The following is a 216,454-nucleotide window of genomic DNA, read 5'->3' on the forward strand; positions in this document are numbered from 1 at the left end:
CGGCATTGAAGGACGTGCTGCCAAAGTGCCGCCAAAAACTCTCGTAGGGGCCCCTGAGGGGCCTGGGGCAAATTGCCCCACTTGCCCCCACCTCTGGGTGACCCTGAGTATGGCTACAACGAACACACAAAACCCCAGCCAGACCCCTCAGTCCCTGGATGTGAAACACCCTGGTAGCCCTATCACAGAAAAGTCCCCCATTGCCAAATGGCCTAAATTAATTGGCTATGCATCTGTGGCCTGAGATTCGGCCACCACCAAGGGAACAGCTGTCCTCACTGCAGAGTTTCCTTTCGGCTGCAAAAGGCCTACAGTCCCCATTGTTCCAGCCACCAGTGTGGTGCAAGCTCCTCCCAGAAACCTCTCCCCACAGCAGTGCTGGCCATGCGTCAGTCAAGCATCCTGGCACAAGGGGAGATCATAGAATCATAGTATCATAGACTATCAGGGTTGGAAGGGACCCCAGAAGGTCATCTAGTCCAACCCCCTGCTCAAAGCAGGACCAATTCCCAGTTAAATCATCCCAGCCAGGGCTTTGTCAAGCCTGACCTTAAAAACCTCCAAGGAAGGAGATTCTACCACCTCCCTAGGTAACCCATTCCAGTGTTTCACCACCCTCCTAGTGATAAAGTTTTTCCTAATATCCAACCTAACCCCCGCCCCCCACTGCAACTTGAGACCATTATAGAATCATAGAATATCAGGGTTGGAAGGGACCTCAGGAGGTCATCTAGTCCAACCCCCTGCTCGAAGCAGGACCAATTCCCAGTTAAATCATCCCAGCCAGGGCTTTGTCAAGCCTGACCTTAAAAACCTCTAAGGAAGGAGATTCTACCACCTCCCTAGGTAACGCATTCCAGTGTTTCACCACCCTCTTAGTGAAAAAGTTTTTCCTAATATCCAATCTAAACCTCCCCCACTGCAACTGGAGACCATTACTCCTCGTTCTGTCATCTGCTACCATTGAGAACAGTCTAGAGCCATCCTCTTTGGAACCCCCTTTCAGGTAGTTGAAAGCAGCTATCAAATCCCCCCTCATTCTTCTCTTCTGCAGGCTAAACAATCCCAGCTCCCTCAGCCTCTCCTCATAAGTCATGTGTTCTAGACCCCTAATCATTTTTGTTGCCCTTCGCTGGACTCTCTCCAATTTATCCACATCCTTCTTGTAGTGTGGGGCCCAAAACTGGACACAGTACTCCAGATGAGGCCTCACCAATGTCGAATAGAGGGGAACGATGACGTCCCTCGATCTGCTCGCTATGCCCCTACTTATACATCCCAAAATGCCATTGGCCTTCTTGGCAACAAGGGCACACTGCTGACTCATATCCAGCTTCTCGTCCACTGTCACCCCTAGGTCCTTTTCCGCAGAACTGCTGCCTAGCCATTCGGTCCCTAGTCTGTAGCGGTGCATTGGGTTCTTCCATCCTAAGTGCAGGACCCTGCACTTATCCTTATTGAACCTCATCAGATTTCTTTTGGCCCAATCCTCCAATTTGTCTAGGTCCCTCTGTATCCTATGTCAGAGATGTCAGAGTCCGGCTTGCAGGCTGCAGAGTCACTGCTGAAAGCTGGTCCTGAATGTTGTCTTTGACTAGGTCTTACCAGGCTGGAGCACAGGGGCTATTTTGGGATCATTTCCCTGTCCGGAGCACTTGAGTGAGGTAGGACTGTCTCTTCCACACCTCCTGGCCCAACTGCTCTTTCAGCAAGTTCATCTGGGGAGCATGGAGCCATTACACTACGGAGAGGCACAGTAACACTTCCCATGTACAGCCATGGGGCTGTACAGGGATTTGCTTTATAGGGCCAGGGCATCTCTCCAAGGGAATATTGAGGCAGAAAATAATACTCTCCCTGGACCTGCCCTGGGGGGGCGGGGTCTGATTCCTGTGGCCCTTCCCCTCTGGCACTGCATGGCAGGGGTGGGAGGCTCTGAGATCAGAATGGTGCCACTCAAGTGTACAGCTCCTCTTAGCACTAGACACTTCACCAGCCATAGTACCCCACTCTGCCCCACCAGCCCCAGTCTTGCCTGACGAGGCCTCTGCATGAGCTCATTCAAATCTGGTGCCCATGTGGTGCCCTCAGCAGCAGCCAGGGCATGGCCTTCCCCATGGCTCCTTTTAAGGACGTTACAGTGGTGTGCCTAATCCCCGTACCTGATCCTCTAAGTCCTTGACACACTGCTTGTGGGCTCTCTCCCTCGACTCCAGGGACCGTTCAGCCTGGAGCTGGGTGCTGTGCAGCCTCTCCGTCTCCAGCTCTAACTGGTGCCGTGACGTCAGCTCCATCAGACACTGGGCATGTGCCCGCTCCATCTCTGTGATCTGGGCCTAGCACAGGAACATAGGGCAGGGCATCAGCCAAATCCCACTGGAACCATGTACTGGGCCATCAGGCAGTGCAGAACAAGGGTCTTGGCCCAGATGCTCCTTGTCTTTAGCCTTCCCTCGGGTCATTTCCACAGGGCAGTGCTGAGCTAGCACCATCCGTTTCCAACAGCCATGTTGGGCTCTGTGAGACCACACACGGGTACCAAAGAGCCATTTCCCCCTTTAGTGACTCTGCTCCGTTCACATGGTGCCTGACCCTTAGCTCCCCTGTGCTGGCTGCAGACAGGTCCCTGCCCTCTCTCGAAGGCCCCCTTGCAGGGCGTGGGCCAGCAAGTGGACACCTTCTCCCCAGGCTCCTTCACAGCTGCTGCCTCAGGCCTGGACCCTCTCAAAGAAGTGAGTGTCTGGGCTTCAGTGCATGGTGTCCTGCCTCCCTGTCTCTGGATCCCCTCGCTTCTCAGAGAGACTGAGTCCAAACAGCACCGTGTCCCACCAGAGCTGCTCTCTGGGGAACTCCACATGGGGGGCAGCAGGCTGGGAGGTGAGGAGAGCTGGCCCTTGTCAGCGCCTCTACCTGCCCCCAGGCCACAAGACCCCATGCACCCTGTCTCTTAGTCAGCAGAGCCAGGACAGCAATCAGAGCCCCCTGCAAGAGCAGAGAGACTTGCCCTGCCCTAACAGGAACCAGAGGATCTCCTTATCCCACCAGGCCTGGAAACTGGGAGACCCCTTTCCTGAGCACCTGGCCTCCTCCTCCTGAGCAATGGAACTGGGGAGGAAGAAGTTTCCTGGGCTGAGCCTCTTCCCAGCAGGCACCTTCCAAGTCCCTGGCCACAGATGATGCCATGGGCTATGGCTTCCTTTGGCTGGGACTCTAGGCATCCTTTGAACTCTGCTGAGCTCCTGTTTGCTCCTACCTGTCCCCTGCCTGTCCCGTCTCCCCCTGCCCATGCCCCATGTGCTCCTCTCCCTCCCTTTTCCTACTCCCATGAGCCTTCATCTCATCTCCTCACCCCAGAGCAGAGTAACCCTCTAAGGCACCCCCATTTCCTGTGACAAACCACCGTTACCAGTGGACTGACTTGCAGCTGCTCGTTCTGCCTCAGGGTGTCCTCCACCTCCTGGTGCAGACTGCTCAGTGACAGGTCCAGCTGCTTCTTCTCTGCACTGAGCTTCATGGCATTGTTTTCTTTCTTGATCGTCTCCCATTCTGCCTGTAAGGACAAGTCGCAAGGCAGGGACCTTCACCTCCCCTCTGGCACACACATGGCTCAGCAGTTCCCAGTGGGCTGGGATTTTCAAGGTCTTGGGATGATTTTCAAAAGAGCCCCACTGCCTGGCCCTACCAGCTGGCACACATAGCTGGCTTTGGCTGCCTGGAGCTGGCATGCTCCTTGAAACCAGGGTACCTTCTGGAGTGTCTGCTTGCTGAGTTCATCATTACAGCAACACCTAGAGACTGCAGCCAAGCTCAGGGCCCCACGGTGCGAGGTTCTGCACATACACATAGTCAGAGACAGTCCCTGCCTTTCAGAGCTTCCAATCTAAACAGATAACACAGAGAAAATGTGGGAGTAGAAACTGAGGCACAGAGAGGGAAAGTGACTTGTCCAAGGTCACTAGTAGATGCAGGGCTAGCACCCAGATCCCCTGCCTCCCAGTCTAGTGCCCTTTCCACTGGACCACCCTAATACCTATGAGAGCAGCTACATCAAGATGTGGAACTGAGACAGAGGACTTCTCTATCTTCCAGGATTCTGTGTTGTGGGTGAGGGCAGTGTGAGGCAGGCCTCCTTCAACAGAGGGCAGAGTGACAGCAGAGGAATCTCGGGAGGGAAACAAGGGAGTCACTGGAGGAAGCAATCTGAGGGGGAGCTGGAGGGTAGTTCCAGAAGTGAGGGAGCAGGCATGTCAAAGGCTGTGTGTAGACTGAGAAGGACAGGAGGGTGGTGAAGCACAGGAATGGGTTACCTAGGGAGGTGGTGGAATCTCCATCCTTAGAGGTTTTTAAGTTTGACTAGATGACCTCCTGAGGTCTCTTCCAACCCTAATCTTCTATGATTCTATGACTGAGATGCAGAGGAGACCTTGAGACCTGGCCAAGAAGAAGCTGGGGAAACCCTGGGGAGGGAAAAGCCAGTGGAGTGGAAAGGGCAGAGCCCAGCCTGTGGGCAGAGACAGCACATCTGAGGTGTTTGGAGGGAAAGGCGGGTGGGATCAGGAGAGAGGCAGAGTCGGGGGAATACCCCCGGAGGTAGGGAAGGACTCAGCATGATGGGATGGGGGTGTGGGGGAAGCAGTGGGATGAGGTTGATCGTGGGGAAGGCTGAGGGTTTGCAACTGAAATGGGGACACCACGCCGGTCACTATTCAGTGGAAGAAAGAGCTGTCAGGGACTGGCCTTACAGCCCAGAGCTCTGGACACAAATCAACTTCTTGGAAGTTTGTTGAGGTCTGAGTGGCCCTTGGGCAGGCGAGACCAGCAGTGGAGCAGAGCCGCATTAGCCAGGACAGTGCAGTGAATGCCTCTCCTCCAGCAGCACTTTCAGTATCTGTGCACATAGTGCATGAAGGCTGGCCAGGAAGGACCGCGCTGCAGCATTAAGTCCTGAAGGGCACAACCATCTTCAGGGCAGCATCTGGAGACTGGGCGTGGCATGGTGGTGCAAGAAGGGCTGTGTCTAGAACCTCGTGCAGCAAGAAGGCCCCCAAAGGCCCAGCGCTTGGGCGATGGTCTGCGTGGAGCCTGCTGGCTGTGCAGGGGCCTTCGTTACCAGCAGTCCCTGCCCTGCATGAACAGATAAAAGCCTCCAAACAACCAAAGGAAGGCCTGTCCCTTTAAAAAGCAATGAGCATCTCCTGGAAGAAAATGTTAAAAGGAGAAGAGAAGAAAGCAAAATCCAAAATAAATAAACGGCCACATCCGGATTTCCCCTCCTGAGACGCTACTCGAGGGTTTTATGAGTTCGATATGAATTACCCTCCCTGGCCATTTACAGCTGATCTTCTGGAACTCATTAGCTGTCCTGTCCCGCCCCCCAGCCCAGGGGAAGAGGTTGAGCACAGGGAATAAAGGGGCACCATGTAAAAGCGATTTCATGCTTGCTGAGACTCTCATACAGCCTATAATGTTGCTTTTCCACAACAGAAAAATATCACATTTCCTTTCATCCTAGTTTCTGCAGCTAGAAAATCCATTTAGATGCCTGATGGACAATCCCTATTCAGTCCAAGCTCAGCCAGCAAAGGCATACCTGGCTTTTCTGCCTCTCTGGCAGATCCAGAGCAGAACATTTCCTATCCTCTGCCTCTGGGAGCATGTGTTTTCGAGGATCCCAGTTCAGGCATTCCCTGCTAGCTAACACTAAGACATTAGACAACAAAACATACTTTTATATAGAATTCTTTATAGAGAGCCCCACCAAACCCTCTGCAGGGGGAACTGGATAGCTCAAAGGGTGAGTAATGGCCTCTAGTGCCTTGTACTTCTAGAATGATGGTTTGAACTCAACCTGGAACAGCTGTGATCTAGGGAGAGGTGAGAGAGTCCAGCCTCAACAAGGTAACTTATCCACATAATTCTCACCCTGGAACACAAAACTCTGCTAATGTTGCAGGTCAAGATGGCCCCAAATCCAGGTGTTTTCTATCCCAACAGCTGTCTAGTGACAATAGTCCTTCCTTCTCCAAGGGTGCAACCCAGCATTGAAGATGGCTGCTCTTGGAATGGCTTCCACAGCAAGAAATATTATTGCGTGATTGGATTGTTTTTCCTTTCCTTGCTGATATTTCTTGAGATTTCAAATGCAAACCCCAGGGGGTTTGATCATTATAACAACTTCTTTAGCACTGAAAGGGCCCAACTAGGACATGCAGAGAACAGCTACAGCAGTGAAAAGGAGCAAGCAAGGACAATGAAGCTGGTGTGCTGAAGTCATGCGTGCTGCCCACTAACACGTCTGCACATATACCTTTTTCCCTTCTCCATCCAAAGGCTGCTTGGCTCCACCTCTGGAGTGGGAACCAGGAGTGACAATTCAACAGAATGCATGCAAATGTTCAAAAGGAGCCCATTGCTGGATTGCAACATTAGGATACACTTGCAGAGTTACTGGACTGGATTGATGATTCCTTCTTCCCTAGGAATCTTACTGCTTGGATTTGATCATTCATGACAAATGAAGTTTAATTTAAAATGTCTGAAATGATCTTTGAGGAGGATTTTACTTCTCCCTTATTTTCATTTCTTATGTACTGTTTTGTATAATCACCCTGCAGCAGAGTGCAAGCCTTCCCTGGAGATCAACTGGCAATCCCAGGGAAGGACTGCACTGTGATGCAGGCACGCACTGGCATTAAACAAGATATGAAAAAGGCACCAGCTCTCACCATCTTGCTTTTCTTCCTCTACAGCTTCATTTATGCTCCTTCTAGCACTCTCAGGAGTGTATTGTAGTCACTCACACAGATCCTAGCCAATTAACTATGGAAGGGGTACAGCTTAGTGGGGCAGAAGGGTTTTGTGGTTAACACACTGACTTTAGCCTCAGGAATACTGGGTTTGAATCCCAGTTCTGCTATGTGAGATATGGAGCAAGTCACCTAATCTGTCTTTGTGCCTCAGTTCTCATGGGGATAATGTATCTTCCTTTCTCCCACTCTTTGAGTATTTCAATTGTACACTCTTTAGTGCAGCAATTGTCCTTTACAATGGATGAGTACAGCACCCAGTATGATGGGGTGCCAATCTCCTTTGGGACAGAAGGGAACTACTGCAATAATGAGCTGTGAACAGAGGACTAATAGTCTTTTAGCCAGCATTGGCACTTGTATCATGAAGTGTTGTGTATCTTGACTTTCCTGCACATTATTTCTGAGTTTGCATAAGGGGAACTGGAACGTAGTCATGATAAAGAGTGGAAGATACAGTATTCATCACATTCTCCTCTTCTCCCTCTCAGTGATAATGAAGAACAACTTGATTAGTTCAGTATGGACCTCTGAAATAGATCTCTATCTGACAGTATCACCAGAATTGTATTGGACACTCCCTGGAGCCGGGAAATGCCTTGTGACTTTTGGCTCAGAGCGGGATGTTTAAACGACTGTTCTGGAACTTTGTTTTCACACTGTCCCTTTGTGACGCTCTATACCTCGGGGGAACACCCTACACCCCCATGTTCATCTTTATAAAATGATTGTGTGGTATCCAATGCAAAGTTTGTCATGTTGGGTGTCTTTGGAAGGCTCATAATGCACTGAGCATGGTTGTTATAGTAATTGTTACAGTAATGTTATAGTAAGATTATAGGTTGTAATTTCATGTATATAGTTATGAGGCTGAAAATGTATCCTCATGGTTTAAAGCAAGCCCATGCAAAAACTCTCCAAGAACTGAGAGGCAGTTCACACCTCAACAGGGCATGGATGGGATAAACCCAGCCCAGCCTCACAGGAACAATGAACACTGGCTTAGGCAGCAACAAAAGAATCTGTCAGACCGTCGAGGGAGTCACCCCCTTCCTTTGGGACTGCGATGAGGTAATGCTCACCTGACTCTGAAGGGGAGGAGTGGGGCAAAGCCAAGAGGAAAGAAAGGACATGATAAAAGGGAGAGACATTTTGCCATGCTCCCTCTCTTCCACCTACATCTACAGACACCACCACCACCAAGCAACTGAACCACTGATCAAAGGGGAGAACCTGGCTGAAGAGCCAGCCTGTAGTGAGAAGCATCTAAGTTTGTAAGGACATTGAAAGTGTTAAGATCAGCTTAGAATGTGTTTTGCTTTTATTTCATTTGACCAAATCTGACTTATTATGCTTTGACTTATAATCACTTAAATCTACCTTTATAGTTAATAAATCTGTTTATTCTACCTGAAGCAGTGCATTTTGTTTGCAGTGTGTCAGAGACTCCCCTGGGGAGAACAAGCCTGGTACATATCAATTTCTTTGTTAAATTGACAAACTTATATAAACTTGCAGCGTCCAGTGGGCATAACTGGACACTGCAAGATGGAGGTTCCTAGGGTTGTTTCTGGGACCAGAGATATTGGCTAGTGTCATTTGCTTGCAAGTAGCTGGGAGCAGCTTACATGCCAGAGGCTATGCATGAACAGCCCAGGAGTGGGGGTCCTCACAGCAGGGTGGGGTAAGGCTGGCTCCCAGAGTCAAGGATTGGAGTGGCCTAGCAGATCACCGGTCCAGATTACACCAGAGGGGAGCGTCATACCCTTAGAATCCCGATGATGCACAAATGCAATGTATGCCGACAGGAATTCAGCAGATTCAGCAGCCCACTCCCACCCCACAATCTACAGCTGATTTTGCAAAAGGAAACCAAATGGGTGGCTCAATCCTCTGCAGAGCAGCACGTCCAAATCACAACTGCACACACACACGCCCATTTGCGAAGAAAACCAGGACAATGGTCTGACTACCTTGTATGAATTAAACTCCTTACTACAGTAAATGGAAAGCAGTGACACAGTTAGGGAAACAGCTGTTGGACACAGCCAGAAGTGAGTTCCTTTGGGTCAAATTCTGGACCTGACGCAAAGCCCAAGGAGCTGGACTGTATGTTGGGAAGGTGTGGTAGGAAGAAATCCTTCCCCACATCATGGAGATGATCCATGGTAGTTATCTCTGGCCTCCCCTTCTTCAGGAGGGAGAGCCTAGCAGATCTGCATCACTCTTTCCTTAGCCTCCCCCCTCCTTCCCATACACTGAGAGCTTCCATGGAGCTGTTCTGGGCCCCCATCCAGGGCTCTCCACATCGGCCCCACCCGACACAGTCACCTGATCTGTGAGATGGGAGCGGGGAGGAGAGCAGAGGGGGTGTGAATTGCTGACTCCTTCCACTTAATGCTCCTAGCAAAACCTTAATCCACACCCTGCAGGACATGCTTGTGTCCAGTCCATCAGGTACAGAGTTTATTTGCTAGAGCCATCCTGATCTTACTCAGAAGTCATCTACTACAGGACAGGCCCAAAAAGGAAAATAACAGAACACCACTGGCCATCACATACAGCCCCCCAGCTAAAACCTCTCCAGCACATTATCAATGATCTACAACCGATCCTGGAAAACGATCCCTCACTCTCACAGAGCTTGGGAGGCAGGCCAGTCCTCACTTACAGACAGCCCTCCAACCTGAAGCAAATACTCACCAGCAACTACACACCACACCACAGAAACACTAACCCAGGAACCAATCGCTGTAGCAAACCTCATTGCCTACTCTGTCCCCATATCTACTCTAGCGACACCATCAGAGTACCCAGCCACATCAGCCACACCATCAAGGGCTCATTCACCTGCACATCTACTAATGTGATATATGCCATCATGTGCCAGCAATGCTCCTCTGCCTTGTACATTGGCCAAACTGGACTGTCCCTAAGTAAAATAATAAATGGACACAAATCGGACATCAGGAATGGTAACATATAAAAGGCAGTAGGAGAACACTTCAATCTTCCTGGACATTCTATAACAGATTTAAAAGTAGCTATATTTGAACAAAAAAACTTCAGAAACAGACTTCAAAGAGAAACTGCAGAACTAAAATTCATTTGCAAATTTAACACCATTAATTTGGGCTTGAATAGGGACTGGGAGTGGCTGGCTCATTACAAAAGCAGTTTTGCCTCTCCTGGAATTGACACCTCCTCATCAATTATTGAGAGTGGACTACATCCACCCTGATCGAATTTGCCCTGTCAACACTGGTTCTCCACTTGTGAGGTAACTCCCTTCTCTTCATGTGTCATTATATAATGCCTGCATCTGTAATTTTCACTCCATGCATCTGAAGAAGTATTTTTTTACCCACAAAAGCTTATGCCCAAATAAATCTGTTAGTCTTTAAGGTGCCACCGGACTCCTTGTTGTTTTTGTGGATAGAGACTTACATGGCTATCCCTTGATACTTACTCTTATTAGTGACTTCTTCTCTTAAGAGACCACCCCAATGTCTCCCTACATGTACTGGGCGAACTCGGCTCTAAGTCACGCTCGCCTCAGTCAGAAGTAACTCCATGGATTTCAGTGAAGTGACACCAGAGCTCCATGAGTGCAACTGGGAATGTTGAGTATAGATCTGTTCCATCTTTATTACCAGATCTCCACTATTAAGTAACCAAGCCCTTCAGCAGTTGCTTCCAACAGGTATTTTATTGCCTGTTCTGTTCCTGTACAGCTCTATGGAAACCCTCAATAGAGAAAATGTTAAAAGAAACAGTTCCCCTTTTCTCACCAAGTCCCAGACTCTGACACACCATGTTGGCTAATATCAAGGTATTCCTAAAGGGAAATTTTCCTCACCTGTTCATCTTCTTTCTTTGAGATCGTCTAAACCAGTGGTTATTGTTCCTCCCAACCAAATATTTGGATTGGTACAGCAGATCAGAGAGAATTTCCCCCTCCTAATAAAGCCCCAGATCAGAACAGATCTGGGGCCTGATTTTTACTCACGTTATCCATGCAGTTGCAAGCAAAACACATGCTCTCTTGTGCATGTAGGTTGTGTGTGCACTTAGCACAACTGCATGCGTCGGAGAGGTAGTAATGCCTATTTCGCACATGTAGTTACCAACTCTGCATACCCTTTTGGGGTGGCAAAGCATTTTTACGATTCCAACTGTGCATTGAACATTGGCTCCTACGCTTTCCTTACACAGTGTTAATGCTACAGCTTGTTGATTCGTAAGATGCTCCAAATGAGGCACTGGCTGCCACATTAAACAAAGATATGGATGTCCCCGATGGAGAGGCTAACATCAGGATAGTCGCCCCTTTCAGGCTGTCACTAACCTCTGAACAGGAGCTCCCACTGCTTCCTGTGGCATCTGTGGGGTCAGTTGCATCATTCTGCCAGGCAGCTCTCAGTTTCTGTTAAGGCCCAGTTTATTTGAACAGACCCGGGAATCACAGGGTCATTGGAGCAGGGGCAGCAATGCCAAGGAAACATTCACTTCCAGAGCAGGACAATCTGTTCTGCCTCTCCCTGGGGAGAAGCTTTAAACTCTGGATTCATGGGGACACTCACAGGGGAACCCATGGGGCCAAGCTGGCTGCATTGTCCAAGCAGAATGGAGCGGGAAGCAAGGCTGCCCTGGGGGTTAGTTCAGCCAATGCCCAATTTGTGAGGCCCTCCTGGATTCCTTGAGGGTTCTTGATGCTGGAAAAGGGAGACAGCTTCTCTGGAGGCAACGAGAATGTTCAGCACCAGGTTTCAGAGTAACAGCCGTGTTAGTCTGTATTCGCAAAAAGAAAAGGAGTACTTGTGGCACCTTAGAGACTAACCAATTTATTTGAGCATGAGCTTTCGTGAGCTACAGCTGTAGCTCACGAAAGCTCATGCTCAAATAAATTGGTTAGTCTCTAAGGTGCCACAAGTACTCCTTTTCTTTCAGCACCAGGATCTCTCAGTCCTGGGCTTCCCTACTTTGCCTCACCAACAAGAGCATGAACCTGCTGCTGGAAAACCACCGGTCGCTGAGTTAGATGGGGTGGAGTCAGACTCATGGCCAGGTTTTTGGTTTGCTGAAGGGTCTTTGCATCACTAGGGGAAACACATTCTTAGAGGTCCTGGGGTTATGTAGGGGCCGCTGTAGCACCACTAAGCCACCTCCTTGCATGAGAGGCATGGCTAGGGATGAGGGGCATGGCTCCTGCTGATCCCTGGACAGCACAGTGCTCCCTACTGGCTGCTGTTAGCCAGTGTAGTTCACAGAAGTCCAGGCTGGAACAGTTTTGAACAGCCTCTGATCCCTTTTGTTTGGAGTTGTCAATATAACATCAGCACCCAGACTGTGCCCAGCTTTGGCAAATCACAGTGAGCTCATGGGCTGCTCTGACTTTACATCAACTAGAGCCCTTTGCAGCCATCCTCACCTTTCATATCTTGACTGTGCAGATCAAGGCAGAGTGTTGCATTCTGAGACCTGCAGTGCCAGATCCCCAGGTGATGTAAATGGGTGTAGCTCCATTGGGGTCAATGGGTCAGATTCCTAGCTGGCATAAATGGGCATAGCTCTGCTGATGACAATGAGACAGATCCGCAGAGGGTGTCAATCAGCATAGCATCCCTGAAGTCAGTGAAGATTGACATTCATGGAGGCTCTGGCTGGAAGTCTCTGTGAGCTGCCCTGGTGTGTCTGAGAGGAGAGTAGCTGCAGGGCCCAGGCTGTGTTTGCTCAGCGGCTCATCACAATCACTTGACAGTGGCAGGTTTCCCCACCCCATGCCCTGCCTGTCCTTCCTCCTCCTGTGAGGGAAGGTGTTTCCCTTTGCAAGGCATAGTGCCTTTCTTCTCCAAGGCTCCCAGTCAAAGTCCAGTGCTTCACACTCCCTGGCCCAGCTTCTCCTGGTGGAGCACGGCAAACAGCTGGCCTACTGGAGGATCACCCCAGGGTGGGCATCCTTAGGTGGTGCAGAATTGACAAAATGTCTCTATGCCAGCCCACCTCCCTGTGGCCAGCACTGGAGATGGTGCCAGGGCATCCTTGCACCCCAGTGGTCCACAGCTGTTGCTTAGGCCCCTTCAGACTATTGGCAGCTGGTGCAGGTTAAAGCAGCCCTCACAGGGACCATCCCAATGCACAGCCAGCCCAGGGTCAGGGGGTGTGCAAAGGTGATGCAGTCCACTCGAGTTATGCCATGTGAATCTCATCTGCAGCTGAGGAGCTGGGCTGTATGGATATAAATATCGATAGTGTGTAGCCATTTCTGAGGTAAAGGAAACGGCCGATCAGCAGACAAGCATGCTGTGCAGCACTGGATGAAAGGGAAAATTTGGCCCTATGGCAAACCCATCCTCTTATGGGAAGAGCCATGAGATGACGTCTCACAGCACACAGCCGATGCTCATAGCACACAGGTAAGGACCTGTGATTGCCTCCATCTTTCAGACAGGCAAATTGAGACACAACACAAAGAGCTGCACACAGCTCTGTGTGCTGTGATCAAGTTCAGAAACCATCAAACTGGTTGGAAATGAAACAATAAAAACTATGAAACCATCAAAAAAGAGAGTTCTGAATGAAACAATGTGTGTGTGTGTTTGGGGCAAGCAGGGGAAAGGAATAGCAGCTGATTAAAGAGACAGATACTTTTAGACACCAATCTTTTTGGGTAGAGGGGTCAAAAGTCAATCTGAAACTACTTGTATTAAATTTAGAAGACGGCTTTAGCACATGGTTTGGATTTTGCTTCCCCCATCACTAAAGCTAATTAGGCCAATCCCAGAGAGCCCCTGCTGATACCGAACACATGCGTGACACAAATTACTCCTTCGAACTGGAATCAGTGCCTCAGAGTGGAACATTAGCTCCCTCTTTAAGCAGGAGAAGAAATCAGGTAACCAAGAGGTGTGCACATGTATGTGTGTGCATGCGTGTGTGCTTATGCATTTGTGTTTGTGAGAGTTTTGGAGGAGACTACATTTGAATGAAGAGTTTTGAACTCGTTATCTGGACTACATTCAAAGAATGTGAGAGCAATAATCATGTACATAAATGCAAGTGGTGGGAAGTGACTGGATAGGGGCCAAGAAAACAAAGGTTACTGGAACACACAGCCAGCGATCTCTCTCTCCCACTCACAGGATTCTGCTTGGGCTTTTGTGTTCACATGGTTATTTCTATTCCATGTTATGTGACTGTGGGAATGCAGAGAGTCTGACTCTCCTCTCTCTCACAGCAGTCTGTCTCCACTGATTTCAATCGGCAGAGATGGAAGGGAAAGCTCACATCTATACTACACTATGGCTCTGATTCAGGAAAGTGCTTAAGCATGTGCTTGACTTCAGTGGGATTTGAGCACATGCTTAATGTTAAGTAGTGCTTTGCTGAATTGAGATGCTTTCCTGATGCTGGGTCTATATGCATGAATATACATTGTCAGAGGCAAATGTGTGTGTATGTCTGTAATATCTCTACCTACCTATCTAGAAATATGATTGTGCACACAAACAGACATGACATGATCCAAGGCAAGTGTGTGTATGTATATGATCAGTGGGGTCCATTGGCACAGCTTTTTTGACTAACAAAGCCAGGCTGATTTACACCAGCTGAGGATCTGCTCCCATGTCTGTACGCTGGTGAACACGCACATCTGCACACAAATCAGAACGAAGAAGACAACCCTTTCTCCTTGCACTCCACCTTGTATTCTCACTCAGACTCTTTGCAGATCAGAAGGGTTGGATTTCTCCCTCCCTTTGCACTAGTGGACATGATGATGCAAAGGGCAGGAGAATGCAGAATGAAGCCTGCTCTCTGGATGTATATGCTGGTAAATGCACCACTGGCAGGTTCTCATCACTTGTTTTACTGACCATTTATACTCCAGTAGTGCCCAGAGGTCCTGGCCAAGCTCAGGGCCTCGTGTGCTGTGTAGACAAATGATGAGGAATACCCCAGAGGACAGGAGTGAATGATGCAGCTGATGGGGAAAGCCAGGGTTTGGGGCTGGAGGAAGCAACTTTGCAGATGGAGAGAGGAGCCCAGGAGTCCAGTCTGGAAGGGAGGGAATCAACAAGTGAGTCAGAAAAAGGAAGGGGCTCTGGAGCAGGGGACTGAGAGCAGTAGAAAGGTCATGGACATGGATGGGATGCAGCTCATAACAACGCTGGGTGAAGGGGTGGGTGCTGGGGGCACCAGAGCAATGAGGCAGTGGTTGAAGAGAGGGGCCATGGAAGGTGCAAGGTCAGAGATGGAGCAATACTACAGGGAGAGCAAGGTGGAGCAAGTGGCCCTTTAGCTGAGCAAGGGCTCGAGGAGGCGGGGGGTTAGCGAGTGGGAGGGGACACCAGAGTGGAAGCTGGAGTCACTGAGGACAAGGTCAGGGATTCAGAAGAGAGCCAGGACTCCAGGTCTAAGAGGAAGGTACTTTGGGAGGGTCTGGTGCATGGTAGCTGGCAGATGGGGGATGAGAGAAGAACTGAACAGTGTTGTACTACTGGGGAGGAGAAAGGTGGGGAGCAGCAGGAGGGGGAGGGGTGGAGCTTTTGACCCACCTGCCTCCTATAGACCTTCACTGACTTTGCTGCTTGTATTTCTTTTCATAGATCCCTATGAATGGGCCAGATCCCCAGATGAGGTCAATCAGCTGAGCTCCACTGACCTCTTTGGGGGTCTCACTGATTTCTCCACTGAGGATCCAACCCTGGACATTGCTAGTATCATGCAGGCTGTGCACGAGTGTCTGCAGATGGAATACACAGCTCCAGGCCTGAGACAGCTTGTGCCTGTTTGCATTCTTGTGCGTCATTGCATGTGTCCAATTTAACATCCGTTGGTGTCTTCACAACTTTCCCTACAGTACCTTGCTGAGGGTCTTCTTCAGGGCAGAATTGTCCTGCTTCAGCTCAAAGACTGATTGCTCCAGCTCCTTGTTCTCCCCTTCTAGGTGGGCTACAGTTCTCTGCAGTGTCAGCAGTCTCTCCTGGAGAATGTTGTTCTCATCCTGCATGTTGTGCAGCGATGCTATAGCCTCCTGCTCACTCTGCTGCTGACGATGGACTATCTGTGACATACCCAAGAGATGGACTGTAAGGTTTTGGGGACAGATCCCCAGCTGGGGTAACACTGCTGCATCAGGTTGGGGAAGGTGGGGGCTTTAAGGAATTCTTATGCCTAGTGAGAGTTCAAATCCAGGCACCAGCTGAACAGAGCAGTTGCATTTCAGAGTTAATAACAGTGTGATGCCTGTACCTCTGTGCTCTACTCTTACAGGAAGCAACTATAAGAGTCAGACTCCTTAGAATAGTGACATGTAGGCCTATGATTTACAGACAACATTTTCAATGTCATGTGCCTAAAGCTAGGCACCAAAAGCCATAAGTAGGCACCTAAATTAATGGAATGATTGCTATGGGAGCTAGGCCCACGGGAAATGGGCTGGGTGCCTAGGTCTGAAAAAAGTTGGCCTACTCTTTTTTGGAGCAGATATCTTCTATCTGTAAAATTGCCCCTGGCACCTGGCAATACTGGAACCCGACATTCACCAGGCCAGCCTCTTGGTAATGATAGCATCTATGATCCAAGCGGTGAGTGTTTCATCACATGTCAGGTCTGGTGAATATAGGCTTATTGGGATATTCAAAATGGTTAAAGAGTTAAGGTTAAAGATACAGGGCCAGCTCTTGGCTGATGCAAAGCAGTGTGGCTCCATTGAGTTGTGCAGCATACACAGTTGTATTTCACTGTTCCAAGTAACATGGCAAAATGGCTATTGGTAGGCTACAAACTTCACAGCAGACTGCTGTGCTACATGTCACATGCGAAGGGACACCCTGTCATGAAATGGATCATGCGGCACAGGAGAACGAGATGCCGCCCAACCTGTCTCCAGGCTCATTTTGTCACCTCAGTTTGGGAGGTGATGCATTTTCACACACTATTAGGCTGAGGAGGCCAACCCTTCTTTGGGATTGGTGCTGTGCAGATTGAGGCTGGTGTAAAGTGATGCAGCCACAGGAGGAAAAAATGGTTACTCACCTCTCGTAACTGTTGTTCTTTGAGATGTGTTCCTCACATCCATTCCAATTAGGTGTATGCACGCTACGTGCACAGTTGTCGGAAAGTTTTCCCCCGAGCAGCACCCGTCAGGTTGGCTGTGGAGCTCCCTGGAGTGGTGCCTTCATGGCGCTCAATATATGATGACACTGCCGACCCGGTGCCTCCTCAGTTCCTTCTTGCTGGCTACTCCAATAGAGGGGAAGGCCGGTGGGTTTGGAATGAATATGAGGAACACATCTCGAAGAACAACAGTTACGAGAGGTGAGTAACCGTTTTTTCTTCTTCGAGTGATTGCTCATAACCATTCCAATTAGGTGACTCCCAAGCCGTACCCAGGCGGTGGGGTCGGAGTTAAGGAAACGCTGATTGTAGAACCACTCTACTGAAAGCTGCGTCGTCTCTGGCGTGCCGGACGATGGTGCAGTGAGAAGTGAAGGTATGCATCGAGGACCAAGTCGCTGCCCTGCAGATTTCTTGGATCGGGACCTGGGCCAGGAATGCAGCTGATGAGGCCTGGGTCCTAGTGGAGTGTGCTGTGAGAGCTGAGATTGGCACTCAGGCCAGTTCATAGCACGTGCGGATGCAGGACAAGATCGAGGAGGATGTTCTTTGAGATGAGACTGGGAGTCCTTTCATCTGGTCTGCCACCGCTATGAACAGCTAGCTTGATTTTCTGAATGGCTTAGAGCACTCGATGTAGAAAGCTAGTGCTCTTCCAACATCAAGGGAGTGTAGCTGCTGCTCCCAGGTACTGGCATGAGGCTTAGGGTAAAAGACAGGCAGAAAAATGTCCTGGCTGGTGTAGAAGTGCGATACTACCTTGGGAAGGAAGGCCGGGTGTGGCCTGAGTTGCACCTTATCCTTGTGGAAAACCATGTAAGGTGGTTCAGAGGTGAGGGCCTTTAGCTCAGACACCCTCCTCGCAGACGTAATGGAAACCAGGAAAACTACCTTCCAAGACAGATACAGGAGAGAGCACATCACTCGTGGTTCGAATGGGGGCCCCATGAGCCTGGAGAGGACCAGGTTAAGGTCCCATGCAGGGACAGGCTGCCTGATCTGAGGATGTAGGCGCTCCAAACCTTTGAGGAAGTGACGAACCATATGGTTGGCGAAGACAGATCGACCAGATGCTCCTGGGTGGAAGGCCGAGATAGCAGCGAGGTGTACCCTTATGGAAGATGCCGCCAGGCCTTGCTGTTTCAGATGTAGGAGGTACTCTAAGATGAGGAGTACTGGTACCTGGAGGGGGTGTGTGCGACGCTGGTCACACCAACACAAGAATCTTTTCCACTTTGCCAGATACGTGGCTCTAGTGGAGGGCTTCCTGCTGCCAAGGACCTTCCTTACTCGTTCTGAGCACAGAAGTTCCATGGGGTTCAGCAATGAAGCTTCCAAGCCATGAGGTGGAGGGATCGTAGGTCGGGGTGACAGAGGTGACCATGGTCCTGAGTAAGTCGGGGAGGAGATGTAACATGACTGGTGTGTCCACTGACAGCTCCAGTAGTGTGGTGTACCAGTGCTGGCGAGCCCACACTGGAGCTATCAGAATTACCTTTGCCCCTCCCTGCGGACCTTGAGCAGGACTTTGTGCATAAGAGGGAATGAGGGAAAGGCATAGAGCAGGCGACCTCTCCAGGATAGCAGAAATGCGTCTGTGAGGGAGCCTGGGCTGCAACCCTGGAAGGAGCAAAACATTGGGCACTTCCTGTTGTGTCGAGTGGCAAACAGGTCAACCTGGGGAAACCCCCAATCTTTAGAAGACGAGGTGTATGACATCCAGTTGGATGGACCACTCGTGAGTGTGGAAGGACCTGCTGAGCCAGTCCGCCAGCATGTTCTGAACTCCAGGTAGAAAGGATGCTTCCAGGTGAATGGAGTGGGCTATGCAGAACTCCCACAGATGAAGGGCTTCCTGGCACAGGGGAGAGGAACGAGCTTCCCCTTGCTTGTTGATGTAAAACATGGCGGTGGTGTTGTCCATTAGAACTGCTATGCACTGGTCTTGCAGTCGGGCCTGGAAGGCCTGGCAAGCAAGGCACACCGCCCTCAGCTCCTTGACATTGATATGTAGGGAGAGCTTATCCTATGACCACAGGCCCTGTGTCTGGAGGTCCCCCTGATGCGCCCCCATCCCAGAGCTGATGTGTTCATAACCAGGGACAAGGAAGGTTGAGGGTTGTGGAAGGAGACTCCTCTGCACACCGCTAGGGGGTCAAGCCACCAGCGAAGGGACGTGAGGATCTGCCCTGGCACCTTGACCCCTGAATTCAAGCTGTCGCACCTCGGGCAGTAGACCAAGGCGAGCCATGCCTGCAACAGTCTGAGCCGCAGCCTACCATGCCAGGTCACTTAAGTGGAAGAAGCCATGTGGCCGAGGAGACTCAGGCACCCCCTTGCTGTTGAGGTTGGGAATTGCTGGAGGCTTTTAATTATGTCCGTGATGGCTCAGAATCGGGACTCCGGTAGAAGTGCCCACGCCTGGACCAAGTCTAACGCTTCTCCAATGAATTCTATTCTCTGGGTCGGTTCCAGGGTCGACTTCCCCAAGTTGAGGAGGAGAACCAGTCACTCAAACATGACCTGACCAAACGGATTTGAGTCTGCACCTGCGCCCTGGTCCGGCCCCTGAGCAGCCAGTCATCGAGGAGGGGTATATCTGCACCTGCTGGTGATGGTGGAAAACAGCCACAATCAACATGCACTTGGTGAACATTCAGGGGGCTGTTGAGAGGCTGGATTGTAGGGCAGCAAATTGATAATGTTTGTGGTTGACCACAAAGCGCAGGAAGTGCCTGTGTGCTGGACGGATTGCTATATGGAAGTACGCATCCTTCATGTCGAGGGCAGCATACCAGTCTCCCAAATCCAGGAAGGGGATAATAGTGCCCAGGGAGACTATGGAGAACTTCAACTTTACCATGAATTCGTTGAGCCCACGCAGGTCTAGGATGGGTCTGAGACCCCCTTTGGCCTTGGGGATTAGGAGGTATCGGGAGTAGAATCCCTTGCCCTTTAGCTCCTGAGGAACCTCCTCCACCACTCCCATGGCAAGGAGTGCCTGCACCTCCTGGAAAGGAGGTGCGAGGGAGGATAGGAGCAGAACTGGAGACAGTATTCTGCTTCCACCATGCGGAGGATCCAGCAGTCTGAGGTTATTTGGGATCAGGCATGGCAGAAGTGGGACAAACGATTCAAAAAGGGTGGGGAAGGATCTGGCAATGAGTCTGGTGCGCTGTCCTCCGACATCCCTTTAAAAGGCTTGCTTGGAACCCGACGATGGTTTGTTTGGGCCCTGGCCTTGTCTGGAAGGGGGTTGGAAGGCTTCCTTCTGCCCTTCCTGCCCCTTTGTCTGTAAAAGTCCAGCCTCGGCCGAGGAGGGTAGGAATGCTGCTGCAGCTGTTGGGGCTTGAACTGCTTCCGTGGGTTGCTGGGGTGTGCATACCCAAGGATTTCAAAGTAACCCTTGAGTCTTTTAGGCTATGCAGCCGAGAGTCAGTCTGCTCCATAAACAGGACCGCCCCATCAAAAGGCAGGTCCTGCATTGTCTGCTGAACCTTGGGTGGTAGGCCCGAGGCTTGCAACCATAAGGTGTGCCTCATGGCAATACCTGAGGACAAGGTGCACGCTGCTGAGTCCGCAGAGTCCAGTAAGGCCTGTAAAGAGGTCCGTGCCACCGCCCTGCCCTCCTCTACTATGGCCCCAAACTCCTCCCTGGACTGAGTTGGCACAAGCTCCTGGAACTTGAGCATCAGGTTCCAGGAGTTGAAGTTATATCGGCTCAGAATTGCTGGCTGGTTGGCAATCCTGAGCTGGATCCCCCCGACCCCCGTAGAGTACACTTTACGCCCAAACAAGTCCAGGAACTTGGCCTCCTTGGACTTGGGTGCTGGGGCCTGCTGCCCCTGCCTCTCTTTCTCATTTACAGCCACAACCACCAATGAACAGGGCTGCGGGTGCGTAAAGAGGTATTCGTACCCCTTTGAGGGCACAAAGTACTTCCTCTCAATGCCCTTGGCTGTGGGAGGGATGGAGGCCAGAGTCTGCTAGATAGTCTTGGCATTGGCCTATATAATTTTGATGAGGGGCAGAGCCACCCTTGAAGGACCTTCTGGGGCTAAAATGTTGACCACTGGGTCTTCTGACTCCACCACCTCCTCAGCTTGCAGGCCCATGTTGAGTGCCACCCTGCACAGAAATTCCTGGTGGGTGCAGCTGTCTACAGGAGGCGGTCCAGAGATGGAACTGCCTGCGATGGCCTTGTCTGGGGAGGAGGATGAAGAGGCTAATGGGGGAACAGGGTTCTCCTGCCCCTCCTGCTCATCAGGAGCCTGACAACCTGTGTCACTGGTAGCCCCAGGCTCAGGAACTGGAGTTGGAGTTGGTTCTAAGTGGAGACAGGGGCATGGCCCTTCAGCACCCCTAAGGGTGGGGCGACTGGCTGAGGCCTCTGCCACCCTTGGTTCAGAGGTGGCCAATTGGGAACCTTTAGACTGGGTGCCGTGGGCCTGGTGGTACACCCATGGGATCCAAAATGGCCACTGTGCTGGTCCCTGCCACTGTGCAGGCCATGGTCCTGCCCCCACCTCAGAGTGTCCATGGCCAGACTGGTGCTGGTCCTGCTCCAAATACCTAGATCCCACCTCCGAGTATGAGCACTGGGATTGGGACTGCAAGGGCCAGGGTGGAGCCAAGTGGCGCTGAGCTGGGGAGCGGTGCCGCGACCTGGAGCTACGCGGGGTCGTCAAGCAGCATCGGGACCATTGCCAGGTCCAGGACCTGCTTTGTGAAGGAGACTGACGTGCAGATCGGTGTCACGAGTGGGAGCGCTGGCGTGACCTGGAGCGGTGCCACGATTGCGAGCAGTGCTGGTACTCCGAGTGGTGCTGGGACTCGATCAGCGGTGCCAACCGCTGGATCATTTCTGGTTTGCCTTGAGATGGCACCATACGATGCGGTACTGGAGGCTAGGCGCGAATCCTCGGCGCTGTCATGGTGATGAGGTCCCTCGCTGCCACAAAGGTGTCTGGAGTGGATGGCAGCTCCAACTCCTCGATGATGTGGGTGGGGGAGTCCAATGGCACTGGACTCGACAGTCCCCCTTGCGGGGCCAAAGTCAACGGTGCCGTCTCCACAGGCTTCGGCACTGGGTGCTCCTCACAGGGACGCACCCCACTGGCCGGCTCCAGAGGGGTAGGCCTCTGGGACAGAGAGCCACTCCTCCCTTGTTTATGGTGCCACATATGCACCAGGGAGTGGTGCCAGGTCGATCCTGCCAGTTTCAGTGCCAGGGAGTGGCAGTTTGCAGTTCTCTGCTACAGTCTATCCGCGGTGTCGCTTCCACCACTGCTGCTGGGGCACTACGCACCGAAGAACTTGGTGCTGGGTCCTGCAGCGCCGAAGGAGGCTGAGGGCTAAGTGTCGCCTCCATAAGGAGCTGCTTAAGGCAAAAGCCTCACGCCTTTTTGGTTCTGGGTAGAAGCCCCTTACAAATCCTGCACCAATCAGTTTGGTGAGCCTCCTCCAGACACTTCAGACAAACGTCGTGAGGGTTGCCCATTGGCATGGGCTTGGAGCAGGACTTGCAGGGCTTGAACCCCTGGGACTTGGGCATGAAAGCCCTCCCAAGAGAAAGCAGTCAGGATAGAGGGTAAACCCCCCAAGCCCAACTGCTACAAACTACTACTAAAATAAACTAAATACAAAGATATAAGAAACAACAAGAAAAACAAGAGCTAAGGAAACATGGAGAACTTGCTAAGCAAGACGCCACAGTTCCAATATCCGTCACTGGCGGTAAGAAGGAACTGAGGAGGCACCAGGTCGGCAGGGTCATATATTGAGTGCCATGAAGGCACCACTCCAGGGGGCTTCATAGCCGACCCGATGGGTGCTGCTAGGGGAAAAACTTTCCAATGACTGTGCACACAGCGCGCACACACCTAATTGGAATCGATATGAGCAATCACCCGAAGAAGAACTGTGTCATTTTACACCACCAGAAAATGGGTCCCAACAGTTTCAGAGAGGACGGCTTTGTGGCTCCCTCAATGTTTCTATATCTGGTTTCTCTTCTCGACTTTTTCTCTTTGGGCCCAGTTCTGTTCTCAGTCCAGCAATGTATATTTGGAATAATTCTACTAGATTTACACCACACAGCTGAAACCAGAGTCAGGACCTCTATCCCTACCAGTCTACATTTGTGTCTCTTTCGTGCTTCCTCTTTCTGTTTTTTCTATTCCATCTTTTGCGGTCTTCTTTCCCATAATAAATACATACAGAACAACCAATACATAATTAAATACTACCCTACATGTATATAGTGCCTTTCATCCCACAGGGTTTTACTAACCATTGTATAAACAGCTATTCCTTATTTTATGTCTTTGAAGCTGTGATGGGGCAGTGATGGGACAAGCCCCACACTGGCAATGACAGGTTTAAGGAGAGCCTGTGGACCCAGTTGACCCCATCTGCTATACCTGCAACCAATGGCAGGTGTGGAGAGAGGAGCTGAAAGGTGGAAGAGACCTAGCCCCAGGAAGGAGAGTAGAGATCTGCTGCTTCCTTGGGGGGGCACCAGCTCCAGATGAGAGCCTAAGGCAGCTTGTGGCATGGAGGAGCCATGTGGTGGACAGGATGACCAGGGCCAGACAGACTGACAAAAAGGGACCAGCCTCAGGGAGGCAAGCCCAGACCACAGGGGTGGAGCCCTGGTTTTGAAGTGCACTGTTTTCGTTTTTGGTTTGGACTCACACACACCAGAAAGGGTAAGACTTCAGTATGCCATAGGAGGGGGTTGAAGGCACCATGGCATCAGTTCCAGAAGGGGCAACACCTGACCACTGGAGTGTGTTGTGTCTTGATGTGCCACAAAAGGGGGTGCTGCCTAGACAACCTGGTAAAAGGGTCAGGCACGTCTGGGGTAGAACACAGCAGCTGGTTAACAGCCTAGAACTACACTACACAACAGGCTTGTGGGAAGTGAAGACTACTCTATGCAGCTGATACGGCGCTAGCCAACATCTACTTCCCCCAGCTGCAATTAGGCCCCTCCATTGAAGCTGACTCCTCTCCTCTTGTAAAAGGGATGTAGGATCATTAATGCCCACAAGTACTTGGGGTCACAGTTTTGTGCCTCAATGAGAGCCCAGTCTCTCCAGTGGCACAGGGCCCTCTGCCCCATGGGAGGACATTTGCTTAACTAACTCTGAAGAAGGCGTGCTACCTCCTGAGCCACCAGTCCCATTTCCCACAGCATGCTGGGTTACTTGGAGGGCTCCCATCCAGCTGCTGACCCTGCTTAGCTGGATGGGAGGGTCTGAGTCTTCCCCCTCCTCCCATCTTCTTTCCCCTCCTTGTTGGCACTTCCCCCCTTGCTATGGCCCAGCTTCTCCTCAGGAATTATGTACACTACCTGGTGCCTCGACTGGGATCAGGGCCCCCTGTACTAGGTGCGGTACACATGCTCCATATCTAAACAAGCAAAGGAAGCAGTATTATGAGGGGGAACTGAGGCCTAGATAGGCTAAGCACTCACCCAAGGACAGACAGGAATATGTGGCAGAGCAGGGACTTGAAATCATATCTCCCAAGGCTGCGTCTAGGGTCTTTAGCTCAAGGCCATCCTTCCTCTCTCCCCCACTCACCTCCTGCAGGTGCTTGACCTGAGCCTCCAGTTCCCTGCACCTCAGCTCCAGCTCTCCCAGCTGGTCCTGCAGCATGCGCATGGTGTCTGTCAGGCTGTGGTTCTGCCTCTTGCTGTCTGACAGTGCCTGCCGCACAGAGTCCAAGCGCTCCTGAGAAAGGAATGGGTCACTCAGAGGAAACATTCAGAACCCAGGCACTGACTGCTACCTCAGCCCTGCCAGGTCTGCCTGTTCTTAATGCCCTGCACGCATTAGCTGGCATCCACCTGGCCCTTCATGTGCAACAAGATATATGCATTGTATATCCCAGTACAGAGCTCTGTCATTGCAAGCGTACTTTAGGCCAGGTCCCCAGCTACGGGCCAGGTCCCAGCTGTTGGCCAGATCCCTGCCTATTAGTCAGGTCCCCAGCTGGGGTGACTCGGCGTCGCTCCACTGGGGTCTGTGGGCCAGGTGCCCAGCTGGGGTGACTCACTGTCTATCCACTGTAGTCTACGGGTCAGGTGCCCAGCTGGGGTGACTCACTGTCTATGCACTGTAGTCTACGGGTCAGCTGCCCAGCTGCGGTGACTCATTGTCACTCCATTGGAGCCTATGGGCCAGGTCCCCAGCTGGGATGAATTGGCATAGTTTCATTATAGCTATGTTGGGAATCATTAAGAAAGGGATAGATAATAAAACAGAAAATATCATATTGCCTCTATATAAATCCATGGTATGCCCACATCTTGAATATTGCGTGCAGGTATGGTCGCCCCATCTCAAAAAAGATATTGGAATTGGAAAAGGTTCAGAAAAGGGCAATAAATATTATTAGGGGTATGGAACGGCTGCCGTATGAGGAGAGATTAATAAGACTGGGACTTTTCAGCTTGGAAAAGAGATGAATAAGGGGGATATGCTAGAGCTTTATAAAATCATGACTGATGTGGAGAAAGTGAATAAGGAAGTGTTATTTACTCCTGCTCATATCACAAGAACTAGGGATCTCCAAATTAAATTAATAGGCAGCAGGTTTAAAACAAAAAAAAGGAAGCATTTCTTCACACATCGCACAGTCAACCTGCGGACCTCCTTGCCAGAAGATGTTGTGAAGGCCAAGATTATAACAGGGTTAAAAAAAGAATTAGATAAATTCATGGAGGATAGAACAATGAGGAGTCCTTGTGGCACCTTAGAGACTAACAAATTTATTTGGGCATAAGCCACTTCACCAGACTAAGCAATATATATATCACGGCACATGAAAAGATGGGAGCTGCCTTTCCAAGTGGCGGGTCAGTGCTAACGAGGCAAATACAATTAAGGTGGAAGTGGCCTATTCTCAACAGTTGACAAGAAAGAGTGAATATCAAGAGAGGGAAAATTACTTTTGTAGTGCTAACAAGGCCAATGCAATCAAGGTGGACGTTGCCCATTTCCAACTGTTGACAAGAAGGTGTGAGTATCAGCAGAGGGAAAATTACTTTTTGTAGTGACCCATCTATTCCCAGTCTTTATTCAGGCCTAATTTGATGGTGTCCAGTTTGCAAATTAATTCCAGTTCTGCAGTTTCTTGTTGAAGTCTGTTTCTGAAGTTTTTTTGTTGAAGAATTGCCACTTTTAAGTCTGTTATTGAGTGTCGAGGGAGACTGAAGTGCTCTCCTACTGTTTTTTGAATGTTACAGTTCTTGATGTCTGATTTGTGTCCATTTATTCTTTTGCATAGAGACTGTCTGGTTTGGCCAAGGTACATGGGAGAGGGGCATTGCTGGCACGTGATGGCATATATCACATTGGTAGATGTGCCGGTGAACGAGCCCCTGATGGTGTGGCTGATGTGGTTAGATCCTATGATGGTGTCCCTTGAATAGATACGCGGACAGAGTTGGCAGCGGGGTTTGTTGCAGGGATTGGTTCCTGGGTTAGAATAATAAAATATCAGGGTTGGAAGGGACCTCAGGAGGTCATCTAGTTCAACCCCCTGCTCAAAGCAGGACCAATCCCCAACTAAATCATCCCAGCCAGGGCTTTGTCAAGCCTGACCTTAAAAACCTCTAAGGAAGGAGATTCCACCACCTCCCTAGGTAACCCATTTCAGTGCTTCACCACCCTCCTAGTGAAAAAGTTTTTCCTAATATCCAACCTAAACCTCCCCCACTGCAACTTGAGACCATTACTCCTCATTCTGTCATCTGTTACCACTGAGAACTGTCTAGAGCCATCCTCTTTGGAACCCCCTTTCAGGTAGTTGAAAGCAGCTATCAAATCTCTCCTCATTCTTCTCTTCTGCAGACTAAATAATCCCAGTTCCCTCAGCCTCTCCTCATAAGTTCCCTCAGCCTCTCCTCAAACCTCAGGACAAGCTGGCTGAAAGGACTGCTAATGTTTGCTGCCATGGAGGAGAGCCAGGGCCCAGCCCCAAGCAGGCTAAGCTAATTACAGGGCTGCGCTGACATCGTGCTAAATCCACAGGTTTGTGGATTTCCAGACTGAAAGGGCCCATTCTGCCCATCTAGCCTGACTTCCAAGGGAACTCAGGCCTGCAAACTTCTCTCTGGGAGGTCCTTCAGCCAGCTGCCTTCCCTGTGATCTCTGAATGGGGCAGCTTCCCCTTGGGCCATGCTTCACCCAAACATTGGTTTGTTCCAAGACGTTGCGATATTTCAGCTGGGCAAACCCCAGCGCATTGGTACCAAAGGGAGTGTTTACAAGCCCCCGTTCAGGCTGAGTTCCACCTGGTGCTGATCCCAGTGCTCCGCTCTCTGGTGGGGCACGGTGCATCCTGCAGCACAGGGTGTTTGTGGGGTGGATTGGACCCCACTGGGATGTACACTGGTGGGTTCAGCAAGTGCAATGGCCTTCCCAACTGTGTCCAAAGGGCCAGTGGCTGTGCTGACGCCTTTCCCCTGCTCAGTCCCATCCCCACATTGCTTGCTTGCCCAGTGCTGAGGAGAAGGGGTGGGACCATTACCTGGAGCACCCGGCGGTCTTGCTCCGCTGCTGTCAGAGCCTTCTGCAGCTGGCAGATGTTCTCCTGAAGGGTGGAGGACCCCATGGAGGCATCAGTCAGTGCCTGGGAAAGGCTCCGTACCTTGACCTTCAGGTGGCTCTCCTCATCCTCTTTCTGGGCCAGGGAGTGACCCAAGTGGCCCAGCTCCAGCTGCAGCTTGGCTGATTTGCTCTCACTGTCCCCCAACTGGCAGCGCAGGGCCTGGACCTGCTCCTGCAGGGCCTGGATCTTGGTATCTCGGTCCACCAGGCTGAGCTGGACATGCTGAAGTTCCCCTTCCATGGAGCAACGGCTCAGCTCCAGCTTGGTGGCCCTGTTCTCGGCTGCCTCCAGGACTTCCTTCAGCCTCCGCTTGTCCGTCTCCAGCTTGATATCCTTGGCTTTCAGCCTAGTGACCTTCTCCTAAAAAACAAAGGTGACCTACCTCAGCAACGTGTATCATCCTTTCCACCACTGCCTGCAGTGTGCTACCCTCTCGTGCACGTGCTCACCCCTCCACACTCCTCACTTGCACGCCTGCTCCCCCCTAGCACACTGGCCCGCCCCTCCACACTCCCCTTGTGCACGTCGGCTCGCCCCTTTCTGCTCCCCGTTTGCACCAGCAGCCCGGCCTGTCCCTCCACGCTCCCCCCTCGCACGCTGGCCTGCCCCTCCACGCTTCCGCACCTGCTCCCCGCTCGCATGCCAGCCCACCCCTCCACGGTCCCCGCGCCTGCTCCTCCCTCACATGCTGACCCGCCCCTCCATGCTTGCCCCTCACTTGCCCACCAGCCAGCCCACCCACCTGCCCCTCCACGCTCGCTGCTTGCCCCTCGTGCGCCGGCCTGGCCCGGCCCGCCATGCTCCCTGCTCATGCGCCTGCTCCCCCCTCACACGCTGGCCTGCCCCTCCACGCTCCCTGCTTGCATGCCTGCTTCCCCCTCACGCACTGGCCTATCCCTCCATGCTCCCTGCTCGCATGCCTGCTTCCCCCTCACGCACTGGCCTATCCCTCCATGCTCCCTGCTTGGGCACTTGTTCCCTCCTCATGCGCCAGCCCATCACATTTCTCCCCCCCCCACATGCCTGCTCCCCCCCCCACGTGCCAGATCATCATGCTCCCCACTCGGGCATCTACTCCCCCTCGCGCATTGGCTCACCCCTCCACACTCCCCGCTCACATGCCGTCTCTCCCCTCATGCATGCTGCCCCCTCCCTGTGTCAGCCTGCCCAGCTCCCCCCACATATGCTTTCCCTGACCTGCTTTGGCCTTCCTCCACCACTCCACAGGCCAGCTCCCTGCCCTGTGCACTGCTCTGCCACATTCTCTTTAACGCATGCCCAGTTAAAAGCCAGCGGCATCCCTGCACTTGCCTAGTAGCCTGGCGCCTGGCCCACGTCCCAGTGCTGTCCAGGGACAGCCCCGGGTGCTATATTAGGAGGGTTCTTGGCCTTGTGTGGTGTCTAGAAATTGGTAGAAGGTGTGTAGGTGTGTAGTGGGGCAGGGTATGGGGGGCAAGATGGGAGGACACAGATCAAGGGCAGCTCTGGCTTGGAATCAGGTTCCCAGTGTGACTGGCGATAACAGGAAGGGGAATTTGCCAGGACTGGATGATCCATGGAGTTCTGTGGGCTGTGATGGGCCTGTCCTGGGCATCCTGGCAGCTCTGGAGTGGGAGCAATCACCAGGGCCTTGTCTAAACACCGAACAGTACCAGGGCAACTAACAGTGTGAGGTGGCACCGGTTTAGCTAGCTCACAGCAGCTGGTGCCTGTGGGGCTCTACAGAGATGTAAACCTGGCCTGGAGCCGTGTCACGTGTCACCAGTCGCCCGGGAATAAATGTGTATGGATGAGCCCTTTCTGTAGGCACTCCGGGGGTCTCTGCACTCCCTAGAGAAGCACATTTGTCTATGGAGGCCAGCTGATCCCTAGCAGACATAGATAAATAGACATTAAGGTCAGAAGGGACCATTATGATCATCTAGTCTGACCTCCTGCACAATGCAGGCCACAGAATTTCACCCACCCACTCCTGCAATAAACCTCTCACCTATGTCTGACCTATTGAAGTCCTCAAATCATGGTTTAAAGACTTCAGGGTGCAGAGAATCCTCCAGCAAGTGACCCGTGCCCCATGCTGCAGAGGAAGGCGAAAAACCTCCAAGGCCTGTTCCAATCTGCCCTGGAGAAAAATTCCTTCCCAATCCCAAATATGGCGATCAGCTGAACCCTGAGCATGTGGGCAAGATTCACCAGCCAGATATCCAAGAAAGAATTTTTTGTAGTAACTCAGATCCCACCCCATTTAACATCCCATCATAGGCCATTCGGCCTTTTTACCATGAATAGTTAAAGATCAATTAATTGGCAAAATCATGTTATCCCATCATACCATCTCCTCCATAAACTTATCGAGTTTAATCTTGAAGCCAGATAGGTCTTTTGACCCCATTGCTTCCCTTGGAAGGCTGTTCCAGAACCTCACTCCTCTGATGGTTAGAAACCTTTGTCTAATTTCAAGTCTAAACTTCCCGATGGCCAGTTTATATCCATTTGTTCTTGTGTCCATATTGGTACTGAGCTTAAATAATTTCTCTCCCTCTCTGGTATTTATCCCTCTGATATATTTATCAAGAGCAATCATATCTCCCCTCAGCCTTCTTTTGGTTAGGCTAAACAACCCAAACTCCTTGAGTCTCCTTTCATAAGACAGGTTTTCCATTCCTCGGATCATCCTTGTAGCCCTTCTCTGTACCTGTTCCAGTTTGAATTCATCCTTCTTAAACATGGGTGACCAGAACTGCACACAGTATTCCAGGTGAGGTCTCACCAGTGCCTTGTATAATGGTACTAACACCTCCTTATCTCTACTGGAAATACATCGCCTGATGCATCCCAAGACTGCATTAGGTTTTTTCATGGCCATATCACATTGGCGGCTCATAGTCATCCTGTGATCAACCAATACTCAGAGATCCTTCTCCTTCTCTGTTACTTCCAACTGATGAGTCCTCAGCTTATAACTAAAATTCTTGTTATTAATGCCTAAATGCATGACCTTACACTTTTCACTATTAAATTTCATCCTATTACCATTACTCCAGTTTACAAGGTCATCCAGATCCTCCTGTATGATATTCCTGTCCTTCTCTAAATTGGCAATACCTCCCAGCTTTGTATCATCCGCAAACTTTATTAGCACACTCCCACTTTTTGTGCTGAGGTCAGTAATAAAAAGATTAAATAAGATTGGTCCCAAAACAGATCCCTGAGGAATTCCACTGGTAACCTCCCTCCAGCCTGACAGTTCACCTTTCAGTATGACCCACTGTAGTCTCCCCTTTAACCAATTCCTTATCCATCTTTCAATTTTCATATTGATCCCCATCTTTTCCAATTTAACTAATAATTCCCCATGTGGCACTGTACCAAATGCCTTACTGAAATCTAGGTAAATTAGATCCACTGTGTTTCCTTTGTCTAAAAAATCTGTTTCTTTCTGGAAGAAAGAAAAGGAGTACTTGTGGCACCTTAGAGACTAACAAATTTATTGGACCATAAGCTTTCGTGAGCTACAGCTCACTTTATCGGATGCATGCAGTGGAAAATACAGTGGGGAGATTTTATATACACAGAGAACATGAAACAATGGATGTTACCATACACACTGTAATGAGAGTGATCAGGTATGGTGAGCTATTACCAGCAGGAGAGAGGAAAAAACCCCACCTTTTGTAGTGCTAATCAAGGTGGGCCATTTCCAGCAGTTGACAAGAATGTGTGAGGAACAGTGGGGGGCAGGGGAGGGGGAATAAACATGGGGAAATAGTTTTACTTTGTGTAATGACACATCCACTTCCAGTCTTTATTCAAGCCTAAATTAATGGTGTCCAGTTTGCAAATTAATTCTAATTCAGCAGTCTCTCGTTGGAGTCTGTTTTTGAAGATTTTTGGTGAAGAATTGCCACTTTTAGGTCTGTAATCGAGTGACCAAAGAGATTGAAGTGTTCTCCGACTGATTTTTGAACGTTGTAATTCTTGACGTCTGATTTGTGTCCATTTATTCTTTTACATAGAGACTGTCCAGTTTGGCCAATGTACACAGCAGAGGGGCATTGCTGGCACATGATGGCATATATCACATTGGTAGATGTGCAGGTGAATGAGCCACTGATCGTGTGGCTGACATTGACGACATCTTCATCATCTGGACCCATGGAAAAGAAGCCCTTGAGGAATTCCACCATGATTTCAACTATTTCCATCCCACCATCAACCTCAGCCTGGACCAGTCCACACAAGAGATCCACTTCCTGGACCCTACGGTGCTAATAAGCAATGGACACATAAACACGACCCTATACCGGAAACCTACTGTTTGCCATACTTACTACATGCCTCCAGCTTTCATTCAGACCAAACCACACGATCCATTGTCTACAGCCAAGCTCTACGATACAACTGCATTTGCTCCAACCCCTCAGACAGAGACAAACACCTACAAGATCTCTATCAAGCGTTCTTACAACTACAGTGCCCACCTGCTGAAGTGAAGAAACAGAATGACAGAGCCAGAAGAGTACCCAGAAGTTACCTACTACAGGACAAGCCCAACAAAGAAAATAACAGAACGACACTAGCCATCACCTTCAGCCCCCAACTAAAACCTCTCCAGCGCATCATCAAGGATCTACAACCTATCCTGAAGGACGACCCATCACTCTCACAGATTTTGGGAGACAGGCCAGTCCTTGCTTACAGACAGCCACCCAACCTGAAGCAAATACTCACCAGCAACCACACACCACACAACAAAACCACTAACCCAGGAACCTATCCTTGCAACAAAGCCCATTGCCAACTGTGTCCACATATCTATTCAGGGGACACCATCATAGGGCCTAATCACATCAGCCACACTATCAGAGGCTCGTTCACCTGCACATCTACCAATGTGATATATGTGATCATGTGCCAGCAATGTCCCTCTGCCATGTACATTGGCCAAACTGGACAGTCTCTACGTAAAAGAATAAATGGACACAAATCAGACGTCAAGAATTAGAACTTTCAAAAACCAGTCGGAGAACACTTCAATCTCTCTGGTCACTTGATTACAGACCTAAAAGTGGCAATTCTTCAACAAAAAAACATCAAAAACAGATTCCAATGAGAGACTGCTGAACTGGAATTAATTTGCAGACTGGATACAATTAACTTAGGCTTGAATAAAGACTGGGAGTGGATGTGTCATTACACAAAGTAAAACTATTTCCCCATGTTTATTTCCCCCCCCCTACTGTTCCTCACATGTTCTTGTCAACTGCTGGAAATGGCCCACCTTGATTAGCACTACAAAAGGGTTTTTTTTTTCTTCTCTCTTGCTGGTAATATTTCACCTTACCTGATCACTCTTGTTACAGTGTGTATGGTAACACCCATTGTTTCATGTTCTCTGTGTATATAAGATCTCCCCACTGTATTTTCCACTGCATGTATCTGATGAAGTGAGCTACAGCTCACAAAAGCTTATGCTCAAATAAATTTGTTAGTCTCTAAGGTGCCACAAGTATTCCTTTTCTTTTTGCAGATACAGACTAACATGGCTGCTACTCTGAAATTTCTCAAAGAAGGGGATCAGGTTGGTTTGGCATGATCTACCTTTTGTAAAATGTTGTCCCATTTACCATTGACCTCAACATCCTTAACTACTTTCTCTTTCAAAATTTTTTCTAAGACCTTGCATACTACAGATGTCAAACTAACAGGCCTATAGTTACCCAGATTACTTTTTTTTCCTTTCTTAAAAATAGGAACTATGTTAGCAATTCTCCAGTCATACTGTACAACCCCTGAGTTTACAGATTCGTTAGAAATTCATGCTAATGGGCTTGCAATTTCATGTGCCAATTCCTTTAATATTCTTGGATGAAAATTATCTGGACCCCCATTTAGTCCCATTAAGCTGTTCAAGTTTCGCTTCTATCTCAGATATGGTAATATCTACTTCCATATCCTCATTCCCATTTGTCATGCTACCATTATCCCTAAGATCCTCATTAGCCTCATTAAAGACTGAGGCAAAGTAGTTGTTTAAATATTGGGCCATGCCTAGATTATCTTTAACCTCCACTCCATCCTCAGTGTTTAGCGGTCCCACTTCTTCTTTCTTTGTTTTCTTCTTATTTATATGGCTACAGAACCTTTTACTATTGGTTTTAATTCCCTTTGCAAGATCCAACTCTGCTTGACTTTTAGCCTTTCTCACTTTATCCCTACATGTTCTGACCACAATAAGGTAGCTTTCCTTGCTGATCCCTCCCATCTTCCACTCCTTGTGCGCTTTTTGCTTTTTCTTAATCACCTTTCTGAGATGCTTGCTCATCTAGCTTGGTCTACAACTACTGCCTATGAATTTTTTCCCCTTTCTTGGGATGCAGGCTTCTGATAGCTTCTGCAGCTTTGACTTGAAGTAATTCCAGGCCTCCTCTGCCTTTAGAGTCATCCAGGACAAGACCCAGACTTCAAGGTAGGAGCAGAGCCAGTGAACACTGGTGAGCCCCCCCTTCCCAGACTGGGGAGAGAGAAGCAGCAGCAGGCAGTGGGGTCCTGCCTAGCAGGCAAAGGTACTGACAGTGTCGTGAGTCACACTCTCCAGGCAGGGCACCCTGCTGGCTCCCTCAGTAAAGAGGTCAGTCTCTTTGATAGGCAGTCTGTTTCCTTTAGTGGCCATGCCCTGCAGACTGGTCCCCCTACTCACCTGCATTCCCAAGCGCCCTGAAGCTTCCATGGCCCTGGGGAAAGGCTCAGCTCCAGGGTGTGCACTGAGAATGTCTGCAGTCCTCCCTCCACCCCTCCCGAGCAGTGCAGCAGAACTTGTCTCATCCTGGGCAATGGAGGAGGGAGCCATGGAGCAGTCTCCCATGCTCATCCATCCCTGGCACCGTTCCAGGGAGTGTAGCAGATTGAGCTCTGCTTGCCCACACAGACCTGAGCTAGACTATGAAAGGGGTCCCTGTCCCACTGACATGCCCCAACCCCACACACTCCCAGCACCGCTGCAATGAACGAGCACCTCCATGCAGCCCCTCCCAAAGTTACTGACACTATTTACCTGGGCACTACAGCATCCTCGGGCAGGGGTGGCACCAGGGAAAAAAATGACAATTACTACAATTGCCACGGCAATGGCAGCTAACATTGAGGGATGAGTACCCAGGAGGGACTTCTCCACAGAAGAAGTCACAGGAATAGGGCAGATACCCAGCCCTGCACATGGGCAAGGAGGCAACTTGGCTTGCACCACTCTCGCGATGGGCAGGTAAAGCTGCTCTGAGGTTCCTTTGCATTGCACAGCAGCGGCACAAAAGGAGGGTTAAGGGACAGGCCACCTGGGGACCTTGTGACCCTAGCTCAGCTGGTCTGGTCTAAGGGGTTTCCAGGTGTAAATCCCAGTGGTGGAGGAGAAGAAGGGCACTGTGTGTAAAGCAGACAGCATCCAGGAGATTTCAGGAGAAACAGAGGCCCATGCCAGCTGCCTCTTGGTGCCAGGGACACTGGGTGAGGTTCCTCCAGGGGAGTGACTCTGCCTCACCAATTTCTGCTCCCAGTGGAAACTGACCTGCAAGGCCTGAAGCCTGCTTCTGCTCATCAAAGGGCCAGCGGTATTCTAATCTGTATCCCAGCAACACCTGGAGCTGTCCACCAAGAACAGGACCCTGCTTCTTGTCCTGCTTCGAGCAGGGGGTTGGACTAGATGACCTTCTGGGGTCCCTTCCAACCCTGATATTCTATGATTCTATATTCTATGACCCCTGGACTAGCCACTGCCAGACATGTGGGCTAGGTCAGTTCTCATGTGTACTGCCACCTAAAGACAGTCCCAAAGAGCTAACAGTCTAAATAAACAAGGAACTCCAAGACGAACCCCAAGTCACCCTGCAGATCAGTGGTAGGAACCCAGGTTGCCTGGGTCCCAGGCCAGTGCCCTATCAACTGCGGCTCCCCGCTCTTGTGCTGTCCCACTCCTCCACACTCATGTGCCTGCTCCCCCCTCATGCTGCTAGGCTGCTAGGTAAGAGATGGAAGGCCAAGACCTCCTCGGTAGCATTCTCTAAATGCTCCCAGTTCTACGTGCAGGGCCAGTTAGACAGGCAGAACTGCAGGGTCTCAATGCGTGGATGAGATGATGGGGTAGGGAGGAGGGGTTTAGATTTATTAGGAATTGTGGAAACTTTTGGGAAAAGGGGGAGCCTATACAGGAAGGATGGGCTCCACCTAAACCAAACTGAAACCAGATTGCTGGCACTTAAAATTAAAAAAGGTTGTAGAGCTGTTTTTAAAACTAAGGGCTGGGGGAAAGCCGACAGGTGTGGAGGAGCACATGGTTCAGACATCCCTTAGGGGAGGATCTATAAATGGAGATTCCCTATGTCCTAATAAGGAGGAGAGGATGGAAGATGATAAAATACAGGTGGGGTCTGATGAGAAATAGTCAAAAGAAAAAAGTACCATTCAATTCCATCATGTAATGGCAGACAGCTAAAACATGACAAGTTTTTAAAGTGCTTATATACCGGTGCTAGAAATCTAAATAATAAGATGAGTGAACTAGAGTGCCTCGTATTAAATGGGGATATTGATATAATAGGCATCACAAAAACTTGGTGGAATGAGGATAATCAATGGGACACGGTAATACCAGGGTACAAAATATATCAGAAGGACAGAACAGGTCATGCTGGTGAGGGAGTGGCACTATATCTGAAAGAAAACGTAGAATCAAATGAAGTAAAAATCTTAAATGAACCAAACTGTACCATAGAATCTCTATGGATAGGAATTCCATGCTTAAATAATAAGAATATAACAGTAGGGATATATTACCGACCACCTGACCAGGATGGTGATAGTGATCGTCAAATGCTCAGGGAGTTTAGAGAGGCTATTAAAATAAAAAACTCAATAATAATGGGGGATTTCAACTATCCCCATATTGACTGGGTACATGTCACCTCAGGAAGGGATGCAGAGATAAAGTTTCTTGACACCTTAAATGACTGCTTCTTGGAGCAGCTAGTCCTGGAACCCACAAGAGGAGAGGAGTACTTGTGGCACCTTAGACTCTAAGTATTCTTTTTGCAAATACAGATTAACACGGCTGCTACTCTGAAACAAGAGGAAAGGCAATTCTTGATTTAGTCCTAAGTGGCACACAGGATCAGGTCCAAGAGGTGGAATATAGCTGGACCGCTTGGTAATAGTGACCATTATATAATTAAATTTAACATCCCTGTGGTGGGGAAAACACCACAGTGGCCAACACAGTAGCATTTAATTTCAGAAAGGGGATGTGACATTGCATTCCATACGCTTTTTGAAAATATGCTTATGAATGTGAATATGATGTAACTCCAATATGCTTTATGCAAAAGGTCTCTTGTAAGGTATCATTACAAAGCTTATAATCTACTGACTGTGTTCATCCTATTTGTTTGCATGTATCATTTCTATGTCTGGAGTTAGGAGAATAAGATAAACTTGTATTACTGATGTAAACATATTAAGTGGAAACCATTAAGGGTGCTTCACAATCAATGAACTGGGAATGGGTTTATTTACCTGCAAGCCTTCCTGTGTACGTGTGGGCCAGCCTGTGGGTAATGAAGAATGAGATCTCACAGGGATATGTGACCATGTCACCTGATGCTGAAATCCATCTTAAATATGGTACTTTTCCATTTAGAAGGAGGGGTGGGGACCCAGAGAGACAAAAGATTCCTGCCTTGTGCCAAAGCTATAAAAGGGGATGGAACAGAACAAAGGGGGCTGCCAGTCATGAGTAAACCCCTAGTTACCACCTGAGATGTCTGCTGAAACTAACAAGGACTGTACCAGGGGAAAGGATTGGGCCCAGACTAGGAAGGTGTCTAGTCTGAGGAAGAGGCTTATTGGAACATCTCTGAGGGCGAGATATTACCTGTAAACAATTTCCTAATGTATTAGGCTTAGACTTGTGTGTTTTTGCTTTATTTTGCTTTGTAACTTACTTTGTTCTGTCTGTTATTACTTGAAACCACTTAAATCCTACTTTTTATACATAATAAAATCACTTTTGTTTATTAATGAACCCAGAATAAGTGATTAATACCTGGGGGAGCAAACAGCTGTGCAGATCTCTCTATCAGTGTTATAGAGGGCGGACAATTTATGAGTTTACCCTGTATGAGCTTTATGCAGAGTAAAACGGATTTATTTGGGGTTTGGATCCCATTGAGAACCGGGTGTCTGGGTGCTGGAGTCAGGTAACTGCAGAGCTGTTTTCACTTAAAGCCTGCAGCTTTGGGGTCATGGCCCAGACTCTGGGTCTGTGTTGCAGCAGGTTAGCATGTCTGGCTCAAAAAGGCAGGGTTCTGGAAGTCCAAAGCTAGCACGGAAAAATGGCTCAGGGGCCATTTCAGCATATCAGGTGACAGTCCCAAGGGAATCTCTGTGACCGAACCCATCACAAGGGAACTACATAAAAATGAGGGGGTTAGTTAAACAGAAATTAAAAGGTACAGCATCAAAAGTAAAATCCCTGCAAGCAGCATGGAAACTTTTTAAAAGACACCATAATAGAGGCTCAACTTAAATGTATACAGCAAATTAAAAAACATAGTAAGAGAACTAAAAAAGTGCCACCGTGGCTAAACAGCAAAGTAAAAGAAGCACTGAGAGGGAAAAAGGCATCCTTTAAAAAGTAAAGGAGGACTTGTGGCACCTTAGAGACTAACCAATTTATTAGAGCATAAGCTTTCGTGAGCTACAGCTCACTTCCTCAGATGCATATCGTGGAAACTGCAGCAGGCTTTATATATACACAGAGAATATGAAACAATACCTATTCCCACCCCACTGTCCTGCTGGTAATAGCTTATCTAAAGTGATTTCCAGCACAAATCCAGGTTTTCTCACCCTCCACCCCCCCACACAAATTCACTCTCCTGCTGGTGATAGCCCATCCAAAGTGACAACTCTTTACACAATGTGCATGACAATCAAGCTGGGCTATTTCCTGCACAAATCCAGGTTCTCACATCCCCCCCACCCCCATACACACACAAACTCACTCTCCTGCTGGTAATAGCTCATCCAAACTGACCACTCTTCAAGTTAAAATCCAAGTTAAACCAGAACATCTGGGGGGGGGGGGGGTAGGAAAAAACAAGAGGAAACAGGCTACCTTGCATAATGACTTAGCCACTCCAAGTCTCTATTTAAGCCTAAATTAATAGTATCCAATTTGCAAATGAGTTCCAATTCAGCAGTTTCTCGCTGGAGTCTGGATTTGAAGTTTTTTTGTTTTAAGATAGCGACCTTCATGTCTGTGATCGCGTGACCAGAGAGATTGAAGTGTTCTCCGACTGGTTTATGAATGTTATAATTCTTGACATCTGATTTGTGTCCATTTATTCTTTTACGTAGAGACTGTCCAGTTTGACCAATGTACATGGCAGAGGGGCATTGCTGGCACATGATGGCATATATCACATTGGTGGATGTGCAGGTGAACGAGCCTCTGATAGTGTGGCTGATGTGATTAGGCCCTGTGATGGTGTCCCCTGAATAGATATGTGGGCACAGTTGGCAACGGGCTTTGTTGCAAGGAGAAGTTCCTGGGTTAGTGGTTCTGTTGTGTGGTATGTGGCTGTTGGTGAGTATTTGCTTCAGGTTGCGGGGCTGTCTGTAGGCAAGGACTGGCCTGTCTCCCAAGATTTGTGAGAGTGTTGGGTCATCCTTTAGGATAGGTTGTAGATCCTTAATAATGCGTTGGAGGGGTTTTAGTTGGGGGCTGAAGGTGACGGCTAGTGGCGTTCTGTTATTTTCTTTGTTAGGCCTGTCCTGTAGTAGGTAACTTCTGGGAACTCTTCTGGCTCTATCAATCTGTTTCTTTACTTCTGCAGGTGGGTATTGTAGTTGTAAGAAAGCTTGACAGAGATCTTGTAGGTGTTTGTCTCTGTCTGAGGGGTTGGAGCAAATGCGGTTGTATCGCAGAGCTTGGCTGTAGACGATGGATCGTGTGGTGTGGTCAGGGTGAAAGCTGGAGGCATGCAGGTAGGAATAGCGGTCAGTAGGTTTCCGGTATAGGGTGGTGTTTATGTGACCATTGTTTATTAGCACTGTAGTGTCCAGGAAGTGGATCTCTTGTGTGGACTGGACCAGGCTGAGGTTGGTGGTGGGATGGAAATTATTGAAATCATGGTGGAATTCCTCAAGGGCTTCTTTTCCATGGGTCCAGATGATGAAGATGTCATCAATATAGCGCAAGTAGAGTAGGGGCTTTAGGGGACGAGAGCTGAGGAAGCGTTGTTCTAAATCAGCCATAAAAATGTTGGCATACTGTGGGGCCATGCGGGTACCCATAGCAGTGCCGCTGATCTGAAGGTATACATTGTCCCCAAATGTGAAGTAGTTATGGGTAAGGACAAAGTCACAAAGTTCAGCCACCAGGTTAGCCGTGACATTATCGGGGATAGTGTTCTTGACAGCTTGTAGTCCATCTTTGTGTGGAATGTTGGTGTAGAGGGCTTCTACATCCATAGTGGCCAGGATGGTGTTATCAGGAAGATCACCGATGGATTGTAGTTTCCTCAGGAAGTCAGTGGTGTCTCGAAGGTAGCTGGGAGTGCTGGTAGCGTAGGGCCTGAGGAGGGAGTCTACATAGCCAGACAATCCTGCTGTCAGGGTGCCAATGCCTGAGATGATGGGGTGCCCAGGATTTCCAGGTTTATGGATCTTGGGTAGTAGATAGAATATCCCAGGCCGGGGTTCCAGGGGTGTGTCTGTGCGGATTTGATCTTGTGCTTTTTCAGGAAGTTTCTTGAGCAAATGCTGTAGTTGCTTTTGGTAACTCTCAGTGGGATCAGAGGGTAATGGCTTGTAGAAACTCGTGTTGGAGAGCTGCCGAGCAGCCTCTTGTTCATATTCCGACCTATTCATGACGACAACAGCACCTCCTTTGTCAGCCTTTTTGATTATGATGTCAGAGTTGTTTCTGAGGCTGTGGATGGCATTGCGTTCCGCATCTGATTGGCTGCTAGCCTGCAGGGGGCGGGCAGTAGGGTGTCTGTTTGTTTGCGACAGGGAAGCCTGGCTGTTTAAAAATAGCCAGAGCTTCGCGAACCAGCTGAGCGGCGGAGAACCAGCTGAGCAGCGGGGACAGCAGAGCAGCACACAGCAGGAGTTTGCCTGGGAGTTCGCCTGGAGGGAGCCCAGTGAGGCTTACGTCTTGCAAACTGCTCTGAGGAAGCTCATAGTAGGAAGGTGATATGGAAGGGGGGGGTTCAGCTGTTGTGACCTGCACTGGATGTGCCATGTTTGTCTTTCTTCCACAGGACAGAAGCGACTTTGTCTGTACAAAGTGCAAGCTGGTCTCCATATTGGAAGAGAAGATTGAAGGTCTGGAGCAACAGATAACAACCCTGCGTTGCATACGGGAAACTGAGGATTTCCTGGACGAAACTCAGGATAGGCTTCTAGGGGCACAAAGCTCTACAGATATAGAGCAGGTTGCACAGAGGAGCCAAGAGACCAGTGAAGAAGCTTGGCAACATGTGACCTCCAGAAGAGGTAAGCGGAATGTCCGGGTTCCAGTAACACAGACACAGGTAACTAACCGCTTTCATGTTCTCTCCACAGGTATCGTTGCGGAGAGTGGACCAGATGATATGTCTGGGGCGAGAAAGCAGAAGGAGACTCCGCTGGTTGGAAGGCATGAGATGCGCTGTCCTGAGGTTGGGGGTTCCACGACCACCACCCCCAAGAGGAGAAGGCGGGTGGTGGTGGTCGGGGACTCTCTCCTCCGGGGGACTGAGTCATCTATCTGCCGCCCTGACCGGGAAAACCGAGAAGTCTGCTGCTTGCCAGGGGCTAAGATTCGTGATGTGACGGAGAGACTGCCGAGACTCATCAAGCCCTCGGATCGCTACCCCTTCCTGCTTCTCCACGTGGGCACCAATGATACTGCCAAGAATGACCTTGAGCGGATCACTGCGGACTATGTGGCTCTAGGAAGAAGAATAAAGGAGTTGGAGGCGCAAGTGGTGTTCTCGTCCATCCTCCCCGTGGAAGGAAAAGGCCTAGGTAGGGAGTGTCGAATCGTGGAAGTCAACGAATGGCTACGCAGATGGTGTCGGAGAGAAGGCTTTGGTTTCTTTGACCATGGGATGGTGTTCCATGAAGGAGGAGTGCTGGGTAGAGACGGGCTCCATCTTACGAAGAGAGGGAAGAGCATCTTTGCCAGCAGGCTGGCTAACCTAGTGAGGAGGGCTTTAAACTAGGTTCACCGGGGGAAGGAGACCAAAGCCCTGAGGTAAGTGGGAAAGCGGGATACCGGGAGGAAGCACAGGCAGGAATGTCTGTGAGGGGAGGGCTCCTGCCTCATACTGGCAATGAGGGGCGATCAACAGGTTATCTCAAGTGCTTATATACAAATGCACAAAGCCTTGGAAACAAGCAGGGAGAACTGGAGGTCCTGGTGATGTCAAGGAACTATGACGTGATCGGAATAACAGAGACTTGGTGGGATAACTCATATGACTGGAGTACTGTCATGGATGGTTATAAACTGTTCAGGAAGGACAGGCAGGGCAGAAAAGGTGGGGGAGTAGCACTGTATGTAAGGGAGCAGTATGACTGCTCAGAGCTCCGGTACGAAACTGCAGAAAAACCTGAGTGTCTCTGGATTAAGTTTAGAAGTGTGTGCAACAAGAGTGATGTAGTGGTGGGAGTCTGCTATAGACCACCGGACCAGGGGGATGAGGTGGATGAGGCTTTCTTCCGGCAGCTCACGGAAGCTACTAGATCGCATGCCCTGATTCTCATGGGTGACTTTAATTTTCCTGATATCTGCTGGGAGAGCAATACAGCGGTGCATAGACAATCCAGGAAGTTTTTGGAAAGCGTAGGGGACAATTTCCTGGCGCAAGTGCTAGAGGAGCCAACTAGGGGGGGTGCTTTTCTTGACCTGCTGCTCACAAACCGGGTAGAATTAGTGGGGGAAGCAAAAGTGGATGGGAATCTGGGAGGCAGTGACCATGAGTTGGTTGAGTTCAGGATCCTGACGCAGGGAACAAAGGTAAGCAGCAGGATACGGACCCTGGACTTCAGGAAAGCAGACTTCGACTCCCTCAGGGAACGGATGGCCAGGATCCCCTGGGGGACTAACTTGAAGGGGAAAGGAGTCCAGGAGAGCTGGCTGTATTTCAAGGAATCCCTGTTGAGGTTACAGGGACAAACCATCCCGATGAGTCGAAAGAATAGTAAATATGGCAGGCGACCAACTTGGCTTAATGGTGAAATCCTAGCGGATCTTAAACATAAAAAAGAAGCTTACAAGAAGTGGAAGGTTGGACATATGACCAGGGAAGAGTATAAAAATATTGCTCGGGCATGTAGGAATGTTATCAGGAGGGCCAAATCGCACCTGGAGCTGCAGCTAGCCAGAGATGTCAAGAGTAACAAGAAGGGTTTCTTCAGGTATGTTGGCAACAAGAAGAAAGCCAAGGAATGTGTGGGCCCCTTACTGAATGAGGGAGGCAACCTAGTGACAGAGGATGTGGAAAAAGCTAATGTACTCAATGCTTTTTTTGCCTCTGTTTTCACTAACAAGGTCAGCTCCCAGACTGCTGCGCTGGGCATCACAAAATGCGGAAGAGATGGCCAGCCCTCTGTGGAGATAGAGGCGGTTAGGGACTATTTAGAAAAGCTGGACGTGCACAAGTCCATGGGGCCGGACGAGTTGCATCCGAGAGTGCTGAAGGAATTGGCGGCTGTGATTGCAGAGCCACTGGCCATTATCTTTGAAAACTCGTGGCGAACCGGGGAAGTCCCGGATGACTGGAAAAAGGCTAATGTAGTGCCAATCTTTAAAAAAGGGAAGAAGGAAGATCCTGGGAACTACAGGCCAGTCAGCCTCACCTCAGTCCCTGGAAAAATCATGGAGCAGGTCCTCAAAGAATCAATCCTGAAGCACTTGCATGAGAGGAAAGTGATCAGGAACAGCCAGCATGGATTCACCAAGGGAAGGTCATGCCTGACTAATCTAATCGCCTTTTATGATGAGATTACTGGTTCTGTGGATGAAGGGAAAGCAGTGGATGTATTGTTTCTTGACTTTAGCAAAGCTTTTGACACGGTCTCCCATAGTATTCTTGTCAGCAAGTTAAGGAAGTATGGGCTGGATGAATGCACCATAAGGTGGGTAGAAAGCTGGCTAAATTGTCGGGCTCAACGGGTAGTGATCAATGGCTCCATGTCTAGTTGGCAGCCGGTATCAAGTGGAGTGCCCCAGGGGTCGGTCCTGGGGCCGGTTTTATTCAATATCTTCATAAATGATCTGGAGGATGGTGTGGATTGCACTCTCAGCAAATTTGCGGATGATACTAAACTGGGAGGAGTGGTAGATACGCTGGAGGGGAGGGATAGGATACAGAAGGACCTAGACCAATTGGAAGATTGGGCCAAAAGGAATCTGATGAGGTTCAATAAGGATAAGTGCAGGGTCCTGCACTTAGGACGGAAGAACCCAATGCACAGCTACAGACTAGGGACCGAATGGCTAGGCAGCAGTTCTGCGGAAAAGGACCTAGGGGTGACAGTGGACGAGAAGCTGGATATGAGTCAGCAGTGTGCCCTTGTTGCCAAGAATGCCAAGAATGGCATTTTGGGATGTATAAGTAGGGGCATAGCGAGCAGATCGAGGGACGTGATCGTTCCCCTCTATTCGACATTGGTGAGGCCTCATCTGGAGTACTGTGTCCAGTTTTGGGCCCCACACTTCAAGAAGGATGTGGATAAATTGGAGAGAGTCCAGCGAAGGGCAACAAAAATGATTAGGGGACTGGAACACATGAGTTATGAGGAGAGGCTGAGGGAGCTGGGATTGTTTAGCCTGCAGAAGAGAAGAATGAGGGGGGATTTTATAGCTGCTTTCAACTACCTGAAAGGGGGTTCCAAAGAGGATGGCTCTAGACTGTTCTCAATGGTAGCAGATGACAGAACGAGGAGTAATGGTCTCAAGTTGCAGTGGGGGAGGTTTAGATTGGATATTAGGAAAAACTTTTTCACTAAGAGGGTGGTGAAACACTGGAATGCGTTACCTAGGGAGGTGGTAGAATCTCCTTCCTTAGAGGTTTTTAAGGTCAGGCTTGACAAAGCCCTGGCTGGGATGATTTAACTGGGAATTGGTCCTGCTTTGAGCAGGGGGTTGGACTAGATGACCTTCTGGGGTCCCTTCCAACCCTGATATTCTATGATTCTATGATGATTCTATGGCTGAGGTTATGGGGCAAGTGATGCTGCTTTTCCACAAAAAGCAGCATCACTTTTTGTGGAAAAGCAGCATCACTTGCCCCATAACCTCAGCCATGCGGAACGCAATGCCATCCACAGCCTCAGAAACAACTCTGACATCATAATCAAAAAGGCTGACAAAGGAGGTGCTGTTGTCGTCATGAATAGGTCGGAATATGAACAAGAGGCTGCTCGGCAGCTCTCCAACACGAGTTTCTACAAGCCATTACCCTCTGATCCCACTGAGAGTTACCAAAAGCAACTACAGCATTTGCTCAAGAAACTTCCTGAAAAAGCACAAGATCAAATCCGCACAGACACACCCCTGGAACCCCGGCCTGGGATATTCTATCTACTACCCAAGATCCATAAACCTGGAAATCCTGGGCACCCCATCATCTCAGGCATTGGCACCCTGACAGCAGGATTGTCTGGCTATGTAGACTCCCTCCTCAGGCCCTACGCTACCAGCACTCCCAGCTACCTTCGAGACACCACTGACTTCCTGAGGAAACTACAATCCATCGGTGATCTTCCTGATAACACCATCCTGGCCACTATGGATGTAGAAGCCCTCTACACCAACATTCCACACAAAGATGGACTACAAGCTGTCAAGAACACTATCCCCGATAATGTCACGGCTAACCTGGTGGCTGAACTTTGTGACTTTGTCCTTACCCATAACTACTTCACATTTGGGGACAATGTATACCTTCAGATCAGCGGCACTGCTATGGGTACCCGCATGGCCCCACAGTATGCCAACATTTTTATGGCTGATTTAGAACAACGCTTCCTCAGCTCTCGTTCCCTAAAGCCCCTACTCTACTTGCGCTATATTGATGACATCTTCATCATCTGGACCCATGGAAAAGAAGCCCTTGAGGAATTCCACCATGATTTCAACAATTTCCATCCCACCACCAACCTCAGCCTGGTCCAGTCCACACAAGAGGTCCACTTCCTGGACACTACAGTGCTAATAAACAATGGTCACATAAACACCACCCTATACCGGAAACCTACTGACCGCTATTCCTACCTGCATGCCTCCAGCTTTCACCCTGACCACACCACACGATCCATCGTCTACAGCCAAGCTCTGTGATACAACTGCATTTGCTCCAACCCCTCAGACAGAGACAAACACCTACAAGATCTCTGTCAAGCTTTCTTACAACTACAATACCCACCTGCAGAAGTAAAGAAACAGATTGATAGAGCCAGAAGAGTTCCCAGAAGTTACCTACTACAGGACAGGCCTAACAAAGAAAATAACAGAACGCCACTAGCCGTCACCTTCAGCCCCCAACTAAAACCCCTCCAACGCATTATTAAGGATCTACAACCTATCCTAAAGGATGACCCAACACTCTCACAAATCTTGGGAGACAGGCCAGTCCTTGCCTACAGACAGCCCCGCAACCTGAAGCAAATACTCACCAACAGCCACATACCACACAACAGAACCACTAACCCAGGAACTTCTCCTTGCAACAAAGCCCGTTGCCAACTGTGCCCACATATCTATTCAGGGGACACCATCACAGGGCCTAATCACATCAGCCACACTATCAGAGGCTCGTTCACCTGCACATCCACCAATGTGATATATGCCATCATGTGCCAGCAATGCCCCTCTGCCATGTACATTGGTCAAACTGGACAGTCTCTACGTAAAAGAATAAATGGACACAAATCAGATGTCAAGAATTATAACATTCATAAACCAGTCGGAGAACACTTCAATCTCTCTGGTCACGCGATCACAGACATGAAGGTCGCTATCTTAAAACAAAAAAACTTCAAATCCAGACTCCAGCGAGAAACTGCTGAATTGGAACTCATTTGCAAATTGGATACTATTAATTTAGGCTTAAATAGAGACTTGGAGTGGCTAAGTCATTATGCAAGGTAGCCTGTTTCCTCTTGTTTTTTCCTACCCCCCCCCCCCCCCCAGATGTTCTGGTTTAACTTGGATTTTAACTTGAAGAGTGGTCAGTTTGGATGAGCTATTACCAGCAGGAGAGTGAGTTTGTGTGTGTATGGGGGTGGGGGGGATGTGAGAACCTGGATTTGTGCAGGAAATAGCCCAGCTTGATTGTCATGCACATTGTGTAAAGAGTTGTCACTTTGGATGGGCTATCACCAGCAGGAGAGTGAATTTGTGTGGGGGGGTGGAGGGTGAGAAAACCTGGATTTGTGCTGGAAATCACTTTAGATAAGCTATTACCAGCAGGACAGTGGGGTGGGAATAGGTATTGTTTCATATTCTCTGTGTATATATAAAGCCTGCTGCAGTTTCCACGATATGCATCTGAGGAAGTGAGCTGTAGCTCACGAAAGCTTATGCTCTAATAAATTGGTTAGTCTCTAAGGTGCCACAAGTCCTCCTTTTCTTTTTGCGAATACAGACTAACACGGCTGTTACTCTGAAACCTTTAAAAAGTGGAAGTTAAATCCTAATGAGGAAAATAGAAAGGAGCATAACTCTGGCAAATGAAGTGTAAAAATATAATTAGGAAGCCCAAAAAAGAATTTGAAGAACAGCTAGACAAAGACTCAAAAATTAATAGCAGATTTTTTTTAAGTACATCAGAAGCAGGAAGCCTGCTAAATGACCAGAGGGGCCTGTTATACATATAAAGGGAAGGTAACCACTTTTCTGTATACAGTGCTATAAAATCCCTCCTGGCCAGAGGCAAAGTCCTTTTACCTGTAAAGGGTTAAGAAGCTCAGATAACCTGGCTGGCACCTCACTCAAAATGACCAATGAGGGGACAAGATACTTTCAAATTTGGAGAGGGGCGGAAGGCTTTTGTCTGTCTCTGTGATACCTTTGCCAGGAACAGTTCAAGGATGCAAGCCCTCCAGCTTCTGTAAAGTTAGTAAGTAATCTAGCTAGAAAATGTGTTAGGTTTTCTTTGTTTTGGCTTGTGAAATTCGCTGTGCTGGAGGAAATGTGTATTCCTGTTTTTGTGTCTTTTTGTCACTTAAAGTTTTGCCTAGAAGGATTCTCTATGTTTTGAATCTGACTGCCTGTAAGATTATCTTCCATTCTGATCTTATAGAGTTGTTCTCTTATCTTTTTTTGTTCTTCGAATAAAGTTCTGTTTTTTAAGAATCTGATTGGGTTTTCTGGGTGTTAAAAATCCAAGGCTAGTCTGTGGTCATCTTGTTTATTCTCAAGCCTCCCCAGGAAAGGAGGTTTAAGGGCGTGGGGGGATATTTTGGGGAAATAGGAACTCCAAGTGGTCTTTTCCCTGTTCTTTGTCTACATCACTTGGTGGTGGCAGCATACTGTTCAAAGACAAGGCGAAGTTTGTGCCTTGGGAAATTTTTTAATCTAAACTGGTAAAAATAAGCTTAGGGGGTCTTTCATGCGGGTCCCCACAGCTGTATTTTAGAGTTCAGAGTGGGGAAGGAACCCTGACAGGGCCACTGGACAATTGAGGTGCTAAAGGAGCACTCAAGGATGATAAGGCCATTGTGGAGAAATTAAATGAATTCTTTGCATCAGTCTTCATGGCCAAGGTTGTGAGGGAGATTCCCAAACCTGAGCCACTCTTTTTAGGTGACAAATCTGAGGAACTGTCCCAGATTGAGGTATCATTAGAGGAGGTTTTAGAACAAATTGATAAATTAATAGTAATAAGTCACCAGGACCAGATGGTATTCACCCAAGAGTTTTGAAGGAACTCAAATGTGAAATTGCAGAACTACAAACTGTAGTCTTAACCTATCATTTAAAACAGTTTCTGTGCCAAATGACTGGAGGATAGCTAATATAATGCCAATTTTTAGGGTACAGATGTGGGGACCCGCATGAAAGACCCCCTAAGCTTATTTCTACCAGCTTAGGTTAAAAATTTCCCCAAGGCACAAATTCTTCCTTGTCCTTGGACGGTATCGCTGCCACCATCAAGTGAATTAGACAAAGATTCAAGGAAAAGAACCACTTGGAGTTCCTGTTCCTCAAAATATCCCCCCAAGTCCCTTCACCCCCTTTCCTGGGGAGGCTTGAGATACAAGGTGAGCACAGACCAGCCCCTTGGGTTTTTAGGACACTAAAAATGAATCAGATTCTTAAAAGCAGAACTTTGTTATAAAGAAAAAGTAAAAGCAGCACCTCTGTAAAATCAGGATGGAAGGTAATTTTATAGGGTAATCAGAGTCAAAACAGAGGATTCCCCTCTAGGCAAAACTTTAAAGTTACAAAAAAAACCCAGGAATAAACCTCCCTCTTAGCCTAGGGAAAATTCACAAGCTAAAACAAAAGATAATTTAATGCATTTCCTTCCTATTACTTACAATTTGTAATCTTAGATGCTTAGTTCAGGTATGGCTTTAGGAGATGTATTTTCCCTGCCCTGGTTCCTCGCTGTCCTGGAGAGAACACAAAAAAACACAAAACAAAAACCTTCCCCCACAGATTTGAAAGTATCTTCTTCCCTTATTGGTCCTTTTGGTCAGGTGCCAACCAGGTTATCTGAGCTTCTTAACCCTTTACAGGTAATAGAGGGATTTTATGCTACTCTCAGCTGTATGTTTATGACACAGGCCAGTAAACCTGACTTTTGTAAAGGGAAATCATGTTTCACCAATCTACTACAATTCTTTGAGGGGGTGAACAAGCATATGGACAAGGAGGATCCAGCAGATATAATGTATTTAGATTTTCAGAAAGCCTTTGATAAGGTTCCCTCACTAAAGGATCTTAAGCAAAGTAAGCAGTCATGGGATAAGAGGGAAGGTTCTCTCATGGATTGGTAACTGGTTAAAATATAGGATACAAAGGGTAGGAATAAATGGTCAGTTTTCAGAATGGAGAGAGGTAAATGGTGATTCCCCCAGGGGTGTACTGGGACCAGTTCTATTCAACATATTTATAAACAATCTGGAAAAAGGGGTAAACAGTGAGGTGGCAAAACGTACAGATGATACAAAACTACTGAAGACAGTTAAGTCCCAGGCAGACTGTGAAGAGCTACAAAAAGATATCTCAAAATTGGGTGACTGGGCAACAAAATGGCAGATGAAATTCAGTGTTGATAAATACAAAGTAATGCACATTGGAAAACATAATCCCAACTATACATATAAAATGATGGGGTCCAAATTAGCTGTTACCACTCAAAAAAGAGATCTTGGAGTCATTGTTCTCTGAAAACATCCACTCAATGTGCAGCAGCAGTCAAAAAAGCAAACAGAATGTTGGGCATAATTAAGAAAGGGATAGATAATAAGACAGAAAATATCATATTCCTCGATATAAATCCATGGTACACCCACATCTTGAATACTTCGTGCAGATGTGGTCACCCCATCTCAAAAAAGATATATTGGACTTGGGAAAAGTTCAGAAAAGGGCAAGAAAAATTATTCGGGGTATGGAACAGCTGCCGTATGAGGAGAGATTAATAAGACTTGGACTTTTCAGCTTGGAAAAGAGACGAAGGGGGGATATGATTGAGTTCTATAAAATCATGACTGGCCTGGAGAAAGTAAATAAGGAAGTGTTATTTACTCCTTCTCATAACACAAGAACTAGGGGCCACCAAATGAAATTAATAGGCAACAGGTTTAAAACAAACAAAAGGAAGTATTTCTTCACATAACGCATGGTCAACCTGTGGAACTCTTTGCCAGAGGATGTTGTGAAGACCAAGACCATAACAGATTCAAAAAAGAACTAGATACATTAATGGAGGATAGGTCCATCAATAGCCATTAGCCAGGGTGGGCAGGGATGATGTCCCTAGCCTCTGTTTGCCAGAAGCTGGGAATGGATGACAAGGGATGGATCACTTGATGTTTACCTGCTCTGTTCATTCCCTTTGGGACACCTGGCATTGGTCACTGTTGGAAGACAAGCTACTGGGCTAGATGGACTTTTGGTCTGATCCAATATGGCCGTTCTTATAACTTTCCCTTTCCACTGGTGACTTTTACAGTGCTCCCCCTCCCTGTTTCCTAACAGGTGGCTGCCCCATAACATGCACTTCTTACTCCTTCTCCTCGCAGGCTCAGACCCACCTGCAGCTCCCTGTTCCTCTCCTGCCTGGCATGCATGCTGCACTCCAGGGTAGCGATCTGCTCTGCCAACTCGTGGTGCTCCCTCTCCACTCTCCGAATGGTCTCTTCCTGAAGCGCCAGGGCCATCTGTGTACTGCTCAGGCACCCGTCCATGCCTCGCTTGCCTGGGTATGGGAAAGAAGAGGCGGGGTTTGAGGAATGGGCTCTGACCGGAGTGGGGGGTCTGTCCCACAGTGATCTGTGGGAGGGAGAAGAGCACTGCTTCCCCAGTGGATCTCTTCGATGGCTGGGGGAGCAATCCAGCCAAGCCATCACTCAGCCTCCTGAAGTCCCCGAGCTACATGTGAACAGCGAGTTCGCTGGATCTAAGGGTTGCTGCATCAGTTCATGGGGATATCACCCCAAAGAAGCCATGTGCCAGGAACCCAGCCCTGGACTCCATGAAGCAAGGCAGGGCTGACCACATCAGGAAGCCAAAGAGAGTCTGGCCTTGCCCCAAGGTCAGGAGCTTGCAATCCCTATGGATAAAGGCTGGGAGGACAAAAAGAGGCACTGAGAGCAGAAGTGGCTTGCTTGTTACCACATAACTCTTGGGCTCTGGTTGCAGGAGCATTTTTTGGCAAGCTCCTGTAGCTTTACACTTGTAGCTAATCTTCTAGTCACACACACCCTCCATCCCTCAGGTTGGGATGGCTGCATCCTGGCCATGAGGTCAGGGCTTGCCTGGCATCACTTTTCAATCCCAAATTAGAACCTCTCCAGTTCTGCCTGACCAGCAGGGCTAGCCCCTTCTGACACGAGAGGACAGCTGATCCTGTGTGCTCCTGCTGTTCCAGTGACAGAGTCTGCTCCAGCTGCATCAACTGAGCCTTATGGAATCAGAGGGAGAAGAGGAGAATGACTGGCCTTCCTCAGAGTCTGCCAGCAACTTTTGCAGCTGCAGGATGTGATTGCTGGTCTGGTCCCGGTCACTCGCCATTTCATTCAGCTGACGGTTCAGGTTCATCACCTGGGTCCTTAAATCATCCTGGGAGAAGGAAAAATAGCGTCAGGTTTTAAGTGCAGGCCAGAAAGAGGAATATGCCGAGACACAAGGGAGGAGGTGAAAGGAGAAAAGGAAATACATGAAACACTAAGTTTAACAATGGGGATTTCCTGATGCAAATCAGAACATCCCTGGAGCCAGAGCTCTAAGGCGTCCTGTAAATATTGGTGTTGTGTCAGTTTGTGAGTGTGATGTCTGGCACGCACATACACAAACGTGTCTACACAATGGCCCCAACAAAGGACCATTTTAATCTCTCAGTGTCCCCTTCCCCAAAGTCTTCTGAGCATCTTTAAATGTCACTGAACTGCCAAGCTCAGCAAATGAAAGCAACGTATGCTAACAGATCCTTAGCTGTATAACTGACTATGCTGTGGATCTATCCTGATTTACACCTCAGAGTCCAGTGTGGGAAATGGGAAAGGAGGACTCAGCAGCAATCCCATACCCAGCACCTAAAACACACCAAACCTCCACCTCACACTGCAAGCCAGGAAGGCGGATGGAGTGGTTCTTAAAATATAGGGTGTGACATTCCCCTCTGGTGTTGTCTGGACCACTGATCTGCTAGGCTACTCCAATCCTTAACTCTGGGAGCCAGCCTTACCCAGCTCTGCTGTGAGAACCCCCACTCCTGGACTGTTCACGCACAGCCTCTGGCATGTAAGCTGCTCCCAGCTACTTGCAAGCGAATGACACTAGCCAGTATCTCCGGTCCCAGAAACAACCCTAGGAACCTCCATTTTGCAGTGTCCAGTTATGTCCACTGGATGTTGCAAGCTTATATAAGTTTGTCAATTTAACAAAGAAATTGATATGTACCAGGCTTGTTCTCCTAAGGGAAGTCTCTGACACACTGCAAACCAAATGCACTGCTTCAGGTAGAATAAACAAACAGATTTATTAACTATAAAGGTAGAACAGCAGAGAGGCTAACAGGGGGAGTTTGCCTGGGAGTTCACCTTGGAAAAGCCCACTGAGGCTTTCATCTTACATGCTTCTGTGAGTAATAACTGCAACAGCTGAAGAAGCTCTTAGAAGGAAGGTAATATGGATGGTGAGCGATCAGCTCTTGTGACCTGCACAAGATGTACCACGTTTGTCTTTCTTCGACAGGACAGAAGCGACTTTGTCTGCACAAAGTGCAAGCTGGTCTCCATATTGGAAGAGAAGGTTCAAGGACTGGAGAAACAAGTATTAACCCTGCATTGCATAAGAGAAAATGAAGGTTTCCTGGACAGATGTCAGGATATGCTTCTGCGGGCACAACATTCTGAGGAATCAGAGCAGGCTGTGCAGCGGGGACAGAAGGACGGTGAAGAAAATTGGCTGAGACTCATCAAGTCCTCAGATCACTCCCCCTTCCTGCTACTGCACGTGAGCACCAATGATACTGCCAAGAATGACCTTGAGCAGATCACTGCAGACTACGTGGCTCTGGGAAGAAGGATAAGGAGTTTGAGGCACAAGTGGTGTTCTCGTCCATCCTCCCTGTGGAAGGAAAAGGCCCAGGTAGAGACCGTCGAATTGTGAATGGCTACACAGGTGGTGTCGGAGAGAAGGCTTTGGATTCTTTGACCATGGGATGGTGTTCCAAGAAAAAGGATTGCTAGTCAGAGATGGGTTCCACCTAACAAAGAGTGGGAAGAGCATCTTCACAAGCAGGCTGGCTAACCTAGTGAGGAGGGCTTTAAACTAGGTTCACTGGGGGAAGGAGACCAAAACCCTGAAGTAAGTGGGGAAATGGGATACCAGGAGGAAGCACGAGCAGGAGAGCAGAAGAGGGGAGAACTCCTGCCTCATACTGAGAAAGTAGGACGATCAGCAAGTTATCTTAAGTGCCTACACACAAATGCAAAAAGCCTAGGAAACGAGCAGGGAGAAGTGGAATTCCTGGCACAGTCAAGGAATTATGATGTGATTGGAATCACAGAGACTTGGTGGGATAACTCACATAACTGAGTGGGTGGGAGAGATTCTGTGGCCTGCATTGTGTGGGAGGTCGGACCAGATGATCATAATGGTCCCTTCTAACCTTAGTATCTATGAATCTATGAACTGGAGTATTGTCATGGATGGATATAGACTCTTCAGGAAGGACTGGCAAGGCAGAAAAGTTGGGGGAGTTGCATTGTAAGTAAGAGAGCAATATGAATGCTCAGAGCTCCAGTATGAAACTGCAGAAAAAGAGAGTCTCTGGATTAAGTTCAGAAGTGTGAGCAACAAGGGCGATGTCGCGGGGGAGTCTGCTATAGACCACCGGACCAGGGAGATGAGGTGGACGAGGCTTTCTTCAGGCAACTAACAGAAGTTACTAGATCTCAAGCCCTGGTTCTCCTGGGGGACGTCAATCACCCTGATATCTGCTGGGAGAGCAATACAGCAGTGCACAGACAATCCAGGAAGGTTTTGGAAAGTGTGGGGGGACAATTTCCTGGTGTAAGTGCTGGAGGAACCAACTAGGGGCAGAGCTCTTCTTGACCTGCTGCTCACAAACTGGGAAGAATTAGTAGGGGAAGCAAAAGTGGATGGGAATCTGGGAGGCAATGACGATGAGATGGTCGAGTGCAGGATCCTGACAAAAGGAAAAAAGTTAAAGCAGCAGAATATGGACCCTGGACTTCAGAAAAGCAAACTTTGACTCCCTCAGGGAACTGATGGGCAGGATCCCCTGGGAGAATAACATGAGGGGGCAAGGAGTTCAGGAGAGCTGGCTGTATTTTAAAGCATCCTTACTGAGGTTGCAGGAACAAACCATCTAGAAAGAATAGTAAATATGGCAGCCAACCAGCTTGGCTTAACAGTGAAATCCTTGCTGATCTTAAACACAAAAAAGAAGCTTACAAGAAGTGGAAGCTTGGACAAATGACCAGGGAGGAGTATAAACATATTACACAGGCATGCAGGAGTGAAATCAGGAAGGCCAAATCACAACTGGAGTTGCAACTAGCAAGGGATGGTTAAGAGTAACAAGAAGGGTTTGTTTGGAGGTGGTGGAATCTCCTTCCTGGGAAGTTTTTAAGGTTAGGCTTGACAAAGCCCTGGCTGGGATGATTTAGTTGGGGATTGGTCCTGCTTTGAGCAGGGGGTTGGACTAGACGACCTCCTGAGGTCCCTTCCAACACTGATATTCTATTATTATAAGTCAAAGAATAACAAGTCAGATTTGGTGAAATGAAATAAAAGCAAAACGCATTCTAAGCTGATCTTAACACTTTCAATGTCCTTACAAACTTAGATGCTTCTCATCACAAGGCTGGCTTTTCAGCCAGGCTCTCCCCTTTGATCTGTGGTTCAGTCGCTTGGTGGTGGTGCTGTCTATAGATGTAGGTGGAAGAGAGAGAGCATGGCAAAATGTCTCTTCCCTTTTATCATGTCCTTGCTTTCCTCTTGGCTTTGCCCTGCTCCTCCCCTTCAGAGTCAGGTGAGCATTACCTCACTGCAGTCCCAAACTGCCCAAAGGAATGGGGTGACTTCCTCAAGGGTCTAACAGATTATTTTGTCGCTGCCTAAAACAGTGTCCATTGTTCCTGTGAGGCTGGGCTGGGTTTGTCCCATCCATGCCCTGATGAGGTGTGAACTGCCTCTCAGTTCTTGGAGAGTTTTTGCATGGGCTTGCTTTAAACCATGAGGATACATTTTCAGCCTCATAACTATATACATGAAATTATAACATATAACCTTACTATAACATTACTGTAACAATTACTATAACATCACTATAACTACCATGCTCAGTGCATTATGAGCCTTCCGAAGACACCCAATATGACAAACTTTGCATTGGATACCACACAATCATTTTATAAAGATGAACTTGGGGGTTAGGGTGTTCCCCTGAGGTACAGAGCGTCACACAGGGATTATGCACAGCCCCATCCTTCTTCCTGGTGTGTGGAGGGGCGACTTGCCCAGGGCAGCAGAGTAGAACCTGACTCTCCTGAATCCTACTCTCAGCTCTGCTACCCTGGGCAACTCACCCATCCACTCAGTGCTTCCATTTCCTCATCTGAATGATGGGGTGTCCCCACTTCCCAGGGGCCTGTGACGAGGCTACAGACACCACTATTTGTATAGGCTTTGGATCTTCAGGTGGAAGCTGCTATCAAAGCGCATGACATAAACCATCATTAAAACACCAGAAAACAGGATCAGGCTCCAGGTCAGCACAGCAGCAGGAGTGTAAGGGGAGGCAGAGTCTGGCTGCTGGTTTGCAAATCACAATCCAGTTACCTTCAAAAGAATATTATCAAACTCAGCCTGTACTCTTGGCCACAAACAGCCCTGAGTGTCTGTAATCTCCTGGCCAAAGACAGCTCCCCATTTCCTGCTAGTTTCCATTATGTTCTTTGCCATTTATGCTGCAGGTGCCCAAACTTTGCCCAGCTAAGCTGCATGGGCACCCTGCCAGAAGCCCAAAGGCTGAACCTAATTTGCACAAATGGCACAGAGTGCAGCTATCCTCCTCTTCAGTATGGAGCTGAGGCCTACAGAGACCGCTGGTTCCAGCATTCAATGCTACATCTTGATTGGCATGGCCAGCTGGCAGCACAATGGAGCACGGCAGGCAGGGGTCTGTAGCCTTCATATTAAAGACAAGGGGTAACATTTTCCACAGCACGTAAGTGAGCTGGAATCCTACATCCCATTTTCAAAAGTCACTTACGTGCTGTGGAAAATGTTACCCCTTGTCTTTAATAGGGAAGTGAGCTTCTGCTGGTAGAACTTGTGGGACTTGAGGCCTACTGAAATCAATGGGAATCCTTCAGTTGATGTCAATGAGCATTGGTGCAGGCTGACAGTTTGGGAGTCTTAAGGAAGGGCTGTACACAGTAATCATATGAAAACGACACACAGAATGTTAATCAAACCATCAGACCTACTTTAACTGTAAGGGAATACACCTTCCCTTGTGTTCACCGAGAGACACAACTGGACACAGCTGCTCACCTCAACTCTAGCAAACCTCAGCAGCCTGATGGGATGGGGAAGGCAGGAGCACCTCAGACTCAATAGTTTAGAGCCATAAAATACTAATTGATTTCCCAGTCCTAGAGAAAGCCCTTCGGCTGCGCCGGAGCTTTGATTATTATGACAGTCCATGTTTTTTATATTACTCTTGTATAAATATTTATGCATCTTTATAAGAACCATGTTTTGAGCAATTGGACACAACAGAGGAAGGCCAAAGGGGAGGGGGCTGAAGGACCAGAGAATGTTGCTATATAAATGCCATTAAAGTCAATTTGGGGTCAAACTCAGCTGGTGGGGTCATGTAATGCTGAGCATGTCGTTGGGCTGGCCTGGTGGTTTGCCATGGGTCCCTCGCTCCACGGAGTCCTAGATGGGGGGTGTTCAGCTCCTGTTGCTGTTGAGTAGCTGTCTGCCCAGTGCCTGCAGAGGCATGGATGGGCTCACTGACGGAGCAGCATGCAGACCTGCTAAGACAGATGGTGGCTAACACCCTGGAGAGGTCAGCTCCCCAGCTGCTGTCAGCCAGCATCTCACCATAGGAGTCACTGGGCCAGATCCTCAGCTGGTGCAAATCAGCCCTAGCTCCACTGGAGCCAATGGGTCAGATCCCCACCTGGTGTAAATCAGCCCTAGCTCCACTGGAGTCACTGGGCCAGATCCCCAACTGGTATAAATCAGCCATAGTTCCACTGATGTCGGCAGGCCAGATCCTCAGCGGGTGTCAGCATTGCTGTGCTGGAGGTGAGTTGCTGGAGGGGAGTCAAGTTACAGCAGCTGCAGATCAGGCCTGGACACTGTAAGGGTGGCTGAGAGGGCAGGTGGCAATATCCTCTAAGGCAGAGGTGGCCAAACTACAGCCCGCGGGCCACATCCAGGCCACAGGACCCTCTTGTCTGGCTCCTGAGCTCCTGGCCTGGGAGGCTAGTCCCTGGCCCCTCCCTTGCTGTTCCCCCTCCCCTGCAGCCTCAGGTCACTGTGCTGCTGGCGCATTGCTCTGGGTGGCGGGGCTGCCTGACCCAGTGCTCTGTGCTGCGTGGTGGCATGCCTGGCTCCAGCTGGGCGGCACGGCTGCCTCTCCTGGTGCTCTGGGTGGCACGGCTGTAGCACCGCCAGCCACCAGTGCTCCAGGCAGCGTGGTAAGGGGGAAGGAAGCAGGGGGGGGTTGGATAGAGGGCAGGGAAGTTTTCACTAACAAGGTCAGCTCCCAGACTGCTGCGCTGGGCATCACAAAATGCGGAAGAGATGGCCAGCCCTCTGTGGAGATAGAGGCGGTTAGGGACTATTTAGAAAAGCTGGACGTGCACAAGTCCATGGGGCCGGACGAGTTGCATCCGAGAGTGCTGAAGGAATTGGCGGCTGTGATTGCAGAGCCACTGGCCATTATCTTTGAAAACTCGTGGCGAACCGGGGAAGTCCCGGATGACTGGAAAAAGGCTAATGTAGTGCCAATCTTTAAAAAAGGGAAGAAGGAAGATCCTGGGAACTACAGGCCAGTCAGCCTCACCTCAGTCCCTGGAAAAATCATGGAGCAGGTCCTCAAAGAATCAATCCTGAAGCACTTGCATGAGAGGAAAGTGATCAGGAACAGCCAGCATGGATTCACCAAGGGAAGGTCATGCCTGACTAATCTAATCGCCTTTTATGATGAGATTACTGGTTCTGTGGATGAAGGGAAAGCAGTGGATGTATTGTTTCTTGACTTTAGCAAAGCTTTTGACACGGTCTCCCATAGTATTCTTGTCAGCAAGTTAAGGAAGTATGGGCTGGATGAATGCACTATAAGGTGGGTAGAAAGCTGGCTAAATTGTCGGGCTCAACGGGTAGTGATCAATGGCTCCATGTCTAGTTGGCAGCCGGTATCAAGTGGAGTGCCCCAAGGGTCGGTCCTGGGGCCGGTTTTATTCAATATCTTCATAAATGATCTGGAGGATGGTGTGGATTGCACTCTCAGCAAATTTGCGGATGATACTAAACTGGGAGGAGTGGTAGATACGCTGGAGGGGAGGGATAGGATACAGAAGGACCTAGACCAATTGGAAGATTGGGCCAAAAGGAATCTGATGAGGTTCAATAAGGATAAGTGCAGGGTCCTGCACTTAGGACGGAAGAACCCAATGCACAGCTACAGACTAGGGACCGAATGGCTAGGCAGCAGTTCTGCAGAAAAGGACCTAGGGGTGACAGTGGACGAGAAGCTGGATATGAGTCAGCAGTGTGCCCTTGTTGCCAAGAAGGCCAATGGCATTTTGGGATGTATAAGTAGGGGCATAGCGAGCAGATCGAGGGACGTGATCGTTCCCCTCTATTCGACATTGGTGAGGCCTCATCTGGAGTACTGTGTCCAGTTTTGGGCCCCACACTTCAAGAAGGATGTGGATAAATTGGAAAGAGTCCAGCGAAGGGCAACAAAAATGATTAGGGGACTGGAACACATGAGTTATGAGGAGAGGCTGAGGGAGCTGGGATTGTTTAGCCTGCAGAAGAGAAGAATGAGGGGGGATTTGATAGCTGCTTTCAACTACCTGAAAGGGGGTTCCAAAGAGGATGGCTCTAGACTGTTCTCAATGGTAGCAGATGACAGAACGAGGAGTAATGGTCTCAAGATGCAGTGGGGGAGGTTTAGATTGGATATTAGGAAAAACTTTTTCACTAAGAGGGTGGTGAAACACTGGAATGCGTTACCTAGGGAGGTGGTAGAATCTCCTTCCTTAGAGGTTTTTAAGGTCAGGCTTGACAAAGCCCTGGCTGGGATGATTTAACTGGGAATTGGTCCTGCTTCGAGCAGGGGGTTGGACTAGATGACCTTCTGGGGTCCCTTCCAACCCTGATATTCTATGATTCTATGAAGTTCGGGGTGGTGGTCGGGGGCGGGGGTGTGGATAGGGGTTGGATGGGACAGTGGGTGGCAGTCAGAGGCAGGGGTTCCAGGGGAGGTCAAGGAAAAGGGGTGGTTGGATGGGTCAGGGGTCCCGGGAGGGGCAGTCAGGAATGAAAGGAGGGGTTGGATGGGGCAGTGGGGGGCAGTCAGGGGCAGGGGGGCCGGGGGCAGTCAGGGGACAAGGAGGGTTGGATGGGGCAGGGGTCCTGGGAGGAGGCATTGGGGGGGCTGGATAGGGAGCGGGAGGGAGAAGCAGGGGGGCTGGATAGGGAGCGGGGGCTGGGCCATGTCTGGCTGTTTGGGGAGGCACAGCCTCCCCTAAATGTCCCTCCATACAATTTCAGAAACCCGATGTGGCCCTCAGGACAAAAAATTTGCCTGCCCCTGCTCTAAGGAAATGCAGCTCTCCACGTGCTCCTGCCCCTCCATGTCCTCTTTTCTTGATTCTCCTTGCCCAGCAATAGAGCTTGGCAAACTACAGCACTGCATGGGTGCTCGGCTCCCTGGCTGTGGAGTGTGTGGGGAGAGCAGTGTCTGGAGGCATAGTCTAACTCCTCCATGGCCTGATGTGGCCTGGCATATCATGTCTGGCCCACTTTCCTGCCCAGGTTGTGCACACATCCCACATGGCTGCACTGAGCTGACTACAGCAGTGAGCAATGCCTGACTTGCTTTTCAAGCATGTGGCATCTCATGTGCCATTCCTTGGCAACATTCCTCTGCTCCCCCAGCACCTAAGAGGGAAGGACACACTGTGAACTGACCATATTCCTCCCTGAGTCAGCCCAAGGGTGGGAACACAGCTTCCATGTCTCCTATGGCTGCTCTGCTCCCTACGCCACCCTGGCGTACAGGCAGAGCTGAAGAGAAAGAGGGGTGGATCTGGTGCTGTGAGAATCTCTGGAGCAGAGTCCTCTCTCTCCAGGGATAAGAACTGAAGGGAGGGACAGTTGGGGAAGGAGTAACATGAAGGGTCAGGGAAGGAAGGCCAAGGCATGGAATATAGGGAGGGCAGAGAAGAATGAGAAATAATTTCCCACCATTCCTTGGCACTGCCAGTGCCCATGCCCTACAACCAGACCACAGCACCAGAACAAGGGGGTGTTCAGCGACAGTCAGCAAGCAGTGGCAGCCAAATAAATATTTTTCCATGCAATAAGCCTTTGGAACCTGTTGCCGCAAGGTATCACAGAGGCCAAGAGCTCAGCAGGATTCAGCAAAAGGTTAGACAGGTCTGTGGAGAACGAGAATCTCCAGTGTTATAACAAGGAATAAAAAAATAACCAGGTGTTTTGGAAAGGATCTAAACCCTCCAAGCTACAGGGCTTGAACTGTCCTGTAACTGACAGGGGGAGGAGAGGAGACTGAAGGGATGTTGCACCTTCTACTGAAACTGGTACTGGCCACTGTCAGAGCCATGACACCAGGCTGGCTGGAGCCCTGCTCTGGTCCAGTGTGCCAGTCCCATGTCCCTTTGTGCAGCACCTCAAGTTCTGAGGGCTAGGGCCGGCCCACAACGTTTTGGCACCTGAGGTGGGGAGCTCAAATGATGCCCCCATGCCCCCTCGCTTGGGCCAAAACTTTGAAAGGTCTCAATTCTGCCTTCTTCCTGTTCTACTCCCCTCATGGTACTGCTCTGCTACCTACCCCAATAAAGGAGAACTAACAACTTAAAATGCCTTGTTCAAAAATTTTAAGGAACACTTAACTTTCAAACACCTGAACAGCAAATGTAACTTTTCTTGTCTGCATAGTAAACACTGGCATTTTTATCTGTTTGAATAATCAAAGTAGTGCTTTCCATGCCTTCTTAGTTGCAAAGATTTGAACTGCTTCCTGCTGAAGGTCCACAATCTGGGCCAGCTCATGCTTTATTGAGATGGTTGCAAGGCCGACCAGTCTCTCCTGTGTCATTGTGGAGTGTAGATGTGTTTTTATTAACTTCAGCTTGGAGAAGCTGCGTTCTCCACTGGCAACTGTTACAGGAAGTGTTAGAAGTATGCGCAGAGCAACAAAAGCATTTTGAAAGAGGGTGGTCATCTTATTTGTTCACATATATTCCAGAACAGCCTTTGGAGTTGATCCTGCTGAAATGTATCTTGAAAGGGCTTTCAGTTCATCACCTAAATCATTCACATCAATATCATGCATGTCATCATGTGTCAACACTGTCTCTAGTGACCTGCATTGCTGGTGTAGGTCTTCTTCAGGTATAGTGAGGAGTTTTGGAATATCATACAACATCCCAAATATACTGCTGTGTTCCCTGAGCTGCATGAAACATTCTTCAAGTGACTGTATTGCACAATCTAGCACCTGGTTAAAGAATTCAATTTTGAACTGTTGTTTGGGGTCTCTTATGGAATTATCCTGTGCCTCGTAATCAAAATGTCTTCTTCTTTGGTGACTCTTGTATTCTTGAATGGATGGGAAAATAGCTTCAGTGTGAAGTTCCTCTGCCAAGTTCTGTGCACTCTTCAGAACGTTTTGAAATCCCTCATCTGACCGGTAAGACTGTAGGTATGACTTTGCTTTGTCCAGGTGTTCCATTGGTCCAGATTTATCAAGGTCAACACCTTGGAGTCTCTTGCTTACACTGTTTGAAATAAATGTTGTATCATGCCACAACACTAAGCCACACAGAAATTTGAAGTTATGTATGTTTCTGGTGATTCCATTTCCCTCTGCCACTGTTCTCTCACAAACAATTCCTATCATAGCATTATCCTCCATAATGGCAACTATGGCATCATCTATCTTCCCAGTTTGGTGTTTGATAGGCTTTATTGCCTCCAGTTGACTTTCCCATTGAGTGGCACTCAGTGGTTTCAGTGTCAGAAAGGATGCTCCCAGATTGGGGGGAGGGATAGCTCAGTGGTTTGAGCCTTGGCCTGCTAAACCCAGGGTTGTGAGTTCAATCCTTGAGGGGGCTATTTAGGGATCTGGGGAAAAAATTGGGGATTGGTCCTGCTTTGAGCAGGGGGTTGGACTACATGACCTCCTAAGGTCCCTTCCAACCCTGATATTCTATGGTTGCTTCAAAATTTGCCATCGATGAGTTGATGCAGAGAAAAATACATAGATGCTTTTGTGACACAGCATGGCCAGAAGGCAGCAGGAGAGTGATATTGGAGAGATATGTAAGTCCCAGGATGAGGAGAAGCCTTATTCCCTGTAGAGGGAAGAAAGGTTTCTATAGATTAATTAAAAGCACCTGAAGCCAATTAGAGCACCTGAAGCTAGTCACCTGATAAAACCCCCCTGCCTCAATCAGCCAGGGAAGGAGTTGGAGCAGAGACCAGTTTGGAGGAGTTGAAGTAGAGGAGAGTTTGGAGAAATGCTGTGGCTGGCTAGAAGACCAAGACCCTAGGTAAAGAGACACCAAGCTTGTGCAGAGAGACAGGGCAGGAAGCCCCACAAGCTGAAGAGCAGAAGAGGGAAGTAGCCCAGGGGAAGGAAGCACTAGTTCAAGTGGTTTACCATTATCCCTAGGGCCCCTGGGCTGGGACCCGGAGTAGAGGGCGGGCCCGGGTCCCTCCCTCTTCATTACCCTTCTCTGGGTTACTAGTGGGACAATAAATACCCTAGTTCAGGGGCAGGAAACTGCACCCTGAACCCCCACAAAGGAGAGGAAGCGCGGGACCCATCATAATCGTACTGGCAATTTGCCACACGTGATGTCAGAAGTGGGATCTCCGCGCTGGGGACTTAAACCAGGGTTAACCAAAACCATCCCATCCCCAAGATGGACGACATGGTCAAGGCTCTAATACAAGCCACTACGGCCCAGCAGGAAGCTACCCAAATCCAAGCAACCGCCCAACAGGAGGCGATTCAGGTGCAGCAGGAGACTAATCGGCTGTTGATGAATCAGGCTGCCCAGGACCGAGCTCTGCTACAGGAGTTGGCAAACCAGATGAAGGCCCTTATGGAGCAGAACCACAATTGCGATGGGACTCGGACCATAAGGGTCAGCCACTGCCTAAGAAAATGACAGGGGAGGATGATGTATTGGCATACCTCCTGGCATTTGAGAGAACAGCCTGGCCCTGAGATCAGTGGTCTGGTATCCTCACCCCATTCCTGTGTGGAGGCCCAGAAGGTCTACTACGATATGGCTGCAGAGACTGCGGAGGATTACTCCCAGCTGAAGGCAGAGATCCTGGCCAGATCCAGAGTAACCACGGCGTTGCGAGCCCAGAGCTTTCATGAATGGCAGTATACAGAGGACAAGACACCCTGATCGCAATTGTTTGACCTGATCCACCTGACCCGGAAATGGCTGAACCCCTGAGGCCCTCAGCTCTGAAAAAATGATGGAGCTCGGTACTGGACCGGTATATGAGGGGGCTACCACCAGGCTTGGGTTGGCCAGAATGACCCCTCTACCTGCGATGAGTTGGTCTCCCTCATGGAAAGACAGCTGGCAGCCCGTGAACTGTTCCAGACCCACAGTATACCAGGAAGACAGACCCAAACCCAAGGCCCCAGATTGTCGAGAACTACAGAAGAACCATAACTGGGAGGAAAGACACTGAGGAATGGCCCGAGGCCAAGAAGGGACCTGGGGGGGCCGACCAAATAGCCCCAGGCAGAGGGTGGCAACAGGGATAAGAGGTCAGTGTTATGAGTGTGGGGAATTGGGGCATATAGCAGCCCAATGCCCCAACAGGAAAGAGCCTATGCAGTGCAATCTGGGGGATCCTGGGGAACAATGTGGCCTAATCAGCCTGGTAGGGGTTGCAATGACCTCACATGGGTATACAAGGTCAGTAAAGATTAACGGTATTGCGACCATAGCATTAGTAGATTCCAGGAGTGCTGTCACACTGGTCTCGGGGAAGTTGGTGGGGCAAGACCAACTAACCAGGGCCAAAACCACAGAGGTAACGTGCTTTCATTGCACCGTAAATTTCTACCCCACAATCCCAGGACGGATTGAGATCCAGGGAAACACTACTAGGGTAACTGCAGGAGTGGTCCCTGGGCTCCCCTACCTGGTCTTAATGGGTAGGGACTTCCCCAGGTTTGAAAACTTACTCCAGTAGAGCCAGGGGAGGGTAGCAACCCCCGGGCTGAGACGGAGGCACCTACAGATAGCCTCACCCCAATTTTTGCCGAATTTTCCCCAGAGCTATTTTCATTCCCCGGGAAACCCCGAAAGTCTAGGTGGGAAAAGAGGGCAGATAAAAGGCTAGGGACCAGGATTCTAGCAGAGAACCAGAAAGCCTCCTTTGTTGGTAAGCGAACCCGTTCAGGAGGCCAGGAGACAATTCAGGCCAGTGAGGACTCAGGTGGTTCCTAGCCCAAGCAAGGGCAACTCCAGGGGCGGAGAAGAAATAGGTCCCCTGGAGTTAGGTCAAATCAGTACAGCACGTGAGAATTTCGGGCAGGACCGAGCCAATGACCTGCTATATGCAAATGTGAGGGAGGAGGTAGTGGAAGTAAATGGTGTACCCGTGGAAGGAAAGACCAAAGGCCCAAGGCCGTATTATGTGATCAAACATGATCTGTTGTACCGAATAGTGCAAATTGGAGGGAAAGAAGTAGAGCAGCTCTTAGTCCCACGGAAACACACAAGGGCAGTACTAGAGTTAGCTCACAGTCATTTATTTGGGGGACATCTAGGGGTAGACAAGACACTTTAGAGTCCTAAGAAGATTTTATTGGCCAGGAATACGCACGGAGGTCCAATGCTATTGTATCTCCTGCCCGGAATGCCAGTTGCATAGTCCCTGACCTCACTTGCGGGCCCCATTAGTACCTTTGCCTATTATTGAAGTCCCTTTCGAAAGGATAGTCATGCACCCAGTGGGCCTGCTGGAAAGATCAGCACGGGGCCACCGAAATGTATTAGTCATCCTTGACTTTGCCACACGGTATCCAGAAGCCATTCCTTTAAGAAACCCCACATCCAAGGCAATAGCAAAAGAACTACTTCAGGTTTTTGCCAGAGTGGGCATCCCTAAGGAGATCCTGACTGACCAAGGAACCTCTTTCATGTTGAAATTAATGAAGGACTTATGTACCCTGCTCTGCATCCATGCCATACGGACCTCAGTCTACCATCCACAAACAGATGGACTGGTAGAACGGTTTAACTGCACCCTTAAAGGTATGATCCGGCAGGTGGTAGCACAGGATGGAAAAGACTGGGATACCCTTCTACCATACCTAATGTTTGCAATACGGGAAGTCCCCCAGGTGTCCACCAATTTCTCTCCCTTTGAGCTACTATACAGACACCACCCACGCAGAATATTAGATATCGCCAAGGAGGACTGGGAAGAACAACCCAACCCAGGAAAGAATGTCATTGAGCACGTGATACAGATGAGAGAGCGAATAGCTCGAGTAACCCATATAGTACGAGAACATTTGGAAAAAGCACAAGAGACCCAGTGGACATATTATAACCGCCGGGCGAAAGTATGGAAATTTCAGCTGGGAGAACAGGTGATGCTGCTAATGCCGACAACGGAAAGCAAACTCCTGGCCAGCTGGCCTGGGCCATATGAGATAGTGGAAGCCACTGGGGAAGTGGACTACAGGGTCAGACAACCAGACCACCGAAGACCAGAGCAGATCTACCACGTAAACTTACTGAAGCCCTGGCATGACCGAGAGACATGCCTGGTCATTCAGAGAGCTCCACCTCAGACGGACGACCCACAGGAGCAGGTGAGGATATCCCCCGAGTTATCCCCAGAACAACAAACAGAGGTCATTGATATGATCCAACGGAACCAAGATGTTTTCTGTACACAGCCGGGCTGTACGACACTGGTCCAACATTATATCATCACCAGGCCCGGAATAAGGGTGATGATAAGACCATACTGGAAGCTAAAAGAGAGGAAATTAGGACAGAAGTGAAGAAGATGTTGGAACTTGGGGTTATTGAAGAATCCCACAGCCAGTGGTCCAGCCCTATCGTCCTAGTACCCAAGCCTGATGGCACCCTGAGATTTTGCAACGACTTCCGGAAGTTGAATGAAGTATCCCAGTTCAATACCTATCTGATACCATGAGTCGACGAACTAGTTGATCAGTTAGGCAAGGCCCGATACCTAACCACAGGATATTGGCAAATTCCCCTGGCCAAGAACGCCAAGGAGAAGACTGCTTTCTCTACACCTGATGGCCTGTTCCAATATACTGTCCTCCCTTTCGGATTCTATGGGGCCCCTGAAACATTCCAACGACTTATGGATAAATTGCTGCAACCCCATGCCAGGTATGCTGCCGCCTATTTAGACCATATAGTCATCCACAGCCCTGACTGGGAAACACACCTAGGGAAAGCAGAAGTGGTACTAGACGCCCTGCGGAAGGCCGGCCTCAGTGCCAACCCTCTCAAGTGCGTGATAGGACTAGCTGAGGTGAGATACTTCGGGTATATAGTAGGGATAGACTTGGTAAAACCCCAATGGAACAAAGTGGAGGCAATACAAGATTGGCCTCGGCCAGTCATAGAATCATAGAATATCAGGGTTGGAAGGGACCTAAGGAGGTCATCTAGTGCAACAAAAACAGTATGCGGAATTCTGGGTTTTTGAGTACATAAGCCATGGCTTCTCCACTTTGTCACCATTGGGGATTTCACGGCAGTAATGTGTTGGATGGAAACGCCTATTTTCATTGTCTTTGGGGAACATGAAGTTTTTCACTTGCTGTGGCCCAGGCAGTACAAGGAAGTCCCTCAGGCTACTGCTCAAGTGGGTCCACAGTCCTGCATCATCTAGACTTAAGGAACTAAACTCAGCAGCAGCTGTTTCTTGTGCCTCCACCACACTCTTCTCTGATCTACACTTTTCTTCAGGAATGTGCATGGTTACATCCATTTGAGATGGAGATATGGATGCTGCAGTAGCTGCCAGGTCACCTGCACTCTGACTAACTGGAAGATCAGGCATCTCCTCACCACTCACATCCTCACTGGGGCCAGAAGGCTCACTGTGAACATTTGTGTCTATGTATCTCAGGAGAGCTCCTTCCTGCTTAGATAGAAAAGCTTCCTTTGCTTGCTTTCTTTTTTTGAATGCTGCCCCAGATGGGCATTTTCTTCTTTCACTCATGACTGCTGTTCTGTGCCAGCTATAGCTCTCAACACTCAATTGAAGGGGACAAATAAGCAGGCTGGTAGCAGGGCCTGAGTGAGGGAAGATATCAGCGTCTTAAGGGCCAAACTGGCTCCTACTACTTCAGTTGACTGCCTGTTCTCCTCAAGTGGGTTCAGAGAAGCAGCAGGAAACAGGAAGCTCCCTGAGAAGCTGGTGTTAATCAGCCCAGGCTCCTGGGGGTGCTAGAGAGATACATAAGAGGCTCCTCCTCCTCCTTCTCCCTGCAGCTCCTGCTGCTTTCTGTTATTCCCTTTCACCTTTTCTCCTGCCTGCCTGTTATGTCTCTTGTGCCCTCCTTCCTCCAGCACAGCACTCCACCATCTCTGTGCATCTAGAGCAGAGAGAATACATATGCACCAACAGCAGACACAATTTTCTACTCTCTGGGTCCTAGCGGTGCCCACCTCCCCCCCCACATAATCTGGCACCTGAGGTGGCCACCTCAGTTCGCCTCATGATAAGGCCAGCCCTGCCGAGGGCTGTGTCTCATGCTGCAGTGCTGGGAGTGACTGTGCTGGTTAGAGCTTGGCGGACAAGGCGCAGATTGGAAGCTACATTGAGAGATTAAATGAATAAGGGTAATGCTTGCATGCAGTCCTGGACAGTACCAAGGCCTCGTTTCTGCGCTCATTTTAACTGAAAGAGACAGGACTTTAAAGTCCTTGTACATTTGTTTCAGTTAATTCAGCAATCCAATGTGGGGGCAAATCTCTGTCAGTGTTGCCAGTGATCATGATGCTGAGAATGGCCTGGGTGCGAGCAGAGAGTGGGGAGTTTGTGGAGGGGCAAGGGGACACCATGGGAGCAGAAAGGAGATGCTCTTACCCTCTCTCTCTGAGTGTCTCGCAGCTCCTGCAGGAAGTCTCTCAAGGCTTCTCGGACTCCATCCAAGTCAGGCTCGCTAGCACTGTGCTCCCCTTGGAGAGGGGAAGCCCAACCAAAGGGGGAGCGGGAACGGCTCCTCTCTGGAGAGCCAGTGCAGGAGGCTGGAGTCCGTTGCCCGTCAGTTCCTGTGGTGGCAGAGAAGAGCTCAAAGCCTGAATGCCAGGTGGGTGTGTTAGGAGAGGGACCGTCAGGCAGGCCTAGACCATCCCCATGTGATAATGGCAGGGGGCAATATGGATTATCTGGTACAAGACAAGCGTGTCACTACAGCCAGAGAACTGCGGTTCTCTCCTCAGCCCAGCCTGGGGATAATCCATGCACGGATTCAGAGCCACCCCCTCCAGAAATTGCTGCTAGGTTGGATTTCCAGGCAGACCCCTGACCCCTCTGTGGCTTTCCTCTTTCAGGGCAGGGATAGCTGCCTGACACTCAGTTTCCTTCAAATGCCACCCTCTTCCCCTTCAAAATGACTGCTGCCATGGCAATACCTTTCCCTCTGTGATGTATCTTCCCCCACTCTGGAAGGCTGCTGTGGCTTGCACACAGGCCCTGCCAGAGCAGCCCTCACCCTCGAGCACTGGGGAAATGTCATGCAACTCTTGTGACGTGTAATCAGTGCTCCAGTGCAGTCACACACACGGCACTCTGTGATCTGGCCTACTCAGTCTGTCTCCCAAACCCAGCTGAGCCCTCCAAGGCTGCTGACCTTTGCTAGGGGAGCAGGGTCTCTGCGGCAAGGGGCTCTGCCCGCCCAGCCCTAGTGTCCGGCTCACAGCAGAGTGCAGCACCCCCAGTTTCGACTCCACCTCCCTCTTGGCAGCCTCCATCTTGGCCAGCTCTGTCTCTAGGCCGTGGAGGCGCCCCTCGGTGGTGCTGAGGCGCAGCTGGAGGCCTTTGCTGGCCCCGCCGGCCTGCTGCAGCTTCAGCTCCATGTTGTGGAGCTCATCCTGGAGCTTCTTCTCCTTGCTGTGACTCTCGCCCAGGCTGTCGACCAGCCCCTTTTCTCTGGCTCTGGCTTCCCACTCCACCTCCACCAGCTTCCTCTGCAGGCTCAGTACCTGGAAGGGAGTGCACTGCAGAGTAACTGCCAGGCCCTGTCTGCATATGGTCCACCAGAGAGCATGCTGGAAGGGACAGGAGGAGTGCAGTGCCTCGACACACGCGCAGCGGCCAGGAGCCTCCCAGCGCATACCCAAAGACAGCCCTCTCTGCAGCACGGAAGCGCCCATAGTTCAGTGCACAGGCTCCCAGGCTGAGCTGCTGCTCTCCATCCCACTGGCAGAGAGAGCCCTGGGTCACTCTCTGGAAACCCCAGGGCAGTGTTTACAGGCAGGCGCCAGGGAGTGGAGTGCTCTCCCCTCTGATGCAGGGCTGCATCCTCAGGGTGATGGAAAGGAACAGGAGGGGAGGGGAACAATCCTTGAGGTCTCCCACAGGAGCCTGGTGGGCCTAGCTAGGCTAATCTAGCAATGGCCTAGTACCCTTCCCTCCAGACCATCCTTTCCCTCTGCCTCCATCCCTCGCTGCCCGCCTCTGCCTGCCAGCTCCAGTGCCTACTCGGTTCACCTCTTTGCGAACACATTTCTGGCTGCCCTCCATCTCTGCGATCCTCTGCTTCAGCTCCAGGGACTGCCTGTGGCACTGCTGCTCGCGCTGCTCCTGCTGCAGGAGACAGGCCTGCAACTCGCTCACCTCTTTGCCCTTCTTGCTGTTTTCTCCCCCCAGCGTCTTCACCTGCAAAGGGAGGTTCTTCAGGTTGCCCCTGGGCTCAGCCTGGGGCACATGGGCCATGCTGGCAGGCCCATCTTGGCCACAGCAAGACACTGCTACTGCCCTGACCGGGGGCAGGACTGGCTCCCCCCGGCAATGACTGCTTGAGAATGGACAAAATGGTCCCTTCTTAGTCTGGTTCCTCCACCTCCCCAGAGGAGCTGGCCAAGTGCCACAGGGTGGAAAGTACCAGTGTGGGACCCACTGATTCACTCTGGGTCACTAGCAGGCTTCTCCAGCCGCCTTTCCCCAGCCCTCCAGGCCTGGGCCAGTGCTGGCGCAGCCCACGGGGAGCAGGCCTGTGTAGCACACTCCCCTCTGCAGTCAGCCGCTCCAGTGGCCAGTGGGATGGGGAATGAGACCAGGCCATTCTGCTCCTTGCACTGGGGGATTGAGGCTGGGGAGCTTTGAATCCTCCAGTTTTCTACCCAACGGGTTTTCAGGGCATGGTCTCCATTTGGGAGGGAGATGCCCCTCACCTCCCTGGGAGATGCATTTCTGGACATGCCCCAGGGGACCTCTGGCTGCTACCAGCTCTCCCTCTCACTCTGGCATTGTTCCAGGTTGCCACAGGGGAATGGGACCCATTCAGTGGCCCAAATGTGCAGCCTACAAGGAGGCATCGCAGTCAGGAAGTTCCCAGGATGGGAGGTGCTAGGGCAGAATGTGTCTGCGAAGGCTGATAGAGCTGGGACACAGCAAAGGGACCTGGCTTGCATGTGTTCAGGAGCCATCCGCACTCACCTGTCTGCGCAGTTCCTGCAGCTCCCGGCGGGCCTCCATCCGAGACTTCTCCACCTCCCGCAGGCTTGCCCTCAGCTCTCCTGCCTCTTTCTGAGCTGCAGCCTTGGCTTCCTCCAGCATGGTGATTTTCTGCTCCTTCTCCTCTAGGCCTCTCTTCAAGCTGAAGCAGACATGCATGGTCACTCCTGGCCAGGGAATGCTGAAGGGCTGTGAACGGACATCTATGCAGGGGGCACCACCCACACAGTCACCCAGCTGTCGTCACGATGTGAGTGGGAGCTCTGGGCTGTTTGGGGACAGGTATAGAAGGGAAAGAACCCAGCTGGAAGTGGACAGTCGGCAGAGAAGAGGTCAGACCATGCTACTGTGCCCATTCCAAGGAGCCCTAGTGCAGCCCTTGGACTGGCCTCTGGGCCCAGTTCTGAGGGGAAAGAGACACGGATTGATGGACTGGCTCTGGACTGAGCTATGGGAGAAGGAGCTGCCTTGGGCCTGCCTGGAATGGCTGCAGGGTCCAGCCCTACTTGTACATCCCAGGCCTGAATACAGTGCCCAGTGCTTAGCTGGAATGGCTTTGGGTGGACGTGCTGGTAGGTCTTTGTTACTGTTCCACACTCTCTGGTTTGGATCTGGGACCCAGCTAACAGTCCCTGGCCATGCCTGAACCTTGGCAGGTTATCACAGTGCCAAGTAATGTCTGCTGCAGGGTGCAGCCCACCTGGCACTGCACAGAGCCTACCTGATCCTTTCGCTCTCCGTCTTCTTGATAGCGGCCCGCAGCTCAGTATTGGATTTCTGCATTATTTCCTTCTCCCTGGTCTCATCCCCCAAAGCCCTGCGGGTTTCCAACATCTCCTTGCACTGGAGCTCTTGGGCCTCCTCACCATCCTGCAACCTGCGGTGCAACTCGATCAGGTCCTTATGCGCCCCATCGCGGGCATTCTCTGCAAGCCGCAGCTGTGTCCTTAACTGTTCTGCCTTTTAGGGAGAGACACAGACATGCAAGCCCTGTACTCTCTCACCCAGGATCTCTGCCCTACTAGAGGAGCAGAGCAGGTGTCTGCTGCTTGTCATCTAGGATGGGTGAATGCCAGTCCATCCTCCCAGGAGAAGGTGGCAGCTGCTAAGCCAGCATGATGCCCTATGCAAAGGGGGCTCGGCTCCTCATTACAGTTGTGAGGAGACTGGGCACTCCACCCTGGCAGGAGGCACACGACACCTTGAGAAGCTGGCTTGTTTCACAGTCCAGCATGCAAAGGAGGAATATGAAGTCCTTGTACAGTGCAATGTGCTGCCAGCCCAGCCTGTGAGCGCTGCAGTCATAGAATCATAGAAGATTAGGGTTGGAAGAGACCTCAGGAGGTCATCTAGCCCAACCCCCTGCTCAAAGCAGGACCAACCCCAAATAAATCACCCCAGCCAGGGCTTTGTCAAGCCAGGCCTTAAAAACCTCTAAGAATGGAGATTCCACCACCTCCCTAGGTAACCCATTCCAGTGCTTCACCACCCTTCTGGTGAAATAGTTTTTTCCTAATATCCAACCTAGACCTTTGTTCCTGAGACCATTGTTCCTTGTTCTGTCATCTGCCACCACTGAGAACAGCCTAGCTCCATCCTCTCTGGAATCCCCCTTCAGGTAGTTGAAGGCTGCTATCAAATCCCCCCTCATTCTTCTCTTCTGCAGACTAAATAAGCTCAATTCCCTCATCCTTTCCTCATAAAAAACGGTTACTCACCTTCTCATAACTGTTGTTCTTTGAGATGTGTTGTTCATGTTCATTCCAATCAGGTATGTGTCGCATGTTCACGGTAGCCAGATTTTTTCCCCTAGCAGCATCTGTCGGTCAACCTGGGCGTCCCCTGGAGTCGTGCCTTCATGGCACTCAATATAGAGCCTTGAAGAACAACAGTTACGAGAAGGTGAGTAACCATTTTTTCTTCTTTGAGTGCTTGTTCATGTCGATTTCAATCAGGTGACTCACAAGCCCAAGTTTAGGTCGTAGTGTCGGAGTCTTCCACTGATTGGAGCACTGCTTGTTGTAATTGCATAGTGCGTGGTGAAAGTATGGATGGAGGACCATGTCGCTGCTCTGCAGATTTCCTGAGGGGGAACCTGAGCCAGGAACACTGTTGATGAAGCCTGCACCCTGGTGGAGTGCACAGTGACTGGAGGTGCAGGAACCACCGCCAGGTTGTAGCACTCACGAATACAGGACACTATCCATGATGAGATGCATTGTGACGATACCGGCTGACCTTTCTTTCTGTCTGCCACTGCCACAAATAACTGGACCGACTTTCTGAATGGCTTTGTCCTCTCCATGTTGAAGGCTAGCACCCTGCAGACATCCAGAGAGTGCAGTCTCTGTTCCCTACCACTGGAATGAGGCTTAGGGTAGAATACCAGGAGAAAGACGTATTGGTTAATGTGAAACTGCGACACAACCTTTGGGAGGAAAGCAGGATGAGGCCTGAGCTGAACCTTGTCCTTATAGAACATGTTATAGGGAGGCTCTGATGTTAGGGCCCTGAGCTCAGACACCCTCCTAGCTGAGGTTATTGCTACCAGGAACACCACCTTGTAAGAGAGGTAGAGCAGGAAGCATGTCACCAATGGTTCAAATGGTAGTCCCATGAGCCTAGAGAGGACCAGGTTGAGGTCCCAGGTGGGGACAGGCTGACGGACTTGAGGGTACAGTCTGTCGAGTCCTTTTAAAAATCATCTGACCATAGGGTTAGCAAAAACAGAGCGGCCCCCTGCACTCAGATGGCAGGCCGATATGGCATCTAAGTGCACCCTTATTGAAGAGAATGAAAGCCCCTGCTGCTTCAGATGGAGCAAGTAGTCCAGAATGAGCAACACTGAAGCTGGCGTCAGGGATGAATGGCACTACACAGACCAGATTGAAAATCTCTTCCACTTGGCAAGATAGGTGGCTCTTGTAGAGGGTTTCCTGCTACCAAGGAGGACTTGTCTAACCTGGTCTGAACAGGAAAGCTCCATCGGGTTCAACCATGGAGCTTCCATGCCGTGAGGTCAAGCGACTAGAGGTTTGGATGTTGAAGACAACCGTGATCTTGTGTCAGAAGGTCCGGGAAGAGTGGAAGGGTGATTGGGGCTTCCACAGACACATCTAGGAGAGATGTGTACCACTGCTGATGGGGCCAGGCTGGTGCTATCAATATGACCTGAGCTCGTTCCCTCCGGATCTTGAGGAGTCACTTGTGAATGAGTGGTATGGGCGTAAAGGAGATGGCCTCCCCATGGAAGGAGGAATGCGTCCACTCTGGAGCCGGGGCTTTGATTCTGGAAGGAGCAGAACTGATGGCACTTCCTATTGTGTTGCGTGGTGAATAGGTCTATCTGGGGAAAGCCCCACCTCAGGAAGATTGAGAACGCGACGTCGGTGTGAAGGGATCACTCCTGGGTGTGAAATGACCTGCTGAGGTGGTCCTCCAGCTCGTTCTGTACCCTGAGGAGGTACGACACTTGCAGGTGTATTGTATGTTTCACACAGTAGTTCCACAGCATGGCTTTCTGCCACAGGGGAAAGGAGCATGCACCCCCGCTGTTTGTTGGTATAGAACATTGCTGTTGTATTGTCCATCATAACTGATACACAATGTCCCGTTTAGTGTGCACAGAAGGTCTGGCATGCTAGGCGCACCACTCTCAGCTCTCTGACTTTGATGTGGAGAGCCAGATCTGCCTGAGACCAGAGACCCTGAGTCCTGCTGTCTCCCAGATGAGCTCCCCACCCAAGTCTGATGCATCCATCACTAGCGAGAGAGACGGCTGCGGACTGGTGAAGGGGACCCCTGAGCACACTTCCTGAGGGTCAAGACACCAGATAAGGGAGTCGATGACCAGGTGAGGCAAGGGTCACAGTCCTGTCCAAGCTGTCCCAGGCTTGGTGATACACTGACACAAGCCACGACTGAAGAGGTCGAAGGCTGAGTCTGGCATGCTGCACCACCTAGCTACAGGCAGCCATGCTGTTTCTTGCTGTGGTGGTGGGAAACTGTCGGATATCTGTCAGGGCCTGAAACCTTGCTTCTTCCAGGTATGCCCTGGCTTGGGTTGATTCCAATACTGCTCCTATAAACTCTATCGTGTGGACAGGGGACAGAGTCGATTTTGCTTCGTTTAGAGGGAGACCCAGGTTGTCAAAGGTGGCTCTGATGAATCTGACCTGAGCCTCCACTTGCATCCTGAAGTGGCCCTTCATCAGCTAGTCGTTGAGGAATTGGAAACACCTGTACCTGGTGACTGTGCAAGAACGCGGCAATGACTGCCATGTACTTGGTGAAGACTTTAGGTGCTGCTGACAGGCCAAACGGAAGGACTGTAAACTGGTAGTGGTACCATTCACCACAAATCTTAAGTACTTCCTGTGGGGCTGAGTGACTGTGATATGGAAATATGCGTCCTTCAAGTTAAGGGCAGCATACCAGTCTGCTGGGCCCAGTGATGGGATGATTGAGGCCAAAGAGACCATACGGAACTCGAGTTTCTTCACAAACTTGTTGAGTTCTCGCAGGTCCAGGATGGGCCTGAGGCTGCCTTTGGCTTTTGGTATAAGGAAATACCGGGAGTAAAAGCCCTCGCCCCTGTGCTCCTGAGGAACCTCCTCCATTGCCCCTCGAGATAGGAGTGACTGCACCTGCTGGATAAGGAGCTGCTCGTGAGAAGGGTCCCTGAAGAAGGACGGGGAAGGTGGATGGAAGGGTGGGTGGGCACAGAATTGGATGGAGTATCCTCTCTCTACCGTGTGGAGCACCCAAAGGTCCAAGGTGATATGGAACCATGCATGGTAGAAAGAGGACAGTTGGGATGAGAAGGTAAGGCAGGGTGGATACAGTTGAGGATCTGGTGCACCGTCCTCGACTTGTTTCAGTCCAGAGGGTGGTTTAGATTGGCCAGAGCCCTGGCCTGAGGACAGTGCGGTCGCCTTCTGCCATTTCTATTCCTCCTCTGTGAGCCGTCCTGATGGTTCTGTGGCTGACAGAACCATGGAGGAGGTTGCGGCCTAAAATGTTTATGTAGTGTAGCGGGCGAATGGAGGCCCAATGATTTGAGAGTGACTCTCGAATCCTTCAGGCTATGCAGCTTTTATCCATCTTTTCAGAAAATAGAGCCAAACCCTCGAAGGGGAGGTCCTGAATAGTTTGTTGGACCTCATATGGCAAGCCCAGGATTTGGAGCCAGGAGCCTCTCCTCATAGGCCATGACATGAGCCAGTGCGGATTGCAGCAAAGTCCTGGAAATGAGCTTCTCTTCCTCCACGAGAGCTGAAAAATCAGCATGGGAGTCCTGCAGCAACAGCTGTGCAAATTTAGCCATTGCCCCGGATGTGTTGAAGCAGTACCTACTGACAATGGCCTGCTGATCTGAAATGCGGAGCTGTAAGCCTCCAGTGGAGTAGAACTTTCTCCCATAAAGGTCAAAACTTTTTGCCTCCCTATTCTTTGGGGAGGGTCCCTGGAAGTCCTGACACTTGTGTTGGTTGGCAGCATTGACCACAAGAGAGTCAGGTGTGTGATGCGTGTATAAATGCTTGGGACACTTGGATGGCACAAAGTAGCATCTTTCGTTGCACTTAGCCGTAGGGAGCAACGAGGCTGGGGTCTGCCACAGAGTTTTTGTGGTATCAGAGATGGTCTTTATGAGGGGCAGGGCAATCCGTGCAGGTCCGGAGCGAGAAGATCCACCACTGGATCTGCATCCTCCACTACCTCCTCCGCCTAAATGCCCAGGCCCTGGGAAACCCTCTACAAAATTGCTGCAGAACCCCATTGTCCTCCAAGGCTGGGGCTGTCATCGTGCCTGTCAATGCCTCATCTGGAGAGGACGAGGAAAAGACCCCACGAGGGGTGGCTGCTCCCTTCCTTCCACACCCAAGGGGTCCCGTGGCACCTGGGTTTTTTGGGCCAGTGCCGACCCAGATGGTGTTGTGCCCCTCAGTGCCAAAAGTGCCATCAGCGTCCATATCATCCTCGATGTCAGAATTTCTGCTGGTGCCAGAATCGCCATTGGTGCCAGAGTCCCTGCCAGTGCTGGTGCCACCGGGATCCCAGGGCCTGGCTGCACCAGAGGCATTGAGATGGTAGCAAAGGGTGGTAATAAGCCTACCCCCAATCCTGCTGGTGCCAAAGCCAGTGACATCACCCTGGAATTAGACCCTTGGCTGCAACAGGGATACAAATGACGGGGATACAAATGAGGCCAAAGCCAGTGACATCACCCTGGAATTAGACCCTTGGCTGCAACCTTGGCTTTCATGAAAAGCCCAGGGAGTCCAACATGTCCATGGTGCCAGGGGCTGCCATTGGACGGGCCATGGTGCTGGGTAAAGGTGCCAGTCCCAAGTTGACGTGGACCATCTGGTTCTACTCCTCCGGAACCGATAGGAGCCTGACTCCGAGGTGTTTGAAAATGATGACCACAGGGGAGTGGCACTTCTAGGCACCAAGCTTTCGCGCCAAGGGCTTGGGGATCGACGTGGCTGCTGGGTGTGCTCCGGTGCTGGGTGCCTGGGTCGGAGATCAGCAGGCTATCATAGTGGGCTTTCCCCTTGAAGGAGCCCATCTGGGAGGAAAGAACAGTGCTATGAGGTGAAGCAGTTCTTGGGCCACCTCAAACACCTCCGGTGTCGAAGGGAGGTGCAGCTCCCGGCTCGGCCTTGGCAAGCGAGGAGGGTCCGGACTCAACTGCCCTTCCACGCGGGCAGGAGTTGGCCTGACCGTCACCGGTGGAGCAGCACTAGTGTGGCCTGACTTGGGTCTCACAGCAGCAGGCTCCTTAGGCCTAGCTGGGGGAGAGTGACCTCTCTCTGTCCTCGTCTTTTGCGGCACCGGCAATTGCAAACGGTACCTGCATGCGGCATGTGTGCCGCAAGTGGAGCCAGAACTGTGCCATGAGTCCTTATCCTTACCCGGCACCGGTGCTCGTGCTGACAGTGCTGGAGCGCTCCACACCGAGGATGATGTATTCGGCGCAGGGTCTGTCAACCTAGGGTCAGACAGGGGGCAGAGTGCTGTTTCCATAAACAGGACCTTCAGGCACTGCTCTCTATCTTTTAAAGTCCTGGGCTGAAAAGTCGTAAAAATGGCACAATGATCCTTCTGATGGCCCTTGCCTAAACACTTTAGACATGAGGTGTGAGGATCACTTCTGGGCATACACTTGCCGTAGGCTTTGCAGGGTTTGAAGCCCGGAGACCCCAGTGCTGGGAGAGCGTAGGAGGGGATTCCCCACCCCCAAGAGGAAACTTATCGAACACTAATGAACTACTAACTATTAACAAACAATGGAAAATTAATAGAGAACAACGTAAGAAACTGCTAAATGTGCTTGTTGAGACGAGCACAGGAAAGTTCCAGCTAACCATCACTGGCGGTAAGAAAGACCTGTGTGGGTGGCAGGTTGATAGGGCTCTGTATTGAGCGCCATGAAGGTGCAACTCCAGGGGACACCCAGACTGACCCGATGGATACTGCTAGGGGAAAAATCTTCCGGCTACTGTGCATGTGCACACCCCTGATTGGAATCGACATGAACAAGCACTCAAAGAAGAAGTCATGTGCCCCAGCCCCATAATCATTTTTGTTGCTCTCCACTGAACTCTCTCCAATTTGTCCACATCCTTTCTGTAGTGGGGGGCCCAAAACTGGACGCAGTACTCCAGATGTGGCCTCACCAGTGCCCAATAGAAGGGAATAATCACTTCCCTTGATCTGCTGGCAATGCTCCTACTAATGCAGCCCAATATGCCTTTAGCCTTCATGGCAACAGTCTGGCACAGCGGGGTACCTGTAGGGGATCACAGCCGGGGAATCCCTGAGAAAAAGGGCCCAGAGAGAGAGACGCTCCCACAGAGCATGAAGGCTGGCTCTGCTTCAGCTGCACCTCTCTGGTCACTCCAGGATCAGCGACAGTGGGGCTGATCCCACACCTTCCTTCACATGCCAGCACAGCTGCCACAGAGACATGGCAAGGAGACATGGAGGGCACTCAAGGGAGGAGAAGCCTATACAGATTCAAAGCAAATGATGCCAGTAAATGAATGTTATAACTTATGGCTGTTTACAACACAGTAGCCCGTGGAGGTACCAGCAGAGATTATATCCAGGTGCTGCACCCACACACTGGGAGAGACTGGCCCTACCCCAGAGAGGTCTGTGGCTAAATGGGCACAGGACAGGAGAGGAAATGGAGGCCAGGGATGTGATGTGATTTGCCCAAGGTCAGTGTCCAAGGTGGGATGGACCCCAGTCTCCTGACTCCCAGGTCACTGTCTTATTCAGTAGCCCAGCCAGGGCCTAATCACATCCCCACTCTTGATGTCAAAAGGAGGGGAGTGAAGGTTGTGTAGCATTCCTGGAGATAAGTCAGCTGTTTCCCTCCTTAGCACAGGGTTGCTGGTGCGGGATGGGAGGGGTGGGGAGGCAGCTGGGAAATCTCTCAGTGTTGAGCCCTTTGATTCTGTCCCTTTAAAAAGCTGCCTTGAGTTTATCCTGCTGCTCCAGTTCTGCCCCGGTGACCTTTGAGGTGGGGGCTGGGGTGAGGGGGTGGGATAGAAATTTCCGCAGAAACTTGAAGTCACCAGTTTCTTTCGTTCCTTCCTCCTCCTTCGATCTGTAAAACCCTAACACTGTCCAGATCCTCCCTGTTGGCCCAGATCACTCCGTCCCGCTCCGTGTTGTTATTGTTCTGTTTCTGAGGAGGATTAGGGTGAGCTCCCCCTCCCATCCCCCAACCCACATATGGGATCCACAAATGTGCCTAGCATTTTCCACCAAGCTCAGCAGAAATTCACCCAGAAGGTCAGTGACCAAAGAAACGGGCGATCCATCATAAAACACACTGTTTTCATTTCCCAGGATAGAGGGGAGGGGGCTGGGATTGAGAAAAAGAACAAAACCATGAAAAGAAAACAACCTCAGCTCCTTCTCTGCAAAGACAACCTTCCCCATTTGCAGGAATGTGACAGCTGATGCTCTTAATATGATTATCATAATTATTTCTTTACTAGAAATTTTATTAAAAGCCTCTTTTGAAATCCATGCTCAGGGAGCCAAATCTCCAGCTGAGTCCTGGATGGAAGGACAGAGCAGAGGGAAGCGTGGGGAGGAGAGACCGAGTGTGTGCATGCGTGTGTGCATGCGTGTGTGCATGCGTGTGCACGCCTGCATAGGGAAGGTATGGCTGCAGAACTGGCCTGAGACACTTTCTCAAGTTAAAAGGCTGTGAAAATGTTATGGTTCCCATGGCAATAAGTGGGCCCTAGCTGGTGCCTAATAGGATTTCTCTGTCCTCAGCTTGTTATATAAGCCCTTTAACTGTCTTTCTCCCACTCCCTGCCAATCTCTCCTGCTCCCTCAGCCCCCCTCCCTCATCCACCTTTATCTCTGGGTTTTGCACCCCTTTTTTTCACTGGGACTAGCTCCTGGGTCCCTCTTTCTGTGCCACAGTTCCTCAGACCTTATTGTATGCCAGTGCGGCCCCCTCCTTCCTCAGATCCCTCTGCCTCCTTGTGCTCTGAATTCCCTTCTCCTGCTTGCCTGTGTGGTCCCTTCCAGGGTCGGACTTTGAAATCTGTTGAAAGGAGCTCATTGTTGCCAAAATAAACAGCCTGTCATGTTAAATTGCTCTCTCTCCTCTTTCATGTTCTTTAATTTTCTGCCCCCCCCCCCCGTCCTTTTGTGGTGGGCCATTCTCTTGCTCTGATGCTGACTCACCAGAGCTGTTAGCCAGGGAGCAGAGCCCAGATCACAGACAGCACTGGTCTAGGGCTCCCACCTGGCCCTTACTCCCCCAGGGTTTGAGCCAGCTTGTGCCATCTGCCGTGGCTGGTATAGAAGCGATGGTTGTGGGAAGCTCACAGCTGCTCCCCAAGCAGCGTACCCAGCAGGAAGGCTCTGAGGCACTTGCATGGGATGACAGCACACAGCTACAATGTGTTTTGGGTCTGTTATGAATGCTGCTGGTGTTGTGTGACTGCCATCACCAGGGACTGACCCCAGGACCCCCAGAGCTAAAAGCACGAGCTGCTACAGCTTGAGCTAAAGAGCCAACACTTCATGGCTAGAGCTGCTGCTGCAAAGACTCCTCTCCTCTGTGGATGGGCATGGCATGGGGCCTGTAACACACTCCCCTGTGGGCAACACTTGCACTGATGGCTGGACTCAGGGCAAAGACCCGTGCAGGTGAGGCCGGACTTGTCTCCTCTGTCAGACGGGCTTGCTCAGACTCTTGGCAAGCAGACAGTTAACCCCTGGTGCACAGATGACCCAGAACAACCATACATACCTCCCTCCCTGCAGAGTCTCTCTCTCTTGCCAGCTCCTTTATGTGCTCATTCAAGCTCTTGGCCTCTCTCTGATGGGCAGCCACCGCGTCTTCAAACTGAGCCTGGAAGGTGTGCAGCACTCCGGTGATACTGGTGACTGTGTTCTGTGGGGGGACCAGGAGGGGAAAATGCCATCAGTGATGCTCGGTCTGCGTGCCCATGTGTGCCAGGCTGGTTGCAGACCATGCTGCTTTACTTCTTGCACTCATGCTCCAACCAGCTAACACCCAAGTGTAACGCACTCACTGTCAGCTGGTCCCACGGAGCCCAGAGCATAAGGACCATGGGGAGGAGCGTGCTGGTTTGCAGGACAAGGCTCTGTAAGCCAGTGGATGATGCCAAAGGGCGGCTGCCTCCTCCCTAAGCCAGGTCAGCACTGGTGACAGACAGTGCCCATGCTGCTCAAGGGACCAGTGTTTTGCTTTACAGCTAGCGTGCACTGCAGAAGGCCCAAGTGACAGCCACCACCTTGGCCAGGGCCTGAACCAGAGACCTCCAGAGCTAAACAGGAGAGCTGCTCCAGAACTGGGACTGTGACGGACAGGCATCCTCCGTACATCAGACACAGAGGGGCACGGAATACACGTGGGCCAGCAGGTTTCAAATCCCTGCCTTCCTCTGCCCAGCTCCTGCGCTCCCACGGTGTGCAACTCCCCTCCCTGCCTTCCTGACATGTTTCTATGTGCCTTGCAATGCAGCTACAGCAAGGCCTGGCTCCCATCCCACCCCCAGTGCTGTGCATTGCGAGGGACTGTGTAGTGCTGCAGTGGAGTGAAAGCAGTGTGAGTTCATAGTGAGGACCACTTGTTTCCACAGGCCGATTTCCCAACCATGTAGTTGTTAGTCAGAGGAGAATCAGGCCCACAGGGGGATTCACCCCGTGCCTGTACTGAGCCCAATGTGTGCCCTTGATCCTTGGACTGCTGGGGCTAGTTAGCCCCCAGCCTGTGTCCAAGCAGCCTCACAGGCCAGCCTCTCTTGGGTCCTGGCTATAGTGTCCCCCCAGCAGCTGGGAATGGCTGGGTTTAGCAATGTCCCAGCCATGCCCTCAGCACACCTCCTGGACTGGAGGCTCCTTCAGGGCATCATGCAGGGCAGCTATTCCAGCTCTGTGCCTGGAGGGGGCAGCCTCCTACTGCAGGGGGGCGTGACACTTGTGCTGGCACAAAGGGGTGAATTCCCCACGATAGGACCAGACAGCAGCCTGGCCTTGCAGATGCACTTGAACAGAGGCATGCCCCCCCATATCCACTGCAGGAGCAAGCAGATGAGCAGGGCTGAGCTCCACTGCCGACATGCCTGCAAGCACAGCAATGCTGGCACATGGGGGTAGCAATCTGGCCTGGGACAGTCCCCTTCTAGGAGCCAGGGAGAAGGGGGCAGGAATTGTGCCTTTTAACCAGGGCTCTAGGCAAAGGGATGGACAGCAGCCCATAGCGTTTAGCCAGGAAGGATTTAAAGGACATCGTCAGCTGTTTACATGTGTTCTCTTTTTCCCTTTCCATTGTGTCAGATGCCCATTTTGATTCTTTACTGTGTCCCATGATCTGCCCAGGATCTTTTTTCTTCTGCATTTCTAATGGAGCTAAAATTCATAGAATCATAAAATGCAGAGATGAAAGACGACCTGTTAGATCATCCACCCCAGCCCCCTGCCAATGCAGAACTGCTCCCCGCAGAACATTCCCGAGTGACTTGTCTAATCTAGACCAAGTATGAGCAGCTCCAGCGAAGGGGCTTCCAGCACTTCCCTGAGAAGATTATTCCATGGTTTAATTGCCTTTATTGTTAGGAAATTTTTACTGATGTCTAGCCTAAATTTTTGTTTGTGAAGTTTGATCCCATTATTTTGTCACTCCTCCCTGAGCTACTCTATTCAATCATCCCTCTCTGTCATGTTCCCATCCTTTAATACTGCACAGTTCTTGCACCCCTTCAGGGTCCTGCACTGTACTATACAAAGATTTCATTCATGTCGCCTTTTCCCAGACATAGGCCAGTCCTTCTGAACCTGCAATCGCTTTTGTTGCCTCTCTCTGAATTGACTCCCGTTTGCCACTATCTTCCTTGAAATGGGGCACCCAAAACTGCTACACGCAGAATTCCAAAGGTGCTTGAACTAACCTGTTACCTCTCTGGGTTGGGATGTTACGGGCCAGATACCCAGCTGGTGAAAATTAGCATAGCAACACTGACTTCCATGGAGTTATGCTGATTTGCACCAGCTGAAGATATGGCCCACAGGGATACAGCCTATGGGCCCCAGGAAGTGACTGGCAAAACTCTAATCAGCTCCAACAGAAGGAGGATCAGACTTGCACCAGCATGGCGATACAATGGATGCTATCCACTGTCACGCCTCAGCATCTCCTCCCTGCTTTGTAGATTTGTGCTTTCCCCCCATCCGCCAAAAGGCCCTAGACCCTCATCCTGCAAAACTCAAGTGCTTTACTTAACTCATATGAGCAATGCTGCTGGGTTCCTCAGCTGTGTGAGCGCTTGGGAGCTTGGGGCCCACTTAGATTTTTTTTCCAACTTAAAGCTGGTTAATTCTTGCCCATTTCTCTTCTCTCTCTGTGTCCACGTATATTTTCTCTGCAGCCTCCTGGATGCTTTATATTATCCAGGCTTCAGTGGGGATTCCTAGGATATCTGCATGATAACTGCTTTCAACTACCTGAAAGGGGGTTCCAAAGAGGATGGATCTAGACTGTTCTCAGTGGTAGCAGATGACAGTACAAGGAATAATGGCCTCAAGTTGCAGTGTGGGAGGTTTAGTTTGGATATTAGGAAAAACTTTTTCACTAGGAGGGTGGTGAAGCACTGGAATGGGTTACCTAGGGAGGTGGTGGAATCTCCTTCCTTAGAGGTTTTTAAGGTCAGGCTTGACAAAGCCCTGGCTGGGATGATTTAGTTGGGGATTGGTCCTGCTTTGAGCAGCGGGTTGAACTAGATGACATGCCGAGGTCCCTTCCAACCCTGATATTCTATGATTCTATGAAAACATTTTCATTTGTGTGGTATCCCACCAGCAGCATTTACACGGATACAGCTCCTGCAGATTTACTCATAAACCATACACAGAGCATCCCCTGGCATTTCCTAGGGCTCTTCACAAACTAGGGCTTTCTGTTCTGGATGCAAGAAATAGCCTGTATCGAGGTACTCCGCCTTAGGAGGGGCTTTAAAGGGATGCGCTCCCCCTACCCATTTCTGTCTGTATTACTGTACACCTAGTATTGCTACAAGTAGTCCCAAAGATGCCCAAAGCCAATAGCATTTGACCACTTGCTCTCTTGCACTGTTTCTCCTGTGTACTAAAGGAAGGCCCCAATTCTGCCAGCTAGTCCTCCCAAACGGCTCCATGTCCACAGGACACCATACTGATTTCAGGCCTGTGTGGAACCATACTCTAGTCAGCAGAGCTCTGGGCAGCCATGTATAGGGCTAGTGTCAGTGGTTTCCCTGAGATCTGTGTGGGTCTCTCACACAGCAACAGGGGAGAGAAAACCACACTTGAGCCGAGGACAGCACAAACCTGTCAGGGGGTTTCATGGGCAGGGACAGCACTTGAAACCTCATTTGATCCCTTTTATATAAGATTTGCTGCCACTGCAGGACTTTGGTTGCAACAATGATCTATACGGTCCCAGATTATATCAATAACGACACATCCTGGCGCAAGTGCTAGAGGAGCCAACTAGGGGGGGCGCTTTTCTTGACCTGCTGCTCACAAACCGGGTAGAATTAGTGGGGGAAGCAAAAGTGGATGGGAATCTGGGAGGCAGCGACCATGAGTTGGTTGAGTTCAGGATCCTGACGCAGGGAAGAAAGGTAAGCAGCAGGATACGGACCCTGGACTTCAGGAAAGCAGACTTCGACTCCCTCAGGGAACGGATGGCCAGGATCCCCTGGGGGACGAACTTGAAGGGGAAAGGAGTCCAGGAGAGCTGGATGTATTTCAAGGAATCCCTGTTGAGGTTACAGGGACAAACCATCCCAATGAGTCGAAAGAATAGTAAATATGGCAGGCGACCAGCTTGGCTTAATGGTGAAATCCTAGCGGATCTTAAACATAAAAAAGAAGCTTACAAGAAGTGGAAGGTTGGACATATGACCAGGGAAGAGTATAAAAATATTGCTCGGGCATGTAGGAATGTTATCAGGAGGGCCAAATCGCACCTGGAGCTGCAGCTTGCAAGAGATGTCAAGAGTAACAAGAAGGGTTTCTTCAGGTATGTTAGCAACAGGAAGAAAGCCAAGGAATGTGTGGGCCCCTTACTGAATGAGGGAGGCAACCTAGTGACAGAGGATGTGGAAAAAGCTAATGTACTCAATGCTTTTTTGCCTCTGTTTTCACTAACAAGGTCAGCTCCCAGACTGCTGCGCTGGGCATCACAAAATGGGGAAGAGATGGCCAGCCCTCTGTGGAGATAGAGGTGGTTAGGGACTATTTAGAAAAGCTGGACGTGCACAAGTCCATGGGGCCGGATGAGTTGCATCCGAGAGTGCTGAAGGAATTGGCGGCTGTGATTGCAGAGCCATTGGCCATTATCTTTGAAAACTCGTGGCGAACCGGGGAAGTCCCGGATGACTGGAAAAAGGCTAATGTAGTGCCAATCTTTAAAAAAGGGAAGAAGGAGGATCCTGGGAACTACAGGCCAGTCAGCCTCACTTCAGTCCCTGGAAAAATCATGGAGCAGGTCCTCAGAGAATCAATCCTGAAGCACTTGCATGAGAGGAAAGTGATCAGGAACAGCCAGCATGGATTCACCAAGGGAAGGTCATGCCTGACTAATCTAATTGCCTTTTATGATGAGATTACTGGTTCTGTGGATGAAGGGAAAGCAGTGGATGTATTGTTTCTTGACTTTAGCAAAGCTTTTGACACGGTCTCCCACATTCTTGTCAGCAAGTTAAGGAAGTATGGGCTGGATGAATGCACTACAAGGTGGGTAGAAAGCTGGCTAGATTGTCGGGCTCAACGGGTAGTGATCAATGGCTCCATATCTAGTTGGCAGCCGGTATCAAGTGGAGTACCCCAAGGGTCGGTCCTGGGACCGGTTTTGTTCAATATCTTCATAAATGATCTGGAGGATGGTGTGGATTGCACTCTCAGCAAATTTGCGGATGATACTAAACTGGGAGGAGTGGTAGATACGCTGGAGGGGAGGGATAGGATACAGAAGGACCTAGACCAATTGGAAGATTGGGCCAAAAGGAATCTGATGAGGTTCAATAAGGATAAGTGCAGGGTCCTGCACTTAGGACGGAAGAACCCAATGCACAGCTACAGACTAGGGACTGAATGGCTAGGCAGCAGTTCTGCGGAAAAGGACCTAGGGGTGACAGTGGACGAGAAGCTGGATATGAGTCAGCAGTGTGCCCTTGTTGCCAAGAAGGCCAATGGCATTTTGGGATGTATAAGTAGGGGCATAGCGAGCAGATCGAGGGACGTGATCGTTCCCCTCTATTCGACATTGGTGAGGCCTCATCTGGAGTACTGTGTCCAGTTTTGGGTCCCACACTTCAAGAAGGATGTGGATAAATTGGAGAGAGTCCAGCGAAGGGCAACAAAAATGATTAGGGGACTGGAACACATGAGTTATGAGGAGAGGCTGAGGGAGCTGGGAATGTTTAGCTTGCAGAAGAGAAGAATGAGGGGGGATTTGATAGCTGCTTTCAACTACCTGAAAGGGGGTTCCAAAGAGGATGGCTCTAGACTGTTCTCAATGGTAGCAGATGACAGAACGAGGAGTAATGGTCTCAAGTTGCAGTGGGGGAGGTTTAGGTTGGATATTAGGAAAAACTTTTTCACTAAGAGGGTGGTGAAACACTGGAATGCGTTACCTAGGGAGGTGGTAGAATCTCCTTCCTTAGAGGTTTTTAAGGTCAGGCTTGACAAAGCCCTGGCTGGGATGATTTAACTGGGAATTGGTCCTGCTTTGAGCAGGGGGTTGGACTAGATGACCTTCTGGGGTCCCTTCCAACCCTGATATTCTATGATTCTATGATTCTATGATCCCCAACACAGAATTGATGCAGGAAGGGATGACACAAACGTCAATGACTGCATCCCAAGAGCTTCCCTCCTCGGTTCTGTCTTACTACAGCACGTATTGGTGTATAACGGAAACGGTTTATCAAAGTCATGTTCAATAACATGATTGAATCTCTTTACAAACTCAAGGTAAACTTGGTTAGAACAATAGTGGATTGGAACTGCTTTTGCAGCCTGGTTCCTGTATGTCTCATGTCATCTTGCCAAGAGCTAAGGAACATAACTACTTTATCCATGCAAGCTCTGGCAAATGTTTGGAATCCAATTAACATCAACTTAATGTAGATATTACTGTTGTTTATAGTACAGGAATCTTGGCATTTAGCCATGAAAGCAATGTGGTAGTGTGCCTCCGTTTCCCTTTTTATACAGCACATCAGGTCTGGAATGTCTTTTGCCCTGTGAAAAGTTCCAATACTGTTTACAGCCCTTAACTGTGCAACATCAGTATAACAAGGCCTCTTAACACAAAGTGCATTCTCATGTATTCCTTTTAACATGTTCAAGGGATTTTCCAAAAGATTAGGCACTTTGTACATTTTTACAGTTTTTGGTAATACCAACATATTAGTTACCAAAATTACCATGAGCAATAACAACAAATTCATTGCAAGTGTCCATCTACATTCATGTTTGTTATTCCACACCTTTGGCTCAATACTATTGGGGTTTGGTCCTTTCAGGGTTAGCCTGTGGCTTCCCTTTGCAAAATTAAGGTCTCTCTTTCCTTCCTGTCCTGAAGGATCAAACCCTGATTTCTCTAGTTTAACAGAATTCACTGGCTGATTAGGTGTGCTCTCTGTGCTAATAGCTATTAGCAAGTCCGTCTTCTCCCTGCCAGCCAAGTAATTTGCATTACCACAGACAGGAGCCAGTTCATCAGTTTTCATATCCTTAACTGCTATCAATTCCAAGGCTGGACTCTGTCTTAAAGAGATACCATCCATTTTCACTAACAAGCTAGACTCAAAGTTCTGTGGTCCTTCCCTTACCAACCTTGGCTTCCACATGGAATCAGATGTTAAGTTCACTGAGAGAATACAAGTCATATCCAAAGTGTCTAGAGATGAGAGTGTACCTGCTATCCCCTGCATCCTCGAGAGATTAACTACACAGCTGTTCTGCCTTGCAGACTCAGCTACCCAGTCTTCCCTCCAAACCTGAGACACAGACTGTTCACTCCAGAATCAGCATGGAGACATTCCTCTCTCAACAAGGTTGTCTCCCCAACAAGCTGGTCAAACACAGCCACTTGGTTATAGGACTCTTCAACTTTCTTAACAGCTGTCACTCCGTCTGAGACCTTCTCAAAGCTATCCACACTGGATTTTTCAAAAGGAAAGTCAGTGGATCCATTCACCATAGAAAATTTCTGGCTGTTAGGAACTGAAACTTTCTTGATTAAATCACTTTCACACCCTTCAGTTGCAGTAAACTGCTTGCAAACACTACCATGAGGATTCCTTTCCCCAGGAGCTTTTCTAAGCAGCAATTCAACCCTCACAGAAATTCTGCCTTTACCCTCTTCACCTAGGGCTTGCTCTAAAGGAACACTTTCCTGAGCAACAACAGACTCTTTCTAGGTCTCACTTACATCCAGAATCACCTCTGAGACAACTACACTATTTTCAACCATCACAGGCTGAAAGGCACCTTCTGTCTACTCCACAGAAAAAGAAGAGCCTGAGACACATTCTCCTTTCCCAGACACACAGCTTGGGATCTCATTTCCCTTGTCCCAGCACACAGGCCTGTTCACAGACAACTGCTTGGAGACCGGGGTAGCTCCCTCCATCGGCAAGTCAATACTCCTGACAGACTCAGGCACATTTCCTTCACTGTCACAATTTTCTACACAGGTAACAGGTAAGGTATAGGGACACTCATCTTCCACTATCCTCGCCTTCCCACACAGCTGACTAGACAAAGCCATCAGCTCACAAGGCTGCCTAGGCTCATCCAAACTTTCCTTCCCAGGCACATTGCCACTCCCCACAGATAAACTGTTGCTCTTCTCACTACACTGAGCTACTTCCAGCAAATCATAGTTACCTTTTTCAGGTTCACTCTTATAAGCTGTACTAGCTAACAATCCATCACCCATCAAAATTCTACCCTTTCCTTCCTCAGTTAGGGCTTCAACCTGACCATCCACTTTAATCTGCTCCTGAGAAACATTGTCTGACCAATGAGTTTTTTCTGTGCTTGATCTAATTCCAGATTCATTTCTGAGACATTAGACAGACAGTCAGAAACTTCATTCACAGACAAACAGCTACTTTCCAAAGATAAACTTTTGGAAAAACCCTCCATAGACACAACTTTGGGATTCATCCTCTCCTGTGCCTCGTTTGTGTTAACTTGACTGAACATAGCTTTAATATCATTTCCAATCATAAGATCCTTAGGGATTGTGTTCTTCACTCCCACAACCATGGTGCCCTCAAATCCCTTCCATTTAAGGTGGATTTTAGCCAAAGGCACCCTGACAAAATATACTCAGATAGGGGTATAACAGTTACACTTTCATCTGGCCAGTAATCTTCCTCCCTGACAAGACTTGCTTTAACCAGAGTAATATCTGCTGTGGTGTCCCTCCATGCCATATACCTCACTCTATTCATAGAATCATAGAATATCAGGGTTGGAAGGGACCCCAGAAGGTCATCTAGTCCAACCCCCTGCTCGAAGCAGGACCAATTCCCAGTTAAATCATCCCAGCCAGGGCTTTGTCAAGCCTGACCTTAAAAACCTCTAAGGAAGGAGATTCTACCACCTCCCTAGGTAACGCATTCCAGTGTTTCACCACCCTCTTAGTGAAAAAGTTTTTCCTAATATCCAATCTAAACCTCCCCCACTGCAACTTGCAACATTCACTTCTGCACTGCTAATAAACTCTGCATTATTTTTCCCATATTTAGCTTCAATATGCGTTTTAAGGTCAAATTTAGGCCCTGTTTTGGGTATGGGCATCTGCAATCTCTGCAGCCCGTAGGACTGACTCATGGTCCCTATCACACACAGCTGCTCTCACATGGTCAGGCACGATGTCTAAGAACTGTTCCAAAGTTATTAAATCCAGCAGTTTTTCAAAACTCCCATGCGCCTTTGCTCCCACAACCCACTTTTTAACAAAACCCATCAGCTTATGAGCACATTCTACAAAAGTACAATCGTTGGACATTTTAAACTTTCTAAACTTAACTCTGTAAGAATCAGGACTAACCTTGAACCACCACAACACAGAATCTTTAAACCGCTCATAATCCAAGGCTTCTTGTTCCCCCAATTCATTAAATACCTCCCTGGTTTTCCCAGTCAGCCTGGTCAGCAGGACAGGCATTCGCTGATCATCAGGGATTTGGTACAGATTGCAGAGGCATTCAAAGGTGGACAAAAACTCCTCTATGTCCTCAGTATCGTTGTAAATGGGACACATCCTTTCCCACTTCTTCTCGTAGCGGTGGGGAAGTGGAGTACCAGGTGGCGATGACTTTCTCCGCTCTTCCATGACTTGGAGCTGAAGTTTCGCCATCTCCTGTTCCATCTTGTGAGTCTCCTATTGACCCTGTCGAGCTTTCTCCTCATCCGCCAGCAGCTCCAGATGCCCCTTATGAGCTTTTTCTTCTCTCTCAGCAGCCTCTTTATCTCTCTCAGCAGCTTCTCTTTCAAACTCAGCATTCTTTTGCTTTTCCAGCAATCGAAGATCTGCTAGATTCTGTTCCTGGTCAAGTTGCAGTTTATTTGTTGCCTTTTGCACTCTCATTTTTTCTGCAGCTTCTGTAGCCTCAGGTAAGGGCTGTGCTCCTGCCTCCTGATCACTGGCCACTAACAGATTTCTCATTTCTTGATTTGTAGCTTTCTTTCTAAAGCTTATCCCCTTTTCTGAACACAGATCTTCCAGAGTTTTTTTGCCAAGGCCCTCATATGCTCTTCGCTCACCCATTGCAACTACTCTTTAACCAACCCAAATCTCAATACTAAAATTCAAATTTGGATAGTGTGGGGTTCTGACCTAAAGTTTAATTGACCTGGTTCGGTGGATCCAAGCACGACTACGCCACTGTATCGATGCTGGTTCTGGCGGGACCCAACTGAGAGTGCCAATTCAGGACAAATTGCTTAAAGCAGGGCAGTTACAGCCCAAGGCTGGGGTTTCTATGCACACCAAGGCAAACCAAACCAGCCAAACAGAGAAGACTTTGGTTTTACCCCACTGGCTAACCACAAGTCACACAAGCAATTCCCTTAGACACTTCAAAGTTTCCCAATATCGCCACCAGTGCCACTCATTATGGTTATGAACATTATGGACAAATGGTTATGAAAACCAATAGCCCAGTAAAAGAAAAAAGGTTCTCTCGATCCCAAAGGACCAAGCCCCAGACCCCAGTCAATATACAAATCAGATCTTACCCACAAATCACGCTGTTGCCAATCCTTTAGAATCTAAAATCTAAAGGTGTACTCATAAAAGGAAAAAGATATAGATGAGAGCTAGAATTGGTTAAATGGAATCAATTACATACAGTAATGGCAAAGTTCTTGGTTCAGGCTTGCAGCAGTGGTGGAATAAACTGCAGGTTCAAATCAAGTCTCTGGAGTACATCCACAGCTGGGATGGGTCTTTCAGTCCTTGGTTCAAAGCTTCAGTGTAGCAAAGTTCCTCCAGAGGTATGAAGCAGGATTGAAGACAAGATGGAGGAGCTGCAGCAGCTTTTTATATTCTCTTGCCATATGGTCTTTCTTTCTTTGTTCCAAAGACAAGCTGTCCATCATCTGGCATGGAAACACCTCAGAGTTCTGTCCATAGGCATGTTCCTGCATACCTTGCTGAGTCCCAAGGCATGTCTGCCTTCTCTCAGTGGGTCAGTTGTATAGCTGATGGTCCTTAATGGGCCACCAAGCAGGCTAGGTAGAGCTGACACCAACTTATCTGGGGTATCACCCAGAAGCATAGCACAAGTTTGAACTACAGCCAGTATAGAGTCAATATTCATAACTTCAACTACAAAAATGATACACACATATAGACAGCTTAATCATAATCAGCAAACTATAACCTTGTCTTAGACACCTCATTTGACCCCTTTTATATAAGATTTGGTGCCACTACAGGACTTTGGTTGCAACAATGATCTATACGGTCCCAGATTACATCCATAACGTCACACATCCTCAGTAGTGTATTCTCAATGTAAATCCTTGGCAATGCCAGGGAAGACATTCTGGAGGGAGCCAATGACAGAGCACTGTGGGCCTCAGAAGGGGAACCATCCAAGGCAACCCTGAAGGAGTGTTTGGTAGGAGAGCAGGGCCTTTCTATCCAGAGGATAGCGTGATCAGCTGTGTTTAGTGGAGCGTACAGTTAGGCTAAAAGGCTGTGCAGCTTGGTCAGGGAGAGACTGTTGGTGACCTGGCTAAAGGCAGTTTGAGAAGAAGAGGGGCAAGCAGCCAAACTGCAGGAGGTGTAAACGGGGGAAGTTGAGGCAGTGGGAGTAGAGCATGTGCTTGAGAAGTATGGAGGCAAGAGGGAGGAGGGTTGGCAGCTAGAGAGAAGGTAGGATCAAGGAAATATCTCAGAGGACAGGGAGACAGTAGATTGGTTGGAGGCCAAGGGCAGGAGCCAGGTAACCAGCAATATCTGAGGACAAGGAAGAGGGATGGGCTAAGGTGAGTTCAAGGGAGGTCAAGAGTGCAGCGGGATTTGGGCTGAGATATGGGCTAGAGCAGTGGTTCTCAACCAGAGGTATGCATACCCCTAGGGGTACACAGAGGTCTTCCAGGAGGTACATCAACTGATCTAGATGTTTGCCTAGTTTTACAACAGGCTACATAAAAAGCACTAGCGAAATCAGTACAAACTAAAATTTCATGAGACTTGTTTATACTGCTCTATATACTATACATTGAAATGTAAGTACAAGATTTATATTCCAATTGATTTATTTGATAATTATATGGTAAAAATGAGGCAGTAGCAATGTTTCAGTACTAGTGTGCTGTGACACTTTTGTATTTTTATGTCCAATTTGGTAAGCAAGTAATTTTTAAGTGAGGTGACACTTGGGGAAACACAAGACAAATCAGTCTCCAGAAAGGGGTACAGTAGTCTGGAAAGGTTGAAAGTCACTGGGCTAGAGGATACCACATGGGACTGGGACTCAGAAGATCTGGCTTCTGATTCTGCCTCTGTCACTGACTTTCTGTGTGACCTAAGGGGTGTCACTTCCCGTCTCTGTCTGATGTGATGCTCAGAGAGGGAGAATGCTGTGGGAGAGCAGCCATGATGGGGGAGGGATAATTGTCCTTAGCACTTCCATGGCACTTCATGTCTTCTAACCATAATCAAATCCAATCAAGTAATTAAGGGCCTAATTAAATCCTGCTTTGTGGCCTGATCACAAAACTTCAAAACACCTGATGTTCCCCTGAATGAATGTTCCACAGCAGGCTTTGACAGCCTTGATTTGTGCCCCAAGTCCAGCATAAATCTCTGTGTGTAAGAACGTTGGGTGCTGAGGGAAGGTGGCTATGGCTGCCACACACAGAGAAAGCTCTGCACGTGCCTTTCCTTTCTTCCTGAGGATTTTCTCCCTTTCCCCCTCCCTCCCTGCCCCATCTCCCTCTTCTGTGCTCTCTCAGTTTTGTCCTTTGCTTCTTTTCCTGCTCTCCCTTCCTGTTGCCTCCTCCCCTACCTGCTGATCTATGGTTTCATTCCCATTCCCTGCCCTCCACCTCTGGCCCCTCTCTGTTCTTCCCCTTCACTGCTCCGCCTGGATTATCCTCAGCCTCCACACTGCTTCTCTCTATGAGCCAGCAATAAAGCAAAGCAAAACAGACCAGCTCTGTCAGTTTCATCTTGTTTCTGGGCTAGTCTTGAGAAGAGCTCAGGAACATGAAACTGACTAGATCCTGTTTTGCTACTTCTCTTACATGTGGTGGAAGGGAAGGCGGTAAGGAGAGGTGTTTTGTGCCACACTCTGGCCTGCACTCCTCGGTACGTCAATCCCTATCCTAGAGAAATCTGCTGTTGGAATGTATATTAGTGACTTTTATTATTGTCTATATAATGCCACATAATGTGTATACGCATGAATCTTGAGAGGTAGCTAAAAAACAGAGATCCAGCAACAAAGGGTTTACAGTCTAGTTATTCACACAATTGCACATCCCACCTCGGGGTTAAAGATGAAAGTCCATCCTTTCCCCATAGAAATCAAGGGAACTTTTTCTTTTGACTTCAATGAGAATACAAGTGGGCCCAGGGAATCAAATGGAACATTTTCCAAGGGAACAAGGTCTCTCCCCTTTTGATCACAGCAGTACACCACAACAGGTTATTTCCATTCCTCCCACTTAGTGATTTTTGGGGGTAGGGGGATGTTTATAGTCATTGAGGGAAGTTATTCTTTGCATCTGATTTCCCTTTAGTTCCCAATCAATCTTTCCAATGTCAATGCTTTGCAGACGAGTTCTGATTGGAGTTTTATAGCCTTCTTGTACTGTTGTTTGGTGTTAAGGGACTATTCTTTAATGTGCATGTTCTCCTTTGGAATGATCTATCTGGTGGCTGAGCCCCCACAAATGTCAAGCATATATTTCTGATTATAAAACCAAATCAAACCAAACCCCCCAACATTGTGTTAGCTCACTGAAACCTCACAATGGATTCTGCAAGCAAACTACAGGGACCAACAGCATAAGCAACGGTCAAGCACACAGGGCTGCCTATGTGCCTTAATTTTGGCCCATAACAGCACTCTATGCAGAGTGATGTGACTCTGATAACAACAAACTTTAGCCAGGAAGTAGATTTAGACTGGCCAAGTCATCTGACTTGTAAGATCAGTCACTTTTTCAGTGCATGTAGGAGGCTGTGATAAATGAAGGGGGGGGGGGGGGCTCCCTTTTATGGACACCCAGCCAGCCAGTAGCTATAAAATCCCTCTTAGTAGCTGTTCTCTAACTGCTCTACCTGTAAAGTGTTAAAAAGTCTCATTGCTATGCATAGGTAAAAGGAAGTGAGTGGGCACCTGGCGAAAAGAGCCAATGGGAAGGCTAGAACTTTTTAAAATTGAAACAAGACTCCCCTTCTGTCTGTCTGTTGTTCTCCTGGGGAGAGGCGGGCAGGACAGCAGTTATGCTGTAAGAAGCTTGGGTCAGGTATGAGAAAATCATCAATATCATACCTAGAAACTACTCATTTAAAACCAGATATGTAAGTAGATTAGGAAGACGCAATTAGGTTTATCCCTTTTATTTCATTATGGCTTGTGGATTCCTCTGTGCTAACACCAGGTGCTTTTGTTTTGCTTGTAACCTTTAAGCTAGACCTCAAAAAAACTATTCTTGATGCTTAATCTTTGTAGTTGCTCTTTTAAAATTTAGCAATAGCCTGAATTCCCAAATGTATTTTCTTTCTTTCTTTTTTTTTATTAATAAAATTTACCTTTTTTTAGGACAAAACTGGATTTGTGTGTCTTAAGAGGTTTCTGCACATTGTTTAATTAACTGGTGGCAACAGCTAATTTCCCTTTTTTTTCTTTCTCAGCTCATACTAAGAAAGCAGGACAAACAGCAAGTTATCTCAAGTGCCTATACACAAATGCAAGAAGCCTGGGAAACAAGCAGGGAGAACTGGAAGTCCTGGCACAATCAAGGAATTATGTTGTGATTGGAATCACAGAGACTTGGTGGGGTAACTCACATAACTGGAGTGCTGTCATGGATGGATATAAATTGTTTAGGAAGGACAGGCAGAGCAGAAAAGGTTGAACTGTATGGAAGAGAGCAGTATGACTGCTCTGAGCTCTGATATGAAACTGCAGAAAAACCTGAATGTCTCTGGATTAAGTTTAGAAGCGTGAGCAACAAGGGTGATGTCATGGTGGGAGTCTGCTATAGACCACAGGATCAGGGGGTTGAGATGGACGAAGCTTTCTTCCGGCAACTAATGGAAGTTTACTAGATCGCAGGCCCTGGTTCTTATGGGAGACTTCAATCACCCTGATATCTGCTGGGAGAGCAGTACAGCGGTGCACAGGCAATCCAGGAAGTTTTTGGAAAGGGTAGGGGACAATTATCCTGGTGCAAGTGCTGGAGGAACCAACTACGGGCAGAGCTCTTCTTGACCTGCTGCTCACAAACCGGGAAGAATTAGTAGTGGAAGCAAAAGTGGATGGGAACCTGGGAGGCAGTGACCATGAGATGGTCGAGTTCAGGATCCTGACACAAGGAAGAAAGGAAAGCAGCAGAATACAGACCCTGGACTTCAGAAAAGCAGGCTTTGACAACCTCAGGGAACTGATGGGCAGAATCCCCTGGGAGAATAACATGAGGGGGAAAGGAGTCCAGGAGAGTTGGCTGTATTTTAAAGAATCCTTATTGAGGTTACAGGGACAAACCATCCTGATGTGTAGAAAGAATAGGAAATATGGCAGGCGACCAGCTTGGCTTAACAGTGAAATCCTTGCTGATCTTAAACACAAAAAAGAAGCTGACAAGACGTGGAAGATTGGACAAATGACCAGGGAAGAGTATAAAAATATTGCTCAGACATGCAGGAGTGAAATCAGGAAGGCCAAATCACACCTAGAGTTGCAGCTAGCAAGAGATGTTAAGAGTAAAAAGAAGGGTTTCTTCAGGTATGTTAGCAACAAGAAGAAAGTAAGGAAAGTGTCTTCCCCTTACTGAATGAGGGAGGCAACCTAGTGACAGAGGATGTGGAAAAAGCTAATGTACTCAATGCTTTTTTTGCCTCTGTCTTCATGAACAAGGTCAGCTCCCAGACTACTGCACTGGGCAGCACAGCATGGGGAGGAGGTGACCAGCCCTCTGTGGAGAAAGAAGTGGTTCGGGACTATTTAGAAAAGCTGGACAAGCACAAGTCAATGGGGCCGGATGCGTTGCATCCGAGAGTGCTAAAGGAATTGGCGGATGTGATTGCACAGCCATTGGCCGCTATCTCTGAAAACTCATGGTGATCGGGGGAGGTCCCAGACGACTGAAAAAAGGCTAATGTAGTGCCCATCTTTAAAAAAGGGAAGGAGGAGGATCCTGGGAACTTCAGGCCAGTCAGGCTCACCTCAGTCCCTGGAAAAATCATGGAGCAGGTCCTCAAGGAATCAATTCTGAAGCACTTAGAGGAGAGGAAAGTGATCAGGAACAGTCAGCCTGGATTCACCAAGGGCAAGTCATACCTGACTAATCTAATTGTCTTCTATGATGAGATAACTGGCTCTGTGGATGAGAGCAAAGCAGTGGACGTGTTGTTCCTTGACTTTAGCAAAGCTTTTCACACTGTTTCCCACAGTATTCTTTCCAGCAAATTAAAGAAGTATGGGCTGGATGAATGGACTATAAGGTGGATAGAAAGTTGGCTAGATTGTCGAGCTCAACGGGTAGTGATTAATGGCTCCATGTCTAGTTGGCAGCCGGTATCAAGTAGAGTGCCCCAAGGGTTGGTCCTCGGGCCGGTTTTGTTCAATATCTTCATTAATGATCTGGAGGATGGCGTGGACTGCACCCTCAGCAAGTTTGCAGATGACATTAAATTGGGAGGAGAGGTAGATACGCTGGAGGGTAGGGATAGGATACAGAGGGACCTAGACATATTAGAGGATTGGGCCAAAGGAAATCTGATGAGGTTCAGCAAGGACAAGTGCAGAGTCCTGCACTTAGGACGGAAGAATCCCATGCACTGCTACAGACTAGGGACCAAATGGCTAGGCAGCAGTTCTGCAGAAAAGGACCTAGGGGTTACAGTGGATGAGAAGCTGGATACGAGTCAACAATGTGCCCTTGTTGCCAAGAAGGCCAATGGCATTTTGGGCTGTATAAGTAGGGGCACTGCCAGCAGATTGAGGGACGTGATCGTTCCCCTCTATTCGACATTGGTGAGGCCTCATCTGGAGTACTGTGTCCAGTTTTGGGCCCCACACTACAAGAAGGATGTGGAAACATGGAAAACATCCAGCGGAGGGCAACAAAAATGATTAGGGGACTGGAACACATGACCTATGAGGAGAGGCTGAGGGAACTGGGGTTGTTTAGTCTGCGGAAGAGAAGAATGAGGGGGGGATTTGATAGCTGCTTTCAACTACCTGAAAGGGGGTTCCAAAGAGGATGAATCTAGACTGTTTTCAGTGGTAGCTGATGACAGAACGAGGAGTAATGGTCTCAAGTTGCAGTGGGGGAGGTTTAGGTTGGATATTAGGAAAAACTTTTTCACTAGGAGGGTGGTGAAACACTGGGATGTGTTACCTACGGAGGTGAAAGGGCTTGAGGGTATCCCACAGAAAGGAATTCCCAGGTGTGCCTTCCTGGACTCTTAAAGGGGTTCTGTACTTGGGTGATGGCAGCATCTACCAATCCGAGGTCAGAATAAAGCTGTAACCTTGGGAGTTTAATATAAGCCTGGAGTGGCCAGTGTTAACTTTTAGAATCGTTGCAGGCCTCCCCTTCTGCACTTGAAGTGCCAGAGTGCGGATTTAGCCTTAACAGAGGCAGTGAAAGACTTGTTCACTTCTCCACCCAAACGAGTTTTTATTCTCATAGCAAGGCTCTGTCTATATGCAGAAGTTGTAGCAGTCTAGTGTGTATCGATCTAAGTGGACCAATGTAACGGCACTGACTGTGTGTCCATCCTGTGCACATGCCCCAGGTTAAAGCTACTTCCCCTTTGAAGCTTCACATCCACATTGCACAGTGCTGTACTGCCATAAGCGTGTTGCACTGCAGGTAGGTATCCCAGGCACCAACTGCTGTTTCTAGGCACTATGCATTCTGGGTACTTTTCACGGCAGATTAGGAGATACCAGTCGGTGTGCAGAGGAACTGTCTGACTATGGGTCCAACTCCTATCATCCCTCCTGTTGTATCCCAGAATTCATCTGGAGCTTGCTGGCCCAGGCCATTTTCAAATAACTGGCTAGCAACATGGAGGATAAACAGGCAATCCTGTCCATTACTCATACTCATCAGCTTCAATGGGATCACTCACATGCCTGGAATTCGACATGTGCTTAAGCACCTTCCTGCTGCAGGGCTGGCCACAGCAGAACTCCAGCCTGCAGGATCCTGCAGGGCACATGACTGTTTGGGCCACATGGTGTCTAGAGAAGGATTTGAGCTCACCTTATCCTGCTCCTGGCGGTTCAGAGCCTCCAGCTTCACCCGGTCAATATCCATCCTGGCATTCATAAGCTCCCGCTGGGCCTCACTGAGCTTCTCTGACAGTAGACTCTTCTCTGTTTCCTTCAGGGACAGCACCTGGCAGGATGCAACAGACAGGAGCCATCATTCAAGAATGGCACATGTGGAAGGTCAAGTGCAGGAGCTCAGCATATTGGGAGGGAAGGACATTCTCCACAGGTACCCCCTGCTAGGACTGCAGTAGCTGTACACTTCCTTGCAGCTAGCACTGTTATGCCATTCAATCGAGAGCCTCCTGCTGGCACAGGCTGAGCCTGTAGTGGCTGTGGGGTTACCCACACCCAGCACTCAAAATCACTCCCCACAGCGCCTCCCGCTGGCATAGGCTGGGCCTGAAGTAGTCTCACTGACCCATAGACTTTAAGGTCAGAAGGGACCATCATGATCATCTAGTCCGACCTTCTGCACATTGCAGGCCACGGAACCTCGCCCACCCACTCCTGTAATAGACCCCTAACCGAGTTACTGAAGTCCTCAAATCACAATTTAAAGTCTTGAAGTTACAGAGAATCAACCATTTACACTAGCTTAAACCTGCAAGTGACCCTGCCCCATGCTGCAGAGGAAGGCGAAAACCTGCCAATCTGACCCGGGTAAAAATTCCTTCTCAATCCCAAATATAGCAATCGATTAGACCCTCAGCATTTCAGCAAAACCCACCAGCCAGACACCTGGGAAAGAATTGTCTGTGTCCTGTCTAGTGTCCCGTCCCATCTAGTGTCCTGTCTCCGCCCATTGGAGATATTTGCTGCTAGCAGTTGCAGATTGGCTACATGCCATTGTAGGCAACCTCAACATACCATTCCCACCATAAACATATCAAGCTCAGGCTTGAAGCCAGTTAGATTTTTTCCCCCACTGCTCCTCTTGGAAGGCTGTTCCAGAACTTCACTCCTCTGATGGTTAGAAACCTTTGTATATTTCAAGCCTAAACTTGTTGATGGCCAGTTTATAGACATTTGTTCTGCACTGGCGCTTAACTTAAATAACTCCTCTCCCTTGCTGGTGTTTATCCCTCTGACACATTTATAGAGAACAGTCATATCTCCCCTCAGCCTTCATTTGGTTAGGCTAAACAAGCCAAGCTCCTTAAGTCTTCTCTTGTAAGGTATGTTCTCCATTCCTCTGAGATCCCCAGAGCCCTTCTCTGGGTTCCCCACAGCCAGCATGCTATACCACTCCCCACAGCGCCTTCCGCTGGGAGGGGCTGGGACTGGAGCTTTCCTGCAGCCCGTGCTCCTCCAGGACCATTGCTCTCCCTGCTTACCGTCTGCTTGTCATTCTCCAACAGGAGAAGGCTTTCATCCCGCTCCTGCTGCAAACTCAGTACTTCCTCAGCCAGCTCCTCTTTCTCAGCCTCACATTTGGACAGCAGCTCCTCCTTCTCCTGCTGCAGCCGGTGCACAGCCTCTTCCTTCTCCTCCTTCAGTGCCAGATATAAGCTCTCCTGACATCGAGCAAGAGCAGAGCAGGCTGTTAAGGACAGGTCTGGATGGGGACAAACCTTCCTGAAAAGTTACAGCCCTCACCCTGCTGTGTGCAGAGCCATGTGGCACTCCATACAGGGCTTGCCTGACAGAGAGGTCAGGGAGAAGGTTAACGCTGTGATGGCCCAGCTACTGTGCATGTCATGCTTCCGGCCAGCACGGAGGAGAACACTTGGGACAAAGAATACACAATGTAGCTAGGTTCCCAGGACTGCCTGTGATCTGGAGTCTTCACCATATTACTATGTGGAGGAGAGGAAGGTGATCAGGAACAGTCAACATGGATTACCAAGGGCAAGTCATGGCTGACCTACCTGATTGCCTTCTATGATGAGATAACTGGCTCTATGGATATGGGGAAAGCGATGGATGTGATATATCTTGACTTTAGCAAAGCTTTTGATATGGTCTCCCACAGTATTCTTGCCAGCAAGTTAAAAAAGTATGGATTGGATGAATGGACTATAAGGTGGAAAAAAGCTGGCTAGATTGTCGTGCTCAACTGGTGGTGATCAATGGCTCAATGTCTAGTTGGCACCCAGTATCAAGTGGAGTGCCCCAGGGGTCGGTCCTGGGGCCAGTTTTGTTCAACATCTTTATTCATGATCTGGATGATGGGATGAATTGCACCCTCAGCAAGTTCACAGATGACACTAAGCTGGGGGAAGAGGTAGATACGCTGGAAGGTAGGGATGGGGTGACCTAGACAAATTAGAGGATTGGGCCAAAAGAAATCTGATGAGGTTCAACAAGGAAAAGTGCAGAGTCCTGCACTTAGGAAGGAAGAATCCCATAGACTGCTACAGGCTGGGGTTCCAAATGACTAAGTAGCAGTTCTGCAGAAAAGGACCTGGGAAAAGTTATGAAGGGGTCACCATGCCCTGGGAAAGGTGCCCCATGGTATGTTACTCAAGGGTCACCATGCCCCTGGTAAGGCTCCCCATCGTATGTTACCCACAGGTCATCATGCTCCAGGTAAGATGCCCCATGGTACATTACCCACGGTTCACCATGCCCTGGGTAATGTGCTCCATGGTATGATACCAAGGGGTAACCATGCTCGAAGAAAGGCGCCCCATGGTACGTAACCCAGGGGACACTGGGCCCTGGATAAGGAGCCCTGTGGTAATTTACCCAGGGATCATCGTGCCCTGGGTAGGGCGTGCCATTTTACGTTACCCAGGAGTCACTGTGCGCCGGGTAAGGCGCTCCATGATAAGTTACCCAGGGGTCACACCCTGTCTCGGGTAAGGTGCTCCATGGTATATAACCAAGGGGTCACCCTGCCCTGCGTGAGATGCCCCATGGTACATTACCCAGGGGTCACCATGTTCTGGGGAAGGTATCCCATGGTATGTTATCAAGGGGTCACAGTGCCCTGCGTAAGGTGCCCCATGATACATTACCCAGGGGTCGCTGTGCCCCAGGTAAGGCGCACTATGGTACATTAGCCAGGGGTTACCATGTCCCGTGCACAGCACCCCATGGTACCTTACCCAGCAGTCGTACTGCCCTGCATAAATCTGTCCATGGTACGTTACCCAGCAGTCACCGTGCCCTGGGCAAGGGGCCCCATGGTATGTTACTGTGGGGCGCTGTGCCCCGGGTAAGGCATCCCATGGTATGTTACCTTGGGGGCACCGTGCCCCGGGTAAGGTGCCCCATGGTATGTTTCTGTGGGGCACCGTGCCCCGGGTAAGGTGCCCCATGGTATGTTATGCAGGAGTTGCCATGCCTCAAGTAAGGCTCTGCATGGTATGCTACCCAGGGATCGCTGTGCCCTGGAAAAGGAGCCCTATGGTACATTATCCAGGAGTCACCGTATGCCAGGTAAGGTCCCCTATAATACGTCACCCAGGAGTCACTGTGACCTGGGTAAGGAGTCAACATGCCCTGGGTAAGGCACCTCATGGTAAGTTACCAAGGGGTCACCGTGCTTCAGGTAAGGTGCCCCATGGTGCATGTGATTTTGCACCCCATAATGCTTTGTAGAAATATGCTTATGAGTGTAAATATGACATAACTGGAATATGTTTTATGCTAGATATGCCATTTAACTTATTTTTGCAAAGCTTATGAGCTACTGAATATATTCATCCTATTTGTATGCATGTATCATTTTTATATCTGAAGTTATGAGCATTGGCTCTATGCTTGTATTTAAAGTGTTTGCTGTAGGAAGCACATAAGGCAGATTTGGTCAACATAATGTGAAGGGGTTATTCAAGTAATTGGGAGTACTTAACTAGCAATGGACTTTGGAAGATGCCAATCCACATCTGAGCTTTCCTGGGGACGTTCAAACTAACATGTAAACAATGGCATCGGCCTGCAAAAAGCTGAATTGTTCATAGACTTGTGAGTTGCCCAGGTAGCTACAGACTCCATCTTGTTACAGTGATTTTGAACAGGCGAACAAAGGGGTTTCCGCCCACAAGAGAAAGAATATAAAAGGCCCTGGAAACCCCTCCATTTTGTCTTCAGCTGGCTCAAAACAAAGAAACTGGTACAAAGGACAGTAACTATGTGGGTGTGAGTGAGTGCTGGACCCAGACTAGGAAGGAGTCTAGTCTGTGAAAGAAGCTTATTGGAATATCTCTGAGGCAAAAAGCTGAATCATTCATAGACATGTGACTTGCCCAGGTGGCTACAGACTCCATATTGTTGCTGTGATTTTGCAAGACAGGATCAACAAGACAGGGTACTGAAGTCCCAAGCTGCAAGGGAAAATGGGCTCAGAGGTAGTCTCAGCACATCAGGTGGCAGTCCCAAGGGGGTCTCTGGGACCCAACCCATCACAGTACATTACCCAGGTGTCTCCCTGCCCTGGGTAAGGAGCCCCATGGTACATTACCCAGGGATTACCGTGCTGCAGGTAAGGTGCCCATGGTATGTTACCCAGGGGTTGCCATCCACTGCATAAGGCGCCCCATGGAGATTTACCTAGGGGTCACCCTGCCCTGGGAAAGGAGCTCCATGGTACGTTACCCAGGGGTCACTGTGCCCCTGGTACAGCTCCCCATGCTACGTTACCCAGGAGTTAACATGCCCTTGGTAAGGCGCCCCATGGTACGTTATCCACGGCTCACTGTGCCCTGGGTAAGGTGCTCCACAGTATGTTACCTAGGGATCACCATGCCCTGTGTAAGGCACCCATAGTAGATAACCAAGGGGTTGCTCTGCCCTGTGTAAGACACCCCACGGTAGATTACCCAGGGGTCGCCATACCCTGCCCTGTGTAAGACGCACCATGGTACATTACACAAGGGTCGCCGTGCCCCAGGTAAGGCGCCCCATGATATGCTACCTAGGGGTCACCATGCCCTGGGAAAGGTGCTCCATGGTACATTACCCAGGGGTCACTGTGCCCCTCATAAGGGGCTCCATTATCTTTGAAAATGATTATATTGGCCATTATCTTTGAAAACTCGTGGCGAACCGGGGAAGTCCCGGATGACTGGAAAAAGGCTAATGTAGTGCCAATCTTTAAAAAAGGGAAGAAGGAGGATCCTGGGAACTACAGGCCAGTCAGCCTCACCTCAGTCCCTGGAAAAATCATGGAGCAGGTCCTCAAAGAATCAATCCTGAAGCACTTGCATGAGAGGAAAGTGATCAGGAACAGCCAGCATGGATTCACCAAGGGAAGGTCATGCCTGACTAATCTAATCGCCTTTTATGATGAGATTACTGGTTCTGTGGATGAAGGGAAAGCAGTGGATGTATTGTTTCTTGACTTTAGCAAAGCTTTTGACACGGTCTCCCACAGTATTCTTGTCAGCAAGTTAAGGAAGTATGGGCTGGATGAATGCACTATAAGGTGGGTAGAAAGCTGGCTAGATTGTCGGGCTCAACGGGTAGTGATCAATGGCTCCATGTCTAGTTGGCAGCCGGTGTCAAGTGGAGTGCCCCAAGGGTCGGTCCTGGGGCCGGTTTTGTTCAATATCTTCATAAATGATCTGGAGGATGGTGTGGATTGCACTCTCAGCAAATTTGTGGATGATACTAAACTGGGAGGAGTGGTAGATACGCTGGAGGGGAGGGATAGGATACAGAAGGACCTAGACAAATTGGAGGATTGGGCCAAAAGAAATCTGATGAGGTTCAATAAGGATAAGTGCAGAGTCCTGCACTTAGGACGGAAGAATCCCATGCACCGCTACAGACTAGGGACCGAATGACTAGGCAGCAGTTCTGCGGAAAAGGACCTAGGGGTGACAGTGGACGAGAAGCTGGATATGAGTCAGCAGTGTGCCCTTGTTGCCAAGAAGGCCAATGGCATTTTGGGATGTATAAGTAGGGGCATAGCGAGCAGATCGAGGGACGTGATCGTTCCCCTCTATTCGACATTGGTGAGGCCTCATCTGGAGTACTGTGTCCAGTTTTGGGCCCCACACTACAAGAAGGATGTGGATAAATTGGAGATAGTCCAGCGAAGGGCAACAAAAATGATTAGGGGTCTAGAACACATGACTTATGAGGAGAGGCTGAGGGAGCTGGGATTGTTTAGCCTGCAGAAGAGAAGAATGAGGGGGGATTTGATAGCTGCTTTCAACTACCTGAAAGGGGGTTCCAAAGAGGATGGCTCTAGACTGTTCTCAATGGTAACAGATGACAGAACGAGGAGTAATGGTCTCAAGTTGCAGTGGGGGAGGTTTAGATTGGATATTAGGAAAAACTTTTTCACTAAGAGGGTGATGAAACACTGGAATGCGTTACCTAGGGAGGTGGTAGAATCTCCTTCCTTAGAGGTTTTTAAGGTCAGGCTTGACAAAGCCCTGGCTGGGATGATTTAACTGGGAATTGGTCCTGCTTTGAGCAGGGGGTTGGACTAGATGACCTTCTGGGGTCCCTTCCAACCCTGATATTCTATGATTCATTCTATTCTATGATTCCATTGTATGTTACCCAGGGGGCACTGTGCCCTGGGTAAGGCGCCCCATCGTACTTTACCCAGGGGACACCATGCCCTGGGTAAGGCGCTCCAGGGTAAGTTACCCAGGGGTCACCATGTCCTGGGGAAGGCACCCCATGGTATGTCATCAAGGGGTCACCGTGCACTGCAGAAGGAGCTGCATGGTAGGTTATCCGTGGGTCACTGTGCCCAAGGTAATGTGCCCCAGGGGTCACCATGCCCTGCGAGAGGTGTTCCACAATACATTACCCATACCCACTACACCCATTACCGTGTGCCCCTCATAAGGAGCTCCATTGTACGTTACCCAGGGGTTGCCATGCCCTGCGTAAGACGCCCCATGGTACAATATGCAGGGGTTGCCATGCCCTGCGTAAGGCACTCCATGATACATTATGCAGGGGTTGCCGTACCCTAGGTAAGGCACCCTATGGTATGTTACCCAGGGGTTGCCATGCCCCGGGTAAGGATCCCTAAGGTATGTTACCAGGGGTCGCCATGTCCTGCGTAAAGAACTCCCTGGTATATTATCCAGGGGTCACTGAGCCCTGGGAAAGGCACCCCATGGTACGTTATCCAGGGGTCACCATGCCCCGGTAAGGCACCCCATGGTACATTACGGAGGGGTCGCCGTGTCCTGGGTAAGGAATCCCATGGTACATTACCCAGGGTTGCCATGCACTGGGTAATGGGCCCTAAGGTACTTTATCCAGGGGTCACCATGCCACGGGTAAGGCACCCCATGGTACGTTCCCCAGGTGTCACCATGCCCCAGGTAAGGAGCCCCATTGTACATTACCCATGGATCACTGTGCTCCGGGTAAGATGCCCCAAAGTACATTACCCAGGGGTCACCGTGTCCTGTGTGAGGTGCCCCACGATACATTACCCAGGGGACCACGTGCCTAGGGTATGGCACCCCATGGTATGTTACCCAGGGGTCACTGTGCCCCGAGGAAGGCACTACATGGAATATTGTCCATGGGTCACCGAATCCAAGGTAATGCACCCCATGGTATGTTACCCAGGGGTCGCATGCCCCAGGTAAGGAGGCCCATGGTACGTTACCCAGGGGTCACTGTGCCCTGGGTAAGGTGCCCAATTGTATGTTAGGCAGAGGTTGCCAAGTCCTAGGTAAGGCGTCCCATGGTGCATTACCCAGAGGTCTCCGTGCCCTGCAGAAGGAACCCCATGGTATGTTACCCAGAGGTCGCTGTGCCTTAGGTAAGGAGGCCTATGGTATGTTACTGTGATGTTCTGTACCTCGGGCAAACACTCAGCACCTCCATGTTCATCCTTATAATATGATTGTGTGGTATCTAATGCAAAGTTAGAATGGGTTTTGCTTTTGTTTCATTTGACCAAATCTGGCTCTGACTTATAATCACTTAAAATCTACCTTGGTAGCAAATAAGTTTGTTTGTTTATTCCACTCTGAAGCAGTGCGTTTGGTTTAAAGCATGTCAGAGATTCCCCTTGGGATAACAAATTGACAAACTCTCATAAGTTTGCAGTGTCCAGTGGGCATAACTGGACACTGCAAGATGGAAGTTCCTAGGGTTGTGTCTGGGACCAGAGATATTGGCTAGTGTCATTCGGTTACACAATGCAAGGAGCAGCTTACATGCCAGAGGCTGTGTGTGAACAGCCCAGGAGTGGGGGTTCTCACTGCAGAGCAGGGTAAGGCTGGCTCCCAGAGTCAATGATTGGAGTGACCTAGCAGATCACGGGTCCGGATAACATCAGAGGGGAATGTCACAGTGGTGCAGCAAGCAGGGTGTATGTATGGCTTGTTACGCCAAGTAAAGTTCACACTTTAAGCACTGATAGTTGTGATTTTAAGTGCAGAGGCTAAGAACAGTCAGGAGGAGGTCACAGTTTTGTTATTTTCTGTTTGTTTATTTCAGGTGAGAGAAAGCAGAAAAATGACTACCACTGAGGCAGCTACAAAACTAGAGCTGGCCAGACTGGAAGCTGCAGAGAAGGAAAAGGACAGCGAGTTTCAAATGTGGCAGGCAGAAATGATGCTCAAAGAAGCAGCTGAGGCCAGGGAAACTGTGGAGGCAGAGGCAGCCAGGGAGGAGGCTGCACACAGAAGGGCCATCGCTGAAAAAGAGAAAGAGAGAGAAGAAAGAGAAAGAGAGTGAAAACACCAACTGGACCTGCTAGAGAAGCAGAACCAGAACCCCTCCTACCCCAATGACTCCATCTGTCTAAAAATCCAGAAATGGGAACATTTATGTCCTGCATATAGTGAGGAGGATAATATTGCTGAATATCTGACTACCTTCAAAAGGCTTTGTGTGACACATGAAATCCCTGATGATAAGAGAGTTCCTACCTTGATTGCGAAATTAACTGGTAAAGCTCAAAACATATTCAGTGGAATACCTATTGAAGATGCTTTAGATTATTGTAAATTTAAAGATACTGTTTTGCAAAGTTTTCAGATTACCCCTGAAACATAAAGTTAAATTTAGGAATCTGAAGAGGGATAATGGTATGAGTAATGGGCAATATGTAAACAAAATGAAAGATTTGTTGGGAAAATGCGTCATGGTAAAGAGGTGGCAAGTTTTGAAGGAATGCTTGATCTTGTTGCTCAAGGCATCAAGGCTGATGTAAAGCAGTGTCTATGGGACAAAGATGTAAAGTCTGTGGATGAGATGGCTTTTTTAGCTGATGCCTTCGAACAGAATCAGGCATCTATTGAGGGCAGGCCACAGAAAAGGGGGTTTAAAACTGGTGGGAAGGGAGGATCCCATTTTGCCCCTGGGAAGAGAGAAGGGGGTTGGGAGACTAAATATTCTCTTACCCAAAAACATTCCTCTAACCCTCATCCCAAATCTCCTGTAAAAGCAGAAGAGCCCAAAAGGCGCTATCAGTGTAATTCCACTGATCACCTGAGGAATAAAAGTCCTAGGGGGAAGCAGGCAACCAATAGCTCATGTTAGTTCTGCTGTCCTCAACACAGAAATCCCCCAAGCAACTGAACCCTATCATATTGGTTCTGTGAGGTTAGCCTCTGCAGAACCAGACATGGAGCATGTTAAGGCTAACCACATTAATGGCAGGGAGTACTTGGGGGCAGAGGAATACAGGGGCCCAGATCTCTTTGGTTAAGCAGAGTGTGGTCCTAAAGGCCAGTATGCTACCTGGCCAAATGGCAGAGATTGTGGGGATGGGTGAAAGCAGATTCCTTGTACCACTAGCTAAAATCTATGTGGTTTGGGAAGGTTTGGAAAGTGTTTTGACTGTGGGGGTAACAGAAAACCTCCTAGTTGACCTGCTCCTGGGTAATGATTTTTTCCGTGCAGCTCAGGTTAAAGTATTTGCCTGCAGCAGGAGGGAATTTTATGCTGGGACCCCTGTGGGAAAGGGAAAGGACTCAGGAATTGCTGAGAGAATGGGAGAGAGTCTCTTTGATTCTTTGGCAGCAGCGGGGAGCCACATGCTTCCAGGTGGGAGGGTGGTTGAGACCAACTCCTGCACTGCAGCTGGAGGCAACACCACATCCGGAAGGGATGGGGGTGTAATGCCTGGTAGGGAGAGAACTGTCCAAGTTGTTAGCTGCCAACAGATCACAGCTGAACCAGAGACAAACCCAGCTCTAGGGAGCAGGGAGAAATGTGTCCCTGAGGAGAGCCCAGATTAGGGCAGGGAATCTCAGAAACCACTGAGGTGGGTGAGGATTCCTGTGACTCTGTAACACAGGGAAGCAGTGTTGCTTCCAAGTATGGGAGAGGCTGGGACTAGCTCCTTTCCAGCAGAAGGCAACATGCCCTCAGGCACAGGGGCAGGAGAGGATTAAGGAAACTGTCCCAGTTGTTAGCTGGCAGAGTTTTGCAGCTGAACTAGAAACAGAACCCTTCCTAGGAACACAGAGAAATGTGTCTTAGGAGGGGGCCCAGAGGAGGAAACTGGGGAAGGAATAGTGCGGGTACAGGAATGTCTCCTCACTAGTCGCTTGGGGCAGGATGCCCAGGACACTAGGAGGGTGGCTGGGTCAGCGTTTGTGCACCCAGTCACTCCGCCTGTGACCCAAGTTTTGAGAAGGACCTGTGTAACTGACCTCCTGGAGGGGAGCAGTCACACAGCTGACTTTTCAGGGACAGAGAAAGGGGTGGTGGAGGGTACCCCAATCCAGGTCCCAATTTTTCAGGATGCTATTTCTGATAAGTTTTTGGAAAGTAACTGTGTCTGTTTAAATCAAGATGCAGCTGCAATGTGTGTGATAACAGAGGAGTTAGGACCAGGAAATTGCCAGATGGTAGTTTGCCAGAATGCAAATGACCCAACTGACAGAGAAGGGGGTGTTTTCCCCAAGGCTGGTGAGACAGAAAGCAGTTATGGGAAAGCCTTTGGGAAAAGGTGCATCTGATCAAATGGTAAACACATCTAGCCCAGAGAGCACAAATAACAGCCCTCTAGCCGGCAGGAAAGGACTCAGTGCTGGGAGGGGGAAACACAGGGTAACCCCAAAAGGGGAGCTGGATTTTCTGCATATCTACAGTCCTGGGATTGGGAGATGGCTCCCCAAAGGGCCAGCCGATGTGCAGGATCCCCCTGAACACCTATCTTGCCAGACCCTGAGACACCAAAATTCCAGAAACATGATTAAATTAAGCCCTGTGGGGGAACACTTGAGGGAAGGAAAAGCTAGGGAAGAGAGTCAGAGGACACCATGGGTAATGAACAAACTAACCTCAAACTAGAATATCCGAACAGAGGGCATGGTATCATAGAGATACTTGTAAACGCACATCTGAGATAAATAATTTTGGTATTAATGTTAAGTTTTGGGATAAGAATTTTGTTACTGATGTTAAACCTTATGATAATGCTACTTTTCAATTAATGTCTGTAAACAGGTTTAAAAGCTTATTACAGCAGAGAAACCATTAAAACCTTGTTTACTGTGTGTTAATGGGGAAACTGAGGTGCACCACCTCATGGCCTTAATGGCTGGATGCCAAAAGAACTATAACACAAATTGCCTTTGAGATAGTCAGTGACTAACCCTCTTTCAGTAAACTAAGCAGGGAGGTGTGAGGTTCTGTACCTCAGGGGAACACCCAGCACCCCTATGTTCATCCTTATAATATGATTGTGTGGTATCTAATGCAAAGTTTGTCACGTCATGTGTCTTTGGAAGGCTCATGATGTACTGAGCATTGTTGTTATGGTAATGTTATAGTAATCGTTATAGTAATGTTATAGGTTGTAATTCCATGTATATAGTTATGAGGCAGAAAATGTGTCCTCATGTCTTAAAGCAAGCCCATGCAAAAACTCTCCAGAAGCAGATGGGCAGTTCACACCTCATCAGGGCATGTATGGGACAAACCCAGCCCATCCTCACAGGAACAAAGAACACTGGCCTAGGCAACAACAAAGGGTCAGTTGGACTCTTGAGTGAAGTTACCCTGCTTCCTTTGGTCAGTTTGGGACTGCAATGAGGTAATGCTCACCTGACTCTGAAGGGGAGGGGGGGACAAAGCCAAGAGGGAAGAAAGAAAATGATAAAAGGGAGAGACATTTGCCATGCTTCCTCTCTCTTCCACCTCCATCTACAGATATCACCACCAAGCAACTGAAGCGCTAATCAAAGCGGAGAACCTGGTTGAAGGGCAACCAGCCAGCCTGTGGTGAGAAGCATCTAAGTTTGTAAGGGCACTGAAAGTGTTAAGAACAGCTTAGAATGTGTTTTCCTTTTGTTTCATTTGACCAAATCTGACTTGTTATGCTCTGACTTATAATCACTTAAAATTTACCTTGGTAGTTAATAAATTTGTTTGTTTTTTCTACCTGAAGCAGTGCGTTTGGTTTAAAGCAGGGGTCTCAAACACTCAGCCCCGGTGCACGCCCCTGCCACCCCAGAACCGCTCAAAGTAAGCAACGCCGGGCTGGAACCCAAACCCCTCCTGCACCCCACACCCCAACTCCCTGCCCTGAGCCCCCTGCCTGCACCCCAACCCCTGCCACACCCTGCACTCCCTCCTGCTCCCCAACCCCCTGCTCTGAACCCCCTGCTGCACCCTGCAGGCAGGGGTGGGGTGGAGTGTGGGGCGGGGGGAGGAGGTGATGCGGCCCTCGGGCCAAAGTACGAGTCCTCATGTGGCCCTCCTGGTGATTCAAGTTTGAGACCCCCGGTTTAAAGCGTGTCAGAGACTCCCTTTGGGATAACAAGCCTGGTACATATCAATTTCTTTGTTAAATTGACAAACTCAGAAACTTTCAGCGTCCAGCGGGCATAACTGGACACTGCTAGACGAAGGTTCCTAGGGTTGTGTCTGGGACTGGAGATATTGGCTAGTGTCATTCAGTTGCACGATCCAAGGAGCAGCTTACATGCCAGAGGCTGTGTGTGAACAGCCCAGGAGTGGGGGTTTTCACAGCAAAGCAGGGTAAGGCTGGCTCCCAGAGTCAATGATTGGAGTGACCTAGCAGATCACTGGTCCAGATAACACCAGAGGGGAACGTCACAGTGATCCAGGGGTCACTGTGCTCCGGGTAAGGCACACCATGGTGTGTTACCCAGGGGTCACCGTGCCTTGCATAAGGTGCCCCATGGTATGTTACACAGGAGTCACTGTGCCCCAGGTAAGATGCCTGATGGTACGTTACCCAGGGCTCACCAAGACCTGGGAAAGGCACCCTATGGTACATTACTCAGGGGACACCATGCCCCGGTAAGGCGCCCCATGGTACCTTACCCAGGGGTGACAGTGCCCTGAGTAAGGTGCACATGATTCCTTACCCACGGGGCACTATGCCCCAGATAAGGTGCCGCATGGTACGTTACCCATGTGTCGCTGTGCCACGGAACTGCAGGCCAGTCAGCCTCACTTCAGTCCCTGGAAAAATCATGGAGCAGGTCCTCAAGGAATCAATTCTGAAGCACTTAGAGGAGAGGAAAGTGATCAGGAACAGTCAGCATGGATTCACCAAGGGCAAGTCATGCCTGACTAACCTAATTGCCTTCTATAATGAGATAACTGACTCTGTGGATGAGGAGAAAGCAGTGGATGTGTTATTCCTTGATTTTAGCAAAGCTTTTGATACGGTCTCCCACAGCATTCTTGCCAGCAAGTTAAAGAAGTATGGGCTGGATGAATGGACTATAAGGTGGACAGAAAGCTGGCTAGATTGTACGGCTCAACAGATAGTGATCAATGGCTCCATGTCTAGTTGGCAGCTGATATCAAGTGGAGTGCCCCAAGGGTCAGTCCTGGGGCCGGTTTTATTCAATATCTTCATAAATGATCTGGAGGATGGTGTGGATTGCACCCATAGCAAGTTTGCAGATGACACTAAACTGGGAGGAGAGGTAGATATGCTGGAGGGTAGGAATAGGATACAGAGGGCCCTAGACAAATTAGAGGATTGGGCCAAAAGAAATCTGATGAGGTTCAACAAGGACAAGTGCAGAGTCCTGCACTTAGGATGGAAGAATCCCATGCATTGCTACAGACTAGGGACCGAATGGCTAGGCAGCAGTTCTGCAGAAAAGGACCTAGGGGTTACAGTGGACGAGAAGTTGGATATGAGTCAGCAGTGTGCCCTTGTTGCCAAGAAGGCCAATGGCATTTTGGGATGTATAGGTAGGGGCATTGCCAGCAGATCGAGGGACTTGATCGGGGGATCCCTCTATTCGACATCGGTGAGGCCTCATCTGGAGTACTGTGTCCAGTTTTGGGCCCCACACTACAAGAAGGATGTGGAAACATTGGAAAACGTCCAGCGGAGGGCAACAAAAATTATTAGGGGACCGGAACACATGACTTATGAGGAGAGGCTGAGGGAACTGGGATTGTTTAGTCTTGTGGAAGAGAAGAATGAGGGGGGATTTGATAGCTGCTTTCAACTACCTGAAAGGGGGTTCCAAAGAGGATGGATCTAGGCTGTTCTCAGTGGTACCAGATGACAGAACGAGGAGTAATGGTCTCAAGTTGCAGCAGGGGCGGTTTAGGTTGGATATTAGGAAAAACTTTTTCACTAGGAGGGTGGTGAAGCACTGGAATGCATCACCTAGGGAGGTGGTGGAATCTCCTTTCTTAGAAGTTTTTAAGGTCAGGCTTGACAAAGCCCTGGCTGGTATGATTTAGTTGGGGATTGGTCCTGCTTTGAGCAGGGGGTTGGACTAGATGACCTCCTGAGGTTCCTTCCAACCCTGATATTCTATCATTCTAAAGGGCCCCATTGTATCTTACCGAGGAATCACCGTGCTCTGGGTAAGGCCCCATGGTACATTACCCAGGGGTCTCGGTGCTCCAGGGAACATTACTCAGGGGTTGCCAAGCTCTGCGTAAGAGTACGTTACCCAAGGGTCATCATGCCCTGGATAAGGCGCCCTCATGATACCTTACCCAAGGGTTGCTGTGTCCTGGGTAAGGCGCTGCATGGTACCTAAATTACGGGGCACCTTGCCCCGCGTAAGACACCCCATGGTATGTTACCCACAGGTCAGTGTGCCCTGGGCAAGGCATCCCATGTTACATTACCCAGGGGTTGCCATGCCCTCGGTAAGAAGCCCCATGGTACCTTACTGAGGAGTCACCGTGCCCTGTCTACAGCGCCCTATGGTACATTACCCAGGGTTCACCGTGCTGCGGGTAAGGCGCCCCATGTGCGTTACCCAGGGCTTGCCGAATTCTGTGTAAGGCACCCCATGGTACGTTATCCAGGGGTCACTGTGTCCCGGGTATGGCACCACATGGTACCTGAACTATGGGTCACTGTGCCCTGGGTAAGGCACCCCATGGTATGTTACCCAGGGGTCGGTGTGCTCTGGGTAAGACGTCCCAAGTTATGTTACCCAGGGGTTGCCGTGAGCTGGGTAAAGGGCCCCATAATATGTTACCCAAGTGTCACGGGACCCTGAGTAAGGCCCCCATGGTATGTTACCCAGGGGTCGGTGTGCTCTGGGTAAGACGTCCCAAGTTATGTTACCCAGGGGTTGCCGTGAGCTGGGTAAAGGGCCCCATAATATGTTACCCAAGTGTCACGGGACCCTGAGTAAGGCCCCCATGGTATGTTACCCAGGGTTCACCGTGCCCTGGGTAAGAAGCCCCATCCTATGTTACCCATGGGTCACCATGCGTGGGTAAGGCGTCCCATCGTATGTTAACCAGGGGTTACCATTGTGATGTTGCACTCCATATGTTCTATGGAAATATGTTAATGAGTATGAATATAATGTCACTGGAATATGCTTTAGGCAAAAGGTCTCTTGTACGGTATCATTACAAAGCTTATAATCTACTGAGTGCGTTCATTCTATTTGTATGAATGAATCATTCTTGTATCTGAAACTAGGAATACGAAATATAACTCTGAGGTCCTATTGTAATTATGCAAAATGTGGTTTGGAATCTGGATGGCTCCCATTGACTAGGACAGTTGCCTGTAAAATGGCTCTGTTTAGTTGCACACCTTCCTGGGCCAGTCCTGGAAGAATGGAGGCTGGAGTCTCACAGGACATGTGCCCATGTCACCTGATACTGGAATCTATCTTAAATCTGGTGCTTTTCCATTTAGAAGGAGCGGTGGGGACCCAGAGAGACAAAAGATTCCCACCTTGTGCCAAAGCTATAAAAGGGGGTGGAACAGAAGAAAGGGGGCTGCCAGTCATGAGAGATCCCCTAGTTACCACCTGAACTGGAACTAACAAGGACTGTACCAGGGAAAAGGATTGGGCCCAGACTAGGAAGGAGTCTCGTCTGTGAAAGAAACTTATTGGAACATCTCTGACGGTGAGATTTTACCTGTAAACAGTTTCTTAATGTAATAGGCTTAGACTTGTGTGTTTTGTTTTATTTTGCTTGGTAACTTACTATGTTCCACTGCATGCTTCCGATGAAGTGAACTGTAGCTCATGAAAGCTTATGCTCAGATAAATTTGTTAGTCTCCTAAGTGCCACAAATACTCCTTTTCTTTTTACTATGTTCTGTCTGTTATTACTTGAAACCACTTAAATCCTGCTATTTATACTTAATAAAATCACTTTTGTTTATTAATGAACCCCAGAGTAAGTGATTAATACCTGGGGGAGCAAACAGCTATGCATATCTCTCTATCAATGTTATAGACGGCAGACAATTTATGAGTTTACCCTGTATAAGCTTTATACAGAGTAAAACAGATTTATTTGGGGTTTGGATCCCATTGGAAGCTGGGTGTCTGGGTGCTGGAGATAGTTGACCTGCTGAGCAGTTTTTGGTTAACGTCTGCAGCTTTGGGGGCGTGGACCAAACCTGGGTGTGTGTTGCAGCAGGCTAGTGTGTCTGGATCAACAAGGAAGGGTTATGGAGTCCCAAGCTGGCAGGGAAAACAGGCTCAGAAGTAAATTCAGCATGTCAGGTGACAGTCCCAAGGGGGTCTCTGTGACCAAACCTGTTACAACAGTGTCTGGGGTAAGGCACACCACGGGGTGACCATGTCCCAAGTAAGGTGCCCCATGGTTCGTTACCCAGGGGTCACCATGCCCTGGGTAAGGCCCCCTATGGTATGTTACCCTGGGTTCACCGTGCTGTGGTAGGGTGCCCCATGGCACGTTACGCAGTGGTCGCCATGCCCCGGTAAGGTGCCCCATCGTATGTGACCCAGGAGTCACCATGCCCAGCATAAAGCACCCCATGGCACCTTACCAAGGAGTCACCATGCCCTTGCTAAGGCCCCATGGTACGTTACCCAGGCATCATGGTGTCTTGGGTAAGGTGCCCCATGGTTCGTTACCCAGGGGTCGCCATGCCCTGGTAAGGCGCTTCATGGTACATTATCCAGGGGTCACCGTGCCCTGGGAAAGGTGCCCCATGGTACCTTACCCAGGCATTGCTGTGCCTGGGTAAGGTCCCCCCACGTTACCCAGTGGTCGCTGTGCCCTGGGTAAGGTGCCCCTGGTACATTACCCTCAATGTTACCTGTTTGTCTAATTTCTACTGCGAATATGTCTAGTTGCAGCTTGCAGCCAAGTAGGGCTCCTCTCTCTCTGAGGCTGGAGGCTGCAGCACTCACCTTCTCCTGTTTCAGCTGTGCCAGGTCTTCCTCATGGGCCTTCTTCTGGTTCTTCAGAGACAGCTGAGTTTCTTGTTCCATCTGCACAAGCTGCTGCTTCAGTGACTCTATATCCTGCCTCCGGGTGGTGTCCTGCAGCTCCAGCTCCTGCTGGGCCTTCTCCACCTCCACTGTGGACCAAAGAAACCCTTGTGAGGCTTCCAAGGGTCCTGCTTGCGTAAAGCCCACTCAGGGGTGCAATGCGGGCATTACTCTCTGCTGCAGGCTATGGGGCCCGGGGCTCTGTGATACCACAAGGCAAGGGACATGGGCATGGCTCCGCTTAGGCCGGGGGTACTGAGCTCAGGAGCTGAAGCCACAGACAGAAGGCAAGTGGGGATTGGCAGTAGCACATGCACTTTACCTTGAAGTACCTGCCTTGTCTGGTCAAGGCTCTGATTCTCCCCTTCCAGCTGTTCCTTCTGGACTTCCAGCTGTGCTGCTAGCTCCTGAATCTCAAAAAGGCTGATCTCCAGTGAGTTCTTCTCAGCTCTGCGGCACAGCAGCAAAAAAATCAGGGCCAGTGATGTAGGCTATCACTTCCCCAATCTCCAGTGAAAATTAGTTGGAGCTTTGATTGTGGGCCCCGAAGCCTTTATGGCTCAGCTATGAGCCATTTAGCGCTGTCCCAGCTACAGTCTGAATGCCATGTGTGCCCTGTATGAACATCTGCTGCACACAGGCTTCCTTGGGGCTTCTCTCCTGTTCTCCATTCACCAGGTGTGTTCCCAGCAGGAAGCCCGGTGGAGCTGCCCCTGGCCATTCAGTATGCGAGCAATTCCATGTGACTGTGGCTGAGACTGGCTGTCACACATGTGATTGCTGTGTCAGGGTGTCTGGCCCGGAGAAGGGCACGGGGGGGTGGGGGGCAGAACTCCACTTCCTCCCGTGCAGGTGAGGCTTCATTTCCACCAGTGTGTGGCAGAGGAGAACCAGGGCTGTGAAGCATTAACAATCCTTTCATTCAAACCACCTAAGGAGCTGGAGTGAGGCCTCTGCATGGTGAATGACTGCCCAGGCCACCCTGCATGGCATCCCCGCCAGCCCAAAGGAGTGTGGGCATCATGTCTCCCCACCTGAGCCCAGGTTGGTAGTGGCTTACAACAGCCACCCTCCCAGCTGTCCACTGGCTGTGTGAGCTAAGCTGGAAACTCCCTACCCTGCTCTGCAGTGTTGCTGGGTACCAGTTGCCCCCTGTGCCTGTCAGAAGGAGGGAGAAGAGTGGATGCAGCAGCAGGGAGGGGGAGCATGTTGGGCAAGAGCAGGGCTCCTGGCATTCCTTGCCTTCCCCTGTCGGGAATGACTCCTTCTGGTCATCTCCATTACTGAGCTGTTCTCAGCCTCATGCCAGCAGGTAGCCCCAGGAGCAGCAGAGCAAGGAGCTCCTGGCACAGAGAAGAGACCTTGTCTCCCCTGTCATGGCACCCCTTCGCAGCCCTCCCCCCAGAAATAAGAGACCAGCCAGCCTCCAGGTGATACCGGGCTCCACCAGTCTCCCAGGATCTGAAGAGCAAGGAGGGGGTACCTGAGCATGTCCGTCTCTTCCAGCAGGCCCTTCTTCTGTCTCTCCAGTGCATTGAACTCCACAGCCAGCCGCGCCTTCTCCTTAGCAAGCTCCTCCTTCTCCTGGGTAGTGCGGAGCAGGGCATCGGCCTGAATCTCCAGCTTCTGGTGGCTGTGCGCCAGCTGCTCACTCAGAGTGTGCTTCTGGCTGCTCACCTTGGGAGAGTGAGGAAGCAGAGCAAGAGAGCAAAGGGTGTGACTGGGCCCTCCATGCTCCCAGAGTCTCTTTTGCTAGCTACCCCTACTGCAGGCAGCAGAGAGGGAGGGAGAGCGACACCCATGGGAGGGCTACTCCCCCTCTGCCCCTCTCCACCTCACCAGCCAGGCACACCTTCTGCACCAGGGATACAGGTGGGGTAGGTCATTTCCCCCACACAGCAACTTGCAGGGATTTGCTTTCTGCGCCCCCATCTTCTTCCCAGTCTGCTCCTGTGGCTCCCAGTTGCTCCAGGCACCGGCTGGCTGACAGCAAAGCCACCATGAGCAAGGAATGGAGAAAAGCAGGCATGGGGGGAAGCCTGGCTCTTGCACAACAGTGTGCAGGGAGGGAGCGTTATCTGGGGCAGGTCCTCACCTGGTCCTGCTCTCACCTGCATCAGGTGATCCCACAGCTGAGCTTTTTCCCTGAGCAGCAACCTCATCTCTTCCCCCAGTGCCTCTTGCCTCTCCTCTGCCATCTGGCAGCTCTTCTCCAGCTCCCGCTTGGCCGTGTTTGTCCATGCCACCTCTTGCTCCAGGTGCACCAATTGCTCTCGCAAGCCAGTTCGCTCCTGCTCCAGTTCCTGCCTCTGCTCCAGCAGCGAGCTCTTCTCCTCCTCCAGCTTCATCACACCCAAAAGCCAAAGAGAGGGCAGTGGGATAAGGGGCTAGCCCCAGAAGCAAAGTACCCTACAGACTCATCAAGAGTGAAGGGCAGGGCAGTCTAGAGTCAGAGCTAGCCCGCTCGCAGGTGACATCAGAACAGCACAGCTGCCTGCTGTTAGAAGCTCAGCTGCAGAGAGGACAGTTGCTGTTGCCATGGGGGATCCGTTCTCAGCCTGGAGATGTTCCCTGGATGGGGAATATATCCCCAACCCTAACTCAGACCCGGTGGGGCCTGGGCACTGCAATTCCTTCATGCCCATAGAACTCGGAGGCTCTGACAGTCACACTAATGAGATGTGACTTCACATTGGCTCCTGAGAGCTAAGTGCCATAGGCTGAGCTGCCAAGGCGCAGAAGCGTGGCGAAGCCTCCTGCATGGTGCATAAGCAGGTTCCAGGCTCATGCGGGGAGCTGGGCAGTGCTTGAAGTGCCTTGGAAGTTCTACTCGCTGTTGGCACAAGCGGTCAAGCATGTAATGGCCACGCTCCCCCCCCATGTCGGGCCTTGCTGAAGTTACACGCCCATGGTGATTACAAGCCCCGCTGGGACAGTGCTCATGAGGCTGAAACATTTCTGGCACAGCCCAGGGTTAGAGAGATTCGAAGTGAACGTCCCATGGTTCAGAACTGAGGGGGAACAACTAAAGAGAGCGCTCTCCGGCTGCCTGCACTCCCCACACCAGCAGGTGGGAGATGGCAAACTTCATCCATCAGCCGGGTGCTCTGGGGCAGGGCTTCTCCAGGAGATGCTGACAGAAGGTATGTAGGTGCTTAACTCCCACTGAATCAATGGGAGCTAGGCGCCAGTGTCTCTTTGTGGATCCTGTCCTTCCTCTCTTTGGGCTTCCGCTTTCCAGCTGTAAAGGGGACAATGACATTTCCTTTCTCCCACCCTCGTTTCTTTACCTGGTAAGCTCTTTGGCGGGTCCTGATCTTGGCTGTGGCCTCTAGGTGCTACAGGAATGCCCCCCAATGGTAGGAATGGGTGACAGAGAGCAGTCCTGCATGGCTTAGTGTGCTGGGGGGTGGGGAGAGGGGGGCTCTGCCTTTACCCTGCAGCCTGCTGTCCCACTGAGGAAGTTCCCAGCCACTACAACAACAGGGATGCTTTTCACTTGGCAGAGTAATACATTTCTATTTCCCCCCTTCTCTCTGGATCCGCCTGGCAGCCCCGGAGGGAAGGGGCTGGATCTGGCAGGCCCTGGCATAGGAATCTGCAGCCAGGAGTGGGAGCTGAGTGGCTAGAAGAGTGCTGGGCACTTCTGGTACAGCCGGCAGTCCCTGCCCCAGGGCTGGAGGTGGCAAAGTCCTGAGAGGAGGCTCCTAGAGCACCAGCATGGGGGGTAAGGGGAGGCCAGTGAGAGAGGAGCTGAATGATAGCAGGGAGAGGAGATGATCCCACATTGTGGGGGGGGGGCATGCAGGGGCCATGGAGAAGGGAGGGGCTCAGCCCACTCAAAGGGACCTGACCCTGCCCACCCAGACATATGCAGCTTGTAGCCAAACTCGGGAACTGCCCCTTTCAAAGGAGCAAGAGGCACTTTCCTGGGCTGGGCTGTGGTGATGCCCTGCAGCTGGCACATCTTGGCTGGGTACGTGATGGTGCTCTGGCATGGAATAACAAAACCAGCTCCTGTGGGCAAGTGCTGAGTGACAGAATGCAGGTCATGGGCGGTGGGTGGGCATGTGAGGGACACAGGGGTAAAGCGCAGAGCGTAGGCTGGGGTGTTTGTGACAGGCACAGGGCAGGGGAGTGTGATGGGCACAGGGGCAGAGCGCAGGGCAGAGGTGTGTGAGGGGCACATGAGCAGAGCGTAGGGTGTAGGCTGGGGAGTTTGTAATGGGCACAGGGGCAGCACACGGGGGGGATGAGAGGAAAGTGATCAGGAACAGCCAGCATGGATTCACCAAGGGAAGGTCATGCCTCACTAATCTAATCGCCTTTTATGATGAGATTACTGGTTCTGTGGATGAAGGGAAAGCAGTGGATGTGTTGTTTCTTGACTTTAGCAAAGCTTTTGACACGGTCTCCCACTGTATTCTTTTCAGCAAGTTAAGGAAGTTAAGGAGAGAGTCCAGCGAAGGGCAACAAAAATGATTAGGGGACTGGAACACATGAGTTATGAGGAGAGGCTGAGGGAGCTGGGATTGTTTAGCCTGCAGAAGAGAAGAATGAGGGGGGATTTGATAGCTGCTTTCAACTACCTGAAAGGGGGTTCCAAAGAGGATGGCTCTAGACTGTTCTCAATGGTAGCAGATGACAGAACGAGGAGTAATGGTCTCAAGTTGCAGTGGGGGAGGTTTAGATTGGATATTAGGAAAAACTTTTTCACTAAGAGGGTGGTGAAACACTGGAATGCGTTACCTAGGGAGGTGGTAGAATCTCCTTCCTTAGAGGTTTTTAAGGTCAGGCTTGACAAAGCCCTGGCTGGGATGATTTAACTGGGAATTGGTCCTGCTTTGAGCAGGGGGTTGGACTAGATGACCTTCTGGGGTCCCTTCCAACCCTGATATTCTATGATTCTATGAAGTATGGGCTGGATGAATGCACTATAAGGTGGGTAGAAAGCTGGCTAGATTGTCGGGCTCAACGGGTAGTGATCAATGGCTCCATGTCTAGTTGGCAGCCAGTGTCAAGTGGAGTGCCCCAGGGGTCGGTCCTGGGGCCGGTTTTGTTCAATATCTTCATAAATGATCTGGAGGATGGTGTAGATTGCACTCTCAGCAAATTTGCGGATGATACTAAACTGGGAGGAGTGGTAGATATGCTGGAGGGGAGGGATAGGATACAGAAGGACCTAGACAAATTGGAGGATTGGGCCAAAAGAAATCTGATGAGGTTCAATAAGGATAAGTGCAGGGTCCTGCACTTAGGACGGAAGAATCCCATGCACCGCTACAGACTAGGGGCTGAATGGCTAGGCAGCAGTTCTGCGGAAAAGGACCTAGGGGTGACAGTGGATGAGAAGCTGGATATGAGTCAGCAGTGTGCCCTAGTTGCCAAGAAGGCCAATGGCATTTTGGGTTGTATAAGTAGGGGCATAGCCAGCAGATCGAGGGACGTGATCGTTCCCCTCTATTCGACATTGGTGAGGCCTCATCTGGAGTACTGTGTCCAGTTTTGGGCCCCACACTACAAGAAGGATGTGGATAAATTGGAGAGAGTCCAGCAAAGGGCAACAAAAATGATTAGGGGTCTAGAACACATGACTTATAAGGAGAGGCTGAGGAGCTGGGATTGTTTAGTCTGCAGAAGAGAAGAATGAGGGGGGGATTTGATAGCTGCTTTCAACTATCTGAAAGGGGGTTCCAAAGAGGATGGCTCTAGACTGTTCTCAATGGTAGCAGATGACAGAACGAGGAGTAATGGTCTCAAGTTGCAGTGGGGGAGGTTTAGGTTGGATATTAGGAAAAACTTTTTCACTATGAGGGTGGTGAAACACTGGAATGCGTTACCTAGGGAGGTGGTAGAATCTCCTTCCTTAGAGGTTTTTAAGGTCAGGCTTGACAAAGCCCTGGCTGGGATGATTTAACTGGTAATTGGTCCTGCTTCGAGCAGGGGGTTGGACTAGATGACCTTCTGGGGTCCCTTCCAACCCTGATATTCTATGATTCTATGTGTGAGGGGCACAGGGACAGAGCTCAGGGCAGGGGTGTGTGAAGGGCACAGGGGCAGAGCACAGGCAAGTGGCGTGAGAGGCACGGGGCAGAGTGCATGGTAGGGGTGTGTGAGGGGCACAGGGGCAGAGCGCAAGGCAGGGGTGTGTGAGGGGCACATGAACAGAGTGCAGTGCGTAGGCTGGGGTGTTTGTGATGGGCACAGGAGCAACACACAGGGCAGGGATGTGTGAGGGCCACAGAGGCAGAGCACAGGGCAGGGGTGTTTATGATGGGCACAGGGGCAAAGCGCAGGGCAGGGATGGGTGAGTGGCACAGGGACAGAGCACAGGGCGGAGTGTTTATGATGGGCACAAGAGCAGAACATAGGGCAGGGGTGTTTATGATGGACACAGGGGCAGCGCAAAGGACGTAGGTGGGTGTTTATGATGGGCACAGGGGATGCGTGGGTGGGGCTGTGTGAGGGACCCAGGGGTAACACAGAGGGCGTAGGCTGGGGTGTGTGAGGGGCACAGGGGCAGAGCATAGAGTGGGGGTGTGAGAGGGGCACAGGAGCAGAGTGCAGGGCAAGGGTGTTTATGAGGGGCACAGGGACAGAGCACAGGGCAGATGGGGTGAGGGGCACAGGGGCAGAGCACAGGGTGGGGTTGTGTGAGGGGCATGGGGCAGAGCACAGGGTGGGGTTGTGTCATGTGCACAGGGGCAGCACAGAGGACTTAGGTGGGTGTTTATGATGGGCACAGGGGGTGCATGGGCGGGGCTGTGTGATGGACACAGGGGTAGCACAGAGGGTGTAGGCTGGGGTGTTTGTGAGGGGCACAGGGGCAGAGCACAGGGCGGGTGGGGGTGAGGGGCACAGTGCAGAGCGGCGGTAGGTGAGGGGCACAGGGGCAGGGCGGGGTTGTGTGATGGGCACAGGGGCAGCACAGAGAACATAAGAATGGCCATACTGGGTCAGTCCAAAGGTCCATCCAGCCCAGTATCTTGTCTACCGACAGTGGCCAATGCCAATGCAAGTGATCTCTCTCCTGACATCCATCTCCACCCTCTGACAAACGGACCATTCCTAGGGACACCATTCCTTACCCATCCTGGCTAATAGCCATTAATGGACTTAACCTCCATGAATTTATCTAGTTTTCTTTTAAACCCTGTTATAGTCCTAGCCTTCACAACCTCCTCAGGCAAGGAGTTCCACAGGTTGACTTTGCTCTGGGTGAAGAAGAACTTCCTTTTATTTGTTTTAAACCTGCTACCCATTAATTTTATTTGGTGGCCCCTAGTTCTTATATTGTGGGAACAAGTAAATATCTTTTCCTTATTCACTTTCTCCATACCACTCATGATTTTATATACCTCTATCATATCCCCCCTTAGTCTCCTCTTTTCCAAGCTGAAAAGTCCTAGCCTCTTTAATCTCTCCTCACATGGGACCCGTTCCAAACCTCTAATCATTTTAGTTGCCCTTTTCTGAACCTTTTCTAATGCCAGTATATCTTTTTTGATATGAGGGGACCACATCTGTACACAGTTGTCATAAATATAAAGGGAAGGGTAAACCCGTTTAAAATCCCTCCTGGCCAGAGGAAAAATCCTCTCACCTGTAAAGGGTTAAGAAGCTAGGATAACCTCGCTGACACCTGACCAAAATGACCAATGAGGAGACAAGATACTTTCAAAAACTGGGGGGAAGGAAAAACAAAGGGTCTGTCTTTGTTATGCTTTTGCCAGGGACAGAACAGGAATGGAGTCTTAGAATTTAGTAAGTAATTTAGCTAGATATGCATTAGATTATGATTTCTTTCAATGGCTGAGAAATTGAGCTGTGCTGAAAAGAATGGATATTCCTGTCTTTGTGTCTTTTTGTAACTGAAGGTTTTGCCTAGAGGGATTCTCTATGTTTTTAATTGAATTATCCTGTAAGGTATTTACCATCCTGATTTTACAAAGGTGATTCTTTTTACTTCTATTAAAATTCTTCTTTTCAAGAACTGAATGCTTTTTTTCATTGTTCTTAAGATCCAAGGGTTTGGGTCTGTGGTCACCTATGCAAATTGGTGAGGATTTTTACCAAACCTTCCCCAGGAAATGAGGTGCAAGGGTTGGGAGGATTTTTGGGGGAAATACGTTTCCAAACAACGCTTTCCTAATAAAAATAAACCCAGATAAACGTTTGGTGGTGGCAGTGGAAGTCCAAGGGCAAAGGGTAAAATAATTTGTACCTTGGGGAAGTTTTAACCTAAGCTGGTAAAAGTAAGCTTAGGAGGTTTTCATGCAGGTCCCCACATCTGTACCCTAGAGTTCAGAGTGGGGAAGGAACCTTGACAACAGTATTCAAGATGTGGACTTACCATGGATTTATATAAGGGCAATAAGATAGTCTCTGTCTTATTCACTATCCCTTTTTCAATGATTCCTAACATCCTGTTTGCTTTTTTGACTGCCGCTGCACACTGCGTAGATGTCTTCAGAGAACTATCCACAATGACTCCAAGATCTTTCTCCTGATTAGTTGTAGCTAAATTAGCCTCCATCAAATTGTATGTATAGTTGGGGTTATTTTTTCCAATGTGCATTGCTTTACATTTATTTCATTTGCCATTTTGTTGTCCAATCACTTAGTTTTGTGAGATCTTTTTGAAGTCCTTCACAGTCTGCTTTGGTCTTAACAATCTTGAGCAGTTTCGTATCGTCTGCAAACTTTGCCACCTCACTGTTTACCCCTTTCTCCAGATCATTTATGAATAAGTTGAATAGGATTGGTCCTAGGACTGATCCCTAGTTACCCCTCTCCATTCAGAAAATTTACCATTTATTCCTACCCTTTGTTCCCTGTCTTTTAACCAGTTCTCAATCCATGAAAGGATCTACCCTCTTATCCCATGACAACTTAATTTACATAAGAGCCTTTGGTGAGGGACCTTGTCAAAGGCTTTCTGGAAATCTAAGTACACTATGTCCACTGGATTCCCCCTTGTCCACACATTTGTGACCCCCTCAAAGAACTTTAACAGATTAGTAAGACATGATCTCCCTTTACAGAAACTATGTTGACTTTTGTGCAACAATTTATGTTCTTCTATGTGCTAAAGGAATTGGCGGCTGTGATTGCAGAGCCATTGGCCATTATCTTTGAAAACTTGTGGCGAACGGGGGAAGTCCCAGATGACTGGAAAAAGGCTAATGTAGTGCCAATCTTTAAAAAAGGGAAGAAGGAGGATCCTGGGAACTACAGGCCAGTCAGCCTCACCTCAGTCCCCGGAAAAATCATGGAGCAGGTCCTCAAAGAATCAATCCTGAAGCACTTACATGAGAGGAAAGTGATCAGGAACAGTCAGCATGGATTCACCAAGGGAAGGTCATGCCTGACTAATCTAATTGCCTTCTATGATGAGATTACTGGTTCTGTGGATGAAGGGTTGTATTGTTACATTCAGTGGATGTATTGTTTCTTGACTTTAGCAAAGCATTTGACATGGTCTCCCACAGTATTCTTGTCAGCAAGTTAAAGAAGGATGGGCTGGATGAATGCACTATAAGGTGGGTAGAAAGTTGGCTAGATTGTCAGGCTCAACGGGTAGTGATCAATGGCTCCATGTCTAGTTGGCAGCCAGTGTCAAGTGGAGTGCCCCAGGGGTTGGTCCTGGGGCCGGTTTTGTTCAATATCTTCATAAATGATCTGGAGGATGGTGTGGATTGCACTCTCAGCAAATTTGCAGATGATACTAAACTGGGAGGAGTGGTAGATACGCTGGAGGGGAGGGATAGGATACAGAAGGACCTAGACAAATTGGAGGATTGGGCCAAAAGAAATCTGATGAGGTTCAATAAGGATAAGTGCAGGGTCCTGCACTTAGGACAGAAGAACCCAATGCACAGCTACAGACTAGGGACCGAATGGCTAGGCAGCAGTTCTGCAGAAAAGGACCTAGGGGTGACAGTGGACGAGAAGCTGGATATGAGTCAGCAGTGTGCCCTTGTTGCCAAGAAGGCCAATGGCATTTTGGGATGTATAAGTAGGGGCATAGCCAGCAGATCGAGGGACGTGATCATCCCTCTCTATTCGACATTGGTGAGGCCTCATCTGGAGTACTGTGACCAGTTTTGGGCCCCACACTACAAGAAGGATGTGGATAAATTGGAGAGTCCAGTGGAGGGCAACAAAAATGATTAGGGGACTGGAACACATGACTTATGAGGAGAGGCTGAGGGAACTGGGATTGTTTAGTCTGCAGAAGAGAAGAATGAGGGGGGAGTTGATAGCTGCTTTCAACTACCTGAGAGGTGGTTCCAGAGAGGATGGTTCTAGACTATTCTCAGTGGTAGAAGAGGACAGGACAAGGAGTAATGGTCTCAAGTTGCAGTGGGGGAGGTTTAGGTTGGATATTAGGAAAAACTTTTTCACTAGGAGGGTGGTGAAACACTGGAATGCGTTACCTAGGGAGGTGGTAGAATCTCCTTCCTTAGAGGTTTTTAAGGTCAGGCTTGACAAAGCCCTGGCTGGGATGATTTAATTGGGGATTGGTCCTGCTTTGAGCAGGGGGTTGGACTAGATGACCTCCTGAGGTCCCTTCCAACCCTGATATTCTGTGATTCTATGTATCTGACAATTTTATTCTTTCCTATTGTTTCAACTAATTTGCCTGGTACTGATGTTAGACTTACTGGTCTGTAACTGCCAGGATTACCTCTAGAGCCCTTCTTAAATATTGGCATTACATTAGCTATCTTCCAGTCATTGGGTACAGTAGCTGATTTAAAGGACTGATTACAAACCATAGTTAATAGTTCCGCAATTTCACATTTGAGTTCTTTCAGAATTCTTGGGTGACTGCCATCTGGTCCCAGTGATTTGTTAGTTTCTCAATTCCAAAACCTCCTCTCGTGACACTTCAATCTGTGACAATTCCTCAGATTTGTCACCTACAAAAGATGGCTCAGGTGTGGGAATCTCCCTTACTCCTCAGCCATGAAGATTGAAGTAAAAAATTCATTTAGTTTCTCTGTGATGACTTTATCGTCTTTAAGTGCTCCTTTTGTATCTCAATTATCTACACCTGGGCAGAGTACAGGGCGTAGGCTGGGGTGTGTGAGAGGCACAGGGGCAGAGAGCAGAGTGGGGCTGTGTGAGGGGCATAGGGGCAGAGCGCAGGGCAGGGTTCTGTGAGGGACACAGGGGCAGCACAGAGGACGTAGGTGGGCATTTATGATGGGCACAGAAAGTGCATAAACAAGACTGTGTGATGGACACAGGGGTAGCACAGAGGGTGTTGGCTGGGGTGTTTGTGAGGGGCACAGGGGCAGAGCACAGGGCAACAGTGGGTGAGGGGCTGTCATAAATATAAAGGGAAGGGTAACCACCTTTCTATAAAATCCCTCCTGGCCAGAAGCAAAGTCCTTTTACCTGTAAAGGGTTAAGAAGCTCAGGTAACCTGACCCAAAATGACCAAAGAGGGGACAAGATACTTTCAAATCTGGAGGGGGGGTGGGAAGGCTTTTGTCTGTCTGTGTGATACCTTTGCCGGGAACAGATCAAGGATGCAACCCCTCCAACTCCTGTAAAGTTAGGAAGTAATCTAGCTAGAAAATGCATTAGGTTTCCTTTGTTTTGGCTTGTGAAATTCGCTGTGCTGGAGGAAATGTGTATTCCTGTTTTTGTGTCTTTTTGTCACTTAAGGTTTTGCCTAGAGGGATTCTCTATGTTTTGAATCTGACTGCCTGTAAGATTATCTTCCATTCTGATCTTACAGAGTTGTTCTCTTATCTTTTTTGGTTCTTCTAATAAAGGTCTGTTTTTTAAGAATCTGACTGGGTTTTTGGGGTCTTAAAAATCCAAGGCTGGTTCCTGCTCATCTTGTTTATTCTCAAGCGTCCCTAGGAAAGGGGGTGTAAGGGCTTGGGGGGATATTTTGGGGAAATAGAAACTCCAAGTGGCCCTTTCCCTTTTCTTTGTCTAAATCACTTGGTGGTGGCAGCTGTGACAAAGTTCCTGCTCTACCTTGGTGGGTCTTGCGCTTATTGGCGGATTTGCTCACCTTGGAGCTTCAAGGCAGCCCTCAGCTTGGCCATTTTTCTGAACCCACAGTCCAGGTCGACTCCTCCTGTGTCTGACCAGGCGGTGGGAGGTTTGGGGGGAACCCGGGCCCGCCCTCTACTCCGGGTTAAAGCCCAGGGCCCTGTGGAATGCAGCTGTCTAGAGTGCCTCCTGGAACAGCTACAACTCCCAGGGCTACTTCCCCATGGCCTCCTCCCAACACCTTCTTTATCTTCACCATAGGACCTTCCTTCTGGTGTCTGATAATGCTTGTACACCTCAGTCCTCCAACAGTCCACGTTCTCACTCTCAGCTCCTAGTGCCTCTCGCTCCCAGCTCCTCACATGCACACCACAAACTGAAGTGAGCTCCTTTTTAAAACCCAGGTGCCCTGATTAGCCTTCCTTAATTGATTCTAGCAGCTTCTTGATTGGCTGCAGGTGTTCTAATCAGCCTGTCTTAATTGTCTCCAGAAGGTTCCTGATTGTTCTGGAACCTTCCCTGTTACCTTATCCAGGGAAAAGGGACCTACTTAGCTTGGGGCTAATCTATCTGCCTTCTATTATTCTCCTATAGCCCCCTGGCCTGGGCTTTTCTTACTTTTTGCCCCCCTGCTTCAGCTTCCCCCCCCCCCCCCGCCCCTTGACCAGGCCAGACGCTTTTCCTTCGTTTCTGGTTTTTTTTTGCTGTTTTTCTGCTGCCGTTCGAGTGCTGGTCAGCTGCCAGCTAGCTGCCAGCCCCACAGCCCCCCACCACCGCCTGACCTCGGATGCTGCTCCAGCTGAAACCCCCTGGGGGGGACTGCCAACCCGCTCCCCGGAGGAGGAGAGTGGAAGCCCCTAGACCCAGCCGTTTGCTGTTTGTTTGTGGACCCGTACCCGGCCGAGAGAAAATTCTCTTATCTGTCCGGCATTCCACACAGCCCGGAAGAGAAGGCAGTCAACAGAAAAAACGCCCAGGGAAGCTACGAACCATCGTGGAGGGGGCCATAAGACTGAGTAACTTTTGAACTGTACTCTCGTGTGGGGGGAGGTTTTGACTGCATTTGTAGGGGCACAGGGGGTGTGGCATGGAGCTGCCCCTTGATCCATCGGTGCCCCCCGCAACACTACTACAACTGTCACAGCCCCTCCACCGTCTGTCCCTGCTGGCAACTTGCCATCTGCCTCTGTATTCAGCTGCTTGCCCTGATTCCACCGTCCAGACCAGAAACAACAGCCAACCAAACGAGACTCTTTGGACAAACGCGCGTGGGTTCACATGCCCTCCCCCCCACGACTGTCCACCCCACAGTTTGCCCCTACTACCTGACCCCAACTCCTGTTTCCTCCCCCTGTCCAGTCCGACCCATTTGCCCCCCACCGCCTGCAGCCCAACAGGGAGAAGTGGTTACCCTGTTTCTCCCTCCCCCCTCCTCTTTCTGGTGTCTCCCCATCTCTCCCTGCTCACGATGGTGGGGAATGAGAGGGGTGAGGCCCCTCTAACAACCTCAGTTGCCCCTCCCTCACCTACCCCCCCTGCCCAACCCCCAAGCCTCCCCTCCCACCACTGCTGCCAAAATACCTGCCATCGCCCTCGCTGGGGCATCGGCAGCCAGAGGCACCGGGGCGATTATTGCCACTGCTACTCCCACTGCCCCCCCAGATTCTATGAAAGCCCCTCTGTTAGCTGGAAAAGCCAGGGTGCGAAGAAGGGGAAGGGCCCTGCCACAACCACCAAGCCCTCCATGGCAGAGGCTGCCCCCACCTCTGTGGCCTTGTCATCGACCATGGCGTCCCTCCCCACTGTTCCCTCCACCAGCTCTGCAAGTGTCCCTCCCCTGGCCCCCAAGGTGTATGCCCGGGCGGTGGCAGCCCCGCCTCTGCCTGCCGCGTCGTCATCTCGCCCACCCACTGCCTCCACTACCATCAATAGCGGCTGAGGCCCCTTTCCCACCATGACCAGGAAGCATGGCATCCGTTGCCTCCTGGTGCCCGCCTCGCCCCACGTGGAGACATACGTGCAGGCATTGGCTAGGGTGGTAGGACCCACGGCTATTGTGGCGGCCTCCAAAATGTACGGGAAGGTCATCTTTTTCTTAGCATCGGAGGCTGCTGCCCAGGAGGTGGAGGAGAAGGGCCTGGCAGTAGGGGAGGTGTCTGTCCCCCTGGAGCCGCTAGAAGACCTGGGTGTCCGCCTCGTCCTGACCTCCGTCCCTCCTTTTCTACCCAATGCTGCCCTGTTACCCGCTCTCTCCACCTTGGGGAAACCCGTTTCTGTCATCAGCCCTCTCCCGTTGGGCTGCAAGGACCCCACCCTCCGTCACATCCTTTCGTTCCACCGGCAAGTGCAGCTTCTACCGCTGCCGGCGGCGTGTGACGGAGAGGCGCTCGAAGGGTCCTTCCTAGTCCCCTACCAGGGAGCCCGCTATCGGGTCTACTATTCCACAGGAGAGGCCCGGTGCTACCTCTGCCGATCAGCGGGGCATGTCCGAAGAGACTGCCTCTTGGCCCGGCGGGGAGGGGCACCCGAGACCCCTGAGACCTGGCAGGACATCGGCTCAGTCGTTGCCGATGGCCCTGGCCGCCCGACACCTGAAACCACCTCTCCTCCTGCTCAATCCACCGCTGCTTCTGCCCGGGCCCAAGAGACACCTCCCCTACAATGCCCAGATGAGCGAGGGAGCCCCGCCCTTGCTGTTAACAATCCAGCAGAGCCTATGGAGGACGGTGCAGCGAAGATATTACCAAGCATAGGAGAGGGCCTGCCCCAAGGAGAACCGCCCCCCCCATGCTGCCTCTCCGTTACCCCCCCCGAGCCCATGAACCATCGCCTCTGCCCCCCGACACGACCCCTGCTAACCAGCCCCCAGACAATGCTATGGAGGGCTGGACCCTAGTCCAGGGAAAGCGAGGCAAGTGGAAGGCTCGAGCTCCGCTGCACCCATCCGATGCAGAGGCCCCCCGGAAGACCAGGAAGGGAGGCACTGACACTGAGCCTTCCGCTACGCCCACGAGTGAGATCCAGCCGCCGGTGTCAGGAGGGGAAGACAAAATAGCACTGGAAGGTAGAATCTCCCCTCCACGGGAGACCCTCCCCTCCAAGACCCCTGAGGAAGCCCCTTCTGCCCGAATATCACCTGAACCCCCCGCGAACCCTGAAGCGACCGTCGTAGCGGGCGCCAGAGGGGAGACCCCCGGGGTGGCAGAAGACAACCTCTCCTCCATGTATGAGGAGATTGAGGCCCTAGGTTTGACCCCGGTCACCCAGGGAGAGAATGACCTACTGCCAGCTGGCCTCAATCTGGGCAACCTTACCCCAGTCCCCCTTTCCCCATGCTCCCTCCCCCAACCGCCTTCCCGGGTGAGCACCCTGCAGAAGGTGGTCCACCACTTGATGCCATGGCTGCCAAATCCACCACAGAGCCTGTGCCTAGCATCACTGGGAGCCCCCTCCACACCCCCTTAACCCTTGAATCTCTTCGGGAGGCACCACCTCTCAGCTGCTTGCCTCCCGAAGCCCAGAGCCTTGCCTCTGCCCCCACCCCGACCCCCACCCTGTCCCTGCCCAATCCACCTCCTCCTGCAATGGTATTGCCACCCCTGGGGTTATTTCTTTCCCGTTTTTTGCGGATCCCCCCAAGGAGCAGCCTTTGCATTTTCCTGCCGCGATCTATTAGGAGCTGCAATTTTCCCTCCGCCATCCCCTTCTACCCCAAGGCTTGAGACGGACCTAATAATTTTAGCCTGTCAGATGCTCCGTCTGTGGTCTGCACCCTGCCTGCCCACCTCAGCAGACCACGAGTCTGCACCAAGAGCCCCACCAGGGAATAACCCAGAAATCGCAACCCCACCCCCCCATGAGCTGTGAAAAGCGTTGCAAGAGTTTTTAGAAAATATCCGTGGCTTCCGCAACAGGGTTCAGCTAGCTCTCCAGCTATGGGGGGACTTTGATCAAATCCTCCAGGCCACAAGGGCCCTTATAAAGGAGGGTAAAGGGAAAGGAAGTCACGGTGCCGCAGCCTACGGGTGGGCCTGCAGCTTCCATGACAATTTACTCACTTACGGGATGGGTCACAGATTGTTACGCGACCCACCGGGGGCTGCGAACACCCCCGCCAACAAGGAACCCCCACCCCCCCAGCCCTCCGCATGACGCCTCTCATTATTGCAACTTTGAATACCAGGGGCTGTAGGATGGCTCTCTGCAGGTCCCAGGTGCTCTCTTACCTTCGGGAAGGGGGGGTACTCTGTGGTTCTCCTGCAGGAGACCCATACGGATCCGACCGACAAGGACAGCTGGCGGCTGGAGTGGGGGGCCGAGGTCTACTTCAGCCACTTCATGATTCGACAAGCTGGAGTGGCGACCCTGTTCTCCCCCAACCTATGGCCCGAGGTGCTAGGGATCACTGAGGCCGTGCCGGGCCACCTGCTGCATCTCTGAGTCCATATGGAGGGGCTCGTGGTCAACCTCATTAACATCTATGCCCCGACAACGAGCCCGAAGTGGCCGCAATTCTATCAGAAGCCCTCCGTCACATGCCCACCAATAAATCTCCGGGCATGGACGGGCTGACCGTGGAGTTCTACTGTGCGTTCTGGGACATCCTTGGCCAAGACCTGGCCACTGTCTGGGCCGAGTCTTTGCAGGGCGGGGTCCTCCCTCTTCCGTGCAGGCGAGCGGTGCTCGCCTTGTTGCCGAAGAAGGGGGACCTCTGTGATTTACAAAATTGGCGTCCCATCTCGCTCCTTAGCATGGACTACAAAATCGTAGCGAAAGCAATCTCACTGCGGCTAGGGTCCATGATGGCGGACGTGATCCACCCAGACCAGCCCTATACCATCCCGGGCTGCAGCATTTTTGATAACCTATTTCTAGTCCGAGACCTTTTGGAACTCGGGCGTAGAGACGGTCTGTCGTTCACCCTCCTGTCTCTTGATCAGGAGAAGGTGTTCGATAGAGTGGACCATGGGTACCTCCTGGGCACTCTGCAGGCTTTTGGATTCGGACCTCAGTTTGTGAGTTTTCTCCGGGTGCTGTACGCGTCCGTGGAGAGTCTGGTTAGGCTCAACTGGACCCTGACCGAACCGGTCAGCTTCAAGTGAGGAGTATGGCAGGGGTGCCCCCTCTCGGGCCAGCTGTACACTCTGGCGATCGAGCCCTTCCTCTGTCCCTCCGCAGGAGGTTGACAGGCTTGGTGCTGCGGGAGCCGGAGCTGCGGCTGGTCCTGTCGGCGTACGCCGATGACGTCCTCCTCGTGATCCAGGACCCGGGCGACTTGGCACGGGTGGAGGCTTGCCAGGCCATCTATTCGGCAGTCTCCTCCTCCAGAGTAACTGGGTCAAGAGCTCTGGCTTGGCGGTAGGGGACTGGCTACAGGTGAGCTCCCTCCCACCTGCCCTTCAGACCATCCGATGGAGCGTGGGTCCACTGCTCTACCTAGGCATTTACCTTTCTGCCACGCCCCCTTCTCCGCCAGAGAATTGGCAAAATTTAGAAGGCGGCGTGATAGAACGGCTCCAGAAATGGACGAGGCTACTCCGATGTCTCTCCCTCCAAGGGAGAGCACTGGTGCTTAACCAACTAGTCCTGTCCACGCTCTGGTACCGGCTCACCACCCTGGTCCCGGCCCCGGGTTTCCTGACCAACCTCTGGACATCGATTCTAGAGTTCTTTTGATCAGGAATGCACTGGGCCCCTGTTGGGGTTCTTCATCTACCCCTGAAGGAAGGAGGGCAGGGCCTGAAGTGTCTGCACACTCAGGTCCGCGTCTTCCACCTCCAGGCCCTGCAGAGGCTCCTTTATAGTGCAGGTAGTTCGACGTGGAGCATATTGGCGCATGCCTTCCTGTGCCGCTTCCAAGGGCTCCAATATGACCGGCACCTCTTTTATCTTTGTCCGAGAGGTTTTCTGCGAGACCTCTCCGGGCTGCCGGTCTTCTACCAGGACCTCCTCCGGACCCGGAAACTGTTTTCAATGACCAGGTCCATGGCGGCCACCATGAGAGCAGATCTCCTCGCGGAGCCCCTGCTACACAACCCCCAGCTCCGTGTGCAGGCGGCGGAGTCCCGCTCGGTGCACCAGAGTTTAGTCCTAGCGGAAGTCATGAGAGTCAGAGACCTCCTGGACTACGACCGGGGAGACTGGCTGGATCCCCTGACGCTGGCTCGGTGCATGGAGCTCTCCAGACCTCGTACCCCCCGGCGCATACTTCAGTAGGTGAAGGCTGCCTTGATATCTCAACCGAGCCCTGCGCGAGGGCGCACCCCACCCACCCTCTACCCCAGGCCCGCCGGACCTTTCAATTGGGCCCCTACCCCGTAGATCCCAACAAAACCCTCACCCTTTCACTGCGAGCCAGCTGCATGAACTGCAGCTGGTCAGCTTCCAAATTGCGCCACGGAAATATCTATACACACTCACGCTTCACACCCTTCATGCCCACACCCTGGTGTCCCACCCCGATACAAAGTGGCAGAACCTCCTGCCACCTTTGGAGGGTGAGCAACCCCAGTGGGCCAGCCTGAGGCCCATTGGGAACATTAGTTGGCGGCTTCTTCACGGAGCTGTGAGCACGGGCGTGTTTTTGACACGGTTCACCCCCATCCCGGATACTTGCCCTTTTTGCAATGTGAGGGAAACCCTGGTGCACGTATATGTAGAGTGTGCCAGGCTGCAGCCCCTTTTCCGCTCCTCACGAATATTTTATTAAGCTTTTGGCTACACTTTTCCCCTCACCTTTTTATCTACACACTCCCCATCCGTGGCCCCACAAAATCGCGAGATCTCCTGGTTAACCTCCTCCTAGCCCTAGCTAAAACAGCCATTTATAAAACCAGAGAGGGGAGGTTGGCTAATGAAGCGTCCTGCGATTGTAGGGCTGTTTTCCGATCCTCAGTACATTCACGTATCCGGGCGGAGTTCCTCTGGGCGGCATCCACCGACTCCCTTGACGCCTTCGAGGAGCGGTGGGCGCTGTCCGAGGTTCTCTGCTCAGTGACCCCGTCCGGTTCCCTCCGTCTGACCCTTTGATTGAGGGGAAGAGCGAGAGACCCCAGCCCCAACCATTGCCGCTGTGGATACCATTATCACCACCACCTAGGAGGGGCCCTTTCACACGTGCGTGTACGTGCCCCCCCCCCCCCCCAAAACTGCCCACCCCGCAGCCTTGCCCATCTTGTTGGGCACTCTCAGGAGAGGAATAGTTGGCAACACTGGGCGTGGCACTAGGTAACTCGAGGGGGTGGAAGACCATGAGTGTCGAAGAAGCCCCCCCGCTCTGGGCCCAGGCAAGCCTGAACACTTCTCTCTCCTGAAGGCTGCTGTGCTATACATTGCGTTTGCTTTTGTTTTGTTGCATAGTTTTGTTTTATTTTCTTTGGTGATTTGTGTAAGTGTGTTATGCAAATAAATTTTTTTCTGCTTCAAAAAAAAAAACTTACTCTCCTATAGCCACCTGGCCCGACCCTGTCACACAGCATACTATTCAAGAACAAGGCGAAATTTGTGCCTTGGGAAAGTTTTTAACCTAAATTGGTAAAAATAAGCTTAGAGGGTCTTTCATGCAGGTCCCCAAATCTGTACCCTAGAGTTCAGAGTGGGGACGGAACCCTGACAGGGGCACAGGGGCAGAGTGCAGGGAGGGGTTGTGTGAGGGGCACAGGAGCAGAGCACAGGGCGGGTGAGGGTGAGAGGCACAGGGCCAGAGCACAGGGCCGGGCTCTGAGAGGGGCACAGGGGCAGGGCAGAGGGCAGGGGTGTTTATGATGGGCACAGGGGCAGAGCACAGGGCTGGGTTGTGTGAGGGGCATAGGGGCAGCACAGAGGACGTAGGTGGGTGTTTATGATGGGCACAGGGGGTGCGTGGGTGGGGCTGTGTGATGGACACAGGGCTAGCATGGAGGGTGTAGTCTGGGGTGTTTGTGAGTGGCACAGGAGCAGAGCGCAGGGCGGGGTTGTGTGATGGGCACAGGGGCAAGGTGCAGGGCAGGGGTGGGTAAGGGGCACAGGGGCAGAGTGCAGGGTGGGGTTGTGTGATGGGCACAGGGCTAGCACGGAGGGTGTAGGCTGGGGTGCTTTTGAGGGGCAGAGTGCAGTGCTGGGTTGTGTGATGGGCACAGGGGCAGGGCACAGGGCAAGGGTGGCTGAGGGGCACAGGGGTAGCATGGAGGGTGTAGGCTGGGGTGTTTGTGAGGGGCACAGGGGCAGAGTGCACATGAGGTGAGTGCAGGTGCTGCAGTGGAGGCCATGGGCAGCATAAGGCCTGTTACCTGCAGGAGAAGGCAGTTGAGGTTGACCTTGTCCTGGGCAAGACCTTCAGTCAGAGCCCCCATCTTGGCCAGTGAGTCTCTCAGCTTGGAGTCTTCCGATCTCAGCTTGTTTATGGCTAGTTCTAGCTCAGCACTGTTGGCCTTGGCCTGGGGAGAAGGGAGACCTCAGCACTTAGACACTGTCTGGGAGTTTTCCAACCACAGTGAGGTAAAACCTTCCTTGCCCCAGAGATTCAGGATCCCCTGCTCCACCCTGGTGACGAACTGAGGTGAAGTGTGAGGAAGTCTCTGGGCTGGGTTCTGTGATACACGCTGGGGTTGAAGCACTGATATCAGCAGGGTTTGGGATGCTCTGAGCTCATCTGGTGGGAAGCCAGCGGTCAGGCTGCTACAGCTGCAGATACCCCTATGTGGTTCATAGGGAGTAGACCTGGGCAACCTGTGAGCCAAATCCCACAGTCCTTCCTCATTCAAAACTCCCACTGAACTCACCCAATGAGTGCCCAATGCCTCCTGCAACTTGTGTCCCCACAGCAGGGTACATCCCGACAGCACTGTTCAACCCCCAGTTCAGAGTGAGATGCTACAGCTTTCTGGTCTTTGCAAGGCTGTATTCGATACTAACAAGATTTGTTACCAGCTTCCCACTGTCACTGAGGAGCCTCGGAAATTCTCAGCCAGGCTACTGGCTACTGATGCATTAATGAGAATTCCTCCTGGGGGCTTGCCTCCCATGCCAGCTGTGCCACACTTGAACCCTACAGCTCATTCCACCCACAGACAAGACCAGCATGTGGGTGCTGGACTCTTTCGCTAGCCCGCCACTGTTACTAAGCGCCGTAAATTAGACCTGCAAATTCTTCCTGATGGACGCTTTGGGCAAGGTCCACTCTGCAGGGTCAGCTAGCAATCCAGCAGACTGCACCCCCATTGATGGGGCATGGCACTTTGGCCCCTGCAAAGGAATTGTTGACAGAGCTCTGTATGATATTACTCATTCACGGTTAGGACATTTTTAAAAATCTCTCCCACCCATTCTATCCTCCGTTTACTGCTAGTCGCTTTCCAGGATTTCCTAGAAGACTGAACACTATTGAGTGAGACAGGGAAACCTTCTTTACTGGGAAAAAAACATGTTCCCCAGTCTGGACATCCCCTGCCCCACTGAAGATGAAGTTTGGATCTGATATGGTTGTTGCAAGGCAGTGCTATTATTATGTGGCAAGTAATATACTAGTTTGGAAAAGTTAGTCCCTCTGAAAATGCTGCCTAACAGAATTTTTGGTGCGTGGATTTAGCTCTGGGCAGATCATTCTGCTATCCTCACAGGGATGGCTGCTGCTCAGTAGTTACTCACTGGAGCCCAGTTTAACACCCACTGACTTCAACAGGCATTGGGTCATGCCTATGGTGGCATGTTATTTCCAAGCAAAGAAATTAACTTGTAGTACATTTTCCATTTTGAAATATCAGCTCCTAATGATATCATGCCATGCACTGGCATCTCACCCCCCCCCCCCCGCCAGAGCCCTATCCTCCTAGCCCCTATGGCTGTGTGAGAAAATAATGCCAATGGGCAAGGACTTTGTGCCTCCGGCTTGCCATATGACTTAGCCGGTGTCACTCCTGCCTTCAGGCTGGAAGACTGGGTGGGATTCCAACTCAGCCTCAGTGACTTCAGAGTAGGGCAGGGTGAATAACGCATTATTCATTTTGTTTCCGAAAAATCAGAAAAAAAACATTGTTTTGGGTTGACCCGAAAATTTAATTTTTTGACAAAAATAAAAGTGGGGGGGGGGAATTCACTTTTGATCAAATGAAACATTTCATTTTGAACGTTCCACATTTTTTAATCTTTTAAAAATTCAACAAAATTTCTAAATGAAAACTCAATTCAAACAATCAAAATGTTTATTTTCAAAAATGCTGAAACTTTTGAATGTTGAAATTTCAACTTTTTCAAAAGGAAATTTTTCAGGCCTAAGCAATTCAGTGTCACTGACACAAATCTGCGAATCATTTTGGTGTCACCAAATCTGCATTTTTTGCTGAAACAAGTTTCAACCAAAAATACCTATCTGGTTCTACTTAGAAGCCCACATCTCACTGAAAGGCAATTGAACTCATGCTCCTAAAGTAGGTGCGTGGTTTTGAAAATCCCAGCTCCATGGATTCAGGTCTCCTATTTGGATTTGGGTTCATGGTCTCTGCTGATAATGCAGTTCAGACCCAGAGTGATGCTTCGCCGTCAGAGATGCTGTTGTTCATACCAGGTACATTAGCATTCTGTCAGTCAAGTTCTCATGGGCAGCCAGGTGGAAAGTAAGGATCCACTTGCATTTTCCCACTGAAGATGGGATCACAGATTGATGACCCCAGGCCCAGGGCTCTCTGGGTGATAAACTACTGACTGTTCTGTTTGCCTGCCAGCCACTACCTGGCAATAGGATCTAGCTCATCACTTCTAAGTACTTTGGAAAAAGCTGAGAAAGAACAGTGCTGTCTCTAAGGTGCCACAAGTACTCCTTTTCTTTTAACAGTGCTGTAGAAACCCAAACTCTGTCTCCCAGAGGAGGTGAACTGACAGGAGAAGTAGTGGTGAGGTAGATGAGGAAAAATGCCTTCAGTAAGGGAGCAGATTGGCCTGTAAGCTCATGAGAAAGCTGATTGCTAGCCAAGCTCCTAGGAGACCATCACCATTCTTACTTTAGACAGAGCACAGCTTACACCTTCCTTCTCATTCTCCAGCACGTCCTTCTCCAGAATGGCTTGGTTCAAGGACTCCTTTACTACCACCAGCTCCTTCTTCAAAGCTGAGGTCTTCTCTTCTAACTGTTCCAGGGTCCTCTGCCTGTAGGAGTCATGCAAAAGGGAGGAAAATGAATTAGGGCCTCATTTCTCTGCTGGCCTGCACTATTTGCCACGTGAGTGCCATGTGGCTGTGAATGCTGCCATTCTGATCTGGGAGGAGTTTCCGCTTCCTTTGCATCATTGCTGTAAATGACTAGCCAGGCTTACTCCCCCATGGCAACGAAGCCCACAGTCATGTACATTGTGAGCAGCTCCCCAGCACGCCTGCTTCACCGCCACCTTTCAGTCGAGGCTGCACCTCAGCCCTGCATCATCACTCCAGTGTCAGGCAGGCATGGCTCCAAGTGGGTTCCCTACCAGGAGGATGCTGGGCCATCTGCCCCAGCACTGTCCGTTACATCAGCGTGGAGTGGGGAATCCACCCCCTCACCCTGAATGAGACTGCCCTGCACACCATAGTAACATGGGCAGATGTGAGGCACCTCACCCTTGCTCCAGCTCTTTCCTCACTCTCTCCCGCTCCTTTGCCAGCTCCTCCTTCTGCTCCCCCAGGAGGCTTTGCTGCCTCTGCAGCTCCGTGGTGAGTCTCCTCAGCCTTTCCACCTCCAGATGGGAGGAGTCCACCTGCTCGCTCAGACTTCCCACTGCAGCCTCTGTGGTCTCCTTCTCCCTGAGGGTGAGAGGGAAACTATGAGTCACCAATCTGGCCCTGCGATAATGTCACCCACATCAATGGTGGGCCTCTTGCTCCCACAGTGGCTGGACCAAATAAGAGTCCTGGAGTCCCCTGCTGCTTCCAGACCAACGGTGTTAGAAGCTCATAACTTTAGGGCACAGCAGCACAGGCTAGCCCCATGAGTAATTACCCAGCACCCTGGGCAGGCCTGTACAGTGTGTGCTGCTGCAGCTTTGCTGCTCCAGTACCGGAGCAGTGTGGGGATGTCTGCTCAACTACTGTCACACCCCATTATTGTAGTGAAGACACATCCAGGGGCCCGTGACAATGACACAGAATTAAATGTTGGAGCAATCAGCATCCACCAGTTTCACCTTGGAAAAAAGTTTGGTGCACAAGCCAGACATAAGAGAACGATGCATCCCAGCACTGAGCAGAGCTGCCGTTTCTCCAAGATCCAGGATCAGCGAGGTTTCTGGGCTCCCCAGAACAAAGGAAGAACCTACAGAAACATCCTGATGTCTCAGCCCTGTTGTGCAGATTGCTCCGAGTACCCAACGCAACCAAACCACACAGGGTAACTTTGTTGAAACATCCTGGCTTCAGTCACTTTGCTCTTCCCATCAGGAATTTCAGTAGCATGACTGTTCCAAACCTTCTCACACAGGCTGGTGACCAAAGGAGGCAGGTGGAAGGGTCTGCGAGGATGCAACATCTGGTGGAGTCACATCTGGAGCTCCAGTCCTCAGACTGGAAGCTCCTCAGAACATTCTACTTGCATGGAGGACAGGACTCCTTCTCCTCTATGCCTACTCACCAGTGCATGTCTACATACATCATTGGGTCTCATTACCCATGTCTCCTTAAAATGGAGAGATGCTCAGAAATGGATGCTGAAACATGTGTTTCACAAATTCATCTGAAATTTTCCTTTTTTGTCAAAAACAAAGAACAAAAATGATTTTTTGTTTTGTTTTTTGAAACAGGAAGCTGAGGTTTTGGTGTTGGAGGTTTTTTCCCTTTCTTTCCTTTCCCCCATATGGGGGAAGGGGAAAAAAAGGAGAGAAAGGGAAAGAAAGAAAGAAATCAAAAGCCAAAAAGCTGAAACAATTGGATTTTGTTTGTTAAAAATCCAGAAAATTAATAAAAGAAAACAAAACTTTTCAGTGAGAATGTTCATTTCCAAAGATAGCCATGCTTTTGTCAGATAAAAGTTTGGAGCAAACAGTTTAGATCAGCTCCAGTAATATGAGCAGTCTGAGTGAGCCCAAAAAGCCAGAGACCTGCAATGGGTCGGTTCTCTTTCGCTTGGACTGAGTCTCCAAACGCTGAAAATCTAAATGGCTTGTTCAATCCTGAACACAGCACTATGGAGTGACACCCTTTCCCATCTGGACCATACCACAGGCTTGTCATGTGCATTACCCTTGGAGTTGGGAGAGTGACTCTGTTCTCAGCCAGCCATCCCAGGGTATGGTGGCTCCCGACAGTAATTATCGATCCCCCCCATCCTACTCCCATGTGCACCTGCTGAGAATCTCCACTGAGGATTTACAGTGCTGCAAATCCCGCCTGCAATCCTGCAGGGCTCTGGCCAGCTCCTCACGCTCCAGCCTCTGCTGCTGCTCTGCCACCTGCACCTCCTGCTGGCAATCGGACAGCTGCTTCCTGACCACCCCCAGCATGTCCTGGGCAGACACCAGCTGAAATTGCAATTCCTGGCCGCAGAATGGAAAATAAGGCACAAGGATAAAGTGCATATTGCACTCTGCTTCACATGACACAGCACGTGCGCACATATGCACAGGGCCAGAACCCTGCTATCCTGGTGAGTGAGTGAAGGGCAGATCCTGAGACACAGGGACCTAACTTACTCACGGCTGCATCACATAGCTTAAACTCAGCGCCCCCCCCGAACCTGAGCTAGCAGCTGTGCCTTGCTGACCTTCTCCCCTCCAAGGAGCGGCCTGATGCCACTTTCAAACCAGGGCCACACAATAAGCTGCACTGGCTGAAGGTTTTCTCCCAGGGCTGCTGCATGGCTCCTCTTCATCCCCAGTGAATCCCCCAGACCCTCCCCTGTGCCCTAGTGTTACATCCCTCACTCTCATGGCATGGTGGTACAACCACTACCCTTCTATCCAGGGGCTCCATCACTACCCATGGGATAGCCCAGCCCCACCCAGCACACGCTCCCTTCTCTGAGCTGGTGCTTTCTACTCCCGCTACTCCAGGCAACAAGAGACCAGGGCTGGGGCTCACCCCCAGGTCCCCATGTGGAGATGCAGAGATAGCCCTGGCTGGAGACTTCAGGCTGAGCTCATCAGTGGCCTGCAAGGTGCTGTAAATTAGACCCTCCTTGCATGTCTATTGACACCTGCCCCTGCTGCAAAAGGGAGTGGGAGCTGATGAATCCACACACTCAGGAGCTGGGACCAGTCTACTGTAACTGACACCTCCATGCTCCATCTTCTGGCTCTCCACAGCCCCTCGGAGTGGCACCCTCATGGCTCTGGCCTTTCCTTTTCCTTCTCCATCTCATACTCTCTCCTTTGGCCTATTCCTTTGCTCGTGCCATGTTATTTATCCCCCTGTCAGCACCTAAACAGCATAAGGCCCCAAGCAGGTTCTCTTATTATCTGGAGAGATGCTCCCGAGCTCCCCTGCTTCCGTTGTGGATGGTTCTGTCTCTCTTTGGGTGAACGTAGGGAAGTTGGAGATGACAAGGAATTGCAGGTCAATCCACTACTAAGGGCTGTGGCTGGCCAGTCCATCCAGCACAGTAACGACTCTCCAAGAAATCATGTCAACGCTCATTCCCTTCATGTCTGCCCTTCCGTTAGCTGTTGATCCTGCCCTCCCAGCCCCTGCCCCTGGGACTGACAAAGTCTCACAGAGCTGGGCTGCCTCTCCTCTTTTCATCCCCCCCAGACATTTTGGGATGCAGCATTCCACTGGATGCAACACCATCACTTTGCTCCTCGGGGAAACCAGCCCCAGTCTGTGGGCGGACACTTCCTGAGATGCTAACTCTGGGGCTGACCAGAGCTCGAGGCAGTGTCCTCACCTGCTCATGCTGCTGTCGCCTCCGGAGGGCGCCCTGCACGGCTTGCAGCACGGCATCCTGGAGCAATGGGGAGTGGGCACGGGACGGTGACACCCGCCGGTGATGTGAAGAGCTAGAGCGCAAAGGGGAGATTTGTCTGCCAGAGTCTTCTGCACCTGTCGCCCTCATGCTGTCCAGTGAGAGGGGCCCTGCACTCTCAGCATCGGCCAGAGCCAGCTGGGGAGAGAAGGGTGGAGGGTTAATCCCAACAACGCCAATCTGCCGTTACCTTCTGTACTCAAGCTCCCAGCTACACTAGAGCAACCCAGCCACCACTGCCACCTGGGGGGCCTGAAATGAGGCCCTGAGTGCTGAGAATCCCCATTCCTGCTGAAGTCTGTGGGAGCTGGGGATGCTCATCACTTCTGAACAGGTCATGCTAGGATCCAGAGAACCAGGTCAATTAAACTTTGGGTCAGAACCCCACGCTATCCAAATTTGAATTTTGGTATTGAGAGTTTGGTTGGTTAAAAAGCAGTTGCAATGGGTGAGCAAAGAGCATATGAGAGCCTTGACAAAAAAGCCCTGAAAGTTTTGTGTTCGGAAAAGGAGATAAGATTTAGAAAGAAAGCTACAAATCAAGAACTGAGAATCTGTTAATGGCCAGTGATCAGGAGGCAGGAGCACAGCCCTTACCTGATGCTAAAGAAGCTACAGAAGCAATGAAACTGCAAGCCCTGAGAGACAGCCTGCAGTTGGAACATGAACAAAAACTGGCAGAAATTCAAATGAGAGAGAAGCAAGCCTTGACCCAGCTGAAAAAAGAAGGTAAGACAGAAGGAAAGGCTGGCTGCTAAGGAGAGGGTCCGCCAGATGCAACAAAAAACTGACAGACTTCAGCTCCAAGTCAAAAAAGCAATGGAAGAACAGCAGAAATTGTATCCTCTTGAAAGTCCAGTATATAACAATGTTGGTATGTTGTATAACTTTGAGCAGTTGTCTGAGTGTAACCAAATGTACCCCAACACTGCCACCTTTTATGTAAATGCTGTTACTGTGAGTTCAGTAGAGGGTGGCCCCATAAATTGTGCCAATGCTATATATGGGACTGGTAATGAAAAATTCATAGAGAGTGTAAAAGTCAATGGTAAAAGCTGTTTAGGGCAAATTATGGCTTCTAACATCACTCTTGTTAAAAGAAAAGGAGTACTAGTGGCACCTTAAAGACTAACCAATTTATTTGAGCATAAGCTTTCGTGAGCTACAGCTCACTTCAAAGGATACTAGTACTCCTTTTCTTTTTGCAAATACAGACTAACAGGGCTGCTACTCTGAAACCTGACTCTTATTAAAGCAGATCTGGTCAAAGAGGAAGATTACTTACCAATTCAGAGTCTGAATGTTGTAGTCCTCTAAGAGTTTACTGTAAGCATGCCTTTAGCCAGAATCCACCTTGAATGGAATGGTACTAAGCATGAAGGTATAGCTGGTGTAAGGAGGTTATTGCCTAAGGATCTTTTGATTGGGGAAAATGTCAAAGCTTTATTCAGACCAGGTAGCCAGTCACAGGAAAGGAATGATTTTAAACCTGTCTGTTTTGGACAATGATTTGCCTGGGGAGGTTTTCTCCAAGTGTTTGTCTGAGCAAAAAAGCAGTATGTCTGTGAATGAAGTTTCTGAATGTCTGTCTAATGTCTCAGAAGTAAATCTGGAATTAGATCAAGCACAGAAAGAACTCATTGGTCACGAAAATGTTTCTCAGGAGCAGATTAAAGTGGATGGTCAGAGTAAAGCCCTAACTGAGAAAGGAAAGGGTAGATTTTTGATGGGTAATGAATTATTGGCAAGTACAGTTTGTAAAAGTGAACCTGGAAAAGGTAACTGTGATTTGCTGGAAGTAGCTCAGTGCAGTGAAGAGAGCAGCAGTTTATCCTCAGGAGCGGCAATGTGCCTGATAAGGAAAGTTTGGATGAGCCTAGGCAGCCTTGTGAGCTAATGGCATTATCTAGTCAGCAGTTTGGGAAGGCAAGGATAGTGGAAGATGAGTGTCCCTATACCTTACCTAAAAAAGAGAAAAGGAGGACTTGTGGCACCTTAGAGACTAACCAATTTATTTGAGCATAAGCTTTTGTGTGCTACAGCTCACTTCATCGGATGTATACCTTACCTATTACCTGTGTGGAGAATTGTGACAGTGAAGGAAATGTGTCTGTGGCTGTCAACGGTATTGACTTGCCTATGGAGGGAGCTACCCCGGTCTCCAAGCAGTTGTCTGTGAACAACCCTGTGTGCTGGGACAAGGGAAATGAGATCCCAAGCTGTGTGTCTGGTAAAGTAGAATGTGTCTCCAGCTCTTCTTTGTCTGTGGAGCAGATAGAAGGTGCCTTTCAGCCTGTGCGGGTTGAGAATAGTGTAGTTGTCTCAGAGTTGGTTCTGGATTCAACTAAATCCCAGGAAGGGAATGGTCCTAAGTTTGTGTCTGCTAGGGAGAATGGCGCTGTAACTAGGTTGCATCCAGTTAGTGTTGTAGCAGAATCCCAGACACCAGACAATTCTGGTGCTTGTATTTTGCCTGTTGCTAATGTGTGGCTGGGAAAGGTGTAGCAACTCTGTCTAATAAGGGTGATTCCTTGTGCCCTGGCAAGGGTGAGCATAAAGGTGGTTTGATTGTGTTACCTACTGATGGTGTGGAAACTTGTAGAAAGAAGGAAAAGATTCCTGAACTTGTGTGTGGCAAAGGGAAGGAGAATGCTTCTAGCCTTTTATCTAGGAAGTCTATAAGTATGCCTGAAAGGGGATTGTGAAGGAATCCACCTGATGGGCCAGAGGTGATTCTGGACGTAAGTGAGACCCAGAAAGAGTCTGTTGTTGCTCAGGAAAGTGTTCCTTTAGATTTCAGAGTAACAGCCGTGTTAGTCTGTATTCGCAAAAAGAGAAGGAGTACTTGTGGCACCTTAGAGACTAACCAAGCCCTAAGTGAAGAGGGTAAGGGCAGCATTTCTGAGAGGGGTGAATTGCTCCTTCGAAAAGCTCCTAGGGAAAGGAATCCTCATGGTAGTCTTTGCAAGCAGTTTACTGCAACTGAAGGGTGTGAAAGTGATTTAATCAAGAAAGTTTTAGTTCCTAACAGCCAGAAATTTTCTATGGTGAATGGATCCACTGACTTTCCTTTTGAAAGATCCAGCGTGGATAGCTTTGAGAAGGTCTCAGATGGAGTGAAAGCTGTTAAGAAAGTTGAAGAGTCCTATAACCAAGTGGCTGTGTTTGGCCAGCTTGTTGGGGAGACAACCTTGCTGAGAGAGGACACACAGTCTGTGTCTCAGGTTCAGAGGGAAGACTGGGTAGCTGAGTCTGCAGGGCAGAACAGCTGTGTAGTTAATCTCTCGAGAATGCAGGGGATGGCAGGTATACTCTCATCTCTAGACACTTTGGACATGACTTGTATTCTCTCAGTGAACTTAACATCTGATTTCATGTGGAAGCCGAGGTTGGTAAGGGAAGGACCACAGAACTTTGAGTCTAGCTTGTTAGTGAAAAATGGATGGTATCTCTTTAAGACAGAGTCCAGCCTTGGAATTGGTAGCAGTTAAGGATCTAAAAACTGATGAACTGGCTCCTGTCTGTGGTAATGCAAATTACTTGGCTGGCAGGGAGAAGAAGGACTTGCTAATAGCTATTAGCACAGAGAGCACACCCAATCAGCCAGTGAATTCTGTTAAACTAGAGAAATCAGGACAGGAAGGAAAGAGAGACCTTAATTTTGCAAAGGGAAGCCACAGGCTAACCCTGAAAGGCCCAAACCTCAATGGTATTAAGCCAAAGTGTGGCATGACAAAAATGATTGTAAATAGACACTTGCAATGAAATTGTTTTTATTGCTAATTGTAATTCTTGTAACTAATGTGTTGCTATTACCAAAAACTGTAAAAGTGTACAATGTGCCAAATCTTTTGGAAAATCCCTTGAATATGTTAAAAGTGATACATAAGATCACACTTTATGTTAAAGGGCCTTGTTATACTGATATTGCACAGTATTAATGCCTGTACACAGTCTTGGAACTTTTCACAGGGGAAAAGACATTCCAAACCTGATGTGCGGTGTGAACAGGGAAACTGAGGCACACTACCACATTGCTTTCATGGCTAAATGCCAAGATTCCTGTACTATAAACAATAGTAATATCTACATTAAGTTGATGTTAATTGGGTTTCAAACATTTGCCAGAGCTTTTATGGATAAAGTAGCTATGTTCTTTAGCTCTTGGCAAGATCACATACAGGAACCACGCTGCAAGAGCAGATCCAATCCACTATTGTTCTAACCAAGTTTTACCTTGAGTTTGTAAAGAGATTCATTCATGTTATTGAACATGACTTTGATAAACCATTTCTGTTATACACTGGTACGGCTCCTAACCCAATACTAGCTGTAGTAAGACAGAACCAAGGATGGGGAGCTTTTGGGATGCAGTCAGTGATGTTTGTGTCATCCCTTCCTGCATCAATTTTGTGTTGGGGGTGTGACGTTATTGACATAATTTGGGTCTGTATAGATCATCATTGCAACCAAGGTCCTGTAGTGGCACCAAATCTTTTATAAAGGGGGTCAAATGAGGTGTCTAAGACAAGGTTATGGTTTGCTGATTATGATTAAGCTGTTATCATTTTTGTAGTTGAAGTTATGAATATTGGCACTATACTGGCTGTAGTTCAAACTTGTGCTATGCTTCTGGGTGACATCCCGGACAAGTTGGTGTCAGCTCTGCCTAGCCTGCTTGATGGCCCATTAAGGACCATCAGCTATACAACTGACCCATTGAGAGAAGGCAGACACGCCTTGGGACTCAGCAAGGTATGCAGGGACATGCCTATGGACAGAACTCTGAGGTTTTTCCATGCCATGTGATGGACAGCTTGTCTTTGGAACAAAGAAAGAAAGACCACATGGCAAGAGAATATAAAAAGCTGCTGCAGCTCCTCCATCTTGTCTTCAATCCTGCTTCATACCTCTGGAGGAACTTTGCTACACTGAAGCTTTGAACCAAGGACTGAAAGACCCATCCCAGCTGTGGATGTACTCCAGAGACTTGATTTGAACCTGCAGTTTATTCCACCACTGCTGCAAGCCTGAACCAAGAACTTTGTCATTACTGTATGTAATTGATTCCTTTTAACCAGTTCTAGCTCTCATCTATATCTTTTTGCTTTTATGAATACACCTTTAGATTTTAGATTCTAAAGGATTGGCAACAGCATGATTTGTGGGTAAGATCTGACTTGTATATTGACCTGGGTCTGTGGCTTGGTCCTTTGGGATCGAGAGAACCTTTTTTCTTTTACTGGGGTATTGGTTTTCATAACCATTTGTCCCCATAACGAGTGGCACTGGTGGCGATATTGGGAAACTGAAGTGTCTAAGGGAATTGCTTGTGTGACTTGTGGTTAGCCAGTGGGGTAAAACCAAAGTCTTCTCTGTTTGGCTGGTTTGGTTTGCCTTGGTGTACATAGAAACCCCAGCCTTGGCTGTAATTGCCCTGCTTTAAGCAATTTGTCCTGAATTGGCACTCTCAGTTGGGTCCCACCAGAACCAGCCTCATAACAGGCCCTTAAAGCTATTTAAACCCAGCTCGCTATTGTAGACACCTCACTGCTGACCTAGGCACTAACCAGCCTAATTTGGTTCTGACATCAGCACTTGGGGCCTACAGAAGGCCCTGGTCCAGGAAGGCACGTAAGCATGTGCTGAACTTTAAGCACATGAAGTCAATGAAGTTACCTGAGCTTAAAGTGAAGCATGTGCTGAAGTGCTTTCCTGCATCAGGCCCTATGTAATTAATGCCCAACTCTTGGGGATCTACATTTGAAAACGTTGACCTTGGCTACACTGTCAGGAGATGGACATTTATCATAGAATATCAGGGTTGGAAGGGACCCCAGAAGGTCATCTAGTCCAACCCCCTGCTCGAAGCAGGACCAATTCCCAGTTAAATCATTAGCCCCAAAACAAACAGAACCGGTGAAGAGAACTGTGCACCCAAACCAGGAGCAACATTAGTGTCCAGTGCACATGGAGATATGAGATTCTGCATGCCCAATTGCCAACCTAACCGAGCTCTCAGCACCCGATCACGAGACATGCTGAGCATCTGCAATTCCCAGTAACATCCATACTCTGCAGGCCCTCAGTTAGGCACACAACTGTACATGCATAAAGCCATCTATAGCTTTGCTAGATGGGCAGCTCAAAATAATAATACCTTTTTCTTTTCATTCAGAGATTTCAAAGCACTTTCCTAAGGAGATCAGTATCATTATCCCCATTGTATAGATGGGGAAACAGAGGCTGAGAATGGGAACGGGACTTGCCCAAGGTGTCCCAACCGGTCAGTGGCGGAGCTAGGAATAGAAGTCAGGTCTTCTGAGTCCTAGTCCAGAGCTCTATGCACTAGACAACACTGCCTCATAGAGCTACTATACTAGGGTTCCATGGACAGCTGTTTAAATTATGACTGGTGCCTGCATAAGAGTGTCAGTACGATGGCCCTGATTCTGCAAAGTCATTAAATCCCACTGCAGTCAATGGGACTTAAGCCCACGCTTTTGGGTCTATTGTTACAAAAACAAGCACCAGCTCTAGAAATGGGACTGAAAACAATAAGAGCCTGAAGAGCCATGGAATGACTTAGTGCCTGCATCAGATTAGCAACAGCATGAGCTGAGCACCAGTTGGGAGGCCTGATTTCAAACAATCATCGAGCCAACTTTCAGAAGAACAAAATGTACAATAACAGAACCTGTAGTAAAAACTCTGCCCTAGTGCCTTCTCTTAGATACCTAACATACTCTATTCCAACACACAGGTAAGTAAAGAACCTGTACCATCAACTACACTGTTGTCTTTAATACACAATTAGTCATCAAATTTCCACTATTGAGCCATATGGTCTGAATCACCAAATTAAAACCATTCACAATATAGACATAAGGGGCCCTTACTGGATTTAATTCTCTAGTGATCTAAGGTACTCCTATATGGCTCCCATTACTGTAGTAGCTGAGCAACCTTGTGAAACAGGGCATCCCCATTTTATAGAAGGGGAACTGAAGTGACTTGTCCATGGTCACACAGGAAGTCTATGGCACAGCAGGGACTTGAATGCAGATCTTCCAAGTCCAAGGCGAGTACTTTAACCACATTCTTGCACTTTGCTGTGAGTGAAGTAGCACACCTGTGTGATGCTGTTCATGATTTTCTGCAAAGATTCACTTTCATCTTTCAGGTCCTGCACCTCCAGTAGCTCTCCAGTTTTAGTGACTTCCTGTGTTCAAAGATAAGTGATTTCTTAGTGATGAACATAAGGAAAGATCAGAGAAAGTGTAAGAGAGTGTGTGTGATAGTGACTAATTGAGAGAGAGGAGTTTGTGGATATGTGTACCAGTTTCTGAACGTCCAGTTTTAGAGCAGAGATGGTCTTCTCTTTCTTTGCATTCTGTTCTTTAAGTTTCTGTCCTAAAGCGGTCAGTTCTGTTATCCTGAAAGATACAAGCCAGGCACAGAGAGCAGGTTGTTCAGAGTGAAGAAAGTACCACAGGCTCAATGGCAAAGCTGACATTTCCCCAGCACCTTTCAGTCCCTCCAGGGCATTCAGAGACAGTTCAATGCAGAGAACAGCTGCTTGTACAAGACAAGATCTACACACAGGAACTAGATGGATGGGGTGAACACCTGACACATTTCAGAGATAATGACCTTAACTAAAGAGGCACCAAGCCAGGAGGATCGCTGAGTGATAGGAAGGGAGGGTGGGATGAGAAGAGTTAAAACTTTACACAGCTGGGAAATTTGTCACTGATTTACCATAATTCTGCTGAACAACAATATCCTGGGCCACAGAATGCTATTTCCAGGGTAACTACTGTGTCATTTCTAGGAACATGAGAAGAGTTGCATTAAATATTCCATGGTGTTTACTGAGTTATTTTTCAAGCACATTTCTCAACATCAATATCAGAGGAATAAGAAGAAGCTGCAGCCATTATCATCCTTTGCCCTCTTTCCCTAAGCTTGGGAGCCCTGGCCTGGATGGCTGAGAATGGAAGGGGATTGTTCTCTCCAAGGCCCCAACCCCACAATTTGTTGGACATGGGTAGGCTCCTGTGCTAGCATAGAGCTGTCCATTGGCTTTAGCAGCATTCAACACAAGCTTTGAGTCAGTTGCAGGATTGGGCCCAACACCCTTCAGTCTTAGGCTTCCCCTCAGAGCTCCACTGGTGATCCCAACCCTGACCTGGATACAAAGGCCCCTCCTGACTGGACAGCTGTCGCTCCAGGACTCTGCAGTCGGGGAGGGCTCTGCAGTCATCCAGGTCAGTCCTGGCTTTCAGGGGAGGATAGCTCAGTGGTTTGAGCAGTGGCCTACTAAACCCAGGGTTGTGAGTTCAATCTTTGAGGGGCCATTTAGGGATCTGGGGCAAAAATTGAGGATTGGTCCTGCCTTGAGCGGGGGTTGGACTAGATGACCTCCTGAGGTCCCTTCCAACCCTGAGATTCTATGATTCTAACCAATGGATTCAGGGTGTTTATTTTCTCTAGTTTGGGGCCTTTTACTTCTTAGAAAACACTTCTGTGGGTTTAATCTGTTTGTAGCTGCATTGTTTTGAGCAGAAGTCGGGTTCCATTAACACATCACAGCCTGTCTGCCTACGTATAGTGGTTATATGGCCCTCCTGGCCTCTCCAAGTTCACCTTGGGTCCCCAAAACATGCCATTGGAAGAGGGGAAGGGGATGAGATTGCATCCTGTCACTGACTTGTTTCCTAGGTCTAAACCAGTGATCAGCATCTCAGAAGAACCCTTGGCAGATCAGTAGCATTATTTACAGGCAGAGTGCATCCGAGGTCACTCCCACCCCTGCCTGCAGCATGAACCACTGCCCCCCTTCCCCTTTCGATCTGTATTGGTTATTTAAAACCAGTGATGAAAACAACAGGATCAAAGGAGGGTTTGGTGTTTGATTTTAGTTAGAGTCAGTCCCAAGTGGCCCCACCATGCCCCTGAAGTGGAATCCCTCCTGCCCTAGGCAGAGCATCCTTTCCTTGGGTCTGAGGAGATTTTGCTTTCTGAGCTCAGATCCTCAGCTGGCCTAAATCAGCCCAGCCCCCTGGGTCCCACTGACACCAACGATGCTAAAAGAATTGACACCAACTGGCGATTGAGCCCATTAGCTTCAACAGAGCTATGCTGATTTACACCCGCGGGGGAGCTGGTCCATGGGCTTCAAAGGAGTTACATCAATTTACATCAGCTGTGCAGCTGGCCCTTCTTTGGAAGCTCTTAGGAAAAGCCAGAGGCAGGGAGCCAGAGCATGACCCCAACTAGAGACTTCTCCATTGGCTCGCTAGGCCCCATAACATCTTCACCTCGAGTTCAGCTCTACTTTCTCTCCATCCCAGCGGCTCTGGAGCTGAATCATGTCCCGGACCTTCTCCTGAAGCTGCTGCTCCAAGCGTGCCCCCTGCAGAGCCTGCTTCTCCAGCAAGCAGGCTGCACCACTCTCAGACAGACGCAGGTTCGAGTCCAAGTTCAGGCAGGCAGTCTGAAGGCGGCGTGCAGTCCTTGCCATGTCTGTCTGGGCCTCAGCCAGGCCTCTGGCAACAAGAGAGAAATCGCCACATGTGAAGAATCACAGAGAAATCCTTGCAGTTTTAGAGCGCATCACCTCAAAGCCAAGACAGGGCTCCTAGCACCCAGCCAGCCAACAGCTGTCTGAGCCTCCTCCCAACAACTGCCAGGGCCCCAGCAATGGAAACCTACTCAGGACTGTTGTAGGAGCAGTAGTGATCCATATGCTCTGTATAACCGGTATGTTCAAAAGATCTGTTACACTCCCCCCACCCCCGCTGCCCCCCTTTTTTGTCTCTTCTCCCTCTTTGAATACCTGTGAAGTGGCTTTCCCCCTCCCTCCTGGAATGCTTGTGGGATGAATGGGCTGCTTGAACAGCTGGAAGATCAGAACAGCTCCCAGGTAGACAAGGTGTCTGGGACTCTAATTAGGCAGCGCTCACACACCCAATGCATGGACACTGCATGGCCACTGTCCAAGGTGGAGTGTGACCAACCAGATGTGGCTAAGTCATCTCTAGTCGCAGGCCATGAGGAGCAGGTCCTTAAAAGGGGAAGGGGCCATGTGCTCAGGAGTGCACTCACAAGCTTGTACCTCCTGTGAAGGCCCTTTGCCCGGACCGCCTGGCCAGTGGTTCGCTGCGTTGCATTCCATCGTGCCCCGGGAAGACTTACCTTCATCACACCATCCATTGCTGTGCTGTGGGACACTTACCTTGAAGGATCCTGACATCTCCAGTGCCGTGCCTGTCCTGGGAGCGTGAGTATGTGAGTGTGAGTGTGACCCTTCCCGCCCCCTTCTTTTCAGCTTAGCTGTCAGTATAATAAACCTGCTGCTTTCTGCCAAACTCTGGCGGGTCATTAGTCCTCCCTCAGCTTACTAGCAGGCCCAATTTTGGGGAACAAGGACAGCCTGGCACGACTAACTTCCTGGGGGGCACCAGGTCCAGTGCCTCCTTTGGAAGCTCGATCCCCTGTCTAGCTGTTGTGATGTTATTAATATGAACTGTGATCGTATCGATCATTGTTGCAACAAAGATTCTATAGTGGCACCAAATCTTGTACAATGGAGGTCATGTAAGATATCCATGAAAAGGTTATGATTTGCTGGTTATGATTATGCTATCTGTAGGCATGTATCTTTTTTGTATTTAAAGTTATAAGTATTGGCTCTATACTGTCTGTATTTCAAACTTGTGCTGTTTTTCTCGGTGACACCCCCAGACAACGTGGCATCAGCACTGTCTAGCCTGCTTGATGGCCCATTAAGGACCATCAGCTATACACCTGACCCATTGAAAGAAGGCAAATACACCTTGTGACTCAGCAAGACATGCAGGGACATGCCTATGGACCAAACTCTAAGGTTTTTCCATGCCATGTGCTAGGTGGCTTGTGTTTGGAACAAAGGAAGCGCAAGCCACATGGCAAAAGGACTATAAAAGGCAGCTGCATCATCTCCATTTTGTCTTCAATCCTGTTTCTTCCCTCTGGAGGAAATTTGCTACAAACTGAAGCTCTGAACGAAGGACTGAGTTACCCATCCAAGCTGTGGATGTACTCCAGAGACTTGATTTAAGCCTGCAGTTTATTCCATCACTACTACAAGCCTGAACCAAGAACTTTGCCATTACTGTATGTAATTGATTCCATTTAACCAATTTTTGCTCTCATCTATATTTCTTTCTTTTTATTAATAAACCTTTAGATTTTAGATTCTAAAAGATTGGCAACAGCATGATTTGTGGGTAAGATCTAACTGATATATTGACCTGGGTCTGGGGTTGGTCCTTTGGGATCGGGAGAACCTTTTTTTCTTTTACTGGAGTATTGGTTTTCATAACCATTCATCCCCATAAGGAGCGGTGCTGGTGGTGACACAAGGGAACTGGAGTACGCGAGGGAATTGCTTGTATGACTTCTGGTTAGCCAGTGGGGTAAAACCAAAGTCCTCTCTGTTTGACTGGTTTGGCGTGCCTTAACAGTAAAGGAACTCCAGCTTTGGGCTGTAACTGCCCTGCTCTAAGCAATTTGTCCTGAATTGATACTCTCAGTAGTGTCCCACCAGAGGCCACATCGTTGCAGCTGTGATCCCCATGTAGCTTGCTGCAGAGATCACGCCTAATTAGCAGACACTTTCTCAATTCGCCTAGGTGAGCTGAGAGATCCAAGGACCCTCTGGCTGTGGTTAGCTGGTATCCTTCCATCTTTGGCAGTCCCTGGGATCAAATTTACATACCCTCTGGAGGAGATTCAGGTTAGGGCACCGTTACTTGGAGCCAGTGCTCTAACCAGCTATCGAGATCCACACACTTGTCACCTTCCTGCTTCCAACTACGGGGCCATCAGGAATAGTGGAGAAATCTCCTGGCAGAACCCCGCCCAGGCGGTACTCACCGCTCTGCTGTGGCACGCAGCTCCGCCAAGTTACTGCGCAGCATGGCAGCTTGGCGCCATAGCAGCAGGATCCCGCTGTGCTCATTGCTTAAGTACAAGCCAGAGCTCTGAGGAAATAAGAGTGGGACGTGAGGGGCTGTGAGTACAGAGGTGACATCTCAAAATTCAGGAGTTCACCAAGGGAGTGCCATGGCCAAGACCCAGTCTCCATCCCATCCTTTCTGCAGCCTAACCTCGTGTGTGCACACACCCTGAGCAGAGGTTTCCATTGAGTTGTCAGCAGTGACGTCCAGCCCCCTTTTGTGAGTGGATACAGTTAATGGAGAACCCTGCAAGGTGTACGCACCATTCCACCTTCTCCACAATGTACATCGCTTTGCATTTATCAGCACTGATTTTCATCCCCCATTGTGCTGCCCACACCCCTGGCTTGTTCAGGTCTCTCTGACGTTGCTCTCTGCTCCTTGCTGCCCTAAATATCTATGTATCATCTGAAGACTGTGCCCCTCACTGCTCTGCACCCCCCGCCAGGTCATTAATACATTTATTAAACCACATTGGCTCTAGAACTTCAGCTTGGCTTCAGCTCTCAGCTCCAGGGAAGTCACCTTCTTTGACCCACCCTGCTGTGTTTAAGCTCAGACCAGTAACAGGCTACATGGGCATATTTAGAAATGGAGCTGGTGTAAACCAGCACAGCTCCATTGACATCAGGGGGCCAGGCGCCCAGCTGGTCTAAACTAGCATCACTCCACTGAAGTCAACAATAAAAAACCAAACCACAATGCCCAGCGGAAGGACTCACCTCCCTGCCTTTGCCCCACTTGGATGCTCTCTGCTCTAGCTCGCCTCTCAGCCTGTGCAGGTCTGATGTTGCCCTCTCCAGCTCCCTCGCCAGTCTCTGATTGGAGCATTTCATCTGGTCCAGCTGTTCCCGCAGCAGCATGTTCATCTGGGAAAGGCTGGTGCTCCTAGGGCAGAACAAGCCAGATATTGGTTTCCCCTGCTCTTCAGCACTGGCACTAGAGGGCAGCTCCGATCTCCAGGTACTCCCTGTGCTCCAGCAATCCTGCCCCAGTAACAGGAGCACCCTCTCCTGTGTGGGACACTCCGTCTCCAGGCTCAGTCCATCGAACATTTACCCTCCTATGGAAGGAGATGAAGAGAATACAGTCTACATGCCTTGGATTCTGATCTCCAGAGCAGAGCTGTGTGACATGCACTGCTCCTGCAACAGACCATTCTTCAGAAGCAAAGGTGTGGAGACACCAAACCTATTTCACTGCACTTACCGTTCCAGGCCCTTCGAGTAGCCCTGAGCTAATGACCGCACAGTCAGAGAACATCAGGCAATAATAATGCTTAGCACCTGTACAGAGCACTGCATTTCTCAAAGAACTGTATGAACATTAACACATTGTTCCTTCATTCGGCCCTGGGAAGTAGGGAATGATCATCAAGTTGCAGTGGGGGAGGTTTAGATTGGATATTAGGAAAAACTTTTTCACTAAGAGGGTGGTGAAACACTGGAATGCGTTACCTAGGGAGGTGGTAGAATCTCCTTCCTTAGAGGTTTTTAAGGTCAGGCTTGACAAAGCCCTGGCTGGGATGATTTAACTGGGAATTGGTCCTGCTTCAAGCAGGGGGTTGGACTAGATGACCTTCTGGGGTCCCTTCCAACCCTGATATTCTATGATTCTATGATTCTATGATCCCCATCTCATTATGGGAATTAATTCCTTTGGGCTACAATTGAGAAACACCATCCTCTGCTCAGGGGCCTGTACACAAATATTACACTAAATAGAGTGGCCACAGCTCAGACAATGACCCAACTCGGGATCTCTCAACTAGCCTGAGAGCTGTAACCTTCACAGACATATAGATGCTGAAGCCAGAAGGGAGCGTTGTGCTATCTAATCTAACTCCTGCAGAGCACAGGCCAGAGCAGCTCACTCAGTGATTCCTGCAGCAAGCCCACGACTTCTGGTTGAGCTAAAGCACATTTTTAGAAAGACACCTTTATCCTCAAGTGCCTAGGGAAAGAGCCAGTCTCTGCAGTGGGCCTGAGAGGCTCACAGATCCTGACTCTGTGGGGCCAAGGAGGGAGCACATTCTGGAGCGGAGGTCAGAACACCCTGCCCGCAGCACCTTTCCAACGGGACCCATCTCTGCACATCCCACAAGCAGCAGTATGGCATGGGGAGAGCAGTCACCCCAAACCCCGCATCAGCATGGGGAGAACAGTCAGCAGTCAGCCCAAACCCCGCCTGGGCACGGGGAGAACGGTCAGCGGTCAGCCCAAACCCCACTCTGGCATGGGGACAGAAGTCACTCCAAACTCTGCGCATCAGCACAGGGACAGCAGTCACCCCAAACACCACTTTGGCATGGGGACAGACATCACTCCAAACTCTGTATAAGTTTAAATCAATGTCTTGAAGTCATTTCCGAAAGCAGCAGGGAACAGGGCAGACCTCAGGCCCCCTGCGCTGAATGGGTAATCACATCCTGTGCTGGCTCACACTTCCCAATGTTCTCAAGGTGCCTCCTCTGTCTGCTAAACTCTCCCATCTCAGGATCTCCCAGGACCTCCCTCCTGCCACCTCCCACCAGCAGCCCATCTAAACTCCAACCAGGGAACCTTGCTGCAGCCCCACCACAGACAACCCTGCATCCTTATGGGTCCCAGCAAGAAACCACAGGTAGATCTGGCATCCTAGGTGAAAACATACCGAGAAAGGTGGCACCTGAGCATGCTGGCTAGCAGCAATATGTGCAGAACTGGCCCCCACAATGCCTCCAAAACAGCCACTATTTCATCTCTTGGTTTCTGAGGATTAGCCCTTTGATAGCTGGAGATTATAGAGCAGCAGGTGGTAGAAAGGGATCCCAATGGGTGCTAGCTGATGCAGCTGGGTTGGAGACTGTTGTATGCGTGGGGGTATTCTGAACAGCAACCCCCCATCATTTGCCTTTGCTGGGTGGCTCAGCTCCCTGGGCGGGATCACAGCGGGGCTGAGTCACAAACAGAAAACAACAACCTCCTCAGCCGCTCTGCTGTGCAGGAGGGGGGAAAGACACATGAGTGTATCTATCTGCTGCAGAGAACAGCAAAGAGCTAAAAATTGAGCAAAGAAATCAAAGCACCAAGCTGCACCACATGGCCAGGCTCTGAAATCTCAAACTAGAAACGTTGCACACCTGGATCCAAAATTACTGCTAGGGCTGGAGAGTTCAAGGGACTGCTAATGGGATACAGAGCCTGTTGCCTCTAGGTCCCCAGTTCAAATCCAGCTTAGGCGACTGCAAACTGTTATCATTAGATGGCAGTTGAGTAACACCCAGCTCTATGCAATGCTCAAGTGCTGCAGTTCTCAAACTTTAGCAACCCGAGGACCCCCATTTTGATTTAAAAATTTTCACAGACCCCCCCGCCCCCCAAGTTGGCTTCTAATTTTCCCTGGGGGTGCTCAACCCCCACTCAGCCCCAGGCCCCGTTCCAACTCCACCCTTCCCCCCAAGGTTCCACCCCACCTCTTCCCACCCCACCCCTCCTCTTTCCCACCTCTTTCCACCCCCTCCCCCAAGTCCCCGTTCCTCCTCCTCCCTCCCAGTGCCTCCTGCATGCCACGGAACAGCTGTTCAGCGGCGTGCAGGAGACACTGGGATGGAGTGGGAGGAGTTGATCAGCAGGGCCAGTGGTCCCAGACATGACTTGCAGACCCCTGGAGTACCCTCATGAACCCTCAGGGGTCCACAGACCCCAGTTTGAGAACCACTGCTCTAGAGTAACCTGCTCTCTCCTTTCCTTTGTACAAGGGATAAGGAGGGCCCACAGGTGCTCCTTGGACACAGCAGCCAGCCTCACCTCTGCTGCTCCTCCTCCAGGCGGGTAAGAGTATTCTCCAGTTCTGTGCTGTGGTCATGCTCTGAGCAGCACAGGTGGGATTCTGTGGACTCCAGATGAGTCTGCAGCTGGGAGAGAGGAGTGACACATCAAAAGGGCAAGGATAGTAATGAGGGAGCAGAATGGCTCCCCGAGGACAAAAAACTTCACACAGGACAGACAGAAACAAACTGATAAACAGAAAAATGGAGAATCAGCAGCTAGTAAAACCAGAGACCTTCTGTGAGGCAGAGAACCTCCCAGCCAACTGGGCCACTTTGGATAGACTGTTACCTGCATTTTCAGGTAGTCAGAGCCATTTATTTAAGGTCTTTTCTTTCCAAAGCTGCATCCAGAATCCATTCCAGATAAATACAAAGAGCCAGATTCTCAGATGGTGTAAATAGGCATATCTCAACTGAAATCAGTTAAGCTAAACTGATTTACTCCAGGTGAGGATCTGCCCCAGAAACCCCTGACTGGACTCTAGGGCCCCCATTTCCTCCCCAATGTCACTGGGGCTGAACGCTGTGATGCTGCCTGTGTACGCTGGGGACTGACCATATTTCCCATTTTCCAAAAGGGAGAAAGGAAACACATCCAATCCTGGAGCTTTCTTGTGTTTCCATGGGCAACCACAGGGCCGTGCTGTGCTCTCTTTCCTTCCTACAGAATTGGAGAAATGCTGAGAAAGGCCCAGTCCAGCAGCACTCCTTGAAGAATGGTGAGTAACAGAGCAGAGTGACTTGCTGTGCGGTGTCTCCGTTGTGGGTTGCAATCCCCTTCTCTCACAGATCTCAAATGCGCCAGGCTTTGTAGTTTTCAAACTGCAGTGAAATCCCACTGTCACCTATCCTGCTCTGCACTGCCCTGTCTGAAGTGTTCAGGCTGTTTACTCGAAGGGTGGTGATGGGATCCGGTTGTCATGCCACCACACCAGGCTGCTTGGAAAGGCCCTAGAACCTTTTCAACTGTATCCACTTTTACTAAGAGAACCATACACAAAGGGGCATTTGCAACAGCTGTTTTGTTAGGTGAGCCTGACTGCCAAAAGAACACAGAAATTAAACACAAAGGCATGATGGGATACTACTACAGTGAAATCCTTGCGGATCTTAAACACAAAAAAGAAGCTTACAAGAAGTGGAAGATTGGACAAATGACCAGGGAAGAGTATAAAAATGTTGCTCGGGCATGTAGGAATGAAATCAGGAGGGCCAAATCGCACCTGGAGCTGCAGCTAGCAAGAGATGTTAAGAGTAACAAGAAGGGTTTCTTCAGGTATGTTGGCAACAAGAAGAAAGCCAAGGAAAGTGTGGGCCTCTTACTGAATGAGGGAGGCAACCTGGTGACAGAGGATGTTGAAAAAGCTAATGTACTCAATGCTTCTTTTGCCTCTGTCTTCACGAACAAGGTCAGCTTCCAGACTGCTGCACTGGGCAACACAGCATAGGGAAGAAGTGGCCAGCCCTCTGTGGAGAAAGAAGTGGTTAGGGACTATTTAGAAAAGCTGGACGTGCACAAGTCCATGGGGCCGGATGCGTTGCATCCGAGAGTGCTAAAGGAGTTGGTGGATGTGATTGCAGAGCCATTGGCCATTATCTTTGAAAACTCATGGCAATCGGGAGAAGTCCCGGACGACTGGAAAAATGCTAATGTAGTGCCCATCTTTAAAAAAGAGAAGAAGGAGGATCCTGGGAACTACAGGCCAGTCAGGCTCACCTCAGTCCCCGGAAAAATCATGGAGCAGGTCCTCAAGGAATCAATCCTGAAGCACTTAGAGAAGAAGAAAGTGATCAGGAACAGTCAGCATGGATTCACCAAGGGAAGGTCATGCCTGACTAATATAATCGCCTTCTATGATGAGATTACTGGTTCTGTGGATGAAGGGAAAGCAGTGGATGTATTGTTTCTTGACTTTAGCAAAGCTTTTGACACGGTCTCCCACAGTATACTTGCCAGCAAGTTAAAGAAGTATGGGCTAGATGAATGCCGTATAAGGTGGACAGAAAGTTGGCTAGATTGTCGGGCTCAACGGGTAGTGATCAATGGCTCCATGTCTAGATAGCAGCCGGTATCAAGTGGAGTACCCCAAGGGTCGGTCCTCGGGCCGGTTTTGTTCAATATCTTCATAAATGATCTGGAGGATGGTGTGGATTGCACTCTCAGCAAATTTGCGGATGATACTAAACTAGGAGGAGTGGTAGATACGGTGGCAGGTAGGGATAGGATACAGAGGGACCTAGACAAATTGGAGGATTGGGCCAAAAGAAATCTGATGAGGTTCAACAAGGACAAGTGCAGGGTCCTGCACTTAGGACGGAAGAATCCAATGCACCGCTACAGACTAGGGACCAAATGGCTAGGCAGCAGTTCCGAGGAAAAGGACCTAGGGGTGACAGTGGACGAGAAGCTGGATATGAGTCAAGAGTGTGCCCTTGTTGCCAAGGTGGCCAATGGCATTTTGGGATGTATAAGTAGAGTCATAGCCAGCAGATCGAGGGACGTGATTGTTCCCCTCTATTCGACATTGGTGAGGCCCCATCTGGAGTACTGTGTCCAGTTTTGGGCCCCACACTACAAGGAGGATGTGGAAAAATTGGAGAGAGTCCAGTGGAGGGCAACAAAAATGATTAGGGGACTGGAATACATGACTTATGAGGAGAGGCTGAGGGAACTGGGATTGTTTAGCCTGCAGAAGAGAAGAATGAGGGGGGATTTGATAGCTGCTTTCAACTACCTGAGAGGTGGTTCCAAAGAGGATGGTTCTAGACTATTCTCAGTGGTAGAAGATGACAGGACAAGGAGTAATGGTCTCAGGTTGCAGTGGGGGAGGTTTAGGTTGGATATTAGGAAAAACTTTTTCACTAAGAGGGTGGTGAAACACTGGAATGCGTTACCTAGGGAGGTGGTAGAATCTCCTTCCTTAGAAGTTTTTAAAGTCAGGCTTGGAAAAGCCCTGGCTGGGATGATTTAGTTGGGGATTGGTCCTGCTTTGAGCAGGGGGTTGGACTAGATGACCTCCTGAGGTCCCTTCCAACCCTGATATTCTATGATTCTATACTATGCAAATATCTTGCGAAGTTCAGAGTAAAACCATTGCATGATTCATCATACCATTTCTCTGCATTGCCAGGACACTGAAAGCTGTACTGACCATCTGTTTCTGGTGCTCAGACTCAGACGTTTTCTCTAGCAGCTGTTGCTCTAGCTCCCCACATCTTTTCTTGTACTGTAGCACCTAGGCCGAGGCGCAGAAAGGGGAATTGGGGGAGGGGAATGAAAGGTTTAGAAAAAAAAGATGAGAGAGAGAAAAGAGGGTAAGAGAAGCCCAAATTAGGATAATTAGTTGGAGCGTTACAGGCACTCAGGGTAAAATGATCAAACATGGGGCTACCACTCTGTCAGTCCATGACGCTTACTGATGACAAAGGGTCAGATTCGATGCCCACTAACATCAATGGGAGTTACTCCACTGACTTCAGTGGGTTTTGGATCATGCCTTTAATGCAATATGAAACTGTCACCTGGAAGACAGGAGAGGCATCTTAATGTGACATAGAGTCCAGTCCCACACAGCCGAGCAGAGTGCCAAGCAAACTCTGTCTCGGAAACCGCATGTTCTCTTCCTAAAGTTGCAGCAGGGCAGGAGGTTACCCAGAGGTGCAGGGGGGAAAGGTTATCAGGGGTGTGTGTGTGGGGGGGTTAGCCAGAGGTGCAGCAGGGGTGGGGAAGGTTGCCCAGAGATGCAATGGGAGCGACTACCCAGAGGTGCAATGGGGTTGGGGAGGTTGCCCAGAGGTGCAATGGGGGGTGGAGTGGGTTACCCAGAGGTGCAGTAGGGGTGGGGAAGGTTGCCCAGAGGTGCAATAGAGGTCGGGGAGGTTGCCCAGAGGTGCAATGGGAGCAGGAGGGGTTACCCAGAGGTGCAGCAGGATGGGGGGTTGCCCAGAGATGCAGCAGGATGGGGGGTTGCCCAGATTTGCAATAGGGATGAGTGGGTTACCCAGAGAGGGGTTGCCCAGAGGTGCAGTGGGGTGGGAGTTGCCCAGAGGTAAGGCTGCCTTGTTCATAACACTAACAGAAATCAAGAGCATGCTGCATGTCCCTTCCTACTCCCGCGGGAGACACAGTGCCTTGCCCAACACATGCCCGTGTCACAGCCCGGACTCTGAGCAGACTGAGCCTAGTGCCCAGGTCGTGTGAATTGGAGCAGCACCACAGCTGCAGTACAGCTGTTCCATTCAGACCAGATACCCAAAGCAATGCCTGGGCAAACTAGACAGTCAGTTTTTTCTACGCCCCATCCTAGGTACCCTGCGATTTGCTCATTCGGAGGCTGGCATGGGTTTGGGTACCTACCTTGTTCTGGAGCCTCTGGACCAGCTGAGCCTGGCGCTGCTGCCCCTCCTGACAGGCCTGCAGCTTGCACTTATACGCCTTCTCGTCATTCTCGAACCGCTGCCTCATTTCCATGAGCACCAGGCTGCCATCCGCCTCCCGCTGGGCTGCTTCCACCCGCAGTGCCTTATCCAGCTGGAAAAGCAGAGACCACCAAGAGCTGAGCTCTGTCCTGAACCTTGGCAGCCCCCGCAGCAGAACAAGGGGCAGCAGAGAGTGGTGGCAGGCCAGCAGCACACAGGTAGACACTCTGTGTGAGCCATGTGAATAATAAACCCCTCCAGGGGGCAGCAGGGATAGGAAGGAAACAGCCAGCGGTGTGTGCACTCCCACAAGGTGCAGGCCTGGTCCCTACCACAGACAGCCATCCACCTCAATCCTGAGTCTTGGTGCTTTGACACAGCACGGTCTCCCCTCCCCGGTGCAAGGCAGGTGGCTTCCTCTTGCAGTCCCCCTCCCTACCTCCTGAAGAGCTCTGGGGCAAGAATTCACTGGTGCAGCTGGCTGGTCACCCTGTGTTGGCTCCTTTAATGCTTTGGCTGAACCCTCCGCAGGGGTCTAGCACACCCTCCCCTCACTCCCTGCTCTTCTGCAGCAGAAGAGAAAGCCAAACTTCCTTCTTCCCAGCCACTCCAGTGTCAGTGCTCCCCAACCTCCCACTCTTGCAGGGAGCTGGAGAACAGCCTCTTTACAGTTGGTCTTTGCTGAAGACCAGAGAATGATGGTTGCCAGGAATTCAGCCAGCGGCGGGCAGTGCTGTAATTCAGAGGACTGCAATAGCCATGAAATGATACCAGTAATAATAATAATTCTTAGCCTGTCCATAGTGCATCTCTCTGTAGAGCTCCCAGGTGGATTCACATCACTATCTCCATTCCACAGGCAGAGCCATATGAACTTAAGGGACTTGCCTAAGGCCACCCACCAAGTCACTGGCAGAGTTGTGCTCAGAACCCAGATCTCTCAACAACTCTCCAGCTCAGATCCCTCACCTTGTTCCAATCTGTGTATCTGTCCATATGAATACATGTGGCACTATTAACACCCAGGCATTTCCTGCACACCGAGCTCATCAGGGGATCCTCAGTCACTGGCATCAGAATGTTTCCCTTGCAAGTGGCCAGAACAACATGGCTTGCTATTAGCTATTAGCAAAGTGTTTTGCACTCAGACACAGCAGACTTGAGGGGTTTAGGTATCAAGGTGCCCTACAAGGGGTAAGGAAAGAATAAGCCATGTGCACAACATGTGCAGCCTGACCTGAAGGAGGCAGGAATTGAGCTGGGTTATTTTTTTTAATTATTATTATTATTACCACAGAGCAGGAGATTTTTATAAAAATACATCATTATGCAAGACCCTTTGGTGCTGACCATAATGCTACTACTACAAACTTTCCAAAGAGGCACCATGGAGTAACCAGCAGTAATTTCCTGAAACACTCAGCCTCCCCTATTGGCTAGCCTAATGCAACAGCTGAGTTTGATGATGTGTGTGTAATAGTGATACGCTGGGGCATTTCATACAGTTATTCATGACTCTGGGGAACCTACAAAGGTAACAAGGTCCATTTAGAACCACTTAAGTGCTGAAAGCCCTTCTGCTTTGCTATCAGGGACATCAACACATTAAGATCCTGAGCCTGCAAACACTTTCCCATGACACTTTGCACATGGGAAGAGTCCCACTAAATTCAGTGGGACCTGTCAAGGTTCCTTCCCCACTCTGAACTCTAGGGTACAGATGTGGGGACCTCCATGAAAACCTCCTAAGCTTACTTTTACCAGCTTAGGTTAAAACTTCCCCAAGGTACAAACTATTTTACCTTTTGCCCTTGGACTTTCGCTGCCACCACCATACATCTAACCAGTATTATTATTATCAGGAAAGAGTCCGTTTGGAAACGTCTTTCCCCCCAAATCTTACACCCCCTTTCCTGGGGAAGGTTTGATAAAAATCCTCACCAATTTGCATAGATGACCACAGACCCAAACCCTTGGATCTTAAGAACAATGAAAAAGCAATCAGGTTCTTAAAAGAAGAATTTTAATAGAAGAAAAAGTAAAAAGAATCACCTCTGTAAAATCAGGATAGTAAATACCTTACAGGGTAATTCAATTCAAAACATAGAGAATCCCTCTAGGCAAAACCTTAAGTTACAAAAAGACACAAAACCAGGAATATCCATTCCTTTCAGCACAGCGTATTTTCTCAGCCATTTAAACAAACAGAATCTAACGCATATCTAGCTAGATTACTTACTAAATTCTAAGACTCCATTCCTGTTCTGTCCCCAGCAAAAGCATCACCCAGACAGACAGAGAGAGAGAGAGAGGCTTTGTTTCTCCCTCCCCCCAGCTTTTGAAAGTATCTTGTCTCCTCATTGATCATTTTGGTCAGGTGCCAGCGAGGTTATCATAGCTTCTTAACTCTTTACAGGTGAAAGGGTTTTGTCTCTGGCCAGGAAGGATTTTAAAGGTGTTTACCCTATCCTTTATATTTATGACAGGACCACTCATGAGCATAAAGGTACTTCATGTGTCAAAGGGTGTGATTTCACTGCAGAGTTAGCCCAGGCCATCTGCACCCATGCTACAGAGGTGAGGCGTAGGGGAACATGTGGGGTCAAATGCCCCCCCATATTGGCCTGCTGGGGGTTGGGAGGAGGGAGAGGAGCTCTGTCCTCCTGCTGTGCCTGCCCCTGACGTGCTTGACCCCTGTACCAGGCAGCTGGGCTGCGTGGGAAGTGGAGGCGGTGGAAGCAGCTGTTTCTCAAGCTGGCTGCTCTGGGTCACTGCTTTGTGCAGCACGGGGGCTGCCTGAGAGATCCTGGCTGGGGAGATGGTGGGACACACACACACACGCCTCCACCCCCGCCTGGGCCCAGCTGCTGGGGACAGGGGACAAGTGAGCAGGAGTCCCCTCTCCCCCACCCCTGGCATGTTTCCGGCTCGCTCAGCTGCAGTCCCTGGTAGCCAGGTCCGTGGCGGGGATAGGGGACAGCCTGCTGCTGCTGCCCCAGCCAGGCTCTCTCTCAGGCAGCTGCTTCACCACAGAATAGTGAGCAGAGCCGCAGGCTTGAGCTACCTGAGAAGCGGCTCCCTCCTGCTCCCCACCCAGGCCTGGCTGCCAGGGAGAGCGACCAAAAGTGCTGGGGGGTACACAGCAGAAGAAGGACAGAGCCCTCCCCTCACAGGTGGGGAGAGCATGTGCTGGGGGCGGGGTGGGGTGTCGCTGGGCAGAGGAGATACGTAGAGCAGTCACGTGTCCTCCCCTTCAGATTGTATCTACCCCTGCATATGAGGAGGTACAAGTCATCTATAGCACAGGTGTGAGCAGCCACACCCTGGTTACTGGGTCCTCACTGGTGCTTGGCTCCCCTGGGTGTCACTTCGACTGCTGGGGCACAGCCCATAGTCGTTAGTATTGCACTAAGCTGAGTGGCTCTATGATTGCTTCCTATGTCTGTCATACTGGGCACTCAGGGGGAATTGTGAGAAGGCACTGAAGGACTATCAGCACTCTGAGGAATTTAGCCTGCATCCTCGCTGCAAAGTGGGCGGCTATCAGCCAGAGTGAAAACAGCACATGGGCTCTAACAAATAATCCAGCCAGTCTGGCTGGGCATGGGCTGAAAGCAACATAAAATGGGAGACAGGTTTGTGTGGGTGGAAAGGAGCGAGTTAGGGGCAATACAAACCAACCCTGTAGGGAAGACAGTGTTTGCAGTGTCTCCTGTTTATTAGTGCCTTGTGCATGCATGCTGCTGTACAGACACTGAGTAGCTGATGATTTATACATTATTTGTTGTTATTATTATAGTAACACCCAGTGCAAAGTGCTCTACAAGCAAGGAACAAAAAGACAGCCCCGTCCCAAAAAGCTGACAAGTTAAATATGTCTAAGGCTATGGTAGCACTTTTGTCAGTAAAACTTAGGTCTCTCAGGGGTGTGAAAAAACACCCCCCTGACTGACCTAAGTTTCATCAACAGAAGCACTGGTGTGGACAGTGCTATGTTGGTGGAAGATATTCTCCTGCCCACAGAGCTACCGCCACTTGTTGGGGGTGGTTTGATTATGCCAGCAGGAGAACTCTCTCCCGCTGGCATAGAGCGGCTACATGGGAGACCTTACAGCAGAGCAGCTGCCAGTGGCACAGCTGTGCCACTGTAAGGTCTCTAATGTAGACATAGCCTAAGAAACAACATGTGGCTTCAGCTAGATAAACAGATGGAGGAGCAGAAGGACACAGTCCTGGTCTAGTAGAACATAGCCACACACTCAAGGAATCAATTTTGAAGAACTTCAAGGAGAGGAAAGTGATCAGGAATAGTCAGCATGGATTCACCAAGAGCAAGTCATGCCTGACTAACCTAATTGCCTTCTATGATGAGATAACTGGCTCTGTGGATGAGGGGAAAGCAGTGGACGTGTTATTCCTGGACTTTAGCAAAGCTTTTGATATGGTCTCCCACAGTATTCTCACCAGCAAGTTAAAGAAGTATGGGCTGGATGAATGGACTATAAGGTGGATAGAAAGATGGCTAGATTGTACAGCTCAACAGATAGTGATCAATGGCTCCATGTCTAGTTGGCAGCTGGTATCTTCATTAATGATCTGGAGAATGGCATGGACTGCACCCTCAGCAAGTTTGCAGATGACACTAAACTGGGAGGAGTGGTAGATATGCTGGAGGGTAGGGATAGGATACAGAGGGACCTAGACAAATTAGAGGATTGGGCCAAAAGAAATCTGATGAGGTTCAACAAGGACAAGTGCAGAGTCCTGCACTTAGGACGGAATAATCCCATGCATCGCTACAGACTAGGGACCAAATGGTTCGGCAGCAGTTCTGCAGAAAAGGACCTAGGGGTTACAGTGGACAAGAAGTTGGGTATGAGTCAAGAGTGTGCCCTTGTTTCCAAGAAGGCCAATGGCATTTTGGGATGTATAAGTAGGGGCACTGCCAGTAGATCGAGGGACATGATCGTTCCCCTCTATTCGACATTGGTGAGGCCTCATCTGGAGTACTGTGTCCAGTTTTGGGCCCCACACTACAAGAAGGATGTGGAAACACTGGATAACGTCCAGTGGAGGGCAACAAAAATGATTAGGGGACTGGAACACATGACTTATGAGGAGAGGCTGAGGGAACTGGGATTGTTTAGTCTGCAGAAGAGAAGAATGAGGGGGGGATTTGATAGCTGCTTTCAACTACGTGAGAGGTGGTTCCAAAGAGGATGGATCTAGGCTGTTCTCAGTGGTACCAGATGACAGAACGAGGACTAATGGTCTCAAGTTGCAGTGGGGGAGGTTTAGGTTGGATATTAGGAAAAACTTTTTCACTAGGAGGGTGGTGAAGCACTGGAATGGGTTACCTAGGGAGGTGGTGGAATCTCCTTCCTTAGAGGTTTTTGAGGTCAGGCTTGGCAAAGCCCTGGCTGGGATGATTTAGTTGGGGATTGGTCCTGCTTTGAGCAGGGGGTTGGACTAGATGACTTCCTGAGGTCCCTTCCAACCCTGATATTCTATGATTCTATGAGTCTGACTCACAAGGCACAGTTGCCCAATTATAAGGTTCTCTTGGCTTCTATAGCCACTGTACCTTGTTATAAACATCCTCCCTCCTTTGATGACATTACCGTCCGCAGGCCAGGAGGATTCCTGCCTCACCCCAGAGACCAGACTCCTAGATGGATGGAGACATTTACAGTATTATCACACAGAGAACAGGCAATTGGAAAGAATTTGGATTTGAATTTGGTGGTAGATGTTGGGAGAAGCCCCACAACTTCTTGATATTCACATAGAACATCTTGAGTTAGCTGGGCTTCTGGCAGAGTTGGGGCAGGAGAATTGGGCCCTTTATGTGTGATGCTGGCAGATCACGTGCCAGCTCATGCCAAGGTCCTTCTGTCTCAATCAAACACTGACAAATTCCGAGCTGGAATCCATCTGGCTCACCTGAGTGTTGGCATGGTTAAAACAGGGGCTAGAATGGTAAGAATGTGTTTAGACTTTATGGACTGCTGGTGAATGACTGCATGCATTCATTTCACTTCTAGCATGTGTATCCTGTGTTATAAGGTAATATTTGAGTGTTTGCACTGTAAGCCTCTGTGACCATGTAAATCACCAGATAGGAGAGAGACACTAATGAGTGTAAAGTGCTGGTCTCCAACCGAAGGTGTTACATCCTGGCAGAGAACAAAGGTCCATCAACATCAGACAGACAAGAGTGGAGCATTAAAGAGGACAAAAAACTTTGTTGTTTACTCTCCCTCCAACCATGAAGATGAATCTTGCAAGTGAATTCCTCCCATCAGCTGAGTTTGCAGCTCAAAGCAGAAGTGGGTAAGGGCATAGGCTACATGTGACTGTTGAGAGTGGGGGCCACAATTTAAAGTTTGGGGTGGAAGAGCATGTGACCACCCCATGTGTTGACTTAGGGTGCAGGACCCTTTCAGCCCCACCTCCCTGGGCCAGAGCAGCCAATCCTGCCGGATCCTAGGGGGCTGCAGGAGCAGGGAGCACATGCCTCTGGGCCAGCCCCAGACCTGAGAAGAGGGGACTCACAGCAACAAAGCTTCTCCCCGGAGCTCCAGCACCCTCGGGGACACCTCAGCAGGGGGAGGAGCATGGGCAATGCCCATAACTGAGGCTGAGCAGAGGAAACCTGCTCCCAGTGCCTTCCCCAGTGACTTCACACCCTGCACCCAGCCCAGGGCTGCCATAGAATATCAAGGTTGGAAGGGACCTCAGGAGGTCATCTAGTCCAACCCCCTGCTCAAATCAGGACCAATCCCCAATTTTTGGCCCAGATCCCTAAATGTCCCCCTCAAGGATTGAACTCACAACCCTGGGTTTAGCAGGCCACTGGTCAAACCACTGAGCTATCCCTCCCCTGAAACCCAGGGCTGACCTGGATGACTGCAGAGCCCTCCCCTGACTGCAGAGCCCCAGGGGCGACAGCTGTTCAGTCAGGAGGGGGCTTTGTATCCAGGTCAGGGTTGGGATCACTAGTGGAGCTCTGAGGGGAAGCCTAAGACTGAAAGGTGTTGGGCCCGATCCTGTTTACCCCTTTTTCCAGATCATTTATAAATGTTGAATAGGACTGGTTCCAGTACAGACCCATGGGGAAATCATTATTTACCTCTCTCCATTCTGAAAACTGACCATTTATTCCTACCCTTTGTTTTCTATCTTTTAACCAGTTACCAAACAATGAGAGGACCTTAGAATCATAGAATCATAGAATCATAGAATATCAGGGTTGGAAGGGACCCCAGAAGGTCATCTAGTCCAACCCCCTGCTCAAAGCAGGACCAATTCCCAGTTAAATCATCCCAGCCAGGGCAGCCTTCCCTCTTATCTTTATTGCTCTGATCCTGGGTATAAGGGACCTGTCTGTCACTCTATGTTAAGGCTGCTATAGAGCCTGAGGAGTTTACACATGATAATTGGTTGGTGAAATTTAAGCACAGAACTCACCACCAATTTGGGGTTTGTGCCCTGGTTCTTAACAGTTTGCCTTGAGGCTGGCACTCGTGGTGTTAAATCACTGCAGGAAAGCTTGACACTCCTGACTCCTTGAGATTCACGGAGAACACTGAGAGTTAGCATGGCTACTGGCAGAGTTGAGACAGGAGAATTGGGCCTGTTATAAATAATCTTTTTAAAATTCTTGCTTGAAGACAACTAGGCTCCCCCTTGCTTGTTGATGTAGAACATGGCTGTGGTGTTGTCTGTGAGGACTGCCACGCAATGGCCATGTAGGTGTCTGCGAAACACCTGACACGCCAGGCGCACTGCCATCAGCTCTCACACATTGATGTGAAGAGATAGCTCAGATCCGGTCCATAGACCCTGCGTTCAGAGGTCCCCGAGGTGGGTGCCCCACCCCAGAGATGACACTTCTGTGACTAGGGACAAGGAGTGTTGTAGGGAGTGAAATGGTACCCCTTTGCACACCGACATTGAGTCCAACCACCAGCGGAGGGAGGTTAAAATCGCTTCTGGGACAGTGACCACCATGCTCAGGCTGTCTCGACCTGGCCAATATACTGTTGACAGCCAGGCCTGAAGTGGGCAAAGCTGAAGTCTGGCATGCCTGGTTACATACGTGCACGAAGCCATGTGCCCCAGAAGGCTCAGGCCCATCTTTACCATTGAAGTCGGGAAGTTTTGAAGGCTGCGGACGATGTTCGCCAGCGACTGAAAGTGGGCGTCCAGTAGGAGAGCTCAGGCATGTCTGGAGTCTAAGACTGTCCCGATAAACTCTAGTCTCTGGGTTGGTTCCAGAGTCGACCTTTCGGTGTCGAGCAGGAGGCCCAGCTGGAGGAACATGTCTATGGTGAGTCAAATGTGGGGATTGTACTTGGTCCCTGGTGCGGCCCCGAATAATCCAGTCGTCGAGATACGGAAACACTTGGATCTGTTGATGATGAAGGAAGGCTGCCATGACGGCCATACACTTGGGGAACACCCTGGGAGCCGTGGACAGGCTGAAGGGAAGGATGGTAAATTGGTAGTGTTTGTGATTGACCACAAAGTGAAGAAAACGTCTGTGCACTGGATGAATTGCTATGTGGAAGTATGCGTCCTTCATTTTAAGGGCGGTGTACTAGTCTCCAGGATCCAGGGAAGGAATAATGGTCCCCAGTGAAACCATGCAGAACTTCAACTTTACCATGAATTTGTTGAGTCTGCGCAGATCTAGGATGGGTCGAAGCCTGCCCTTGGAGATTAGGAAGTAACAAGAGTAAAAACCCCTGTCCCTTAGCTCTTGGATCCTCCTCAACCATTCCCATGGTCAGGAGCATTTGGACCTCCTATGTAAGGAGTTGCTCATGAGAAGGGGACCTGAAGGGGGATGGAAAGGAAGGATTGGAGGGAGAGGAGAAAGAAAACTGAGGAGAATATCCCTTTTCCACCGTGCAAAGAACCCAATGGTGTGAAGTTATATGGGACCACGCACGGTGGAAATGGGAGAGACGATTTCGAAATGGAGGGGAAGGATCCTGGATGGTGACTGTCATGCCGTCCTCAGGCGCACCTTCAAAAGTTTTGCTTAGGCTCCGCCGGTGGTTTGGGAGGACCCTGATTCTGACTGGGTTTGTGGCTGGTAGATCGCTTCCTACCACCTCACACGCACCTTCTATAAAAGTCCTGCCTCGGTCGAGGACGGCGGTAGGACCATTGAGGCTGTGGCTTAAAGGGCCTGTGCTGGGTAACTGGGGTGTGCATTCTCAGAGAGTGCATGATAGCCCTGTAATCTTTCAGGCTCTGTAGTCTAGAGTCTGTTTTGTCCGAAAACAGGCCCTGCCCATCAAATGGAAGGTCCTTCAGGGTCTGTTGTAGCTCTGGCAGCAGGCCAGATACCTGTAGCCATGAGATGCGTCACATGGCTATGCCCAATGCAAGAATCCTAGCCGCAGAGTCTGCCACATTTAAGGAGGCCTGCAAGGAGGTCCTAGCCACCTTTTTGCCTCTTCCACTATGGCCCCAAACTCATCCCGGGACCCCTGAGGAATTAACTCCTTAAATTTCAACATGGAGCTCCACGAATTATAGTCATAATGGCTCAGGAGCACCTGTTGGTTCGTGACCCTGAGCTGTAGCCCCCCGAGGAGAAAATCTTGCGCCCAAACAAATCGAGATGCCTGGCGTCTCCCTTTTCGATTTGGGCGCCGAAGCCTGTTGACCATGCCGCTCCCTTTCATTCACCGAGGCCACCACTAGTGAACACGGCTGAGGGTGAGTATAAAGGTACTCATACTCTTTGGAGGGGACAAAGTATTTCCTCTCCACTCCTCTGGCCATCGGTGGGGTGGAGGCAGGGGTTTGTCAGATTGTCTTGGCATTGGTCTGGATGGTGCAGACAATGGGCAAAGCTACTCAGGACAGGGCCTCCGCTGAAAGGATGTCCACCACTGGGTCCTCCAACTCCACTACCTCCTCAGCTTGGAGGTACATATTACATGCCACCCTACGTAGAAGGTCTTGGTGGGCATGAAGGTCTATCGGGAAAGAACCCGAGATTGCTGTCACTGCCACTGCCTCGTCTGGAGAGGACAAGGAGGATGCCACAGGGGCCAGGGAATCCTGTGGCAGAACCTGCTGTGAAGGATCTTGTTGCCCAGGATCTGCTACGCTGGGGTCTGGGGCCTGTGCTGGGGTAGGAGCAGTTGCTTCCATACTCTCCAGGAGGAGGACGACTTATGGTGGCCTCTGGTACCTGAGGTTCTGAGTGGGCTGAGTGGGAGGCCATTGACAGAACCCCTTCGGCTTGGTGGTACGCCCACAGGGTCCAGAAGGACCATTGTGAAGGCTCCTGATTAGGGTCTTGGCCTTCTTCCTGCCAGTGACCCACATCATAGAATCATAGAATATCAGGGTTGGAAGGGACCCCAGAAGATCATCTAGTCCAACCCCCTGCTCGAAGCAGGACCAATTCTCAGTTAAATCATCCCAGCCAGGGCTTTGTCAAGCCTGACCTTAAAAACCTCTAAGGAAGGAGATTCTACCACCTCCCTAGGTAACGCATTCCAGTGTTTCACCACCCTCATAGTGAAAAAGTTTTTCCTAATATCCAATCTAAACCTCCCCCACTGCAACTTGAGACCATTACTCCTCGTTCTGTCATCTGCTACCATTGAGAACAGTCTAGAGCCATCCTCTTTGGAACCCCCTTTCAGGTAGTTGAAAGCAGCTATCAAATCCTCCCTCATTCTTCTCTTCTGCAGGCTAAACAATCCCAGCTCCCTCAGCCTCTCCTCATAATTCATGTGTTCTAGACCCCTAGGCCCTCGCTGTGGCTTGGAGTGGGGTGGGCTGAGCACAAGCTGCCCTCAGATTGTGACGACCGTGAGGCAGAGCGCGAGGGCCAAGGCAGCGCGGAGCGTGCCTCCATCAACTCTACAGGGTGTGTTGCGGATCAGTACCGGGTCGCTGAATAGCGGTGCTGCTGCGGCGATGGGGAGCAGTACTGGGATTGAGATCGGTGCTGATGACTGGCCCAGTACTGGGATCCAGATCTGGACCGCGACGACAACCGCCTGCAGGAGCGGTGTTGGGATCAGCTCCAGGAAAGAGATTGGTGCTCTGATTGGTGCCGGGAGTGATGTCAGAAGCCTAAACAGTGAGTATGACCGATGGTGCAAGTACGACTGGCGCCACAAGAGGGAGCGGCATCGGGACTGCGAGCGGCGTCAGGATGGGAAAAGTGGATGGGAACCTGGGAGGCAGTGACCATGAAATGGTCGAGTTCAGGATCCTAACACAAGGAAGAAAGGAGAGCAGCAGAATACAGACCCTGGACTTCAGAAAAACAGACTTTGACGCCCTCAGGGAACTGTGGGCAAGATCCCCTGGGAGAATAACATGAGGGGGAAAGGAGTCCAGGAGACCTCGCTGTATTTTAAAGAATCCTTATTGAGGTTACAGGAACAAATGATCCCAATGTGTAGAAAGAATAGTAAATATGGCAGGTGACCAGCTTGGCTTAACAGTGAAATCCTTGCTGCTCTTAAATACAAAAAAGAAGCTTACAAGAAGTGGAAGATTGGACAAATGACCAGGGAGGAGTATAAAAATATTGCTTGGGGATGCAGGAGTGAAATCAGGAAGGCCAAATCCCACCTCGAGTTGCAGCTAGCAAGAGATGTTAAGAGTAACAAGAAGGGTTTCTTCAGGTATGTTGGCAACAAGAAGAAAGCCAAGGAAAGTGTGGGCCCCTTACTGAATGAGGGAGGCAACCGGGTGACAGAGGATGTGGAAAAAGCTAATGTACTCAATGCTTTTTTTTGCCTCTGTCTTCACGAACAAGGTCAGCTTCCAGACAACTGCACTGGGCAGCACAGCATGGGGAGTAGGTGACCAGCCCTCTGTGGAGAAAGAAGTGGTTCGGGACTATTTAGAAAAGCTGGATGAGCACAAGTTCATGGGGCCGGATGCGCTGCATCCGAGAGTGCTAAAGCAGTTGGCGGATGTGATTGCAGAGCCATTGGCCATTATCTTTGAAAACTCATGGCGTTTGGGGGAGGTCCCGGACGACTGGAAAAAGGCTAATGTAGTGCCCATCTTCAAAAAAGGGAAGAAGGAGGATACTGGGAACTACAGGCCAGTCAGCCTCACCTCAGTCCCCAGAAAAATCATGGAGCAGGTCCTCAAGGAATCAATTCTGAAGCACTTAGAGGAGAGGAAAGTGATCAGGAACAATCAGCATGGATTCACCAAGGGCAAGTCTTGCCTGACTAATCTAATTGCCTTCTATGACGAGATAACTGGCTCTGTGGATGAAGGGAAAGCAGTGGACGTGTTGTTCCTTGACTTTAGCAAAGCTTTTGACACCGTCTCCCACAGTATTCTTGTCAGCAACTTAAAGAAGTATGGGCTGGATGAATGGACTATAAGGTGGATAGAAAGCTGGCTAGATTGTTGGGCTCAACGGATAGTGATCAATGGCTCTATGTCTAGTTGGCAGCCAGTATCAAGTGGAGTGCCCCAGGGAAAAGGTCCTGGGGCCGGTTTTTTTCAATATCTTCATAAATGATCTGGAGGATGGTGTGGATTGCACCCTCAGAAAGTTTGCAGATGACACTAAACTGGGAGAAGTGGTAGATATGCTGGAGGGTAGGGATAGGACACAGAGGGACCTAGACAAATTGGAGGATTGGGCCAAAATAAAACTGATGAGGTTCAACAAGGACAAGTGCAGGGTCCTGCACTTAGGACGAAAGAATCCCATGCACCGCTACAGACTAGGGACCGAATGACTAGGCAGCAGTTCTGCAGAAAAGGACCTAGGGGTTATAGTGGACGAGAAGTTGGATATGAGTCAACAGTGTGCCCTTGTTTCCAAGAAGGCCAATGGCATTTTGGGATGTATAAGTAGGGGCATTGCCAGCAGATCGAGGGACGTGATCGTTTCCCTCTATTCGACATTGGTGAGGCCTCATCTGGAGTACTGTGTCCAGTTTTGGGCCCCACACTACAAGAAGGATGTGGATAAATTGGAAAGAGTCCAGCGGAGGGCAACAAAAATGATTAGGGGACTGGAACACATGAGTTATGAGGAGAGGCTGAGGGAACTGGGGATGTTTAGTCTTCAGAAGAGAAGAATGAGGGGGGATTTGATAGCTGCTTTCAACTACCTGAAAGGGGGTTCCAAAGAGGATGGTTCTAGACTGTTCTCAGTGGTAGCAGATGACAGAACAAGGAGTAATGGTCTCAAGTTGCAGTGGGGCAGATTTAGGTTGGATATTAGGAAAAGCTTTTTCACTAGGAGGTTGGTGAAACACTGGAATGCATTACCTAGGGAGGTGGTAGAATCTCCTTCCTTAGAGGTTTTTGAGGTCAGGCTTGACAAAGCCCTGGCTGGGATGATTTAGTTGGGGATTGGTCCTGCTTTGAGCAGGGGTTTGGAGTAGATGACCTCCTGAGATCCCTTCCAACCCTGATATTCTATGATTCTATGATCGGGACCAGATCTGGGACCGGGAGCAGTGCCATGTTTGCATGCGCGGAGATGGCGGAAATATTAGGGTTGGCTTGCACCTAGAAGGTACCGTACGAACCGGAGGCGGTGCCGCAATCTGCAATGATGCCGGCTCTGTGAGGGCGATGAGGTTTCGCGCCGCTGCGAACTTCTCCAGTGTTGACAGAAGCCGGGGCTCAACCACGGTCCGGGTTGGGGAGCCTGTGCGCACCTGACTCAACAGCTCCTCTCTCGGTGCTGGAGTCAACAGTGCAGATATTGGTGCTTGTACCCTTGGTCGCTCTGGTGCTGGGCGTGACTCCAAGACTGGTATAGCAGATGCTGGTGACTGTTGAGGTGGGACAGTCGTCTCTGGCTTGCGCTGTCTCTTCTGGCCCAGAGACAGAATGGCGCCGGGTCACTTGTACTGGCTGTGGTGCTGGAGAGATCTGGTGCCGCGGGCCTCTATCAGACTCCAACTGCAGTGCAGTACCTGATGCTGCCGCCGGGGCACTGCACACCGAAGCACTCGGTGCAGGAACTTGGTGCGTCGATGGAGGGCCTGGGCTAAGGGCCACCTCCATAAGGAGCTGCTTGAGTCTAAAGTCCCGCTCCTTTTTGGTCCGAGGTCTGAACGCCTTACAGATCCTACACTTGTCCGCCTGGTGAGACTCCCTGAGGCACTTCAAACAGGAGTCGTGGGGGTCTCCAATTGGCATAGGCTTTGAGCAGGCTGAGCAAGGTTTGAAACCCAGAGCCTTGGGCATGAGCCCAAGGGGCGGGCAGGGAGGAGGAGAAGCACCCCTTCCAACCCACTAAATTAAGTCTAAACCTATCACTATCTCTTCAACAACTGCAACTATAGAATTATAACAACTATCTAACCACAGGAAGCAAAAAGGCTAGGGAGAGTGGAAGACAGCTATTGCCACAGTATTCTTGTCAGCAAGTTAAAGAAGTAAGGGCTGGATGAATGCACTATAAGGTGGGTAGAAAGTTGGCTAGATTGTCGGGCTCAACGGGTAGTGATCAATGGCTCCATGTCTACTTGGCAGCCGGTGTCAAGTGGAGTGCCCCAGAGGTCAGTCCTGGGGCCAGTTTTGTTCAATATCTTCATAAATGATCTGGAGGATGGTGTGGATTGCACTCTCAGCAAATTTGCGGATGATACTAAACTGGGAGGAGTGGTAGATACGCTGGAGGGCAGGGATAGGATACAGAGGGACCTAGACAAATTGGGCCAAAAGAAATCTGATGAGGTTCAATAAGGTTAAGTGCAGGGTCCTGCACTTAGGACAGAAGAACTCAATGCACAGCTACAGACTAGGGACCGAATGGCTAGGCAGCAGTTCTGCGGAAAAGGACCTAGGGGTGACAGTGGACGAGAAGCTGGATATGAGTCAGCAGTGTGCCCTTGTTGCCAAGGTGGCCAATGGCCTTTTGGGATGTATAAGTAGGGGCATAGCGAGCAGATCGAGGGACGTGATCGTTCCCCTCTATTCGACATTGGTGAGGCCTCATCTGGAGTACTGTGTCCAGTTTTGGGCCCCACACTACAAGGAGGATGTGGAAAAATTGGAGAGAGTCCAGCGGAGGGCAACAAAAATGATTAGGGGACTGGAACACATGAGTTATGAGGAGAGGCTGAGGGAACTGGGGATGTTTAGTCTTCAGAAGAGAAGAATGAGGGGGGATTTGATAGCTGCTTTCAACTACCTGAGAGGTGGTTCCAGAGAGGATGGTTCTAGACTATTCTCAGTGGTAGAAGAGGACAGGACAAGGAGTAATGGTCTCAAGTTGCAGTGGGGGAGATTTAGGTTGGATATTAGGAAAAACTTTTTCACTAGGAGGGTGGTGAAACACTGGAATGCGTTACCTAGGGAGGTGGTGGAATCTCCTTCCTTAGAAGTTTTTAAGGTCAGGCTTGACAAAGCCCTGGCTGGGATGATTTAATTGGGGATTGGTCCTGTTTTTGAGCAGGGGGTTGGACTAGATGACCTCCTGAGGTCCCTTCCAACCCTGATATTCTATGATTCTATGATTCCACAATTCCAACAACCATCACGGGTGGTAAGAAGGAACTGAGGGGGCGCTGGGTCAGCTGGGGTATATATCCAGCGCCATGAAGAAGCCACTCCAGGGGGCTCCACAGCCGACCCACCAGGTGTTGCTAGGTTAAAAATTCTCCGATTGTGCATGCGGTGCACACACACCTATAGATTCATAGATATTTAGGTCAGAAGGGACCATTATGATCATCTAGTCTGACCTCCTGCACAACGCAGGCCACAGAATTTCACCCACCACTCCTACAAAAAAGAAACCTCACACCTATATCTGTGCTATTGAAGTCCTCAAATCGTAGTTTAAAGACTTCAAGGAGCAGAGAATCCTCCAGCAAGTGAGCCGTGCCCCATGCTATAGAGGAAGGCGAAAAACCTCCAGGGCCCTCCAATCTGCCCTGGAGGAAAATTCCTTCCCGACCCCAAATATGGCGATCAGCTAAACCCTGAGCATATGGGCAAGATTCATCAACCAGATACTACAGAAAATTTTTTCCTGGGTAACTCAGATCTTATCCCATCTAATAACCCATCACAGGCCATTGGGCCTATTTACCATGAATATTTAATTATCAAAACCATATTATCCCATCATATCATCTCCTCCATAAACTTATCGAGTTTAATCTTAAAGCCAGATAGATCTTTTGCCCCCACTGCTTCCCTTGGAAGGCTATTCCAAAACTTCACTCCTCTGATGGTTAGAAACCTTCGTCTAATTTCAAGTCTAAACTTCCTGGTGGCCAGTTTATATCCATTTGTTCTTGTGTCCATATTGGTACTGAGTTTAAATAATTCCTCTCCCTCTCTGGTATTTATACCTCTGATATATTTATAGAGAGCAATCATATCTCCCCTCAACCTTCTTTTAGTTAGGCTAAACAAGCCAATCTCCCTGAGTCTCCTTTCATAAGACAAGTTTTCCATTCCTCGGATCATCCTAGTAGCCCTTCTCTGTACCTGTTCCAGTTTGAATTCATCCTTCTTAAACATGGGAGACCAGAACTGCACACAGTATTCCAGGTGAGGTCTCACCAGTGCCTTGTATAACGGTACTAAAACCTCCTTATCCCTACTGGAAATACCTCTCCTGATGCATCCCAAGACCACATTAGCTTTTTTCACAGCCATATCACATTGGCGGCTCATAGTCATCCTATGATCAACCAATACTCCAAGGTCCTTTTCCTCCTCCGTTACTTCTAATTGATGCGTCCCTAGCTTATAACTAAAATTCTTGTTATTAATCCCTAAATGCATGACCTTACACTTCTCACTATTAAATTTCATCCTATTACTATTACTCCAGTTTACAAGGTCATCCAGATCCTCCTGTAGGGTATCCCTGTCCTTCTCTAAATTAACAATACCTCCCAGCTTTATATCATCCAATTGGAATGATATATCACCTAATTGGAATCAATGCGAGCAAGCACTCGAAGAAGAATAGGGTGATCATATGTCCTGTTTAACCACTGGCCTAGATATCATGATTTTTGTGGGGAAACTGGGCATTTGTCCCATCTGCTCTTGCAACTGATGACTTGTGGTGGCAGCAGTGCAGAAGTAAGCGTGGCAATACGGCAATGCAGAAGTAAGGGGGGGGCATGGTATTGACACCCTTACTTCTGCATTGCTGCTGGAAGCGGCACTGCCTTTTCAGAGCTGGGCAGCTGGAGAGCGGCAGCTGCTGGCTAGGAATCCAGAGGTGCCAGAGTTATGAACTGCAAAGCCTAGAGGTGCTGGGGCTTAGCCCTGGCAAGCTCCAGCACAAATTAAGGACTGCCCACATGGTGGGGCTTGGATGAGCAGTGACACCAGGTAGCTCATATTCTCTCAATGCAGAGAGGTGAGGAGAGGGCAGGGGAGGAGGGAAATAGGAGCAGAGTGGGTCAGAGAGAAGCACAGAGAGGAGGGGGGCAGAAGGGTCGAAATCTACTACCAGTGTCCGTTTTCAGTTTAGGGAATTATCGTCCACTCTAAGTACAAAAAAAGAACTATTAAGCAACACTGTAATTGAGCCCAGACAGGCGTAGGGAAGGGGGGCTTTCTTAAACAGCGTGTCCTTCAGGGGAGACAGACTGACAACCAGATGGATCTGGGCTCTGCTAAGAGAAGGTGAGTTGGTTCTGTTCTGGTCCTGTGATTGAAGAGGGAAGCCAATCACACTTGGAGTGAAGCACAAGGCTAGATGAAACTAAACGTGCATGTAGGCTGGTTGCTATTCAGTGCTTTGCTCCCGCTGTTAAATCACACACTTTGCTGTGAGAAGACTGTGGTAAACGCAAGCGTCTAAGTCCCAGTCAGCCCTGCTGCAGGATAAGCAGTTGGTCCCACTAACAAGGTGGTACAGCTCGTTCCTGGTCTCAGAGTGGGAGAATCACGAGATCACACCCGGGACAGGTAAGGACAAGAAGCTGAACACCTGAGGCAATGCCCTCAGAGAGAGCAGAAAGGGGGCAGAGGTGCAGCTAGCCCTAGAACCACGACAGTACTGATGAATTACTATTGAGTATGTGTATTATCAGTCCAGCTGAGATCCATCCCCACTGTGCGTACACATCGGGAGAGAGTCTCTGCCCTGCACGTCTGACAGTCTCAATAGACAAGACAGAACAGAAGGAGTCTCATTCCCATTGTACTGGTGGGGAGCTGAGGCCCAGAGAGATGATGTGATTTGCCAAAGGTCAGAAAGGGAGTCCATGGCAGAGCTGGGAATTGAACCCAAGTCTGCTGGCTCCTTGTCCCAAGCCTCAAATACAAGCTTGTCCCTTGGGCGGGCGGGGCTTTCCCTGAGCTGTTAGTGATTGCCTGTCCATTCAAAAACACTGAGTTCCTGTAGCAAAGACTCCGCCCCTTGCAGGACAGCTGGACCATGAAGGCTCCAAGGAGGCAGATAGACAGAGGCTAGAACAGTGGGGTTGGATGCTTTGCTCCCATAGGCTCCTCTGAAGATCCCAATCGGCGCGTGCTGGCCACGTCCCAGTGTAAGGTAACTTGCATGTGAGACCAGTAGCTCTGCAGCAACAGCCAAGGAGCTGTGACCCAAAAAGCGAATAGAAAAAAGGTCTCCAGCACCTCCCTTCCTGACACCTTCTCTCCCTTGGCACCATCCCCACCAGCTCCAGCTCCACAGCCAGCTACCAGCAGAGCCTAACACAATGGGGACAGTCATGGGTCTGTTTGAGTAGCTGTTCAGAGGGAACAGCTCCAGGCCAGGCTGGTGGCTCCATATTTAACATGCCAGATTTGTGGAGGAAGGTAATAGGAATTATTTGGAGTTACAATTATTTCTGCTCTTCTTGGTGGGAACCTTTGTCTAGCGAAGATTGTCACAGCACGCTGAGAGCAGGGAGCATAGCACAGAGCGCCTCCTCCTGCAGAGGGGCAGAAGAGCTCTGCACTGGACCTTCGGGCACCAGAGCGTGGCAACAGCCTATGAAAACTGGGCTATTGTCTCTCCCACTTCGGCACGCCTGAGGAGACATCAATGGGCCATGCTTACATGACAGTGCATCACTCACATATTAGTGACCTGGGGCTTTGGGGCAACATGGGTCCCCTGTGGAGCGTAGGAACCAGAGCTATGGAATCTGTGATGAACCCACTACAGGACCCTTTTCTGTGTCTGCCTCCTGCTGAAATGCCCACTCCACTCAGCTGCAGCAAAGAGAGACAGAGCACGGAGAGCAGGTCCCAGGAACATCATGGGAATGCCTCTCTCTCCTCCCTGGCTGGTCTTGGAGAGCATTCTGCCCAGCAGGGGCCCAGCCCCTGCAATTAACAGTGGGAAGGAGACAACTCTGACGATGGAGTAATTGCATAAAGGGTCTCTTGTAAAGGAGAGCTCACAGAGGGTGCGTTTCCCTTCTCTAGCTCCAATGTTCTCAAAGTCCAGGCCCTGCTTAGGAAATGCCAGGCTGTGGGAGTTAGGAGAACCAATTGTCAGAGTGAATTAAGTGATTTAACAAACCCCAAAGGCCACTGGGAGCTCTTAGACAGCAAGCGTGTAACCCCATTTTTTGAGGACCCAAGATGCTACTAGTTGGAGAGCAGCTTGAGACAGAGTTACTGGGTGAAGTTCTCTGGCCTGTGCTATGCAGGAGCTAGGACTAGCTGACCACAATGGCCCCTTCTGGCCTAAAGTTCTACCATTCTGTGAATGTCGGTGCTGAGGTCTTGGAAAAAAAGGCCACTCCTGCTGATTATCTTATTCTGATTGCACTTCCAGAACAGCAGTAGCCACCAAAAGCCCTAAAAATCACTCCCTGATCTATTCAAGAGTTTTTCCCATCTTCACCAGTACCTATACTTGCTGCCTCCACAGAGAGGAGTGACTGCCTCTATGACTCTCAGGGTTACAGAATACCTTTCTGCCAGGATAAGGGAGATGATACATTTCCTTGCAGAGCTAGAAAAACTAGTCTCAGGAAATCAGGCCAAGTGCACAGATTTTTCTCCCGAGTTTTTCCTCCCCTGTGCCAGCTGTAGCTAGAGTTACTGTGCCAATCCAATACTGAGAGCCGAGTGCTGACATCCATGGACATAAACTGACTGATCATTGCGCACTGAAAGGACTGGGGAGAAAGCATCCAGCCAGAGGCTCTACAGGAGGTGCGGCCAATGGGTAGTTTAAATGTAAGACCTTTGGCTGTTGATCCAGCTCATGATCTGCCCCAATGTTATGCGTACCCACGATGAATTCCATACCTCCCTCCTATTTGTTTCTCAGTGGCTGCCCATCAGCACTCATGAAATGCCATGTAAAGATGGGGCACCCACCCCAGAAACCAGCTGGCCAGCCTGGCAGAGATTGTTCCACACCCAAAGGGATTCAGATGGATTTAAACCCAGCACTCACCCTCTCACTGATGGCATGGTGCTTGCTCGCCAGCTCATCCTTCTCTGCCCGGGTGTGTGCCAGCAGGTCCTCAAGGCGTGAGAGCTCCTTCTGCAGCATACGGTTTTCTTCTTGCATATTGAGTGGAGACGTTGTTTCCCACAGAGCTGGAAGGAACAAGAAAGGTGGATTAGCGGTGTGAGAAGGTCCCAACCAAGCAGGCCACGTGGAGAGCTAGCTGTGGCATCAGCCTTCGCGGCAGGAAGAATGACCTTGTGGTTAAACCACTGAACTGGGAATCAGAAGATCTGGGATCAATGTCCAGCTCTGCCACAGAATGCATGCAAGTCCCTGGGTGAGTTACTTAATCTCTCTGTGCCTCAGTGTCCCTTCTGTAAAATGGGGATAATAATCCTTCCTTTGTCTATTTAGATTGTAAACTCTTTGAAGCAGGAACTAGATGTACATAACCTACCTCAGTGGGGCTCTGATCTCACCTGAGGGGCCCCTAGATGCAACAGTATATACATATTACCATGGTGATTGATACCTGCTCCCTTAGGGCGGGACAGGTTTGCTGTCACTCTCCTGTGTCACATGTTGCTGACAATCAGGTACAAAGTTGATCCTGTGACTCTCCCAGCCCTGCTGCAAACCACCTAAAAACACTTTCCTCATTTTTTCCACATACTCAGAATAAATTGGCTGGTTACTCTCACCTGGGAGAGTGAGAGTTGAATTCAGTTAAATTATTTAACATTTAAAGCATTTCTCTTCAGGATCCAAGGGGCAGGTTTGGATCATTTAAAAATACCCAGATTATTCCAGCTAGCTGAATGGACCCCTTAACTATCCCTCCTACCCCACCAGCCCCATTGCTCACTCAATCAATTCCCCACTGCAATGCTGATTTCCCTGTATGCCTTCTCCGACCTAAGACAGACGCTTCTTGGGCACCCCATGGCCCCTCTCCTGGCCCAGAAGAGCTCATGCCCATCCTGTACCTTGGGATGACTCTTCTGCCAGACTCTCAGTGATGATCTGCCGAATCCTGGCTGGAACTGGGGTGGGCGTGGCTCGGTCCCCCGCTCCTCGCACAGTTAGTGTCTTGTCCTCCTTGCTGGCTTCTGGGCTCAGGACCGTGTCCTCTAGTTTCTGAAACATAGGTGTATGTTACCCTTTGGCTGGAACCTGGTCAGACAATCATGAATGCTGAGTAGACCTTAACCAAACCAGAGTGCAGGGGGCTGGCAGAGCTCATCATGCTGTCAATGGATGCTAGCATACCCTGGCTGAGAAACACGCATACCCCATCCCACACCCTCAGCTGTCCACATAGGCAGCTCTTTAGCAGGGGGCTACAATTTCAGGGTGACTCCAGCTCAGCTGCCCCTTCCATTGCAGGTCTGCCCCTTTAAGGGGGCCTTTGCCTTACACTGCCAGGAGCAGCAGAGGCCACGAACCTTTGCAGCTCTGGCATGGCCCAGTCACCCCCTGGCCTAGGACAACTCTGGAGAGGAGGAGACCTCCTTTAGAGGCACTCTCTCCCCTGCACCAATGGCCATCAGAAGCCGAAAGCTCTAATGGGTGTAACACTGGCCTGGATTCCTCTCTCCCATAGATGCACACCCTTCATTCCACCTGAGAACTGGAGGGGTCTGTGATCACTGGCCCAGCAAAGGATTTCTAGTCAAAGCAAGTCGCACAATATCAGAGCCTAAAGCTCGATTGATGCTGCCCAGTGAAGCGGCCAAGTGCTGTGGATACAAGGGCAATGTAAAAGAGCTGTGCAGGACAGGGAAAGCAGGGGACCCCAACGCTGCACTGGCAAAAATGCTGCTGCATGACTACCTAGTCCCTCAGGCCTGTCAGCAGTAAGGCCTTCGAGATCATTCCTGCCATCCTCACGCTGGCATCATCAGTGGGGCGACCTGTTTATGTCGAAACTCTGCATTTCAGACACAGCCCTGGGCTGGGGGGAGGGCGTAGCTCTGGGAGCACCCCTATACCACTGTGGTGGGAGTCATCTGTTACAGCCTGTGATGGGGCGCCTGCCCATACTGGGCTCTAGGGGGTTAACAGAGCGCCAGGGTGGCTGCGTAAGAGGCAGCCAATCAGAGAAGGGCTGAGAGGAGCAGCCAGTCAGGGCCTGGCAGGCCCATACAAGAAGAGCGGCAGGGGAGCGCACCTTCAGTAGCTGCCTGGAGCTTGAGGAGGAAATATCAGACTCCTAGCAGGAGGAAGGAGTGCTAGCACCTTGGACAGAGCAGTGCTGCTAGCAGCGACTGGGGGAGCGGGGAGCTAAAGACTGCTCCTGGATGGCTGCAGGGATTTCCAGACTGAGGCCCTGAGGCAAGGGCAAAGAGGGTGCTGGAGAGCCATTGGGAGGTGGCCCAGGGAAATGACCTAAGGAGTTGGAGTGGATGTAGCGAGTGGCAGTCATCTACAGGGTCCCTGCGCCGGGACCTGAAGTAGTGAGTGAGTCCAGCTCCCGCCACCCCACCCTGCCAGTGAGGAAGTGGCCAAACAATTGGCTGCTGTTGCCACTGAGAGAAATGGCTGGACAGCAGACTGCAGTTCCCTTGGAACAGGGGAGAACAGAGCATGAGGGGCCAGAGGGCAGTGTCATGAAGAGAACACCATGGTCCTTCGAGTGACATAGGTGCTGCAGCAGAGGTGATGGCAGTGAGTCACCACCACAAGAATGGCTGGCAGAGCTAATTCCCAGGACAGCCAGCAGGAGGCTCTACCATGGTGAGTCCCACCCCATCACATAGCCCTTTTCAGGGTGAAGTTTGCTCCCCACCATACCTTCATCCAGCATTACTGGCAAACCAATGTTGGGGCAGCCCATGGTTCCTCCTACTGAGCTGCTCCCCTAGAGGGAGCATCTAGTGCACAACCCCCATGTGTCCCCCAGAAGCCAAGCTAAGACCTGGTGACTCTAATGCAGCCACACCAGGGTAGCCTTGCTCCCCAGTCCAGTGTGGCAAGGCTAATCATAGGCTAGCCCTGAGTGAAGTCCTCGAGGTGAACAAAGCCAGAATCAAGCCCTGGCTGGGGAGCACGTAGCTAAGGGCCATATGTTTAAAAGGTGTTTAGGTGTCTAAAGTGGAAATAGGCACCTGGTGGGATATTCAAAAGCACCTAAAGCATTTGAAGGAGACGACAAGGTGTCTGCCTCTTTAGGTGCCAAAAATGCCTTTAAAAATCTGGCCCTTATTATCATAAGTGTCACACTTGACTTCACATCCCCTCAGACCTGTGAGCTCCTCCCATGCACCCCACTCTTGACAGTGTACTGTGATAAACTCAGGACAAATGGCTGCACAAGACCATGGGGCCGGACGAGTTGCATCCGAGAGTGCTGAAGGAATTGGCGGCTGTGATTGCAGAGCCACTGGCCATTATCTTTGAAAACTCGTGGCGAACCGGGGAAGTCCCGGATGACTGGAAAAAGGCTAATGTAGTGCCAATCTTTAAAAAAGGGAAGAAGGAGGATCCTGGGAACTACAGGCCAGTCAGCCTCACCTCAGTCCCTGGAAAAATCATGGAGCAGGTCCTCAAAGAATCAATCCTGAAGCACTTGCATGAGAGGAAAGTGATCAGGAACAGCCAGCATGGATTCACCAAGGGAAGGTCATGCCTGACTAATCTAATCGCCTTTTATGATGAGATTACTGGTTCTGTGGATGAAGGGAAAGCAGTGGATGTATTGTTTCTTGACTTTAGCAAAGCTTTTGACACGGTCTCCCATAGTATTCTTGTCAGCAAGTTAAGGAAGTATGGGCTGGATGAATGCACTATAAGGTGGGTAGAAAGCTGGCTAGATTGTCGGGCTCAACGGGTAGTGATCAATGGCTCCATGTCTAGTTGGCAGCCGGTATCAAGTGGAGTGCCCCAAGGGTCGGTCCTGGGGCCGGTTTTATTCAATATCTTCATAAATGATCTGGAGGATGGTGTGGATTGCACTCTCAGCAAATTTGCGGATGATACTAAACTGGGAGGAGTGGTAGATACGCTGGAGGGGAGGGATAGGATACAGAAGGACCTAGACCAATTGGAAGATTGGGCCAAAAGGAATCTGATGAGGTTCAATAAGGATAAGTGCAGGGTCCTGCACTTAGGACGGAAGAACCCAATGCACAGCTACAGACTAGGGACCGAATGGCTAGGCAGCAGTTCTGCGGAAAAGGACCTAGGGGTGACAGTGGACGAGAAGCTGGATATGAGTCAGCAGTGTGCCCTTGTTGCCAAGAAGGCCAATGGCATTTTGGGATGTATAAGTAGGGGCATAGCGAGCAGATCGAGGGATGTGATCGTTCCCCTCTATTCGACATTGGTGAGGCCTCATCTGGAGTACTGTGTCCAGTTTTGGGCCCCACACTTCAAGAAGGATGTGGATAAATTGGAGAGAGTCCAGCGAAGGGCAACAAAAATGATTAGGGGACTGGAACACATGAGTTATGAGGAGAGGCTGAGGGAGCTGGGATTGTTTAGCCTGCAGAAGAGAAGAATGAGGGGGGATTTGATAGCTGCTTTCAACTACCTGAAAGGGGGTTCCAAAGAGGATGGCTCTAGACTGTTCTCAATGGTAGCAGATGACAGAACGAGGAGTAATGGTCTCAAGTTGCAGTGGGGGAGGTTTAGATTGGATATTAGGAAAAACTTTTTCACTAAGAGGGTAGTGAAACACTGGAATGCGTTACCTAGGGAGGTGGTAGAATCTCCTTCCTTAGAGGTTTTTAAGGTCAGGCTTGACAAAGCCCTGGCTGGGATTATTTAACTGGGAATTGGTCCTGCTTTGAGCAGGGGGTTGGACTAGATGACCTTCTGGGGTCCCTTCCAACCCTGATATTCTATGATTCTATGATTCTAAGGGCGTGGGGGTAGAAAACAGACCCAGAAGGTTAAAAGGCCCTTCTCCCTATCAAACTGGGTAGGGGTGACTACAGGTCAATCAGGTTCAGCTGAGAAGTGGGTACCTGAGGTAAATTAGGATCAGCTGATTCCAACTAAGGGCTGCCTGAGACCTTTTTAAACCCTCCCCTATTGGGAGAAGGGCGGGAAGAGAGAGAGAAGGAGTCAAGATTCCAGTAGGCGAGGAGCAGCAAGACAGCAAGCCTCACCAGGAGGGGAGGCTGTATTCCCTCTCATAAGGGAGGAAAAACAAGCCCAAAACACTGGATGAGAGAAGGACGGACTGTCCCTGTGCAGCCAAGAGGGACTATTTTACCCCAAGCCTGTCTCACCAAGGCTAAAAAACAGCTGAGTCTGGTGAGAACAAGAAGGTGCCTTGCCACATGTGGGGTCAGGGGTGGATACTCTGAGTGAGACTTCATGGCAAACCATCTCAGGGCAGGGGAAATCGCCCCCAACAAGAAGAGAAAAAAATGGAGGATGTAGTGAAGACATTGGTGGAGGCTACGGCAGCCCAACAAGAGGCTACCAGGGTTCAGATGGCTACCCAGCAGGAGTCAGTGCGAATACAGCAGGAGACGAATCAATTATTGATGAGCCAGGCGGCCCAGGATCGAACCACCCTGCATGAGGTTGTGGACCAGCTAAAGGCCCTGACCACTCTGATGCATGGCCCCCATGTGTGGGCAAGCAGCTACTTACAGAAGATGATGATGGACGATGACATAGAGGTGTATCTCCTCACATTCGAGAGAACAGCCCTGCAGGAGGCCTGGCCCCAAGACCAGTGGGCAAGTATCCTTGCTTCTTTTCTGTGTGGGGAGGCCCATTTTGACATGACAACAGAAGCAGCTACAGATTACACCCATCTGAAGGCAGAGATCCTGGCGAGGTCTGGCGTGACAACGGCTATAATGGCCTAGCGGTTCCATGCGTGGAAATACCGGGACAGCAAAGTGCCGAGGTCCCAGCTGTTTGACCTGATCCACCTAGCCTAGAAGTGGCTGTGCCCCGAGACCGATAGCCCGGAGAAAATTGGGGAAATCGTAGTTTTGGACAGGTACATGAGAGGGCTACCATCAGACATACAAGGATGGGTCAGTCAAAATCCCTCCTCCTGTGACAAGCTAGTTGCCCTCATAGAGAGGCACCTAGCAGCCCAAGAACTTTCTCGGACCACCAGGGAAGGAATGCACTGGAATAGGAGGCAAGTCTCTGCACCGAGGGCCCGAGTTGCCTTAGCCCTGGGCAGAACTATTGATGGGAGGAAGGAGACAGAAGAGCAGCTGGAGATTGTGGAGGCACTTGGGGACTGGAGGAGAAAGACTCGGGGGAGGAGGGGTAAGGCCCAATAGCCCGAAAAATAGGGGGCTACCCCAAGCAGGGTACAGATGTTATGCATGTGGGAAAATAGGGCATATAGCTGCCCAGTGCCTGAACCTACAAGAGCCCATGCAATATGACCTGGGAGATCTAGGAGGAACATGCGACCTAATAAATCTAATAGGGGTTACGATGATCCCTCATAGGTATACTAGACCAGTTCAAATGAATGGCATAGAGACCACCGCATTAGCGGACTTGGGAAGTGCGGTCATGCTGGGTCTCAGAAAAGCTGGTCGGGCAAGACCAACTATCCCGGGCCAAATGCACAGGAATATCCTGTGTACATAGGGATGTCAATTACTACCCGACCATCCCGGTAAAAACAGAAGTCCTGGGAGACCCCACTAAGGTGATGGTCAGGGTGGTCCCAAAACTCCCATATCCAGTCCTCATAGGACGAGACTTCCCAGGGTTTGTCAGCCTACGCGCCGTAGAGGAGTCAGAAGAAGGTAATAATCCTGAGAGCAATGGGATGACCCCGATAGTTAGCACCCCCACGGGTCTTCCATGAATTTGCCCAGGATTTGTTCTCTCCCCCTGGAAAGCCCAGGAAGATTCAGTGAGAAAGGAGGGCAGATAAGAGGAGGGGAACAAGAATCTTGAACCAGAAGCCTACACTCGTAGGGGAAAGAGTTAGCCCAACTGACAAGGGGATTATGCAGGGGGTCAATGAACAAGTAGCCGGACCCAGTTCCCCGGGGACCTCCCCCCAAAGAGGGAGACAGAATTAGATCCCCTAAGTCTAGGCAAATTGGACCTTCACTGGAGAATTTTGGGCAGGATCAGGCCAATGATCCGACATATAACAATATTCGCAAAGAAGTAGTTGAGGTGAATGGAGTCCCTGTGAAAGGGACAGCCCAGGGCCATATTATATGATAAAGAGGGATCTGCTATACAGGGTAGTCCAGGTCCAAGAGCAAGTCGTGGAACAGCTCTTAGTACCACAGAAGCATCAGAGGGGTGTGATGGATCTAGCCCACAGCCATCTGTTCGGGGTGGGGGGGCATCTAGGGGTAGATAAAACCTTTGATCGAATTCTGCAGAGGTTTTTTTGACCTGGAATTTATGCAGTGGTCCGACAATTTTGCACCTCCTGACCTGAATGGCAATTACATGGACCATGGCCACACTTAAGGGCCCCTTTGGTACCTTTGCCAATTATTGAGCGAATAGCTATGGACCTAGTAGGCCCACTGGAGAAATCAGCCCAGGGCCGTCAGCCCAGGGCCATCAGCACATAGATTATGCCACCCGATACCCCAAGGCCATACCCCTACGAAACACCATGTCCAAGATCATAGCTAAGGAATTAATCCAAATTTTTTTGTAGAGTAGGGATACCCAAAGAGATCCTGACGGATCAAGGAACCCCCTTTGTGTCTAAATTAATGAAGGATTTGTGTGCAATGCTCCACATATGGACCATAAGAACATCGGTCTATCATCTGCAGACCAATGGCCTCGTCGAACACTTTAATAAAACATTAAAGAACATGATATGGAAGGTGGTGAGCTGGGATGGGAAGAACTGGGACACCCTGCTGCCATACCTAATGTTTGCTATAAGAGAGGTTCCTCAGACTTCAACTGGGTTTTCCCCATTCGAGCTGTTATATGGTCGCCACCCACGAGGCATACTGGACATTGGCAAAGAGGGTTGGGAACAACAGCCGAACCCAAGGAGAAATATCATTGAGCATGTGTTGCAGATGAAAGACAGGCTAGCCCAAGTCGCCCACATAGTGCGGGAACACAGGGAGACGGCTCAAGGGGCCCAACAGACATATTACAAATCACCAAGCGACAATCCGAAAATTCCAGGTAGGAGATTGGGTAATGTTGCTCGTACCCACAGCAGAGAGCAAGCTCTTGGCTAGGTGGCAGGGGCCACACAAGATAAGATAAGCCATTGGAGAGGTCGACTGTAAGGTCTGACAGCCTGGTCACCGGAAGCTGGAACAGATCTATCATATAAACCTGTTGAAACCTTGGCAAGACAGATAAGCTCATGTGGTCACTCTAGGGTTGCCACCCCCAAAAGCAACCGGCACAGCCAAGTGGGAATATCCCAGGAATTGACCCCGTCCAACGAACTGAAGTGATCAACATGATCAAACGCAACCAGGATGTATTCTCGGAAAAACCAGGCAAGACTACCGAGGTTCACCATCACATCCTCACAGAGCCTGGAATGAAGATGAATGTCAAGCCATACCAGATCCCGGAGGCGAAAAGAGAAGAGATCAAGACAGAAGAAGGAAAATGCTGAAGTTAGGAGTCATTGAAGAGTCTCAAAGCCAAGGTCCAGTCCAGTTGTCCTAATACCTAAGCCTGATGGCAGTATGAGGTTCTGCAATGACTTCCGGAAACTGAATGATTCATCCCAATTTGATGTGTACCCTATACCCTGGATAGATGAGCTAATTGACCGATTGGGAAAATCATGATTTTTGTCCACCCTTGACCTGACCAAAGGTTATTGGCAAATCCCCCTGGCCAAGGCGAACAAAGAGAAGATGGCCTTTTCAACACCAGAGGGACTATATCAATACACTGTCCTCCCTTTTGGTTTACATGGGGTTCCCACAACTTTCCAACAAGCTGTTGCGTCCACATGGCAAGTATGCGGCCGCTTATCTCGACAACGTCATTATACATAGCCCAGACTGGGAGACGCACTTGAAGAAGGTGAAAGCAGTCCTGGACACCTTGAAGAAGGCGGGGCTAACTGCAAATCCCTCCAAATGCGTTACTAGGCTAGCAGAAGCCAAATAGTTCGAGTATATCGTGGGGAGGGGCATGGCGAAGCCCCGACTGAACAAGTTAGAGGCAATACAAAATTGGCCCTGACCAGTCCAGAAGAAACAGGTCAGAGCATTCCTGGGACTAGTTGGATACTATAGGCATTCATCCTGCACTTTGCCACCAGGGCATGCCTGTTAACAGATCTAACAAAAGCCCAGGGCCCAGACATAGTAAGATGGACCAGCACGGTTGAGGAGGCTTTTGCAGATCTGCAGACCGCCCTCTGCACCAATCCAGTGCTGGTAGCCCCAGATTTTGAGATGGAGTTTATCTTATAAACCGATGCCTCTGAGGTTGGGTTGGGAGCAGTCCTTTCGCAAGTGGTCGGAGAAGAAGAACACCCAGTACTGTTCCTCAGTAGGAAACTCCTGCCCAGAGAACGTATATATGCCGTAGAAGAGAAGGAATGCCTGACAATAAAGTGTGCCGTAGAAAGCCTACACTACTACCTACTCGGATGGAGGTTTACCCTCATCACGGATCATGCCCCTCTGAAGTGGATACACAAAAACAAAGAAAGAAATGCAAGAGTAACAAGGTGGTTCCTGTCGCTACAACCCTTCCACTTCAGAGTACAACATAGGTCCAGAATCAAGCATGGCAATGCGGATGGCCTGTCAAGGGTCCATTGTTTGCCGACCCAAGTAGCCCAAACCCGTAGTGTTGAGCCGGGCGAGGGTGGGTATGTGATAAACTCAGGACAGATGGCTGCAAGTGGGGGGAGGGGGGTAGAAAACAGTCCCAGAAGGTTAAAAGGCCCTCCTCCCTATCAACTGAGGAGGGATGACTACAGGTCAATCAGGTTCATCTGAGGGTTACCAGAGATCAATTAGGATCAGCTGAGAAGGAGTTACCTGAGGTCAATTAGGATCAGCTGAGAAGGAGTTACCTGAGGTCAATTAGGATCAGCTGATTCCAACTAAGGGCTGCCTGAGACCTTTTTAAACCCTCCCCTGTTGGGAGAAGGGGAGGAGAGAGAGAGAAGGAGTCAAGCTTCCAGTAGGCAAGGAGCAGCAAGACAGCAAGCCTCACCAGGAGGGGAGGCTGTATTCCCTCCCATAAGGGAGAAAAACAAGCCCAAAACACTGGATGAGAGAAGGAACGGACTGCCCCTGTGCAGCCAAGATGGACTATTTTACCCCAAGCCCATCTCATCAAGGCTAAAAAACAGCCGAGTCTGGTGAGACCAGGAAGGTGCCTTGCCACAGTACATGCAGGATGTTGAGAGCCTCAGACCATGTCTACACTACAGCGGCATAGTTACGGTGCTGCAGCTGTGCTGTTGTAGCAGCATAGCATAGATGCTTCCTGCATCGACGGAAGGGGTTTTTCCCATTGATGTAGCCAATCCACCTCTCCAAGAGGCGGTAGCTAGGTCAACAGAAGAAACTTTCCATTGACCTAGCTGAGTCTACATTGGGGTGTTAGGCCAACCTAACTGTGGTGCTCCGGGGACAAAATTTTTCACTGCCCTGAGCAAAATACGTGGATCAATCTAATTTTTAAGCGTAGACCAGGCCTTTTCTTCACTGTTACCCTGAGATAAAAAAAACATACCTTGGTTAACTAATGCATGTGAGCCATCCTGAGGTTAAAAAGCCCAGTGAAGACCATGCCCTTTAGTTGTACCATGAGGTAAACTAGACAAGGTCAACCCCAGACAAGGGTATAGGGCTGACCTCAGTGAGTTACCTCATGGTAAAACTGAAAGGCCTGGTTTTCACTGTGTTTTCCCTTAGGCTAACTCCCACCATAATAGAGGTTCAACTTAAACGTATACCCCAATTTAAAAAACATAGTAAGAGAACCAAAAAAGAGCCACCGTGGTTAAACAACAAAGTAAAAGAGGCAAAAAGGCATCCTTTAAAAAGTGGAAGATAAATCCTAATGAGGAAAATAAAAAAAAGAACATAAACTCTGGCAAAGGAAGTGTAAAAATATAATTAGAAAGACCAAAAAAGAATTTGAAGAACAGTTAGCCAAAGACTCAAAAAGTAATAGCAAACTTTTTTTAAATACATCAGAAGCAGGAAGCCTGCTAAACAACCAGGGGGGCCACTGGACGATTGAGATGCTAACAGAGCACTCAAAGACGATAAGGTCATTGCAGAGAAACTAAATGAATTCTTTGCATCGGTCTTCACTGTTGAGGATGTGAGGGAGATTCCCAAACCTGAGCCATTCTTTTTGGGTGACCGATCTGAGGAACTGTCCCAAATTGAGGTGTCATTAGAGGAGGTTTTGAAACAAATTCATAAACTAAACAGTAATAAGTCTCCAGGACTTGATGGTATTCACCCAAGAGTTCTGAAGGAACTCAAATGTGAAATTGCAGGACTACTAATGGTCATCTGTAACCTATCATTTAAATCAGCTTCTGTACCAATGTGATGCTAATTTTTAAAAAGGGCTCCAGAGGTGACCCTGGCAACTACAGGCCAGTAAGCCTCACTTCAGTACCGGGCAAATTGGTTGAAACTATATTAGAGAACAAAATTGTCAGACACATAGATGAACATAATTTGTTGGGAAATAGTCAACATGGTTTTTGTAAAGGGAAATCATGCCTCACCAATCTACTAGAATTCTTTCAGGGAGTCAACAAGCATGCGGACAATGGAGATCCAGTGGATATAGTGTAATTAGATTTTCAGAAAGCCTTTGACAAGGTCCCTCACCAAAGGCTCTTAAGCAAAATAAGCAGTCATGGGATAAGAGGGAAGGTTCTCTCATGGATTGGTAACTGGTTAAAAGATAGGAAACAAAGGGTAGGAATAAATGGTCAGTTTTCAGAATGGAGAGAGGTAAATAGTGGTGTCCGCCAGGGATCTGTACTGGGCCCAGTCCTATTTAACATATTCATAAACGATCTGGAAAAAGGGGTAAACAGTGAGGTGGCAAAATTTGCAGATGATACAAAATTACTCAAGATAGTTAAGTCCCAGGCAGACTGCGAAGAGCTACAAAAGGATCTCACAAAACTGGGTGACTGGGCAACAAAATGGCAGATGAAATTTAATGTTGATAAATGTGAAATAATGCACATTGGAAAACTATACATATACAATGATGGGCAGGAGCGGCAGGTTTGTATAATTTTTGGTGGTACCCAGAACAGGTCCAAGTCCCGATACCCCCACCCCACCCCACACCTGCCTTGTAAGCCGATATATATTTCTTTAAAAATAATGTAAAAATGGACTGGAAACAGTAAATGTTTAACAGTTTCCCTATATTGCACAATGTGGATGTGTGTGGAGGGATGAGGCCTCTGGCTGGGGGTGTGGGCACTGGAGATGAAGGGTTTGGGGTGTGGGAGGGGCTCAGAGCTAGGGCAGCGGGTTGGGGTGCAGGGGTGAGGGCCGGGGGGTGGGGCCCGGGAGGAGGGGTTCATGGTGCGGAAGAGGTTAGGGTGTGGAGGGTGAGGGCTCTGACTGGGGGTGAGGGCTCTGGGGTGGGGCAAGGCTGGGGATGCAGAGTTTGGGGTGCAGGCAGGCTGCCCTGGGGCTGGGACCAGAGAGGAGGACTCCACAGTCCCCCCAGCCCTCTCCCCGTTGGCAGCAGTGAGCTCCCAGGGCGGGGGCTCCCCTCCCCCAGGCAGCACACTCACCAGGCAGCATCACTGCACGTGCTCCTAGGGGCCGGGCCTCTCTCAGGTCCAGGAAGCCCCCTCGCCTCCCCTGTGGTGGGTGCTGGGGGCAGGGAGGGAGCTGCCATCACATGTGGTCTCCTCCCCTGCTGCTGCCTGCTGCCCCTTTCCGTAGCTTCATGGGGGATGGGGCTTCCCCTTGCCCAGCGTGGGGCAAGAGTGGGGGGTGGGGGTGGGGGGCACGGATCACATGACTGGACACTCACCCAAGCCCCAGCAGCTACTCAGGTGAGGTCCAGACTCCGTCTCCCAGAAGCCCCCTTGGTGTCACCTCCCGGTGGGTGCCAGAGAAGGGGAGGGCTGCCAATCATGTGTGCGCCTCCACTCCTCCTCCCCCTGCAGGTGCAGCAGCCACTTCAGCCTGTCGCCAGTGCCGCTCTTGTGTTGTATGCAGCAGCAGTCGCCGCCGCTGGAGAGGGAGCACAGTACAGAGTGGCAGGGCAGCTGCCCACTTGTGGCAGAGATGCTCCGGGGCCCAGGGGAGGCAGCGGGGACGGCAAACATTCCTGGAGCCTGGGCACCACAGGCGCATACAACTCGCCACCCCTGATGATGGGGTCTAAATTAGCTGTTACCACTCAAGAAAGAGATCTTGGAGTCACTGTGGATAGTTCTCTGAAATCATCCACTCAATGTGCAGCAGCAGTCAAAAAAGTGAACAGAATGTTGGGAATCATCAAGAAAGGGATAGATAATAAGACAGAAAATATCATGTTGCCTCTATATAAATCCATGGTACGCCCACACCTTGAATACTGTGTGCAGATGTGGTCACCTCATCTCAAAAAAGATATATTGGAATTGGAAAAGGTTCAGAAAAGAGCAACAAAAATTATTAGGGGTATAGAACGGTTTCTGTATGAGGAGAGATTAATAAAACTGGGACTTTTCAGCTTGGAAAAGAGGCGACTAAGGGGGGATATGATAGAGGTCTATAAAATCATGAGTGGTATAGAGAAAGTAAGTAAGGAAGTGTTATTTACTCCTCCTCATAATACAAGAACAAGGGGCCACCAGATGAAATTAATAGGTAGCAGGTTTAAAACAAACAAAGTATATTTCATGCAATGCACGATCAACCTCTGGAACTCCTTGCCAGAGGGTGATGTGAAGGTTAGTACTATAACGGGGTTCAAAAGGGAGCTCAATAGATTAGGTCCATCAATGGCTATTAGCCAGGCGGGCAGGAATGGTGTCCTTAGCCTCTGTTTGACAGAAGCTGGGATTCGGTGACAGGGCATGGATCACTTTATAATACCCTGTCTGTTCATTCCCTTTGGGGCACCTGCCATTAGCCGCTGTCAGAGGACAGGATACTGGGCTTGATGGACCTTTGGTCTGACCCAGTATGGCTGTTCTTATGTTCTTATTAGTTACCCAGAGGTAAAAAAAAAAAAAAAAAAACCTAGAGTAGGTTGGAACTCTTCCAACAAAAACTTTTATGGGGGGGGGGGGTTGGCGGAGGGGAGTTGTTAATAAAATGCGGATTAATCAAAACCAAAACTTTTGGCAGGAAAGGGTCAGTTTCAACACATTTTTCCACTCAAAAGGATTTGCGGGGGGGAAAGGGGGAAATGTTTTGGAATTGTTAAAATAGTTTGTGACATGTTCAAAATGGAAAATTCCAGTTTTCCTGTTCAAAATGCATTTTTGTTTCAAAATTTAAGGTAATTATAGTAAAAAAATTTAAAATAAAAAAAATGTTGAAAATTGAAATGAAACATTTCTAAATTATTAAAGCAAAATGTTTTGACTGAGCCAAACCAACATTTAACAGATTTTCAATTCACAACATTTTTCAAGATTTCTATTTTTTGTACTGATTTGGGATGGGAAATTATTTTGATACCTGGACATTTTTACAGGGCAGAAGAACCCTGCCTGGGGTTGAACTTGCCTGGTTTACTCCACAGTAAAACTACAATGCCTGGTCTTCACTGTGTTTTTTACCTCAGGACAGCTCAAGCACCTTAGGCCTGGTCTACACTACGAGTTTATGTTGGATTTAGCAGCATTAAATCGAATTAACCCTACACCCGTCCACACAATTAAGCCATTTTTTTTTACATAATGGGCTCTTAAAACCGATTTCTGTACTCTTCCCCAAAGAGGGGATTAGCACTGAAATTGACATCGCCATTTCAAATTAGGGTTAGTGTGGACGCAATTCGAAGGTATTGGCTTCCGGGAGCTAACCCACAGTGCACCACTGTGAACTCGGATGCACTGGTCAGGTGTACAGGAAAAGCCCTGGGAACTTTTGAATCTCATTTCCTGTTTGGCCAGGCGAGCTCATCAGCACAGGTGACCATGCAGTCCCAGAATCGAAAAAGAGCTCCAGCATGGACCAAACGGGAGGTACTGGATCTGATCACTGTATGGGGAGAGGAAACTGTGCTATCAGAACTACGTTCCAAAAGATGAAATGCCAAAACATTTCAAAAAATCTCTGAGGACATGAGGGACAGTGGCTACAGCAAGGATGCAACACAGTGCCACGTGAAACTTAAGGAGCTCAGACAAGCATACCAGAAAACTAAAGAATCAAATTAATATTAACCACAGGGGGAAGGCATGTAAGCCAAAATAGGGAGAGAATAGGTTACAGAATATTTAGATAAGCTGGATGTATTAAAGCCAGCAGGGCCTGATGAAATTCATCCTAGGGTACTGAAGGAGCTAACTGAAACAATTTTGGAACCTTTAGCAATTATCTTTGAGAACTCATGGAGGATGGGTGAGGTCACAGAGAACTGAAGGAGGGCCAACATAGTACCTATAACTTCAATACATGGAAAGATACTAGAACAAATTATTAAACAATCCATTTGTAAGCACCCAGAGGATAATAGTTATAAGGAATAGCCAGAATGGATTTGTCAAGAACAAATCATGCCAAACCAACCTAATTTCCTTCTTTGATAGTATTACTGACCAGATGGATAAATGGAAGCTGTAAACATAATATATCTTGATTTTAATAAGGCTTTTGACACAGTCCTACGTGACATTCTCATAAGCAAACTAGGGAAATGTGGTCTACATTAAATTACTATAAAGTGGGTGTACAAGTGGCTGAAAGACTGTACCCAAAGAGTAGTTATCAATGGTTTGCTGTCAAACTGGGAGGACATATTCACTGGGATCCCACAGGGGTCAGTTCTTGGTCCAGTACAATTCAACATTTTCATTAATGACTTGGATAATGGAGTAGACAGTAACCTTATAAAATCTGCAGATGACACCAAGATGGGAGAAGTTGCAAGTACTTGGGAGCACAGAATTAGAATTCAAAACAACCTTGACATATTGGAGAATTGGTCCGAATTTTGATAAGATGAAATAAAATAAAGATAAGTGGCAAAGTACTACACTTAGTAAGGAAAAATCTAATGCACAATTATGAAACAGGGACTAACTGGGTTGTACTACTGCTGAGAAAGCTCTGTGGGTTATCATGGATCACAAATCAAATATGACTCAATGTGATGCAGTCACAAAAAAGGCTAATATCATTCTGGGCTGTCTGTAAGACATGGGAGGCAGTTGTCACACTCTACTTGGCACTGGTGAGATTGCAGATGGAATGCAGTGTACAGCTGTGGGCCCCACACCTTAGGGAAGATGAGGACAAACTAGAGAGAGTCTAGAGGAGAGCATCAAAATTATAAAAGCTTCAGAAAACCTAACCTATGAGGAAAGGTTAAAAAAACAGGCCATGTTTAGTCTTGAGAAAAGAAGACTAAGGGTGGGAACTGATGACAATCTTCAAGCATATGAAGGGCTGTTACAAAGAGGATTGTGATAATTCTCTATACCCAATTAAGGCAGGACCAGAAGTAATGGGCTTAATCTGCAGCAAAGGAGATTTAAGTTAGATACCACAGAAAACTTTCTAACTATACAGGTGGTTACGCTCTGAAACATGCTTCCAAGGGAGGTTATGGAATTCTCATCACTGGAGGTTTTTAAGAATAGATTTGGACAAACATCTGTCAGGTTTACTTTGTCTAGGTTTACATGGTCCTGCTTCAGCGCAGCGGGCTGGACTTGATGACTTCTCAAGGTCCTTTCCAGCCCTACATTTCTATGATTCTATTACAGATTGGAACATACAATGATCACTGGTTCATGGAACAGCAGAACTATTCTGACCCAAGCCTAGGACTTAGCATAGCGAGTCACAGACCTCAGGCCAGTATAATATTTTTAGCCTTATAATTCATACCCATCAGACCAAGTAAGGTAAGTGGGAAGGTGAGAAGGAAGAGGGCAGATGAGTGAGAAGACTCATTTTGCTGATGTCAGCAGAGCACTCTGCTTAGAGCAATGGGTGTGGTTGTAAAGGACAATCAATTATAGCAGAGTCACCAAAGAGATTTCCCAAGCCAGCTGTGTTTGATTAATGCATATTTCAGGCAGAAAGCTCAGTTATTCTGGACGCATTCTGCTGATTTCCAGTGCTCCACATGCAGAAGGGGGGCACAATACACTGCAGGTGGACAGACACAAGCACCACAAAGTTCGCTCCTTACAAAATACCTCGACAGAAGTTGTAAATCTCATCCTTCCATTGCAACTGGCAAGAACTGTATGTTTGTAATGGGAAACTGACAGTAACAATTCCCTGGTTTGTGCTGAGCTCAACAAACAGGTGTCAAGGCCACATTCTACTCTGTTATGCTGGTGTAAAACCAGAGTGACTCTGCTGAAGTCAACTCAGGATTTACACTCAAGTTTCTAAGAGCAGAAACTTGTGCTTGAAGGATACCTCCCTGCTGCCTTCCATCGCCTTAAAAATCGTATCAGCAGATGTGACCACAGAGAGAATTTTATAGTTACAGGGTATTATAAAACAACCGGTACTGCTCCAGTGACACTCCTGGGCCTGCACGCAGCCCAGGGAGAAGGGAAGCCCTTGTATTAATCTACAAGGCTGAGCTAAAAATGGCTATCACAACCAGAAGCCTTTTCAGGGTTGGCGTGGCTGGGAAAGGAGGCCTCCAATGAGGCCCCCATCAAGACCCAGAATTGCTAAGTAGACTTCTCTGTGCTGCTAAAGGCTACTAACCCAGCAGCAATGGACAGGGGCATGCTCCCGTGTGGATGAATTGTGAGATTGCCCATGCTGCCCATTAGAGTTGCCAGTTTCGGTAGGATGTATTCCTGGAGGTTTTGTTACATGACAATCTTTAATTCAAGATTAATCTTTAATTCCTGGAGACTCCAGGACAATCATGGAGCATTGGCAACCCTAGCTGCCCTGCTCCTGGACACCACCCCTGATACCAGTCAGCTCTGTGTTCTTGGGGGAACCAGAGCACAGTATCCTGCCTGTCTGACTCATGAAAGACACCCCCCCACCAGTAACTGCTTGAATCAAAACTGATCAGAGAAAGACTTGCAGAGAGCAGTGAAGGGCGTTGGGAGACACACCTAAACCCCTCCTGACAAGGGTGACAAGATTAAGACATCTCCGTTAGCATAGAGAATGGAGAACAGAGAACTGCACTGAACTCTGGGACCAGAAAAGCAGGGAAGCACTGCATCATGGGGGATCTCTGCTCTATATGTTAATTAACCTACGCCTGCACACACCCAGCTCAACAGTTATCAGATCAATTCTAGTAATGAATCCTTGATTGACATCCAAAATACTGAAGCAGCCTAATTCCATTGTGAGCTCCCTGGAAGAATCATAGAATATCAGGGTTGGAAGGGACCCCAGAAGGTCATCTAGTCCAACCCTCTGCTCGAAGCAGGACCAATCCCCCGTTAAATCATCCCAGCCAGGGCTTTGTCAAGCCTGACCTTAAAAACCTCTAAGGAAGGAGATTCTACCACCTCCCTAGATAACGCATTCCAGTGTTTCACCACCCTCTTAGTGAAAAAGTTTTTCCTAATATCCAATCTAAACCTCCCCCACTGCAACTTGAGACCATTACTCCTCGTTCTGTCATCTGCTACCATTGAGAACAGTCTAGAGCCATCCTCTTTGGAACCCCCTTTCAGGTAGTTGAAAGCAGCTATCAAATCCCCCCTCATTCTTCTCTTCTGCAGGCTAAACAATCCCAGCTCCCTCAGCCTCTCCTCATAAGTCATGTGTTCCAGTCCCCTAATCATTTTTGTTGCCCTTCGCTGGACTCTCTCCAATTTATCCACATCCTTCTTGAAGTGTGGGGCCCAAAACTGGACACAGTACTCCAGATGAGGCCTCACCAATGTTGAATAGAGGGGAACGATCACGTCCCTCGATCTGCTCGCTATGCCCCTACTTATACATCCCAAAATGCCATTGGCCTTCTTGGCAACAAGGGCACACTGCTGACTCATATCCAGCTTCTCGTCCACTGTCACCCCTAGGTCCTTTTCCGCAGGACTGCTGCCTAGCCATTCGGTCCCTAGTCTGTAGCTGTGCATTGGGTTCTTCCGTCCTAAGTGCAGGACCCTGCACTTATCCTTATTGAACCTCATCAGATTTCTTTTGGCCCAATCCTCCAATTTGTCTAGGTCCTTCTGTATCCTATCCCTCCCCTCCAGCGTATCTACCACTCCTCCCAGTTTAGTATCATCCGCAAATTTGCTGAGAGTGCAATCCACACCATCCTCCAGATCATTTATGAAGATATTGAACAAAACTGGCCCCAGGACCGACCCTTGGGGTACTCCACTTGATACCGGCTGCCAACTAGACATGGAGCCATTGATCACTACCCGTTGAGCCCGACAATCTAGCCAGCTTTCTACCCACCTTATAGTGCATTCATCCAGCCCATACTTCCTTAACTTGCTGACAAGAATACTGTGGTGAAACCACCACCAAGAGTGATCAGCTCCTATTGTCGAGCCTAAAGAAAACCCTTGAGTCATCATTTTACCCATAAACAAATCTAGTGTTCTCCCTTGAACCATTATTGTTTCTCTACAAAAACCCCTACCTATGCCCAAGTAGGTGTTCTGATGCATGGACCCAAACTCTGTATCAGCTCCACTGGGACTCCATCTCCTGACGGATCGTGCTGGGGGCTCTGCCTGTCTCCAGCACTCAGGACCCTGAGCTACCACCATCACCTGGGAACCCCGACCAGTTCAAGCCGCATTGAGTGGGTGAGATCTCTCTCTCTCTCTCCCCATTTTCTTTTCTATCTCAGGTATTAACCTTTAATAATGTAACTGTTATGTTGGTTTAGGGTCTCCTTGTGTAGTTATCACTATTATTCAATAAATAACTTATATGGTTAAGCTGGTTGCTTCTCTCTCTCTCTGAACTTTACCCTTTTGTGTTTTTAGCTTCCCCATATACTCTACAGCAACGCTTCTTTTACCTAAGCTAAAGATCCCTATAGCGCCCAAAATACTGTGGGGTTTGCTCATCAAGTGGGTTACTACCAGTTCAATTGTGATGGGAAAGTGGGGATAGGGATGTGCTAAACCTGTGGCATATAAGGGTTGCAGCTTGGAAGTGCTGCCTGGCCCAGGCTATTGAGCCCGGGGGCATGTAAGGGTGACAGCTTAAAAGTGCTACTTGACCCAGCCAGCTCAGACTTGCCTGCGCGCGCACACACACACACACAGAGCATGTTCATCTCGTTCTAGGGCTGGAGGAACCCAGCCCTGGGGAACCTAGGTCCTGCAGGATAACTCCATTGGGAGGGAACTTGCATAAGGGAGAAGTAGAGATCCATATGAAAATACACATGACACAAGCAGTACATTGATAGAATTACAGAACACGCCCCCCCACCTGAAGAGTAATCCTAATAAATGAGCATACCGCAAAGTAAAGGGCAAATCTGGTAACAAACTGGTAACACCCCGTCCCACTCTCTGCGCCTTCAGGGCAGCACAGTCCCAGGACTCTGTGGAATAAAGTTTGCCCAATGGCGTTTCTTGGTATGGCCATTTCTCTCGCTGATACTGAGCTTAGGCCACCAGACTTATCTCACTCAGACTGGTTGAACTGAGCCCTGATCCAAAGGGATCCCCAATTCTCCCTGTGACCCAATCCTCCCACCCCATTCAGCAGCAACCTGTGACTGAGAAGTGCTTGAGAATTGCTACAAAATGAAAGGAAAAAACCCACAACGGGGAAAGGCCAGCTAGTCCTAGATTCCAAAGCCAGGAAGGACCATTGTGATAATCTAGTCTGACCTCTTGTACAACACAGGCCAGAGAACTGCCCCACAATAATTCCTAGATCAGATCTTTTAGAAAAACATCCAGTCTTGAATTAAAACTTGCCAGTGATGGACAATCCACCATGACCCTTGGTAAGTTGTTCAATGGCAAATTACTGTCACTGTTAAAAACGTACACCTTATTTCCAGTCTGAATTTGTCTAGCTTCAGCTTCCAGCCATTGGATCATTATATCTTTGTCTGCTAGACCGAAGGACCCATTATTACATATTTGTTCCCCATGTAGATACTTATAGGCTGTGATCACCCCTTAACAGTCTCTTTGTTAAGCTAAATAGATAGACTGCAGCTCAATCACTACAAGGCAGGTTTTCTAATCCTTCTGGTGGCTCTTCTCTGACCCCTCTCTAATTTATCAATGTCCTTCTTGACTTGTGGACTCCAGAACTGGACACAGTGTTCCAGCAGCAGTCACCCCATTGTCAAATATAGAGGTAAAATAATCTCTCTATTCTGGCTTGCAATTCTCCTGTTTATGCAGCCCAGGATTGCATTAGCCCATTTGGCCACAGCTTCGCACTGAGACTCATGGTCAGCTGACTATCCACACCCACAAATATAAATCTCTGCTAAAGCAGGGTATGAAACTAACAGTTGCACCCTCTAGAGGCTGAAATGGAATCAGGCCAAAGACCCCCAGAGTAGTTCAAGCGCTTTACTCATCTCTCATCACCAGCAGCTGCTTGTTCTAATAGCTAGGAACCCACACAACAGGAGGGTAACCAGACTGACTAAGGCCTCAGTTCTGGAAACACTTAAGCACATGCCTAACTTTTTACTCATGGAAATAGCCCCTAGGAGTCAAGGAGGCTGCTCAGATGAGGCACACTCTGCACATGCTTCAGTGTTTGCAGGATCAGGGCCTGACTGGCTGTTCGAGGGAAACAGTTAAACTGACTCTGCAATTTCTCTGCCAAAGGCACAGAGCAACCAAACTGGGATAAAGAGAGAGAAATATGGGGTTTTCCGCACTAATCTCCTACAGTTCTGGGGTCCCGAGGCATTGTCTGTAACAACAGCAGGTAAAAAATGTGCATAGAGCCGTGTGATTTTCAGGCTCATGGTGTCCCTTTAACAACAATCCCATTTCTCCTCCATCTACTCCTAGCTGCTCTGGGGTTTCTCCTTTAACACACACATGCCACATCTTAGCAGGGAAACTGCAAGACTCACAAAAGCTTGAGTCATTTATAACTTTCAGGCCACCTCTTAGCTCCAGAATTGATGCAAACACTTTGGCACTAGCTGGGTAATGGGTTCCAGCTGGAGGCTGCAGTACAGTGAATGGGAGGACCCAAGGAGACAGGGACTCCCATTGATGCCAGTAATTTCAACACAGCTGGGGCAGCTGGAACAGGAGCAGCGCTGGGTGCAGTATCCGAATGGTGCTGGCTGGTCCTGACGCTGCCTTTTTCCTCCTGCTAGGGTGAATCACAGAAGGAGAGAGGGACAAAACTAGCAGATTGAGAAGTCCATCTTCTCTGCACAGCCAGGAAATGAGGCCCTGATGGTGGACATGTCCTGTGCAGAGCTGATGCTGCACTTCTTTCAGTCAACAGGGCCAAGGGCAAGTGAGGTCATCTGCAAACCATCATTGCCAGTGCGCTTAAAGCAGGCTGGAATACAGAGACCCTCACTTCCATGAAGGGGGCTTGCTGTGGTAGGGAAAAATATCAGTGTCCTAAACCAGGGTAGCAAATCATAGAATCATAGAATATCAGGGTTGGAAGGGACCTCAGGAGGTCATCTAGTCCAACCCCCTGCTCAAAGCACGACCAATCCCCAATTAAATCATCCCAGCCAGGGCTTTGTCAAGCCTGACCTTAAAAACTTCTAAGGAAGGAGATTCCACCACCTCCCTAGGTAACGCATTCCAGTGTTTCACCACCCTTCTAGTGAAAAAGTTTTTCCTAATATCCAACCTAAACCTCCCCCACTGCAACTTGAGACCATTACTCCTTGTCCTGTCCTCTTCTACCACTGAGAATAGTCTAGAACCATCCTCTCTGGAACCACCTCTCAGGTAGTTGAAAGCAGCTATCAAATCCCCCCTCATTCTTCTCTTCTGCAGACTAAACAATCCCAGCTCCCTCAGCCTCTCCTCATAAGTCATGTGTTCCAGACCCCTAATAATTTTTGTTGCCCTTCGCTGGACTCTCTCCAATTTATCCACATCCTTCTTGTAGTGTGGGGCCCAAAACTGGTCACAGTACTCCAGATGAGGCCTCACCAATGTCAAATAGAGGGGGACGATCACGTCCCTCGATCTGCTCGCTATGCCCCTACTTATACATCCCAAAAGGCCATTGGCCTTCTTGGCAACAAGGGCACACTGCTGACTCATATCCAGCTTCTCGTCCACTGTCACCCCTAGGTCCTTTTCCGCAGAACTGCTGCCTAGCCATTCATTCCCTAGTCTGTAGCTGTGCATTGGGTTCTTCTGTCCTAAGTGCAGGACCCTGCACTTATCCTTATTGAACCTCATCAGATTGCTCGGCCCCATCCTGCCAGGAGCTGAGCACCTTCTAGGAGACTGATCTCACTGCCAGCTGAGGTTGCTCAGCACTTAGCAGCTTATAGAACTGGATCCTACTTCCTCTTCTAGGAGGTTGTAAAGGGTTAAGCATGACCACAAACTGCCTCAGCCTGCAGGGATGATACCTCCTCCTCTCAGGTTTCAGAGTAGCAGCCGTGTTAGTCTGTATTCGCAAAAAGAAAAGGAGGACTAGTGGCACCTTAGAGACTAACTAAGTCTCAAATAAATTGGTTAGTCTCTAAGGTGCCACAAGTACTCCTTTTCTTTTTGCTCCTCCTCTCAGCTATCCATGAGTTCTTTACCTCTAGGCTTGGCTACTGCAATGGGCTTAGCCTGGCTTCACCCACCAAAGCCCCCCAGAAAGTCGGCTTCAGGTACAATGCAGCCCTTCTCCTTTTGATTGAGGCAGGCAGCTTGATTGGCTCCATTGTTTTGGCCTGACCGAGCCTTCCAGGGAGACTCCCAAATGAAAGTCTAAGGGCTGGCCACCAGCTCCAAGGCTCTAAATGGCTGGGGCCCCTAAAAGACTGACTCTCCATCTCCTATGTGCTGTCCAACCTATGCTCATCCAGGATGCAGGATCTAAGCATCCAGGGGTCAAAGTGATGGGTTTCAGAGGCAGGGACTTCTCAGTAGTGAGCCCAGGAATTTACTCCCAGCAGGAATTTGTCTTAACTTGAACTTTGGCCACTTTTCGATAGAGATTCATCTCTTTACCCAGGCTTTCAAATTCCCAGCTTCAGCTGACAGGCCAAGTCACTCCCTTCTCTATGGGCCAGATTTACTCCAGGGGGGTGAACTGAGATCCGAGAATTGACTGCCTCAGAGTCCAAAGAGACCTAAATTCCCCCCCCACTGTTAAAAAGACCCATCTGCCTAAAACACAAAGATCCTCAGGAGATTCAGGAAAAAGACAATATAAAGATCAGGCTTTGAGGGAAATGTTACCCATGGTTTAGTCTTTTGCAGGACTCCTGCATGTTCCTTTGGTGATCCTAGTGAGTTTCAGAGCTCTAAAGAGGTCTTACAAGCAGCAAGCAGTGTGAGTCATAGAATCACAGAATATTAGGGTTGGAAGGGACCTCAGGAGCTCATCTAGTCCAACCCCCTGCTCAAAGCAGGGCCAATCCCCAACTAAATCATCCCAGCCAGGGCTTTGTCAAGCCTGACCTTAAAAACCTCCCTCGGTAACCCATTCCAGTGCTTCACCACCCTCATAGTGAAAAAGTTTTTCCTAATATCCAACCTAAACCTCCCTCACTGCAACTTGAGACCATTACTCCTTGTTCTGTCATCTGGTACCACTGAGAACAGCCTAGATCTATCCTTAGGAACCCCCTTTCAGGTAGTTGAAAGCAGCTATCAAATCCCCCCCCCCCCCATTCTTCTCTTCTGCAGACTAAATAATCCCAGTTCCCTCAGCCTCTCCTCATAACTCATGTGTTCCAGTCCCCTAATCATTTTTGTTGCCCTCCGCTGGACTCTTTCCAATTTTTCCACATCCTTCTTGTAGTGTGGGGCCCAAAACTGGACACAGTACTCCAGATGAGGCCTCACCAATGCCGAATAGAGGGGAACGATCACATCCCTCAATCTGCTGGCAATGCCCCTACTTATACAGCCCAAAATGCCATTAGCCTTCTTGGCAACAAGGACACACTGTTCACTCATATCCATCTTCTCATCCACCATAACCCCTTGGTCCGTTTCTGCAGAACTGCTGCCTAGCCACTCAGTCCCTAGTTTGTAGCAGTACACAGGATTCTTCCGTCCTAAGTGCAGGGCTCTGCACTTATCCTTGTTGAATCTCATCAGATTTATTTTGGCCCAATCCTCTAATTTGTCTAGGTCCCTCTGTATCCTATCCCTACCCTCCAGCATATCTACCACTCCTCCCAGTTTAGTGTTGTCTACAAACTTGCTGAGGGTGCAGTCCACGCCATCCTCCAGATCATTAATGAAGATATTGAACAAAACCGGCCCCAAGACCAACCCTTGGGGCACTCTGCTTGATATCAGCGGCCAACTAGACATGGAGCCATTGATTACTACCCGTTGAGCCCAACAATCTAGCCAATTTTCTACTTATAGTGCATTCATCCAGCCCATACTTCTTTAACTTGCTGGCAAGAATACTGTGGGAGACCATGTCAAAAGCTTTGCTAAAGTCAAGGAATAATACATCCACTGCTTTCTCCTCATCCACGGAGCCAGTTATCTCATCATAGAAGACAATTAGGTTAGTCAGGCATGACTTGCCCTTGGTGAATCCATGCTGACTATACCTGATCACTTTCCTCTCCTTGAAGTTCTTCAGAATTGATTCCTTGAGGACCTGCTCCATGTTTTTTCCAGGGACTGAAGTGAGGCTGACTGGCCTGCAGTTCCCCAGATCCTCCTTCTTCCCTTTTTTAAAGGTATGCAAAACATTAGCCTTTTTCCAGTCTTCCGGGACCTCCCCCAATCACCGTGAGTTTTCAAAGATAATGGTCAATGGCTCTGCAATCACATCTGCCAACTCCTTTAGCACCCTTGGATACAAAGTGGGGCATTGCTGTGCTATTGACAACCGGTGACAGAATCAAACCACTGATAACCATGTGAAAACAACAGGGTGACAGAGCTGACACTGAGTAGGGGACAGAGCAATCCATTGGAATGAGATGAAACTGCCTAAGGACAGGTTTCAGAGTAACAGCCGTGTTAGTCTGTATTCGCAAAAAGAAAAGGAGTACTTGTGGCACCTTAGAGACTAACCAATTTATTTGAGCATGAGCTTTCGTGAGCTACAGCTCACTTCATCAGATGCATATCGTGGAAACTGCAGCAGACTTTATATATACACAGAGAATATGAAACAAAACCTCCTCCCACCCCACTGTCCTGCTGGTAATAGCTTATCTAAAGTGATCATTAGGTGGGCCATTTCCAGCACAAATCCAGGTTCTCACCCTCCACCCCCCCACACAAATTCACTCTCCTGCTGGTGATAGCCCATCCAAAGTGACAACTCTTTACACAATGTGCATGACAATCAAGTTGGGCTATTTCCTGCACAAATCCAGGTTTTCTCACATCCCCCCCACCCCCATACACACACAAACTCACTCTCCTGCTGGTAATAGCTCATCCAAACTGACCACTCTTCAAGTTTAAATCCAAGTTAAACCAGAACATCTGGGGGGGGGGGGGTTAGGAAAAAACAAGAGGAAACAGAGGAAACTTCAATCCATCGGTGATCTTCCTGATAACACCATCCTGGCCACTATGGATGTAGAAGCCCTCTACACCAACATTCCACACAAAGATGGACTACAAGCCGTCAAGAACACTATCCCCGATAATGTCACGGCTAACCTGGTGGCTGAACTTTGTGACTTTGTCCTTACCCATAACTATTTCACATTTGGGGACAATGTATACCTTCAGATCAGCGGCACTGCTATGGGTACCCGCATGGCCCCACAGTATGCCAACATTTTTATGGCTGATTTAGAACAACGCTTCCTCAGCTCTCGTCCCCTAAAGCCCCTACTCTACTTGCGCTATATTGATGACATCTTCATCATCTGGACCCATGGAAAAGAAGCCCTTGAGGAATTCCACCATGATTTCAACAATTTCCATCCCACCACCAACCTCAGCCTGGTCCAGTCCACACAAGAGATCCACTTCCTGGACACTACAGTGCTAATAAACAATGGTCACATAAACACCACCCTATACCAGAAACCTACTGACCGCTATTCCTACCTGCATGCCTCCAGCTTTCACCCTGACCACACGATCCATCGTCTACAGCCAAGCTCTGCGATACAACCGCATTTGCTCCAACCCCTCAGACAGAGACAAACACCTACAAGATCTCTGTCAAGCTTTCTTACAACTACAATACCCACCTGCAGAAGTAAAGAAACAGATTGATAGAGCCAGAAGAGTTCCCAGAAGTTACCTACTACAGGACAGGCCTAACAAAGAAAATAACAGAACGCCACTAGCCGTCACCTTCAGCCCCCAACTAAAACCCCTCCAACACATTATTAAGGATCTACAACCTATCCTAAAGGATGACCCAACACTCTCACAAATCTTGGGAGACAGGCCAGTCCTTGCCTACAGACAGCCCCGCAACCTGAAGCAAATACTCACCAACAACCACATACCACACAACAGAACCACTAACCCAGGAACTTATCCTTGCAACAAAGCCCGTTGCCAATTGTGCCCACATATCTATTCAGGGGACACCATCACAGGGCCTAATAACATCAGCCACACTATCAGAGGCTCGTTCACCTGCACATCCACCAATGTGATATATGCCATCATGTGCCAGCAATGCCCCTCTGCCATGTACATTGGTCAAACTGGACAGTCTCTACGTAAAAGAATAAATGGACACAAATCAGATGTCAAGAATTATAACATTCATAAACCAGTCGGAGAACACTTCAATCTCTCTGGTCATGCAATCACAGACATGAAGGTCACTATCTTAAAACAAAAAAAACTTCAAATCCAGACTCCAGCGAGAAACTGCTGAATTGGAATTCATTTGCAAATTGGATACTATTAATTTAGGCTTAAATAGAGACTGGGAGTGGCTAAGTCATTATGCAAGGTAGCCTGTTTCCTCTTGTTTTTTCCTAACACCCCCCCCCCCCCCAGATGTTCTGCTTTAACTTGGATTTAAACTTGAAGAGTGGTCAGTTTGGATGAGCTATTACCAGCAGGAGAGTGAGTTTGTGTGGGGGGGTGGAGGGTGAGAAAACCTGGATTTGTGCTGGAAATGGCCCACCTAATGATCACTTTAGATAAGCTATTACCAGCAGGACAGTGGGGTGGGAGGAGGTTTTGTTTCATATTCTCTGTGTATATATAAAGTCTGCTGCAGTTTCCACAATATGCATCTGATGAAGTGAGCTGTAGCTCACGAAAGCTCATGCTCAAATAAATTGGTTAGTCTCTAAGGTGCCACAAGTACTCCTTTTCTTTTTGCCTAAGGACAGTGACACTTGTGTCAAGGGAGTGTTACATTCTTAGGGGGCAGCACAACCTTAATCCTGAAAATCTATCTGCTAATATGAACCCCTTGCTAGCATGGGTTCCCACGGACTTCAGCGGGACTCTAGGCAGGCACAACAGCCTGAGTCAGCACACGTATTAGCAGCCAGGGCCACAGCCAGCAACACAAGAACAAGATTCTTCTTCATCTCTTGGTGCAGATATTGGGGCTTCTATTTCAAAGCCTCTTAGATTGGTTCTAGGCTTTCAAAGACATTGCAGCTTGTCTCTTAAAATGCAGGTTCAGGCTGGCAGTGCCGGTGGTCATAAAAGCCTCACACAATTGTTTCATTTTTAACCATATTTATTCAGTTTTAAATCAGCTGCTGGGAACAACCTGGCCCTGGATTGATCTGCAAAATTTTGTGATGCATCCCAGTGATCAGCTCTCCCTGGCAGGAACAGATTAGCAGCATCCAGCCAAGAGTGTGAGCCCCAAGACAAGAGGAGAAATCAGCCCAACGGTCCCTTCAGAATTTTAGCCCCTCCAGCACATCACTGCCCTGCCCACCCTTAGAGCCTAAACCTCAGTGGGTGCTCCCAGCTCCTCTTGAATCCTGTTGCCTCCCGAGCATCTTTTCTTTTCCTCCTCCTGAGATCTTGCTGCTCTCTAGTGGCCCTTGGATGTGATGACAGCTCTAAAAAACACCCACCTCCCCAGTTCTGCAGCTTTCAGTTATTTCGACATAAATCTTGGTGTCCATTATACTGACATTTTATTTTGTATGCTTTGTCTACACTGGAACCTGAACAACAAAACTTTTGTCCTTCAGAAGTGTGAAAAAATACCTCCCTTTGAATGTCAAAAGTTTTGCTGATGAAAAGTGTGAGTATGATTAGCGCTTTGTCAACGGGAGCGCTCTCCTGCGGACAAAGCTACTGCTGCTCATTCGGGGGTAGAAGTTTTTTGTTGGCGGGACAGCTCTCTCCCGCCGACAAACAGCAGCTACACTGCACCCCTTTTAGTGGCACAGCTTTAGCGGCACAACTGTGTCACTAAAAGGTGTGTAGTGTAGACATAGCCGCACTCTGCATGCTATAATCTAAACATTTAGGCAGAAAGCATTCAAAGAGCTCACAAGGGCATGTAAGCGAAGTCTCAGTGCAGCACCAGAGACATGCATGGATTATCAGATAAGCATCTGCATTTATTTAGCTTACACCACAGACAGAAGATCAACTCAGAATAAAATTTCACAACCATAAAGGGGTCTCTGCCTCATGTAGGTGAGCAATGCCATTGTCCATTTTGGCACCCGGGCTGCTAAGCACTACCATCCCAGCATCTGCTGTCAAGCCAAACGCACTTGATGTAACACCAGGCCCTGTATTTGCAGCCAAAACCATTTAACATGACCCACAACCCACCTGAGCAAATCAGAACTTGAACATGTGCAGGTCAATGTAGGTGGTACTAGTAACAGCAGCATCTATACAACAGACAACACTAAACATGACAAGGGGTCTGACCTGTAGGTCTACTGGCCACAGCTGGAGGGTTGCAGGGGAAGACAGTCCTGAGCTCTTAGCTGTCTGAGGAGCTGCTGTGGCTTAGACTCTTCTCCCTACCTATGCCCATGCAGGCAAATTTTGCCAAATGACTGTTGGGAGTGCCCATCTGCCAATCTACAGCAAGTGGGAGGAGGGATATTTCAGATCAGACTGAGCGACACTCACTGAAACTCACAGGAAATCCTCCTTTGTAAGGGGAACAAGCTTTTAAAATGGCCTCAAAATGAGCACAAAATGAGGTTCACCCTCTAGGTAAGTGAGAATTGGTAGGTCTCCATCTCTTCAGCTGGGGAAAGTCAAACCTTCTCTTGGCTCCCATTCCTGCTGAGGGCCCCAGGGGCCCACACAAGGCCTCATGTGGCACCTTAAACCAAAGTTAGGTGGAAGGGATGCCCAAATCATGCAGTAGAGCCACAGCATTATGTTGTTCCACCCCTCCCCCCCCCAGCCCTCTCACCACCAATACTCCCCACTCCAGTCCAGCACAGGGTTCTTGTTATTGACATTAAATTCATTTTATTTTCTGCTGTCCTAAATTGATAAATGTTTGCTGTGCTACTCCGAGAGTGTCCTCACAGCCTGTCTCTTTTGGCAAAGGAGTGCTATGCTTTCAATCACAGCTCAGCTGAGAGCAACAGCTGGGAGGTGGGGAGGGAGGAGAATTAATTTAACTTTTCACCCCACTCCTAATCTTTGCAGCACTTTGGGATATGAGGTTGATTTAACTCTCCTCCCCAGCCCAGTCTTTGCAATTGGGGAGAGAAGAGGGGGAGGGAATAAGATAGATTTAACTCTTTTGCCCCCTGCCTAGCTCTGATCTTGGGGGAGGGGGTGGAATGGTCTTGCTTTAACCCTTTCCTCCCCACACTGGTCTCTGCAATGGGGGTGGGGGGTGAGAGTAGAGGTCGGGGAGCCACATACTGACCTGGATCGCAGCCTCCAGCCTCAGTCCTGGCTTCTTGTCAGCCCACTCACTCATCGCTCAAAGCCGGAGTCTAACTCAAACGCATGCTGGGCTTTCTAACCTCTGTACAGCAACTCCTAATGCAACACAGAGGGCATGGCTAGCAGTTGCCGGTGGTAGTGGGGTCTCAGGCCCGGTGGATACAGGATGTCACAGGTCTGGGGTCCTAGGGGCCACAAGCCTGAGAATAGTGGGATGGAGGGTGTCACAGGCTCGGAGGGTGGGGATCGCGGCGGGGGGTTCAAGGCCCGGTGCCCCCGCTGGTCGCTGATCGGGATTCGCGGCTCTGTCTCCCTGGAGCTGAGCAAAAGCTGCAGGCTCCGGCAGTGGTTGCTGTGGAAACCGGGACGCCAAGGGACCGGAGTTGCCATGGAAATAGAACGCTGGCCTGGGGTTGCCGTAGGGACCAAAGGACGCGGCGCTGCGCGTGCTGTCTCCTGGAGACTCTGGAACGCACGGGCAAACCGGTGGCGGGGGAAAGGAAATAGAGGATTGCC

General features: G+C 49.6%; 2 protein-coding genes across 2 annotated transcripts; one reads left to right on the forward strand and one right to left on the reverse strand.

The window, feature by feature from the left end:
- Positions 1-857: 857 nt before the first annotated feature.
- CROCC2 (ciliary rootlet coiled-coil, rootletin family member 2) lies at positions 858-216,237 on the reverse strand. The gene is made up of 36 exons (XM_078854217.1): positions 215,919-216,237; positions 185,925-186,075; positions 184,942-185,087; positions 164,500-164,673; positions 163,295-163,378; positions 160,120-160,226; positions 157,054-157,219; positions 156,249-156,355; positions 153,650-153,877; positions 151,666-151,762; positions 151,459-151,548; positions 144,249-144,464; positions 142,709-142,899; positions 140,993-141,175; positions 140,401-140,545; positions 137,695-137,841; positions 119,521-119,751; positions 118,893-119,086; positions 117,732-117,859; positions 117,329-117,498; positions 101,180-101,359; positions 99,835-99,969; positions 81,596-81,739; positions 72,023-72,261; positions 71,284-71,443; positions 70,336-70,503; positions 69,476-69,827; positions 68,710-69,011; positions 51,771-51,891; positions 50,865-51,028; positions 27,471-27,911; positions 26,351-26,416; positions 24,518-24,667; positions 3,407-3,550; positions 2,163-2,336; positions 858-1,718 (listed from the first exon to the last, which is right to left on the reverse strand). Exons 1-36 carry the CDS (start codon positions 215,970-215,972, stop codon positions 1,635-1,637), a joined length of 6,033 nt encoding a protein of 2,010 aa, XP_078710343.1. The 5' UTR covers positions 215,973-216,237; the 3' UTR covers positions 858-1,634.
- Positions 40,586-50,823, forward strand: LOC144930860 (uncharacterized). The gene is made up of 3 exons (XM_078854318.1): positions 40,586-40,796; positions 41,172-43,104; positions 50,809-50,823. Exons 2-3 carry the CDS (start codon positions 41,887-41,889, stop codon positions 50,821-50,823), a joined length of 1,233 nt encoding a protein of 410 aa, XP_078710444.1. The 5' UTR covers positions 40,586-40,796; positions 41,172-41,886.
- Positions 216,238-216,454: the final 217 nt, after the last annotated feature.

This window comes from Lepidochelys kempii, chromosome 9, assembly GCF_965140285.1.
Source record: "Lepidochelys kempii isolate rLepKem1 chromosome 9, rLepKem1.hap1, whole genome shotgun sequence".
NCBI classification, from domain to species: Eukaryota; Metazoa; Chordata; order Testudines; family Cheloniidae; genus Lepidochelys; species Lepidochelys kempii.

What these genes read in the sequence shown, in the direction of transcription:
- LOC144930860 (XM_078854318.1), top strand. Translation starts at nt 41,887, where the DNA reads ATGTCTGTGAGGGGAGGGCTCCTGCCTCATACTGGCAATGAGGGGCGA.
- CROCC2 (XM_078854217.1), bottom strand. Translation starts at nt 215,972, where the DNA reads ATGAGTGAGTGGGCTGACAAGAAGCCAGGACTGAGGCTGGAGGCTGCG. An exon ending in CTGCGTGCCACAGCAGAGCG is followed by an intron (nt 153,878 to 156,248) that starts GTGAGTACCGCC and finishes TCTTGTTGCCAG; the next exon opens with AGGCCTGGCTGAGGCCCAGA. An exon ending in GCTGGCAGACTCTGAGGAAG is followed by an intron (nt 51,029 to 51,770) that starts GCCAGTCATTCT and finishes TCCCATACCCAG; the next exon opens with GCAAGCGAGGCATGGACGGG.